This window comes from Taudactylus pleione, unplaced genomic scaffold (assembly GCF_031769625.1).
Source record: "Taudactylus pleione unplaced genomic scaffold, aTauple2 ptg000177l, whole genome shotgun sequence".
Taxonomy (NCBI): Eukaryota; Metazoa; Chordata; class Amphibia; order Anura; family Myobatrachidae; genus Taudactylus; species Taudactylus pleione.
In genome coordinates, this window is record NW_028284579.1 from 1592983 (window position 1) to 1881340 (window position 288358).

Here is a 288358-nt window from a genome sequence, read left to right on the forward strand (position 1 = left end):
GGGATTGGAGAAGATAGAGCATAATGGATGCGCAGATAGTGTACATGCATAGACAGAGTATGTATAGTTTTAGAATTTTTTTCATAATCAGATGACTGGGCCTCTAATAAGAAGAGGAGAATTAATATATAAACTGTTATTTCAAGTTTCAATCATCATAAGGTCAGGGTTTAAAACATTTCATTATTGTGAAGGTCCCCACCCGGCTACTTCTTGATGCCACCTGGCTGGAAAACTTTTCTGGGGAGGACACTGTAACTGCTCAGACCTCAGTTGCATAGACTGCATGTGTGTATTCCAATGAGCACACAATTCTGTGAATTAGCAACTCCACCATTTTGTGAGTGATAGCAATCTCACTCTGTGAGAGTGCTGAATCTGCAGTTAACCACAGGGTGTGGATGGCATACTATATCTGTATTGCGCAAGGAACACGTCCATTAAGGCGTCAGCCTTAATGATCGGAATTTCATTGCTTTTGTAAGTTTGAGTGTCAGAAATTCAGTAGGTTTTGTGAAATTTCAAATCATGTCTAAGAAGCCTTATTGGGACATGTGAAACTGTAATGGGGGGTATCCACTAAGCGATTTAAACAAGCAATTGCACGATAACGATGTCGGTATCGTGCAATCGCTTGCAAATCGCACATGCATCAGGCATGTTTTGGACGGAAGCGACCCGCAATGCGCGTGCCCGCGGGTCGCTTCCGACATCGCCCGTACATGCAGGTCAACCTGACGATCTCGTCAGGTTCAGCATGTGCGGGGATGAGGGATGTGCCAGAACTGAACGTTCAGTCCTAGCACATCACTATACAAACGACAGCACGATTGCAATGTCACAATCGTGCTCTCGTTTGTATATCGCTAAGTGGATAACCCCCATAAGGTTTTTGTCTATGGAATATATGACACGGCAGATCTTCAGGTGTGTAATCACAAACTCTATGGAGGGTCTAGGAACATTCACGGATGAGAGTTTAGTGTCATCAGTGATATATGATCCCAGCACTGCTAATTTGTGATCACACAGGATAGTGCAAGCTCATCTATAAACTGCTGTTATCTGATAGAGGCCAATTGCTAGTCTTGGGAACAAAAGTTTCCTGTCTAGTCAAACCCTATATATGTGGCTGTGATAGGTAGGTGCATGGGTGTGTTATGGCCAGGGTTTCCAGATTTATAGAGAAATTTGTTTGTTCAAGTCCTTTTCAGCTTTTTCTGTCTTTTGTTGCGTTAGCTTTCATTTTTGTCAAGGAATTTTGACTGGGAAACAGAGACTAGTACATTTGGATTGGAACTATGAAAGTGGAAGCACCGGGATGTGAGGTCCCCCCACTCATGGAAGTAGATAGATCCCCTTCAGATTTTGTACCATGATGTCATCAGCCAGTGTCCAACGTCATTCCCTACCATATGCTTTTCCCACCACTCACTGCACGCTCGTCACTGCCACTACGGTGTCAGCAGCCGCACTGTCAGCAGCCGCGACGAGTGACCTAGGGAGGCGTGGCCAGCACGAGCCGGATTTGTCACCGGTATTTCCCTATTTGTTACCAAACCGCACGCTACCGAGCCCCCGGCCAATCACGCGGCAGATTCATCAATCTCGCGAGTTTACAGGCTCTCTGGGAAGTCAAACGAAATTTCCCTTCTGCGCCTACACCTGCCTCTTAGTTACTAATTTCTGATTTGTACGCATCACTCACTGAGGCAACAGCTACATATAAGTCTAGGTCCGGGTCTATTCAACCGCACACCTTCCAGCGCGTGCAGACAACGGACTCAGGGCTCATAACTTATACAATGGGCACGTGCCCACAGTAAATATGGCGGCGCCGGCGGGTGACGTACGTTGACGTAGAAGCAAGCAGCCGCTTAAATCATCGGAGAGGGAAACGCTGTTTCTGCTGGCAGAGTCGGTCGGTTACCGATAATGGCGGCTCCGCTGGGGAAGAGGAAAGCGGACGGCACACGGCTGCTGATGGGGCGGCAGGAGCTGTACAAGCATCATGTAGAGGGCGCTATCGTCAGGATCAAAATGGAGAACTTTCTGTATGTTCCCCTCGTTAGTCTGCTGCTCTTATGGCTGTGGTTCCCTGTCACCCCCGGTCCGTACTTATAGCGGCGGCGTCATGTCCCCGGGGCCTAGCAGCTCCTCCCTGCGCTGACGAATACGGGACGTGTAATGTGTGTCTGACCAAAATCCAGTAGTTGGGGCTGTTAAGAAGCCGGCTATGTGCTCTTTATGTAAGATGTTAAAAAAGTGATCAGCTCTGTCTTTTTAACTCTCTGGGGCGTATTCAGTTAGGTGCGAAAAGTCATTTTCTGTGGAAAAGTATCTCTGGTGACGTCATTTCGCCAGGCGAAAACTTATCCCCGTATTCAATTTCAAAGACTTCGCCGGTGCGGAAAGTCAATGCACCGGAATAGGCGAAAAAGATTTGCCTATGAAAGCTGTCGAAAAAAAAGTGCAGAATTGGGGTTTTGGGGTGCAAACTTGCGGGAACCACCCTGCACCCTTGGGATAGGCCCCCCAAAGGTAAACTGTGTTTAAAAAAAGTTTAAAAAATACTTTAGAACACCCAGAAAAATTACTTTGAAAAAAAGGGGGTGAAAAAGTACAAAGTTGGGGGACAAACTTAAAAACTAATGCAATAGACTCCAGGTGGCTACCTAAGTATGCCTAAGGTGTCTTTAAAATTGCAGGTGCTTGCGGCAGGTGTATTTTTTTTATGCTTTTTTTTTAAAACTACACTTTAGCAACTTTGAAATATGCTAACACCCATTTTCCTGTACCCCAAATTTGCTGGGACTAGTTATTTTATGCAAAAAAAAAAAAAAACCTGCTACATGCTATTCTCCACGTTTGCAAAGATGCTAATTAGCAGCTGTTGAGATTATTTAAGTACCCCAAATACCTTCAGCAGGGCTATTTGGGGGTCTCTATAGTGATCCCCAATGTCAGTGCATCTTTTGGGGGGGGAGGTGTCAGGCTGATTTCCCCAAATCTGACAGGACTTTTCACCAAGTCCGAATTCGCCAGGTCCCGTTTTCGGCGATTCTGATTGAATGCGGGGACGAGCACGTTACTTTTCCGCATGGAAAACCCAGCGATTTCGGCGAAAAGTGTATATATAAGTACAGGACTTTTCGCACCTAATTGAATATGCCCCTTTAAAGTAGCTTACTACTTATTGTTTTTTTTTATTGGTGCTACAGACCCTCCAACATGATCCCTTCCATTACAAAATGCTCTCGTCCTGTACTTCCCTAGTACCTTATGATTGCAGGGGGATTGGTATAATAGACCGTAATTAGGTAGATGTCTAGAGCGACACAGATGTTAGACAGGCAATATGTTCATGGGGACAAGAGGTCGCTGAGGTCAAAAGATTGACAAAAAAACGAAAACTGCGAGATCCTATTAGAAATGCTAATTTGCGCCAAGGGCGCACACATTTTGTACAGAATGCGACCTGGGAGAAGGGCATGAAAAAGTAGGGAAATCATTCTGAACCCTAAAAAAGTAGCAACTGAGTTTGCTGGACCATATAGAAGGCTATTATTGGCCATAGGAAAAGTATTGGAGGTTCTTAAAAGGTGTAAAATTTATTGATTTTTTTTTTTTTTTTTTTAATTAAAGGTGGAAAATGATCGCAAGTCTGTAAAATGTTGGAAAAAACCACTTGTTACACTAATCTGCAAGTTCAAAAAACACTTTCCCATCAGCACTACCTTCTACATACACGTCTCACATCATTTAACCCATTTTGAGCTTTTTAGATAAATTCACCAGAACAATGACATGTCTCTTTATTGGCCAAACTGTAATATTTAACCCCTCCAAGTACATTATTATTTGTTGGGAGAAGTGTTCCAGAGGTTCTACACTGTCTCCCAACATTTTTACCTTAAAATAAAGATTTTTCTCTACATTTTCAACTGCTCAATGGGATGCACACACATAAAAATGCAAATTTGCAGGGAAAATAGAATACAAGTTTAAAATTGGAACGCAAATGCAATTCATGGTGCGAGTTTGCAGTGAAAATGGCCCGCGTGACCCAACACACATCTAATTGGATTGACCCCCTTAGAGTCCTCATGTTATTATTCTTCCATCAGCTTTTATAAAGCTGGGTACATACCTCAAAGATATATTTGCAGATGATGGTTGTTAATACATACTGATTAACCTCCACCGCCATCTGACCGGGGGTCGTGCTGCGCTCCCCTCCCCGAGGGCCTGTGCAGCAATGGTATGGGCGGTCGTCTGACCACCAGTACACACAGCATGATGTGCAGATATATCTGCCATCGGCTGTGTTGCACAGACTACTTGATATGTCTGTGGACGACGTTGTTCACAGACATTTCGTCTGTACACACTGGCGAAGCACACATATATCGGACGTTCAGTTGAGTGGCCGATATGTCGGCCAGTGTATACCCAGTATTAAAGAAGATATTCCACATAATACACGGTGCTCTGTGATTATCACATTTTCTTAGTATAACACCATAGTGAAAGCAATCAAAATATACAATTGCAATAATCACCAAGTATTAGTAGTGGTCAAAATTTAAATTGACCATAAAGCACAGACAGGTCCCACTTTTAAGGTTTCCTCTCTATGAGAACCTGTAGAAGCAAATGTCTCTTACGCCTCGGTCAGGGAAGACATAAAGAAACAAAGTATAGTGCAGTAAGCCTTTTAAAATAGGGATTTTAATACATTAATGCACTTACAATAGACAAAGATAGATAAGCATGTTAAAATACTCCACATAGGCAAAGCAGATTTCAGGAGAACTAATCACTGCGATCCCAGAATGGAATTAGGGCAGGATGGGTCAGGTCTCTGGATACAAGATCCACCTCGCGGGTACTTCTGTATCAGCAAAAATCCTTGGAGTCCCGGATAAACGTGAGCTACGCTTAACGCGTTTCCGACCTTAATGGGTCCGCTAATCAGTGTTCTCAGCTATCTGCTGACAAATTGTGAGCGTAAATTTGCTTGATGGAGCATAATGTTTAGCAAGAGTAATGTCACACATTGCTACAAATAGTGTTTAGTAGCCAAATAATTTCATTGTTTAATCCCTCCCATTATAATTTATGTGAAATCTGCGTTCCTCCTAAATATTGGTTTTCCACTCCACATGAGCATTTTAGAGCCCTACATAGACATTCAAGGAAGAAATTTAAACTTTGACCATGTGTTACACCTCAAGGTAGTGTCTGTTGAGTGATTAAATGCTGGCTTCTTAAGGTGCATACACACACAACGATTTTTTGAACGATTATCGTTCAATCGTTGAAAAACTCATTCACTTTCTAAGTTAAAACGATGAACGATTATCGTTCATGCACATTCACGTTTGTAGTTAGGTCAAACTGACCTACTCAACGATTTTCATTAAGGGAATATGCAAAAATCGTTTGTAGTTCAAAAAAAAAAAATCATTCATTACATTTAGTAAATGAACAATTTTAGTAAACTATTTTCGTTCATTTTTCCTTTGAAAAAATGAACGAAAATCGTTTACTAAAATTGATCATTTACAAAATCGTTGTGTGTGTATGCAGCTTTAGTCCTTGTAAGAACTGATACATATTAATGGTTGGAGAAGTGGAACCAGTAAATATACACTATAATTGCTTGTTCTGTGGCTCCATCTGTTATGCTGTATAGCAGGGATGGGGAAACTCAGGCCCTGGGGCCGTATAAGGCCCTCGGAGTCATTTGGTCTAGCCCTCTGAGCTTTTTTCTGCTAGCCTCATCTGGCTAGCAAGGTGCCTAGAATTGCACCCTGCAGCCAGAATCTATGCAGCAGTGCCATCTGGACGATCACACCGCTGCCCTCACAGCTCCCCGGAGCATCCTCAGGATGCTCTGGGCATTGCTGCAATCACTGTTGATTGTGACATAATACGGCGAAGTGGCGTGGTCAGTACCAGGCCTGCAAATAATGTTATATGTATAAAAATGGCCCCCGGCAGAAAAAAGGTTCCACACCCCTGCTGTATAGTATCAGTGCTGGCATTTCAATAATTTGTTTCACATTACTCTAAATCTGGGCCTCTCAATTTGACTTCGATGTAGAATTAAAAAAACAAATGTGAGAGGAACCCACAATTTACATATAGAAATAATGGAAGAAAAATGGCGTGCTTAAACAGCACATTTATTTTGGAGCTCTGCTGACATTAGGTTAGTTTAAATGTAAAGTCACAGGAGCAAGTCTTTAATAGATAAAATACTGATACATGGTAATCAATGGAGATTTGGAACTAATGATTGTAGCGCAGAGATAGACAACTTGATGCACTTTCGGTGGCTGCACTGGGTGGCCCTCTAATCTTCTAAAGGGCGCATGTTAATCTTAATCTCTGTAGTCATTTAAGTGAATACATTTAATCAATGAAAGAGATATCAATCTGTAATAACATACTGTATCAGCAGGCCTTTTAAACCAGCATTGCAAGCTACTGCATAATATGACAAAGCAGGAACAAGCTGGCACTGCATGTTTAGGTTCACTGTTGTAGAGTGCATACAGATATTTCCACATACATTTAGCCTCCTTGCGCGTTAAACAGCCCTTCTAGTCATGCCATTCCGTGGTGCGTCCCGGTAGTGCCAGTCGGTTTTTCATGCCGCATTTTCCTTGAAAATGCATCTTATTTGTAAAGCAATGTGAATAGAACACACATGCAGCTTCTGCTGATTAAAATATGTGGCATGCCTATAATTCTGTATGCGACTGTGGTTATATCTGTATGCTAAATGCTACGTTACAGTATCACAGCTGCTGACAAAGACTATTGGTGTTACCGAGTCATGTGTCACTAACTTGTTACTGTATGTGTAACATGACTTGTAGCTCACGGAGGATAGATGTGGACACATCTGTAACTGTTTTATCAACTAAGTGCTGCTCTTCAAAGCACCAGTGGAATCGTTTGTTAGACATTTCCCTTCAGTAGGTGTCTTTTTTTTTTTTTTTTGAAGGGTTAGATGATCTTGGTGAGTTATTGGTTTAACATAAAATTTGTTTTGTTTTGTTAAAACATGCACCACGCTGTATTCAGCTAAAAGTACTAGTTCACACTCAGCTTAAAAAAATGTGGGAATAGGAACAACTACATTGGCTTGCAATAGAAAGTGATAATTGTTTTGTCTCTGTTAGCTTTTTAATTCACTTTTTTCCCCATTTCCTTTTAATCCCTTTTAGCACATATGATATGTGTGAGGTGTTTCCTGGTCCTCACTTGAACATGATTGTTGGTGCTAATGGAACAGGAAAGTCTAGCATTGTTTGTGCGATCTGCCTGGGGCTAGCTGGAAAGACAGCATTTATTGGCAGAGCAGACAAGGTAACTATAATCAAACCCCTCTCTCCCCCCCCCCAAAAAAAATCTTTGTTTATTCTTCTTCTTTCATTTCGATTTGTATGGGTATTTGGTTATAGTTAAAAAAATTACATGAATACTGTTTCAAGTGCAGTGATTCAAAAAAGTGTATATACATTTTGTATTAACGAAGGAAAGTGCCAGGTATCTGTCAACTACATTATTGTTCTCCTTATTTTTCTTCTTCTTAGTAACTTTTACTAGCCGTTGTCTCTGGCGCTGCTTGGGTTTTTTTTCTCTCATCCTCTCTCTGGGTCTGATTCAGTTGGACGCAGTTGAGCAATGATTTTTTTTTTTTACTGCACAAGCACCCCGTTTGTATTTTTACAGAGTCACAGTAGTGATTTCAGACACGCCCGTGTGTTGAGAATGTTTTGGGTATTCCTGGGAGGTGAATTGGTAGTGACTGGGAGGTGGCTATTCTGAATTGCAGAGATGTTGTGTCTTATAAATGTGTCATGGGAGTGTCTGGTGTTCCGTACACAGGGGGGAATTCAAATGTTTAGCCAGTGCCGGCATTTCTGCACGCACTCAGGAGTGCGCGAGCAGAAATGTGTCTAAAACACCCTGGTTAAGGCGTGCTAACTGCAGATAGCGTGCCCTAACCAGGAATTAAGATGGGTTTAGCCGTTTTAGGCGGTTAAACCTCGTCTTTCAGGCGGTGAAGAGGGCGATAATTAATGAGCGCCCAGAACAGTTGAATAGCAATCTGGGCGCTCATTAATTATCACGCCCAAAAAAACTATTGAATCGCCCCCATAGACTCTTAATCAGTTTCTTTGGAGGCCTACTCAGCCAAACTAGCATTGGGTTTGTGCGAGAATCGATAACGTAATTGATGGTGGCAACTAAAGATGCACGAAGCATGATTGTCGTATCTGGAGATGCTCGAAGTGTGTGTCTCAGTCCTTGCACATTGAGTCGCATGGATATATTTAAGGCAAGGGCTTGTTGCACGGCGGACCCAGAGTGCACTTGCATGCTTGGATTGTGTATTTAAACTTAAGGAAGGCTAATGTAATTATTTTGTAAGCTAATTGCTTGGGCGAGCAGAGTGCATATACTTTTTTTCTAACAAGACTCAGTTTCCACTTGAAGGGCAAAATGTTGTATTCAGTTATTTTTATACATGATATATAATTAATTTTACTTTATATGTAATGTAATATAATGCCTAGACTTCACATTATGCCATATATAGTGCCCAAAATTGACATGCCACACAGTAGTGCCCTTAATTCATATTATGCCACCTAATCGTGTCCCCAATTCACAGTCACATATTTAGCAGCGCTAAGTTCAGTACAAGACATAGACAGCTACTGACTTTAGCTTAAACTTGTCCTCAAGTATAGTACATGTTTTCTATATCTCCTTTTAGCAGAACAGGCTGTTTTTTCCAGTATCATAAAAGGGAACGGGGAAATGGGAAACTTCTGCACTAGTTGATATATAGTTAAATCTTGGACCAAATAGGGAAAAAGAGAAAAATACCCTAAATTACAAATCACCAATTAAATTATTGATAGAATGGTAGGGTGTGCTGCCTAGGAACACTAAACAAATACATGAAAAAAGAAAGAGAACAAGAATGACCTCTTTGTTGGCGCACTAATGAATCCTTTATAAAATATAACTTTTATTTAAATGTTTTAAAAAGCAAAACTAAAGTGAAATGAAATATGGTATCAATAATTCCATACCAAACTAAAATATATAGTGAATTGTATGTGTCTCTGTAAGCATTTCAAGTCATAGATCATATATATCCACCTGAAAATACACCATCTATTAATAAAGTATTTCTGTATTGCCGCTGGGAGAGCAAAGAATGTTTTTATTCACATAAAGCAAATGCTATGTTGCATAAGCAAAATTAATTAATTATTCGCTGGAGCAGTATATGTGATTACTAATTAATGAAATATTGTGATTAAGTGTTCCTTAAGCCCAAAATTGGGTCAGAGGATATCACATATAGAAGACCTCTCTTATAGGTTTAAGAACCTTATGTATACTATTACTACCGGAATAATAATAAATTGGAGACTGGTAAGTATCTCTCTGTATGAGTTCTAGTCTAGCAGTTCAAATACTGCAACAGTTGCAATTGCTCAATATTTTTTTAAAGAAAGGAAGAAACACTGTTGTAAGTACTGTTGCAATAAATTCGCCAATCTGTATCTACTGGGACATCATAAGGAAGCCTTGATTATAATGCTGAAAATGTTTCATAAGCATCAGATCATATATGTAGCTTCACTCATGGGTTTATAATTACCCAATAAATTAGTTTAGTTTAATGAAGAGGACTATTTTACCATAATAAATCCTTTATGATTATATTTCAGCAATGATCCAGTCCAATTAATTAATGTAAACAAATCTACCTACAGAAGGCGCATATACAGAGAACATATATAAGAACCAGCAGTCAGCATTTTTCAATTACTAAATGCTGTGGATATGTAAATTGGGAACAACGGCTACATTCACAATTTAAATACTGATATGTGAATAAACACAATAAGAAAAAGTAACTATTGTAGCAATATTCCTGCTTAATTCACTGAGAATATCAGCTCTCTCTAATAATCACATGTAAAGATCATATGTATATACTTTGATCCGCATTCAGCACTTATATATGTGGCTTAAATGTATAGATCACTTATAATTAAATTTCAGTAGTGGTCTTGTCAGATTGATTAACACAGACAGATCTCACTACAATAGCTCACATAAAGAGAGTGTTGATTACCGCAATCAACATACATCATTATTATTATTATTATTATTGCATTTATTTATATGGCGCCACAAGTGTTCCGCAGCACCTTACAAAGTACAAAAACAAATTGTATACAAGTGACTTACAGAACAATACAATACAGGACATGGATAATATATATTGCTACATTAGTGACCATATCACCCAGATAAGCAACAGAGCATAAGCAACCAAGTGTTAGGTGCCCTAGTGGTGAGTAAGAAGTAAATGACACTATAGTAAGGAGAAGCACAAGAGGCTTCTGCTCGTGAGAGCTTACATTCTAAAAAGGTGGGGGAAGACAAACTGGGTTGACACAGATGGGGTAGATGGGGACGAATGAGCATGTAGCAAGGAGTTAGAATGATAGCTGGAAGGCTTTGATGAAGTAGTGGGTCTTGAGAGCCCGTTTGAAGGATTGCAAACAGGTGGAGAGTCTGATGCGGAGTGGGAGAGAGTTCCAGAGGTGGGGAGCAGTGCGGGCAAAATCTTGGAGGCGGGAGTGGGAGGAAGTAATCAGCTGGCATGAAAGGCGGCGTGCATTAGTTGAGCGAAGAGGGCGGAGAGGAGCGTGAAGGGAGATGAGATCAGAGATGTATATGGGAGAAGATTGGGTGAGGGCTTTGTGAGCGAGCGTGAGAACCTTAAATTGGACTCTGAAAGGGAAGGGGAGCCAGTGTAGGGCTTGTAGGAGAGGGGAGGCAGATACAGAATGTTTGGAGAGGAAGATAAGCCGCAGCATTGAGGACAGACTGGAGAGGAGAGAGATGGGATTTGGGGAGGCCAGATAGGAGGAGGTTACAATAGTCCAATCTGGAGATGACCAGTGAGTGTATGAGGGTTTTAGTAGCATCCTGGGTGAGATAGGGTCTGATCTATTTTTGAGATGGAAACGACAGGACTGTGAAAGGTTCTGGATATGTGGTTTGAAGGAGAGGGATGAGTCCAGGATAACTCCAAGACAGCGCACCTTGGGACTAGATGAGATAGTTATTCCATCAATTGATAAAGAAATAGTGGGAAGTGAGGTGATGTGGGAGGGTGGGAAGATGATTAGCTCTGTCTTAGACATATTAAGTTTAAGAAATCGCTGGGACATCCAGGAAGAGACAGCAGAGAGACAGTTGGAGATACGAGTCAGAAGAGAGGGGGAGAGATCAGGGGAGGAAAGGTAGATTTGAGTATCATCAGCATAGAGATGATAATGGAGGTCAAAAGAGCTGATGAGTTCACCTAGAGAGGAAGTATAGATCGAGAATAGGAGAGGACCAAGAACAGAACCTTGGGGAACACCTACTGTAAGAGGCTGTGGAGGGGAAGAGGAGTCGTGAGAGGAAACTGAGAAAGATCAGTCAGAGAGGTAGGATGACAGCCAGGAGAGGGCAGTTTCACGTAGACCAAGGGAGTGAAGGATATTCAGCAGGAGAGGGTGGTCCACAGTGTCAAAAGCAGCAGAGAGATCAAGGAGAATGAGAAGAGAGTAGTGGCCTTGGGATTTGGCAGCAAGGAGGTCATTGCTGACTTTTGTGAGGGCAGTTTCAGTGGAGTGGAGAGAACGGAAGCCAGACTGAAAAGGGTCAAGGAGGGAGTGGGAGGAAAGAAAAGTGGTAAGGCGGTTGTAGACAATCCGCTCAAGGAGTTTGGAGGCAAAGGGGAGGAGAGAGATGGGACGGTAGTTAAAAAGAAGGTTAGGATCAAGGGTAGGTTTTTTAAGAATGGGGGAGACAAGGGCATGTTTGAATGCAGAAGGAACAGTGCCTGATGAGAGGGAGAGGTTAATGAGGTGGGCAAGATGGGAGCAGGCTGAGAGAGAGAGGAAGCGGAGGAGGCGGGAGGGGATGGGATCAAGGGGGGAGGTGGAAGGGGGGGAGGACCGGATGAGGGCCATGACTTCCTCTCCAGATACAGGGGAGAAGGATGTTAGAGTTGGTAAAGTTGATGGGGAGGGGTGACTAGGGAAAGGAGGAGGTGGAGAGCTGGGGGACTGATTGGATATGATGTCCTGACGTATGGAATCAATTTTAGATGTAAAGTAGGTAGCAAAGTCAAGGGCAGTGAGCAAGGAGGGGAGACGAGGAGGGGGTGGGCGAAGGAGGGATTTGAAAGTAGTGAAGAGACGCTGGGGATTAGAGGACTGAGAGGAGATGAGGTTCTTAAAGTATGACTGTTTAGAGAGGGAGAGCGCAGCACTATAGGATGAGAGCATAAATTTTAAATGGAGAAAATCTGCCTTAGAGCGTGATCTTCTCCACTGTCGCTCAGCAGTTCGAGAACACTTTTGCAGGTATCTGGTGCATTTGGAATGCCAGGGTTGAGGAGTAGATCTGCGAGTGTGAATAGTGATCGCTGGGGCAACAGAGTCCAGAGCAGAAGTAAGGGAGGCATTGTATAGTTAGGCGGCTTGTTCAGGGCAGGAGAGAGAGAGGATGGGGGAGAGAAGTGAGTCAAGCAGGGAAGAAAAGGAACCTGTGTCGATAGTGTCAATGTTACGCTTAGTAATGGAGGCTTTTGGAGGTAGAGGAGGGGAAGGAGAGAGGGACAGGTTAAAAGAGAGAAGGTGATGGTCAGAAAGAGGGAATGGGGAATTGAGGTGGTCAGAAATATCACAATGGTGTGTGAATACCAGATCAAGCACATGGCCACTCACATGGGAGGGTGAGGAGGTCCATTGGGAGAGACCAAGTGACGATGTGAGGGAGAGGAGTTTGGAGGCAGAGGATTCTGTGGGGATATCAATTGGAATATTGAAGTCACCTAGCATAATGGAGGGAAGGTCTGAGGAGAGAAAGTGAGGGAGCCAGGAAGCAAAGTTGTCAAGGAACTTGGAGGGAGGGCCAGGGGGACGGTAAATGACAGCTACTTGGAGGTGTACTGGGTGGAAGAGGCGTATAGTATGGACTTCAAATGAAGAGAATGTGAGGGATGGTTCAGAGGGAATGGGTTGGTATGAGTAACCAGGGGATAGAAGGACCCCAACACCACCACCATGGCGACCCCCAGGTCGTGGGGTGTGGGAAAAGGTGAGGCCCCCAGAGGAGAGAGCTGCAGCAGAAGCGGTGTCAGAGGGTGAAATCCAGGTTTCAGTAATAGCTAGGAGATTCAGGGAGTTGGAGATGAAAAGGTCATGGGTTGGGACCAGTTTATTACAGACTGACCTGGCATTCCAGAGGGCACAGGATAGAGGGACAGAGTTTGTTGGAGAGATTTGAATGAGATTATCAGGGTTGCTATAGCGTGGGGGTGAGATTAATTTGGGGGACCGAGCTGAATAGAGTGTAGCGATGGTGCGGACTCCAGTGCTAGAAGGGGAGCCAGTAGAAGGTGGGCAGGAAGGGAAATTAATGATGTGTGGATGGATGTGGGGTAAAGTGACATGGAGAGGGGAGTGGGAGGAGGGATTAGCAGTGAGGTTGTAGGACCCCTGTGGAGTATAAGAGAATGAAAGTGGAGTAATGGGAGAAGATGGGGAGGAAGGTAAACAGAGGAGAGGAGATAAGGGGAAGAGGAAGTGGAGGAGACAAGGGGGAAAGGATAAAGGTGGAAGCAAGGGGCAGAACAAAAGATTAGGTAGACACTGAGTGAAGTGAAGAAAACATGGTAATAGTAAGGATGATGTAAATAGGGGAAGAAAAGTTAAAAGTAGGAATGAAGACAGAATGTAGGAGAGAGCAGATTTCCTGAAACGCAAGTAATAGTGCAGTGTGGGAAAAGAGTCTGTACTGCAAAAGTTTATTATTGAGTATAAAAAAGTGGAGATTTGGTGGGAGCAGAAATTAAATAGTAAAATATACAGTGGTAGGAGCTAGATATAAGACTTAGAAAAAGAGCTAAGGTAAAAGTACATTATTATAGCGGAAAACTGACATAACACAGATAAGTATACATTAGGATTATATGTAAAGCACAGAGCCAGCAGCAATAGTAGCAAGGGAGGCACCAGGTTTGTGCAGCCACCAGACAGGGAGTTCAATAATGAAAGTCCTGGTTATGTGTCCACAGGAGCTAGTAGTATGGAGACTGTGAACTCACAATTGTTCATTCCACTTTGTCCAATTAATTAGATTGTTGTTTGTAGTTTGGTGGGTTTCCTTCTGTTTCACTGCTGTTTAACGCTGATATAACGCCAATTAATCGATTTAAAAAGAAGTTGACACTTTTAAAATAGGACACTTCTAAAGATAGGGCACCCAGCCAAGGCATAGTCCAGCCTTCTAATGAACCTTACATAGGAGACCTAGCATGTGAAACCACTAATTTCTAACTACCCCCAAAACACTCCCACTATTATTGCAAGCAATAAATTACCTTAAACAAACAAACAGAACATACCATTAAGCTAGCATCTGGGTCTATATACCTTGCATTGAACTAAGAAAACACAAACATAAAACTATATTCTAAACCAACAACTACAGATACTATGCAGTGATATACTACTTAATTTAACATTACATCTAAGTTAATTGTTCAAAGCAGTAGTCCTTTACAAGTATCATGCAGCAAGAATATGCTGAGAGCAGTAGTCCTTTACCTAGTACAGCTCGGGCAGGGACAAACAATTATAATGCAGCAAGAATATGCTGCTGGGAGCAGTAGTCCTTTACAAGTATCATGCAGCAAGAATATGCTGAGAGCAGTAGTCCTTTACCTGCAGGTTAGAGGAGACAGAAGGATGCGTCAATTCACAAGCAATTGCAGCTGAAGATATTGGCCCTCATTCAGACCCACTCGCAAGCGGGCGCACGTACTTTAGGCGTACGTACAAAATTATTTAAATTCAATGGCTCGCTCGTATTTTCGTTCGCATCTAAAATTCCTCCCTAAACTCAGGCGACCCCTCCTCTAACTAACGAGCGTGCGAAATAGCGAGCGTACATCCCCGAAATGGCTTGAAGGGAACGCACGCACAAGTGAAACCGGAAGTGGCCTTGTCAGATGTCGATTACCTGCTCCTTTATTCTGCCTACCTCCCTCAATCGTATCATGCCAATCAATGTATCAATTAGCTTAATTGTTTTTTTTTTTTCAACACAATGCAAGAAACTTTACTCTTGTCCGTGTTTGTGTTTACCCGCAGAATACGTACGGATGGAACATTCGCTTTTATTGTTCAAAAAACATGTGAACCACAATTAAACAATTGTTCTATTGGTGTGGATCCCCGCATATTTTCCGGGGTTCATTTCTTTATTTAAATTTGCAAACGCATGTCACTGCATCAAGCCTATCATAACTCTCCAGAGATTTCTGGCCCTGTTGAACACATGACTCATACACTAACCAATAAAATTGCTCCTGTTAATTTCCAAAATACATTAGCCAATCAGAAATTTTTTGCACACTTTATCAAAAATGTTTTGTATGAAAAACTCCATTGCCATCATGAGAGCCTCCGCATTCACCAGGCGCGAGCTGCTGGTGCTTACGGAGGTGATGGATCGCCGTATCACCAGCCAGCCTCCACCCATCACCAACCGGCAGAAGCGCTCCGCGTATGCGGAGGCACGGTCCCGCCTGCGGTCCTTGGGTTCACGCCGCAACATCGGGCAGCTGGAGCGCAGGTGGTCAGACCTGCAACGGCGAACGCCCCGCTTGCTGGCATGCTTTCGCATGCAGATTCTGGAAAGTAAGTGTTATGTATTGTGGTTTTCATGTTTGTGTTTGTGGGGCAAACTGCGTGTGCATGTTTTCCTGTCTGTCCTATTTATTATTTGTCCTCATATCTGCGTGTGCATGTTTTCCTGTCTGTCCTATTTATTATTTGTCCTCATATCTGCGTGTGCATGTTTTCCTGTCTGTCCTATTTATTATTTGTCCTCATATCTGCGTGTGCATGTTTTCCTGTCTGTCCTATTTATTATTTGTCCTCATATCTGCGTGTGCATGTTTTCCTGTCTGTCCTATTTATTATTTGCCCTCATATCTGCGTGTGCATGTTTTCCTGTCTGTCCTATTTATTATTTGTCCTCATATCTGCGTGTGCATGTTTTCCTGTCTGTCCTATTTATTATTTGTCCTCATATCTGCGTGTGCATGTTTTCCTGTCTGTCCTATTTATTATTTGTCCTCATATCAGCGTGTGCTTGTTTTCCCTCTATTTCTGTTTTTTTCATTCTACTCCTATTTGCATGTTTTTTGTTGGTGGTTTTTTTTTTTTTATTTGGGCCCCGGATTTGCCCAGAAACTAACCTCAATTTGTTTGACATATTTTAGGAGGACAGCCAAGACTACGCCGTCACCGTCCGGCCAGACGGCGTTCCCGGCCACTATCCCCAACCCCCAGCCAACACTCCACCCCAAATATTTCCCCTATACCCCACACCTCCCCAGCCTTCCAAGACCCTCTCCCGGAACTGTCGGGCCTCCTTCCCCTCCGTCCCACTTCCCCCTCTCCTCCACCCACCCCTCTTCCAATTACCCCCTCCCCGGAGTCCGTCATTACCCCTCCCCGTTCTTTGGGGAATGAAGGCTCCTCCGAGGAGGAACATGGAGGGACTTCCGGAGCTCCCGTTTTGGCTCCCGGTATGTTTTTCTTTCTCATTTTTTTTAACCACAAACTGTTTGTATGTAATCATGTGTCGTGCCTTTATTCGTGCTTGTTTGGTTTACTTTTGGTGATTTAGCAGTTTGCCTTTACCTCTTCCTGCTGATTTCAACATACACATATCACACCTGTGGGAATTTGTACATAGGCCTTGTATTTTTGGCAGCACCCCCTTTTTGTTTTTTTTGTTTTTTTTTCGGTTTAGGAGTGATTTCGTTGTGTTTTTGTTTTTTTAATGTGGATTCCCTATTGTTTTATTAATCCACACACTTTTCTCACCCACAGAGGAACAGAGGCGTCGACAAGAGGTGGACGATTGTGTTGGCCAGATGCGCCAACATGTCATTGGCATTCTTGTGGGCCTTGACCGGCTGTCTGGCATCCTTCGCCAGTAGTTTTTTTTGTTTATTTTCGTTTTCTAAATAAATTTTTTAGTTCTAATATACGTTCTGGCTCATTCTTTTTTTCCAAAACAAAAATAGTTTTCCCTGACATAAGTAGACTGTTCCTGCAAGGATTTCCCTTTTTTAAAAGTTAGATTGTGTTTTGTATTTGTATGTTAAACAGCCACAAGAAACACATAACAGTAACAATGTCATTTCCCTTTTTGGGTGTAGTGTCAATTAGATATTTCGACATTTTACAGGTTCCTAGTTGGTGTGCAAGCTGCTTAGGCCAATCTTCAAAATCCAAAGGTTTGGACAGGCTTCCTTTTGGTGTGGGTTGGGAACCTGAAAACATATTTCAGTTTACATCAACTGGTGTCAGTACTGGATTACCCCTTAGTCAAATGTAAGGTGTGTTAACCTGGTTACACTTGCTGTTAACGTCCAAAAAAAGGAAGACCATTTCACTCTCCAAACATTTATTCACAACATAAATGAGAAATCAAAGTGGTCAGTCCCAAAAAAAAAAACAGTGATAATCTCAAATACAACACATACAAATAAAATATTTAAATAAAAAAAACAATCAAGAACTGGTTGACGAAGGACCATGCCAACATGATTCCACAAACATGGCGTTGCGATATGGGTTCCAGAATATATTCCCAAAATCACCAGATCCAGGTTTGGTAAGGGTAGCAGGAAGTAGTGAGCGTTGGAGTGGCAAAGATTATGTGAACAAACAGAAGATGGTGAAAAAAATAAAAATAAATTAGATGTTCGCAAACAAAAACAAACACAAACACATTAGGTATAAACACTGTAGTTTGGGTCAAACTTACCTAAAAAATCTGGCCACCACATCATCGCGTATGGCCCCCCCACATACTGACCTCCGACCAACCTCGGGGGGGCCATCCTCAGGTAAGGCATCCTCTGGCTGCATTGGGACACCACTCCTTATGGCGATGTTGTGAAATATCCCACACAGGACCACAATTTTCGACACCATATCCGGCAAATACATGAGCTCGCCACCAGAGCGGTGGAGGCATCTGAATCGGCCTTTTAAAAGGCCGATACAGCGCTCCACCACTTGCCTGGTGGCTGTAAGTGCGGAATTATACTCACTTTGTGGGCCTGGTGTGGGAGCCAAATAAGGAGTGAGCAGCCAGGACATGCAAGGGTATCCACTGTCTCCTGTGAAAAATAAGAGACAACATCAGGAACACTGTGTATCAAGCTTAACATTGTTATGTACTAAAGGTCTCCACTTACCCAGAAGCCACGCATCACCAGCTTGTAGGTTGGTTAATTTCTGCCATATCCCTGATTGCCGGATGACGAAGGAGTCATGTGCACTTCCTGGTAATTTAGCATTCAGGGACAGGATCTGGAGGGAGGCATCACATACCACCATTACATTCAGGGAGTGATAGTGTTTCCTGTTTCTAAATATTGCCTCCAGCCGTGCTGGAGGCTGAAGTGGTATGTGAGTACCATCCACAACCCCTATGATGTGTGGGAAGCCAGCTATTTGGTAAAAATTGGCCTTGACCACACTAAGGGCACCCATATCCAAAGGCATTTGAATAAAATGATGGAGGTGCTTGAAAAGTGCCTCCATCACTGCCCTCAGGATCCGGGAAAAGGAGGATTGGGAGATGCCCGCCACTATTCCCACCGTTGTTTGAAACGATCCTGAGGCACAGAAATGTAACACCGCCATAAATTGCGTCAGTGGTGGTATTGCTGTTGGACTGTCAATTTGCCGCTCAAGATCACTTTCTATTAATGAGAGAGTGTCTATGATGATTTTGGGAGGTAGACGGTAGCGTCTTAAAACCTCATCATCGGGCATTCCAAAAAGGGTGACACGTGTTCGAAATATCTGGGGCCTTGCATGCCTACGATGCCTACGCCTGGGATGAGATTGAGGTTGGTCGGCTTCCGGGAGCATGGCCAGAACAATCCGCCCCAGATCAACCTGAAATTCAAAGATTTCAAAGTAAGGCTTTTGACCCACCCCAAAACTATATTAAAACAACTTAGCTTGATGATACCATCCATTGCTGCTTACATGCCGGGGTATTGTCATGATACGTCCAAACTGAAAATAAACACCAAAATTACTTGACACATTTCACTCTGTGCATTTTTGTTTATACATTTTGTGCTAGACCAAAGTTAAAATATGCCAAACACCCATTTAGCAAAACCGCAAAGCGACATTTAACACAGTACATCAAAACAGGTCGAAATGTTGGCTCAAAAAGCGAAAGATAAACCACCAAAAAGTTAGAATGATTATTAAGCTGTTTAAAATGCGCTAATTAGTTCGCTAATACAAGTCACAAGAGTAACTACTAAAAATGCGCTAATTAGTTCGCTAATACAAGTCACAAGAGTAACTACTAAAAATGCGCTAATTAGTTCGCTAATACAAGATAAAAAATGGACTTACCAAGAGCAAATATCTAAGATGCAAAATCAAAAGGTCTTTGGGGTCGAAAATAAACAAAATCTAAAATAGAAGAAATTAGGGATCCAAAAATTACAAAATATACGAAACACAATGAAACAACAATTGAACAAAAGTTAGACTTCACAAAACTTACCAAATCAAGAAACGAGGTCCCAAAAATATAAACCAACAAAGATAACGGAAAAAAAAAAGCAAATCTAACCAACAAACGAATCTCCAACCTCCAACTCCTTTCTACGCAATCAATAAACTCCAGCCAAGATAACCTCCAACAATCCAAAAACGCCACCTCGACTTGAGACACACCAAGCCATAAATAGTGTTTCGTTTCCCGCACAAATTAAGGAGGGATCATAGGGCCGCACAATCAATGATGCGGCCGCAAAATAAGGACGCATGTATAAATACGTCACGAAAACACATTCAAATTCTGGTGTATTTCTTGTTTGGACCTCAGACATGGCGACAGACCAGGGAAAAAATGCACAAGAGTCAGGCGGTAAGTCTTTCATGCATTTTCTATCAACGATTAATTTGAAACATAAGATTAGGCAAGTTGTGATTTTGTGAATTCTGTAAATTTACACAAATAGGTGAGGAGGATGACATGGAAGAGGCTGCTGGGCCCAGTATTCCGGCCAAAGCGGGCAAAAAAAAAAGGCAGCCACATTTCACAAGAAAGGAGATGGAGGTTTTGATCCAGAAGTGTGTGGACATCCTGCCACAGGCAGACAGGAATATGAGTCTAAGCCAGAAGTGGAGAATGTGGGAAGAGGTAGCCGTTGCTGTCAATAGAGTGGGTGATTATGTCCGTCTAGCCCGGGATGTCAAACGGCGGTAAGTAAACCCTTGCCCCCCCTAAAAACAAACCCCATTTTAAACCAAAGGATAATGGCTTCCATTTTTCCCCACAGATGGGGCGACTTCAAATATCGCCTAAAGCAAAAACTCGCGGACAGGGCTAGGCATGCAAGGGGGACAGGTGGGGGTCCCACCCCTGTGTCATTGGAGTTGACGGATTTAGAAGAGCTGGCACAGGGGTGTGTGCAGCCTGTGGAGGTGTTTGGCGTGTCCAACATGGATACGGACATGCCAGACTTTGCGGCTCCTCATGTTGGCCCAGGTAAGTATTGTGATGTCACCAACTCTGAAATGCTATTGTGCCAATATGTAGATTCTAATGTGACTCTTTTCTCATTTTTCCAACAGAGACACAGGCGGATGAGTCTGCTCCAGAGGGAAGCCTTGGCCGCAGAATTTCTGCTGGCTCTGCAGGGGAGGAACCAGTACATCCGGCTGAGGACCCTGCAGAAGCCAGTCCAGGGCGTGCCCCCTCGCAGGCAGTGGGCCTCCTCACAGAACTCAATTTCAAATCGGATTTCCATACGGAGATTCTGCAGAGGATGGACGCCAGTCTGATACGGGTGGCTGAGGCCCTGGAGCAAAATGCTGCGGCCAACGTGACCATTGGTCAGGCCCTGGCGGAAAATACCAGGGCCAACATCCGCATCGCCGATGCCCTGGAGCAGCTCGTTCGCCAGCACATGGTGGAGCCGACCTCCCTTCCTGCCGGAACATCAGGATCCTCCACCTCTGGCACAACATCAGCCAATCCTCCAAATGTGCCTAGCCCTGTGCCTAGTCCAGAGGCCACAACATCTGCCTCTGGACAGGCCAGCCCGATGGCATCCCAGACCCGGTCTGGCGCCCACCCTCCCCCATCCAAACGGGCGAAAAAACGGTGACAGCAATGGCGACTTTTCCCACACTCCTTCTGTGCTTGGCTCATATTCCTTTCTGGTCAAAACTTCCCTCTCCTTTCTTGTGAAATGTTTTTAATTTATTTTTGTACGTTTATGTTATCCGTTATTGATTATTTATTTTTGATAAAAAGTATCTTTGCCAGAAAAAAAGAAAACAAAATATTATGCCAATTGGTTTGTGTTTAAACAATAAATTTATGATAAAAATCTGACATTGTATTGTGGCATTATTGTACAAATGGGTTACATTTAATCCTGGCCCTAAAGGCAAAAAAGGACACAAAAAACCATTTCATTTGTAAAAAAAAAAGGCCTCTTGAAGGAACGTTTAAAAAATCACATAACGATGCAAATTCCACATTAAAAAAAAAAGGGGGAGCTAATTAAAACATGATGACATTATTGTCACAATAGGCCATAAACAACAAATGGAGGCCAAAAAAAACCCCAAAAAATGTACGCCAATTGATTGTGTAATCCTGACATTAGCAGGTATGATTTCCACCTGCGTACGGTTTTGTGCTATCCCAATAAACTGCTTTCCAAACACATACCAAGCCGGTTTTCAATACAACACTAATTGCTTTTGTGACCACCCGCGATTAATCGCTGCAACATCATGGAGTCCCGGGACGGAGGAGAAGGCCATCGCCAATGTGGTCGAGTAATCCAGACCCTAAACTGTGCGAGCATTTTGAAGGGAAAGACTATGTTCCAGTGACGTATGTGACGGTCCGAACACATTTGACGTTCGCATCTGCTAATGTGTGTACGCCCCAAAAACGCCTCGCCACGCCTGCGTTTTTCCATCTCCACCCCCGTCAACACCCAAAAACGCCCTGTTCTGTCAATCACATTTGACATGTCACTTCCTGTACGCTATTTTAGGAACGACAGAAAAAAAGCTCGCAATCTGCCGTACGCACATGCGCAGTGTAACACCGACGCATGCGCGGTTAGTCAACATCGGAACGCAACGAGCGTACTGTTGGTAACGTGCGGCTCTGAATGAGGGCCATTATTCATAACGCTGATATAACGCCAATTAATCGATTTAAAAAGAAGTTGACACTTTTAAAATAGGACACTTCTAAAGATAGGGCACCCAGCCAAGGCTTAGTCCAGCCTTCTAAATCATTTTACTGAATGCTGTGAATATATGAGTTGAAAAAAAGGCAGTTACGTTCACCAATAAATTATATGTAAATAAATGTTTGAGGTAAGTAATAGGTATTGCTCCTGTCCATTGCGCTAATGATGGCAGCTCTCCCTAATAGTAACTCATGTATGAGTGCATATATCAGCTTTCGTCACTATCTTAATGTGCGGCTTGGGTGTAGGTGGAAAATGGCTACATTCGCCATTTAAATATGCATAAACATGAGGACACAGTACTGAGTAGTAAAAACTACTCGCTACCCGCCGACGTACGTTTCACCACTAAAGTTTTATCAAGGCAACCCGAGTTTGCCGTGAGAGTGTCTAATATTCACATAAGATGACCAATCATATGGTCCATCCAAATCACATGCTTGCGTTGACCAATGGGTATGAGAATACCCCTTCCTCTCTCGTTCTAACTTGTCACATGTATAGGTATCAGCCAATAGAATTTTATTAACTTTGTGAATAGAGAAAAAAGAAGAACGGTAATTGTTCATATTCATAAAATCCATTAAATAATGGATAATTAAAGATGATAGTTAAGAAGGCTATAATAAATAGTGTATACCCCAGAATGAATATATATATATAAATAGAGATTAATATTATATTCTATGATACACATCGATGATAATCGATGTGTTAGAGATTTCAATAAAGATAAATCAATCAATTAATCAACATGAAAAATAAATTGGAAATGTAGTGCAATGCCCAAAAAATCATAGAAGTGATATGGAACAGTGATATAGTACATAAAAGTGATATAGTACTGTGCCCAAAGAGATTGTGTAAAAGAGTGATCGTGCAAGTGACACATGAAGATGGGGACGAACAAAAGGAATGGTCTCCAATAATAAAAATATAGAAACGTGAATTAAATTAAAAGTGAAAAAGAATTCCTACTGATAAAAAAAATAATTATAAGACAGTAAGATATTATAGTGAAAAATAGTGAGTAGATAAGGTAAATAAAATATTGATATGTGCTTGTGCTCACAAAAAATTGTTAATTGTGAATAAATAATAATATATTGATAAAATAATTAAATCTAGTTAAAATATTTATATAACTAAATATAATCCAGGGTTTTGATGTACTAAATGACCATTTATATGGCAATTGGTGTTAATATAGACCAACAGATTTAACTGCGATCACTGAATTAAAATCTCCCCACCATAACAATCCCTAACCATGAGATCGTATTGGTAGGGAGGTGACTCAAAACTATCACCTACCATACCATCAATCTACACAAAGCTGGTACCTCCAAATTTCAACCTATTAGGAGTACAATAGTGCCATCAGTCTACATGGGACTGGCACCTCCTAATTTCAACCTATTAAAGATGTAATTTAAAATAAACATGAATCAGTGTATTACATCGTACCAACTTCAATATTGTTAAATTGGAATATTAAAAATCACAGAAAAACATAAAGGGACTCACAAGGATCAACATAAATATCTATGTGACCAGATGTATAAAGCTATGATGAGCAACCAGACAGGATACATAGAAATGGATTTGAATGAGAAACAATACACCTTGTCCAAAATAGATAACTGAATTGATACCTGGACAGTTAGTGTAAGTTGTCAAAATATACAAATAATTCATCCTAAAGTACCCGATCATCGAAACGATATATAGAGAAGATCTAATCTAAGAAAGGCAAAAAACTATTAAATTCATTAAGGCCATTAGGATAAGTGCATTTCATCAAAAAGATCATTTTCGTCTCAAATTTAAGAAGTTCCTTATCAAGGTCACCACCTCTTATACCCAGTTGGATCGGTTTCATTCCAAAAACTTGTAAACCTTTAGGATTTCCCTTGTGAAATTGTAAGAAGTGTTTAGCCACTGGAGTGAGGGTTTTAAATTTGGCTTTGTCAATGCTGGAGTTTTTAATACTATTGACATGCTCCAATATTCGTACCTTCAAAGGTCTGATCGTTTTCCCAACATATTTCTTGTCGCAAGGACATCTTAGCTGATAAACAATTCCTGCCGAATTACAATTAATGTAATTGTTGATATTCCATTTCTTTCTTGAATCATCAAAATAGAATTTGGTTGGAATCATGTATTGACATGCTTTGCAACTTTTGCAGCTGAATGAACCATTGATAGGATAAATAGACTTCTTAATCGATGTTAAATGACTCTGAACTAAAAGATCCTTCAAATTCTTCGAACGTCTCCAGCTCATTTGGATCTTCTTGGGCAGTAGAGTGGCTAGATCATGATCTGTAAATAAGATTGGCCAATGTTTTTGTAAAATTGAATTTATATCTCACCATTTGTTATTAAATGTCCCCACATATCTCACTGGTTCCTGCTTATTAGTTTTTATTTTTTGAACCAATAGAGAATTCCTGTGGTAAGACTTAACATTGTGCTTAGTTCTGTTAATCAGACGATTACTATATCCTCTCTGGATTAGTCTCTTACACAATTGTTCTTCTCTTTTGTGATAAGTATGATCTTCTGAACAGTTTCTTTTAGTTCTCAACATTTCGCCTTTAGGTATTGCTTTCAAAGTGGCTGGTAAATGGGAGCTTGTGAAATGAAGAATGCCATTAGTGAGGTTCAAACTATTGGTGCTTTGGGATGGTGAGAAACAACTACTGGAAGAATTTATGGATATACTCAACAGCAATAGTTTGAACCTCAAACTTACAGGAGAAGCGAGTCAATCCTCAGTCCATTTTCTAGACCTGACCATCAATATTCTAGATAATGGTCGTGTTACCACCGATATATACAGAAAACCTACTGCCACTAACAGCATTCTTCATTTCACAAGCTCCCATTTACCAGCCACTTTGAAAGCAATACCTAAAGGCGAAATGTTGAGAACTAAAAGAAACTGTTCAGAAGATCATACTTATCACAAAAGAGAAGAACAATTGTGTAAGAGACTAATCCAGAGAGGATATAGTAATCGTCTGATTAAAAGAACTAAGCACAATGTTAAGTCTTACCACAGGAATTCTCTATTGGTTCCAAAAATAAAAACTAATAAGCAGGAACCAGTGAGATATGTGGGGACATTTAATAACAAATGGCGAGATATAAATTCAATTTTACAAAAACATTGGCCAATCTTATTTACAGATCATGATCTAGCCACTCTACTGCCCAAGAAGATCCAAATGAGCTGGAGACGTTCGAAGAATTTGAAGGATCTTTTAGTTCAGAGTCATTTAACATCGATTAAGAAGTCTATTTATCCTCTCAATGGTTCATTCAGCTGCAAAAGTTGCAAAGCATGTCAATACATGATTCCGACCAAATTCTATTTTGATGATTCAGGAAAGAAATGGAATATCAACAATTACATTAATTGTAATTCGGCAGGAATTGTTTATCAGCTAAGATGTCCTTGCGACAAGAAATATGTTGGGAAAACGATCAGACCTTTGAAGGTACGAATATTGGAGCATGTCAATAGTATTAAAAACTCCAGCATTGACAAAGCCAAATTTAAAACCCTCACTCCAGTGGCTAAACACTTCTTACAATTTCACAAGGGAAATCCTAAAGGTTTACAAGTTTTTGGAATGAAACCGATCCAACTGGGTATAAGAGGTGGTGACCTTGATAAGGAACTTCTTAAATTTGAGACGAAAATGATCTTTTTGATGAAATGCACTTATCCTAATGGCCTTAATGAATTTAATAGTTTTTTGCCTTTCTTAGATTAGATCTTCTCTATATATCGTTTCGATGATCGGGTACTTTAGGATGAATTATTTGTATATTTTGACCACTTACACTAACTGTCCAGGTATCAATTCAGTTATCTATTTTGGACAAGGTGTATTGTTTCTCATTCAAATCCATTCCTATGTATCCTGTCTGGTTGCTCATCATAGCTTTATACATCTGGTCACATAGATATTTATATTGATCCTTGTGAGTCCCTTTATGTTTTTCTGTGATTTTTAATATTCCAATTTAACAATATTGAAGTTGGTAAGATGTAATACACTGATTCGTGTTTATTTTAAATTACATCTTTAATAGGTTGAAATTAGGAGGTGCCAGTCCCATGTAGACTGATGGCACTATTGTACTCCTAATAGGTTGAAATTTGGAGGTACCAGCTTTGTGTAGATTGATGGTATGGTAGGTGATAGTTTTGAGTCACCTCCCTACCAATGCGATCTCATGGTTAGGGATTGTTATGGTGGGGAGATTTTAATTCAGTGATCGCAGTTAAATCTGTTGGTCTATATTAACACCAATTGCCATATAAATGGTCATTTAGTACATCAAAACCCTGGATTATATTTAGTTATATAAATATTTTAACTAGATTTAATTATTTTATCAATATATTATTATTTATTCACAATTAACAATTTTTTGTGAGCACAAGCACATATCAATATTTTATTTACCTTATCTACTCACTATTTTTCACTATAATATCTTACTGTCTTATAATTATTTTTTTTATCAGTAGGAATTCTTTTTCACTTTTAATTCACGTTTCTATATTTTTATTATTGGAGACCATTCCTTTTGTTCGTCCCCATCTTCATGTGTCACTTGCACGATCACTCTTTTACACAATCTCTTTGGGCACAGTACTATATCACTTTTATGTACTATATCACTGTTCCATATCACTTCTATGATTTTTCGGGCATTGCACTACATTTCCAATTTATTTTTCATGTTGATTAATTGATTGATTTATCTTTATTGAAATCTCTAACACATCGATTATCATCGATGTGTATCATAGAATATAATATTAATCTCTATTTATATATATATATTCATTCTGGGGTATACACTATTTATTATAGCCTTCTTAACTATCATCTTTAATTATCCATTATTTAATGGATTTTATGAATATGAACAATTACCGTTCTTCTTTTTTCTCTATTCACAAAGTTAATAATATTCTATTGGCTGATACCTATACATGTGACAAGTTAGAACGAGAGAGGAAGGGGTATTCTCATACCCATTGGTCAACGCAAGCATGTGATTTGGATGGACCATATGATTGGTCATCTTATGTGAATTTTAGACACTCTCACGGCAAACTCGGGTTGCCTTGATAAAACTTTAGTGGTGAAACGTACGTCGGCGGGTAGCGAGTAGTTTTTACTACTCAGTACTGTGTCCTCATGTTCATGCATATTTAAATGGCGAATGTAGCCATTTTCCACCTACACCCAAGCCGCACATTAAGATAGTGACGAACGCTGATATATGCACTCATACATGAGTTACTATTAGGGAGAGCTGCCATCATTAGCGCAATGGACAGGAGCAATACCTATTACTTACCTCAAACATTTATTTACATATAAATAATTTATTGGTGAACGTAACTGCCTTTTTTTCAACTCATATTCACAGCATTCAGTAAATGATGTATGTTGATTGCGGTAATCATACACTCTCCTTTATGTGAGCTATTGTAGTGAGATCTGTCTGTGTTAATCAATCTGACAAGACCACTACTGAAATTTAATTATAAGTGATCTATACATTTAAGCCACATATATAAGTGCTGAATGCGGATCAAAGTATATACATATGATCTTTACATGTGATTATTAGAGAGAGCTGATATTCTCAGTGAATTAAGCAGGAATATTGCTACAATAGTTACTTTTTCTTATTGTGTTTATTCACATATCAGTATTTAAATTGTGAATGTAGCCGTTGTTCCCAATTTACATATCCACAGCATTTAGTAATTGACAAATGCTGACTGCTGGTTCTTATATATGTTCTCTGTATATGCGCCTTCTGTAGGTAGATTTGTTTACATTAGTTAATTGGACTGGATCATTGCTGAAATATAATCATAAAGGATTTATTATGGTAAAATAGTCCTCTTCATTAAACTAAACTAATTTATTGGGTAATTATAAACCCATGAGTGAAGCTACATATATGATCTGATGCTTATGAAACATTTTCAGCATTATAATCAAGGCTTCCTTATGATGTCCCAGTAGATACAGATTGGCGAATTTATTGCAACAGTACTTACAACAGTGTTTCTTCCTTTATTTAAAAAATTATTGAGCAATTGCAACTGTTGCAGTATTTGAACTGCTGGATTAGAATTCATACAGAGAGATACTTACCAGTCTCCAATTTATTATTATTCCGTTAGTAATAGTATACATAAGGTTCTTAAACCTATAAGAGAGGTCTTCTATATGTGATATACTCTGACCCAATTTTGGGCTTAAGGAACACTTAATCACAACATTTCATTAATTAGTAATCACATATACTGCTCCAGCGAATAATTAATTAATTTTGCTTATGCAACATAGCATTTGCTTTATGTGAATAAAAACATTCTTTGCTCCCAGCGGCAATACAGAAATACTTTATTAATAGATGGTGTATTTTCAGGTGGATATATATGATCTATGACTTGAAATGCTTACAGAGACACATAGAATTCACTATATATTTTAGTTTGGTATGTAATTATTGATACCATATTTCATTTCACTTTAGTTTTGCTTTTTAAAACATTTAAATAAAAGTTATATTTTATAAAGGATTCATTAGTGCGCCAACAAAGAGGACATTCTTGTTCTCATTCTTTTTTCATGTTTTTACCAGTAAACTAGAATACCTGCTACATCAGGGCTCGAAAAATCCTGGGCGCCAGGTCACCATGGCGACTAAGATTTTAGTCCTGGCGATCGGGATGTCCAAGCCACCACCCCTCGCCACCATCGCAGCTCCATTTGTCGGGCACCCGCTGAAATTTTACCAGCGGGCACCCGACTCCCCGCAGCTGCAGCCTGAGCTCACTCCTGAGCTCCGTCGTCGGGCTTCCCCACTGGCACTATGGGAGAGACATCATGACGTCTCTCCCATAGTTCCGAAGAGCGGCAGACGGCAGTGGACGCAGGATCCTGGCCTAAGGTAAGTATTGTTTTTTGGGGTTTTTTTGTGTGCGCGGCACACTTAGAGGGGGCTTATTACTGGGGGCACTATTAGACTGGGCTTAGTACTGGGGGTACTATTGCAGGGGGCTTACTACTGGGGGCACTAATACTGGGGCTACTATTAGAGGAGGCTTAGTACTGGGGGCACTATTACAAGGGGCTTACTACTGGGGGCACTTTTACAAGGGGCTTACTACAGGGGGTACTATTACAAGGGGCTTACTACTGGTGGCACTTTTACAAGGGGATTACTATTGGTGACACTATTACAGGGAGCTTACTACTGGGGGCACTTTTACAAGGGGCACTATTACAGGGGGCTTACTACTGTGGGCACTATTACAAGGGGCTTACTACTGGGGGCCCTATTACAGGGGGCTTACTACTAGGTTGGGCATGTGTGGTGGTCTATACAAGCTTTCATAACTTTGGTAATGGACGATTGGCTGGCTCCTAAACTTTTAAGATGGTTCCTAGATTTTACAAAAATTTGTCGAGCCCTGTGCTATATGAAGGCTGTCTTTAGGTACTTTTGGGAACCGTGCTTAAAAGTGTCTGACCATTTCCAGAACATCTACCTCCGCATTGTAGTCCTAAAGTGGTGTCTTTCTCAGCAGGCTCAGGATGACTTATTTCTCATTTCATACACCAGCTTGTGAGGTGCGGCGGGCGTGAGTGGTAGCCCCTTTGTCCTCCCTCCTATGTGAGATTGGTGTGGATTATGATTACTAGGTGTAAAGGCTACCACACTCACACTGTAGGGTCGGTTAATTATATGTAGTCAGGAAGCCGGCGGTCCTGACAGTGAAAGCCCGGCATGGGACTAATGATAGTCTTCTAAATACTGACGCCTGTCATTAGCCTCATGCCGAAATTTCGGCGCTCGGCATACCAAACATAGGTAAGCCGGATGTCAGGAGCTCATAGCCGCGGGAGGGGGAGGGTTAGGGTTAGGCATCCACCCCGGGAGGCCTAGGGTTAGGCTAGGGGAAGGGGGGGTTAGGGTCTGGCACCACCGGGGTGAGGTTAAGGTTAGGCACCCCCCTAGAAGGGTTAGGTTTAGGCACTAGGGGGGAGGTTAGGGTTAGGCACCCCTAAAGGAGGGTTAGGGGGGGAGAGGGGATGGTTAGGGTAAAGACTCACCTCAGTCGGGATCTTCATCTGCCGGCCTTCCGGCGTCTGTATTTCATCCACTGGGCTTAGGTCCGGCGGTAATACATACTGATTCCAATTATATAAGTATTATTATTTAACTTTTTTTTTTTTCTGTGAGAAGGGGCGCATTGGACCTACTACAGATCTAAATTAGTGGATTATTTACTTGGTACCTTCAAGTGTCAGGATTACCCTTACTTGCCTATTCTATTATTGGTGCATGCCTTTAAGGGGAGTGAATGATAAGTGTTAGATCGCCTTTTTAGTTATGAAGAGATGGGCTCAGCTGGATGTTGAAATGATTGCATCTCGAATGAACCACAAGGTAGAGCTATTCTGCATCATGACCAGGGAACCTTAGGCGTTCCTAGTCTACTGTATGACTGTCCCATGTGGTTTTCATCTGATTTAGCGGCTTCCTCCAATAACTATGCTTTTGCGCATTCTCAAAAGGGTAAGGGAGAAGGGATTCATGTAGCATAGATTGCACCAGGCAGCCAAGGGTCATGGTACACGGATAGCTTTCCCGCTAGGCTACTTTAGCGGGGCACCCGTTCTGATTTTAAAAGGATAAAATGCGCTCTGCCCTTATGGAGGCGCCCCTGTGCCCCACTTACCACAGCCTGACGCCAGCGGGTAAATGGCGCCGCACCTCCCGCTGTGTTGCTGTGCCTCTCTTTGTCCCCATCTTGCTTCTTTCTTCTTTGTGTTATTTTCATCCACTAAGATTAATGAGTGTGCAACAAGCTTGGAATTGGATCAGTAACAGTAAATTGTATTCCTTTTTTGTTGCTGGCATTTCTGCTTATAACATGTATCTCATGTCATTACAAATGTTTAATGATGCCATTGTGTCATTTAAAGACACTTTTAAAAAAAAATATCCAAATACGCCTTAAACACTCGCCTGCAATCTTAAAAATACCTGTCCCATTTAAACAGCACCTCCATATACTTGTCCTACATCATTTAACCCATTTTCTTGCTTTTTCACCCCAAAAATGACATGACATTATTGGCCAAAATAAGCTAATTAAAAAATTATTTTTGCCTAATTAGTCATTAAGGAGATTGTCTCAGTAATTCTGAACAAGTCCTGACAGTTTTTGCCAAAAATAGGGGTTTCACACATCTGTTCACCTACTCAGGAGGTGATGAAAACGTTTTTGCAGCAAATGGTATAGAAAATTTGCACCCGTGAAATGTCACGTCTAATAAGATTGCACGATAAGCCATTTTCCATGAAAAAAAGCTTCATCATGCTTAATTAAATTCTCCCCTCTCTCTTTTTCGGGGCTGGAGTTGCCACTTAAACTATCTTGTAGCTTTAAACCAAAGCTCCCCCCCCTGCAACACCGTAATGCCAGTTTTACTTTGGGTGTCTCAGGAGTAGGGCATGTTTAGAGGCGCCGCTATGCAGCCCATATTGTAGCTTTGTTCCAGAAGTTCAAACCTTTTTACAGGGTGTGGTGTATATTAAACCACCAGTTTCATCTGCCGGTAGTGCTGTGGGATGTTAATCTGGTCCTATCTGCTCTCAAACGTGCTCCGTTTGAGCCTCAGTTCGTTACTTGGAAGCTGGTATACCTTATGGCTATTGCCTCAGCTCAGCGTGTTTCCGAGCTGGGGGCTTTGTCTTGCAAGCCGTCTTTTCTCGTATTCCATGACGATAGAGCGTTTCTCCGCACGTTTCCTACATTCCAGCCGAAAGTTGTTTTGGCTTTTCACTTAAACTTTCTTGTTTTTCCTCTTTCAGCGACTTCCTCGGATGATCTAGCTCTGCTCAATATCATCCGAGCTCTGCGGATTTACTTGGACAAGACCTTCTGCCCGTCGCACAGACTCTCTGCTTGTTCTTTACGACGCACATAAACTTGGTTGGCTGGCTACAAAGCAGATCATTGCGCTTTGGATCCACTCATCACTCAAGCTTATTCTACTGCAGGGAATTGGCACCAGACTGGTTGTCAGTACATTCCGCGGTGGTGACCTCCTGTGTGACTCGACACTGGGCTTCGGTGGAACAGGTCTGTCGTGCAGCTACAGTACCTGGTCCTTTGTCCACACATTTGCAAATTTTTACCGATTCCGTATTTTTTTGCCTCCGGTGATGCCCACTTTAGGCGTACAATTCTCCGGTCAGGCATCCTGAGTGTTCACTCCCCTGGGGGCGGCTGTTGAACATCCCGTGGGCCAGTGTCCCCCAGTCGTGCTACCAGAGAAAAGAGGATTTTTGGTCACTTACCGTTGAATCCTTTTCTCTTAAGCAGGCTGGGGACACTAGATTCCCTCCCGCACGCCCAGTCATTCCAGGTTTTGGTTCTGTCTTTTCCCTACTGGTTTGTTTTTGGTTATAACTGTTTCACTGGGTTACTGCTACTCCTTATCGTACTCTTTTGAAGTAGTACTGGCATGATGGGGTTGCAGAGTGGAGGAGCTTCGGTTTAAAGCTACAGTATAGTTTAAGTGTCACCTCCATCCCCAGCCTGCAATCCCATGGTCCAGTATCCCCCAGTCTGCTTGAGAAAAGGATTCAATGGTAAGTGGCCAAAATCCTCTTATCAGTTGGGGAACATGTATTTGACTTTTTTTTTTGTACAATTATTGTTGTTCGTACATCTCAAATTTGTTATTTTTCCTTCATCCACTAGGGGACACTGGAGGCTTCATGACAGTGGGGTATAGACATGTGCTAACTGGGAGCTTGCACTTTAAATTTCAAAACTGTGACTAGCTCCTCTCCCTCTTTACCCCCCCTCCAAGCTCAGTCTTAGTTTGTGCCCGAGGGGAGCTGGTAGTGTTATACACTTCTCTTAAGGGTTATGTCTTTAGTTATTAATAGCACTGCTGCGCTGAAGATAATGAATGAAGAAGGACAGGCAGCGGCTGCCACTGCCAGTCTGCACTGTTGGAGCTGCCGACTAGCAGCGTAGCCAGGTTCTTTGGATGTCAGATCCGCCATCTTGGTCGATGCAGTTTGCATCTGTTATGTCGTATCTCTGCTGAGCTGGAGGCTGCTCGAAGGGAGAGAGAAGCTTCCAGGTCAGCTACTCTAGAGGAACCGGCATGGGTGCAGTCCTTAGCTAAATCAGTGGAAGGGATCACAAAAGCCATGGCTCCTTCCCGTGCCACGGCAACAGGACCCTCTTCACAGGCCTCAAAAAAGAGACTGTATCCTCAATCCTCCAGTCAGAGGAGGAGGATATGCCAGTTCTAGAAGAGGGCGAATATGCTCCAGATTCACCTTAAGAGCTCCAAGAGGAGCCTGAGTCTGTTTCCGAAGGGATAGAGGCGTTAATTTCTGCAATCTGCCAGGTATTGCAGATAAAGGAGGAGGACAAGGGCCTGCACAGTAGTCTTTCTTTTTAAAGAAACAAAGACAGAAGAACTGGATTTCAGAAGAACTGGATTATCTTCTGATTTCAGCTTGAGAACATCCGGATAAATAGTTTCAGATGTCCCTGTGGCTATTATCTTCTTATCCTTTTCCTGCAGATAGCAGGAAATCTTGTGAGACTCCTCCTGCAGTAGACCCTTCGGTCTCGCGTCTGTCTAAGAAGACTACGCTACCAGTTCCGGGAGCCACGTCTTTGAAAGAGACGGGAGATTAGAGAATACTCTCAAGTTCATTTATACAGCTGCAGGGGTGACACTGCGTCCTTTAAATTGTGAGCTGCTGGACTAACAAAGCTATTGAGCTTTGGGCAAGATAATTGGCTGACAGGATGAGAGACCATCTACCGATGGAGGAACTTATTCCTTTAGCAGAGCATATAGGTGAAGCTGCGGCTTACCTTAGAGAGGAGTCCAAGGACATTTGCAATCTTGCCTCCTGAACTTCAGCTCTGGCGGTTTCAGCATGTAGAGCACTTTGGCTTAAACAATGGCAGGCTGATGCAGAATCAAAGAAAGCTGTGGAAGCTCTTCCCTTTATGGGAAGTGTCTTATTTGGAGCGGAACTAGATAAATGGATTTCTCAGGCTACTGGGGGTAAATCCACTTATCTTCCGTCTGCTGCTTCCGTCCCCTAGAAGATCTTACTCTGGACCCTCGTTTCGGTCTTTTCGTGCCCCGGGACGTTCCCGTGGTCACTTCAGAGGAGGATCTACAAGTTCCCGTGGTTCCAGAGGACATGGAAGAACCGCAACAACATCTACACAACAGGAGGATAAGTCCACTACCAAACCTAGTGCATAACGGGCTTCTCTCTCACCTGGGGGACCCCAGGGTGGGAGCACATCTTCGTGACTTCACAAAAGTATGGACGAAATCCTGTACGGATGCTTTGGTTCGAGACCTCATCACCCATGGATACAAGCTCGATTTTCAGTTTCAGCCTCCCCCTTGGTTTTTCACCACCGGTTTGCCAGTTTCCTACGACAGTAGTGTCTTATTACAAGAGGCGATAGACAAACTTCAATCTGCGCGGGTTTTGGTCCACGTTCCCAAATCTCAGACCGGGCAGGGTTTCTACTCCCAGTTTTTTTTGTAGTTCCGAAGCCGGACTGCTCGGTCAGACCTATTCTAAACTTGTAGAATCTCAATCCCTACTTGAGGATATTCAAGTTCAAGATGGAGTCCCTGCAGTCGGTTATTGCAGGACTGGAGGAAGCAGATTTCATAGTATCTCTAGATATCAAGGATGCCTACCTTTACATCGCTATCTGGCCACCTCATCAGCCGTTTCTGAGGTTCGCCATTCGGAACTCACATTTCCAATTTCACGCCTTTCGGCTTATCAGTCCCAGGGTTTTCATGAAGGTTATGGCAGTGATGATTAGTCTCCTTCGGCAACAAGGGATCACGATTATCCCTTTCCTGGATGAACTCCAGAGAACAATTATTGCTGAAAATCGCTGTGACTCACAAGCTTCTCGTAAGTCACGTGTGGATCTTGAATTTACCCAAGTCTCATCTGCATCTGACACAGAGACTCCTGTTTCTGGGAATGATCATGGACACACTGTCAGTGGGTTTTCCTTCCTCAGGAAAAGGCAGCCTCCTTTCAGGAGATGTTGAGGATGGTTCTTCGACATCGTCAGGTATCGGTGCATGTCTGCATTCGACTTCTGGGATGGTGCTGGCATTCAAGGTGATTCCTTACGGACGTTTTCACTCCAGACTGTTTCAACTCGACCTCCTTTCCCAGTGGTCAGGATCCCATCTTTTTCTTCACCAACGCGTGAGATTATGTCCCAGAACTCTGATTTCCCTTCTCAGCACACCTATTGGAGGGCAAGATATTCGGAGTGTGGGATTGGTCTCTCCTCACCACGGATGCGAGTCTGAGAGGATGGGGGCTGTGACTCAGGAACACCACTTCCAGGGCTGCTGAACCTCGCAGGAAGCGATTCTGACGATAAATATCTTGGAATTACGGGCAGTGTTCTACGCTCTTCAGCTAGCATATCACCTGTTGTGGGGCCGAGCAGTCAGAGTTCAGTCGGACAACGCCACAGCAGTGGCTTAGATAAATCGACAGGGTGGCACCCAAATACGGGCGGCTATGTAATAGTTAAGCCGCATCCTGAGCTGGGCAGAAAAGTTTGCTGTGGCAATTTCAGCAATCTTCATACCAGGTGTCGACAACTGGGAAGCAGATTACCTCACCGGTACTGGTTCTTCCACAGGATTCACCAACTTCAAGATGCTCGGATGTCTTTAGAGCTCTTCGGATTTATGTGAAAAGGACTGCAGCTATACGTAAAACAGACGGTCTGTTTATTTTATATGACTCTGCTCGTCCTGGTTGGCCAGCTTCCAAACAGACGCTTGCCCGCTGAATTCGTCTGACCATCAGACCGGCGTATATGGCCTCCTCCAAGGAATATGTGTGTGCGTGTACATGTGGTTGGGAACATAGATTGTAGGCTCCACTGGGGCAGGGACTGATGTGAATGTACAAATATTCTCTCTGTAAAGTGCTGCGGAATATACAGCATGTGCGCTGTATAAATAAGGAGCATCCTTTTTCTATTACAGTGCATTCCACTCGTTCAGTGGGTTCCTCATGGGCAGCTTCTCGCGGGGTTTCCATGGAGTTGCTTTGCTGGGCGGCCACTTGGTCTGGCCGGCATACTTTTTATCTGTTTTTACAGATTATGAAACGTTTGCGGCCTCTGCAGCGCAGTATGTGCTGTTTTGCAGGATTTTCAGCGCTCTCCCGGCTGTGATGGGAGCTCTGGGACGTCATGAAGCCTCCAGTGTCCCCTAGTGGATGAAGGAGAAAACAGGATTTTGATACTTACCGATAAATCCCTTTCTCTGATTCCATAGGGGACACTGGACGCCCACCCTGCGCTGTTCCTTTCTGCCATGGTTGTATCATTATCTGTTAGAACTGTTTAAGGTTTTCCTTGTTTTATGGTCATTCCAATCTTTCTACACTTCCGTGTTGTGGTTATGTGTACTTGTTTTACCTCCTCCTCTTCCATTTATTTTTGTCTTTCCAGCTCTCCTCAGGCACAGTTTCCCAAGACTGAGCTTGGAGGGGGAGGAGCTTGTCACACTTTTAAAATTTAAAGTGCCAGCTCCCACTTAGCACACTTTTATACCCCACTGTCATGAAGCCTCCAGTGTCCCCTATGGAATCAGAGAAAGGGATTTATTGGTAAGTACCATAATCCTGTTTTTTAGATTTAAAGGTTTAGCTGTTGCTCATCCTGGTAATTGGCCTTGATCTTATTAGTGTGATATTTAGTTTTTTAGTTTAGCTCAAATGTTTATTCCATCCATGGCATACAGAACCAGCACAGATTCTGGAGTTAAGCTGGGTAGACACTATGCGATTCTCAGCCCATCATGGCTATATCTGTCCAATATGGCCGATAATTGTGTAGTGTGTACGCAGCACCAGGGCCCAACAGTTGTTCTTAAACCTGTTGGATTAACTCTCAAAATAACGTGCACTGCACACAAAATGTTGGTCTGATTGTTTTGATATCATTCAAATAGTGCAGTATTTACGGACCTTGACCCAATGTCCGCTGTCTTTGTACCGAGACACATTGGCGAGACGATTTAGAATCGAAAGGATTGTTTGCAACTAAACCATATTGGGTATTGTGTACGGTGTATATCGGCCATTTTTGGGATCGTTTTGGTCGATCTGAATATGTATAGTTGTTTGCATCATTGGGCAAAATCTTCTAGTGTGTTACCCAGCTTTAGTTGAAACCTAGGACTATTTCACTTGGAAAAAACTCAAATTATCACCAGCAATAACTGCATTCTGTTTAACTTTTTTTTTCCTGTTTCAGGTTGGATTTTATGTGAAGCGTGGATGCCAGAAAGGAATGGTGGAGCTCGAATTGTAAGCATTTTACTTGACAGAAATAGATTTGATGTATTTTTAATGCTAGGCAGTCTTATTGCAGCCCACAGAATCTGAATTGTCAGTTTTTGTTGCTAAAGATATTCATAATCTGTCATTACTATTTTTAAAAGAATAATAGTCAGCATGTTTATACATTTGCAATTGAAATGTTGTGCACACAACAGCAACATTCTGAAAGAACAGCAAAGCAGAACAATGTTGTTGGAGGGAGCAGTATTGGTCACTGATATTGCTGTACCTTCTGAAGGATTTGTCATCAGTGCAGGTTTAGCAGTGGAATTGTAGACCTTATTAATATGAATAATGCCAGTTACTCTGCCCTTGACCACAACACATACACAACTTATATCCCTGCAGACAGGTGTATTACTCTTTGAAAAGTCTCTGTTACTGATGTCTGGTCTGCTGGTAAAGAGTAGCAGCCACATTCGGCACTGGGGATCAGGTGCTGATTATCCAAATATCATGGCTCTCAGGAAAAAGGCAGGGCTTTATAACAACCTAGAGAGAAAATGGTAGACTTACCAAGATAACTCCTTTTCTTCGAGGTCCATAGGGTCCACAGGGATACCATGGGGATATTATGGTTGGAAGACCAGGCACCAAACAGTTAAAGCTTTGGCTCCCAGAATGCCCTGGGTCCTACTCCATATATACCCCACCCCTAGCCATAGGACTTCAGTTTAGTTAACAAGCCTAAAGGCTGGAGAAGGAAGAACAATCGTACACCAGAAACACTCTTACAGAAGAAGGGAATCTGTGACCGAAAGGAAATCACCCAATGAAGCCAGGTGCGTCAGGGTGGGCGCCCTGTGGACCCTATGGACCTCAAAGAAAAGGAGTTATCTAGGTAAGTCTACCATAACTCTATATTTCTTCTTCGTGGTCCATAGGGGTCCACAGGGATACCAGGGGGATGTCCTAAAGCAGTTCCCCTAGGGTGGGGGATGCTCCTGAGCAGAAAAAAGAAATTGTCGCCCAAAGGAAGCATCCTGGGAGACAAAAGTATCAAAGGCATAAAACCTAAGAAAAGTGTGGATAGAAGACCACGTGGCTGCCTTGCACAATTGTTCAGCAGAGGCACCACGACTGAATGCCCACGATGGCTCTATAGAACGTGTAGAATGGGCTGTCACCGTGCTTGGGACAGGTAGATCAGCCTGTGTGTACACCTGAGAGATAGTCATGCGTTACTATCTCACCAGAGTCTGCTTATTAGCTGGCCATCCTCGTTTGTGAAAATCATATAATACAAAAAGAGAATCTGATTTTCTAACACAGTTTGTACGCTCCACATAAATACGTAGAGCACGTACTACATCCAGGGAGGCTTCACCTACAGAAAGGTATGGAGCCGGAATTGGTATGAAATACCGTCGGCCGCATGGCCGGCGGTTCGATTCCCGTCAGCGGCAGCCCGACAGTAGCAGAGTGCGACGCAGCGGAAGCCCGACAGCGCTGGAAATCCCGATCGTGGATAGGTAAGTATCCACTAACCTAACCTAAGCCCCTAACCCTCCTTAGGGGTGCCTAACCCTAACTTCCCCCCCCAAGTGCCTAACCCTAATCCCCCCTCTAAGTGCCTAACCACCCCCTTCCCCGCTGCCTAAACCTAAGTCCCTCGGGGGGGTGCCTAACCCTAAGTCCCCCCCGGGGGTTCCTAACCCTCCCTCCCCCTAGCCTAACCCTCCTGGGGGGGTGCGTAACCCTAAGTCCCCCCCGGGAGCCCTAAACCTAAACCCACGGCTGTCCGCTCGCGGCGCCCGGCATCACTACGATCGTGATGCCGGTCTCCCGGCATCGGGGAAATGCGGGCGTCTACATCTAGACGCCCGGCATTTCACCCTTGCCGGGATAAGACAGTCGGGAAGCCGGCTGCCGGTATTTAGGCAGTCGGCTTCCCGATTGCCTCCCATGGAGCCTGTAAAGCTGGAACAATTTCTTCATTAACATGAAAATGGAACACTACCTTAGGAAGGTAACCCTCCCTTGTATGAAGAACAGCTTTATCCTGGTGAAAAATCAAATATGGGGAGCGACAAGAGAGCACTGTCAAATCCGAGACTCTGTGAGCAGAAGAAATAGCAAGAAGAAAAAGTGTCTTTGCTGTCAACCACTTAATCTACAGAGTCTAAAGGCTCAAATGGGGAAGCTTGTAACCCAAGATAAACTAAAGATAAATCCCACGGTGCTACCGGTGGAACAAAAAAAGTCTGAACTCGCAGGACTCCTGGGAAAAAAATTCTAACATCTGGTAATGAAGCAATCTTCCGGAACCAGACTGACAGTGCAGAAACCTGCACTCTCAAAGTGGCCAGGCGGAGACCATTGTCTAACCCTGCCTGCAGAAAAGCCAGTATCCTGGAAATCCTAAACACCTTAGGATCATATTCCTTATGAGCACACCATTGACTAAAAGAATGCCAAACTCTGTAATAGATGCAAGTAGAAGAAGTCCGGATGTCGGCAGGGACCCTGCTTTAGCAGATCCTGCCACCGAGGAAGAGCGAGGATACGGATGGTCTACCGACAGATTCTGTATGTCGGTGAACCAATGACATCTGGGCCAAGCCGGAGCCACCAGTATTGCTGTTCCGCCTTCCTGCTTGAATTTCCTGAGAACTCTTGCGTGCAGGATGGGTCTCTGGACCTGGCCCCTTACCCGGTTGTGGCGCGACGCCATGAGATCTATCTCTGATAGACCCCATCTGTTTACCAGGAGCTGAAACACTCCCGGATGGAGAGTATACTCTTCGGCGTGTATGTCCTGGCGACTTAGGAAGTCTGCTTCCCAATTGAGTACCCCCGGGATGAATATTGCCGAGATGGCCGGAAGATGACGTTCTACCCAAATGAGAACCTTTGTCACTTCCTTCATGGCTGCATAACTCCTTGTGATTGATTGAGGTAGGCAACTGAAGTCACGTTGTCGGACTGGATCTGGACAGGCCTGCCTTGGAGCAGGTCCTGTGCCCTGACAAGTGATTTGTTTACTGCTCACAGTTCCAGAATGTTTATTGGCAGATGACTTTCTTGATTTGTAGCCAAATGATCCACCACCTGCATCATAACCTGGGACAAAGAGGTAAACCAAGATGGCTCTTGTCCAACAACAGGTAAACCGGACTGGTAAGATGGTACTTTGTAACAGTCAACACCAAAACCCTCCTTTATGTCCTGTGAGGACACACAAGCCTTACATAATTTACATGAAACCAGCACAGGTGGATCCCCCTCCTGTTTCCCTTTTATTTTTTTGACAAATTCAAAGTAAAGGCACAATGTGACAGCCTTCACAAAATCTCAATGAATGTGAAGTACTTCAGAAATAAATAAGTAAAGCTTATAATTGACAGAAATAAAAACAGTATCAGTCAGCAAACAGCAAATAGTCACATAAAATGCACATGTAATATAATTAGAATTGGCTCTAAATCTGCTACAGCAATGCAAAGGAATGATAGGACATGTATGAAGCTTTGTGAAGTGATCAAGTGCAGAGTGATAAACGACCAACCACTCAGCTCCCAGCTGTCATGTTACAGGCTGTGTTTGAAAAATGACAGTTGGGAGCTAATTGGCTGGTTGCTTATCACTCTGCACTTCATCACTTCCCAGAGCTTCATACATCTTCCCCCGTATACCTAAACCAAGGGAGAAGTACACAGGGAGACTGACCCAGACCCTCCTGAGACCACGGCTACCGGATGCACTGTGTGGACCGTGAGTTTCTCGTACACGTGGAGGGTAGGCGGAGCAACCCAGATGCGTAAAACCCTCGTAGGGACTGCATATGGGTCGGGGGAGGAGCTGTCTTGGGAGTGCCTATTTCCCCTAAGCTGCTTTAACCAGCCAGGTACGCTGACCTCATGGCAGCAGATTGCACCTGCTACCGATCCCGCAATGTCAAACGATAGGGCCCCGGCTGGTGTTGTAAGGATGCGGAAAATCCCTGGTCCTTACAGCAGCGGCTTCTGGTGCGTCTCTGACACCAGAAGCAAGGAAGTCACCAGCACAATTACTTATGTTGCTGCCTGCCAGAGGTAGATGGAGTCGCAGTACATGCTTCTTAATACAGACGCCGGGTACTGCCAACTCAAAAAACTTAAAATAAAATAAAACCTAAAGTAAAAGCTTAGGACTGCTCTAAGCAGTCCTCCTGTTACAAAGGTGCGCCTGAGTCCTGCCACACCAAACAACAAACTGGGAGCCAAAGCTTTAACTGTTTGGTACCTGGTCTTCCAACCATAATATCCCCATGGTATCCCTGTGGATCCCTATGGAACCCGAAGAAGAAATGCTGATTTATTCATACAAGTTCAATTCCTGCTAATACCCCTTTCACACTGCCTTCAAATAACCCAAGTTACTGCACATGAATGTGCAGCTACCTGGGTTTCTGCGTAGTGTGGAAGGGCCCAGTTGAAATAACATGGCATTTCAACCTGGGTAAAAAGCAGGGTTGAACACGGCGGTGCGATGTGAACATGTAATTCGGGTCGAGGCGACCCGGGTCCTATTCACTGCCTAGGGAGAGCTGGCGCTTGGTGATGATCTCATCTCCAAGCGCCGACTCAGTAGCGATGGCGGTGACTTCATCAACCCAGCATCAATCCCGGGTCGGGCCGCCAGTCTGAAAGGGGTCTCGGGCAGGTCCTGCCTATTGCGATGTGAAAGGGGTATAAGTGGTGGCAAATAAAGCATGTATGTGCTAGGGCTCAAATACTTCCAAAATTTGGTGAGCCACTAGCCTAACACCTAAAGGTGTGTCCTCATTCACTAGTGCAACAGTCACACCAAACGGCCCTTCTCGGCACGCCAGGTCCCTTCTGACTCCGTTAACCTCATGCGTCTTTTTCGCATCTTTTTGTCACCCCAAAATGTATCTTTTAGTCTGATTCTGTATACAAAGTTCTACGATGTAGTCACACCAAGGTTACTGCTTCATATTCAGACTTAAACGCACACAGATATACAAGTCTTGCATATCAAATTAATCAGTGCAGTCCCGTGAAGCGGTGAAAAAAACGCTCAGTGCAAGCCGTGTCACACGGGACCAGAAGGCTCACTACTGCCATGTGTCTCGCACCGCATGGAGTATTGAGGCTAGGTGTATGAGGACACATCTGTAGCGAATATTTACCGTTGATGAAAATAGACCTCTGAAAACTTTTTGTCATTACTTTAACACTATCCATGTTTACTTGGGTAATGTTATTATTTTCCAATTTCTGATTTATTTATTTATTTTTTAATGTCTAGCAAAACAGCTCTAATAGAGCAATAACTGAATAGGTTTTAACTGCAAGCTTTAAAGTGTGCTGCTTTCATTTTCACTTTTCTTCCTGTCATGCATACATTCACACATACCAATAGCTGTTTCCACACTGAACAAAGGTTCTCTCTTGCTATATTAGGCATAAGGCTTCTGGGAATCTTGTCATCACTCGTGAAATTCAAGTATCAAATAATCAGTCAATGTGGTACATCAATGGCAAGAGTACATCTTTAAAGTTGGTTGAAGAGATGGTGGCTGCGTTGAACATCCAAGTGGGGAATCTTTGTCAGTTTCTCCCACAGGTAAATCTGTTCTTGTTTTTGTAGTGTCCTAGTGAATCAGTTTATTAGTGACTGCATTTTTTTTTTATGATTCCTCGTTTTTGTGCTACATCTCTAATATCTAGGATTTTTATTTTCTCCATCATGAATAGAGGGCTCAGAAAGGAGTTTGGGCACGTTAAGAAATAAGCAGTCACTATGCTGCCTATACCAGAAAATTGAATGGAGACACCGGCGCTAAATCATTAAAATCTGGACTGTTAAAGGACCGCGTTTGGGAAACCCAGCTCTAGACTGCTATTGAAGTCCATACTTCTACCAGATCTATTTTTCATATACGGGACATAGCTACACATGATCTTTTAACACTTCCAATTGGAATAAGGAAGATAAGACAATCAAAAGAAGGGAAGTGTTATTTCTTTGAATACTTAGTGGTGAAGGTTTAGCGCCGGAGTCTCCATTCAATTTTCTGGTTTGGTGTATTTTGTATTCGGGTTAAAGGGTGTTAACCCTGTTTGGAAACAGGCAGCTCTAATCTTATTCTTTTGCGCCAGAAATTTCTGTACTATGCTGCCTATGACAGCATATGAATTTTACCTTTCATTTACTCTTCAATTTTTTTTATTTTTTTTTAAGTAGGGGGACACTAGAATGATTATTTGGTGAAAGACAAACATGTTTGATTTTCACCAAGTAGTTGGAACTACCGTTTCTAGCCGTTTTTCAGCGTGTTTGAGCAAACGGCTGATTATCGTTTGCTCCCACACACTAGACGATTTTAATTCCAACTAGCCAACTAGTTGGCTGGTTGGAAAGATATCGTTCTAGTGTGTGGCCAGCTTTAGTTATTAGCCACCACAACTGTTTTCATACAGGCTGTTACGGATAGTGAGTAAACTGGTCTCTAGGAGTTTGAGGATGCAGTAAGTACTGGTGTTTACAAGCACAGAGCCTTAGGACTTAAGCTGGCCACACACTAGACCAATTTACATCCAACCAGCCAACTAGTTGATTGGTTGGAATGAAAATCTGGTAAGGTATGAACGCAAATGACAATCAGCAATTTGCTCCAAAACGCCGGAAAATGGACAAAAACTGTTTTTCTGAACAAATTGTTTAGATCAAACATTTAACAAACTTGTCTGAACAACCATTTTCATCTGTTTTCTGGCATTTAGGAGCAAATTGCCGATCATCATTTACTCCTATTCCTTACCAGGTCTTGTTCGGCCCTGAACTGAATTAAGGGCCTGATTCATAGATGGATGGAATTGCAGAGCTGCACACATGCGGCTGTGCAATTCCATCCATCTAAAAATGCAAATGCAGCAGGAGGTGTCTGTAGGAAACACACCCTCTTGCTGCAGCTGCGATCTCATCTCTACGACCGAGGTCGCAGCCTGGGATTGCTGATGGTTGCCCCTTTCGGCCAGGCTGCGGTAGCTGAAGCTTACTGCAGCCTGACTGGGTCCTGTCAGCTTGCAAGGCCTGGAAATCTGCGTCCACCGACTCAGATCTTGGCCTCGTCCCTCCCGGAAAGCGAGGGCAACATGCCCGTTTCCAGGATCTTTACCCAGAAACACTCCCAAACGCTGCAGCCTGTCAATCAGGCTGCAGATGGGGATGTGTGCTAAGCATCGGGTTAGCACACATCTCTGAATCAGGCCCTACATTTTTAGTTTCTTCTGCCTGTTGATGCTTTCAAATGTAGAAGATTGGATGCTTTGGAAAGGCTAAGAGTTCACAAGGAGGAAAACAGAGAGAAGCTTAAGCTAGGTACACACCTATACAATCGTCGGGGCATTCTATTGATTTCAATAGATTGGGCAGCACAGACGGTGTAATGGTTAGCATTACGGCCTCACAGCACTGAGGTTGTGGATTCGACTCCCACCACGGCCGTACCTGTGTGGAGTTTATATATTCTCCATGATCCTGAAGAAAATGGGCTTCTCTGATAGTGTGGTTGAGACCATATTTAAGGCTAGAAAGCCTTTTCAGCTAATAATTATAATAGGGCCTGTAAATTATATAGCTTCTGTGTGGGAAGTTTTGGGATGTCCCTATGGTTCCAGCTTCCCCCAACAGGATGGCTTAGAAATTGTGATTTATTTTTTTTCCTGTTCTATTTTAATTCAAGTTGATGGTTTTAGCAGAACGTTTTGCTCTTGCTTTTTGCTGGTTTCGTCTATATTTACTCTGTTCTGTGGGCATTGGTTAGTAAATGACTGACTGCCAGCAGAGTAAAGGATATGAAGCAGGAGTACATTTAGACTTTTGTCAGATTTTTTTAAAGTACCCAAACTCCTGCAAACTCATAATTCCAGTGTCCAACATTGTATTCAGAGAAATGGATTTAACATACGTATAAAATTCTATTTTATTTATTACACCTACAGCTTAGAATATTTCAGCAGTCAACTAAACTTTTGTGTTATAAGCATACATTAGAACAAACTTACAATTAGACTTAAGCAGGGTACACAATGGAGCAATATCGTTCCAATTTGGGCCATTTGCCCAAATCAGAACAACAAATCAGGCATTTTGTGTAGTTTGTATGCCCGATTTACTCACTCCTTTGGTCGTTAGAGATATCACCCGCTCGGCTTTGCTGCACAGTCAGCCGGATGATATCGCATGCGGTGCCATGCTAGGTAATGAAGGACAGAATGAAGGATTGTTCCATCCCTCATTACATCCATGGCCGGCAATAGAAATCTTAGGGCCTGGTACATTCATGTTTTTGGGCTCCCATATCCCTTCCCAGTAGGTACATGCAGGTCGGCATTTAGCTCATCGCCTGTGTCTGTCCAGCCTTATCCCCAACTGTGTTTCTCAGCCTTATCCTCACCTGTGTTGCTCCAGTCTCAACCCTCATCTCTCCAGCCTCTTCCTCACCTGTGTCACTCCAGTACCATCCGTCTCCAGCCTCATCCCCTGTGCCTCTCCATCTGTAGCCATCCACTCATATCCCCTGTATCTCTAAGCTTCATCTGCATCACTGTGTCTCTCAGATTCATTCCCCAGCCCATGTCTCTCAGCTTCATTGCCCAGCCAGTGTCTCTCATCTTCATTCCCTAGCCCCTGTGTCTCTCAACCTCATTTTCCACAGCACCCGTGTCTCTTGGCTTCATTTTCCCCAACTCCTGTGACTCTCAGCTTCATTTTCTCCAGCCCCTGTGTCTCTTGACTTCTTTTTGCAGCCTCTGTGTCTCTTAGCTTAATTTTCCCCAGCTGTGTGTCTCTTTCCCCCAGCCCCTGTATCTCTCAGCTGGATTTCCCCCAGCCCCTGTGTCTGTCACACCCCTTCTTCCCCAGCTTGTGTATGTCACCCCCCCCCTTCTCTAGCCCGTGTCTGTCACACACACCACCTCTTCCCCAGCCCCTGTGTCTGTCACACACCCCTCTTCCACAGCCAGTGTGCCTCTCAGCTTCATTTTCCAGCCCCTGTGTCTCTCAGCTTCATTTTCCAGCCCCTGTGTCTCTCAGCTTAATTTTCCCCAGCCCCTGTGTCTCTCGCTTCATTTTCCCCAGCCTGTGTCTCAGCTTGATTTCCCCCAGCCCCATGTTCATCCCCTCTTCTTCCTCAGCCCGTGTCTTTCATACCCCCCTCTTCCCCATCCCCTGTGTCTGTCACACCTTCCCCATCATCTGTGTCTGTCACACACCCCCTCCTCCCCAAACCCTGTGTCTGTCACACACACACACCCTCTTCCCCAGCCCCTGTGTCTGTCACCGCCCCTGTGTCTGTCACCCCCCCTCTTCCCCAGCTTGTGTATGTCACCCCCCCCTTCTCTAGCCCGTGTCTGTCACACACACCCCCTCTTCCCCAGCACCTGTGTCTGTCAAACACCCCTCTTCCACAGCCAGTGTGCCTCTCAGCTTCATTTCCCAGCCCCTGTGTCTCTCAGCTTCATTTTCCCCAGGTGTGTCTCTCATCTTTTCCCCTGCTTCTGTGTCTCTCAGCTTCATTTCCCCCAGCCCTTGTCTCTCTCAACTTCTTTTCCCCCAGCCCTTGTGTCTCTCAACTTCTTTTCCCCCAGCCAGTGTCTCTCAGCTTGATTTCCCCCAGCCCCATGTTCACCCCCCCCTTCCTCAGCCTGTGTCTGTCACACGCCCCTCTTCTCCAGCCCCTGTGTCTGTCACTTCCCCAGCCCCTGTGTCTGTCACCCCCCCCCTCTTCCCCAGCCCCTATCTGTCACACACCCCTCTTCCACAGCCAGTGTGCCTCTCGGCTTCATTTTCCAGCCCCTGTGTCTCTCAGCTTAATTTTCCCCAGCCCCTGTCTCTCTCAACTTCTTTTCCCCCAGCCAGTGTCTCTTAGCTTGATTTTCCCCCAGCCCCATGTTCATCCCCCCCCCTTCCTCAGCCTGTGTCTGTCACACACCCCTCTTCTCCAGCCCCTGTGTCTGTCACACACCCCTCTTCCCCATCCCCTGTGTCTGTCACAGACACCCCTCTTCCCCATCCCCTGTGTCTGTCACAGACACCCCTCTTCTCCAGCCCCTGTGTCTGTCGCACCCCCACTTCCACAACCCCTGTGTCTGTCGCACCCCCCTCTTCCACAACCTCTGTATCTCTCACCCCTCCCTCATCCCCAGCTCCTGTCACACACCCCCAGCCCCCATGTCTGTCACCCCCCCCCTTCCCAGCTCCTGTCATACCTTCCCATCTCCCCCAGCCCCTGTGTGTCACCCGCCCCCCCCCTTCCTTCATCTGCAGCTCCTCACCACCTGCCCCGTGACTCTAGCCAAGCCCGGCTCCGGCCAACACTTACCTGCTGCGCTGCCTGTGTTACTCTTTCCTGGCGACTCTGTTTTTTCTAGATCCAAGTTGAAGAAAGGACCTCTGACGTCACAGCCATGTGACTGCTACGGCAGGGCCAGTCAGCTGCTAGTGTTACTATCCACGTGGGCATAGAGGGGGAATATAAACCTGTGGCAAGCGAAGTGAGCCATCCTGCCCGAAGCGCGGCGAGCGAAGCGAGGTCACATGGTTGTGATGTCTGAAGTCCTGTACAGCACCTCGTTCTAGACCTAAGCCTGTTGTGTCAGACCCGGCTGGCAGCTCCTCTCTGATTCAGCGGCGTGACGTCATGACGTCACGCTCGCTGCGCCGGCTGCCATCCTCCATGACTCTGCCTGTGCCGGCCCGGGTGGGTGGCTCTAGCTGCAACTGTGCCGGGTACCCTGCTTACTGTTGCCTCTGCCACCTGCTGTGTAAGCAGCTTACACAGCAGGTGACAGAGGCAAGGAGGGCAAATGAACTCTGCTCCTGAAATTCCTGAGTGGTCGGGGGCCCCTCAGAGTCTCGAGGCCCGGTACAAGTGTCCCATTTGTACCCCCCTGTCGCTGGGTCTGATTATATCGTTCTGATGTGTACAGCGGATACGATATGTCGGCGGCCATAACATCCGGGTACACATTGCGCCAGTGCTGGCCCAGTTCCATTGAATGGACGATATATCTGTAGTGCCTCAGTGGGTGTGTACACCCTACGTGTGTGTCTGTGAATGACATTGCTCACAGACGCATCTGATCGGCCCTGCAGCACAGCCAATGACTATCTATCTAGCAGATATAACATTTCATCTGGCTGTCTCCATGACAGCCCTATATGTCTGCAGCAGAAGTCATTGAATATTATGCCACAAGTGAGCGGTCATATTCAAATAGCTCTGTTGGCAGACATATCGCCCGACCGACTGGTAAGTGTATATGCACTTACCAATCATTAGATAGTTTAAGTTGGCCAGATTTGTACCCAGCGTAAAGCTGTTAACAATGCATTGTGATCCAGAATAGTTTGCATGTCTACCTAAAAATGTCAGACCATATTGAAATTGGTTACTTATATTTTTAATAAAATGTTTTGCTGAATTATAGTTCACAGTATTATAGATATCCCATTTGTCAAAGCACATAACTTTGCAGTTACTTTATTCATAACCAAATTATTTTACAGGATAAAGTTGGTGAATTTGCCAAATTATCTAAAATTGAGCTACTTGAAGCAACAGAGAAGTCGATTGGACCTCCAGAGATGTACAAATTTCATTGTGAATTAAAAAACTGCAGGGAAAAGGAAAAAGAACTTGAGGTACTTTTTGTCCGTTTTACCCAAGAAACAATGTACTTTGATCTCTGACTAAAGTAACCCACTTACTATTTACAGGCATTGCTTTTTCTTGGTGGTACTCAGGGATACGCAGTACTTGCACCTTTTTTGGGTCTAATTTAATTTCTTATATCTAGTTCCAGAAACCAGAAGAAATCAAATAATTTCAGAAACTAATAAAATAAATATTTGGACACTTATGTAGAGTGTGTAAGCTACTATAAATCTAGCATCAACTTTTAAATCTAGTAACTTTAGCTGAATACCGCCACCATTTTTCATATTAAAAAAAGCACAATACATTTCTTGCCTGAATCTTTTATACTGCAAGTTCCTGTGGCTATCCACTGTTAACTACACTCAATGAACAATTCAGAAGTGATGCTAAAATATTTATAAACTTCTTTAATTGTTATCATGTAAACATTGAGTTCTGGCTTCATTACTTGTAATTGTCAGGTTCTGAATTGTCACTTCAGTGTTCATAGAAATGGTGTAATGTAAAGAATTTTTTTAGTAAATTATTATGGATATTAGAAATAGCTCAGATTTCTGTGGCCTATATAAGCTTTGCGCATTTATATGATCACAGAACTTTTTGATTTCATTCATATATTTAAAATCCGGAATATATTATATACAAAATAGCACTGTACAGATACACACAAGATCTAGACAGATTTAACATAAGGGGACAGTTTTGAAAGAAGGAGAGGAACGAGTGAGAACAACAAGCTATATACCATCTATGAAAAGTTTACAAGCAGTCCTCTCCAAAAGGAAAAGGGACTTCTGGAAAAAGCCATATATAGTGCAACTTTTTGAGTTACCTCTCCACCAATTGGGATTTTAGAGCAAGACCCAGTACTGACTCAGAACATCCACCTGCAGAATTATGTGTTTGGTCTAGTTTGTTAGCTAAATCTGTTGAGGCCTATAGATAATTAAAAATAAAACATAACTTTCGTCACTAAATTCTATAAAACTACCCCCGAACCCTCTCCTAATTTTGTGCGGTAAATACTACTATTCACTATGGGGCAGATGTACTAAGCTCTGGAAAGTGATAAACTGCCAATCAATCAGCTCCTAACTGTCATTTTTCAAACACAGCCTGTAACATCTCAGTTAGGAGCTGAGTGGTTGGTAGTTTATCACTTTCCAGAGCTTAGTTAATCTCCCCTTATGAATCTTTCCTGCATTTATTCTCTCTTACAGGGACTGATATATACAGTCAGGTGCATAAATATTGGGACATTGACAGAATTTTCATATTTTGGCCTCTATTCACCACCACAATGGCTTTGAAATGAAACAAACAAGATGTGCTTTAACTGCAGACTTTCAGATTTAATTTGAGGGTAATTACATCCAAATCAGGGAACGGTGTAGGAATTACAACGGTTTCTATATGTGCCTCCCACTTTTTAAGGGGCCAAAAGTAATGGGACAAAATAAACAATCCTAAATCTAACTTTCACTTTTTAATACTTTGTTGCAAATCCTTTGCAGGCAATTACAGCCTGAAGTCTGGAACGCATAGACATCACCAGACGCTGGGTTTCATCCCTGGTGATGCTCTGCCAGACCTCTGCTGCAAATGTCTTCAGTTCCTGCTTGTTCTTGGGGCATTTTCCCTTCAGTTTTGTCTTCATCAAGTGAAATGCATGCTCAATCGGATTCAGATCAGGGGATTGACTTGGCCATTGCATATCATTCCACTTTTTAGCCTTAAAAAACTCTTTGGTTGCTTTTGCAGTATGCTTCGGGTCATTGTCCATCTGCACTGTGAAGCGCCGTCCAATGAGTTCTGAAGCATTTGACTGAATATGAGCATATAATATTGCCCGAAAAACTTCAGAATTCCTTCTGCTGCTTTTGTCAGCAGTCACATCATCAATAAATACAAGGGAATCAGTTCCATTGGCAGCCATACATGCCCACGCCATGACACTACCACCACCATGCTTCACTGATGAGGTGGTATGTTTTGGATCATGAGCAGTTCCTTTCCTTCTCCATACTCTTCTCTTCCCATCACTCTAGTACAAGTTGATCTTTGTCTCATCTGTCCATAGGATGTTGTTCCAGAACTGTAATGGCTTTTTTAGATGTTGTTTGGCAAACTCTAATCTGGTCTTCCTGTTTTTGTGGTTCACCAATGGTTTACATCTTGTGGTGAACCCTCTATATTCACTCTTGTGAAGTCTTCAGTTGATTGATGACTTTGACACACATACACCTACCTCCTGGAGAGTGTTCTTGATTTGGCCAACTGTTGTGAAGGGGTTTTTCTTCACCAGGGAAATAATTCTTCCGTCATCCACCACAGTTGTTTTCCGTGGTCTTCCGGGTCTTTTGGTGTTGCTGAGCTCTCCGGTGCTTTTTAAGAATGTTCCAAACAGTTGATTTGGCCACACCTAATGTTTTTGCTATCTCTCTGATGGGTTTGTTTTGATTTTTCAGCCTAATGATGGCTTGCTTCACTGATAGTGACAGCTCTTTGGATCTCATATTGAGAGTCGACAGCAACTGATTCCAAATGCAAATGTCACACCTAGAATCAACTCCAGACCTTTTACCTGCTTAATTGATAATGAAATAACGAGGGAATAGCCCACATCTGTCCATGAAATAGCTTTTGAGTTGATAGTCCCATTACTTTTGGCCCCTTAAAAAGTGGGAGGCACATATCGAAACCGTTGTAATTGCTACACCGTTCCCCTGATTTGGATGTAATTACCCTCAAATTAAATCTGAAAGTCTGCAGTTAAAGCACATCTTGTTTGTTTCATTTCAAAGCCATTGTGGTGGTGAATAGAGGCCAAAATATGAAAATTCTGTCAATGTCCCAATATTTATGCACCTGACTGTATGTGTAGCGTCCATTCATCCCGCAATAGCCCCTTGGGATCACAGTCTGTACTGAAAGCATTACAGGCCTCTCTTTTTCAAACATTTGTCTTTGGTTGAATTAAAGTTCCATATTTGGAAGGTTTCCTTCCTATTAGTGATATCCTAAGCTAGAAGAGTTTGGAGATGAAGGTACTGCCTTGTAGTTCTCCTTTCTTCATATTTCATGACAACAAGGCTGTTTGTAAAAAACAAATCTTCATTTCAGCCAAAGTGGACTCCAACTTGAATGGGAAACTGGCATAAGTTTGTTCAAGACTAGGGCTGTCTACATGCTGTGGGTGATGTCAGGGCATTCAGGATCTAGGTCCATAGAACTCAGGACCTACGCAGAACGAATGATCTGTTGGGGCTAGATCAACATGTAGCCAATAGAGTGACATTCACATGACAAGCCATTAGTGATATAAACCACAGCAAAATTGATTCATACATCCAACCTGTTAAATAAAGAATGTGTCTGATTGCATAACACTAAGAGGCTTTACTGTTATGTATTTGTGTTTAAAGGATAACCTGTTTTTTTTTTTATCAGAAAGAGAATACACTAGTTATATGGCTTTTTACCACTATTGAAAATTCTGAGTCCTCTAAATGTTATTCTCAGCCTCATGAAAGAGTAGACTAATGCAATAGTGCTTTGTAAAACCTCTCTGTGGCCAGCCTATACCTAATACTCATGGATATATTAATCTATCAGGATACATGTAAAAGTAAAGAAGAATTTTTGGAGAAATTGAAGCAGAGGAACGAACGATACAAGCAGGATGTTGAGAGGTACTATGAGAGAAAACGTCACCTTGATAAGATCGAGATGCTGGAAAGGAAAAGACCGTGGGTGGTAAGATTACTTTTCATGACTTTTATTTCTATGTACATATGCTCAGTCCGGACATGCTACCATTGACTCTGATTAATATATGTTGTAAAACCATTTTATTTTTTTTTATCCTCTAATATCTAAATTCCTATGATGGCGCCGTTTTGTCTACAAATTGTTATTATTTTTCTTATTTCTTATCTTATATAATGTGACGCCCCATTACTTATGTATGTTTTGTATGTAAATACATGAATTAGGTTTGATGTACCAGTACAGCTTTAATGTGCTATGTTTATGTAATGGTAATCGTACATCCTTGTGCCGACAGCATATTTCCCTTTTTAGTGTGAAATAAATCATATGTATAAAGTAAGTGGAGTTGGGAACACAGTTCTACTTCGATTTATTATGAAACTGTCGGGATGCAGTCAGGAAGCCAACGGTCGAAATGCCGACCGCCGGCTTCCCGACTGTCAAATCCCGGCAGGGTACTAATGACAGGCGTTGAAATCCCGACACCTGTCATTAGACCTACGCCGGGAACCCGACGCCTGGCATACCGAACAAAGGTAAGCCAGGCGGCGGCCGCAGACAGCCGCAGGGGGGGGAGGGTTATTTGTCAGTGCTCCCATGGGGACTTAGGGTTAGGCACCCCCCCATGAGGGTTAGGAGTAGGCTAGAGGAAGGGGGTTAGGATTAGGTACCCCCGTGGGGAGGTAAGGGTTCCCCCCCCCCCGGAGACTTAGGTTTAGGCTGCAGGGGCAGGCGGGTTAGGTTTAGGCACTTGGGGGAGGGGGGGGGGAGTTAGGCACTAGGGGGGGGAGGTTAGGGTTAGGCACCCCTAAGGGAGGGTTAGGGTTAGGGGGGAGGAGGCAGGGTTAGTAGTACTTACCAAAAACCCCTGTCGTGATCTTCACCCCTGCCGGGCTCCTCCCGTCGGGATTTGAACCGCCGGCCGTAACGAGTCCGAAACGGTCATGACTTATAGATTACTTACAGCTTTATGCAGTACTTTGCCTACTGAGTGTTCTTAGGTTTTCCTTTGGAAAGAAGTATATGGCACCTGTAAAATAATGGGCAACAGTAGTCAGATTAATTAAAGGATGATTGTACCATTACACATGTGTTCAATATATCTATATACAGTTATGTCCATCTATATTAGGCCACTGACACAATTTTCATAATTTTGGCTCTCTGCAATGGATTTGAAATGAAATAATGGAGATATAATTTGAAGTGCAGACTTTCAGCTATAATTCAAGGACTTGAACGAATTTGTTGTATGAAACTTTTAAGAATTGCTACCATTTTATACACAGTCCCCTATTTTCATGGGCTGACATGTCATTGGACAAATTAATCATAAATAAAATGTTAATCTTTAATACTTGATCGAGAATCCTTTACAGCCAATGAAGTTTGGACCCCATGTACATCACCAAATGCTGGGTTACCTCCTTTGCTGTGTGTTGCCAGGCCTTTACAGCAGCTGTATTCAGTATTTGTGGGTCTTTCTGCCTTTTTTAGTTTTGTCTTCAGCAAGTGAAATGCATGCTCGATCAAGTGATTGACTCGGCCATTGCAGAATATTCCTCTTCTTTACCTTTTAAAACTCCTGGATTGCTTGCGCAGTATGTTTTGGGTAATTGTTCAATCATGCATTTGGGTCCCAATAACCTAAAGGCTAAATATAGTATCAAGGACTCTATATTGGATATTACAGAGGAGGAGAGGGATTTAGGAGTCACCATTTCAGAAAACTTGAAGGCAGGCAAGCAATGCACCAAAGCAATGAGGAAGGCAAGTCAGATGCTTGGTTGCATAGGGAGAGGAATCAGTAGCAGGGAAAAAGAAGTGATAATGCCACTGTATAGGTCATTGGTACGGCCTCATCTAGAATACTGTGTTCAGTTCTGGAGGCCATATCTCCAGAAGGATATAGACACATTAGAGACGGTACAAAGAAGGGCAACTAAAATGGTGCATGGCCTACAGCACAGAACTTACCTAGAAAGACAAAAAGATCTTAATATGTATAGTTTGGAACAGAGAAGGGAAAGGGGGGACATGATAGAAACTTTCAAATACATGAAGGGTTTTAACAAGGGACAGGAGGGAAGCATTCTTCAAAGGAAGAGATGTACAAGAACACAAGGACATGCCCTGAAACTGGAGGGAGGTAGGCTCAGAGGAAATTTGAGGAAAAATTACTTCACAGAAAAGGTAGTGGATAAGTGGAATAGCCTCCCATCAGATGTGGTTGGAGCTAAAACAGTGGAACAATTTGAACACGCTTGGGATAGGCATAAGAATATCCTTAAGAGAAACGCAAGGAGTAAATAGGGTTAAAGTTGCCTAAAGGATACATGAAAAGGGGCAGACTAGATGGGCCAAGTGGTTCTTATCTGCCATCAAATTCTATGTTTCTATCTGTACTTTGAAGAACAGTCCAATCAACTTTGCTGAATCTGAGCAGACTGTATATCCCTATACAACTCAGAATTCATCTGGCTGCTTCTGTCACATCCTCATTTAACACTAGTGACTCTATGCCATTATACTGCCATCACTGTGTTTTACACATGATGTGGTATGCTTCAGGTCATGGGCCATTCTAAAGGTGCGTATCCATTTAGTGTCTGTGAAACGAGTGCACGATTACGACATTGTAATCGTGCAGTCGTTTCACAGTCTGTGATGTGCCTACACTGAACGTTCAGTCGCTCAGTCTAGGCACATCAATCATCCCCGAACATGGGCAAACTGATAACGTCGTCAGGTTGACCAGCATGTTCGGGAGATGATAGATGTCAAAATCTACCAGCGGGCGTGCTCATCGCTGGTCGTTTTTTACATTAAACTCCCCGATTTGTGCCCAATTTTCAAACGATTAAATGATAACGACTAGATTATTGTTCAATCGCCTGGTAAAATCTGGGTAGTGGATACGTACCTTAAGCCTTCTCCTTACTGTTTTTCTTCACATCATCAGGTACAGAATGATCTTTGTTTCATATGTCCAAAGAATGCTCTTCACTAACTGGGCTGTCTTTTTTTCATTCACCACTGTTGTCTTCCGTGGGCTTCAAGGCCTTTTTGTGTTGCTGAGCTCACTGGTGCATTCTTTTTTACTCAGAATGTACCAAACTGTTGATTTGACCTATTTGTTGTTTTTGCAGCTTAAGGGTTTCCTATTTAAATTACATTGAGAGCTAATTTGTCCACATGTTGTGGGTTCAGACCAACACCTTCCAAATGCAAACGCCACGCTTGGAATCAACTCCAGACCTTTTGCCTGCATAATTGATAAAGCAATAACAAAGGAACAACCCACACCTGTACATGAGACAGCTTTTCAGTCAATTATCCAAATACTTTTGATCCTTTGAAAAAGCTGGAGCTACCTATTAAACGGCTGTAATTCCTAAGCCCTCCCTCCAATTTGGATGTGAATACCCTGAAATTAAATCTGATAATCTGCACTTTAAAACCATATTCATTATAGAACTGTAGCTTGAATATGTTTTGGTAAATGGCTAAAATAACAAAAAATGTACCAGTGTCCAAATATATATGGACCTAACTCTGTATTTCTGTATATTGATCTAAAGTTCTACATTTTTCTAACCTCTTGCTTACTGTCAAATAATCTATCACAATCAATCCTGTGTCTTGCTCCATATAATGCAATCCTTTTAGAAAGCGTGCATACAATAAAAATATACATATATAATATTAAAAGTCCAAAAGTGAACTGGCACTCAATAAACAAATGTGTTCATGGCCAGGGTGCCATCTGCAGAAATACTAATAGAACTGGCAGAAGAGCAGCGGCACTCCTGGACTTAATAATAAGTCAAATATTAGTCTTTATTGCATGCCCGATAAAGCCAACATTTCTGAATCACGCAGGACCCTTTTTCTCAAGGCTGGCACAGCATTATGACAATCTCATGATGCATTTAGTCAGGAGTGCTATGTTGCCTATACCTTCAGCATCCTCTCTTAAAGATCTACAGATAGAAAGCTTGAAACATGTCTTTTTCATTGTCTGGTGCGGTTACTCCGCCAGCTATAGCTGGGGCTTGGCTATCCAAGGCTGTTGAAGAATGGACTGGGGCATTGGAAGATACTCTACCAAATGCTACCAGAGAACAGCTGTCGGGAAGCGGCCTCCTATTTGGGAGAAGCTGCAATAGATGCTGGGCTCCTGGCTTCTAAAGCATTGGCAGCTTTGGTTGTTGCTCATTGGCCCTTTGGTTAAGGTCCTGGAAAGCAGATACGGTATCCAGGAAGCCTCTGGAATCCTTACTTTTTATGGAAACATACTTTTTGGAGCAGAATTGGATAAGATAGTGGCTACCTTGGCAGCTTCAAAACTGCAGGTCTGCCATCAACAGCTACATCAAAGTCTAGGCAGTCTTCTTTTCGGTCCTTTCTTCCTTAGGGAAGAGCAAAAGGACAGTCTTCCTCCATACCATCTAGTTCTTGCAGGACCACCAAGCATGTAACAAAAAGTTTTTGCAAAGAGCAAGAACTAGAGAAAAAGACAATTATGCCTTTGTTGGGGCACGCTTAGGATAAATATAATCAGATGATGAAGAAGAAATAGGTATTTTTAAAATTTAGCTTTTAATAAAGAACCTTGCTAAAATTAATTCTCTTAAGTAGGTAACTCACAAATAAAAATAAAAATGGAAAAAATTAATTAATAAAACATATATAAGCAAATAACACAATAGGGATCACAAAATTAAGTGATATTAGTTGACCATGCCACTCCAGCGAAACGTGCGTCCTGCAGACAGCATTTGCTTTTTCAGCCCACGCACACCGCATCACAGTCCAAGTCCACTGACTACCCTGGCAAGGTACTTTCACGATCACCTCCATATGCACTTTCTCATCTGAGTTCCCAGCGCGCGACTCCCCCTGCAATGCCTTCCAGGTAACAGGGGAGAGACTCAGCTTCTCCTCAGACAGCAGAAGTGCTTCCTGTTGTTTCCTCTGGGTGCAACGCAGCTTTCACTCTCTCATCCCCTGTTGGATCAGGACAGGGGACAGTAGAAGTGATTCTGCGTTCCAGTTCACCACTGATCTTACTTCCTTCAATATACTCCTATATATCTTTACCATGTGACACATGGTAAAGATATATAGGAGTATATTGTGTCATGTGTAATATAGACATGACACTCCTATATATCCTTGTGTCATGTCTATATTACACATGACACAAGGATAATTGTGCATTACCTTACACCAGTTTGGTTTTATTTGATCGTGTTACATGGTGTATCATCCATTTATTTGCTGTTTTTGGGAACCTATGTTAATTCTATGTACTGATTTTACTTTCTATGCACTATTATGGATAGTTACAGTGGACTTGGAAAACTACACTTATAGGTTGCTACATGCTACATGATTCATTGCTATTTACTGCTATACATATATTATTGCATGTTTAACACCTACCTGCCATTCAGTCTATACTTTTGTGTGCGTGCTCCTTCCTTACCATCTGTGATTTCAACAGTTGAGACAGGAGGAGAGATCCATACTAATAAATTATAATTTATGTACTTCGCACATATATCACTTTGTTAATATTAGTGGCCCATAACATCTCAGATTTATTACAAACATTTCTTTGTTTTGTGCCACTTTTTTTATTGATTTTGATTCTAGATACAAGGTGAATTATCTGCTAATATCACTTAATTTTGTGATCCCTATTGTGTTATTTGCTTATATATGTTTTATTAATTAATTTTTTCCATTTTTAATTTGTGAGTTACCTATTTAAGAGAATTAATTTTAGCAAGGTTCTTTATTAAAAGCTAAGTTTTAAAAATACCTATTTCTTCTTCATCATCTGATTATATTTATCCTAAGAGTGCCCCAACAAAGGCATATTTGTCTTTTTCTCTAGTTTTTGCTCTTTGCAAAAACTTTTTGCTACATGTGTATTGCACAAATTTTGTGGGTGCACCACCAATACTGAGTCATCCAGAATGTATCATCTGTGATGGACCATTATATACGTGAATTTACTGTAATGTGATTGTTCATAATTATCTACCTTATCACTAGTGCTGACTAATTTCTCTATATTTCAAGACCACCAAGCAGCAAGTTAAGAGGTCCTGGCCCTAAGCAGGACGACAAACCCTCTGCCTGATGAGGCGGGCCTTCTCCTTCTACAATTTGCGGATCACTGGCGTCAAACAACAGACGCCTAGGTCAGAGAAGTGGTCTCTCAGGGGTATGCTCTCACTTTCCGGAGGCATCCTCCCAAAAATGTTTTTTGCACAACTCCTCCATCAGATTCTATCAAGGCCTTGGCCCTCTAGGAGACCATTCGCTCCCTGCTGAGGGCAGGGGTGATAATCCCAGTTCCTGTGGGTCAACCACGAAGTGGTTATTATTCCAATCTATTTTTGGTTCAGAAACCAAATGGGTCTCATCTCATCGACCTATTCTAAATCTGAAAACCCTCAACAAGTTTATCCGTGTTCCATATGGAAACTCTTCTGTCAATTATTTTGGCGATGTATCCTGGTGATCTTATGGCTTCCCTGGACATTCAGTATGCGTATCTGCATGTGCCTTTTACGTCATCCCACCAACAATTTCTACGTTTTTCTGTCCTGGAACAACATTATCAATTTCAGGCACTGCCCTTTGGTCTATCAACGGCCCCTCGGGTCTCCACCAAAATGGCGGTTATGACGGCCTATCTCAGGCGTCAGGGAATCAGAATACTCCCATACCTGGACGACTTTCTGATATTGGCACAGCCTTCAGCTGTTCTACAACACCATCTCCAACTGACCATTGCCTGCCTACAGAAGCACGGCTGGATCATCAATTGGAAGAAATTCTCTTTCTTCAATACAACAGATGGTACATCTGGGGGCACTTTTGGATTCTCAAATACAAAGGGTGTTTCTTCCACAGGACAAGATTTCGGCCCTAATATTGCAAGTACTCAAATTTCTCCGCAAGCAAAAGGTATCCATGCTATCAGCGATGCAGGTCCTGGGGTCAATGGTATCCATCTTCAACATGGTTGAATATGCTAATTTCCACTCCAGGCCCCTGCAACAATTGATCCTCTCCCAGTGAAATGGGCAGCCTCATCTAATACGGTCCCAAAGGATCCATCTCCCTCCGGAGGTTCGTCTCTCTCTTTTATGGTGGCTACAAAAGGCTCATCTGGACAAGGGTCGCCCATTTTGGATTCCAAATTGGGTGCTCCTCACAACGGACCCCAGTCTTCGCGGATTGGGGGCGGTGACAGGTCATAATACCTTTCAGGGAAGATGGACAAAGCAGGAAAGTCACTTGCCCATAAACATTTTGGAGCTGCGCGCAATATACAAACCACTCCTCCTGGCACAGGACCTACTCCAAAGCAGGTCGGTCCAGATAAAGTCCGACAACACAACCACAGTAGCCTATTTCAATCATCAAGGAGGCACGCGAAGTCACGCAGCAATGAGGGTAGTGACAAACATTCCGATCTGGGCGGAACGTCCTCTTTCGCTATCTCAGCAATATTCATCCTGGGAATCCTCAACTGGGAAGTGGACTTCCTAAGTCGTCAGGACATGCACGGCGGAGAGTGGGCTTTCCATCCGGGAGTTTTTCAACTTCTGGTAAATAAATGGGGCCTACCAGACGTCGACCTCATGGCCTCACGTCACAACCACAAGATTCCATGGTACGGGTTCAGGACTAGAGACCCCTCCTCATCCTTCATGGACGCGCTGGCAGTGAAATGGGACTTCAAGCTGGCGTATCTCTTTCCTGTGATTTCCCTCCTCCCAAGGGTTCTCAGGAAATTCAAGCAGGAAAGCGGCATAGTGATACTGGTAGATCCTGCTTTGCCCAGGTGCCAATGGTTCACCGACATACAGAATCTATCCATAGACACTCAATTTCCTCTTCCTCTATGGCCGGATCTGTTAGTGCAGGGTCCCTGCCTGCATCCGGTCCCTGCCTGCAGTCTGTTTTTGATGGTGCAGCACTTGAGTCTTCATCTTAAGAGCCAAAGGTTTCTCCTGCACTATGATTTAAAACGATGCTTGGGCATGAAAGCCTTCCTCTGCCCGCATCTATTACAGAGTTTGGCATTTTTTTGGTCAATGGTGTTTCCACAGAAAATATGACCCTAAGGTTTTTAAGGTTTCCCGGGTACTTGCTTTTCTCCAGGCTGGGTTAGACTTCAGTCTCCGTCTGGCCACTTTTAAGGGGGGTATCCACTAGACGATAAAGTTGAACGATTGAACGATAATGACAAAATCGTTCGATAATCGTTCGAACATCGTTTGCAAATCGTGCAGTAATTGTTTCTAACGATGTACGATGCGCGCTCCCGCTGGTCGTTTGATCGTCTCCTCCATCGACTGAACATGCAGGTCAATTTCACTTGATTGCTTACAAATCGTTTACACATCGTTTACACATCGTTTACACATCGTTCATGCTGAACGATCAAACGATGAACCATTGTCTGCCCACTATAGCTGAAAGCTCTCAATTACAGATTAAAACAACATAGTTTATTGTTAGATCTTTTGCAAATCGTTTGCAGATCTTTTGCAAATCCTTTGCAAATCCTTTGCAAATTGTTCAGAGTGGAAGATCATATTTCAAGGGAAACTTCAAGGGAAAATCGTTAAGAGGTTGGACAGGGATAAAATCGTCTAGTGGATGCCCCCCATAAGATTACAGGTTTCTGCACTGTCAGTTTGGTTCCAGCGAATGATTGCTACTCTGGGCATCCACTAGACGATTTTATCCCTGTCCAACCTCTTAACGATTTTCCCTTGAAGTTTCCCTTGAAATATGATCTTCCACTCTGAACAATTTGCAAAGGATTTGCAAAAGATTTGCAAAGGATTTGCAAAAGATTTGCAAACGATTTGCAAAAGATCTAACAATAAACTATGTTGTTTTAATCTGTGATTGAGAGCTTTCAGCTATAGTGGGCAGACAGTGGTTCATCGTTTGATCGTTCAGCATGAACGATGTGTAAACGATGTGTAAACGATTTGTAAGCAATCAAGTGAAATTGACCTGCATGTTCAGTCGATGGAGGAGACGATCAAACGACCAGCGGGAGCGCGCATCGTACATCGTTAGAAACAATTACTGCACGATTTGCAAACGATGTTCAAACGATGTTTGAACGATTATCGAACGATTTTATCATTATCGTTCAATCGTTCAACTTTATCGTCTAGTGGATACCCCCCTTTAGATTTTTTTTTTTCAGGGTGTTGTCGGAGTGCCGCCACCATTTGTCCCACTGGTGGCACCATGGGATTTGTCTTTAGTTCTCAAGGGGTTACAAGCTCCCCCATTTGAACATTTGGACAGTGGATTTGAAGTGTTTGTCAACAAAGACACGTTATCTCCTCGCTATCTCTTCTGCACGTAGAGTCTCTGATATGGCAGCGCTCTCTTGTCGCTCCCCCTTTTTGATTTATCACCAGAATAGAGCTGTTCTCCGTACACGGGCGGGTTTCCTTCCTAAGGTAGTGTCCCATTTTCATGTCAATTAAGAAATTGTGGTTCCAGCTTTTCAGTCTTCAACCTTTCTGTAGGTGAAGCCTCCCTGGATGTGGTTCGTGCTCTCCGTAACTTTGTGGATCGTAGAAACTTTGTTAGAAAATCAGACGCTCTTGTGTTATATGGTTTTCACAAACGAGGTTGGCCAGCTAATAAATAAACTCTGGCTCGATGGTTGCGTATTATTATCTCTCAGGTTTACACGCAGGCTGATCTCCCTGTTCCAAATATGGCGACCGCACATTCTACCCGGTCTGTAGGACCATCGTGGGCATTTCGTTGTGGTGGCTCTGCTGAACAACTGTGCAAGGCAGCCACGTGGTCTTCTGTCCACACAGGTTCTACGCCATTGATATTTTTGCCTCTCAGGATGCTTCCTTTGGTCGGCGGGTTCTCCTTTCTGCTCAGGAGCGTCCCCAGCCTTAGGGGAACTGCTTTAGGACATCCCCATGTCATCCATGTGGATCCCTATGGACCCTGAAGAAGAAAATTAGAGTTATGGTAGACTTACCTTTGTTAACTCTTTTTTTCTTCAAAGTCCACAGGGCACCCACTCTGACGCACCTGGCTGCATTAGGTATTTTTTCCTTCGGTCATGGATTCCCTCATCTTGTGTGTGAGTGTTTCTGGTGTATATTGTTCTTGCTTCTCTTTCCTACTGCCTTGGGGTTGTTTATAATACTGAATGCCTGTGGCCAGGAATGGGGTATATGTGGAGGAGGACCAGAGGCATCCTGGGAGCTGAAAGCTTAACAGTTTGATGCCTGGATCACTCCAACCACATTTCCCGATTGTATCCGTGTGGACCCTATGGACTTCGAAGAAAAAGAGTTAACAAAGGTAAGTCTACCATAACTCTTATATTTTTCACACCCTCTTACACTCCTGCTTACCTTTTTTTTAAGCTGCTCATGTTCATTAGATTTAGTAAAAAAGATCATTCAAAATTTTTAGCGTTATGTGTTACTGTAAAAAGGAATTTATCTGTAGTTATTTAGTATTAGTGCTCAAAGTAAAAGATGGCCTGGTATTGTTCAGATTAATACAAAAAATATGTATAGGAGTGTGTAAGGGAATACACAGTGCAAGCACATGTGAAGCTTACTCACCACCATACACCAAGAACTGGTGTCACTAACTCATACAACGTATGAAAAATTGCAATTTATAGTTGCATAAAAATAGGTTACCTATAAAAACATGTATATTAAAATCCCAATAGAGAAACAAAAATATTAATAGACCTTTGAATAGACAGCTGAAATAGATAGGAAATCATCAAATTTGTATAATAAATATGCTTCTGCTGTCTATCAGTATATCTTTTAGTGGCAACTATTATGACTGGATATATGAAATTGTTGCAGTCTCTTAAATAAATACAAATTCTTGAACATTTGTTTCCCGTGAATCAAAACAATATATACTCCTAATATCCCGTATCAGAGGCCATCTCTAGAGTATAGCTGAAAAAATAGCTGTCCAATCATACTTTCTCCCACTCCTGCCACCAAAACAACTCTAACCTGTCAGACTCCACAAGGAGTGGTTTGCAGTACTGTATCTAAATTCCGAAATACAATTTCATATACTAACCCTTAAAATGTGTAAATTTAACACCCTCATTGGGTCACATATATTCCTTCTTCCGCTGTCACCCCTATTACCAGTACCTATTCAGAATGCTAATATCAGGCTTGTAATTGAAATGAAAGCATAATTCAAGCACAAGGTTTTTTACTTTTTTTCTTCAAACATTTTCTTATTTTAAAAGTAATTAAGCTTCTTATTGTTTTGCTACTGTTACTCAGGAATATGAAAATATGCGACAGCAATATGAAGAAGTAAAACAGAAGCGGGATCAGTTAAAGGATGAGCTAAAGAAGAAACGAGACTTACAAGCTCCTCTTAATCAAGAGATTCAACAATATGATAAGCAGCATAAACAAGTTGATGAAAAAACTAAAGCTAAAGTGAGTATTAGCTTGAAAAATAAATTTGTAGCATGGTAATTTGTTTTAATTGTTCAGTTACTAATATTCACATCAATTGTGATTGTGCTGGAATGATTGGCCAGATAAAGGAGAGCAAGGGAAGAGGTTCTATTAAAATAAAAAAAGGTGGGATTATCCTTTCACATGTACACGTGTACTATCACTTGTCATTGCAGCATTTCCTGTGGGGGAGTGCTAGTACCATTGCAGGGGCAGTCCCAGCCATCACAATGGGAAGAAATGAATAGAATAGCACGTCCCTTACAGATGTGTCCTCCTGCATATTTGCCGGTCGCGCTACAAACGTGCGTACGCATGCGATTAGCAGCGTGTGCTACGCTACACCATGCCGCGCGCTGCGTTCACACCATGCAGTCTTATGGAGTCGCGTGTATGAATGCTGTGTGCGCACCCGTTTGCGGGTACGTGACTCGCGCCATGCATGGCGCGATTTACAGCGAAAGCGACAAAGATGCAACAGGACACATCTGTATATCAGGGTTGGCTAGACTTTTGGCTTGGTAAACTATTGTAAAGACCAAAAATCTTTTGTGATCTAACATAAAAATAAAGTGATATTTTCTTGCTAACTAGGTAATTAAATGTAAAATATCATCATTAAAGGTTTGTTTCACTTACGTTGCAGTTGTGATATTTATATATATATTTTATATTTATATATGCACGGCATGTCATGTGTTAACGTATTAAAATATAGCGCATACTGTAATTACTTATGCACAAGTGAAGGCAGAATTTAAAAAATTCATCACTCTGTAAATCGTCATTCATAAAATAGAGCGAGTTACTAGCAGGTGGTGAAAATGAAAAGGCAGTCAAATAAAAAAGTAAAAAGATTATACCATAGTACCCACCCCATGCTCCTCACTTACTCCAAGATTAACCACATACCGCTCAGACCTGCCTATTGCCATAAAATGCCACATCATGCTCACACAAGCATGCTAATAACACTCTCTGTTTTAAAAAAAATACTCCATGTGTACTAAGTTAACAATAGTGATATGTAAACAGCCCAATGCCCTACGAGTATGATCTTTATCTTGTAGTCTATATGTTTAATGCCATATCTGACAAATTACCCATGTTCTTTTGTCTAAACCCATACAACAACATATGGATTATAATCTGTGAAGGTGTAGATCCAGGTATCTAAATACACAAAATGAATTTTAACAAACAGAGCACTATCAGTTTTTGCAAGAGGGAACAACCTTCACTTCTGTCTTAATTCATAATAGAACGTTGAAATATGTTATGTTTCTGCAACATACCAATATTTGAAACAAATCAATATATTGTTATTTGGCATGGTCATTCTCTTTTTTGAATGCTTTGTATACAGTATATGTCTCAAGTTACTCTCAGCAATTTTCTTTGCAGGATCTTGTACTTTTACATTACTGTTTTATTATTTTATGGCAACATGTTTTAACTATTGTAACCTATTGCAAATTGATTGTCTCTTATATCACTGAATACTGACATGACATTGAATACAGTACCTTATTACACATGCAAGATAAATAATTAAAACTGCGGTAGTACAGTGGATAGCCCTGTTGCTGTATAGCAATAGAGATTTGGCTTTAATTCCAATTAGTGTGCTAACTGTGAGGATTTTCTATGATCTAATGGAAATTAAATTAAAATAGCTTTTCTCCTGGTGTAAAACCAAAACTAGCACTAGAAAGTGGCATTCATTTGGAATAGATTATTTCCTGTTCTTTCCAGTAACAGGTTGAAAACAAGCTCTCTTTTGGCAATATCCCTATTCCTCCTGAGGTTATGTTTTCTATTTTCTTACATCCAGATTATTTTGCAAACTGAAAAATCTGAATGTCTGAGCTGCTCCCCATCTAATTCCTCCTGCCAGATTGTCACACTATTTTTATCCTAGTGCCTCAGCGGCACTGTGCTTTCTGTTACTTCTGCCCTAGCACTTTTGTTTAATGTATTTCTTAATTTTGTAAAAAAAAAAAACAGTTTCATAATATTGCTTCAGTTTTTAGAGCATCTCTGTCAGCAGTGCCACTGTCAGGCTGCTTCCCTTAATAAGATCAGGGGCGAGTTGTGGCAGTCGCCTCTTCCACCTGCTGTACTGTATCTTTTGCCAGTGAACTATATTGGAGTGCCCAGTCATTACCGCTGCTGGTAGTGACTACAGACCTGTGTGGCTGCTGCCTAAATTGGCCAGTAGCGTTGTGTGCACAGACCACACTCCAGCCAGAACTAAATATTCCTTGCTGGCAAATGTCATACCAGTGAGAGTTCTTTCCTATTGATTTTAATAAACGCACATTTCCTTGGGTTCCTTAACCACTTAACTGACACAGAAATCGCCTCCTTCCCCCCAGCAGCAAAATATCCCAAGCATTATTAATCCCCATCCCTGAGTGGTAATAGATCCCATGTGGAAGAGCCCCCACCCTCATCCCCAGTGTCAATGGCTTCCAGTTTAGTCCCCTACTCCGCAAGTGTCACTATATATACATACATATATAATAAATTTTTATTTGTACAAAATTCCCGCCCCCCCTCAGTACCAAAAGATGACGCCGCCCCCATCATCCTCCATGGCCTAGCTCCATCCCCTCGCCTTATTGCAGAGTGTAGCGGAGTGTGGGGCAGGGGAGACTAATCATCTTATAGAGATCAACATATATGTACTTAGAGGGGAACTGTTACTTTACTACACTTTTTTTTACTTTAGGCGAATGCACCCCAGGGTGCCGTTTGCACGGCATTCTGGGGCATGATGCCGGCACTGATAACAGCAGTCACAGACCGCTTCATCACTGCAGGGGGGTCCAGGGAATCCTCTGAAAAAGCTGGGTAACAGAGCGGGGTGGAGTGAACGCATGTGATGCAACCTTTTCAGACTAAACACTTCTGGCTTCAGTTGCATCACATAAGACATCGCCAGTTAAGTGGTTCTCGCTTGCTCTAAGTTTTCACTGATTTCCTGGCATAATATCAGAGTTATGGAGTGAGTGTTTTGTGAGTCGATGTGATGGATCAAGTGTTTTCTAGCTCTTTAGGGCTGATACAATTAGCCGGAAGGTTACAATGATCCAAAGAACAGAAAAGAAGTAACTCGCGACCACGGACCGCTGCTGTGTCCTATCTAAGGTATACCCAAACCTAAATATACAGTTTCAAAACAACAAGATAGTGTCACTAGCGCAGTCTGTATGGAGAGGTCTACAGGGTATCCATCTTCATCTCACAGAGTGTCTTCACCACTGTTTCATTTCAAGTTATGGAACCATATACTGGATAGAACTCACCACTGGCACTCTAATACCGTTCACTGAAAGGTTTCTTTAACACCTCCTTTTTCAACACATCACACTTCTTAAGGGTCTATCAACAGACACTCACCCTAAATCCACCTTGATTCATGCGTATAAAGGTTTCTTATTACGACTCCCCTTATACAGTCAGGTGCATAAATATTGGGACATTGTCAGAATTTTCATATTTTGGCCTCTATTCACCACCACAATGGCTTTGAAATGAAACAAACAAGATGTGATTTATCTGCAGACTTTCAGATTTAATTTGAGGGTATTTACATCCCAATCAGGTGAACGGTGTAGGAATTACAACGGTTTCTATATGTGCCTCCCACTTTTTAAGGGGCCAAAAGTAATGGGACAAACTAAACAATCCTAAATCTAACTTTCACTTTTTAATACTTTGTTGCAAATCCTTTGCAGGCAATTACAGCCTGAAGTCTGGAACGCATAGACATCACCAGACGCTGGGTTTCATCCCTGGTGATGCTCTGCCAGACCTCTACTGCAAATGTCTTCAGTTCCTGCTTGTTCTTGGGGCATTTTCCCTTCAGTTTTGTCTTCATCAAGTGAAATGCATGCTCAATCGGATTCAGGTCAGGGGATTGACTTGGCCATTGCATATCATTCCACTTTTTAGCCTTAAAAAACTCTTTGGTTGCTTTTGCAGTATGCTTCGGGTCATTGTCCATCTGCACTGTGAAGCACCGTCCAATGAGATCTGAAGCATTTGACTGAATATGAATATATAATATTGCCCAAAACACTTCAGAATTCATTCTGCTGCTTTTGTCAGCAGTCACATCATCAATAAATACAAGGGAATCAGTTCCATTGGCAGCCATACATGATCACGCCATGACACTACCATCACCATGCTTCACTGATGAGGTGGTATGTTTTGGATCATGAGCAGTTCCTTTCCTTCTCCATGCTCTTCTCTTCCCATCATTCTGGTACAAGTTGATCTTTGTCTCATCTGTCCATAGGATGTTGTTCCTGAACTGTAATGGCTTTTTTAGATGTTGTTTGGCAAACTCTAATTGGTCTTCCTGTTTTTGTGGCTCACCAATGGTTTACATCTTGTGGTGAACCCTCTATATTCACTCTTGTGAAGTCTTCTCTTGATTGTTGACTTTGACACATATACACCTACCTCCTGGAGAGTGTTCTTGATTTGGCCAACTGTGGTGAAGGGGTTTTTCTTCACCAGGGAAATAATTCTTCTGTCATCCACCACAGTTGTTTTCCGTTGTCTTCCAGGTCTTTTGGTGTTGCTGAGCTCTCCGGTGCGTTCTTTCTTTTTAAGAATGTTCCAAACAGTTGATTTGGCCACAGCTAATGTTTTTGCTATCTCTCTGATGGGTTTGTTTTGATTTTTCAGCCTAATGATGGCTTGCTTCACTGATAGTGACAGCTCTTTGGATCTCATATTGAGAGTCGACAGCAACTGATTCCAAATGCAAATGTCACACCTAGAATCAACTCCAGACCTTTTACCTGCTTAATTGTTAATGAAATAATGAGGGAATAGCCCACACCTGTCCATGAAATAGCATTTGAGTTGATAGTCCCATTACTTTTGGCCCCTTAAAAAGTGGGAGGCACATATAGAAACCATTGTAATTCCTACACCGTTAACCTGATTTGGATGTAATTACCCTCAAATTAAATCTGAAAGTCTGCAGTTAAAGCACATCTTGTTTGTTTCATTTCAAAGCCATTGTGGTGAATATAGGCCAAACTATGAAAATTCTGTCAATGTCCTAATATTTATGGACCTGACTGTATATCCAATTGATGTAAAAAATATGTCTATTTTCTTAAAACAATTGTTTATTCCAAATCGGAACCATAAAAAGTAAAAAATAATCACATCACATAAAAAAAACACATGTAGCAGTATTGGGAACTATAGGTGGCAATAGGATATTCACAATATGGTTTTAAAACCTCTCTGATAGCCCGGGAATAATCAGAGAAGGTAATCCAACTAGATGACAAATGGAGGAAAAAACCATTTAGAGAAATATCCAAAAAAGATGGTATAATACCGCCTGTTGTCCAATTCCTGGTTATGTGATGTGATTATTTTTTACTTTTTATGGTTCCGATTTAGAATAAAGAATTGTTTTAAGAAAATAGACATATTTTTTACATCAATTGGATATTTAAGGGGAGTCGTAACAAGAAACCTTTATACGCATGAATCAAGGTGGATTTATGGTGAGTGTCTGTTGATAGACCCTTAAGAAGTGTGATGTGTTGAAAAAGGAGGTGTTAAAGAAACCTTTCAGTGAACGGTATTGGAGTGCCAGTGGTGAGTTCTATCCAGTATATGGTTCCATATCTTGAAATTAAACAGTGGTGAAGACACTCTGTGAGATGAAGATGGATACCCTGTAGACCTCTCCATACAGACTGCGCTAGTGACACTATCTTGTTGTTTTGCAAGGTTACAATGAGACTCCATGAGATGTTGTGGTGTAAAACATTGCTTATTTTTGTTTGGCCACTGGTCGTCGGGATCCTGACTACATCCCTCTCATAGGTATGCAACCATAAATAAGCAACATTTTGTGTACCATAAATCGGCGAATGGAAGCTCGTGGCCAAACAAATTTGTCCCCATATGTATTATCAATGTTCTTATGTGATTGAGAACATAACTTGCATGCCTGGTGCAGTACTTTTTGTTTTTACCTTTATTTTTTTGTTTTGTTTTAAAATGTTGGTTTAAATACTTTTCCTCCTGGAAAGCATAACATTTGGGTTGTATGTATGAGCTTAAGTAAATATGGTCCGTGATTTAAGATATATTTTATCCAATGACTACAGTGCATTAACAGCTGCAAGATGTTGAACAACTACAGAATAAATGCATACATTTTCTGATGGTTGCACTTTTTTTTTTTTCACTTTTAATGCAAGTTGCTCTATTTGATGTAATGCTGTCTTGTTTGCATCTTTTTGCTTGATCAATTGCTGAATAAGATAAAAATAATGTTATTTTATGCCATGGAAAACATAATTTTATTGTGTTTACAGCTGATCTATCTAAATTGGCCCACTTAAATGTAATCTAGATATTCAGCATTTTCCAGACGGTATAAATATTATTTTCTTTATATTTTTATAGGTATCTGCAATTAGGGAAACTTCACAGAAATGCAAACAGAAACAAGAGCTTTTGGAAAGAAGGGAAAAACAGGTTAGTTTTGTCATCTTCATAATGTGATAATAAATTGTGCAGTGCAGACAAACTTATGCACTTACATGTAGGCTACTTTCCTGTTCAAATTGGATTTTAAAATAGGACTTCTGTAGTAACGCAAATGAATAGCACATAACACCTTTTAAAAAAAAAAATCAAATATTTCAGACCGTTTAATTATGGTACTTATTAAGACAAGAATTAAGAAATAGGAGCCCATTTATCATCGTATATTTGCAGCTTAATCCCTGAAAACACCAGTTTTCGGGGGTTAACGGCAAATATTACGTTTTCCCCAGATGTATGAAGGAGGGACCGCAGCAGATATCTCCGATACCTTCTGCAATCCGTTCATTCCCGCTGGCAGCCGCAGCCCCCGTAGGTTTCTGTAGGGTATGTGAAGCTGCCAAATTTACCAACTTCCGGAATGCAATGCATTCCTGAGCTTGGCCCCCGCAGCTAACGCCATCTGAAGATGGTGTTAGCACATTGTAGCCAATGGGCTACACATCACACCACTTACCGGGAGAGGGTTCCATGGTGGCAGCGCATGTGTAGTCAGTGGGACTGCGCATGCATTGTAGCCCTGTCAGCACTCCAGGCACATTGCAGGGACGGGCTCCTTTCGGAGCACCTGTCCCTGCGTGTGACGGATGATGCATCCCGGCGCTATGATCACATTTTGCAATGCGGTAATGGCATGCCCAGATCTCTTTGCAATGCGATTATTCATAAATGGGCCCCATACAGTGGCCGAGTACTTTTAAATATTTAGAAAATACACTAGCCCTAAAAAACATTACCAAGTCCGGACCTCATTAGTGTTTTCAGGATTTCTATCTGGAAATTACTAATTACAAGTAGACTGTCACATGAGTGATTATGCTATTGCTTGCAGTCTCCTGATGTGTGGATGGGAGTTTCTGGAAACCCCAAGCTGACAGTTTAATAGTGGAATGTACATGGCCTTCCTGCAGCACAAATAGAAGCGGCCCTCTAGACGTAGTAAAGTGGAAAATTGCGAATATATTGTATGTACAAGGAGGAACATTGGTACAGAATTTAGAGGAAAATAGGCTTATCTGTGTATATTTTTTATATCAAAGCTTTCATATATCAGGATATTGGTGTTTGATGTCATTAGACCAGGTGTGAAGTTTTTCCCTCTTGAACTACACGGTATCATCAGCTGATGTTTATGATGTAAAATGTTTAATACTTTGGACAAGATTTGATTGTTATTATAGTGGCTATAGTTTATAGAGACTTCTATTAGGTGCTTACATTTATTGGCCACAGCTGGAAACTCAATGACCCTATATTTGGGGAGATTCATTATTAAACAGGACAATGCCTAATATTGAGGGGCATTGTTGAAAGGTGGGTTTTGAATATCCTTTAAGCGACAACCATCTATTACACTTCTCTGGGAACCTTGGTATAAAGGCAGTGTAATTTCTACTTTATTTTATTTTTTGATGGTGTGCACAGTAGAAAGAGCCATGGCCATGTCAGTTACTATGTACATATACCTTCATATTTATGCTGTCACTCCTCTCTGTGTATGTCCAGTTGGTCCACACTAACTTGGTGGAAAGTTGTTAGACACAGCCCTGCTGACCCCAGTTACTGGCATACTGAACACACTATTCTCTAAATAGCAATAAAAGAAAAAATTGGGAGAGTGTGGGCACCCTTTTCCTCTGCAGCCCAATATGTTCAATAAAACAGTACCCCTACTGTAAAAAAGCAATAATGACAATGTAAAAATAGAACATATACGGGCGCTGTGGATGTATGCACTTATACTATATGGAAGAAAAGTCTTATCTTTTTCCCACAAAATCGAAAAAGTCTTCTTCAATGTCCTTTTTTCACATGAATATAGTCTTTGTCTCGTATTGCAGTATTCCTAATTAGTATGAATCTTCTATTGCATGATGTAGATGTAGCTTGAAAGCTCCTAATTTGGAGCAATGGTATTAGCATGTATCAGGGGAGCTCCGGATATCTCCACCTTGTCCCTTCGATAGAAATTGGGACACCTGCAAAGACCATCAGTTCCTTATTTTAGCCAGCCTCCAGGGTACCTCTTGGTGTTCTTGTTTGTGATATGGACACAGTTGGAACCTCTAAATTACTGCCAACGCGTTTCGAATCCAATATGATTCTTCCTCAAGGCTATGTGTGTCCATCTGTGTCCAGATCCTCTCTTATATAGGTGGAGGGTAACCTCCTCTCCACCCCGGAAGTGACATCACCTCTTTTTCTTAACCTTCTTATAGACTAATAACCTCCTTATTCCTTAACCTTTAATATATAAAATCATCTTTACTATATAAAACTTCACTTCTGTTGCTCTCTTTATAAATAAATCACCCTTTTCTTGATTTATTTATATATTCCGGATTTTTCGCAACCGGAAGTGCGTATCATATGGTGCACCTCCGGTACCTACTCTTTAGGGCTGAGCGCGGGAGCTATGTTCCACATACTTGTTTTCTCGCTTCAGTTCCCGGAAGTGCGTCGGATCCGCCGCTACCGGAAGTGCATATCACATCATGCATCTCTGGCACTGCTCGGCGTTCACCGTGCAGCCGCCATCATCCACGTGGCTTCAACTCCCGGAAGTGCGTCAAAACCGCCGCTACCGGAAGTGCGTGTCACATGATGCATCTCAGCGTTCACCTTACAGCAGCCATCATCCACGTGGCTAAACCTCATCACCGGAAATCATCAGCATTATATAATACGATCTCAATATGAAAGTATTAATTGCCATACTACTCTTATCTTTGTCTGGGACCAGAACTAAACATTAAGGGAGTATAAAATGACATATCCAGATTGAAAAAATACAAATAAATAAGTTATATAAAATATATATAAAAGATGAGTACATAATTAATCCAATTATTATAAATACTCTAAATAGCTTAAAAATAATTAATCAAATAAATATAAAGAGTGAATAAAAATACAGATGATCATAAAAACAGACTCTATTAGTATAAAAAATATAATAAGTCATAAAAACCATTTAGTTTCAAAATCTTTGTTCAATCCATTAGGGGTGATAGTATTAAGTTTGTAGATCCAAGACATCTCTGATTTGGCTAAAAGTTTTTCAATGTCTCGATCACGCCAATTACTTTCTACTTGGAATATCCCCATAAACTTTTTAATTCCTTTTGTACAACTATTATATGTTGTCTTAAAATGGTTTGAAAGATAATGTATCTCAAATCCTTTTCTTATATTTCGTACATGCTCAGCCATTCTCGTTTTCAATGCCCTCGTCGTTCTCCCTACATAATACATTCCACATGTACATTCTATGAGGTATACGACATTGCATGTATGGCAAGTAATAAATTGTTTAATTTCATATTCTTTGTCATTAACCTCAAATTTTGTGTACTTCGATGTATTGCTAGGTACGTTTTTGCACATAGTGCATGTACCACATCGATGGAACCCCTTCGTTCTAATGGGATTAGTATGTGGTGTAGGCAGAGCACTTCTAACTAAATGATTTTTTAAGTTGGCTGCCTTCCTGTAAATAAATTTGGGGGCATTTGGCAGTATGTTAATGAGATGTGGATCTTTCTTTAATACATGCCAATGTTTTATGATAATGGCTTCCAATTTTTTTCTATTAGTGCCATATGTTGTAATAAATGGACATTCATTATTAAGGGTATTCACTTTACTTATTTTGTCTTCCAAGAGATTCTCTCTTGGGAGTTCCATTACTTCCTTTTTTGTCTTATCTATTTCCTCTTTATTATATCCTTGATTAAGGAATCTCTCACTCATATCATCCATCTGTTGGCAAAATATTTTTTCATCACTGCAATTTCTTTTTAATCTTATAAATTGGCTTTTTGGAATGCCTCTTAGCCAGCTTGGATGATGATCACTTTTTTTATTAATGTAATGTTTGGAAACAGTATCTTTTCTGAATCCTTTCGTTTGGAGGCTACCTCTTTCTTGATATATAGTTATATCTAAGAAATTGATTGCCCCAGTGCTCAGTGCAATAATGGGTCTGCCGGGAGGTGCTGTTACACTCTTGTGGACTTTGGGGAGTACATATATTGATGGAGTCTTTGGATGTTCAATATTTAAAAAATCAAACTCCTTCTTTGTTATCGTGTTTTTTTCTAAGTACTTAGAAAATAACACAATAACAAAGAAGGAGTTTGATTAACAGCACCTCCCGGCAGACCCATTATTGCGGGCATAGGGAGTTTGACTACAAACTTATCAGAAATGATAGATTTTTTCCTTCAGCCTATAGTTTTTAAAAATAAATCCTACTTAAAAGACACTAAGGATATCATTAAAAAATTAAAAGAAGTTAACTGGAAAGAGGGTATGTTCTTGGTATCTGCCGATGTATCATCTTTAATGACGATTATCGAGCACAATAAGGGGTTAGAAGCCACCAAGAAGCTCCTAATTAAATCAGAATTAAGTATGGACAAAATTGATTTTATCATTGAGGGTATGAATTTTATTTTACAAAATAACTACTTTTATTTTGAAGGTGATTATTACTTACAAAAAGTAGGTACCGCCATGGGGACCAAGTTTGCACCCAGCTACGCCAACCTGTTTATGGCAGATTGGGAGGATTGTACGATCTGGAATGGCGTGGCTGGAGTGGCAAACTTGGTCCTCTGGTATAGATATATAGACGACATTATTTTCCTTTGGGATGGAACTAAGAACAACCTTGAATTATTTTGTGAACAACTTAATAATAATGAGTGGAACATTAAACTCTCATTTGATATCAGCACTGAGGCAATCAATTTCTTAGATATAACTATATATCAAGAAAGAGGTAGCCTCCAAACGAAAGGATTCAGAAAAGATACTGATTCCAATCATTACATTAATAAAAAAAGTGAACATCATCCAAGCTAGCTAAGAGGCATTCCAAAAAGCCAATTTATAAGATTAAAAAGAAATTGCAGTGATGAAAAAATATTTCGCCAACAGATGGATGATATGAGTGAGAGATTCCTTAATCAAGGATATAATAAAGAGGAAATAGATAAGACAAAAAAGGAAGTAATGGAACTCCCAAGAGAGAATCTCTTGGAAGACAAAATAAGTAAAGTGAATACCCTTAATAATGAATGTCCATTTATTACAACATATGGCACTAATAGAAAAAAATTGGAAGCCATTATCATAAAACATTGGCATGTATTAAAGAAAGATCCACATCTCATTAACATACTGCCAAATGCCCCCAAATTTATTTACAGGAAGGCAGCCAACTTAAAAAATGGTTTAGTTAGAAGTGCTCTGCCTACACCACATACTAATCCCATTAGAACGAAGGGGTTCCATCGATGTGGTACATGCACTATGTGCAAAAACGTACCTAGCAATACATCGAAGTACACAAAATTTGAGGTTAATGACAAAGAATATGAAATTAAACAATTTATTACTTGCCATACATGCAATGTCGTATACCTCATAGAGTGTACATGTGGAATGTATTATGTAGGGAGAACGACGAGGGCATTGAAAACGAGAATGGCTGAGCATGTACGAAATATAAGAAAAGGATTTGAGATACATTATCTTTCAAACCATTTTAAGACAACACATAATAGTTGTACAAAAGGAATTAAAAAGTTTATGGGGATATTCCAAGTAGAAAGTAATTTGCGTGATCGAGACATTGAAAAACTTTTAGCCAAATCAGAGATGTCTTGGATCTACAAACTTAATACTATCACCCCTAATGGATTGAACAAAGATTTTGAAATTAAATGGTTTTTATGACTTATTATATTTTTTATACTAATAGAGTCTATTTTTATGATCATCTGTATTTGTATTCACTCTTTATATTTATTTAATTATTTTTAAGCTATTTAGAGTATTTATAATAATTGGATTAATTATGTACTCATCTTTTATATATATTTTATATAACTTATTTATTTGTATTTTTTCGATCTGGATATGTCATTTTATACTCCCTCAATGTTTAGTTCTGGTCCCAGACAAAGATAAGAGTAGTATGGCAATTAATACTTTCATATTGAGATCGTATTATATAATGCTGATGATTTCCGGTGATTAGGTTTAGCCCGGGGGTAGCCACGTGGATGATGGCTGCTGTAAGGTGAACGCTGAGATGCATCATGTGACACGCACTTCCGGTAGCGGCGGTTTTGACGCACTTCCAGGAGTTGAAGCCACGTGGATGATGGCGGCTGCACGGTGAACGCCGAGCAGTGCCAGAGATGCATGATGTGATATGCACTTCCGGTAGCGGCGGATCCGACGCACTTCCGGGAACTGAAGCGAGAAAACAAGTATGTGGAACATAGCTCCCGCGCTCAGCCCTAAAGAGTAGGTACCGGAGGTGCACCATATGATACGCACTTCCGGTTGCGAAAAATCCGGAATATATAAATAAATCAAGAAAAGGGTGATTTATTTATAAAGAGAGCAACAGAAGTGAAGTTTTATATAGTAAAGATGATTTTATATATTAAAGGTTAAGGAATAAGGAGGTTATTAGTCTATAAGAAGGTTAAGAAAAAGAGGTGATGTCACTTCCGGGGTGGAGAGGAGGTTACCCTCCACCTATATAAGAGAGGATCTGGACACAGATGGACACACATAGCCTTGAGGAAGAATCATATTGGATTCGAAATGCGTTGGAAGTAATTTAGAGGTTCCAACTGTGTCCATATCACAAACAAGAACACCCAGAGGTACCCTGGAGGCTGGCTAAAATAAGGAACTGATGGTCTTTGCAGGTGTCCCAATTTCTATCGAAGGGACAAGGTGGAGATATCCGGAGCTCCCCTGATACATGCTAATACCATTGCTCCAAATTAGGAGCTTTCAAGCTGCATCTACATCATGCAATAGAAGATTCATACTAATTAGGAATACTGCAATACGAGACAAAGACTATATTCATGTGAAAAAAGGACATTGAAGAAGACTTTTTCGATTTTGTGGGAAAAAGATAAGACTTTTCTTCCATATAGTATAAGTGCATACATCCACAGCACCCGTATATGTTCTATTTTTACATTGTCACACTATTCTCTAAACCCCTCTCCTGTGCCCAAGGGGAGAGGAGAACATATTAACCTAACATTTTTAGTACATTTATGTTTTTTATTATTTCTTCCAGATATTAGAATATTGCCCATTATCTTGTTATTCTCTATTGTTCTCACTTATTAGCAGCCCTATATTATCTGTATTATTTATTATTGGCTTGTCATTACTTGATATATATATATTATTTTTCACTCCCTTACTTAATGTTTAGTTCTTTAATCTTTATAAAAAATAAAACAGATAGAAGAGGTTCAGCAAAGGCTGAGAATGAAGAAAGCCGAAGAACTGGATCGGCAGAAGAAGATCTGTACCATTCGTAAGATGATTGAGGACTGGCAAAATGAGTTAAACTCAATGGGAAACTTTGAGACTGTTCAACCAGAGATGGATTCCATTGTGAGCGAGTTGCGGCATATTCAAGAAGAGAGATCAAATGTGGAAAGTGAAATAAGTGACTTGCGAATGGAACAGCAAAATTTGGAGAGAGAAAAGAGAGGTAGCTTTTTCATGTTTTTTTTGCTTCTTTGTAATTGGCCTGTTAAAATTTCACAGTGATATTTCCATGTTCACATACAGATGGATCCCACTTAATTTCACACTCTGCTGTGCAGGGGGCATATATCACATTTACAATGCACTGTATTCATAGACAGTCAGTTTAATTGGTGTTATTTCATGAACAAATTCAATTGCGTATATACTGAGATGGTCGTGGAAATACACCTATGTCACTTTTTCCCTCATCCACTAGGGGACACTGGAGCAGTGGGGTATAGACGGGTGAGCGAGTGGAGCCTGGCACTTTAAATTTCTTTAGAAGTGTATTTGGCTCCTCCCTCTCTATACCCTGCCCGACCTCAGTTTAGATTTGTGCCCGAGAGGAGTGGGTGCACAGAGGCTGTTTCCAGCGCTTTTTACTTTTATTTATTTTCTTTTTATTTACTGTTCTACAGGCAGACTGTATGACCTGTAACATGGAGCCTGTAACATGGAGCCACCGGACTCTGAGACCCGCCACAGCCACTGTGGCTAGTGTCCGGGTCCCGGGCCACACCACTGGCCGCTATCAAAGTGAGGACCCGCCACATCACAACTGCCTCTGAACACCCACCACAGCCCGCGATGGCTGTAGTGTGGCTTATGGCCACCTTCAGAGGGGGACCCGCCACAGCGCACGCACTAGTGTCCGGTCTCCACCCATGCATCGGCGGCAGGAACTATAAGTATACTCCATCAGCCTGCTTAGTAAGGGGGGTGGGTGATCTAGCGTGGGTTCCCCAGCCGGAGCGCAGGGAGTCCTGCTCTTTGCCGTCCAGTCTCTCCCAGCAGGCTAGGTGCAGCAAGGCGGCAGCAGGTGTCCCCCATTCCATAGGCAGAGGGGAATAGCGTTGGCACTCTGCAAGGGCTTGTGCGTGCAGGGCACATCATGGTCGCCTAGTCTGGAGACCGTGGTGTGGATTCGATATCAGGAGATTTCGAAAGCATAGTTTTTGTTAACTGGACTCCGGGCGTCGTCGGCTCTCTGCACGGAGCCCGCTGGGGCGAGCGGCGATCATCACCCAGTTCATTTTATGCAGTGCCAGGGCCAATGCCAATAGAGCTGCACAGACCTTGAGGGCACTGATGGTGTTAATTTTAAAATATTCTACCGCGCAGTTGTTCTGTTTGCTAGCAGCGGTGGGAAGGCTGGGAGGCGGGGCTTAGTGCTGGCCCCTCATGAGGGTTGACTTTGTTCCACAGCTGTGCTGGGAGCATTCCTTTTACACAGTGGGCTCCCAAGGTTTATCATCCTGACTGTTTGCCCGGGGAGGTTGTACCTTCTCTCACTGCGCGCCCATACCATAAGGTGGCCAGCTGCAGTCTCTGTTTTTGCTGCGCCTCCATTAATACAGCAGCGTTACCATTCATTGCTTTATATGTATCTTCCCATATGTAGTTTGCGTTAATTCCCAAACTAAGGGCACATAGTCGTATACTGTGGGGTCCAGGCTGTATGTGCTTGTAGTATAGCCCCTATTACAGTGGGTGTGCTTATTTTTGTCTATAGTGATCACCGCATTCCCACGTGTGACGGTATTTAATTTAGTATGCCCTGCATCTCCTTTTAGGATGTTCATTCTGACTTTACTTAGGGAGGAGTTGAGCTTATCTCCTTGTGCTTGCGTAAGTACTTTCAGGATCCCATGATAGGAGTAGCACAGACGGTGTAATGGTTAGCATTACTGCCTCACAACGCTAAGTTCCCACTACAGCCCTAACTGGGTGGAGTTGTATATTCTCCCTGTGCTTACATGGTTTTCCTCCTAGGTTATTTTGAAGTCCGTTATTTCCCACTTAGCTTGGGACAGGAAACGGTGTCAACTGCCCTCTTCCATCATATTGGAAGTCTTTTGTCGCTTGTGTACACTCTGGTTTTTCCAACTTCTGTGTTCCAGCTTGTCGGGTCCTTCAGGCAGGGCTCTAGCCTTCACTTGGTATGGTCAATACTTGGTAGGTTCACAAATTACGGCTCTGTCCAATTACTCTCCCTACTTCTTTTTCGTTGCGTCCGGGATGTGCTTAGCATGAAGCCAGTCTCTGGTAGATAGTGGTATCGGTTTTCCACGTTGTTCGGCAATCCTGGTGGTTCTTTGAGTGACTGCAGCGTCTTCTGCACTGTCTCTGCAGGTGATTGAGGAGTCTTGTCCTTATATTACTTTCAAACTACAACAGGTTTGGTAGCTGCTCTCTTAGGAACCTTGTATTTAGTGGTGGTCAAGCGCAGTGCTTCCGCCTGTCAGCTTATCATGCGACTGTTCAGTCCATGGTTCATGCTTGGTTGGGTTCTTCCATTTGTTTTGTGTTGACCCCTATTTCCTGTTGGCTGTGGGGTTCTGCAGTTTCTAAACGCCTTCCTACCCGAGAGGTCAGCTTTTGAACTTCCCCACTGCATATGCTCCAGTGACCCCTAGTGGATGAAGGAGAAAATAGGATTTTGGTACTTACTGATAAATCCCTATCTTTGAGTCCATAGGGGACACTGGATGCCCTCCCAGCGTTGTTTCTGCTGCAGTGTTTGGCAAGTTTTTTATAGCTGTGTCCCAATCCAAATCCAAATACGCCTTCTTTAAGGATATTAAGGGAGATGCCACTGTATTTCCTCTATCTGGTCAGTTAGTGGATCATTTAGAGGACGCGTGGAAAAATCCGGGTAACCGGTACCAACCTCAAAAAACATTTGGCCTTTGCATATCCCTTTGCGGATAATTATTTTTCCAAGTGGGAAACTCCTCCGCAAGTGGATTCTCATGTAACACGCCTAGTGAGGAGTGCTACATTGCCCATGCCCTCCATGTCCTCCTTAAAGGATGCTACGGATCGCAAGGTTGAAATATGCCTGAAATCCATTTATTCCCTTGCTGGAGGGGGTGTCCAGACCGGCTATGGCCGTGTGCTGGGTGGTCAGAACCATGGAGCGCTTTGCTGATAGCTTGGAGGCGTCTCTGGACACTGACTCGTCACCTGAGCAGGGTGGAGTTAGTGGGTAATTTCAGAGACTCAGCCACGTACATTAATGAGGCAGCCTTGGATATAGGTCTCCTCACTTCCAGAATCTCCTCGGCAGCAGTGGCGGCTCGCCGCACCCTATGGTTGTGCTCTTCGAAAGCGGACGCGGATTCCAAAAAGGGTTTGGAATTCTTGCCTTTTAATGGACAGGTCCTGTTTGGCCCTGATCTGGACAAAATTGTGGCCACTCTGGCAGCAACTAAGTCTGCGTGTCTGCCATCGGCTACAGTCCCATTAGGGTCGGGTTCTTCGTTCTTTTGGTCCTATAGGGCCCAGGGTAAGTCCAAAGTAGAGTCCTTTCCGAGACAGTCAGGGGCCAAGAAATCTGCCAAGCCTAAGAAGCAGGCTTGGAGTACAAGACGTCCTGCTCCCAAGTCAGACGATTAGCCTTCCGCCTGACGGGATGGGCCTCTCTTTGGGGGACCCCAAAGTGGGAGGCCGGCTTCTTCAGTTCGCCCAGTGCTGGTGTCTCACCACCACGGACACTTGGGTGGTCTCTCGGGGGGTACGTTCTCTCCTTCCGGCGGAGGCCTCCCAGACAGTTTTACACCACAAGCCTTCAGTCAGATCAGGACAAGGCCCTGGAATTCCGGAAGGTGTTACACACTCTGCTCCAGGCTGGAGTTATAGTGCCAGTTCCGTTGTCCCAGAGGGGATCCGGGGTATTACTCCAATCTTTTTCTGGTACAGAAACCCAATGGGTCTTACCGGTTCATCCTCAACCTCAAATCCCTCAACAAATTCTTGAGGGTTCCTCATTTCCGGATGGAGACCCTGCGTTCCATCATTTTAGCAATGGAGCCTGGGGATTTTATCGTGTCGCCTGATATTCAGGACGCTTACCTGCATATCCCCATTGTTTCAGCACACCAACGTTTCCTCAGGTTTGCAGTGGTCGACCAACACTTCCAGTTTCAGGCACTGCCATTTGGTCTGGCCATGGCGCCTCGAGTGTTTACCAAAGTCACGGCAGTTATAGCAGCCAACTTGCGGATGCAGGGGGTCCGCTTGTTGCCCTATCTTGACGACCTCCTGTTGTTGGTAGGGTCTCCAGAGATACTTCAGTGTCATCTGCAACTGACAGTCTCTGTGTTGCAGACTCACGGCTGGCTGATAAACCGGAAGAAGTCCTCCCTGGTTCCCTCACACAGGATGCTCCATCTCGGAGCCCTGTTGGACTCTCAACAACAGAGGATCTTTGCAACGGAGGAAAAGATCTCTGCATTACAGGCAAAAGTACGCAGTTACCTGCAGAGTCGCCGGGTGTCTATTCACTCGGCGATGAGGTTACTGGGATCCATGGTGTCGATGTTCAACATGGTGGAGTACACCCAGTTTCACTCCAGACCCCTGCAGAAGTTGATCCTCTCCAGATGGAATGGGTTGCCCCATCGGATAAAGACACAGACAATGGTGCTTTCTCCAGAGGTACTTCTGTCTGTGGCCTGGTGGCTGCACACTGCTCACCTGAACAGGGGGCGCCCCTTTGGATTGCGGACTGGATCCTTCTGAAGACGGACGCCAGTCTCCGAGGCTGGGGAGCGGTGACGGGTCCGCACTACTTACAGGGAAGGTGGAATCTGCGCTTCCGATAAACATCTTGGAACTTCGGGCAGTATTCAAAGCTCTCCAGCAAGCAAGACATGTCTTGCATGGAAAACCTGTGCAGGTGCAGTCAGCTTACATAGACCGCCAAGGAGGGACCCGCAGTCAGGCGGCCCTGATGAAGGTGTCCCGCATTCTAGCTTGGGCGGAAGGCAATCTCTCTGCCATATCGGCAGTGTTAATACCAGGAGCCCTCAACTGGGAGGCAGACGTGCATCCAGGAGAATGGTCTCTTCACCAGGAGGTGTTTAAACTCCGGGTGAACAAGTGGGGCCTTCCAAAGATAGACCTCATGGCCTCCCGACACAACAACAAGCTACTGTACCTGTGTATGGGTCAAGAACAAGAGACGCAGAGGCACTTCTGGTAGATGCTCTGTCGGTCCGGTCCGGTGGACCTTCTAGTTAGCGTACCTCTCGAGTGAATCGCAAAATCGAGCAAGAAGGCGGCATGCTCCTGATGATGGCTCCAGCGTGGCCCAGACGGCACCGGTACTCAGATCTTCGGAGTCGCTCCGTAGATACTCCGATGCTGTTGCCTCTACGTCCGGACCTGTTGTCTCAAGGTCCTTGCCATTACCCGGACCTGGGTTGTTTGTCTTTGATGGCGTGGCTGTTGAGACTGTCCTCTTAAGGTCCAGGGTTTTTTCCAGCTCTGTAGTTAACACCATGCTCAGAGCTCGGAAGCCTGCGTCTGCAAGAATTTACCATCGCATATGGCATACTTTCTTTGAATTAAAAAGAAAAAACCCTAAGCGCCTGAACACAGTCTCAAAGGAGGGGGGAGCCTGCAGCGATATAAACAAGGGGAAACAGCAACCCCACCCAAACACTAGAAAGAAGGAAGAAAAAATATATATCGCGCTGGCAGAGGTTGATAAAATTAAAAATTAATATTTAATGACCAATTAATATGGATAAATAAATTAAGTATAGTAATCTAGGTATATAAAAAACATAAATCACATGAAAATAGATACATAAATTATTACAGTAGACATGGACATGAATAGGAAAATAAAAAAAATCAAGAATGCAGCTCACAGAAATAAAGGAATAAATGATAAGTCAAATAGTGCTATATCCGGATTGATTGTTGCAATTGACTCTGCCTGCTTGCATTCAAATAGTGACAGTTGTCACAAATTATGAATAATGTTTTGAAATGGCAGCAGTGGATTAGCTGTGTTTAGAACATAATATCCATTAGGTGTCCGAATTCCCGAGTAAAGTGGAGCTTATGGGAATTTAGACAAATGCCGTGTTATTACCTTAGTGTGGTTAAATGTTCCCTGTCGGGCACCACAATTAGATCAGCGGGATCAGCGAAGGTAGTGTCAGCCGGTATATGGATCTCTGACCACTAGTTTACTTCGGCGGCAATGGTTCTCTTCCTAGCTCACACGTGTGGACAGCCTCCCGAATAGGAGTGTGCTGGGGTGATATAATAGTCGGACGTATGTAGATACAGCGCGGCCGCATCTTAGAATAAGTTCCTAGTCGGGGTAATAAGCACCAGCAGCCGGGGTAACGGGCACTGGATAAACATGTTGCAAAGTAGTGGATATAGCACAGAAATGATGGGTAGCAACGCGTTTCGTCCCGGTCCTGGGACTTTTTCAAGCATTTAACCGTCGCCGGGATAAAGCAGTCGGGAAGCCGGCTGTCGGGATTAGGTCTGCCGGCTTCCCGACTGCATACCGGTAAGAACTTACCCTTGTTATCTCTATTTCTACGAAGTCCATAGGGTTCCACAGGACTCCCGCCCTGTTGCACCTGTACTGCAGATGGGCTTTGATCTGGTGACCGGTTTTTCCGTCTCCTTCTGTATGTGAGAATGTGATTCTTGTGTGTTCCAGACTTTCTTCTCTCTCTTTCTTCTCCTCCTCCGGCCTATGGCTTGTTACGGAACTGGTTTGCCTTGGCTCGGGGGCGGGGTATAGGAGGGGGATCCCAGTGCATCCTGGGAGGCTGAAAACTTTAACTCTGTGGTGCCCGATGTCTGACGTCATCCGCCTATACCCCAAGGTATCCTGTGGAACCTTATGGACTTCGTAGAAATAGAGATATCAAGGGTAAGTTCTTACCATATCTCATATTTTCTGGTTTGCTTCTAAGCTATCATATTAGCTCTGCTTTTTAGCCAGACAGATGTTAATCTTTAAAAAGAAAAAACTGTGCTAAAACAAAATTGTATGAAAGCTCCATCTCTCAGTAAATCCCCTGTCAGTAAGAATCAGACAATAATACACAAACTCAAAAACCAGAGGGAGCTTTACAGAAGAAATGAGTTCACCCCTTGTCCATATCATATTTAGCTTGTTTGTTTAAAGCTCTCTGCTGTTTCAAAGATATGTCAACTTCTATTTACTGAATCATTGATATGTCAGTTTCACTGTGGATATATGGCATCTTAAAAATAAAACATGATCGATGGTGGTCTGTCCCATCTAGTCGTGCTCAGTGAGAGCAATGCCCGCCCCTCCCCATCAGCTCTCATCACACCAACAGTACAGACCACCAGAAGAGAACCATTGTGTCGGGAACAAGGGGGCCAGTATAGTGGGATATACTAGGTGACCCATGTCCATTTACTAGTAATCTAATCAAGGGTGGCCAACCTGGTCCTAGAAGACCCCTAACAGTTCATGTTTTCCAGACCACCCAGCTGGTGTACAGGTGTAGTTATTACTAACTGTAAAAGATGCGCTACCTTCATGCCTAATGCTGGGTACACACTAGGCGATATATTGGACGATTTGTCATTTTGGGACGAGTCAGAAAAACAAATCGCACACATAGGTCCAGTGTATACACACTATTACGCGCTCCTGCACGTCGTTCATCGCATCTGAAGATGAGACGGCTGACACCATGGTTTTGGATGAGGTGGAGGAATGACACATCAGGCTGTCGTACACCAGATCATGCAGCATGTATTCACCGCTCGATATATTGTCCAATCGCATCTGCCTTTGCTGGGTACATACATCGTCTAGTCGTGTACCGAGCTTTACTGATACCTTCTACGGATTCATAGGTGACCTTGAAAACGTGAACTGTTATGGGGTCCATACATCTACGATGGATTGCCCCAATTCACCGTTTTGCCGGGGTCAGAGAAATTGGTAAATCCATATGTTGAAAATCCTCAATTCTGATCCTGACCAAAAAATTATCTGGATCAGTGAGTCAGGGAGTTTTATCATGCTGTTTTTCACCGATCCGTCGACGGATTGCCGATCATCGTTTCGGCAAAACGGATTGGGGCTGTAGATGTATGGACCGCATTAGGGGGACCAGTTTGGCCACCCCTGGTCTATATAATTAAAGTGGGTGGTGATAAAAATGTAATCACTTTGGCATGTAAATTGGTCTGAACTGTAACCCCTCCAACCAGTGTCAGTGATGCTTCTTCCAGAGATTTCTGACCTAACACACATCTGCAGTCTGATATAGATTCTATGTAGTTCATTAGGTAGCATGCACATTGTGATTGTTTTGTTTATTAGATTCTTGTGGCTATTTATTAATAACAAATAAATTGGAGAAATAAATTTTCATTTTCTTTTATAATGGATCTTATTGCTGAAATAAAACAGTGATTATTATATGGCTGAGGATCACATTATTATTTTTCATAAACAAAGCAAGTCAGACAAACAGTGTAATTTATGCTGGTGTCTTACGGTGCATACACACGGTCAGATTTTTCTTCAGATCTGAATGATAACGATTTAAAAAATCGTTCACATCTGAAGGAAAATCTGACATGTCTGAACGATGAACGAAGCGCATTCCCGATGATTAGATAACGATATCTGACATCTGATGTGTTTGCAGTCAGATTCCATCCATTTTAATGCAGTAAAATTTCGTTCATAGTTCAAATCGTTCAGAACGTTCAAATCGTTCAATCGTCCATCTGACAAATCTGACCGTGTGTATGCTCCATTAGAATGTGTTCAAACCTGAATTACATCTCATGTTCCTATTCACATTCAAGATATCACACACTGGTTATGTACATATTTTGATTAGTGCAACTTATTTATTTATGATCATTTAAACCAATAGTGAGCTCTCAAACAAATTTTTCCTCACAGTCCACCCATTACTTTCAAACAGATACATCAACAATCTACAGTAATACAGTGAATTGTGGCATATTTGCAATAGTTTACAGGTCGCACATTGAAGTTATATTCCCTAAGCAAACCCTTCTGTTGTTTCTCATATTTACTCATCAAATACCACTTCATGATGAAAATAAAAAACTCCTGAAAATCATTCATTTATATCACAACATTATCCACCACCAAAAATGTATAATAGTTTAGAAGAAAAGGAAAATACACATGGGGATGCACAAGTCACATACAGTACAGAGAGAAAAAAACAAAAGTGAAAACATCCCAAAAACTATAATGGTGAAGATGAAAAGAAAAAGGTAATACTCTACTAAGGATAATCTATATAATAAAAGATTGTGCTACTAAAAATGTCATCACATCGGCCCTAACGTTCACGGCGCGTGTCTCCTGTCAAGTCTTATTAAAAGTAGAAAAAAACACTACACAAGTTACCCATCCTCTCTTAAATAAACACAAAATAATAAAACTAAAGTTTAAAGACACAATCCATGCATGTGCACAGTAGGTTCGCCATGTACACAAGTGGGCGCCAATGCAGTGACGTGCACCGCATGCAACAATGTAACAATAACTGAAGACAGCCCCTCAGAAGAGAAAAAAAGGGGGGTGAATGGGGTGTGTATGGGGAGAAGGGTATTTGGAGCAAGAAACAAAGGAGCACTAGAAAAACAGAAACTGCCAGAAGGGGAAGAGGGGTGAACAGAGAATGTAGGCAAGAGTGTGACAGTAACGGGAGAGAATGAAAGGGGAACAGAAAACAAGAAAAAGTGGATAGAAAGAGGGAACAGACAGATGAGGGAAGAGAGAGAGTAACAATGAGAGGGGGAGGGTGCTGAAGAAAGGGGAGGAAAGAGAGAGAAAAAACAAGTAATTGCTAGGAACAAGGAAAAACAATCCCGGGATCCCAGGATTTAGCCTATAAACATCCCGGTCTTTTATTCAGGGATAGGAGGCAACAATCTCAACATTTCAGAATTGGTAAAAAGAACCTGCGTGCCGACCGCTACAGCATGCAATGACCAGGCTACCGGATCCTCAAGGGCTTACGTACATCTCTAATGGGTTGGGGGCAGGGGCATATCTATAATGGGTGCAGGGTCTGCGGGGCATACGGGCCCCTGGGTCAGGGGAGCCCCGCACACCCTGCCCCCATAGTATTACTTACCTTTCAGGAGTCCCACGTCGGAGCAGAGGTCCGGCGCTGTAAAAACTACTGGAAAATGGCCGCCGCGGCCATTTTTTTGGTGGCCTGCACATACTGTATAGACTCTGGGCGCACTCTAGGGCCCAGAGTCTATAACTCCGTGCACAGCTCAGTGCGCTGCCGGACAGAGAGGAGGGGGCCCGTGTCGGAGACTGCACACGGGTTACCTCTTCTCTAGAAACGCCCCTGGTAGGGTGGTGGGGTGGAGCATGTGCAGAATGGGTCCTGCGTTGTCGCATGCACTGCCGTTTGGGGGTGGGGACGGGGTGGCACTGCCTGTGTTTCCAGAAAACGAGGGCATCTGCCCTGTTTTTTGGGAGTGCTGAGGTCAGTATCTGCATCTTCCGCAGCAGATTTACCGACCTCACAAGTGGGCAGGAGGTGGCCATTCTGAGTATACTTGGGCTGCTCGCGATGTTGATCCTATCCTGCGTCTTCGGACACAGGCATTGGATAGCCGGCAGGAGGCACCCAAAGACTCGGCTGCTGTGCAAAAGCGTACAGACCCTTTGGACACAATTCAAAAGAGAAAAACATCCACCCTACACCATCTGTACTATTGATATAAGAACGATGAGGGCATTTCCATACAATCTTTAACACTCTAATCCTCTCCTCCACTTGCAATAGTAGTTTCCAACATGCAAGGAGTAAAAAAATAAACTAGTGCAAAAACATCAGTACTTCTCAAAAATACATACAGCTCACATGTACTTTCTTTTAAAACAACGCATATAGGGCCTGATTCAGACCCACTAGCGAGCGGCTGTCCGCTCGCAAGTGGGTCGATGTTCTGGACTGAGCATGCGCACGACGGAGGGAGCTCCGTCGTGCGCATGCGCCAGACGCGACGAGCGAAGGAAAGTCCTTCGCTCGTTGTGTCTGATCAAAGGGGGCGTGCTGTCGATGTTGTTTGACAGCACGCCCCCTTTGGTAGGCGTGCCTCCCTGCCGGGGGCGTTCCCACGGGAACGCCTCCCGTCAGATGCCGGCCCACTGACATCACTAGTGATGTCAGTGGGAGTGATTTTGGCTCTGATTGAGCCAAAATCACTCCGGAGCTTGTGGTTGAAAACCTCAACCGCAGGCTCCGGCTCGCAGTTTCGATGGTCGCGATGGTCACGACCATCGCGGCCATCAAAATGCACGCTCATATAGGCTGTGGGTGGTGACCCACAGCTATACGAGCGTCCAGGAGGACGCTCCATTTTCATGGAGGCCGGCCCTCATTCAGAGCGTGCGCTCTGCTGAGAGCGTACGGCTCTGAATGAGGGCCATGGTTTGATTGGATTCATACCACAAAGTTTAAAAAAAATTAGGTGGTAATTGATCCTTTGCCTGGCCGCAGATACTTCAGGTTCCAGATTGTCTAAACGTCCTTGTTCCAAACCAAAAAATCCTGAACAAGTTTAAATAGATTAAGTAGCTTTAAATATACTATGGACCTGATTATGAGTAGCATGCTATGTTATGTCCTTTGTCCTGATTGTGTTTGTACTGTTTGCAGTAGTGAATTTAGACGCACGCATGCAGAAGTGTATTGAAGTATTGGGCGTTCCTGAGAAGTATCTGGGTGGTGACAAGTAGGTGTCTATTCAAAAGCACTCAGATGGACCGTCTCATGTAGGGGCGTAACCAGAGGTATGGGGGCCCCATAGCAAAATTTCAGCGGGGCCCCCATAGGTCTAGGAAGGCACCCCGTTGCCCCACCAGGTTCAATGACAGGTTGAGCACAGCCAACTTTCAGGCTGCAGAGCTTGAGCAGATGACTCACCTGTGCCAGCAGCTCTTCTAGCTGGTTCCCGGACAGGTCCAGCTTCCGCGTGCTGAGTAGCTGTCCCAAACTGGGGGGGGGGGGGGGGGGCTCAGCAGTGCATTCCGGCAGAGGATGAGGCTCTACAGGTAGAAGAGGAGGCCCTGGCCGGCTGGCACCTCCCGCAGCTCCGCGCAGCCGCTCAACTCCAGGTAGTTGAGGAGGGAGAGGAGGCTGGCCAGTAGTTGTCCCCCGCGCAGCCAGAGGCACTCATCCGCCGCCTACGGCACCAGTTCCAGTGACCTTTCCTGCTCCACCCGCTGCATCTCCGGCCATTCCGCTGCCATCGCCGCACACAACACCCCACACGTGGTGACCGGCAGCACAACGCAACCAACCACAAGCCAAGGGGCATTGTCCTGCAACATGACCAGCCAATCACAGAACAGGGCAGCCTCTTGCTGCACTCCACTGCACACAGCCAGCCAGAGAGCAGGGCAGCCTCTGCCAGGAATGTGACCAGCCAATCACAGAGCGGGGAGGACACTTTCCACCATGTCCAGGCAACAACATTACTGCCGCTGAGGTGAGCTTGGTGCTGGGGAAGGCTGGCCCCAGAGGTGCTGTGGGCCCCATAGCAACTGCACCCACGGTAGTTACACGCCTGGTCTTATGGTGTTTTGTTGGCATGTCGCACACTGATGCTTAATCACTCACTTAGGAGGCCATATTCGGATGGAAAATCTGCATCTACCACGGGGCTGGTGCAAGTTTCGACGGTGCTACCGATGGTTGCATCTTAAGACACATCAAGTGATATTTGAGCATCTTTAGATGCTCAAAGTGGGCATCTCAGTCATTGCGCATTCAGACGCACACTTGTCCACCAGGGAAGGGTTTGTAGCGGTATTTGCATAAAGCCACAAATGTGTGATCGACAAAAGACATGGATGTTTCTGCGTAAGACAGAATCAGACTCTATTTGTATTGAAACCCATTTAGAAGTTCTGAGTTTGGAATAAGGACGTTTGGACAATCTTGAACCTGAAGAATCTGTGCCCAGACAAAGGATCGATTACCACCTTAGTTACCTTGGATATGAAATGATGATTCTGAAGTTCCAGGATGTTGACCAGAAGACCCTTTTGTTGGCATTCTTATCGGTTTATTACTTATTAGCAATATACTGTGTTTATTATTATATGGGATATAAAAGATATGTTTTGTTTTTTTGTCATTTGATTTTCTTTTTTTCTTTCAGATAAAGCAAATCGACTAAAGCAATTTGATAATTTATTAAATCAAAAAGAAGAAAAATTGCAAAAGAGATTTGCAGACACTTATAAGGCCGTTTTGTGGCTTAAAGAAAATAAACAGCGCTTTAAGGAACATGTTTGTTTTCCCATTATGCTAGAAGTAAGTTTTGTTGAAATACTTTTTGGACCATACTTTCTCTCATTTGAAGTATGAATTACCTCCAGTCTTTATTACTGTGAATTGTAACAAGCAATATATTAAACTGTCTTGCTAATTACATTTTTTTTTATCTGGAGACAGGAGATGACTTAAGCTGGCTACACACTGACCGATATATTGCTTATTCAATTGAACGGGCGATATATCTGTAGTGCCTCGATATGTCTGTGAACAACGTCGTGCACAGACATATCGCATCTGCCCTGCAGCACTCAGTTTACTGCTAATGGCCGCAGATGAGATCCATCTGGCCCTGATGCAAATTCGTTTTATTCTCCTTTCATCAACAGCTGTTGTGCACTTTTTCAGGCCTTTTCCTTCTTTGTTTTGTATAGATTGTGTTTCCTGATAGCGTAAACAAAACTTTCGTACTCCTGATGTTGTCACATTGCCACCAATTTCTCTCGCAATTGCTGCATACAAAAGACCATTTTCACTTAACACCACAATCCTGGATCACGTCGCTGTGCTGCGGTCTTGAAAAATAAAGGATACCCAACGAAATACTGATAGTAACATCATAAGTACACTGGGATTTTCACCCTAAGTGTTGTTTTCACTGCATAACTTCCCTTGTAAAGCAAATATTTGACCTCTGTTTATTGTGTTGAATTCAGCATTACAGTTCCTTTCATTTGATATATGAATCATTGCACTGTGTGAACTGAAACAGTTTTTATAAGCATTTGAAGTTGATAAACATTCAAATTTCAAAAAGTCCGCAATTTTGGCCACCAGTGTATATATTCCTTTAAATACCAGATGTTTGCAGCTAGCATAGTCATTTACCACATTAACAATGTATAGAGTGTATTTCTGATTACTTTAATGTTATCTTCATTGAAAAAAACAGTGCTTTTCTTTAAAAAAATAAGGACATTTCTAAGTGACCCCAAACTTTTGAACGGTAGTGTATATATGATCCTTAAATGACAATTCCATTTTAGCTATCAAAGGAAAAGAAAGATTGACATTTGATTTTTAAAGGAAACTACAAATATTTTAATTAAATTCAGCCATTTGGTTTCACTATATATTCAAGAGATTTGTGTTTTACTTTGTAATTGTTTATCAGTTCTCCAAAGTATATCCATTCACTTTCCACAGATTAATGTGAGAAACAATCAGCATGCCAAGTATGTGGAAAACCACATTTCCATGAACGACATGAGAGCCTTTGTTTTTGAAAGCCAAGAGGATATGGAAACGTTTTTGAAAGAGGTAAGCTGTATGATTATCACCGTCATTAAGTTGGTTATATATTTTTATAAGGCAGTTTGTCATTTATTATGCTATGATTAAATGGTTGACTTTTCTGCATTATTCCAGTTTCCTAACACTGGACAGTGAAAGTCACATCATAAGTCAGGGCCTGTTTAAAAACCAAATTAATTTCAAATATATCCTCTATGTCATTTATTATAGCTTCTATAGCATTCTATTGTAGCAAAAAGTTTCTCTTGATTCTAAGAAACATGCTGCTGAATTATATTTTCATTACTATTATTGGGGAATAAATTAGTAAATATATATTATATACAATTTTTTTTAAATTCAATATGCATAGTACAGAGAAAGAAACAGTCATTCTGCATCTGTAACATATAATAAATAGTGAACATCTCATGTCTAAGTATAGAATAAAGCCCTAATCAAATATGTATAAACCTCAATGCAATGTATACAACTGTCGTAGAAATATATATATATAGACCGCTTCCGAGACTAAAACAACTATCATTGAAGATAGACACTTAAAACCTAGGTAGCATTGTTCTTCTACTCCCAAGAAAATTGCAGTTTTTTGAGTAAATTTATATTTAAGTGCAAAGCAAGTGATGTCATGACAAGTATAATGGACTAATTGCAGTGCAAGTGATGTCACGAAAAGTGTAATGGGCATAGGTTGTAGGTGCTTTAGGTAGAGGAGGAAGTGCTTTCTTCATTAAATTTAATGGGTAACTTCACTCAGAAATGGTTTTGCCTATAAACATTATGAGGGGTATTCAATATGAAACGTTAACTTCACTGTCGAAGTTAACGTTTCATATCGGAATGTTTACCTGCGTTAAAGTATAAGGCGCGCTCCCGCTTATACCCGTATTCAATATAAAATTAACGAAAACGGGAAACTCCTAAGCTGGATTTGCGTAGAGTTACGAATTTTTCCTAAAAAAAATTGTAAGACCCCCCTAAAGTAGTAAAAACATGGGGGAACACTATGGGTACCTCCGTTTTAGCCTTTAATTGAATCTCGGGGATTTAAATAGTCGCAGCAGGTGGTTTTTTCCCTGACATTGAAGAAGTGATGCAGAAGAGCACTTAGGTTATTTTTTTCGTTTTTTTAAGTGGTCCCATCAAATTTGGGGTACATGAAAATGGGTACTAGCATATTTTTATGTCCCTAAAGTAAGTTTTTAAAAATTCTGCATTTGTGCACCTGCCGCTATAATTCTATTCTAGAAAACATCTGCCACATACTTGCAGAATAGCCCTGAACCTATTTACCTATTGTTAAACAATTTTTTCCCTTTTTTTTTTTTTTCACCCCAATTTTGAAATAAATTTTTTGGGGTGTCCCTATTTTTTTTTTTTAACTTTTTTTGACACAGTTATTTTTTAAATGACATTCCCAGGGGTGCAGGCTATTTTTTTTTAAAGCCTGCACCCGTAAACCCCAATTCTGCACTTTTTTTCGACACCTATTCAATGGTGAAAAGTTATCCCCGTTTTTTATCAAAGACTTTTCAAAACTGCGATAAGTCTTTGAAATTGAATACGGTGTAAAAGTCAAACCTGCGATAATGACGTCAAAAGTGCGATATTAACGCAAAAACGATGTTATCGCTCCCATATTGAATACCCCTGTATGTTGGATATTATAGTTACACCTGATACATAAAACAGGCCTTCTGCCTGTATTTGCATGTTGGATAGTTAGAACTATATTTGAGACATACACTTACATAGTCATAAGCATGTAGACCACTGAACATCACACCCATATGTATGTGTTCTTTGAACTTTTAATTCCAAAACCATGGGTATTCAAATGGAATAGAACTAGTTTTACACTAGCTTTTGGAACTTGGGTGGGGATTCTCATCCATTCATCCACAGGATAATTAGTGCGGTTTGTTGATGATGCCTAACTCGCTGTTGGTGTTCCAATTTATAGCTAAAGCTGGCCATACACCAGACTAACTTTCCCCCAACCGTCCAACTATTTGGTTGGTTGGAATGAAAATCCAGTAATGCATGGGAGCAAATGACAATCGGCTATTTGCTCCCAAACACCGGAAAACAGACGAAAGCTGTTGTTCAGACAAGTTTTTTTAAATCAAGCACGTTTAACCAACTTGCCTGAACAAGCTTTTTGGTGTTTTGGAGTAAATTGCTGATTGTCATTTGCTTCCATACATCACCGGATTTCATTTCAACCAACCAACTAGTTGGATGGTTGGAGGAAAGTTGGTCTGGTGTATGGCCAGCTTAAGATGTCTGGTTGAAGTCAGTACTCTGTGCTGACCAGTCAAGTCTTCCACACCAAATTCGGTAAACCATTTATTTGTGGACCTCGCTTTGTGCACAGGGGCATTGCCTTGCTGAAACAGGAAAGGGATTTCACCCTACTATTGTCACAAAGTTGGAAGAACACAATTCTCTAGAATGTCATTGTATGCTACAGCATTAAGATTCACTGGAACTAGGAACTTCACTGGAACTAGGGGGCCTAAGCCACAGATACAGTAATTATTCCTCTTCCTCAAACTTTACAGTTGGCATTATGCTTCTGGGCTCTAAGCATTCTCCTTGCATACACCAAACCCAGATTAACCTGTCAGACTGAAAGTTTGTGATCCACCAGGACCCGTGCGACTGAGCTTGCTCTTAGTGTCTTTTTGACCGAAAGTGCATCTTAGTAGCAGTTGGATGCAACAAACTGCTTCAGTATACTGCACCGATAATTTGATATGCAGCGCACACATATATCTGTGTGCAACTGATTATTTATACGAAGCACAAAAGAATATAGCGTGGAAAAAATCCACGGCCGCTGCTTCAAAGCACTTCGTATATAGATTCAAACTCAGTAGCACACAAATATACAAGTGTTGTAACTCCTCTTAATTAGTGCAGTCTCCTGAAGCGGTTTGTTGCATCCGATTGCGACTGAGACACCTTTTTGGTCAAAAATGAAGCATAGCGCAAACTGAGTCGCATGGGACCTGTTGTGACACTCGTGTTTTTGGATTGATCGTTTGGAGTTCCTTTTCATCTATCCTCTCTGTCTCCTCTGGGCTTGTTTAAACTTAACGGAGTCAGGTGGAGTATAGACGGGGAGGAGCCCAGTCACAATTATTGAAGATTTAAATTCCCAGGCTCCACTCACCACCATCTTTACCCAAGAGTTCCCAGTTTCCCTATGGAATCAGAGAAAGGGATTTTATTAGTAAGTTCAAAAATCCTGTTTTTATGTGTTTCAGCACTTAGTGGTTCCGTTTTGTGAGCTTGTGTGGCCTTCTACTTCACAGCTGAGCTGTTGTTGCCCCTAGGAGTTTCCACTTCACAAAATCAACACTTACAGTTGACCAGGGTAGCTATAGCTCACCAGTATTTGACTTATAAGAAAGGTGTTATTCTGTAACAGTGCAATTTTGAAAGTCACTGGGCTCTACAGTATGTTCTATTTTACAGCTAATGTTTGACTATGGAGAATGCATGACTGACCGTATGCTTGATTTAATGCGCCTCATAGAAATGTTTTTGGCTAAAATGGCCAATCAGTAATTTGAAGGGTTGTCCACATACTTTTATCCATGTAACCCCAAATGTAAAAGCCCACGCGATGCAGCAAGTGGTGAGATTTAGTTGACTTCGCCATTAAATTGATTTTTTTTTTTAAAGCAAAACCAGGTTGTTTTTTCTCTAAAAAGGATTGCTGCTTTAAATCTAGCTTCTTAAAACTCAGCACTTGCCGCATCTCGCAGGCAGTACATTTGGCTCGTAATATCTGTTGGCTATAACTAACCATACTTGGCAGCAACTGTAAACATTGAAACCGTAGACTGCTTGTTACTATGAAAGGTCAGTAATTCAAAATGTCTGTCAATCTGTAGCAGTAGAAACTTTCTTCTGAGGGTGCAACAATTTATTTCTAGGATAAAGTCCTAGTTCAAGTACCACAATTTATTCCAGTAACTAACTAGTCATCATCATTTTATTTTGGCAAGATCACTTTGGAGAAGGAGATTGCGGATAGAAGGATGGAAGCTTGTCTAAAATCCATAGACACTCTTACAGAAGCTGTTACTCGTCCTGCTAGGGCTACAGCCTGGGTGGCTAAGGCCATTGAGAGTTGGGCAAAGGCCCTAGAAGAGACATTTCCTTCTGATGCTTTGAAGGAACAGCTGTCCTACATATCTCACATTAGAGATGCAGCCTCCTATTTGGGTGAAGCAGCTATGGATTCAGCTCTCCTAGCCTCCAAGGCATCTGCCACTTCTGTAGTAGCCCGCCGTATTGTTTGGTTCTGCTCAGGCAGATGCGAACTCTAAAAAGGCTTTGGAGTCTCTGCTTTATTCAGGGGATATCCTGTTTGGCCCAGAATTGAACAAAATAATATAATGCAAAGCCTCGCACATCATACTTTCGGTCCTTTCGTCCTCAAGGAAAAGCTAAAGGTTAGTCCTTTTCAAGGCATCGAGCATCAACTAAGGGCTCCAAGCCTAGGACAAAACAGACCTGGGCTACTAGACGTCCACCTACCAATTCTGAGGACAAGCCTTCAGCCTGACTGGGTGGGCCTCTCCCTGGGGGTACCCAGGGTGGGAGGCCGACATCTTCAATTCGCCCAGTTCTGGCGTCAGACCACAACAGACGCCTGGGTAAGAGAAGTGGTCTCCCACGGATATGCCCTATCCTTCATGAGGCAACCCCCCCCCCAGCAGTTCTTCCGTACAGGCCCTCTATCGGACCCACGCAAGGCCCTTCTGCTCCAAAAGGCCAATCAGTCCTTACTGCTCTCAGGTCCCCTCCGCACAGCAAGGGACGGGCTATTGTTCTACCCTTTTCTTAGTTCAGAAGCCCAACGGGTCTCATCGGCCTATCCTCAACCTCAAGTCTCTGAACAAGTGTATCAGGGTGCCCAGGTTTAGTATGGAATCCCTCCACTCTATTATCCTGGCTATGGAGCCAGGGAACTTTATGGTGTCTCTGGACCGAACGCCATCTCCGCGTTATTTTTCCCGGGAGTTCTCAATTGGGAAGCCCTCACGATGTGCATGCAGGAGAGTGGTCTCTAAATCCAGAAGTCATTCAGCTCTTGGTGGACAAATTGAGTCTGCCCGATGTAGATCTCATGGCCTCAAGATTCAACAGCAAACTTCCAGTGTATGGAGCCAGGACAAGGAATCCCAATGCAGCATTCATGGACGCATTATCTGTGAGGTGGACCTTCCAGTTGGAGTACCTCTTCCCTCCAATATCCCTTCTTCCTTGAGTTCTTTGGAAGTTCAAACAGGAAGGGGGCACGGTCCTGTTGGTAGCTCCAGCTTGGCCCAGACGCCATTGGTACTCCGACCTTCAAAGTCTCTCCATAGACGTTCCTCTTCAACTTCCTCTATGACCATACCTGTTGTCTCAGGGTCCCTGTCTACAAACCCGTCCTGACCCGTCTGTCTTTAATGGCTTGGCTCTTAGGAGGGATATCTCAAGATCTAAGGGATTTTCTAGCTTTGCGGTCCAGACCATGATCAGAGCTCGTAAACCGGCCTCTGCCAGGATTTATCATTGGGTATGGCATACATATTCCAGTGGTGTGCCACTAGAAACTATGACCCTCACGTTTTTAAGGTATCTAGAATAATTGCCTTTCTTCAGGCTGGATTGGATCTTGGACTCTCTGAAAGTGCCTAGCATCTCTGAAAGTGCACGTCTCTGCTCTGTCCATCTGGTTCCAGTGCAGAAATGCTCCTCTACCAGATGTTTACACCTTCCTGCATTATATTCTACGTATACAACCTCCCTTTGTGCCTCCTGTGGCTCAGTAGGAGTTGTCAGTGGTTCTCCACGCACTTCAGGAACTTTCATTCGAACCCTTGGAATCAGTGGATGTCAAGTGGCTCACTGCAAAGACTCTTCTGGCTATAGCATTTGCCCTTAGGGTTTCGGATTTAGGGGCGCTTTCATGTCGCTCCCCCTTTTTAATCTTTCATTCGGACAGGACTGTTCTTAGAATGCGCCCGGGCTTCCTTCCAAAGTGGTTTCTCGTTTCCACATGAATGAGGAAATTTTGGTTCCGACCTGTCAACCACAAGACCTCTCAGCAGGTGAGAGACCTCTTTGCATGTGGTCCATGCTCTAAAGATCTATGTGGACTGCACTAGTTCCATCAGGAAATCAGACTCTCTCTTCATCTTATATGGATTCCATAAGAAGGGATGGCCAGCTAACATACAGACTCTGGCCCGATGGATTCGCATGACTATCTCACAGGCTTACGCGCAGACTGGCTGCCTTTTGCCAGCTACAGTATCTGCTCATTCTGCTCGCTCTGTTGGTCCCTCGTGGGCAGCCCGGCGTGGTGCCGTTGGTGAACAGCTATGTAAGGCTGGCTTTGTGGTCTTCTGTCCACACCTACTGCTTTGGGACATCCCCATTGTCTCCCTGTGGTGCCCTATGGAACCTGAAGAAGAAAATGAGTTATGGTAAAACTTACCCTTGTTAACTCTTTCTTCGAAGTCCATAGGGTCCACAGGGCACCCCCCCTGACGCACCTGGCTTCTATTGGTTTCTTCTCTTGGTCACTTGTTTCCTTCTCTGCGTGAGAGTGTGATTCCTCAGTGCACCAGTCTTCCGTCTCTCCTATCCTGCTCCTGCCTTGGAATTGTTATGGGTGGGGTATAGGAGGAAGGACCAGAGCATCCTGGGATTGAAAAGCTTTGCTGTTGGTGTCCGGTCCTCCAAGTCCCACCTACACCCCATTGTCTCCCTGTGGACCCTATGGACTTCAAAGAAAGAGAGTTAACAAGGGTAAGCTTTACCAATGCTCTTTTTTTTTTTTTTTTTTGTGTCTACCTCACACAGTTGTAACACAAACTGCCAAAAGCTCCTACTATGATCACGTCGGCATGAATGTGGGAACTATAGAGGCAGAGCAGTCCTCAGACTGGTCATGTCTATTCATCAAAACATTGCGGTTTTCAAATTCCTACTTGTCGGACCATAACGCTATGAAATTTGAGTCAGAAAAATGTCACAGCTATTGCATATATTAACCTTTAGGGCAGTCGCAAGGGCATCATATTGCCAATATGCATTCTGGGTTCTGAATTACTGCATTGCTGAGCCAACAATCATTTTTAAATCAGCGCTTTGTATACACTTTGTTTATTCTTCTGGTTTGACTTAAGACTGATGTTCAGTTCACTAAAGGTGCACGACTTGTTGCTTATTCCCCAGTACGATGTTCCAAGAAGGAGTGAGGCACATGGCTCCTACTTATGGTACTTCTATGTTGCACTTGGATTTGAATATTTTTCTTTCTAAATTTAAATACTTTTGGAACTCTGTGTTTTTCAGACATAACTTGAATTATTATTTTTCTGAGTTATACAGGTCATACAAAGAAATAGTGGTTTCAAAAAGACAAAACCTTTTTGTTGCTGTTTCATACTTTTTTCTGCCTTAATAATTAAATAAGGGCAGTTGCTGCTTTTCCTGCCAACTTTTGTCTACTAACCCATGTCTCTTCTTTGGGAGTAAACTAGTAAATCAGTGTCATCTCTGGGGTTATGGTGTGCACAGGCACGTCCTCATGGTGGGGAGGTTTTAACTACTGTTGAGGGTTGCATTTAAATTATTTGAGTTTTTGACTTTTAATGCATATTTTAATGAAATGTGTGTGTGTGTGTGTGTTTGTTTATGCACGAAAAGAAGTAAAAAAAAATGGTTTTATGATTTAACTTTCATCAGGCAATAAATTCTATGATTTATCCTATATATTTAGGTCAGAGACAATCAAAGATTAAAGGTAAATGCTGTTTGCTCACCTCGAGAGTCCGTTGCAGACCGGGAGCCTTCCAAGCCAATCTCCGATTTACAGTGAGCTACCTGTGATTTTGTTTTATAATGTGTAGGGTAATCTACAAGGGGCATATATTCTATTAGTCCTTCAGTTATGTGCTAAACTTTTATACAATAAAAATTATATTAAAATGCTTATGCCTAATGCTTTCATTGTGAGAACAACATTTCTGCCAGACTTAAATAAAAGAAAAAAATTGGTCCTATAAAAATGGTATTGTATTATGAGGAACATACATTACTGTTGTGTACACACATTTGTGAGCTTTTTCTAATCAGGCAATATTTTTTTATAACGTGTGTAAAGGAAGCTATATGTTTACACAATGCTGATGATGATCAGTTAGAACGCATTTGCCTCCAAGTTTGCACATATAAAATGCATTCAGTAAGAAAAAGCATATTTGCAGTCATATATGATATTTTTACTACTAATATATTTAGGCTATATGCACAGGAGAATGTTTTTACTACTATCATACTTCGGCTATATGCACAGGAGCATGTTTTTACTACTATTATATTAGGCTATATGCACAGGAGAATGTTTTTACTACTATCATACAGTACTTCGGCTATATGCACAGCAGCTTATTTTTACTACTATTATATTTACGGCTATATGCACAGGAGAATGTTTTTACTACTATCATACTTCGGCTATATGCACAGGAGCATGTTTTTACTACTATCATACTTCGGCTATATGCACAGCAGCTTATTTTTATTACTATTATATTTACGGATATATGCACAGGAGAATTTTTTACTACTATCATACTTCGGCTATATGCACAGCAGCTTATTTTTACTACTATTTTATTTACGGCTATATGCACAGGAGCATGTTTTTACTACTATCATACTTCGGCTATATGCACAGCAGCTTATTTTTATTACTATTATATTTACGGATATATGCACAGGAGAATTTTTTACTACTATCATACTTCGGCTATTTGCACAGCAGCTTATTTGTACTACTATTATATTAGGCTTATATGCACAGGAGAATGTTTTTACTACAATTATACTTAGGCAATATGCACAGCAGCTTACTTTTACTACTATTATATTAGGCTATATTTATTTATTTTATTTATTAACAGTTTCTTATATAGCGCAGCATATTCCGTTGCGCTTTACAATTGTAAGCATTAATAGAACAAAACTGGGTAATAACAGATAGATATATAGGTAGGAAGGCCCTGCTCGCAAGCTTACATGCACAGGAGCATATTTTTACTACTATCATACTTTGGCTATATGCACAGCAGCTTATTTTTACTACTAATATATTTAGGCTATATGCACAGGATAATGTTTTTACTACTATCATACTTCGGCTATATGCACAGTAGCTTATTTTTACTACTAATATATTTGGGCTATATGCACAGGATAATGTTTTTACTACTATCATACTTCGGCTATATGCACAGCAGCTTATTTTTACTACTATTTTACTTAGGCTATATGCACAGCAGCATATTTTTACTACTTTTATATTTAGGCTATATGCACAGGAGAATGTTTTTAATCTGTCTCTCTTTTTTTTCATATTTGTTTTTGCTAGGAGAATGGAGGAGAAATGGATGCCCACAAAATATTAATCTGTTTAACAGTTCGCACAAAATAGGTGACAGAGCAGTGAGAGGAAAAGGGAATTGAGCATAATCATATGGATTACAGATTAATAATTGGGGAATAAAATGCTTGTGTTGACTACACTTAGTGCCTTCATAGAAATTTGTGATTTTTCTTCTTCCTCCACTAGGGTGCACAGGGATCACTCTGGGTATAGCCTGGAGAGGGAGAATCTGGACACCATGCTCACGGCTATTCACCGTCGGTGAGGAGACCACCAGTGGCGTTGGTAGTGTAGCTCCGGGTGCCCCAGCTCCATAAACTAGACCACCAGGGTACAGGGGAACAGGACACCGCTTACTAGCGGTAATGACCATGTCCCTGGGGTCCATACCATAGAGGGAGAAAGGCTCTTCCTGTTAGCCCCTCCCCCACCCCTGGACGCGCTCTCTCTTGCAGGCAACTTGTCCTCAGGGTGCTTCCACCTCACTCTCTTCACCTCCTATGGAATTATTCTGGGCTGCCATTTTATAAAATGCATATTTCAGCAGGTTCCAGAGAGTATGGGCTTCTGTCTCCATGTATACCTTGCTATAACTAGCCTGGTATACATTTCACTCCTTCCTGCTCTATATGAGCTGGTTTGTTGAGCACTGTTATTGGCCATTGCTTTTCTGCCTTGAATTATGTGTACAGGCTGAGGTACTTTATATTTGAACATGTTTATATGAATGTGTTTCATTCGAAGTACATCAATAAAGACAGACGGAAAATTAGCTCCATGTGTAAGGTGTGTGACTGTAATCTGTGCTGTACTGGGTTCACCCAGGTATAACATTACAAAGAAGTGTTTGCGATTCTGACACTGCTTTACATTACCTGAGGTTTTTTTTTCCCTAGCCCCACTTATGTGTATAAGGCTATTTGTGGCGCTTTCTCATTCACGGCACAACCCCGTATACACATCACTGTTTTTTATAACTTTTGTGTGGGGGGAAATACCATTGGATTGCTTTAAATGGCTTCCAAGGATGAAGCACCGAGGAAGGTGGGTGATCATGCTTTAAGTAGCTGTTGAATCTTTTCTCTAGAGCTTTCTCCACAGATCTGTGTTCTGAAACCACGATGGCAAAGGAAATCCCTATCACAGGCCTCGGGGCCTGGCGTTTTGATGCTACGCTGCGTGTGGGTTATTTCGACTAGGGCTACCCCTGTCAGATTCTGGCCCGCCTCGCTTGTCAGAGTGGCTCTTGTCATCCATCCTACAAAATAGGGGGTTCCTTTTAGTGACCTTTTTTGTACCCTACTACATGCCAGTCGGCCCAATTCGGTCAGGAGTTCTCTGTGTGCTATCACCATTGTTTATTCCAGCTAGCTCCTTTGAACCTTCCAGGATTTTTGGGACTCTTCAGTAGGCTTGCTTAGGAGTACTTGATTCCTAGCTTGTAGTGCAATTTGCTAATTCATTGGTTTACTGAGACAGCTGTACTACTCCCGGCATTTGCTTGGCGCAGGGGTTATCTGTTTGAGCGCCTTGTTTTGTTGCTCCCCTTTTCTGATCTTTCCTTTGATCGGGCTGTTCTATAGTCTCGCTTGGGTTCCTACCCTCTTGTTTCGGTTCCTCTCCTACCTGCGGTTGTGGTGTTCCGGTTGTCTGCTTTTTGGACTCCTCCCCAGAGGACGCATTTACGGATTTAGGCTGTCCGGTGATTTCTCCATGGACAGACCCGGAGTTCAGTTTTTCTGTGGTCCTTTATGATTTTCTCAAGCGGGGCTGGCCTTTTCTGAATAGATTATCCTGCTGGCCCTGCTTGCTTTTTTTCACACTGAGTGGTGGGTCTCCTGCCCCTGTCGTGGTGACTGCTCATTACACTAGGTCAGCGGGACCTTCGTGGGGGACTCACCATGGCTTTTCTATGGTACAACTTGTCCAGCTGCCACATGGTTATCTGCCCACACTTTCCTTATTCATTTCTATGCAGTGGTCACATTCGCGCCTTCGGACGCTGCCTTCGGGTATGAAGGGGGTTCTCAGTGCAGCCCAGGAGCGTCCCCTCCCATTGGGGGACAGCTTTAGGACTTCCCAGAGTGATCTCTGTGCCCCCTAGTGGGAGGAAGAAGAAAAAAGGATTTATGGTCATACCTTGTTAAATCCTTTTCTCCAACTCCTTAGGGGGCACAGGCCGCACATCCTGACGCACCAGGCTTTCCTCTGATGCCAGTTCTTGCCACACCTTTTCTCTGAAGTGTGTTCTGAGTGTGTTGCTGGTCTTCCTTCTCCCTCCTCTTTGCCTCGCTCCTGCCCCTGGCTTGCTAACTTAAACTGGTGACAGGGGGGGGGGGGGGGGGTGTATAGTGGAGAGGGAGCCAGGTGGCTGCTGGGAAGAAATAAGTAAGTATTTGGTGCCCAGATTCTCCCTCTCCAGGCTTTAACCAGAGTGATCCCTGTGCAGCCCCCAAGGAGTTGAAGAGAAGGATTTAACAAGGTAAGACCGTACATCCCCTTTTTTTTTTAATGTGAGAATCCATCTCTCCTCCTTGTTTGCTTGTTAATTATAGACTGGCTTAAAAGACACCCAGGAAGTTGACTTTTGTTTTGTTTTTTACCAGGAGCAAAAATACAGGGTTACTCCACATATGTGACATTGATGGTGTATGTACAGTATGCAGTGTTTTCTTGTTTCTTTACTAACTATTTCCTTCTCTCTGACATTTCTCATAGACAGTATGACTTTTTCTCCTACTTAAGAGAATTATTTGATGCTCCTAAGCCAGTGATGAATTATTTGGTCTCCCAATATCATGTTCATGAAGTGCCTGTGGGGACAGAGAAGACCAGACATATGATCGAAAGAGTAAGTGATGGGAAACCACATTAACCGTCAAGCTGACCTATGACAACACGTGCTGGCCATTTTTGGAAAATTCTAACCTTGTTTTATTGCTTTGTTAGTATTGCTTTCTTTTACCTCATATTTCTGCAGTTGCTGTTTACATTATTACTAGACATGATACAGCAGCTTCATACAGCCATTTTTTTGGCTGCACCACCTTCCAATACATAGCTTTCACTTACCTGTGCATGATGAATTGCTCTGCCCACTCCACATCACAATGTATGTCACACTGGAATGTAGTTTGGAAGCCGACGGTCTAAATCCCGACCACCGGCTTCCAGACGTTCTAATCCCGGCATGGTACTAATGACAGGCGCGGGGGGGATAGGTTTAGGTTCTCCCGGGGGGACTTAGGGTTAGGCACCACCCCCAGGAGGGTTAGGCTAGGGGAAGGGGTTCAGGGTTAGGCACCCCCGGGGGGAGGTTAGAGTTAGGCACCCCGTCGGGGGACTTAGGTTTAGGCGGTGGGGAAGGGGGGGTTAGGGTCAGGCACTTGGGGGGAGGTTAGGGTTAGGCACCCCTAAGGGAGGGTTAGGGGGGGAATTAGGTTAGTGATACTTACCTTAGGGACGATCAGGATTTTCACCCTTGCCGGGCTGCCACTGTCGGGATTTGAACCACCGGACACTCGTCCGGCGGTAATACCTACTACACCTGTCACACTGACACATTTTGCCTTCAACATGGACAAATATACAGTTCCATGGGCAAGCCAATTTAAATTACACAAACAAGTTATTCCATTGGTGCCCATTCACTATTTTATTTTTTTTTTACTTTCATTTGACTTTAATGTATTGGTTTGTACATACTCTTCTGTAATTAATAATTACCAACTTGCTTTTATTTTCTGTGTTCCTTCTGCGCTTTTAGCTGTATCTTATTTAACAGTAAATGCTACATAATCTTGGTATTGCCATAGTATTGTTGCTGTCTTTTGGATTTCTCCTCTGCAAGAATTGCTGTTAGAATTTCTCTTTTTTTAGGTCATAAAGGAGGCCGGAATTCGTCAGTTGTATACTGCAGAGGAGAAGTATTCCACAAAAGTATCTGCGTATAGTAACAGTATAATCTCCAGCAATGTCTCCCTGAAAGGAGCTCAGTTTCTTACAGTCACCGTGGATGCAGAGGAGAGGAACCAGGTTTTTCGTCAGTTTAAGGTAAAGAGCATTATATTTTATAGTGCATAGAGGAAATGTGAATTCTGTCTGTAGAAATGTTCTAAGTTTCATAATTGCATAATTGTGTCCTATTGTGTTTTGGCATTTGTCATCATGTAACCAAAGTAGGGTAGAAGATGACATGGCTGTTAGTGTAGTGTATCTTGCATGAATGAAAATTAGATTAGTATCTGCATGCATTGGCTCCCATGGAGATATTGCCACTTAAGCATACCTCCTAACTGTCCCGCTTCCAGCAGTACAGTCCCGTTTTTCTGGGACTGTCCCGCTGTTCCGCCTGCAGGCCGCAGTGTCCCGCGGTGTGGGGGCAATTGGGGGAAGCATACACCGCTGCTCTGCATATGGTATGCAGAGTGAGAATAGATGCTGTGCGCATGTGCATAGCATCTATTCACGGTACGGTGGGAAGCCCGGGGGCAGCCCAGCATCTTGGAGATGCTGGGCACGGCCTATTAGTGATGTAATGTGTCATTGGGCCATTTCCCCTCTATGATCAGGCCATGCCCCCTTTTCGGGCACGCACCGTGCGGAGGTCCCGACTCTGGAGCAGCAAATGTTGTGAGGTATGACTTACGTCTACTATATGTGCTAGCTGCGGGTGGCTGCGGTCAAGTGTCGAATGGGATGATGGTGAGGACGGTCTCTGGCATTAGAGAACCGAATGATTTTCTGTTTGTGAAAGCACCGCTAGTGACCGTGTCATGTTAAAGATACAGAGCTCATATAACTGTATACTGTGGGGAATATTCAATTGGCTGCGAGAGAACGCGGCTATTGCGCCCAGTTTCGGATTAACGTGGGTGTATGCGCTCCCGATTTCTTGCAGTATAAAATTGAAAAAAAACTGGGAGTGTTAATTATTTCTTCAAAAACCCGCTGAGGATTTTTTTTAAAAACGGGGGAATTTTGCGGCCAACTCAGCATCAGCCCCTGCATGTATTATTTTACAACTAGAATTCTCGATCTTGTGTGATTTGCCCACGGTAGCATTTGACATTTGTAGCTGGATTTTATATATCATGCTAAATGGAAGCACAGTGTTATAGGTATAAGTGAGGCTGTACGAGTGTTAGTGTTTAGTGGTAGTCATTAAGTGTAGAAGGCTTTCATATGATTGTAGTTTATTAATGTCAAAGTAATATAATGCCCCTTCCTGAAGCCATGTCTAAAATATTTATTGTGCAGTCTGAATTACCCCCACCCCACCCCAGCATGACTCAAACTCACTTTTTAACTATTTTGTAAATTGCCTTTTTAGAATTATTTGTTTGATTTCCGAGTGGGATGAAATAAGCTAATTTTTCACTGATTCCATTTCAGGAGTTTGAAAAAAAGTGCACTGGGCTACTATCTGAAATGGGAGAACTGGTCAACAGACAGAAGCTACTGGACAAACGAGATAATGAACTAAAGTTAAGAAAGAAAGAGATATTAGATTTGAAAACCAAAAAGCGACAACTAGAACAAAAAATAGCTACTAAATACGACAGGTTGGTTTATTAAATTCACTATATGTAATAAGCACAATTTGGAGTCAGGAGATATCCTTAAATTACACAACCCTGTTTTATAGGCTTGTTTTAGATTACAAATGAAATGATCTGAAATTATACTTCCTGCCAGCAGGCATTTTCATATAGCTGTTTTTATATGTATTACTCTTGAAAGTTTCTAAATTTAATCTTTGCATATTTTCTGCCAGGGCGTCCACATTTCTCTAACTAGCAGAATGGTTACACACCTCAACAAGAAGATAAATGTTATTATTTTTGCCTACATATATTTTGTTGAAAGCACTATTAGGACAGCTGCAGCAGCCATTCATTACCCCTATGATGAGGCTCCTGGGGGGATGGATATCTCACAAATGGGGTGGTCCATGACTCCAGACTGCTGATCTTGTAGATTAAGGGAGCAGGCTTACTGGTAGAGACTATAACCAGATGGAAATCTTCTATAAAATAAACTTGCATTATGAACACTATGACCACAATACTATGCTCCTTTGTTCTGTGCCGATATACGTCTCCTATGTATTGTGTCCAGATACAAATTACTTTATCTCCCTTAGCTTAAAGCAGTTAGAGCAAGAAAATATAAATGTGAAGGATGCAGAAGAGCAAGCCATTGTCAAAATAAAAGAAATTAATGTGCAGAAAGCCAATCTTGTTACAGAGCTCACTCAGTTAATAAAGGTAAGTGTAAAGAGAACTCACTGAAATATTTATTTTGTTCTGCAGTATTATGCAATTGTTTTCATTGTTCCGCTGCTCAGCCAATAAAACTAGTAGTAGTGCTACTGCGCATTGTACCAATATGTTGATAATAGTAATATGGACCCAGCATATGGCCACCCCACCCACTATTTGCTTTACTTACAACACTGTTGGTGCAACGGTCCTTCTCTCCTGGTGGTTTGTATCGTCTCCATTGCTGTTGTTGGAGTTATTGGTGAATGGAGCCGTTTCACTGGGAATGATGAAGACTGGACTATTCACCATCGATTATTATATAGATATTTTGTAAAAAAGAATATGTATTTGCTATGGGGCATGTTGGATTTATTTTCATATTAAGTGCTTTATATTGCAATAGACGCTGTGTTGGTTTATTTTAAGAACCACAGTGAGCAATTCAGACTAGCACACCTTCCAGTTCCACATACTCCAATATCTATTTTATATATATATATATATATATATATATATATCCAAAATAGTCCCGCACTCTCATGCATCACACGACAACGTTGGGGTGCTTCCAAGGGCCAAAAGGCCCCTTAAATAGTCCGTTATATCCACAGTTGGAAGGATGCACTCTCCATTAAAATCATCAAATAGAATTTATTAATCGATCAAATCAATTAATGTGTGAAAGAACCAATTCTTGGTCGGTCGACGTTTCGGTCCCACGCTGAACCTTTCTCAAGACCATTCATCATAGTATACAAGATTCAACAGCAATTACTGAATATGGTAATATCATCTGTAAAAATAAGAAAAACATAATGACCTGTCTAACAGGCTCCCATACTGTATCAAAGAATAAAGGCATACTATAAAGTACACCACCATCACCCTTTAAAATGACATCCAGAACTACCCGGGCATAACAGGCACCACGTGGTAAACTCAAAAAATTTATATAATATATTCAAAAAACATACATTCAAAAAAATACCTGAGCAGGGAGAACCCAATACAAATCCAACAGGAGGTGGGAGAGGGGAGGCTCTGGGGCAAATGATTCAATTGGAGATACAGTCAACTTGAGTCATATATGTCTAGCTAGAAAGCTAGGACAAAAGACAATCCAGCCCACCGCCTCCTGGAGACAAAAAAGATAATAAACACTCATTGTATGCTACAATGGGTGGATACTGCTCTCAGTAATAAATGTAAAAAATGCTTACCAACCGGTGCCAAACGCGGGTAAGGGATAGATGGTGGAACCACTCGCAGTCAAAATAGCATAACGGCGCTAAGTGCAGCCGCTGATAGGAGTCAGCCACTGCTCTGAACACTCACCTATTCAAGCCCGGCTTAAAAAGCCGCCGAGCAGCCGGCCGCGTGACCGGAGGTAGTATACTTCCGTACCATGTGAACGCCAGGCAGATGGCCGAGTGACCGGAAGTCAAATACTTCCGCGCGTCGGCTTGACACGCAAGCCACGTAGCGTAACTAGGGGAAAAAACCGACGAGGGCTGTAAATATGGGAGCCTGTGAGAACCAAACCAATCTGTTATAGCAGGGTCAGTATATACAAAAAAGCTGTATACGGACTGTAATACAATAGGGATATGAATCTTTAAATATCAAAACGTAGAACAATAATAAAGATCAAGCATATAAAAGGACAGACACATACCTAAACAAACATGTACCCACATTGACCTAGACACTCATAGATGACCTCTAGGGAGACATACACCCTCAAGAATAGATACATGTGTGACTATACAATACTCGGCACATACATATATTTGAGTGATGGACTAAAGAAAAATGCCTAATGGGTTATGTTCATTGAGACCCCTAGGGGTAACCGTATCTAATTCGTGGATCCAGTAACTTTCTTGTTTTTTCAATGTCAAAAGCCTATCAGTACCCAATCTAGGGGGAATCCAATCAATCAATTTACATCTAAGAGATGCAAGTTGAAGGGCTTGTTCTAAAAAGTGCCTGGCAACAGGTTTATCACTCCTGCCTGTCTGAATAGCTGCTCTGATTGATGCTCTATGATTTGCCATCCTGTCTCGAAATCTTCTGGCCGTAAGGCCGACATAGTAAAGGCCACAAGGGCAGATGGGTATATATATATAAGATGGTCGAGAGCACAGTGTAACCTATATTTAATCTTGATCTTACGACCCGAATGTGGGTGTGGAAAGGTAGGTCCAATTATCATAGAGGTACAGGTAATACAGTTACCGCAGGAGTAACACCCTGGTCTTTTAGACAATACGTCACCAGGTTTCCCAGGGAAGAGGGTGGGTCTCATCAACATCTGTTTTAAATTTGGCCCTCTCCTATACGCCATCATAGGTGGTGCCATATTCTGAAATGGTAATGACTTATCACTCCTAAGTACAGGCCAATGCTTTTTAAGGGATTTTTGACTTATCCTGGCTTTCGCATCAAACGTGGTGGTATAGATTAGACGTGAATCGTTCGGTTTGCTGACCGTTCGATCATCAGGAGATGTCAGAGAGAAATCTCTAGCCATTTGAAGGCAACTCGCTAAAACAGATTGTTTATAACCTCTGTCAAGAAATCTCTTTGTCATTTCTTTCAATTGCAACTCCCTCCTCTCCACAGTGGAATTTATACGCATGACCCTCAAGTACTGTGACACGGGCAAATTGTCCTTCAATGCTGTCGAATGGTGACTCATAGGTAATAAAGCCAAATTTCTATCTGTACATTTCATGGCAAAGTACGAGAAAGAACAGTTCATTTCTAAATATGGTAACCAGATTAGATTTTATCGTCGTTACATCGATGACATCTTTTTGATTTGGCAGGATACTAAAGAGGCATTTGAGGATATGGTAGCGGACCTTAATTCCTTGGATCATCTGATACGTTTCACATATGAAATTAGTAGAAATATGATTAAGTTCTTGGATGTGTCTATCAATTTGACTGACGGGATCCTATCCACCTCCCTTTTTAGGAAATGTACAGATAGAAATTTGGCTTTATTACCTATGAGTCACCATTCGACAGCATTGAAGGACAATTTGCCCGTGTCACAGTACTTGAGGGTCATGCGTATAAATTCCACTGTGGAGAGGAGGGAGTTGCAATTGAAAGAAATGACAAAGAGATTTCTTGACAGAGGTTATAAACAATCTGTTCTAGCGAGTTGCCTTCAAATGGCTAGAGATTTCTCTCTGACATCTCCTGATGATCGAACGGTCAGCAAACCGAACGATTCACGTCTAATCTATACCACCACGTTTGATGCGAAAGCCAGGATAAGTCAAAAATCCCTTAAAAAGCATTGGCCTGTACTTAGGAGTGATAAGGCATTACCATTTCAGAATATGGCACCACCTATGATGGCGTATAGGAGAGGGCCAAATTTAAAACAGATGTTGATGAGACCCACCCTCTTCCCTGGGAAACCTGGTGACGTATTGTCTAAAAGACCAGGGTGTTACTCCTGCGGTAACTGTATTACCTGTACCTCTATGATAATTGGACCTACCTTTCCACACCCACATTCGGGTCGTAAGATCAAGATTAAATATAGGTTACACTGTGCTCTCGACCATCTTATATATATATATATATATATATATATATATATACTCATCTGCCCTTGTGGCCTTTACTATGTCGGCCTTACGGCCAGAAGATTTCGAGACAGGATGGCAAATCATAGAGCATCAATCAGAGCAGCTATTCAGACAGGCAGGAGTGATAAACCTGTTGCCAGGCACTTTTTAGAACAAGCCCATCAACTTGCATCTCTTAGATGTAAATTGATTGATTGGATTCCCCCTAGATTGGGTACTGATAGGCTTTTGACATTGAAAAAACAAGAAAGTTACTGGATCCACGAATTAGATACGGTTACCCCTAGGGGTCTCAATGAACATAACCCATTAGGCATTTTTCTTTAGTCCATCACTCAAATATATGTATGTGCCGAGTATTGTATAGTCACACATGTATCTATTCTTAAGGGTGTATGTCTCCCTAGAGGTCATCTATGCGTGTCTATGTCAATGTGGGTACATGTTTGTTTAGGTATGTGTCTGTCCTTTTATATGCTTGATCTTTATTATTGTTCTACGTTTTGATATTTAAAGATTCATATCCCTATTGTATTGCAGTCCGTATACAGCTTTTTTGTATATACTGACCCTGCTATAACAGATTGGTTTGGTTCTCACAGGCTCCCATATTTACAGCCCTCGTCGGTTTTTTCCCCTAGTTACGCTACGTGACTTGCGTGTCAAGCCGACACGCGGAAGTATTTGACTTCCGGTCACGCGGCCATCTGCCTGGCGATCACATGGCACGGAAGTATACTACCTCCGGTCACGCGGCCGGCTGCTCGGCGGCTTTTTAAGCCATGCTTGAATAGGTGAGTGTTCAGAGCAGTGGCTGACTCCTATCAGCGGCTGCACTTAGCGCCGTTATGCTATTTTGACTGCGCGTGGTTCCACCATCTATCCCTTACCCGCGTTTGGCACCGGTTGGTAAGCATTTATTACTGAGAGCAGTATCCACCCATTGTAGCATACAATGAGTGTTTATTATCTTTTTTTTGTCTCCAGGAGGCGGTGGGCTGGATTGTCTTTTGTCCTAGCTTTCTAGCTAGACATATATGACTCAAGTTGACTGTATCTCCAATTGAATCATTTGCCCCAGAGCCTCCCCTCTCCCACCTCCTGTTGGATTTGTATTGGGTTCTCCCTGCTCAGGTATTTTTTGAATGTATGTTTTTTGAATATATTATATAAATTTTTTGAGTTTACCACGTGGTGCCTGTTATGCCCGGGTAGTTCTGGATGTCATTTTAAAGGGTGATGGTGGTGGACTTTATAGTATGCCTTTATTCTTTGATACAGTATGGGAGCCTGTTAGACAGGTCATTATGTTTTTCTTATTTTTTACAGATGATATTACCATATTCAGTAATTGCTGTTGAATCTTGTATACTATGATGAATGGTCTTGAGAAAGGTTCAGAGTTGGACCGAAACGTCGACCGACTAAGAATTGGTTCTTTCACACATTAATTGATTTGATCGATGAATAAATTCTATTTGATGATTTTAATGGAGAGTGCATCCTTCCTACTGTGGATATAACGGACTATATATATACATATATATAATATATATTTTCTCTATTCACTCGAATAAAATGGCCATAGGGCCTTATTCAGAGCCGGACGCTATTTGCGGTCGTTCGTTCAGAAAAAAGGGGTGGCTATTCAAATGAACCGTTCACTCTTTGCGGTCTGTTCACACCTCTATATCTGAACGAGCGAACAAAACTTGCGGTTGTTTTTTGGTTAACTATGCCCCCTGGCCGCTCGCATCCTACGTCATGTCCGCTATTTATTAGATTAATCGAGTACATCGACCAGCATATGAACTGCTCGCTATTCTTGTGGTTGGTTTTTCCTACCACAATCTTGCGAGCAGTTCTGACTATAAAATAACCCAGTGACGTGGTCAGTGACGCTGCTGTATTAATTATGCACACCCATAAAACGCCCGTTTTGACCTTTAAGCACGCCTGCGATCGGATCTCCACTCCCCGTTTTCAAGCACCTTCCCCTGTTACCACCCACATACGCCTCCTCCTGTCACTCAAAATAGCAGGCATTCGCTATTTAGCGAACAAACGATTTTCGGCCGCACTGACTGGTTCGCGCATGCGTATTACGATCCGTACGCATGCGCAGTTGGGCAAACATCGCTCGTAACGAACGAGCGGCCGCTTACGAGCGGCTCTGAATCAGGCCCATAGTCTGCAGCTGTAGCTAATAGGCAAAATACCTCCAAATTTAGTAAGTATACTATTCAGGGTATGGTAATAAAGAAGGATTCTGTGGGAGAAAAAAAAAATTACTAAAATATGTTGATAAGGAAAATATGGCACTCTACAGGCAAAATGCATATAAGGGTACCAACAAATGAATAATAGAAACCTAAAATTAATTTCACATTCTTTTCCCTCTTTGTAAAAACTGAACAAGAACTGAAGGGAAGAGCAAATTTAAATTTTTTTGGTTTCACTTTAAACAATTTGTTTTTATTTCAAGAGCTGCACATTGCTAAGCAAAGAGAGAGTGGATTTAACCCTGCAAAGTGCAACAGTGTTATGGAAGAAGAACAAGCTTGAATCAGAATTCAAAGAGGCAACATCCAGACTCAAAGAACTGGAGGTAATTATTTTTATGTCACATATAGTATGTGTGTGCGTGTCCAAGTGCTACTTGAAGCTCTTAGCAGGTTTCAGTCTACTTTTCTTTTAGGTTACATCCAGGCAGATGTTTTTGCTATCAGATGCTCCTTTCGCTTTTAAATGCATGACTACTCACTTTAAAATTAAATGTTGATACACGTGACCTTTTTGTTTTCAGGGGATAGTTTTAAAACATGAGTAACAGGCGTAGAAAACGAGGACTGTATACTTGTTCTCTCTGTTTTCTGTAGTTTTGCTATGATAAGGGAATGTTAATGCAGAGATTGGTTTTTTTTTTTTTTTGTATCATACATCTATAAAATTTTGCCTATAAAACTTTTATACTATTTTGTGACTAAAAGAAATAGAAGAACAACCATTTTGTCTCAGCTGTTGTGTTTATATACTAAAACATTGTTGTATTGTTGTAAACTGTTTTATTTAAGGGGTTTGGAGATGATTACAGAGGTTGGCCAGCAGACATTGGGCCTGATTCAGAGCCGGACGCTCTGACCAGAGCGCTCGCTCTGAATCAGGGCCCTCCTACCTAAAAATGGAGCGGCCTCCTGGCCGCTCGCATAGCTGTGGGTAACCACCAACAGCTTATGTGAGCGGCCAAAAAGATGGTCGCGATGGTCAAGACCATCGCGACCATCGGGTTTGCGACGAGACCCTGCGGTAGGGTCTCGCTGCCGTAAGCCCAGGAGTGCTTTTGGCTCTATCAGAGCCTAAAGCACTCCCGCTGACATTACTAGTGATGTCAGTGGGGCCGGCCCCAGACGGTAGGTGTTCCCATGGGAATGCCTCCGTTTGGGCAGTAACGCCCACGGCACGCCCACCAAAGGGGGCATGCTGTCACTCACCATCGACAGCACGCCCCCTTTGGTGCGAGACCCATAGCGACAGCTTGGCTGTCGCTAAGCGGGTCTTGCGCATGCGCACGACGGAGCTCCCTCCGTCGTGCGCATGCGCATTAGGGCACAATCGACCCGCTTGCGAGTGCTCAGCGCTCGCGAGCGGGTCTGAATTAGGCCCATTGTCTTTTACACACAGAGGGCCTGATTCAGCATGGATCGCAATTGCAACCTCGTACGCAGATTGGCCGATGGTGCGTACTGCGTATGCACCACAGTGCGCGTGCGCAATATAGCATTGCGATCATTCACACAGATAGAAAGCCATCGCAGAGTGAATGACGGGACATCAGCGTTTGGGGGTTGTGACGGGGGAGTGGTCGGAGAAACGCAGGCGTGCCTGTCCGTTTGAACGCCGTTTTACAGGGTATGTATAAATTGGCCACTGCGACGGTATATGCAGCTTGAGTACTCACTGCGTGCGATGGGACTTGCAGTTTCTGAATAAGGTCAGAGCTGCTGTAGTTCTGCGTGAGGGGGCGATGTTACCGATGTATACGCAGGGCTGCGAGGAATAATGGATGTGAGAAAGTGGTAGTGAGCATCTCTATGCTGGCCGAGCGGTTACAAACATTAGCATATTTTCGCAGCAGAACTGCGTGCGATTACGCAGCCGCAATAGCAATCCATGCTGAATCAAGCCCAGAGTGCATAACTCTGACAGCAGGAAAGTTTATACTTATTTTTTTTTCATATTAATGATGATATGCTTGGATAAGTTCATGTTGGATTGTGCATTTCTGAATAAGGCACCACATAAGATATGTTTTGCTGTTTAGTTTGTTTTAATTCATTACAATTGAATCTTAATATGTAAAATATTTTTGTAATGTTATGTTGCACACAGGTGCTTTTCTAATATAAAATATGAAATTCCTAATAAACTTTAAGGAAGCGGTGATCATAAAATTGTAGCCGGTATCTGCCATGTACGTGTTTACTACCCATTCAGCATGTTACGCATTTTCACCCTGTGACGTGTAATATTTGTAATACAAAGTATAAGACTGTATTACCCAGTAATCTAAATACAGTTTCCACTACCAACCCCGCCGAGAAACAAGACTATTCGGATGAACCCGAAGTAGATATTGCAAGGGTTTTATAGCAAGTGCAAACAGAGCTTAGGGCTGAAGTCAGAGCAAAGGAGCACCTCTAACAAATATATGCATTCCACCTAATCAAAGGCCTTTGTAATAACTAGGGCAGTGGTTTTCAAACTCCTTTCTCAAGGTTGCAAATCAGTCCAGGTCTTAAAGATATCCATACTTGTGCACAGGTGGTATAATCAGACTGACTGCAGTTCTAATTGAATTATTTGTGCTTAAAAATTGATATCTTTAAAACCTGGACTGTTAGGGTACCCTGAGGACAGAGTTTGAGAACCATTAATCTAGGGCACAGGTTCTCAAACTTGGTTCTCAGGATCCTAAACAGTGCATGTTTTCCAGGTCTCCTCATAGGATCGCAAGTGAATTAATTAGCCTCACCTGTGGATCTTTTAAAATGTGTCAGTGAGTAATGAATACACCTGTGCACCTCTGGGTGACCTGGAAAACGTGAGCTGTGTCGGATCCTGAGGGCCGAGTTTGAGAACCATTGATCTAGGGATAACCCCAGTGCACTTCCTTAGCTTTGGGAGGCATCTGGATGTGGGTAAAAAGACTATGTTAATTTATAGTGGTCCATTTACCTGGTATACAACCTGTTTGGTCTGCGTGAATTATTTTGGTAATAACAGTATATTAAGTCTAATTGTAAGAATTTTCAAGCTAGTGGTCAACCACAAAATCATCTGATAAGATTTAAAATATATAGTGTCCTGTTAGACTGTACAGCATAAAAAGTTTCCAACATGGATCTACATCTACAATATCTATATCAGTCTATTATACATACCATGCAATTGTTAGATGAATAAGCTTTTAAAAGTTTTATACACTTCAATAGGGACCCTATCAAAACTTGCCACTTTGTTATTTGGGAACTCAGTGATAGCCAAAATTCAGCTCTACCTCTGTAAAGGTGATGAAACACAAAGCAATTGACTCCTGAGGTAGCCTAACTAGTTTAATGAAATCCAAATAGGCACCAACTGGGCATCCGAACACTTCACCTGTGAGGCCTATGATATTTGGGATCTGAGTGCCTGAAACATGCTTAACACCAGCATTGTCAAATATGGCTATGATCGTTCTACCTGCTAACTCTTCCATTGCTAAGCATGCTAGATAGGTGCCACTCATATCCTACTGGGAGTACAAGACATGCTTAGAAAAAGTAAATACAGATGTGTACTTGCTCATCTAGCCTCAATACGCCATGCAGCGCGATATCCTTGGCGTGAGTGAGCTGCCAGGTCCCGTGCAACTCTGCTAGCATTGGATGTCTTTTATTTATTTTTTGCTGAAAATACCTCTAAGATTCGATGCAACTAGCACGCACCAGGAGACTGCGCTGATTAATTTGATATGTGACACTTGTATATGTGTGTGTGACTGAGCCTGTAAACAGAACTTGGAGTGGAAAAAAGCTGCGACCGCTGCATTGTAGCACTTCGCGTCCTGATTCAGAGACTCATGTGCACACAGATATACAAGTGTCACATATCAAATTAATCAGCACATTATCCTGGTGCGTCCTAGTCGCATTACATTGCGGCAGACACATTTTTGGCAAAAAAGCATGCCCAGCGCTAGCAGAGTCTCACAGGACCAGGCACGCCAAGAAGGGCTGTTTGGCGTAACTGCAGCAAAGAGGAGTGAGGACACTACTGTAGCACCGGGACTTATTAAATAAGTAATCAGACCATTTGTTCTGCGCAGCCAGTAAACGTTCTCTAGGTCCCACAGATTTGGTGGCTAAATATAGACCTTCTAATTCTCAGCACCTCCTTTTAAATTCCACTCTCCTGTATGACCATAGTTTTTTTTTTTTTTTTTATCTGAGCAGTTCTTTTAATAAAAGTCCCCTATAAGAAGACTTTAAATACATCAAACACCGACCTCTTTAAATTCTGTAACTGAAACATTATCCCTAAAATGACCCTTCTGTTCATCAATTAAATCAGAGCTAGGTCACATTAAGGTTATTTAAAAATAGATTTCACTTCCAAAAAATCGACCTGCCTATCAGCTAATTCGGGAAGCCGATGGATGGAATTCCGACCGCCAGCTTCCCGACTGTCTAATCCCGGCAAGGGCTAATTGACAGGCGTCGAAATCCTGACGCCTGTCATTTTACCTACGCCGGGAGCCCGACACCCAACTCAACGATTGAAGGTAAGCCGGGCGCGGTAAGCCGCGGCGGGGGGGAGGGTTAGGTTTAGGGTTCCCGGGGGGGACTTAGGGTTAGGCACCCCCTTGGAAAGTTAGGTTTAGGCTAGGGGAAGGGGGTTAGGGTTAGGCACCCTTGGGGGGAGGTTAGGGTTAGGCACCCCCCCGGGTAACTTAGGTTTAGGAAGGGGGGTGGTTAGGAACTTAGAGGGGGCATTAGGGTTAGGCACTTAGGGGGCAGGTTATGGTTATGCACCCCTAAGGGAGGGTTAGGGAGTAGAATTAGGTTAGTAAATACTTACCTTTGACGATCGAGATTTTCTCCTCTGCCGGGATGCCGCTGTCGGGATTAGAACCGCTGGCCATGCAGCCTTTAGTAAATGGTATGTATTCTGCTAATTCAAATATAATAAAGCAGAGAGAGTAAAAAGTATTACCTATTAAGTATTAGTATTAAGATGCCTAACCAATTTCATCCACAAGTCTGCCATAAGGAGTCATACTATAAGGAAGTGGAGTAGAACTTTCCCTTTACCTCTCTATGGATGGGTCCAGAACATGATAAAAATCGCAAAAACATACAACTGAAGTATCAGGGGAAAGTGCTATAAAACAGGCTACCTAATTCAAAATGAAATTATAATAAGGTAAGGGGAGAGCAACTAGAAGTGTGGGACAGTTCACAGTACCGTTTAGAAAAGTATATCTACTAATGTCCATTTGGACATGTTCCAAATGAAAATTGAGGTGCTTCTTTATCAGATCTGACCCCCGCCCCCCCTCCTAAAATTAGGTGGATGGGTAAACTGGTGAATCTAACTCCCCCAATGTTTCGTTAAATTAATTCTTTCCCACACATAGATGCCTTAAACAAGCTCTATCTGGTACATATTTTCTGATTTGTAACGTCACCATCGAACATTTGACATTGTCATTATGACCCCGAATGTTGTGTATGAGCAAAGAAAGCCCCCACCACGTAGCTACTCATAGACATAAGAGGGGCTGGATAATCAGGAGATGAGCAAAGGCTGTAGTGTACAACATCAGGACAGACCTCTCCAGGGAGGTCATCCACACACTAGAAATGCAATCAACATAAATATTGAATACACATATAAAATAATCAGAGTACACATATACATGCAGCAATAATTGCCTATGGTTATATTAAAAAAATCTTGTTTGCTTAAAATAGTACCCTAAAAACTAAGGATACATATGCTGTGAACTACCCATAACCCCATCCTACCCTGTATACCCATCGACAACTAAGTATACCTATTCCTGCTGTGTTTCAATGTAGATCATTTGTGCAAGTTATATTTATGCCATAAGAGGCACATGAAAATTGCAGGGTGGTCTATTTCCACTCTTGTGTCTAGTCCAGAAAACCGTTCGTAAGCGATGCTTCTAGCAGAGATTATAAGCATCTCAAACAGTTGCTCATTGATGAAGGAAATATTTACTTATGTTGATTTGACTATATTTCACTGTCATAACTGTTATTGTGGTTTTCTGCTAAATACACTAACTCAGTATATTATGAAAGCTGCAATCAGGCTGTAGAAGTGCTGATTTTATACCAGTTTTCACATTGGCTTTTTACCATACCAGAATAGAAATCAAAACTTCCAAAAATGCAACACTTTCCTACAATATCTATATTAAGTACTCCTGCAAACACAACTTCTACTCTGCACTGGATTAAACTTCATGGAGTAGAAATAGGAGCAAGAAACAACACCAGAAGGTATGTAGTGTGATTCCTCCTTCCATTTGGTGTCTTACTTCCTGTCCCTCAGCTGAGTGAGGCGAGTGTTAGTACAGTTCATAGTATTTTATAGCTAAGCGGCTTACCTATTCCTGTGGAGTCCTTGGCTTCAGGAGAGCAAGCAGAGACAGGGATGGCTACCTGTGAATGCAAATTGTTACTTCCAAGTACCAAACATGGGGAAGGTCACAGATGTTTATATGACATAACTCTGGAATCGAGCCTCTGTGTTGGCCAGCTGGGAAGCTGTTGAATGCTGAGAAACAGCTTTGCCAAAAACTAAAGATGCGAGGATTTGTGCAACATGGGTCTGAGCCAACACCCATAAAGCTTAAGACTGCCCTTTCCATGCAAGCCCCTTCTTAGTTGTGGTTTATTGGAAATGTTGTACTAGTTGGTTAGTAAACTTCTCTTCCTAGTGCTCTTTCAGAGCCTGCTGTAGGTAAGAAAACTAACAGCTTGTAAAAACTGGCTGTTGATGTTTGGGATCTTTACGTGTTAGGGGCATATTCAATTAGATGCGAAAAGTCGGAAAGGTTTCGCCTATCGTACTTCTCGCCGACTTCAAGTGTTTTGGAGGCGAAAACTTTTTGTGCGTAGCCCGCTATTAGCTTTATTCAATTCCAAAGGAAGCGAAAACGGAACCCGACGAAACTCAAACAAGTGAAAAGTGCTGTCATATTTGTGGAAATCAGCCTGACACCCCCCAAAATATGCACAAACATTGGGGATCAATGTAGATGCCCCCGCATAGCCCTACTGCAGCTATTTGGGGTACATAAATGCTCTCAATAGCTGCTAATTAGCGTCTTTGCACAAGTGGTGGAGAATAGCATTTTGCAGGGGTTTTTTTAAGAAAATAACTAGTCCCAGCAAATTTGGGGTAAATGAAAATGGCTGCAAGCATGGTTAAGAATCACAAAAGTGAAGTTTTAAAAAACGTGAAAAAAGCACCTTCAGCAAGCACCTGCAATCAAAAAAACACCTCCCCCAATACTTGCAGCCCCCCCATCCCCCAAAAGCTTATTTCACTAGTTTTTAAGTTTGTACCCCAACTTTGTACTTTTTCATCCCCTTTTTCAAAGTCATTTTTTGGGGTGTTCAATTTTTTGGGGGATTTTTTTTTACGCAGTTTACCTTTTGGGGGTCTGTCCCAAGGGTGCAGGCTGGATTCCCCACCTTTGCACCCCAAAACCGCAATTCTGCACTTTATTACGCCTGGTTTCAAAAGCAAATCTTTTTCGCCTATACCAATGCATTGACTTTCCGCGTAGGCGAAAAGTCTTTGGAATTGAATACGGGGATAAGTTTTCGCCTGGCGAATTGACGTCATCAGCGAAACTTTTTCACAGAAGACGGCTTATCACAGCTAATTGAATATGCCCCTTAATTGTATCCCTCAGTTCAAAGAAACCAAGTATCTGCTTCCTAAACAAATTAAACAATTCCCTGTTTGTGAAAGCAATGCAGGATACATTGGTCACTAGAGAGTATTTAATTAATGAGACCACCATCATCAATTTCCAGTGTGGAAGAAGCTTCTAAGTGGTGTTCAGTGCCTAAACTTGATTCAACTATTTCACTAGAAGCTGGAGGTTCACTGAAGGAAAATGGAAAGCTACTCCAAGGAACATCATGTTTCTTCAGTTCAGTGTGGCTATACCTTCATTCTCTGGGCACAGAGTATGGGCAAAATCCCTTCCTAAGGAAATAGACAACATTTTATTGCAGTGATGCAAAAATATTTTCTTTGTGAAACTTCACTGGATGCAATTATGTTCTAAACCAAATATGTCTCTAGCAGTAGTCATCCAGAGACCTTATGTCTGTGTCCATGGTTTGCAAATACACAGTCAAATAATTGTTTTACCACACCTCCATTTGTTGAATATTTTCTTTCTGGGGAAAAACTAAACCCAATGATTCAAAAAGTCACTGGAGATAAATCCCATCATTTGCTGCAGGATAGAAGAAAGTTTCTTCTTTTACCTTCCTTTCACCAACATTTCGGCGAAGCACAGAACTGTCAGAGAAGCAATGTTTTCGACAGTTTGGTTTGATTACATGTAAGCAGACTTGTTTTTCCTTCAGAAATAAGGTAGAAAAGCCTGGATAGAAGGTCTTAAACTGGCCACAGATCTAAAGAATATTTGTCCAACCAGCCAACTAGTTGATTGGTTGGAATGAATATCTGGTAACTTATGGGAGTAACTGATGATCAGCAATTTGCTCCTAAATGCCAGAAAACAGATGAAAATGGTCGTTCAGACAAGTTTGTTAAATATTTGATCTAAACAATTTGTTCAATCAACAGTTTTTGTCCATTTTTCGGCGTTTGGGAGCAAATTTCTGATTGTCATTTGCTTTCATACCTTACCAGATTTTCATTCCAACCAATCAACTAGTTGGTTGGCTTGACAGGTAATCTTTAGATGTGTGGCCAGCTTTACAGTTCCTCTTTTCTAAACCAAACTCCATAGTTCTGTAGCAATCAATAAATTCTCAGCACCTGTTTAGCAACTTAGCTGATGTAAAGCTAAGTATGAATAAATCAATACACCTGCATAATAAGTAAGAGGTATTGCCCTCCTCACACAAACACTAATGAAATATTATAAAAAAACATTTACTCAAATATACATATCCCATAAAAATAGGTAAAAACCAACTTGGGTAATAAAAAATATGCTTAGTACAATAACATTAGATAACATTTAAACAATTTACACGAATGCAACATAATAACTGAAGAGAAAATATCCGCAGTCCTGGATTCACAATTGCTAATGTGGTAGCTTGAATAATAATAAGTTCTGTCCCTCTTTTTCAGTCCTTATTACATATCAAATAATGTTTCAAATAAATTCAGATGCAGAATTGTTGTGCTAAAACATATATAGTGACTGCACTTAGGGTTTAGTACTGCTTTGCAGCGTGAGGCAGACAGTTAAAAAGGTAATTACCTCCAGTATAATATGCCATTGTTAGGCTTGGTCTTCAGACACTGGGAGCACCAATGCTCAGTGTCCTCACTCACAGAGAACTCGCAGAATGTATGCGTGCACAATCAGCTACGGCTGTAGTATACCACAGTTTTGTAGGTGGCAGAATTTCAATATATATGGGAAACATGGATGTTCACTATTCAAGAAGATCATCTTTAACCAAGGGTAAAATATAGAATCCCATCCTATACCCAGAGGGAATATCTTAATGAAATCCTGAGTTATTTCTTTATTGACAGTTATTTATATGCGGGAGAGAATTTTTGGTAATTTACATCAGTCCATGCTCCAGTGAAAGCTTACAATGTTATGTTTTTGGATTGTGGAAGAAAACCCACGCAAACACTGGAAAACATACAAACTCCACATAGTTAGGGCCTTTGTGGGAATCCAACCCAAGGCCTCAGTCCTGTGAAGCAGAAATGCTAACTATTGCTGGAACCATGCTGAATCGTGAGTTTCATCCTCCTTAGTGGAATTGTTACTACAGTACAATTTACAGACTGTTGGAAATAAAAGTAAGTACTCTTTTGCCTATGGTATAGAGACACACTGGCTTCAATTCTGATGCCTTTCAGCTACAGCGCTTAGAGGTATGGATAGACAAAATGGGCTTAATGTAATAGAGTGTGAGCCAGCGCCGCTGCGGAAATATATGCGAGTATGCCCAGATTTTTAAAGCAGCAAGCATGTTCAAGGCTAAACCAGCTTGGTTTAGCCTTTAACATGCTTGCTACTTTAAATATACTTGCATACTCGCATGTGTTCCCGCAGCGGTGCCGGCTCGCACATTTCCTTAGTTGATGGGAAGATCCAACACAAAGAATTCGATCATTGTCCCTCTCAGATTGTTCTCACCACAGACTTAAACTCTAAAGGTCGGAGCTCTTATCTAGTTATAGATGGCATATTAGGAGTATGGCTCCAGAGCAAAGCGCAACTACTCTCAAATATTCTGGCAACAAGAGCAGTATGGAATGCATTGGCATTTTTTTAATACACAAACATCTCATTATATTTTCCAACAACTGGACAATATACTGCTACAGTGGCCCAAGAAGGTGGAAGTATCATCAAGTATGTAATAAGCATTGCATGTAGCAGGCAATGACCACAAAATAGCAGGTTATCACAATCGATATGGAGTCCAGTCAGGAGAATGGGCCTTATACAAAGAGGTTGTTAAACTGTTTGTACAGAAGTTTGGACTTCCTCAAAAAGATTTGATGGCTTTCTTTAACACCACCGTACCTCAATGTTATTTCTGTCACAGGGACACCAGAACAAAGGATATATTATCTTGTCAATTTCATGGAACTTTCAACTAGAGTATATGTTTATACCTTTTCCTCTCATTGCCGACTTTCTGCTGAACATAAACCTCTGCCCCCATCTTTTTCTGAGGGATGAACACTTGCGGGGACCCATGGGTGGTAGCCGCAGACTCCTTCGCCTCACTTTTTTTTTTTTTTTCTTTCCATCGCTATTACATATTTACTTTTTATTTATTTCTCTCAGTTTAACCTGACACTTTTTATTCCATTTATTTATGTGGTCATTTTCCCCTATCCCTTTCCCTTCCCAACTCCTTCCTCTCCCTCCACTTATCCCCCCATGACTTCTGTTTTGCGATTGATATCTTTTATTCAAGTACTTATTTGTATTAACAATTTGGTCATCAATTTATATCTGATGTCACTTCTCACAGACTGTCTTATATCTTGTTTTTTTGTTCTCTAATTGATTTCGCAGAGATATTTGACATTTGTATTGTATTATTGTTCTGCTGTCAATGACACGGTTTTGATGTTTATTTTTCTGTTATGACTGATCATCCAAAATAAAGAATTTGAAATAAAAATCAACTATAAATTTTTTGAAAATCAAATGTTCATCTGTACCCTGAATAAAGCAACAAACTACAGCTGAAGAAAGTACAAAAATACCAGTGTAAAAAAAAAGCAAAGCATTGTACATAAAAACAGGACATTCTAGTAAAAACGCACTCCTGCAAATGTTTAGTATAATATAAATATAGTTCTATTAATCAAATCTGTAGAAAAAGGGGGGATTATATGCCTAATGAATCAACTACAGTTCCTCATATTATACTAACAATATTCAACATTCAACATATCAAGTATACTATTAACAGATTAAGTTCTGTGTGTGTGCTTTCATGTCTTCTATACAATAAAAGTAAACTATGTTTTCTTCACTCCAACAAGGGTCAATATGCTACTGTGGATGGAATGAAAAATAATCTACTGGAAAAATGCAAAGGTCTCTTGAAAAAAGCAAGACAAGTGTGCAACCTTGGCCAAAGTGATAAGGTCCCACAAGATTTTCAAACTGTGAGTATTTACATATACAATAAATGTACACCGTAGCTCCAGACAAGTCATTACACATAACTCGTAATACAGTATGTCATTTTGGCATGCAAGCAGCACTAAAGTAGACTTTCTATAGCTTACTTTTGACTTTTTATTTCTTAAATTTAGAAGACCAAACTAACCATTATTTAACAGATGTGATGTATCTGAAAGATATATTGTGCACGGAATGTTGTTAATACCGACAAGGGAGTTAAAATAGGCGTCGAAATACCAACGCCGGAATCCAGGAGGACGCGTGCCCGAAGCAGGGGCGCCCTTCGTGTTAGCTGCAGAAGGGGAGGATTAGGTTTAGGTAAGTTAGCTGGGGGGGGTTAGGGTCTGGTACCCCTAGGGGGGAGGGTTAGGGTTAGGCACTATGGGGGTAGGGTAAGGTTTAGGCACGAAGGGGGGAAACTTAGGTTTAGGCACTAACGGGGAGGGTTAGGCTACAAGAAGGGAGGGTGAGGGAGAGAAGGTGGAGTGTAAGTATACTTACCCGACCCCTGTCTGGTTACCAACCATTGGGATGCCGCTGTCTGTATTGTGACAGGAGGCATACCGACAGCCGTCATTAAACACCCATTCCATCGTGCACATCTGCAGGTATACACAAATGGCCGACTTAACCAGTGAACAGTGCATCTCAGCTGGTTTTACTGGCCAGACATATCGTGCAGCCAATTGGTAAGTTGGTATGCTTGCCAAGATCGGTCCGCCGGCCCGTCAGTCAAGTGTTTACCCCACATTAGGCTGATCCTACTAATTTGCCGGAAGGACAGGATCGCTCTCCAGTTTAGTCATACAGTTAGATGGCTAAACTGGTTGAGATTTGATTTAGCAGTCTGGCTGAATTAGATTACTGCGGGCTTACATTTGGGGACACAGAAGATGATGACTCTAAGCCTAACAGATAGTAATAGTCCATTGAAATTCAGGTGGATTGTTATAAGTTATTGCTGTGAATTTGGTGACGCACTACAGTATTTGTGCAGTATAGCCAGTGATGTCACAGTATGTAACCAATTTAAGCAGTGTACTCAGGAAATGTTGCACCCGCTGATGATGAATTTCCCTATATTTTCTAGACAGTAAAACTGTTCTAATCACTTTGAGGATTGCATGGCTGTATTCTCTGCAGTTTATGCAACAGTGAATGGAGGAAAAGTAAAACATACAGTGTTATGAAATTTGGGTATGGGGAATATGGGTATACAATCGGGAAACCGGCTGCCTTAATACCGACAGCTGGCCTCCCGACTGTCATATCCCGGCGAGGGTGAAATGCCTGGCGTCTAGTTGTAGACTCCTGACATTTCCCCGATGCTGGGAGACCGGTGCCCGGCATCCCGATGGAAGGGATGCGGGGCGCCGCGAGCAGACAGCCGGGGGGGTGGGGGGTTAGGTTTAGGGCACCCGGGGGGGACTTAGGGTTAGGCACCCCCCGGGAGGGTTAGGGTTATGCTAGAGGGAGGGAGGGTTAGGGTTAGGCACCCCCGAGGGGGACTTTGAGTTAGGCACCCACCCCGGGAGACTTAGGTTAGGCAGCGGGGAAGGTGGGGGTTAGGGTTAGGCACTTGCGGGGGGGGGGAGGTTAGGGTTAGGCACCCCTAAGGAGGGTTAGGTTAGTTTATGCTTACGTTAGCGACGATCGGGATTTCCAGTGCTGTCGGGCTTCCGCTGCCGGGAACTCTGCTTTTGTCGGCCAGGCGCTGCCGGGAATCGAACCGCCATGCGGCCGGCGGTATTTCATATTGATTCCGGGAATATGTGAGACCAGAAAATGATTTCCTCATAATCAGTAGATTCCGATTGTGAGGTCATCTAGAACTGCGACCACCTATTACCTTCTTTCTCTGCGTTCTGCCCTCTGTCTACCCCGTCAGTCCTTTTACATCTGTGCAGGGATTATTTCTGTTGTGTTAACAATTTTCCCACTTCCAATGTATGCAAAAACTATATGCCAAAATGATCTGATAATCTTAACTTGCATTTATATTGAAAAGTTAATTTCTAAAGTATTTTGTTCAGGGAAGCATGCGTCTTTCATTTTGAATTACACTTTTCATGTTGTTATACATCTACAAATATCTATTGATTGTTTCCAGTATGTTTTTCAATACATTTAAAATAAACTATTTAGAATAAATGTTAATCTAGCCCTTTTTTTTTGAAGTGAGCAATATTTCAATGACAAGGTATTAACATTTGTTTGACAAAGTAAATTAAATAAAGATATATACTGTACCATCAAAATACAAAACAGACAATCTGCACTGGATTATACAATGTACCTCGATCCCTACATTATTTTATGAAAAATATCCTCTGTGAATAAGGAGCTGCTACTCTCTAACCATTGATCAATACTCACAGTAGAGGAGAAAGTTGTGGTCACAATAACAGAGTGCACTTCAGGATAACCAGTGTCATAAATTATGTCATTATTGAGAATAACTCAAAATAAAAAGATTGGCTTATTTCTGCAATATAAATTGTAAAACCAACCACAATTTAAAAGAAAGAAGAAATGGTTTAAGGAAAAGAGAAGATAACTGACAAATGTATTTGATCTGAGGGGCGCGGCCTGGAGTAGCATGGCATAGGCTGCATTCTCCCAGCTCTCCTGTTTTTCTATTCTGCTATATTGGAAGTTCTTTTCCCTGGTGTGGCTATTCTGTTGGGGCATCCTCTCCTATTTCCTTGGAGTCCGGTGTTGGGCTTTTTGAGCAGTGTCTCCTTGCTATTTATCCATTAAATAGTATAATCTGGTCCTCTGCCTCTGTACTCCCTGGTGTCCCCTCCCACGGGGAGGCACTGAAATCTCCTTACCATCAAGATTTGTCTAGGCTGCTGGCTATCTTCTACGGTACCCTGAGAGTGAGCCCTGCTGCCCATCTTCTCTGTGGTTCCTTTTAGCGGGATCGAGTGCCTGAGGTGTGTGGTGTGCTAGAGCCGCCGCCTTGTTGCTGGGCTACTTCACGGGTGCTGCCTCTGTCGGACCTTATTCTCGGTAGGTTCATTCAACCCTTTGGTGCTTCTGTTGAATCCTACGAGTCCTCCTATTGCCGGTGTCCACGGCCATCTTGAGTGGGTAAATTGCAGTGCATCCTGATTTCCTGGCTCCTGCTGACCTTGTCCATCTCCTTGAGGCTGTTACTGGACATCTTTCTATATCCCCTGGTTGCTGGACAGTCTGGATGTGTGCAGCAACTCTGGTCTTAAGACAAACTTAAAGCCTTTTATTCCTCTGAGTTATTGGTCCTTTGCTGTCCACCTCCATTATGATTGCTCTGCAACAAATTCTTGAAGCAATTGGAGCCTCTGCCCAGAGGCTTGTCAACAGAATTGGAAAGTTGCGGGTGGATAATCCTCTTCCCTGTCATGTTCCTCAGAAGATTTGCTAGGGGGTTGATGTGGGTGTGCCTCTGATTCCTGCTTCCGAAGTCATCTCTTCTCCAGTGCTAGTTCCGTCATCCCTTCCGGTGGCTCTGGTTGCATTGTTGGCTGATTATCTTTTCGTCTCCGGTCCCCAAAATTTGGCTTTGGCGACTCCAAAAATCTGCATTCAAGTCCTTGCACTGCAATGATATTTTGAGATGTGCCGTTTAAATATTTTACATGTTTCATGTACTTTTCTGTTTATTTCCATGCGGGGTGTGACAGGGCTTTTTATTTGTTACTTCCCTGGAAGAGGTTGAGGCCTGGCCTGACTAGAACTTTGAACTTCATAATTTGATCTTAATGTTCTGATACTTTGCATGGCTCTTTTATTTTTTATTTTCATTCATCTTTTATACTTCTGGTTTTATGTATATTATGTTTTATTAAAATTTTTTATTTCATTTTGTGTTTTTATTTAGGATATGTCTACGTAAAGCTCTATATATACAAGTGGGTGGAACTCTATGTTCTTTTGCACAGGGGAGCTGGGCTGACCCATGTTCTTTGGTCTCTTAGTAACCCCAGTCATTTATCCGATGTTTAGATCCTTTACTTGAGTTGGGGGGAGCGGGTTGTTAGGTAAGTTGTATGTAGTGTAGTTAGGATGGGGTTAATATGGGGATCCAGGTATACCAAAGTTGGGGGTAGGCTATACAAGGTGAGGGGTTATAGGGAGGTTTTGTTTTGGGTGTAATTATTATTTTTGTGTAGTTTATTTTGTAGGTTAGGGATAGGGTATATAGGGATGGGAGCTGTGGAAGGTTTTTGTTTTGATATCATGGCAGTTGTGTATTTTTTTGTTGTCCATATTTTCAATTATTGTATGTCGTCTATGCCCCTTTTTAACTTTGATGTACACCAGAATGGCGCCTTCGGGTGTTGCCTTGGTTATCCGTGACTGTTGTGGGGTATTTTTGATGTAAATGTTCCTATTTCATAGTTTCTCATGTTTTGCAATGCAATAGCTAACTTTTATTTTGTCATTCACAGTTTTTTTTTGTTTTTAGATCATTATATGATACTCCTCTTATCTGCCTTCATGTTGTTTATATGCGTGTTTCCTTATGTATTTATCTCTCAAAACTTTCAATAAAAATTACATGATTAAAAAAAATATCCATTTGATGAACATTCCCTATAACAAGTACAGGTTGAGTCTCCCATATCCAAATATTCTGAAATACGGAATATTCCGAAATACGGAATATTTTCAGCATGACCGAGATAATGAAACCTTTGATTTTTGATGGTTTAATGTACATAAACTTTGTCTAATGCACAAATTATTAAAAAGATTGTATAAAATAACCTTCAGGCTGTGTGTATAAGGTGTATATGAAACATAAATGAATTTCATGTATGTACACAAACTTTTTTTGATGCACAAAATTATAAAAAATATTGTCTAAAATGACCTGCAGGCTGTGTGTATAAGGTGTATATAACACATAAATGCATTCTGTGTGTATATTTGGGTCCCATTTCCAAGATATTTCATTATAATATGCAATTATTCCAAAATACGGAATATTCCGATATCCAAAATACCCCTGGTCCCAAGCATTTTGGATATGGGAGACTCAACCTGTACATCTATAACAAGTATCGGTAGTGATTTTGTTTGAGAATATCACTCTTATTACAAGAATTATATCACAAATTGCCTGTAGCGTTTATCTAATGATCCACATTGAATGTAACAATTATTAATTGAAGGCGAGAAATCCTAGATAATAAATTTTCAATAAACAATTTCCATGTTTCTTTAGGGTACAGTACCTTCAAAAGGCCAGTAACGCTATTTGCTGTGAATTGTAGTTAAAGTGTACATGAGGGAATTAGAGATGTCCCTTTTCATTTGTGATAGTAACGTTATTAATCTAAAATGACCATTAACATACAGACAACACCACATCAAATACATTTATCACTTTTATTCTACTTTTCTCTCAGCACTTATTCTTTCTTTTTAACATTATTTGGTTTTAAAATGTATTTATTGCAGAAATAAACCTTAATGTTTTGAGAGATTTTCAATAAAAATATTATTTTATGGGATCAGTTATCCTTGATTGTACTAAGTATTGTAACTGCAGCCATATTTAAACCATACAACCATAGACAAATTATTGACTGTGTTTTACAGTTTATATTGCATTAGTGGGTATGAATTACAAAATTAAAAAACTCAGTTATTCCCCTATACATACCATTTTTCATTTGAAGTTGGAATTCAACTTCTGTAAAGTTTTATTTTTTGTTTTGTTTATTAATTATGAAATAAAAATAATTATTAGTTGTGTTCAACCCCTTCCTTTAATACTTAACTACTTGCTTGGTGTGATTACAACGTTTGTGACCACTGTGCGTTCCCTGACATTGTCGCAAACAATGTGACCAGTCAAATGCCCATTGGACGTCTGCCAGAAGATAATCTTTCAGCAGCCGCCAATCTCAGAGGGACCTACTGGCCCCTCTGCATCCTCCCCTAGTGTCTGCTGTGCAGACGATCGGACAGCTAGGCAGCACCCTCCACCCTGCGGAGAGGAGCAGCCACCAAGGAAATGTAAAGCCGGAATGATCCGATCATCAATGGTCCAATGTATTGTTGATAGATATTAAATTAGTGTTAATGTTAAGTGTTTAAAAAAATGACACTGTTTTTTAATAAAATTGTGTTGGAGGAGTTATAAATAGATCTCCTTGACCTAATTCAATCATAAAAATGTTTACATTTCTGAGGGGTTTTTGAAAAATATATTAGCCAGTTAAGTGGTTAATAGAAGGTGCAATTACAGCTCTTGAGTCAATTTCGATAATTCTCTACCAACTTTGCATATTTGACATTTAAATTTATGACCATTGTGTTTTTTTCAATTACATATCATTTGAATCCAGTGCAGACAATAATTGATAGAAAATCGTACAGAAAATAAAATTTAAGACCAAATAAATTTCAAATAGTAAATGATAAAATAGGTTATAATAATTGATATAGCTAAAAATAAAGCATAAAATAAAAGTTGCGACACATTTCACGACACTTGCTCAGGCAGGAGAACGATGAATCTCACTAGATAAGAACTAGAGAAAAACATTGTCATTTATTTATCTTTATCCATGACAGTAGTTATATGTTTTTTGATGCCATTAATAAAAAAATGTACATTTATTTTTTACATTTATTTTATACTTGATCACTCTCTTTTGGTCATTTCTATTTTATAATATAGCTCACTGTGTGAGTAAAAGGTTGATCATTATATTGGTCGAAGCTGAGACATTTATCAGGACAGTCCCAGAACACTGTATAGCTTTCCTTTTAAGAGAGTAATGCTGGGTACACACTGGCAGATATATTGGCCAATCAATTGAGGCTGCAGGGAGGGGGGCGCGACCTTCCCCCGGCCAGCGAGACCCACAGCCAGATGACAGATGGTGGTCGTTCAATGTGTATGAACAACCATCATCTACAGCAGGGTTCGACAAATCCCGGGGGCCAGGTCGCCGTGGCGACTACACTTTGTTGCCTGGCGACCAGATTTTTCAGGGAGGGAGGATTGGAGGAAGCAGTGCCCCAGCGGAGATTCATGGGCCGCCATTTCACAGGAGTGCATGCGTTGACAGTGTCTCTTGGGCTGACTCCTCTGCCTGCGGTGACACTGCTCTCTCTTCCGTTCCGGCTGCATAGACCTCCGGTAAGAGGTTCTATGCATGGCCGGGGATTGTGGCTGCGGAGGGTAGTGATGTGGCCACAGGGGACAGGGGGGAGGGGTGATTTGCCCAAGGGGTCAGGTGCAGTAGCTGCCCAGTAAAGTTTGTCAAGCCCTGATCTACAGATATATGTGCAAACCACTCGATATGCAGATATATCTGTTAGGTGTGTACCCAGTTTAATTGACATTCTAGTCACAGCACTATGTCACAGACACATTTTCTCAGGTCACCTCTTCCCCGTGTGCTTTTCCTTCCCTTACGGCACCTAACCCTTAACTTCTGCCACCATACTACTAATTTGAGGGTTATGACCGCTGTTGCAGCAATGTTTATATACCATGTACTTGTCCTGTATTGTAAGTCACTGTTCTCTTTTGCTGCTCAATTTTTTATGTCCTTTATTAGACGCTGCGGAACCCTTGTGGTGCCATATAAATAAAAGAGTATTAATAAATAATAAACCAAGATTGTTGCAATACTCTCCTCCAGCGCCGGAGATATTCCTATTTTTTTCCTGATATTTTATGGGGTTGGATGGGGAATCCCTTTTATCTCTTTAGGCTGCATGAGTAAGGGTATACTATTGGACACCATGCCATTGTGTTGTTGGTGACTGTTCAATGTAAAGCCGCAATACTGTACTCGCATGTCTTGGTTATGGTTTTATAGAAATGTCACATGCCACAGAGGTAAACAATTATGTGGCCACTGTAATCGATTATATAACGATCTCACCATCTTGTTGTTCATGTGACCTCCATCGGTCCATCTGCATAAACTCTGCCTGTCTGCTAAGACTTAAGTGGTTAATTTACCAGGGGTTCAGTGTAAATAATGGAGATGTTCCATTTTCCAACAAAGCATTCTTTTTTTTTTTACTCCTGTGAGAGAAGAAAGTGTGACACATGGCCAGCATCACACTTCTAGGAGGTTAGGTGGAGTTATAAATGGGGTTATTCACTTTTGAACAACCCCATCTTAATTAATCGTGCCCTGTCTTCAGGGAAAACAAGCACACTGCAAGCCATACATAGCATATCAGTTAAGCGCTATGGACAAGCTTCATTAGCATGCCTGCTACATTGCAGATCACCTTAATCCTCCAGTGCAGTGTGCCATGGCATGAGCCATCTCTCTGATTCAGGTAACTAGGAAGGTATTGCCAGAAGGTGGATGGGGTGTTGGCTATTGAGGCAGCATTAAAAGGGGTAAGCCCCGACCAGTAAAGTCACTGCTCTTTGTTTCCGTTCTCATTAATTACTCATTTCTAGTAGTTAGATCACAAACACATGTATCGTTGTTTACAGAACTTCCACACACAGCGACTGTGATACAGAGGTGCAACTGTTCAGTACAGATCACTGTGTGTTTCTAATTACCCAAGCTTCTAGGCTGGAGAAAACCCATGGCAAGAAAAAAAAATGTAAAAGTGCAAAATAGGTAATTACATGTTTGGAATGTGTATTTCATTGGACATCAAGGTAGAATCTTGGGGAGGAAAAAATTTAATCGTTGCTACTTTTTACCTATAAAATCCATTTTATTTTTTTTTAAATGTCTTTTCCTTATACGTTATCCTGCAAGTTTGTAGTCACGGGCATATTCAATTGGCTGTGTTCACTTCTTTGTCATATTGCGAATGAAATTGCAGCTGGCCATATGGTTTTTGGTATCCAATTGGCAACAGAAATTTCTATAGGATTTTACTCGGCTTGTCTTTTTTCTTGTAGCTTCAGAGGAGGTGCAAAGTCAGAGAAAACGGCTATTTTAAGATACAAACAACGGAACTTTGTTCAGAACCCTGGGACCCCCATAATGATTAATTCGGCAATTAAAATGTTTCATTTAGCTTAATTATGCAGAATAATGGGTTAACATTATTGTTGTGGATCTGATGACTGAAGCTAAGAAATTCTGATGTTGATAATCCATCTGTCCAGTAAATTCTGTATAAACCAAAATGGAGGCTTGTGTGAGTAACAGTTCCTCTAACATGTCCAGGGTTGTTCTTGTTTCCTTTCTTCTGCAGGCTTTCAGATTGGAAAATTTGATGCTTGTCCTCTCAAATTATGGTGACTGTAAGGTATTTGCAAAGGCAGAGCATGCATCCTTGTACGGTGAAATGCAACAAAACCCTTCCTATGCCTCATTTGGCATCCCACCTAATGGGGATAGTTATAAAACTGATCTACAGGTAACTGTAGAAAATGTGGTGTAATCCAGACTTTTTCTTTTGATTTTGTAAAATGCACTAGAGAAAAGATTTAGACAGGTATGAGTAGTAATGGAGGGAAAATGGTAGGCTATAGGATATGGTGGGCGCGTGAAACGACTGCAGCCAGATGGGTTTTCCCTGACACATCCCATGGAACCATGCCATGCTGCTGTGTGCCCCAGTGATTTACATGATCTGTTGCCTCTGGGGGATATATTGCCAGGGTTGTAATATGTTAGGTCGACAGGTCTTATGTCGACATAAATTAGGTTGACATGCTTAGCATGATAACATTCATCATGTTTATGCAGATGACATGTCGACATGACAGACTGGGTCCCTGGTGGTCTAGCGGTTACTTACCTGGTCTGAGCGACAGTGGCGTCTCCAGTGTCATCTTCATGGCCAACTTCATGGCTCCAGCAGTCATGTGACTGTTCATTGCGGCGGAGAGATCTGATGCACTGGCGTTCCGGTAAGTATACCTGCCCCAACCCTCCCTCTAGTACCCATCCCTGACCTCCCCCTGCAGCCTAACCCTCATGGCGGCATTCTGAGAATGCCGTCATTTAACATGTCAACATTTCATATGCTGACTTTGAACTTGTCGACGTTCTGAGGATGTCATCATAGTAAATGTAGACCATGTGACTGGATGCCATTGTCACTGGAAGGGGGTGGGGGTGATGTTACATTGGAGGCATATGTATACTGCTGAGTGCTAGAGACCGATTAGTTTATATTTTTTTGCTCAAATTATTTAAATACTATTTTAAAAAAGATTGCACGGTAAAATACAGTCAGGTGCATAAATATTGGGACATTGACAGAATTTTCATATTTTGGCCTCTATTCACCACCACAATGGCTTTGAAATGAAACAAACAAGATGTGCTTTAACTGCAGACTTTCAGATTTAATTTAAGGGTAATTACATCCAAATCAGGTGAACGGTGTAGGAGTTACAACGGTTTCTATATGTGCCTCCCATTCTTTTTAAGGGGCCAAAAGTAATGGGACTATCAACTCAAAAGCTATTTCATGGACAGGTGTGCGCTATTCCCTCGTTATTTCATTATCAATTAAGCAGGTAAAAGGTCTGGAGATGATTCTAGGTGTGACATTTGCATTTGGAATCAGTTGCTGTCGACTCTCAATATGAGATCCAAAGAGCTGTCACTATGAGTGAAGCAAGCCATCATTAGGCTGAAAAATCAAAACAAACCCATCAGAGAGATAGCAAAAACATTAGGTGTGGCCAAATCAACTGTTTGGAACATTCTTAAAAAGAAAGAACGCACCGGAGAGCTCAGCAACACCAAAAGACCCGGAAGACCACGAAAAACAACTGTGGTGGATGACAGAAGAATTATTTCCCTGGTGAAGAAAAACCCCTTCACAACAGTTGGCCAAATGAAGAACACTCTCCAGGAGGTAGGTGTATATGTGTCAAAGTCAACAATCAAGAGAAGACTTCACAAGAGTGAATATAGAGGGTTCACCACAAGATGTAAACCATTGGTGAGCCACAAAAACAGGAAGACCAGATTAGAGTTTGCCAAACAACATCTAAAAAAGCCATTACAGTTCTGGAACAACATCCTATGGACAGATAAAACAAATATCAACTTGTACAAGAGTGATGGGAAGAGAAGTGTATGGAGAAGGAAAGGAACTGCTCATGATCCAAAACATACGACCTCATCAGTGAAGCATGGTGGTGGTAGTGTCATGGTGTGGGCATGTATGGCTGCCAATGGAACTGGTTCCCTTGTATTTATTGCTTATGTGACTGCTGACAAAAGCAGTGTTTTGGGCAATATTATATGCTCATATTCAGTCAAATGCTTCAGAACTCATTGGACGGCGCTTCACAGTGCAGATGGTCAATGACCCGAAGCATACTGCAAAAGCAACCAAAGAGTTTTTTAAGGCTAAAAAGTGGAATGTTATGCAATGGCCAAGTCAATCCCCTGACCTGAATCCGATTGAGCATGCATTTCACTTGATGAAGACAAAACTGAAGGGAAAATGCCCCAAGAACAAGCAGGAACTGAAGACATTTGCAGTAGAGGCCTGGCAGAGCATCACCAGGGATGAAACTCAGCGTCTGGTGATGTCTATGCGTTCCAGACTTCAGGCTGTACTTGCCTGCAAAGGATTTGCAACATAGTATTAAAAAGTGAAAGTTAGATTTAGGATTGTTTAGTTTGTCCCATTACTTTTGGCCCCTTAAAAAGTGGGAGGCACATACAGAAACCGTTGTAATTCCTACACCGTTCACCTGATTTGGATGTAATTACCCTCAAATTAAATCTGAAAGTCTGCAGTTAAAGCACATCTTGTTTGTTTAATTTCAAAGCCATTGTGGTGGTGAATAGAGGCCAAAATATGAAAATTCTGTCAATGTCCCAATATTTATGCACCTGACTGTATATCAAGATATATAGAATGATCGGTCTCTATTATGAAAAGTTGTCAGTTGTAGCAGCGAAACATGTCAGTTGACTTACATTGCCAGCAGTAACCTCTGCCTAAGGACTTCTACTATAGGCGCTATTGGACCTATATCAAATTTGGACCTTCCAGCATAAAGACAGTGTTACTAAATAAGGAGAATTGTAAACTGTGCATTGGACTTCTTGTTCTTTAATTTAGACTCAATAAACATTGCCATTGAACTGGTAATATTACCTTAAAGCTGGACATTTGGTTATATTAAAGTGATATACACCCAATTAAGCCCCTTATCTTAATTCTTTCTAAAAGCCTAATTAGAGTATAAGGAATTCCAATTACATGCATTTTGCTATAGCTGCTGAATTCTGACCTTTTTTCTTTAAAAAAAAAAAAAAAAAAGGGCTTTTATACATGTGCTGTTATCAACTTTTACCACTAATTTGTTTTAACTTTTGGTTATTTATATATATATATATATATATATATATATATATATATATATATATAATTTGTTTTTCCATTAAATGTTTATATACAATTTATTTGTGAAAATTTTGGAATATTTTAGTTCCAAGGCCCAATGTGCGCTGTTTTTATCCTTTTATACTATTTTAAAATTATTTTCTTGACTTGAGTAAAAACAAATAAAAATAAACATTATTATGTTGGTTTTTTTTAATTGTTAGTTAAGTGATTAATGATTTGAAGGTTGGGGAGATTCTAATCAGGTGTAGTGATAGTCATATTCAGTATCCTTGCATTTGTGTTCAATTCTTCGTGAACTTTGTTCATTTTATTTGGGAAAAATGTAAAAATGTCATACTATAGACAAATAATCAGCTGGTCATAAATCTTCTAACCCAGTGGTTCCCAACTTTTTTGAATCATGGCGCCCTAAAGTATCAGCATTGTTTTCACACCAACTCTAAGCCAAAAGTTTGTTATTGAGAAACAAATGTAAAAAAATTTTGTAAAGTGAAGTAAATTGTGCTTACCTGTCATTCTTAGGGTCAGTTATGTGGTGGTGGATAGTTTTGTGCTTATGTTAGTCCACATATTTACATTATATTGACCATCAAAAATTTGATTTGGTGCTGGACCACCAACCCCAGGCACCCCTGCAAGTGTCCCGAGGCACCCCAGGGTGCCACGGCACACAGTTTGGGAACTAATGTTTTAACCAAAAATGTAATCTAAATTTTGTGAGTATACTTATTATTGTTAGTATTCTTGGAGTCTTTATACTTTAACATTTCATGTTGTCTATGCTTTGTACAAAAGTAGAGATTACTAAACCCCAAATGAAATTTTCAGTCCTGAAGTATGATGATAAAATATTTTATTTGTAGGAACTGGATAGTATTTTTAATAAACATATTGGGGCACCATGGGATCAACACATGTCTGCAACCACAGTGGCCAGAGCACAGAAAATCTGCTCAACTGTTAGCTATCTGTGTCTTCATTGGATTGATCTGAGGGCTGACGGCTTTTCCAACCCGCACAGTACCACTTTATGACCAGATACGGTGCAGGAGCTTGCATCGCTGTTGTAGTTTTCCAAACCAAATTGCGGCTCTGAATTCGGATAGTGCTCATTTAATGATGCAGTTGCTGCAAAGCCCAAGACGAGCAAGCTTAAGAGTCTGTTACAGGCCCTGTAGTCTAGACATGAAGACCTCGAGAAACTACTACATTCATGGAGTGCTGATCTATAGTCATACGTAAATTAGCACTTTAAAGTACTCCAAATGACCGCCCAGCCCCCGAGGACATTAAGAGAGTTCAGCTTTTTGTGGAATTAGCCATGACTAATAATCATGATTGGCAAGGCATGCGCCCATTTAATCAGATCCTACAGAGGATCCGCTAATTCCAATCTTCCCTTTCACTGTGCACTTTACCATCATATTGATTCTCAACGAAAGAAGGTCTTTACATCCATGTCAGAACAGGGGTGGGGAACCTTTTTTCTGCCGAGGGCCATTTTGATATATATAACATTATGTGCGGTCCCAATGCAGCCACGCCACCTTTGTGTGACATCACACGGGGGCGGGGCCACAATCACCGGTGATTAGGATTTGCATTGTGACCATCTGAAGCATCCTAAGGGCGCTCCAGGCGGCACAGCTGCATAGACTGTGGCTGCAGGGTGCCATTCTAGGCACCCTGCTAGCCAGATGAGGCTAGTAGAAAAAAACTCAGAGGGCCAGATCAAATGATTCTGTGGACCTGAGGTTCCCCATCCCTGTCATAGAAGGACTACTCCTTGACACTTAAGATCCACACTGTTCCATGGTCTTAACAAGATCCATTGGAGAAGTGGGGTCAGCCTTGAGAATGACCATTACTTAGACCAGTGGTAGGCAATATTTTTCCTTTTTGGATGCCAGTCGTTCAACATTACAAGCCCTAAAAAATTGCCACCACCATTACAAAATACACAAACAATCATTCACAAAAGTAATAGATGGGTCCTAAAAGAGTTAGTGGCTTCCCTGTCCTCATGTTTTTTTTTTTCCATTTTTTAAGCTAGCTTGTTCAGGTTTGGTTGATAATTTGCAGTTTGAAGACGACGACATACTTCAGAATTTTGTGTACTGTGTAGGATTCACTCACCGAAGGCCCATGCTTTGCTACGAATGCAGACCATGCTTGGGTTCCTCAGTTTGGAGAGGGTCTGGCGGGCAAAAACAAAATCTCTTTGTGATTAAAGGAGGTGAGAATCCGCGTGAAGCATAGCCACAAAGACCATGGGGGGAATGAACTATCTCATGACTAGTCACTGTGTGTAAGCAGTGATGGGCATCCTAACATACTTCAACCTCCAAAATAGACACGTACATTACAATTTTCAAGAGTTTTTAAGTAAATTCATGTGTCCATACTATTCTATCTTATCAACTCGTTAATTCTGTTTGAATATTATTGTTCTGTGCATGATCATATTTATTCCTTTTTTATTTTTATTAATAGGTATTAGAATTTCCTGTGTGAAGAAAGTAAAAATTTCTATTACGTATAAATAACATACATTTATATTCTGTATTTTCTACTGTAATAGGACTCATCATGCCACTTAGTAAAATCAAGTTCATTGAGAGATAATGCTTTATAATTTGTGGTAGCTGCAATATAAAGCATCCTTGTCAGAAGGACAATAAAAAGAAATGGCCAGACAAGTCAGTAGTGACCTAGATATCATTGTATAAACTTGTACAAATTTATCAAGAAATTACATCCCTGTATTATTTAAAGCTGCAATACCATGTACAGGAAATATTTTACTAGTGTTAACCAAACACAAATAGTAATACAAACTGTACATACTGTAAGGCAAATATGAAATGTTAATTTATTTGTAATCCAGGGAATATTATTATGATCTGTGGGAAGCCTTCTTTATTTGTAGTACAAGAGAAATTGTAATGCAAATAAAAAATATTTGTAATCGTCAAACAAAGGACAATACAGACAGAGAACTGAATTGAATGGGTTTCCCACTCACCCAATCACAAACTATCTTCCAAGCAAGCCGAGATGTGATTGGCAGATTATAAGGGAAGTGTAGCGGATACCCCGCTTTGAATAGAGAATCACTGTTGATAAATGAAAAAAGTAAACTAACAATGCTTTATTCATGTTAATGGGTCATTTCAGTAGCCTATTTATTATTGGTCCACTGGCATAAATGAGAAAATATATTTACAGCAGATAATAATCCTCACAATAGATTATAACATTCTAATTTTTTATTTGAAGTTATATTTACTACCCGTAGGTCAGGGCTTGACAAATTTTTCTAAGATCTAGGAGCCAGGATGAAAGTGTAGGATCCAGACCACTGCCCCCCCAAAAAAAATTACTGGAGTGAGTAAGGAGCTCAGCTCTGTGTGTTATCCAACTGTTATACACACTGTATTAGTCCACAAAATGGTCACAGTTAAATGAACACAGTAAAATGGAGGCCCCTCACTGCTCTCCTGCTCCACCATCCATTAATAACGGACCACATTTCACATAAAACAATGGTGCCAGAAAGTACAAAAACTCCACCCCCTAATGGTCACACCACTATCCCTCTGAAGCCACTCCACAATCCCTGGCCACACCTAGACCCTACTACCGAAGAGCGCCATGCAGCCGGAGACAGTAGACAGCCAGAGAAGTACAGGAGGATCAGCGTAGACTGGGACAGACAGCAGGGATCAGAGCAGGCCAGGATGGAGAGGAGTCATCAGCGCAGGGCGGGACGGACTCAGGCACAGGCGACACTCAGCACATGCACTCCTGTGCATGATATGAACACTGCAATACTGTAGGCACAAATCTCCGCCAGAGTGGATGAGGATCTGCTTCCTCCCTAACTGCAAAATCTGGTAACCAGGCAGCAAAATCTGGTAGCCGTGGCGACCTGGCCCCTGGGATTTGTCGAACCCTGCTGTAGGTGATGTTCCCTAATACATTAACACATACTGTAAGTGTAACAAAGGGAAAGAATTTTAGATACACATACAGTACATTAAAATCTGTTTTTTTTGCCTGAGTTAGGTCAAATGAGGTGGCGCTCTTTGTATATCTTACACTAATCAAGTGACCTGTAGATGGGTCTCAATAGCAATAGGTGACTGGTGCACCCGGATCTTAATATCATTAGGTGACATTGCTGCACTTGATAAGGAACTATGCTCTGGTCTCATTATCCCTTTCCTCAAATCAAATAGCTGTCTCATTTCTAAGATGCAATAATAAATTCCTCCAAATCAGGGAATTCTGATGCATGTTCCGTGGAATACATTTCCGCTGTTGCTTTGTTTTAGCTATAATTTCATTGAGTCAAAAGAACAGATTTTAAAGTATGTGTAATGAAGGTGTATTGTTTAGTTTAAATATAAACTGAATATGGAACACTCCCCTTTCGTTTACTTATGACCTCAAATGGTTACAGAGACACATAATAGGTGGTATTATACGAAAATCAGATGTAGTGTTCAAATACCACTGACTAGCAGCCTTAATAAACTCCATTGCTCATTGTGACATACACAGACCATTACTGAGACAGGTTGAGTCCCGTATCAAAAATGCTTGGGACCAGGGGTATTTTGGATAAAGGAATATTCCGTATTTTGGAATAATTACATACCATAATGAACTATCTTGGGAATGGGACCCAAATATACACACAGAATGCATATATGTGTTATATACACCTTATACACTCAGCCTGCAGGTAATTTTATACAATATTTTCAATAATTTTGTGGCTCAAGCAAAGTTTGTGCACAGAAATGAAATTCATTTATATGTCATATACACCTTATACACACAGCCTATAGGTCATTTTATACAATTTTTTTTATAATTTGCGCCTTAGACAAAGTTTGTGTACATTGAACCATCAAAACTCAAAGGTTTCCTTATCTCAGTCATGCCAAAATAATTCTGTAGTTCGGAATATTCCGTATTTCGGAATATTTGGATATGGGAGACTCAACCTGTACTGGCAGAGAGTAGTAACTGTATCTACCTAATATACACATACAAGGGTTTGATACTATCTTTGCCTTTCTGCGTGCCTCTGCTTCACTGTATCCTTTTCTACACATTGATGTTTAAACTTATTTTTTGTTTCATATAGATGTAGTTATTTAAACATGCATTGGGAAACTGCAACAATTAACTGTACAATGATCATAACTGTTAGTCCTTGTAGTAGTTTTATTATCTTCTGAAACCATAAAATCCTTTTCCTCCCTGTAATAGTAAAAAGTACTTTTGACCATAAACGAGGAGCCTTTATCTGTCATTAGGAGCTGTTTGTAAGATCACTTCCCAGTGATAGTTTGGGCAAAAAACCCTTGCCTTATCCTTCTTTCATATTGCATAGAACATTGCTGATTCTTTCTAATTCGGTGTTGGTGCTGGTATTGTGTGCTTCACAATAAACCACATTAATATGTACATTTGCTTTTGGAATTTCTTTGAAATATTAACATACTTCAGATGTCTTTCCTTTGTAATAAGCCTCTGCTGAGGTATAGAGAGAGTGAAATAAACACAAATTACCTGTAATGCTTGTTTTTTGTACATGTAATGCTTGTATTGCAACAATGAGCCCAAGGTGGAAAATGTGGATACATTTGTATCTATGCCTGTATGTATTGTACATATACTAAAACACTGTTTCCCCTCGTTGTTTACATTATAATTATTTCATTGTTATTTCAACAGCAATAGTCCTGAAAGTGAGAGATTGATTGTGCAAAAGCCAAGGTCGTTCCACTTCTGTGATCGCTAATGTCCATTTCAATAAGTCATGTGTCATATTCCTTCAAAGAACTTTGTATTTTTTTTCTCTCAATCAGAACTGGCAGCATGCTTTTAAATGTACTCATTTCTTCAGTTTGTGTGGGGCATGGTGCCACATTGTTCTCTGTGCACATGGTGTTGTGACTCAAATGTAGTAGTTATTTTATATTAATTTTATGGTACTTCTCTCTCTCTCATTATTTCTCTAGGCATTCCACGCACTTCCGAATACTCTGGACGAAATAGATGCTGTGCTAAATGAAGAACGGTCCAGAGCCTCTTGCTTCACAGGCTTAAATTCCTCTGTATGTTGTCTGGTTTTTTTTCTGATAGTACTTACCCTCCCACGCTGTATTAAAGCACAGTAATAATAAGCTAGGCAGCAGGAACAATATGTTTGAAATGCCAGAATTTGAATCTATTAGAATTTTAAGTAGAGTCTTTAAGAAAGAACAGAACATACTGTTCCCTTGTACCAACAAGTTTCGTGCTTAAGCTGGCAACTGTCATATGTTTGTGTTGCCATGTGTCATTTTATCTAGCATTTACTTCCAAAACTCAACCCCCCAAAAAACGCGTAAGCAATGTGTTTGTAAATTTATCTAAATGCCTCGTTCTTAATAGGTATTCTTGTCTGAATTTTCCATGTGTTGCATTTGTTAAGGTTGTTGAAGAGTATGCCAAACGAACACAAGAAATAGAAGACATGACAAAGGAAGTTAACACAAAGAAAGAGGAGTTGGCTAACTATAGAAACAACATATCACAGGTATGATAAAATTAACGTCACCGTGTTCATATATTATTTTTATCCATTATTTATGTGGTGCCACAAGGGATCCACAGCACCTTACAGAGTACAGAAACAGTGAGGGATATAAAGTACCAACCAATCCGCTTCTGTCACTTTTATAGGCTGTGTTTGAAAAATTAAAGAAGCTGATTGATTGGCTGATAGGTTATCTTTCCCCAAGCTTTGATGAACCTCCCCCAAAACAGGAAAAAAGTGATTTGCATTACAAAACATTGGAGAACATTGACAAGGTTAATAAACATTTCTGCAGGATCAGTCATAATATCCAAATAAGCAGTGGGGCGGCCAAACCCAAAGTTTGATGCTGTTGTTGACGGTAGGAAGGTTGATGACTGTATAAGCGAGGGAAGGAAGAGTACATGAGGGAAAAGGGCCCTGCTCCTGAGAGCTTACAGTCTAAAGGGAAGTGGGAGACAGACAGGGATGACACAGAGGGGAGCAGTTTTCTGTACTGTTCTCTGTTCACCCCCCTATGTTTTGTATTGTCCTTTTTCCCCATGTTTAGTATATATAGAATTCTACTTTGAACAGTACCTCTGCTTATGATGCTAACTAATTCTGTTACCCACAATAGTATGTGTAATAGCTTCTAATCGACTGAGCGCAGTGCGACTCTGTAGAGCTGAGCATCTTTTCTTGTGACTTATTCGCAAAGCAATTCAAATAGGACGCACAATCAGTTCCAATGCTGTATTGCTTCACCACACCGATTCACTATATCTGCATCTAAAATCTCCAATAATCACATTTCAAGCAGGTTCCAAAGCTGCTATTGCAGCAATTTTTACCAGCACATGTAGCAACTTTTGAAATACAAATGTCATATTCTTTTAAAGCCTCTAGTAATCACATTTCAGGCATATTCCAAAGCTGTTATAATACTAGTTTAAGGCCAATATTCTTGCAACCACTCCGTAGAAACAAGTCTCATGTCAGGTTTTTGGCAACCCTTTTTAAAGACCACCAGGTCTGCTACCAATAAAGAAATGTGAACAATAATGCATTTACTTACAATTGCCTTTATTCCCTCAGAACCTAATGTATCCATCCACACACCTGTCTACTGGAGTAGCGTGCGTTCCGGCTCACTGCGCACGCGCTCCACCCACCAATAACCTCTACCTTAGTATAACATCAAACCAGCAACCCGCCCTTTTGATCACATACACAGCGGGTTTCTATAAACTGGATGTCTAGTAACCGCAAGTGTTACCACCAGCTGTGCAACATTAAATTAGAGATCATAGGTTCTTTGTTCAACGCAGTAGTGCTACTACATACAATTGGGGATCGATGTTCCTGCTCTCATTGAGAAGATGGAAACCCATCTCATATCCTAACACTCTCATCACTATCCCCATTATCAAAGTTATGCCCCTTTTACTTGATATTATAGGATAACACAGAGGTACTATTAAAGGCAATGCAATATCTAAAACTGCAACTATACATAAGCGCCTAATGTTTTTACATAACCCCCTAACAGTATCAGCTCTTTTAATTCCGTTGTTCTTCATATACAGACTGAGGTGCTCACAGATATACAAGTGTCACATATCCAATTAATTAGTAGTTTCTGCTGGTGCCTCCTAGTCGCATCGCGACTTAGAAGAATTTTCGCCAAAAATAAGATGCCAGGTGCTAGCAGAGTAGCATGGGACAAGCTGTTGAATTCCACATTTAGCATAATAAGGTGCATTCTGGTGACAGGCATTCCGTAACTTGTCCAGTTAGTAGTATTCCAAAATCTGTATATCAACTATGTAAACTTTCAAATTACACTTAAAGAAAAGAGTCCTGGAGAATACATAGAGCAGGCATGGGGCCTATACAGTTTTACTAGTTTGGAGAAGGGACGAGTTTGATACAAGGATTTCTTATATCTGGGACATAATTCTTACAGTGGATCTCCTTCACTACAGTACTTTAATTTTGGTATATGTATAATTTAGGCACATTCAGTTCTAAAGCTTCATTTAAAAAAAAAAAAAAAGTCCAACCTTGCATAATCTACAGTGGGAAAAGTAGACTGGATCTCTGATCATTTATGGCCCTCCATGAGACAGTAACACCTGGGTTTTGATTCTGGAAAGGACAGCACTAATTTTCTTTAATTAAAAGATGGTCTAAGTATGATTATTTGGGTAGAGCCAATCTTCTTAAATTAATTACTTTTCCCAAACTAGTTCTTACTAAAACAGGTGTTATGCGAATTGATACAGCAGTTCAGCAATTTATTTGGAAGAAAAAGAAACCTAGACTTTGTAGTTTGCAATTACTGCAGCGCAATAAATTAGAGGAGGGGAATTAATTTTCCAAATATGGCACTGTATAATTATGCGGCCATTTTCAGACACATCAAAGATTAGATTTCACATTCCAACTTATACACTAATTATTTCATAGAGAAATCTTTTCTTCCCAACATGGATATAGTGTGTTTTCTACATCTAAATAAGTTTGATATATCTGTGGATGTGTTAGATAATCCTCTATTAATGTCAACATGGTCAGCCTGGCACACTGCGTAATAAATGGAACCTAAATACCTCATACTCTTTATTTCTCCCTCTGTTTGGTAATGTCAATTTTCAACAAGGTTTGTCCCCTCTCCTTTTACGTCCTAGGCTTCTAATGGTCTTGATACAGTTCGTCAACTTACAGATTTGTCATCACAACGCCCATTATCTTTTTCTTAGGCTCAGACTCTTTTCCCCTTTACACTCTCATGACTTGTCTTTCTTGCAGGCGCAGCATTATGCCTCTAAGGTGGTTTCTTTCCTTTCCACTGTGGATTGGATGCGCCAATTGGACACTGCCCTCCAATCCTCTATTGGATCTAGGGGCACCATCTCCTTATTTTATAAAACACTTAGAGTTCCGTATTACAGTGGTCATTATGACATTGGGATAACACGTTGGCTGAGGCACTTTCCTGACCTTAGTGAATCAAAGATCCTAAACTGTCTCTTACACTCCATTCGAGTCTTATCTGCTACAACCTATCAAGAAGTGTTTTATAAAAATGTTTATAGAGGATATTTTTCAGGTGTTCAAGATGGGCTGGGTGGAGACGTTCTTACATAAAGAACAACTACTGGAGACATTTTTTTCTATATGGGAACTTTTTTATTGATACTTTAAACATCACAATTAAACAACAATTCATAATTATTTTTGTTCTACATTAGGGTATGAAACTAGAGTACTTCTATCTGACCCTCCTATCTAACTGGGCTAAACTAATGGCTCCAGTTGTAGATGGTATTGGACTACAGGCGATTATTGTTATTTAAAAAAAAAAATAAAAGATCTTTCCTATTCTCCCCCCCCCTCTCTCTCCTTTCTTTTCTTTCCCTTTCTCTTATTTACAAATTAGTGTAGCTAATATGTGTTACATGATTTGTAATATGTTTATGTGGGGTATATGATGTCAGTAATGTAACTATTGCTACCCCCCATTTTGATATAATTACTGTATGACTAGACAATTTGTTGTATTCATTATATTGTAAACTCAAATAAAAACATTTTGAAAAATAAAAAGATTGTCTAAATATGGAATACTGATAATGCCATTATGACCAGTGATTTTTGTGAAAAATCTTGTTGCAGTTGCTAACCCGATTGGGAGAGCACATATCTGAAAATGTGATTTATGTAATTGTAATATGTAAATATTCATCTTTGATATCTATCAACACAATGAGTTTGTTTTCTTCCGTGGAGTGAATTACTTTTTTCAATGATTCCATGTTGGAGGATTCAACCTAAAGATGAACATTCTATGGAAACTGCTATTCAGCTTCTGGTGAATGGAACCGGAGTAATAATAGCAGAAGCAATGAAGAATTGGATCACCATAAACAGCACCTGATGTTTTATCCTGTTTACAGGAAGGCCTTTGGTAAAAAGAAGAAAAAAAAATTTTTGGAGGAGGCCCTGCCGTTGTAGTCTCGGTCTAAACTTCTTCTCGCCCAGGTGTCTAGTGACATCAAACAATTAGAACCTGAACAGAAGAAGATTGGCTCCCACCACAGGAGATTTTGGGGTGGGCATAGTAGACTGTTAAAGACTTCTTTTCAGGTGTGTTTCTTACCAGAGCAAGTTTATCTTCTCTTTCTATATCCCCTATGAGAGGAAGGAAACTGACCTTTTTGAATAAGAACTTCTCACCTTTCCATAAGCACACCAGGAACAAAATCTGGAATGTCTGGACCTAGGAAAATTAGCACTAGCAAGTACAAAGAAATTCTTACCTCCCATTGCCTGCTTTGATGATTTTTTTTTTCCAGCTCTGAATCAAAGAGCACATTACCCACAGATATCACTTACCATGATGTAAGCCAGAGGGTACGCCGGGCAATACATTCAGCTGTATCTTGAATGTGTGCTAACAAGGCTAATAATTCAGACATTTATCTACCTACCTGAATAGCCTTGGACAGATGTTCTGACCAATAGTGATATAGCCTTATTGACCCAAGATGTAGCTAGCATGGTCTCGGGGAGGTTTGAGCTGCTAGTGAAATAGATTTAAGGATGGCTTTGCTTTTTCAGTCATAACTGTCCTTTTAAGAGGTATTTCAAATCAATATAGTTGTTATTTTGGAAAGCTATGATATGGAGGTATCCATATTTCCCAATCTTCCAGTGGAAAAGGATAGCAGGATAAAATCTTGCGGGGTATCTTGAACTTTTTATAAGGCCTTTCCCAGGACTCTACTGGTTACTATAGTGGGATGATGAGCCTTCTAAAGTTTCTCTCTTTAAAGAGAGAAACTAGACTCAGGTTCCTGCATGAACCCTAACCGTTTAAAGCACCGTTCTTATTAAATTCTTCATTCACTGTCTTTTAGAAGAATCTTCATTATTTAAAGATTCTGGCACATTTGAAGATCATCTGCCTTCTCTTGCAAGAACATATCGGATTCTGAACCATCCCTATTTTTGACCATGGCAAAGCAATGGCGCTTGTGTCTGGTCTTGCAGAAGAATTATAAAAATGTTTCAAAGGAAAAAGAAAATTTAGCTAAAGATTGGGCCCATGGAGTTTCACCCATTTCAACCGTATGGGAACGTTGCTAAAACTTCCTATTGGGCCATATATTGAATTAGGAAAATTAGGTGGGAGAACTGAAGATACAAATTTGCTCAGTTAGGACTAAAGGAAAACCATTGAAGTGGACCATTTCATATATTGTCTTATTAACATTTGCTGCCCAAGCAGATTTCGCCAGTCAACTCCACTACCTGGTGGTGAACGTAGTGGACGGGTTTCAGTATCACGGGACTGGCAAAAAGTTTCTGCCCCAGACTGTCCAGAAATTAACTTACAAAAAAGTGAAAAATGTCACAGCGGCCAACTCACTAAAAAAGACTCTGATATTGCTATTTTTGTATAGAAGAAAAAAAGGAAACAGTACATTTTTTTTTTTTCACAAATAAAACACACTAAAAAGTAAAACGTCCCTCAGCTGGGAGAGACAGGAGGCAAGCTGCAGATTCAAATTCCTCACAGAGAAAACCCTACTCAAATAGTTTTAAGTATAAAGAGTAAGCTCCTTCCCCTTTTTGCCTCAAGGGTATGGCAGCAAGCTTAAATAAATCAACTGTATAATGAGGGGACTATAAACTAACAGCTCCTCAATAGAGACTAGTACCAGCACTTAGATTTTGAGGAGTACCAGTATGACAGTAGTGACTGGGTTCCCCTCTTGAGCCTGTAAACCTCCAGTCCCATTCACAGTAACACTGTTTGTATGCTATCTGGCTGACTGGACAATTGAGCTGCCAATTGAAAACAAATGACGTTAAACTTTTAATAAAGTAAATATATGTAAAAGCTGCCTAAGGCACCAGTGCCAAACAGAGGTATTTAGTCGACCCTTAAGGCTTCTTGGCTAGGGCATATAGAGAGGGAGGAACTTTGATCTTTATTAAGTTTTTTTGCTATTAATCAGGGAATGTACATCCTACTACTGTGACAATAGACTATCACCCTATTTATATTTTTTAAACTGATTTACAAAGTGATTGTGTGCACATAATGTTAATAGAACACCAGATTAAACGGATTCAATAAAGTTTTAACCAACTGAGAGCATACAGACCATGACAAGTGATACAGTGCAGTCGGTTAAGCCTGTGTTAAAATAAAGTTCTTTTCAATAAACATATTTCATTTTATGCAGGTGAAGCAAGATTGGCTTATGCCATTGAAACATTTAGTAGAGAAAATCAATGAGCAGTTCAGCAGCTTCTTCAGTTCAATGCAGTGTGTTGGTGAGGTCGATCTGCATACTGAAAATGAGGTAAGCTACTGACCAGGAAACCCATTTTATTGTTTAGAGCAATATTTAACACCACAATATTTACATAATTAATAACAGATTTGGACTTTGGTTCTTGCATTCCGTAAGCATTTGTGTGGGAACTTATAACCCATACAATCATTGTGTATGTATTTTTATTCTCTACAATTTATATCTATTAATAACTGGTATTGTGGACCCATCATTTGCCGGATAGCTGCTGTTGCTGATTTTGCAGGGTTTTTATTTCCTCTCTCCTCCCCCACCTTTCTATGCCCCCATCTTCGTGCCATCTCTTTCTCTTCCTTGTCTCCCCCTCTTCCTCCATTCTCTCTTTTTCCCCTTCTTCCTCCCACCTTTCCCCATCTTCCTCTCATCTTACCCCCTCTTCAGTACAAACAAAAAATTTACAAACCCTATGGTGCTGCACTCCAGGTTAATAATAAGTTACCACCTTATATCTAATAGTACATAACAAAACAAATCAACCTCACTTGCGCACTGGATTGTTCCAACAAGTCAGCAATAAGTCCATCAAAGGAATTATCCCACGTCCTCCGGTTATGGTAATTCTCTGGTATAAAAGATAAATGGGAAACACAATATAGTGTAATAACATCACTGTATGATGTAGCCACCTGGGGATGTGAATATGGTGGTCTATGAAGATCTTCTCCCAACTTAATATGGTCCCAACTCCTGTAAGAATCACCCAGATGTGAATGAAGATAAGTCTTGTGTGGAGTTTCTTACATGTATGCTTACTTGTAAGGGCGATGTATGGACACACAAAGGTATCTTTATTTTCAGAAATCTCGTTCTGTGGTCCTTAACGGAATGTGGGGACTTTCAAGTGATGATAGGACAAGGTAAAAGAAAAGACCGTAATCCAGTACCATGAAAAACAGCTATTTATTATAAATAAAAACATAAAAAATGCAGCAGTAAGCCCATACCATCAGGTGGTAATATTATGCAAATTCCTATTGCCCTGCAGAAGATGGACCTGGGTCACTAAGGGTAAATGGGTAGCATATAGAATGGATGGGATACTACATACAATAGGTGAAGCGACACTCTTCAATGCTTTTCGGCGTGCTGTGGCGCCTTTTTCAAGATTAGTGTCCTTTCACTCCCTGATGCAAGCTCTGTTTTTAGCCCCTCTTCAGTGTTCTTGCTAGAATTTCCACAAAGCCGGACGGCACCATAAGGCAGCCGGGGAAGGGGCCCACAGCGCACCCTCATCCCCTCCCACCCGGCATCCCACCAACTGCCAGGCAGCCTCTGGGCAAAAGAGGGGACGGCTGCGAGTCGCCAATGCCTGCAGCGTGCCTTCGGTGCAGGGTGGGCCTTGCTTATTGAGCTCCTCCACTGCCCATAATGCCCTCGGGAACCGCTTGAAGTGCCCATCAAAAAGGTCTTGGGGCTCCACAGGGAGACAATGGGGTGTAGGTGGGACCTTGGAGGACCGGACACAAACCGCAAAGCTTTTCAATCCCAGGATGCTTCGGTTCTTCCCCCCTATACCCCGCCCACAGGCTGAAGGCAACTCAGTTTCGTTGGTGTCCGGCAGGAGCAGGGTCACCATTTTTAACAGTGGGGCTGCTTCAAGCAGCCCAAGCTTATTTTTATGATTTATTTTTTTATTTCTAGTGTTTTAAACTGAGCAGCAGCAAAACACTGTCCCTTGGACATCTGCGCTGCTGCTCCATCACCCCTCCGCGGCGCCGTGACACCCAAGCCCCTGCTAGGTACTCCCGTCGGGGCTCTTGGGGGGGACTAGCTAGCAAGCTCCCAGACTGCAGCCTGGAATCCAGGGGACAGGTAACGCGGACCCCTGCATCTTTATGCAGTCTAGCCTTCGGTCTCAGGAGACGGACTGGAGGCGCTGATGTGGACACTGGTGCGCCCATGACTCCACTAGACCACCAGGGCGTTAATATACTGGTGCAGAGGCATATTTAGAGGCCAGTGGACCTGATGGTTAAAGTCAGCATGGGAAGAAGGCGCTCTCCCTGCAGCCCATCCCCCAACTCAGGGCACCATTCCACTGCGATCTAGTCGTTCCCTGAGCTGCTCCTCCCTCACCCTATGCCCCCTCAGAGATGTGCGGCAGCCATTTTCTGCTTCACAGGTCTCCGGTCGCGCTGGATCCAGTCTCCCTGTATACCTCTCCCACGGGCCAGGTTATATAGCTCTATATCCTACCAGCCACTGCGGTCTGTGTAGTTTGTTGTAGTGCCAATTGCAGATATATAGTGTTTTTTTCTGCGTTTGTATGTGACTTGTGCTAGCGCTGATATCTACTTTCTATACTGTCAGCTTACACCTTTCCCTTTATTCTAATTTACCCTGACATACTAAGGTATAGGTGGTTTATTTGACCTCACATCTCCTATATATTTGTGAGGGCTATCACATACTGTATAGCCCAGTTGCACACTACACTGTGCCATATTACACATACTGCAGGGTGTTCACTGCACTGTATCATACTGTGTATTTTATTATCCTCTATGTCTGACAGAGGAAAGAATAACAAGAAGGCTGATGCTGCTGCTCCTATTCTGGTGTCTTGTAAGTCCTGCTAAGCGGGCTTAGCCCCAGAGGACCTTATTCAGGATGGTCTTTGTACAAATTGTTGCACAGTCTCGGGCCCCTCAGCCCCGGTGTCTTCTCCTCAAGACCTACCTTGGGCTGCCTTTTCTCAGGTACTGACAAAGATTGCGGACCACTTAGTAGTCCCCGTGGTAGGCCCCCCCTGTGGGATGGCCACAGCAGGTACTCCCTGCAAATCCTTTGCCTCAATATGGGTAGACATACTCTCTACCGCAGTACAGAGTTTGGCTAATACCTCTACAGTTTTTCAGCAAATGCTGCAAAAGGAAAAGCCTTTACCTACTAACGTGCTGTTATCTTCCCAGTTATCTGATTCTGATATATCGTCTGGGGAGGCAGAAGACACCGCCTCAGGAGACGAGGAGCCACCCTTTAAATCAAATATACCTGCTCTTGTGAGAGTTGTGAAATCTATTTTACAAATAGAAGAGGAAGAACCCACTCCTAAGGGAAAAAAAACAACACTTTTTAAATGACAAAGGGTAGTTTTACCAATGTTCCCTCACTCTGATCAGCTATCTGATCACATGAGTGAAGCATGGAATATTCCCGGTAAAAGGTTTCAAATTCCAAAATGTTTACGTTCCTTTTACCCTCTTCCAGCTACTGATTGCACTAAATGGGAAGTTCCCCCGCAGTGGATTCTCATGTAACACGTCTGGTTATAAATGACACCTTACCCATCCATACTGCAACCTCCTTGACGGAGACTACAGATAGGCGTATAGAAGCTTGTCACAAATCCATATACTCTCTTACAGGAACTATTATTCGTCCTGCTAGGGATACGGCCTGGGTGGCAAAAGCCATTGAGAGTTGGGCAGAGGCCCTAGAAGAGACATTCCCCCCTGATGCTTCAAGGGAACAACTATCCTACATATCTCACGTTAGAGATGCAGCCTCCTACTTGGGAGAAACAGCTATGGATACAGCTCTCCCAGGGGTACATTTACTAAAATGAGAGTTTTTAGAAGTGGAGATATTGCCCATAGCAGCCAATCACATTCTACTTAACATTTAACTAGCACCTTCTGTAAGATAATAGCTAGAATCTGATTGGTTGCTATGGGCAACATCTACACTAAAAACTCTCACTTTAGTAAATTTACCCCCTAGTCTCCAGAATATCTGACACTTCAGTAGTGGCTCACCGTATTGTTTGGCCCCGTTCCTGGAAAACAGACTCATGTTCAAAAAGGGCTCTGGAGTCCCTTTCTTATTCTGGAGATATTCTATTTGGTCCAGAATTAGATAAAATTGTTACTACTTTGGCAGCTTGCAAGACGGTGTTCCTGCCCTCTACATATAATACAAAGCCTCGGACGTCATCCTTTTCGGTCCTTTCGCCCTCAAGGAAAAGCTAAGGGTCAGCCAAGGCCTCCAAGCCTAGGGCCAAACAAGCCTGGGCTACTAGACGTCCACCTGCCAAGTCTGAGGACAAGCCTACAGCCTGATGGAATGGGCCTTTCCCTGGGGGCTCCCAGGGTGGCAGGCCGACTTCTTAAATTCGCCCAGTTTTGGCGTCAGACCACATCAGACGCCTGTTTAAGAGATGTGGTCTCCCACATGTGCTCTATCCTTCCTAAGGCGACCCCCCCCCAGCAATTCTTTTGCACAGGGCCTTCATCTGACCCAAACAAGGCCTTGCTGCTGTCCTTATTGAATTCAGCAGTAATAATTCTGGTCCCCTCCTCTCTGAACAAGTTTATCAGGGTGCCCAGGTTTCGTATGGAAACCCTCCGCTTTGTTTATTCTGGCTGTGGAACCTGGGAATTTTATGGTGTCTCTGGACATTCTTCACCGCCATCTGCAGGTAACAATTGCCTTCTTACAAATGCACGGGTGGCTGATCAACTGGAAAAAGTCTTCCCTGACACCTTCTCAAAGACTGGTACATTTAGGATTTCATACATCTTGGACTCTCAGGTTTCGAGAATCTCTCTAACAGACAAGATCTCCTTAATTCAACACCAAGTGTGCAGACTGCTCCGCAGTCACCGAGTGTCAATTCACGATGCAATGCAGACATTGGGATCAAAGGTGTCCACCTTCGATATTGGTGGAGTTCGCTCAGTTTCACTCCAGGCCCCTACAACACCTGATCCTCTCCAGATGGAACGGCCTACCCCATCTACTTCGATCCCAGACGATGGGCCTCCCTTGGAGGTTCGTCTGTCCTTAGCCTGGTGGCTACAAACATTCCATTTAGACAAGAGTCGTCCCTTTTGGATCCCGGGCTCCTCACCACGGACGCAAGCCTCCGAGGATGGGGCGCAGTGACCGGCCAGCACTCCTTCCAGGGCCGCTGGCCCCAAGTCGAGGCAGTTATCAATGTCTTGGAACTTCAAGCCATCTACAGAGCTCTCACTCAGGATCAGGATATTCTTCAGGGCAGGCCAGTACAAGTACAGTCCGACAACGCCACGGCAGTGGCCTACCTCAATCACCAAGGAGGCACTCGGCGTCGGGCAGCAATAGCACAAGTGTCCCACATTCTCGCATGGACTGTATGCCATCTCCGTGGTATTCATCCCGGGAGTTCTCAATTGGTAAGCAGATTTCCTCAGCCGTCACGACGTGCAAGCAGGAAAGTGGTCTCTACATCCAGGAGTCTTTCAGCTCCTTATGGACAAATGGGGTCTGCCGGATATGGATCTCATGGCCTTAAGACACAACAATAAACTTCCAGTATATGGAGTCAGGACAAGGGACCCCGATGCAGGCTTCGTAGATGCATTGTCAGTGAAATGGACCTTCCATTTGGCATACCTCTTTCCCCCAATATCCCTGCTTCCTCGAGTTCTTCGTAAGTTCAAGCAGGAATGGGGCACAGTCCTGTTGATAGCTCTGGCTTGGCCCAGACGCCATTGGTACTCTGATCTTCAGAGTCTCTCCATAGACGTTCCTCTTCAACTTCCTCTATGGGTAGACCTGTTGTCTCAGGATCCATGTCTACATCCGGACCTGGCCCGTCTGTCATCCCTCCTAACGGCTAAGGGATTTTCCAGCTCTGTGGTCCAGACCATACTCAGGGCTCGTAAACCGGCCTCTGCCACGATTTATCACAGAATATGGCATACATATTTCCAATGGTGTGTTCCACGAAACTATGACCCCCTAGTTTTTGATGTGGGATGGGGGAAGAGGGATTTGAGAATCACCGCACAGATCCACATATGTTTGTTGGAATCTATAAGAGGTATATATAATAAGCTATATCCACCTAAACTGTATTGTGTGGTAATGAAATACCACTGTGGCTGGTGGTGGTGGTGCTACTCAGAGTAAATGCAAGTAGACAAAAAAGGGGAGGGTATATCAGTTCTGTGAGAACTTCAACCCAAAGAGACTATAGGAGTGCACTCTCATAGCTAAATGTAAATCAAAATATCTTAAAACATAACCTTTTTGCAAGGACTTATACAGATTGTTATCTCGGTAGTGGTTACCCAGATGAGGGAAAGGCGAGATATGAAAATATAACAATAAACATGTATGATAATCATTAAAAACGCCAGGTCAGAATGTTGCTGATTATATTCAATAGATAAGTGGAGTGACAACCTAGAGCAGTGGTTCTCAAACTCTGTCTTCAGGACCCCACACACGTCACGTTTTCCAGGTCACCCAGCAGGAGCACAGGTGTAATCTTTGCTCACTGACACATCTTAAAAGATCCACAGGTGGAGCTAATTATTTCACTTGTGATTCTGTGAGGAGGTCCTGAGGACCAAGTTTGAGAACCTGTGACCTAGAGTATCAACACCAAGCAAGATAAGGTTAAGACTGAATAATGAAGAGAGGAGTAAGGGGAGCTAGGCTCTGCTGCTTCCTATCACACAAAGGAGTGGAGGAAAGGGAGTGAGAGATCTGCTAGTGCTGTAACCCCTGGAGGTAGCAGTCACCAGTGGTCAATGTCATCAACCCTAACCTCAACTACCGGTTGTCTTGCTAAATTGCATCCGATAACCAATGAGAAAATCAATAGGTTGGTATGAAAAACCACTGGGAATGTAAAGAAAGGATGCTGGTACAAGTACCTAAATCACTGTGAATACGGTATGAGATCACCTTAAAAGAGGATGATTATACATTGGGTATACATATCACTGATATCATTCTAAAATCCTCACAAAGGTAAAGGTAATCGATGTTCAAACATCGTCATGTGATGATAATTAGGATTTAGAGAAAGATATAGATAAGTGGGGATAACCAGTTTGCACATAGGCTCTGCTGCTCAGTCTCATACAAGCTGCATAGGAGAGGGAATGAGAGATCTGCTAGTGCAGTGATCCCACGAAACAAAATTCAAGCAGTGGTTGTCGTCATCAACCCCAATTTCTGCTGTTAGTTGTCTTGACGTGCGGTATTGGACAACCAATGAGAGAATTATAAGGCTGGTATGGGAACCACTGGGGGGGTATAGAAATAGTACAATAGAGAAAACACTGTGTTGAAACATCAACAATAGTAACTTCAAATCAGCTTAGTAGCTATAATGATAGCTTTACTTGAATACAAATGAAACATAGGACCTATGATCTCAGGTCTACTATATGCAGTAAAGATAGCAATGACAATACTATATGACAAATCAATATTCAATAACTGACATACTCAGAGTGCTGTATTAGTGTAGTACTACATGGTTAAAAGTAGTTGAGCAGGGTCACTTGGTATAATGAATATAAACCGTGCAGTTAGGGTCCAAAAGTAGCAGAGTCAAATAGCCTATGGCACTGGGAGGGTTAATTTACCCTTTCTAATATGAGCCATCTGTATACAATCATAGCGACCCACTGCTGCACTTTCTCAAAAAGGCATAGGTATACATAAATGGTGCATATAACAACAAGACCTGGTGTAGGGGTGTCCCGCACTGTGCAGTCACTGGGCACCCTGTATCTGTTCCGACGTACGTTTCGCCTGGAGGCTTGATCACGGAGATTAGGTAACCACTACCGAGATAACAATCTGTGTAAGTCCATTTTAATCTTTTTTCCTTGCAAAAATTAATAAAGGTTATGTTTTAAGATATTTTGATTGACATCTAGCTATGAGAGTGCACTCCTATAGAGTCTTTGGGTTGAAGTTCTCACAGAACTGATATACCCTCCCCTTTTTGGATTGGATCTACAGTAGGCCTCTGCCTAGCATCTCTGAAAGTGCAGGTCTCTGCTTTATCCATCTGGTTCCAGTGCAGACTGGCTCCTCTACCAGATGTTCATCCCTTCCTGCAAGGTGTTCTCCGTATACAGCCTCCCTATGTCCCTCCTGTGGCTCCATGGGATTTGGCAGTGGTGCTCCAAGTACTTCAAGAATCTCCATTCGAACCCCTGGAATCAGTGGATGTCAAGTGGCTCACTGTGAACACTCTGGCTATCACATCTGCCCATAGGGTATCGGATTTAGGAGCGTTTTCATGTCGATCCCCCTTTTTAATCTTGCATCGGGATAGCGGTTCTTAGAAAACGCCCGGAAATGTGGTTCCGACCTTTCAGTCACCAGACTGGCAGGTGAGGCCTCTTTGGATGTGGTCCATGCTCTAAAGATCTACGTGGACCGCACCACTTCCATCAGGAAATCGGACTTCCTCTTCGTCCTGTATGGATTCCACAAGAAGGGATGGCCAGCTAACAAACAGACTCTGGCCAGATGGATACGCATGACTGTCTCACAGGCTTACATGCAATCTGGCATTCCTGTGCTGGCTACAGTATTTGCTCATTCTACTCGCTCTGTGTGTCCCTTGAGGGCAGCCCGGTGTGGCACCTCAGCTGAACAGCTATGCAGGGAGGCCACCTGGTCATCTGTCCACACCTTTCTTAGGTTTTATGCCTTTGATACATTTGCCTCTCAGGATGCTTCCTTTGGGCGTAGGGTTCTCCTATCGGCTCAGGAGCGTTCCCGCACTTGGAACAACTGCTTTGGGACATCCCCATTGTCTCCCTGTGGAGCCCTATGGACCCTGAAGAAGAAAAGGAGAGTTATGGTGAAACTTACCTTCCTTTGTTAACTCTCTTTCTTCGAAGTCCACAGGGCACCCGCCCTGACGCTCCTTGGTCACTTGTTTCCTATCCTGCTCCTGCCTTGGGCTTGTTAACAAAACTGAGTTGCCCTCAGGTTGTGGGCGAAGTATATGTGGAAGGACCGGAGTATCCTGGGATTGAAAAGCTTTGCTGTTGGTGTCCAGCCTCCAAGGTCCAACCTACACCCCATTGTTTATGTACAATTTTCATTCTATAAATAAGGTGTGATGAGTCACCAGAACTTCATATCCACTTCCTGCATTTTAAATTTTTGCTTCTGAATTCCAATGTTTGGGTTACATTGGTGTCATTTAAAATGATCATTCATTGCAGAACTGACAAGTGGAAACTCGCAGGTGACCTGTAGCTGCTGAAGACTTAGGGACAAGAGTCATGTTCTGATCTTATATTATAGGAGGTCCAGTAAACAATGATCAGCAACATTTAGTATTTGAGTTACTTTACAAGCGCTCAACTTCATGTTGTTACTGATAAACAGCAGGTTGTAGATTTCAGTAAAGCTATTTACAAATCCACTACTATAATTAAAACTGCGAGTAAGAATCATTTTCCATTCACCCATCCGATATTACTGAGTATTCTTGCTTTAAAACGCTGTGGTTTCCTGGTCAGGCAATTATGGCATTTTAAAACGATCATCTGACACTGCCCTTAAGTAAGCAATGAGTTATACAGAACTGTGGCTTAGTGATGTGCATTCCACATCACACATGATACAAGCATAGTAAGCTGAAATACAAAGGACACAATTCTAATAAAGTGTACAAAAAAAGCAAATAATGGACTCTTACAATTTTACATTTGTTGAAAAACTAGCCTTGAAAACCTATGTCAGTTACAAGCTCGGTTCCATTGCAAGTGTATTTTGTTTTTAACTAAATCTGGCAATCAAAAAAATAGAACAGTTAAAAAATGCACTCTTAGAAATGAAATCCTGCTGCATAACTTAAATGACCAATTTTACATTCACTACAGGAAAATGCTGTATAGATTTATACTTTGTTAGGACGTTAATTGAAGAACAATCTGGAGGAACCGTTTGCATCTGCTACTTTTCAGCTACGTAGCATTAAACACTAAGTAAATATGATTTAACTAATATACTGTACCGCATGAAGTGTGTATGATTCAGCACATTTTAACCACTTGCCTGGCACGGTCGCATGGTGGGTTTTCCCTGCTACGGTCGCATCCTTTGCCATCGCTGGCTCTGCTCCTCTTCCAGCATATTGATGAGCCTGGCCAGTCTGGGCTCCGTCGTGCGTGCAAAAGGAAATCCTTTCCTCTTCAGTGATAGGCTGGGCTGTAATGTCGGTGGTCTGTGAATGCCGAAATCGTTTGTGCACCTTGCAATCGCATTCTGGAGTTCTGAATATAGCAAAAGTGCTTGGATTGCCGATCACTGCAGGGCACACTCAGAGCGGGCTGATGTATGATTAGGAGCCCCTACTCTGGGAGGATTGATCGGTTCCCTATAAGCCACCTGTCACATACTCCGCTGCGTCTGCTCTGCACAATGTATACGGGAGAGGGAGTATATATAGGAATCTATAATCATTGTGGTGGGGTGTAGGTGCCATTACCTACAGACCCAAGATTACTGGGTTGGTGGTGGAGTTGTACTAGTGGGAGGGGTCAAAGTGAACAGGAATATACTACAGAGGTGGGTATAATATCTGCGGTAATCAACAGGGCATTCTATAAAAATGAATGACAAAATGCCAAAGGATTGGGAGAGATGCTGCTAAGAAGGTCTTCTAGACACACCCACACGGTGGCGCCAGACACCCACTGGGAATCATTTTAGCAAAAATATTATTAAATATGCTTTTGAAACGGTATTATTTACTTAAATAATGAATTAAAAATACTCTGAGATTTGTTATTTTTTTTAAAAACAATGTGCCAGCTATGTGATTAAACATTCCGCACACAGTGATGGACCTCGGAAGGCAGGCGCTGTGATTACAGCATTTAACACCCGCCGGCAGTATAACTTTAAACCTAATGAATTAGTTTACTTTTGTAAAATGCATAAAGTAGTATTTTACACTTGCCGACATCGCAGCGCCTGCCTCACAGGGACCACATACTGCTTATTGACATTTTGATTGACAACAAGCCATATGTATCCCAGATAGTCCAGCAGGGATTCCCTCAAGAGGACCAAGAGGGAAATTATTAATGGACAATATTTGCCAAGTGATGGAAACAAATGTGTTTTGAGCTAATGCCTGCTTCAAATCAATCTATGGTAGAATGTTATTGGGAAAATGATGAGGTGTTTTGGTATCTTGTGCCACTTATGTTTGCTTGTCCCCAGGAATATATATGATATGTCAGCCTCCCCATTTAAGTTGTTAAATTATGTTTGTGATGGTCCATTTTGCGAATATTTACTGTATTCTAAACAGAAAAGAAAAACTGATTAAATAAAAGGACATATGTATTGCTAATCTTTGTTTATTAATGTATGTTCTTCATAGGAGGACTATGATAAGTATGGAATAAGGATCCGTGTAAAGTTTAGAAGTAGCACACAACTTCATGAGCTGACCCCACATCATCAGAGTGGGGGGGAGCGCAGTGTGTCCACAATGCTCTACATGATGGCTCTCCAAGAACTCAACAGGTGCCCATTCCGAGTAGTGGACGAAATAAATCAGGTAAGGAAATGAGTGCATAAATATATCAAAGTAATATTTCCTTTGCTGCTTTCCTAATAATCCATGTAATTGTTCTATAAGGGCATGGATCCGGTGAATGAAAGAAGAGTGTTTGACATGGTAGTGAAGACCGCTTGCAAAGAAAACACTTCTCAGTATTTCTTCATTACACCAAAGGTAATCACCACTTTATGGTATCATGTTGGTAACCCTATGGGATTTTGTGCAGCTAAATTCTTAACAAATATAGGCCCGTATTCAATTTGGAGCGAAAAGCCGTTTTCGCGTGTTTCGGCTGAAAACGTTTCGCCGATGACATCATTTCACCAGGCGGAAAAGTATCCCCGTATTCAATTTGAAAGACTTTCCGCCTAGGCGGAAAGTCAATGCAATGTAGTATGCAAAAAGGATTCGCCTATGAATAGCAGGTGGAAAAATGTGCAGAATTGGGGTCTTGGGGTGCAACGTTGCGGGAACCCCAGTGCAGCCTTCAGACAGCCCCCCAAAGGTAAACTGTGTAAAAAAAAAAAGACTTAAGAACACCCCAAAAAATCAATTTGAATTTGGGGGCAAAAAGAAAAAATTTTGGAGGACAAAGATAAAATCTAGCGAAGTTGACTCTCGGGGGGTCCCCAAGTGTGCCCCAGGTGTTTTTTTCATTACAGGGGCTTGCGGCAGGTGGATTTTTCACGATTTTTTCAACTTCACTTTAAAAACTTTTAAATATGCTAACCCCCATTTTCAAGTACCCCAAATTTGCTGGGATCAGTTATTTTCTGCAAAGAAAGCTCCAGAATACTATTCTTCACCACTTATACAAAAACGCTATTTAGCAGCTATTGAGCCCGTTTAAAACACCAAATACCTTCAGCAAGCCAAATCGAGGGGTATCATAGGGAACCCACATGTCAGAGCATCTTTTGGGGGGTGTCAGACTGATTTCCCCAAAACTGACAGTACTTTCTGCTTGTTTTAAGTTTCGCCGGGTCCCGTTTTCACCTACTTTCAAATTGAATACGGCGATACGTGGGCACGCATGTGATACTTTTCCGCCTGCAAAACAGGCGAAGTGAGCGAAAAAGTCCGGGAGGGGAAGAAGTATCGCGGCTCGGGTCAAATTGAATACGGGCCTAAGTAAGAATCTTAAGGGGCAATGGAATTAAACGCAATGGCCGCAATGTACTGTTCCGGTAAGGCACATTCTAACCATGAACATTGCACGTTTTCCCTCGCACCCCATAGAGGTGTGCAGGAAATCTTTTGATGTACAGCTTACCATAAATGTCTGATATGCGAGCAGCTAAGCATCTTGGCGATGCTCGGCGGCACATCGCATTCAATTGAATTGACCCCCTGGAACAAACAGGTCCCTGCATCCAGTTCAGGGATGCACATGGGGTGTACATCTGCACATCCCTTTGGAGGCCCCAACCCACCTTTCCTGACTGTAATCACATGAATTTGACAGACACTTATCCTCGCGTGTATCTAGGGGCAGGGCGGCTCAGTAGTCTGTGTTCGCTCCAAGCCAGCGCCACCACATCATCGGCTGCCCCAGGAAGAAGTGGGTGGTCTCCTGGGGCCGTGGGTATGTCACGCACTCTACTCACAAGAACCCCGTGCAAGCCAAGGGATCACACTATGTGTGCAGGTCCGCTTTGACTCCACAAGTCATGCACAGCACTTAGGTTTTTTTTGACGTTAACTCTGCTTGATTCAGTCAGTTAGCCTAGCTCAGAGACTTTGAAATGTACACAACATTATCCGCTGATTTGTACTAAAATATTGAGTTGTGATCGTTTGTTGGCCTCACATTTAGAAGTAATTTACCACTGGGACTGAATGGGTATATTTATATGATTTAATCTGTGACCTCTTAAGCCGGGTACACCCTAGACCATTCCCAAACTCTGTCCTCAAGGCACCCTAACAGTCCAGGGTATAAGGATACACCATGGATATAATTCAAACGTTATATCGGCGCCCAGTGCCACAGACTGTAGAGTCACCAGACAGCAGCCTGCAAATAGAGGGTATCCCAACACACACCTCGAGATTTAATACATGAATGATATTTAAGAAATTACGGCGCTCGTCCTTATCTATGTAAATATACTGTCCGTATTCACAAACAACCTATATGTTACCAAGTCTCGATTATATACATGTATATGTATGCAGAGTCTGTAGAATTTGTAGAAAATAAATATTTGGAAATGTATCAATGTCACAATCCTCAATACCTCCAAGATTGACTTTGCTGTAGTTTCAATCCAATCCTGTACGCTTTTCTTTATGTTGTCCTACAATTATATACAGTCTAAAAATCCTGTCTCATCCTGGATGAATTATATTCCAATGTCAATCAACCAATACGTGGTAATGTAGTCCAATTCTGCTTGGGGTATTCCAGAGACACACAGGGTCCACCTTATTAACCTTCTCCAACTACTCCACTCCATGCACCAGCACCTTTAGTTAACAATGATGGGGACAGGATCACCTCCTAAGCAGACACTATGTTTTACAGAGTGGTGGTTGAAAGTATTATGCTTAGTTCATTTGGTCGCCTTCTGAGGAGACCAAATGAACTAAGCATAATACTGTGTTGGACTATATAGAACAAGAGAAAGAGCGCAAACACCGGAGGGCACACAAGAGACTACGATATCTCCAATAGAGAAGTAGCGCAGACTCAGTACATCAGAAACTGAGTGTAAGACCCGAGGGTATGGTGCGCATGCGCGCAGTACGATACCCGGAAGTGCCGGGACCATGATGCTGGAGCAAGCATGGAGTAAGGTATTTAAGCTGTTATATGTACACAATCTGGTCAGAACCCTTGAAAAAGTCCTGTGTGTGGGATGAAACGTGTTGGGAGCAGTACATAGACTTGTCACTTGCATATTGTATTAATACTGAGGTTTGATGATTATATCCAGGCCTCAATTGTATAGTCTATATATAATTGTTTATCACAAGTAAACCAATTTTAAAGATACAAATAGACTTAATCCAAATATAAAGGAACCCATACACATAACAGGACCACCTACCCCCACTCACTCGAATGCTGAATTGGACAGGGGAAAAGACTAGCAGAGATAGTGGTTTTGGTGAGTAATTTTCAACCACCACTCTGTAAAACATAGTGTCTGCTTAGAAGGTGATCCTGTCCCCATCATTGTTAACTAAAGGTTCTGGTGCATGGAGTGGAGTAGTTGGAGAAGGTTAATAAGGTGGACCCGGTGTGTCTCTGGAATACCCCAAGCAGAATTGGACTACATTACCACGTATTGGTTGATTGACATTGGAATATAATTCATCCAGGATGAGACAGGATTTTTAGACTGCATATAATTGTAGGACAACATAAAGAAAAGCGTACAGGATTGGATTGAACCTACAGCAAAGTCAATCATGGAGGTATTGAGGATTGTGACATTGATACATTTCCAGGTATTTCTTCTTTTTCTACAAATTCTATAAACTTTGTATACATATAGATGTATATAATCGAGACGTGGTAACATATATGTTGTTTGTGAATACGGACAGTATATTTACATAGATCTGGACGAGCGCCGCAATTTCTTAAATATCATTCAACCATGGATATGTCTAAAACCTGAACTGTTGGGGTGCCTTGAGGACTGCGTTTGGGACCCCTGCACTAGATGATATGTATGCCCGATCCTGCGGATCAGGCTGACATATTGCGCACATTGTCTATTGTGTACCCACTATGTGTGTCCCCACTGCCCCACATCAGGGTTGTTCCATTGTCCGTGCATGCCGACAATGGCAAGTTCAATGGTGCTGGTGAACAACGTATCACGCGGGCGGTCACCGGGATCGTGCATTGTGTACCGAGCTTTAGTGAATTTAGGCTATATTCCATAAAGATGGATAAGTAATGGCAAAAAGGTTAACCAAAACTTAGAGCCATATAGCACAGGGGTACAGAGTTTAGATGCTAAAGGTGGCGATATGTAAGGAGTAGAAAACTCACTGAAAAAGATAATCCCTTTGCGTCCTCCTCTGTAATGTTGTGTACCTAGGAATGTTTTTCTTGGGCACTAGGGCCCCATGTAGAATGATACAAGTGTGAAAATGTGTATTTGTGGGGTTTTCCTGTGCAGCTAGGACATCTGAAAAAAATGTTTGTGTGGCTGTATCTTTAAACATGGTGCTTAATGTATTTAAGGAAAATATACAGTTACATTAAATCTAAATTTGAAAAATAAGTTGTTAATTTATCTTAAAGATGTATTTATCCTATAAATGTAAAATGTATATTCGTTCAACTGGTGTTTATCTTTGATATCAATATCTACATGTTTGAACATAGGCTTATATATGCAAATAGTTCTTAGCAGTGTGCTGGGGGTTTTGTGTCGTTCTTGAAAGTTGGATAATACTTATTTCCCTTATTTTCCTTCCTCAGCTCCTCCAGAATCTAACATATGCTGACAAAATGACTGTTTTGTTTGTGTACAATGGACCTTACATGCTGGAACCCACAAAATGGGACCTAAAAGCTTTTCATAGAAGACGTCGAAGAGTAGCTACAGTGGCTGAATAACTTTCTCCCCTTAAATCTTCTTTATAAGCATCAAGAGATCTCTGCTACAGAGTTCTAAATTTACAATTAACTTTAAACTTTGAAGGAATTATTTTGCAGGGGTCATAGAGATATATGCAGGACATTAATGTTTATATATTGATAGAATTGAAAAGGGACATGTTAGTCAGCAATATTTGTACTTTATTATATATTTTCTAACATTAAATAATCCCAAAATATAACACTTTTTTACTCTGTTCTGAAATTTGAGCTAAGAAATACTCAGCACATATGCTTTTCAATGTTTCTTTTTGAAAATAAAGGTTCGTTTCAAATGTATTTTATTTTTTTTGCCATTGTGCGTTATTCTTAGTAGAGAAAGATATTTGTTAATCTGCAGACTATAAAGTTAATGGTGATTTAAAAAAAAAAAAAAAAAATTCAACTTCTTTTTAGGTCTTTTTCTACAAGTGTATGCTGATCAGTCATTTGGACACTAAGCTTTATACGAGGGTGGTTCAGTAAGTAAGGTAACAAGACCTCTCACATGTGTAATTTTCTCTATTTCAGTCTAATTTTCAGCCAGGCCAGAGCAAGTAGACATCTGCTTCCCCTCAAGCTATTACACTGTGCCTCATATCAGTCATACTGTCCCAACATCAGTTGTAAGAGGGTGGTCAAACATTGAGTTGCATAGTGTGATCAGATTTCTGCATCTAAAGGGCACATCAATAGCTGAAATTCATCGCCAGCTTGTCGAGGTTGTACGGTGATAATGTCTTGTCACGGAAACATGACTTTGTTTGGTGTTTTGCCTTTGGTAACGGCAGGATAGACATTCAGGATAAGCAGTGATCCAGCCAGCCAAGCACGTCTACCACAGCTGAAAGTTTGTGTTGCATTGAAGGTCTGATTCAGGAGGACAGATGCATTAGAGTTAATGATATTGCTGACGAACTGAACATAACAGTGGGTACTGTGCACAACATTGTTCATGAGCAACTAGGTTACAGAAAAAAGTGTTCACGCTGGCTACCGAGGCAACTCACAGAAGTTTACAAAACCATTAGGTTGGAATTGTCTCTTGTGCACTTGACGTGGTACCATGAGGAGGGAGTGCAGTTCCTGCAGCAGTATTGTTACAGTGATGTAACGTGAGTGCATCATGTGACCCCGGAGACTAAGCAAGCATCCATGACATGGAAACACACATCGTACCCACTTTCAAAGAAATTCAGGACAACTCCATCAGCAAAGAAGGTCGTTGCGACTATGTTTTGGGACCACAATGACATGCTTCTTGTTGATTTCTTCACCAAGGGAGATACTGTGAATGCTGCTGGCTACTGTGACACATTGAGCCGGTTGCGGAGGGCAATTTGTTGAAAACGACCTAGTTTGCTGCAAACAGGCGTCGTATTATTGCACCATAACGTCAGCCAACCACTGCATGAGTTATGGGGCTACCATTGGGAGGTACTGGACCATCCTTCCTACAGCCCTTACCTGGCACCAAGTGATTTCCATCTCTTTGGACCATTGAAGAAGCACCTGGGTGGAAGGCAATTTGAAACTGACTGTGAAGTCCAAGCTGTACTGTTGGAACAAATGCTTAGACAAGTATGGGGACTATTAGGAGAAATTATCTGTACCAAGGCCATACTATTGATTATACATATATATACGAGTTGAATTAATTTACGCAGTGAGAGGTTTTGTTACCTCATTTATTGAACAATCCAGCACACAAGTGTCCCTCTTGCCTTATAATTAAATTATTCTGGAACTACAGCTTGGTTCAATCAACATTGAAATCTATCCAAGAGCGAGTGTATTACACTGAAACATACATAATTGTACACAGCAGTTTAATTGTTAACTTTTATTTACAATCAGTCATATTTCTCACATATGATACTTAGATAGACACAGGTCTCATACAGTAGTTAAAAACGCCTAGATTTGGTCAGAAGTTCTCTTCTACAGTAGGTTGGCAATTATCCATATCTCTGCAGTGTAAAAGTGTATTTCAGTGTGGTTGGAACTTATATAGATTGTTTGATTTTTGTTAAAGCCGCCCTTTACAGTGATCAGTTTTATGGTTAAGTACAATATTTTTCTGGTCTTTTACTATTGATTTTGTTTTTAATAAATTATTTTATTCATTCAAGTGATATTCAAGTTTATACACAACCATCTGATTTTTGTTATATTATGGTTTATATGCAATTTGACTAATCAATATCTCTGAACTATTGAGATGGACCTGCATCAAGACAGTCTTATCTGGGTGTACTATACATTAACATAGGATAAGTTTGAAATAGGTTTCCCAAGCATGCTCAGGAGAACAAAGCGGGGGGGCCCCTTGAGAGTTCAGTCGACACCACAATATTTTCTATGTGACTGCATTTAAGGATCACCTGCAGCCAGCTGCATAACTAGCAAACTTCTGTTCTCATGTAAACATGTCTACACAGTTAGTTGAGAGAGTACTCCCATAAAAAAGTCTTAGAGTACACTACTACCCACTGCGATAATATGAGATAACATTGATGGGTGGTAGGTAAACTTCTGCTTAATAAAAGTCTCTCTGTTAACACCTGGGGCTCTTTTATCAGTCCTGCTAGATGTTACGTGTTATTCTATTGGGCAGTAAAAGAGCTACACACTTAGGGGTAAATTTACTAAGATGGGAAGTTCTATCTAGAAGTGATGTTGCCCATAGCAAGCAATCAGATTCTACTTCTCATTTATCGAGCACCTAGAAGATAATACCTGGAATCTGATTGGTTGCTATGGGCAACATCACTTCTTAATAGAACTTCCCATCTTAGTAAATTTACCCCTTAGTGCGTTTATTACCAGCCAGATTTACCACAAAACTTCTGGGAAAAGTCCTTTCCAATTGAATTGCGAATTAAGCGGGAACACACATATGTGCGGTAAGCGCTTTAAGTGAAGGAGGCAGTAAACAAAGATGTTACCGCGGCTAATAGAATTCATACCAAAATGTAAGTTGTACCAACAGTTCTTGAACTCCAGTTGTTATGCACCATGACTAAAGTCAGATTCCACATCTGGGTGCACTGTGATAGTCTACAGTTGTTTCTGTCTTTTACTGGGAAAATGGCAGAGACAACAAACTAATACCACAATGCCTTTTTTGGCCTGTAATCCAAAGGAAAAAGATTATTAAATACTGGAAATAATACTGGTAATATATTTTGCTTATGGTTTTTTTTCCTGAAAACATTTATTGAAATTTGAAAATACACATAAGTGAGCATGTGACGTGTCTTGAAGAACCTTAAAACTTTTTGAGCCCTGACAACCAGACTACCTAAATCAGTTCACATTTTCCAGACCACCTAGCTAGAGCACAGGTGTAGTCATTTTAAAAGATCCACATGTGAAGCCAATTGTTTCACTTGTGATTCTGTGAGGAGACCTGGAAAACATGCATTGTTGATAGCTCTTGAGGCCCAGGGTTGGCTACCCCTGACCTAAATCCTACCTGAACAAATTAGAGATGAGCCGGTCCGGTTCTCTGAGAACCCGGGATTCGAATCCGGCTTGGGTTTTCCTGTCTGACTTGGTTCCCAAAATGAGGCAAACGTCATCCTCCCACTGTCGAATTCTCGCTGGTTTTGGAGTCTAAACCAGTGCCATTTTCACTCCGGCTGTGGAGAGTGTACTGAACAGACGTGTGTGTCCTCCAAAGGTGCTCTGTCCTTCCATCAAAGGGACTGCTGTGTCCTCCAGGGGTGCTCTGTCCATCCATCAAATGGACTGGTGTGTCCTCCAGGGGTGCTCTGTTGGTCTAGGGTTGCTCTGTCTGTCCTTAAAGGGGCTGCTGTGTCCTTCAGGGGTGCTCTGTCCGTCCAAGGGTGCGCAGTGTAAAAATAAAAAAAAATAAAAGCTGTAACTATTTTTTTGTGCTGTACCCCAGTGTACTATATTTTTTTTACTATGATGCGGCCGGTCAGTGTAGCACAGTCTAATATTCATACACGTATTGTGTGACACTGTAAGTGGTAGCACAGTGTAATATTCCTGAAAAATATTGTGACACTAAGTGGAACCGCAGTGTAATATTCATGCACCTATTGTGACACTGTAAGTGGTAGTGCAGTGTAATATTCATGCGCGTATTGTGGCACTAAGTGGAACTGCAGTGTATTTTTCCTAAATAATATTGTGTCACTAAGTGGTAGCGCAGTATAATATTCATACACAAGAAGAGAAAGTACAAGTGCACTACTCCAACATTACTAATTATATATAACACATTATGCAATAGAATTTGGCAATACATAGAGGTTTTAGCATCATCATGGTTATGGGCCTACCCACCGCGCCCAGGTAACCTCTGAGGGTAGGTCCCTAACCTACTAGTAGGGTTGAAATCCAGAGCACAGGACAGATAAGAGCAGCTACTGCTCCATATATAAGAAGGTGAAAAATAGAGGTTTAAAAATAATACATATATATTAAACAAACAATAAAGGTGCTAAAAGTGCAAAAAGGAAAATGTGTTTATAATGCGATGTCATGAAGCAGCCCAACCAAAGAAATCCAGGGGACCCATGCCTCCAAAAATCAACCCATAGCTGCACTGCAGTATAAAAAAAATTTTATATACTAGTTTAGGTTTAGGAAGTAGGAGATTCCTTCATTCTTCATCGGCCATTAAAATATGCCAATGTTTTCTAAGGCTTGTCTCCAAAAGTCTACTTTGTCCTGAATAATTAGTAATGAAAAGAATATCTTGGTGGTTTCTATCTTCTTCATCTTCTTGTCTTATTTTATATTCTAACAGGGGATCTCTCTCTAGATTCTTAAATTCTGTTCTATTTCTTTCCACATAATCCATATTATATTTTTTTATAAAACTAAAATTTTTTTTTAAATTCTAAATAAAACTATATATATATATATTTTTTTTAATTATATATTTACTAATAGGTTTGTTATAGGTTACATGTAGTGTGATTTGTGTGTTTCTTGTAATTGGCTCTGGAAGCCTACAGCATAATCGGGAGGTAAGGGCAAATCTTGCAGCATGGATTTGGAAAACGTAAGGGCGGAAGTGATGTTCGCAATCACTAACTATCATGACCAGCTGTCCTGATGAGGATAAAAGGGTTGATGATCAATCTACTCGGCCTTCAGATTCTCCAGCAAGTGCGGCTGGAGAAAAACTAAACTTTCCCCAAAAAAAAGTTTTGACATCTGGTCGGGTCTAAAAGAATTGCCTACAATTAATGAGACCTCTACCATGACTCATCTGATATGGTCACCATTCAAAGAATGGTTGAGGACTATTTTCATGATAGCGTCTAAGTAGGCATGTCAGACAGTCTGTTTGACTACTGTCAGGATAAAAAAGGCAATTTGGAGGTCCTTGCACAAACTGGCTTTGCTTTACTTGAGCTGGCCACCCTCCAGTGTGTACTCAGAGTTTTCAGCACAGCTGGGAACCTTATCAGTGATCGGCGTAGGAGGCTACGTCCTCAAAATGTGGAAACTATGATCAGCAGAATGAACTACAAATTCCACGAGGAAAACCTTTACCACCAATTACGTCCAAAAATTACAGATGCACCTGAGGCTGTAATGGTGGATTCCAGCAGGGACGAATTAATATTGTGTGAAGATGATGTACACACTGATGAGAGTGAGGAATTGGATGATGATGACAACAACATCTTGCCTCTGTAAAGCCAGTTTGTGCACGGAGAGATAATTGCCAGCAATGTCAGCTGCCAGTTGGTAGCTTGTTTTGTGGGGGCCCAAACAAACCAATCGCTTCAGCCACAATTGGCAGTCCCTGTCGCTAAAGTAATTGGTTTGTTAAACTGCATGTCCTGTTTAATATGTACACATAAGAGTGGGTGGAAGGACCAAGGACAATTCCATTTTGCACCTCTTGTCTTTGCATTATGGCCCTCATTCAGAGCCGTACGCTCTGAGCAGAGCGCACGCTCTGAATGAGGGCCGCCCTCCATAATTATGGAGCGTCCTCCTGGACGCTCGTATAGCTGTGGGTCACCACCCACAGCCTATACGAGCGTGCAGTTTGATGGCCGCGATGGTCTTGGAGCCTGCGGTTGAGGTTTTCTACCGCAAGGCCCGGAGTGATTTTGGCTCTATCAGAGCCAAAATCACTCCCACTGACATCACTAGTGATGCCAGTGGGCCGGCTTCTGACGGTAGGCGTTCCCTTGGGAACGCCTCCGTCAGGGAGGCACGCCCACCAAAGGGGGCGTGCTGTCAATCAACATCGACAGCACGCCCCCTTTGATCAGACACAACGAGCGAAGGAAAGTCCTTCGCTCGTAGCGTCTGGCGCATGCGCACGACGGAGCTCCCGCCGTCGTGCGCATGCGCAGTGCACAACATCGACCCACTTGCGAGCGGACAGCCGCTTGCGAGTGGGTCTGAATCAGGGCCTATGTGCTGTTTGGGGCATTGCTGCCTGACATTTTTAATTTTATACTAAAACAACTAAAATTGGCTTCAGCACTACTGAAAACTGATATTCTCTATGGACCCTATGTTAATAGGGCTCAATTATATGACTCTTTGAAAAAGCCTCCACATTTGATAGAGGGGCGAAAAGCATCAGTGGATCCCCAGTTGCTGTCTCTTTCAACTGACAAGCCTTAATATTGCCTTTAAATAGCTATCTGATTCACTGGAGACGTATCGCTAATTTATCTTGTGGTCCCGCTGGAGTATTTACCTGTTGACAAGAGAAGTCTGCGATGCACTGCATACCTAGGAGAGCAGTGTGGCAGCTACGGAAGTCAGCCTTGAGCTGATCGGAGAAATCATACCACTGGAGAGGGATTGTGTGTGGGCTGTTCTTTATGTGCCCTTGGTGACTGCATGATACCGGCTGCATGCGGCAAGTCCAGGTAGGAAGTACAGCGGCATTGTAAGACACTCGAGTGGAGCTGCACTAATAGTCCTCGGGAGAGGGACACTATACATACTGTTTTGTTAAAAGTGCTACGATCACATGTGACAGCCTAGAGCTGAGCTGCGGCATAATCCACCTCAGGAGAGGGACTCCGCTCACCTGCACTGGATAATCACTTGGACTGATTTGTCATCAATAATATAAATACATTCCAGTTTTGAAGCATAACCATTGACTTTTTTTTCTGTGAATCAGTTATTTTTATATATAAAAGGCTGACAGGACATATGCATATATAATTGCCTCTAGAATACCTATAAAAGGGAGAAGTGGTAATTGATTTGATTTTAATTAGAAATTATTCTGATACCACTAAGTGGTTATTAGATAAATAGGTGATTGCAAGCAATTGAATTTTATGTTGATATTTTTATGCAGAAACACATTTGGATGTATAATGTTCAGTACTTATTGCAATTACAGCGCTTTGCAAAAGTATTCACCCCCACTGCATTTTTCATGTTTTGTTGCCTCACAACCTGGAATTAAAATTGATTGTTTGAAGGTGTGCATCATTTCATTCACAGAACATGCCTACAACTGTGAAGTTGTGTTTTTTTATATTGTGATTCAAACAACATTTAGGACAACATAACAGAAAACTTCAGCGTGCATAACTATTCACCCCCCTAAAGACAGTACTTTGTCGAGCCACCTTTTGCGGCAATTACAGCTGCAAGTCTCTTTGGATAAGTCTCTATGAGCTTGCCACATCTTGCCCCTAGAATTTTTGCCCATTCCTCAAGGCAAAACTGCTCCAGCTCCTTAATGTTAGATGCTTTCCGCTTGTGAACAGCAATCTTCAAGTCTGACCACAGATTCTCAATTGGATTGAGATCTGGGCTTTGACTAGGCCATTCCAACACATTTAAATGTTTCCCCTTAAACCACTTGATTGGTGCTTTAGCAGTATGCTTCGGGTCATTGTCCTGCTGGAAGGTGAACCTTTGTCCCAGTCTCAAATCACAGGCAGAATGAAACAGGTTTTGCTCAAGAATATCCCTGTATTTAGCACCATCCATCTTTCCCTTGACTCGAATCAGTTTCCCAGTCCCTGCTGCTGAAAAACATCCCCACTGTTGGGATGGTGTCCTTGGGGTGATGGGATGTGTTGGGTTTGCGCCAAACATAGCGTTTTCCTTGGTGGCTGAAAAGTTCCATTTTAGTCTCATCTGACCAGAGAACCTTCCTCCATACATTTGGGGAGTCGCCCACATGCCTTTTTGGCAAACTCAAATCATGCCTTCTTATTTTTATCACTAAGTAATGGCTTTTTTCTGGCCACTCTTCCATAAAGCCCAGCTCTTTGGAGTGTACGGCTTATTGTGGTCATATGCACAAATATATCAGTCTCTGTTGTGGAACTCTGCAGCTCCTTCAGGGTTACCTTTGGTCTCTGTGCTGCATCTCTGATTAATGCCCTCCTTGCCCGGTCTGTGAGTTTTGGTGGGCGGCCCTCTCTTGGTAGGTTTGTTGTGGTACCATGTTCTTTCCATTTGATGATGATGGATTTGATGGTGCTCCGGGGGATGATCAAAGATTTTAATATTTTTTTTTAAACCCAAACCAGAATTGTACTTCTTAACAACTTTGTCCCTGACTTGTTTGGAGAGATCCTTGGTCTTCATGGTGTGATGCCTCTTTCTTAGTGGTGTTGCAGCCTCTGGTGTGTTTATACAGAAAAGGTGTGTTTATACTGACATATCATGTGACACAGATTTCACACATGTGGACTTCATTTCACTAATTATGTGACTTCTGAAGGTAATTGGTTGCACCAGAACTTTTGAGGGGCTTTATAGCAAAGGGGTTGATTACATATGCACATGCCAATTTTCAGAATGTAATTTATAAAGATTCTTTTTAATATACATTTTTCTCATTTCACTTCACCAAATTAGACTATTTTGTACATATCCATCACATAAGATTCAGATTAAAAAAAAAAAGGTAAAAAGCCAAAGAGGTGAATACTTTTGCAAGGCACTTTAAATGTGTGTAATATTTACATATAAGATCTAGCTGACTGATTTTATTCTGCCATCTCATAATAATTATAAAGCAAATAAAGCGCAGAGTCAATTGTTTTTTTTTTTTTACTTTATAGTTTATTAAACTGCTGTCCTGTCTGCCACTGCAGTGCCATTCTCTTTCCTAGAAGTGCCAAGTTGTTAATTGAACTGCCACAGCCGCTGAAATCTTCTACATGCGGTTGCTGAATGCCAAAAATGCCCAGAAATTTTTATGATCTAAGACAGCATCCCCTGTATGCATATTTTATTTAAAAAAAAAAAAAAATCTGAACCACCAAGTTTTTTTGGGTGGGGAAAACACAGTAGATTTTCAAATCTACCCAGTTTTTTTCATTGCTCCCAACCGGTTCCCTCAGGACCCTGGTGAATTGATAGGCTGTTATAAATAACGGTTCAGCTTAATAAACGCCTGCCTTCTTTGTATGTAGGTGACTCTAAGTGGAATAACTGGATAATGTAGATGATGGGTGTCATGAGAGACCAGAAATATGAGCAGCAGCACAGGGCATCTTCCTGCCAGGATGTGCGCAATAAAGTGCAAATACGTTTAATACAAAAATTAGTTGTGTATATTGGACAGGTTACATACATATATTTACATGTTACATACAGTGCGTAAAGCAGGATGAGGTAACCTGAGGCACGCCATTTGTTGTTGACAAATAACTTCCAGTAGGAAGCAATCCACTCAATCCTCTGAATCGATCGACATCAGAATTCATAGAAGTCTGTCTGACTCCTCATTCCTGTCGGTAGAGTGTTGTTGATGGATAAAACCTTGGCAGAAGCTAGTAGAACTTCATCATACGTTTGCATACTTATGGAGACTCCATACTTCTACACAAAGTCTTTTTTTTCATAGGAAGTCTACATTCATAAAGGTTCCACAGAACAGGGATCCAGTGTTGTAGCTTCAGTTTATGAGGGCTGAGAGTTGGGGAATATCATTTAATAGATGACTAAGGGCCTTATTCAGCAGTGCATTCAGACTGGCACTGATTCACAGTCTGCTGCTGTTTGTGGGTGGGGAGGGGGCGGCCATGGCTGACAGAGATTTCCTGGCCTCTTCCTCTCATCTGCGGTGGCCGGGTTGCATGACCCCATGGGTTACCTTAGCCGGCCGATGTTCCACAGAGTATCCGATGCTGCGTTGGACAAGTAATGCAGCAGGAGGCGTGATGCCTCATGTACATTACCATATCTACAAGGATCGCAATTGCGATGCTTGCTGAATCAGTCTTCATAATTCTTACACTGTGCACTAATTTGTATGTCCAATCTTCTTTGGTGTAAAAATCTCCAAAATAGCTATTGCAACTGTTTAATCTCAACACTTTGGAATTTTTCCCTTGAGGATAAAGGTGTTAAACTTTATGTTTTCCCAATATTAATTTTGACATTATTTTCATGTAACATATAGGTTAAAATAAGCTTACTTTAGCAGAGAGAAGTCATTTTAGAAGACACAGGCACAGCAAAAAACAAACAATATATGTATGTGTATCATATACAGCTCACACTTCAATAATAACTGTTCAAAACCAATCAGTTACTTTTATGCCACAGTTGATTGACATCACAGATAATGTTAATGATTTAATTCATACAGTACATAAGCCTATTTTATAATGTAAATCATGATCAGCCTAGTCTGATGTTAATTATCAACCTGGATCTAACCATTTACTGTAAGGGTTCATATGATTCCTCACAGGGAAACAATGACTGCTATGTAGGTTCAACATAGGCTTCAATCCAGGTGTTTTAGATATTCCCTGTCAATTGTGATTTAAAAGCAAATTTAAAACAATGTATATATTTCTAGGTCTTCTAGAAGTGACCACCAGAACAAAGCATTTCCATTATCATTGTTTGTTCATTGCTCTCACTATGTACAGTTCAATATATTACTTCCTGCTGTGAAATAGATTTTAGAAACAACTGAGTATCTCATACCTACCTACCTACCTAGTTTTAAAATAAGTGATTTCATTATTTTAGGTGTGGTGCATATTTACGACTTTGGTAGGCCCAATCATAACATGAGATGAAAGGTAACAAAAAATGAGACGTTTGTGAAGCTCAATACTGTTGCATAGCGCTGCCTTACCATAGGATAAATATAAGGTCACCAACTGTAAGACTAGCAGGTTACTCATTTTCCTCACAGGCTTTACAAATGTAAAAATGGCTGCACTTTAGATCAGCTCTGTGTCCTACCACAAACATAATCATCTGCTCACAAATTAAAAATTTGTGTAGGCGGTGGGAAATGACCTGGTACTGACGAGGAGAGTCATCATACCATGGGTATGGTTATTTAGAAGATCTGCTGGAATGGAATACCATTATAGTACAGCAGCTGTATCCAGTAAGAACTGTCATTATTGCTAACTGCCATTACTGTTGCCATCTCTCTCTTGCCTTTTGGTGATTTCTACTGCTCCTGAACATCACAAGCAATAACTGTCCTGGATGCATTTTCAGCAGTAATAGCAAAGAAAAATATCATGCACACAGCTATAACAAACTGCCAAATAACTACAATAATGTCTGTACAACATGCAGGCACCGACATTCTTTGAAGAGGGAGGAGGGCTGGATAAATGTCATGCCTGAGGGTTGATGTTGGCTGGAAGACTGAAGTGGAGGCAAAGAAAACTGCTGATGATGGTTGGCCTGAAGGCGAGAACAGATATGGAAGAACTTTATTATACTGGAAGTTGAATTGGAACTATAGTTGATGATATTGGAATGGAACCGATGATGCAGAACTGATTATGTGGAACTGGATTAGAGCTAATGATGCAGAACTGATGATATAGAATTGGATAGGAGCTGATGTTTGTGGCTTTCATAGAAGGCTGTCTGACTCCTCATTCCTGTCGACAGAGTGGAACTGATGGACTGGAACCGATGATTTGGAGTTATCGGATTGGGACCGATATTTGATATTGTATAGGAACTGATGGTTGTAGGTATCGGATTGGGACTGATGTTTGCAGGTATCGGATTAGAACCGATGGTTAGAGGTATCCGATTGGAACCGATGGAGGTATCAGATTGGGACCGATGGTAGCAGATATCATCTGGAACCGATGGTAGCAGATATCGTCTGGAACCAATGGTGACACTAGAGGCAAGTCCTTTAGTTAGACCAGACTGGAACACTGAGATAGATGGCAACTTGCATTCACCAGACTAGAACTGGATTTGGACGAACTAAAGTCAGGAGTCCACTAGCTGATTAAACAGAGCAATTGAACAATAATGACAGTTATTATTCAACCGCTCGTTAATCGGGCAAAAATCGGGCATGCAAATGTTGGAAACTTTATGGGGCTCTGCATAATGGGGGCACTGCATAAAGGAGGCACAGCATAAGGGGGTAGGCACAGCAGGGGGCACAGCATAAAGGGGCAGACACAACAGGGGCACAGTATAAGGGGGGACTGCATAGCTGTAAACCCATATTTAATGGACTCAGGCCCCTATTTACTAATGAGTTTTATCACCAAAACGAGTGATAAATGTCACTGTGTATGATAAATGGTGCTCCAGCCAAACAGCTCCCAAATGTCAACTGTTAGAAAAATTACATTTGGGAGCTGATTGGCTGGAGCACCATTTATCATATGCAGTGAAATTGATCACTCGTTTTGGTGACAAAACTCGTTAGTAAATGAGGCCCTAAGAATATAATGAACTCCAAATAATTTTTTAATTATTTTTTTAATGTGTGTTTTAATATTTTATCATTTCAGCAGTGGCGTAACTAGGGCAGGGCGAGTGGGGTGCGTGCCCTGGGCGCCGTGGGACCGGCGGTGCGGGGGGGCGCCGCCGACCACGGTCCGGCCCGCCCTAGTTAGCCACCAGTGTAGCGCCGACCGCAGTGAGTGCGGTCAGCGCTACACATTTACACAGGACCGGCGCTAGGCTTCCAGCGCTGGTCCTGTGCTGCACACCTGAGCCCGTTCCCTCCCCCTGAGCGCTTGCCCAATAGCGCCAGGAGGCGGGCTCAGGCTGTGCATAACACACGCATCGCCTCCAGCGCTGGCAGCGATGCGTGTGTTAAACAGCAGCCAATGAGAGTCAGATAGACTCTCATTGACTGCTGCAGCACCCACTGCAAGAGCCGGACTTCCGTCCGGCTCCTGCAGTGGGTAATGGGACAGACGTCATGACATCATGATGTCTCTCCCATAATGCTGAGCGCGCCAGCCCGGGAGGACTGACGGGTGGCGGCGGGAGCGGTGTTGCGGACCAGAGCAGCAGCGTGGATTCAGGTAAGTATATTTTTATATATATTTATTTAAAACCTGCCTGCACTACTGGGGGCACAACGGGGGAGGGGGGTGGCTACTACTGGGGGGACCTCTACTGGGGGTGGGGGCACAACGGGGGGTGGTTGCTGCTTCTGGGGGCACCATTATTGGGAGGAGCTCTACTGGGGGGGCTATTACTGGAGGCACCATTATTGGGAGGGCTATTACTGGGGGCACTTAATCGGGAGGGGGAACCTCAACTGGGGACCACTACTTGGGGGGGACTACTACTGCGGGCATTACCAAAGGGGCCTACTACTAGGGGCACTGCACTGGGGGGACCACAACTGGGGGCAATAATAGGAAGGACCACTACAGGGGGCACTGGATAGGGGGGATCACTATTGGGGGCACTGCATGGGAGGGGGGGACTACTACTGGGGGCATTATAAAACGGGCCTACTACTAGGGGCACTGCACTGGGGGGACCACTACTGGGGGCAATAACAGGAAGGACCACTACTGGGCGCACTGCATTGTGGGGACTGCTACTGGGGGCACTGCATAAGGGGGAACACTACATAGGGCACTGCATTTGGGGGGACCACTACTGGGGGCACTGAGTAAGGGGAACTAATTGGGGGCTGTATAAGGGGGACCGCTACTGGGGATACTGTATAAGGAGCACTACTATGGGCCTGCATAAGAGGGACCACAACTGCATACTGGGGGTACTGTATAAGGGGTACTACTGGGGTTAAGGTGCATATGTATAGGAATGTTCAGCGTGAAAATAAAGGGGTGTGTCATGTTGACACGCCCCATTTTAAAGTGACCATGCCCATTTTTTTTCCATATCCGTATGATGTAGGGGGGGCTCTCTTTTCAAATTTGTCCTGGGCTCCAAATTCCCTAGTTACGCCACTGAATTTCAGACATGGCTGGAAACAGAGAATTCTGGACAGGATACCTGGATATGTACCAAGCCAATGAGTTCTTGTGGAACATCAAAATAAAAGAGTACTCAGATCGGGACCTTGAAAACCAGGCATATCAGAAGCTGCTGATGTATAGGAAGTGCCTGAGGAAGATTGCAGTCATAGCTTGGGTAAAGCAGAAGATCAACAACTCCCGGACAGTGTTCTTGTGGGAGCACACAAAATATGTGAATGCCAAACATTCTGGAGCAGGAGCGGACGAGATTCGGAAACCGAGTTTATGGTACTATGAACTACTTTCCTCTTCGTCCTGGAGAAAGAGCCGGAGAAGCGGTCAGTCAGCTCACTGGATGAGGATGTGGAGGAGGACCGTCCTGAGAACGACAAATATATACTGTTTTTTTATTTGTTTTTTTTTGTTTGTTTTATAGCATAGATTACTGTACTTTAAAATTTTACAACAGTGGAAAGGGATTAACTACTTGTTTTCACCCTTACTCACTTTACCAATGGGCTGTAGTCAGGAAGCCGGCCGTCAAAATGGCGACCGCTGGCTTCCCGACTGTGAAATCCTGCCATTGGACTAATGATAGGCATAAAAAAACCGACTCCTATCATCAACCCCACGGCGAAATCCCAACGCACGGTATACGGAACGTAGGTAAGCAGGGCATCTGGACATGTTAGCCGCAGAAGGAGGAGGGTCTGAGGTTTAGGAGCTCCCTGGGGGGACTTAGGGTTAGGCAGCTCCCCGGGAGGGTTAGGCTAGGGGAAGGGGGGGTTATGGTCAGGCATCCCCGGAGGGAAGGTTAGGGTTAGGCACTACGGTGGGAGATTATGCTCCCCTAAGGTTAATGGGGGAGAGGGGAGGGTTAGGGGGCTTACTCACCTCTGTCTGGATCTTCTGCTGGTGGCCTTGTGGTGATGGTATTTTATCCGCCGGACTGAAGTACCGATTCCTTTACTAATGTAATGATATTACTAATGTAACTAAAAATTATTGGACCAATTTGGTCCTGTATTTTATTTGATAATTCAAATTTGTTTCTCTCTTAGTTACTTCTCATGGTAGTGGATCCTGACGCTCCGGCCAGTGAGCTGTTGGAACTTGAGGAGACCATCGTTGAGGTGCCACCACCACCACCACCCTCAGAACCTGCCGCCAAGAAGCGGAGGCCAAGGGGCAAGGCGGCTCCATCCTCAAGTTCCACACCAGCTTGGGCAGAAACATTTTTAAAATGTGCTGAGGAGGTGCTACAGATGAATACGGATGATTTTAGTACTTTTGGGCTAAACATCGGTAATGAATTGAGGAAAATGAAGCCCCAAATCCAGATGTGTTGCCGAAGGGTCATGTATGAGCTTTTTCATTGTGGTATGGTCGATGAGATCGATGAAACCACGACGCTAACCCCATACATACCCAAGCAGCCTGCTCCAATGGAATACAGTAGTTCTCACCCCCCACCGACATATCCCCAAAATCCTCCTCTACAGTATTATCCCCAATATGCGTCGGGAACCCCTGCGCCACCAACCAACCTCCCTAGGCCATCCTTAAGCGGCGTGCACTCTGCTTGACGGAGTGCACAGTCGACTCTTACCAATGTTGATTTTTTTTTGCCAGTGTACTTTTTTAATATCTGTTTTTTTATAGCATGTTTTAAAAATTGTTCTGCTCAATTTCTCCTGCTCTTTCTTTAGGATGATATTGAGTAGTTCACCCTACCATAAACTTTGTGTTTCTCCACTTCAATTGCCCCTGTTGCTGGATGTTTGACATTACTATATTTGGTTGTGACTTCCGTGGACACAGGGCCTGATTGAGACCCGCTCGTGAGCGCATAGCTCGCTCGGGGCTCGCAGCAAAATGGGGAGGCTGTCGATGTTGATCGACACGTGATGTTAGTAGTGTACTTCCTGCTCTATTAGAGCAGGAAGTTCACTGGGGCTTGCGGTGGACGAGACCTTACCACAAGGGTCTCGTCGCAAGCCCGATGGTCGCGGAAATTGTGACCATCGCCAGGCTGCCCGCACAAGCTGTGGGTGGTCACCCACAGCTATGCGAGTGGCCTGGAGGCGGATTTTTTTTTATTTTTTAAATCCGCCCTGTTTCAGAGTGAGCGCTCGCAAATAGCGAGTGCCTCTGAATCAGGCCCACAGTTCAGAAGTATATGTATCTTCTCCTTTATCCAGTTATGTCTGCATTTTTCTTTGGCTGCTTGCTATACATCACCAAAAGCTGATGTGCCTGGTCGTCTTGATTGAAGTACTCTTTATTGTGAAGGCACTCATTGGCTTGGTTCAAATCTGGAGATCCTGTCAAGAATTCTCCAGTTTTCATATTATAAATTTATATAAAAAAAAAACTCAAAAAAAGTTTGTCTGTCTTTATTTTCGGCGTATATTTATACATATGTTTTTGCAATTTTTTTTTTAAGGTTTATGTTTGATATTAACCTATTTGTGACCAAAAAAGGTAAGACCAGGGCACACGTATCATCTCGTCAATATTAATGAGCGATTGAACCATAACGTCATCGTTATTGTTCAAACGCTCATTAATCGTGCATAACTCTGGAAGTTTAATGTAAAAAATGACCAGCAATGTATGCCCCCACTGGTCGTTTCCGATATCAGTCATCGCCAGAACCTGCTGATCAATCTGCCGCTAACGACAGATTGGCAAGGTTCAGGGTTAGTAGTACAGGGGCTGAGTACCAACTGTACAATTACAGTGCTGTAATCTTACTTTCTTTCCACTATCTAGTTGTGGATATTGACCGGGGTATATGGTTTGTGAAAGTATGTGTCTATTGGGGGAGGTGTAAATCCCCCAAACTAGGTGGAGATTAGGGTAAAACAACACCCAGGGAGTTGGTATTTGCACAACACTGAAGGAGAGTTGGTTGTGGGTACCTACCACCTGAAGTCTTCCACTATCCGTCGTGCTCTGGACAGCCTGTTATTAAATATACACCTTTCGGTCGTCAATGTCCTTTGGGCATAAGGTTTTAAGACATGTTTGTGCAAAGCGAAAGCCTCAACCGCTACAAAGACATAACTCAGCCCATGAGTACATTGATCTTCTGATGGGAGATTTAGGGTCTTCTTTACCATCTGTTCATAAAAAACTGTGTTTTTAAACGATCCACCATCTGAGGCGCGTCCATTCTTCCGAACGTCCACAAATATAAACTCATAATTGGCTGTAACTATTGCCATAAGGACTATGCTAAAATAGCCCTTATTATTGTAGTACAATGAGCCACTGTTGGGTTATCCTCACATGCTTGACGTCAATGGCACCACCAAGGAAAGTTCCATTTCCTTTCGCATTCACTAGCGATGGTCTGCCATTCTGCGACAGTATTACAAAGGTGGAGAGGTATTAACTAATTAAGTGGCATCAGCAAATGTTGTGTGCTGATACCGCTTCACCCCTATGTATGATTGGGGTTTTGGGCGGTAAATGGCAGGCGCGCTATGTACCCCTGTCATTATGGCCGCTACTATTTACAATATAGCACAGTCAATGGCCAAGTGCTATGTATGAACGTTCAGTTCACCTTGTGATCTTTGCTAAATTTCACACATGCTCAGTGGAGATGGCAGGGAAAGAAACACTGTGCAACACCACTAGACTGATACGCTGTGATCTCTATCAGGGATTGGTGGAGGGGGAATTTAGCACTCCCCTGCTCCAAACATGATGATATGTTAATACATCTTATCATAACTATTTCCTACTTTTCATATTTCCTACTTTGCCTCGATAATGAGTCGAAGCAGGAAGCGTTACAGCGGCACCATAATTGGCGCTAAAGTACATCTCCCCCCATAATACTTTAATCTCTCTCTCTCTCTCTCTCTATATATATATAATATTACATAATTTAAAAATTAACTATTTATCTAGCCACATATATGGCTAGGGAGCACAGGCACAACGGGGGAGATGTATTATAGCGGCACTTAACGTGCCGCTATAACGCTTCCTGCTTGACCTCTTTACCGAGGAAAAACAGGAAGCACTAACGATGAGATGTTTTAACATCTCTCCGGCCGAAGCAGTGGAGCAATAACTCCCTCCTCTGGCGCTCCCCACTAGAGACCACAGTGCATCAGCCTAGTGCTATTGCGCTGTGTCCAGCGCATCAGCCTAGTGCTGATGCACTGTGTCTCAGTCCCGGCAGGCTCCACTGAGCATGCACGAGATCCCGCAAATATCGCGAGATACCCAGGTGTAGTCCTGGAGAAAGTGGCTGCCACCGCAAGGACAGCATTGTCCCTGCTGTGGGGATAGGGCATGAATAGGCTGTAGCTATCTATAGTGACAGCAACTGTCAGGCGAACTGAGCGTTTATACATAGTCCAGTCTATCGGTGCTGCTATCTTGTAGCAGCGCTAATAACGATGGGCTCAAAGCGCCCCTGTCATTTACTGGCCACACCACAATTAATACATGAGGGAGAAGCGGTATCAGCGCACTTAACATGTGCTAATACTGCTTTGGCGGTTCATACATCTGGCCCAAGGTCACATACAGTGTCTCATTGAATGCATATATCATCGTGCATAATGTGCAAGAATATCTTACCTTGAAATACTCAGACTTGAGGGCTTTGTATATGGCCTTACACGTCTCGGGGATGATGATGCCCAAAGCCTGTGGTGAAATCAAGATCCCGAATTTCAGATCAGCCAAGGATCTTCTGGTAGCTAGAAAGCGCAGGGTAGCCACCAGCTTCTCTTCAGCCAATATCGCCCTCCTCATGTTGGTATCCTGTCTCTGGATGACAGGGGTCACAAGGCGCAGCAACTCCTGAAATGTCACTTCGCTAGAAATTCTGGTAGTCGTCCAGATTATTCTCACGTATCTCCATCAACAGAGGCATGTGAGACATGGTATCCCTCTGCAGCAGCCACTCCTTTGTCCAACAGGAGTGAGACCTTCTCCTCCTCTTGGCCCTCTCCCTCTCAGACAAGATAACGACTCCTGCGTATGCCACCATCATTCGCTGACGATTGGAATCCATTACACAATAGCACAAAATACATACTTTGTTGAATGCAAGCCAAAAACAAAGCCAAGCAAATTAGCAATACAACAATGTTCAGCAGGTATAAACCAAACCAAACTAGCCACAATGCAAGAAATGCAGAGTTTTAAAATGTCCCCAGCCTTTTTATTCCCTCATGGTAGCCCATCCCAACATTCTTGAAACATCTGCCCATTGCTCGATCATCGATATTGATGATCGAGCAAGTTGGACCGTGTGTATGCAACATAAGTGTTATTATTTTTTCAAAGATATTATCTATATCAAATTATGTTGACATGTCTTAATCTGTTCTCCAACATGATTATACAAGGGTGGTTCACTAAATAAAATAAATAATTGCGTTAATTTCAACTCGTACATTATTCATATAATCAATAGTATGGCCTTGATGATTATTTTTCCATATAGAACCCATACTTGATAAGCATTTGTTTTAATGGTACACCAAGGCATCTATGCCGGCACAAAATAAATCAGTGTTGAGCACCTGAAGGCAGGACATGACCCAGGTCGGCAAATTGCCCTCCGCAATCAGCTCAACGTGTCACGATAGTGGACAACATTTGCAGTATCTCCTTTGGTGAGGAAATCAACAAGAAGCACGCCCTTGTGGTCCCAAAACACAGTCGCCATGACCTTCTTTGCAGGTGGGGAAGATGCATGTTTCCATGTCATGTATGCTTGCTTCATCTCTGGTGTCACATGATGCACCCACTTTTCATCACCTGTAACAATATGCTGCGGGAACTGCACTCCCCCTTCATGGTACCGCGACAAGTGCTCAAGAGACGTTCCCATCCTATTGGCTTTGTGAATTTCTGTGAGTTGCTTCGGTACCCAGTATATACAATGTCCTGTACCCTAGTTGCTCATGAACAATGTTGTACACAGTACCCACTGAGATGTTCTGTTCATCAGCAATATCATTAACTTAAATGCATCTGTCCTCCTGAATCAGACCTTCAATGTGGCACAAATTGCCCTCTATGGTGGACGTGCTATCTGGCCGGATCGTTGTTCATTTAGAATGGCTGTCCTGCTGTTATCAAAAACAGTGCACCAAAATCATTTCATGACATGACATCACCGTACACCTCGAAAGTTGGTTATGAATTTCCGCTGCTGATGTGCCCTTTAGATGCAGAAATCTGAACACACTACACACCTCAATGTTTAACCATGTTTCCGCCAGCCCCATCATCTTACAACTGATATTGGGACAGTGTGACTGATATTAGGCACAGTCTAATGGCTGTGAAGGGAAGCAGTCATCTACCTGCTCTGGCCTAGTGGAAAATTAGAATGAACATTATACACATGAGAGGTCTTGTTACTTTACTTATTGAACCACCCTCGTACTATATTTTATTGCATTTCTACAAGTGGTTATCTTTTTGCCTATTGCTAAGATTCAGCTAAAGTCAGTTAAGAATGCATCTTATCCAAGTATCACCAAAAACGATACAACAATACATAAAACTATAAAATAAATAGGAGAGATGTGAAGCACTCTCTGAGGCTTAAATTTGCTCCAAATAACAAACTAAATAAGTTGGAAACTTACCTGAACTTTGAAAAAAGTACTTTCTTAGCCAAAAAGGAGAAAAATTAGATGGGATAGAGATCTTTAAACCTAAATCAACCTTTTATCCCACTTTTCAAAGAGGTTGCTTCATAGATAGTTTTAATAAACTTGTTAAGGCATAATTGGATAAAACTCATTTAGTAACATTAGTTCTAAAGAAAGATTAACCTTCGTAAAAATTCAGGTATTACGATTAAACCTGCTGACAAAGGGGGGAGTGTTAATTATGGACTCTCCTAAATATGATAAAGAAATCCTGAGGCAACTTAAGGATAGAGAGACATATGGACTCCTGAAAACGATTCCTAGTGGTAGAATAAATAAAAATCTCAAGTACATGTTGAAAAAATATAGTCTAGAAGGGGCCTTAACTGAAAAGGAATAAAAATATATTTATAAAGAGAAACCCATGACCCCTATATTTTTCATCCTACCTAAAATCCATAAGGATATTGTAAATCCCCTGGGACGCCCGATAGTGGCAGGTACGGATTCAGTGACTTCTAACCTGTCACATTTTCTGACTACCACTTACAACCGGAGGTACTAAGAATCAAGACTTATTTGAAAGATGCCACCGATGTTTTAAATAAATTAAAAGAGTGGAAAGAAAATTATGTAGTAGTCACAGCAGACGTTAGTTCGTTGTACACCATTATTGACCACACCCATGGAATAGGGGCAGTTACATTTTTCCTAATGAAAAGCAATATGGATATGTGCAAAATTAATTTTATTAGTGAAGGCATTAGATTCATTTTAGAAAATATTTTTTTTTGTATAACGATAAATTTTTTCCAACAACAAAGGGGAACAGCAATGGAAACTTGTTTTGCTCCAGCATATGCCAATCATTTTATGGGGTGATGGGAGGAGCATTTTATATGGACTAACAACAGATTCCTCGGAAGTGTCAAAAAGTGGTATCGTTTTAGAAGCGACATTTTATTTATATGGGAGGGGGATGAGGACAGTCTAGGGGTGTTTTGTAATGAACTGAATCAAAATCTTTCTAATATTCAGTTAACTTTTAATATTAGTACTAATGAAGTATGTTTTTTAGATTTGTTTTTATACATAGAGGATAATAATTTACATACAAAGAACTATTGTAAGCCCACGGATAGCAATTCCTATATAAGTATTGATAGTAATCATCATTCTTTATGGTTAAATAATATTCCTAAAGGACAAATTAGATGAATAAGAAGGAATTGCACTGATATTAAAGTTTTTAAAGAACATTCAGTTTTAAATAAAAACTTTTAATGAAGGGGTATAAAGAGGCTGATATTGATCCAGCTATAGAGGAAATGTCTAATATTGACAGAGATGAGTTGTTGGTTACAAAGGAGAAAGTAAAAAAGGAAATTATTCTCCCATTTTTAACCACCTTTAATGAACAACATAAACAAGTGGAAAAAATTATAAGAAGATATTGGCATCTCCTAGAGGAGGACCCAACACTTAAATCCATTATTCCTAAAACTACAAATTGGGACTGCGCTATAAAATGTATCTCATATATATTGCTTGTTTGAAATTAATCAACAATCAAGGCTCCTCTAGATATAAAAAAACAAATTGATAAATAAATTTTTTCAAGAAAAAGCTCCCTGGTGGAGCGAAACATGTCTACATTCATTGGGTTTTAAAATCACTTGTGATTTGTGTACCTACCTGTGTACTTACCTGTTCACCCACTTGCGCTCCTATCCAGTGCGGTTGGAAAAAAATTGCAATAACCTACCAGGAGTCTCCTGTACACAAAGGGAAACATCCAGTGTGAGAGCGGCCGCTTTTTATTAACCACACCCTGGTCTCCCAGGACTGCTTTTGAACACAGGCAAACGGTTTTGCTCTGCTACTTCTACAATTTGAACTTATGTGGCGAGAGCATACTTTAGCTACTAAAGGCATTCACAGCTTATACAGACAGATATATACCAACTAAAGCAGAGATATCTCTCTTTTCATCAGGGCATTTGCTGATGTACTAAGCTATATGTGGAATGATTATGTGCATGTCACGAGTGATTTAAATTTAATTGCTACCAGTGCTATTTTATACAATTACTGTGTGTTTTAGATATGTTTTTTGTTTTATTATTTATTATGTCTATTTTTTACTTCTATCTATTGTAGGTTGTGAATAAATTAGTTTTTTATATTTAGAAGAGCCTTGATCGTTGATTTATTTCAAACAAGCAATATATATGAGATATTATATTTTATACCACAGTCCCAATTTGTAGTTTTTTGTGGGTGACTTTATTGAGAACAGGTGGTACTGGTCTATTTGGACTAGCAACTTGAATTGTTTTATTTACACACCTTATTTATTAGCGCAAGGAGCTAGTTGTTGCTTATACACCAACTAGATTTCAGTTTTATTATTCCTAAAAACCCTAAATTTATTTATAAAAAAGCACCTAATTTAAAAAATATATTGGTGAAAGGAGCGATACCCATAAAAAGAGAAAGGAGGGTGAAAAAAAGGGTTTCACAGATGTGGAATGTGTATTATGTGCAGAAACCATCAAAGTCAACCAAGTAATTAGATAATTATGTTGTCACTTCTACTACATTTGAATATAAAATTAAGGACTTCATCACATGCAATAACAAAAATTGTGTCTACTTAGAGTGCACTTGCTGCCTACAATACGTAAGCGCAAATCTAGACCCCTAAAGCTGGGTACACACGTAAGGATTTTCTGTCAAACCATCCAACTGGTTGATTGGTTGGAATGAAAATCTGGCAATGTATGGGAGTAACTGATGATCAGCAATTTGCTCCTAAATGAGAGAGAAAGATGGGCTGAGCACATTAGGAACATCAAAAAAGGATATGAAAATCATTCCCTTTCTAAACATTTCAGAGATTTTCACCAATGTTCAACTAAGTATTTTCAACTGGTTATGGGGATTCAACAAGTTGAAGGACACTGGAGGAGAAGCGATGTGAATGTTTTAGCACAATTGGAGATTAAATTAATCTATGAGCTCAAAAGTGTGATACACCACATGGTTTGAATGTGGATTTCAAGCTTAAATGGTTTCTTTGAAATTTTTTATTTTCACTATTTTTTATCCCATTTTTGTAAAGCTATTTATTCCTTCTGTTTTTTTAGTGGTTTTTATTATCCTTTTATTAAATTATTATTTGAGTTAGGAAGTCTGATAATGAGTATTTTTTCCAGCCTTTATTATTTTAAGCTCATTTTAGTATATTTTAAAATATTTCTCCATATCTCTTCCTTTTAGTTTTACTGCCCATTGTTTTATGTATTTATAGGTAATTTATATTACTATGGTGAGAAGATTTTTTCCGGAAGTGGAACTTTTGAGATATGCATTCCACACCTCTCCGTCAATACCGGAAGTGGGCGCAAGCGACTTCCGGTAACTGAGATTTCAGCCGGGGACGGTACAGTTAGAAGGTGATCACAGACTACAGAGTCTGACAGCAGGACACCTCAAGTGATGTCCAAAGTGGGAGCATCCATGTATGTGCCATAACATTACCGGAAGTCCGCGAACATGACTACCGGTAAAAACATAAACAGTAAGTGACGTTTACAGCTCTAGTATGCGTTCCAAGAGTGAAACGCAATCTCATTATTTAAGGTATTTATTCTTACTATTACACTACAGAAGTTCCCTTTTGGGTATAGTGAGTTTGGTTTTTGGTAACTAGTTAATTAATGGTTGTAAATAGGAGTGTATTTCCCATATGTTTAAAGTGAAATATGGATTGATTTGGAGGACCCTCCCCCTAAGTTCACCCATCAGGGGATTGTGAGGGGTATATTAGGACCCATATATCACCAACTGTACACACCTTGAAAAAGAGTTGAAACGCATTGGTGAAGGATTGCAGTATCTGGTGATTTATTACATCCAGCCGAGGATTGCACATCTAATAGCGGTTAGTCCAGGTTCTGTCCCGAGAGACCATTGGAGTGATTGACTCATTCAAATTGTTGTGTATTATACACCACCATATCTGGTACACTGCTATTTATTGTTGGTGATGGATTTTATACATGAAGTTGTTTTTTAATAAAAAAATTTGTGTGATCTGATTAAAACAATACTACGCCATCTTTCGATTTTTTCTTATTTACATGTTGTCAACGAGGACTATATCTCCATATCCCAAAGAAAAAGAAATACTATTCGCACTGAAATTATAAGAAATTATAAGAAGAAGGGTATATTGAGCGACTTTGTGATTGATTTTGGACTATTTTTCAAGTCAGTACTGCATTTGGTATATGATCCTTGTCCTAGAAGATGGCGCCTATTATCCATATTATTTGTGCTCTCTGGGGCTGATTCTACACAGATCACAACTGCAACAGCGTATGCAGATCGGTCGATGGTGCGTACTGCGCGTTTGTCTGCTTCGCAGTGCATGTGTTAGCATTGTGATCGCTCTGCAATCACTCACGCAGAAAGAATACCATCGCAGAGTAGGTGACGGGAGGTCAGTGTTTGGGGGTGGTGACGGGGGAGTGGTTGGAGTTACACAGCCGTGCCTGTCTGTTTGAACGCCATTGCATAGGCGTGCATAAATTAGCCACTGCAACAGCATACGCAGCTTGTGTACTCACTGCGTGCAACGAGGTTAGCAATTTCTGAGTAAGGTCAGACATGCTGTAATTCTGCATGAGGGTCCGATGTTACTGATATATACGCAGAACTGCAAGGTATAACGGATGTGAGATAGTGGTCTCTATGCTAGCTGTGAGTTGGATTTGCGATTGCATTCATTAGCATATTTTCGCAGCAGACCTCCGTGCGTAATCATAGCTGCGATAGCCATAGTGATCCGTAGTGAATCAGGCCTTCTGTCCGTTATTGATGGTACTTCCAAATACCATCTCGATAAAAACAACGAAGATAATCATTGTGTAATAAGTAAAATCAAGAACATCCACTCCACTAGCGGCACTTCACATTCCTACCTACAAACAGAGGGTCTGATTCAGACCCGCTCTCAAGCGGGTCGATGGTGCCCAAGTGCACATGCGCACGACGGAGCCGGCTCCGTCGTGCGCATGCGCGAGACTAGAATAACGACGGCCAAGCCGTCGTTAAGGGTCTCGCACCACAGGGGGCGTGCTGTCGATGGTGACTGACAGTACGCCCCCTTTGGTGGGCGTGCCGGGGGCGTGGCTGCCCAGACGGAGGCGTTCCCATGGGAACGCCTAACGTCTGGGTCCGGCCCCTCCGACATCACTAGTGATGTCAGTGGGAGTGATTTTGGCTCTGATAGAGCCAAAAGCACTCCTGGGCTTGCGGCAGCGAGACCCTACCGCAGGGTCTCATCGCAAGCCCAATGGTCAATGGCCATCATTTTGTCCGCTCGCTATAGCTGTGGGTGGTCACCCACAGCTATGCGAGCGGCCAGGAGGCCGCTCCAAAAGGTAGGAGGGACGGCCCTGATTCAGAGCGAGCGCTCTGTCAAAGCGTCCGGCTCTGAATCAGGGCCAGATTGAGGGAGACAAACCAACGGGTAGGGTAAAAGGGATAGTGATCCACTCCCAAGTGGTAATATAGAAGGGACTGCGGTAATCTTGTTTGTATTGCAAGCAATGATCATATGTGATCAGCATATCAGCTCTAATATACAAGTTTCATTATCTATGCATGCAGAAGTAAATTAGATAAGAAAAGAAAGGCATCTAGTGCATTACCCTTATAAAACTTTTAAAAAGCATTCCAATGGTACACTTACATAAAACATATAATAAAAGGGTAGAAAATGCACAAAAAAGGGGGGTATAAATCCTCCTACCAAATACAAGGGGGTAAATTTACTAAAGGTCGATTTTGCATTTTGAGTGATTTGAGGTGCAATTTTCATTCGATTTGGATTCGATTTTGGTTTTGAGTATTTACTAAAGGCCAAATTGCATTTGTAAATCGGACTTCAAATCGACTTTGGACTCAAATCGCCCTCAAATAGACCATCGAAAAAACATTGGTACTTTTACATAGCCCAACACACAAAACCCTTATTTACTATGACTCGATTTTAAATTGTCCTCAATATTGGACTTCACATTACTCTTCAAATCCCCAATACAATAGACCTGCTTCATGCTTTCGATTTGAGCATGAGCAGGTCGGATTCACACAGATACATGCAGACATCAGTGGGATGCCTGCATGTATCTCAATGTAAAAAGCAATTAAACAGTTAAATTAAGAAAAATATTGGCGTGAGGTCCCCCCCTTAATCAGAACCAGCCCCGGACTTTGCCAACCCAGTTCTGGTTGACTAAGTACAGGGAAAAAATGACCTAGGGTCTCCCTGTACTTAGTACAACCAGCACTGGGCTATGGGAAGCAGAGCTGGTTCTGGATTTACAGGGAAAAATTTGCGTAGGGTTCCCCTGTAAGATCCAGAACCAGCCCTGGACCCTTTCTAACGGGGGACTGATGCCACAGCCAGGGGAGCCCTATCACCGGGCCCCCCAGCTGCAGCATCAGTCCTGACCGTTAGTCAGCCCAGGTCAGGGATCCCTGGGGAGTTGGAGACCCCTTAAAAAAAAGGGTCTCCCTCTCCAGGGCACCCCTAGCCTGGGCTGATAGCCCGGGGCTATCCCCGCCACCCCTGGGTGGTGGGTGGCGGGTTGATTGTGACAGTGTGGTGTAAAATTAGAAGTGAAAAAACAATTGTCTTTCTAGTAGAACTGCAGGTTCCAGCAAGCCTCCCCCGCATGCTGGTACTTGGAGAACCACAAGTACCAGCATGCGGAGCATTAAGGGCCCACTGGGACTTGTAGTTCACCTGTAAAGAAATGTTCCAAGAAACACACACATCTTACAAAGTAAAAGTTTAATACATACATACACACTCACACATACTTACCTATATTACCTTGAGTGGTCCCCTTCTCCAGTAGGCATCCATGGGTTAAAATAATAAATCGAAAAAACCGAACCCTCGCATTAAGGAGTAATCAGTCTAACCAGACAGATTACTCCTTCCCTATCAGGCACTCATCATTTGGACACTATTCAGGAACTGCATTGGAGTTGTCTCAACTTGGGACGCCATCCCTGGTTCCAGCATCAATCTTTCAGAGGTCTTTCCGTGCGTTGGATGTTCGCCGGTGTGATACCATCGCTAATTTTGGGACCCTCGTTTCATCTGGACATAAGTTGGTAAAATCTTTCCCATTGTTGGATTTACAACTATATCCCAAGTTACCTTGCGAGACATTACATCAGTGCCCATCCAGTATATTGCTGCAGCAATAGTGCCTATAGGATATTATGCATGCTTTATGAGGTTGTTATTTGGACCTCCATCTACTATCGCAGTGGATCCACAATATTACCACACAAAAATACATTTTGATATGTTTTTATTTCTATGATTGTATTGTTTTTATATTTATATTAAACTGCATCTATTATCAGCGCTGCATATTTTCTTTTCTATATTGTCATATAGGAGGCTGACTACCTCCCCTTTTTTGCAGCTGCTGGGAACACTCCTCACCACAGCGCCCTATTTACTATCTTTATAGTTCTATTCTTGCAGATTACTCCTTCCCGAATGAAGCGCACAGACGCGGCTTCATCCTTTGAAGCTCCATGTCTGTGCGTTCATTGGCTGAGAGAGGTCAGGCCCCGCCTCTCAGCCAATGAACGGCTCCTCCATTGTACTCAATGGTGGGAGCCGTAGGGTTACTAAAGTTTATCCTGCGGCTCCCGCCATTGACTTCAATGGAGGGAGCATTGACTTCAATGGAGGGAGCCGTCACGTGAACTACAAGTCCCAGTGGGCCCTTAATGCCCTGCATGCTGGTACGTGTGGTTCTCAAAGTACCAGCATGTGGGGGAGGCTTGCTGGGACCTGCAGTTCTACTAGAAAGACAATTGTTTTTTCACTTCTAATTTTACACCACACTGTCACAATCAACCCGCCACCCACCGCCCAGGGGTGGTGGGCTTAGCCCCGGGCTATCAGCCCAGGCTAGGGGTGCCCTGGAGAGGGAGACCCCTATTTTGAAGGGGTCTCCAACTCCCCAGGGATCCCTGGCCTGGGCTGACTAATGGTCAGGGCTGATGCTTTGGCTGGGGGGCCCGGTGATAGAGCTCCCCTGGCTGTGGCATCAGTACCCCATTAGAAAGGGTCCAGGGCTGGTTCTGGATCTTACAGGGGAACCTTATGCAAATTTTTCCCTGTAAATCCAGAACCAGCTCTGCTTCCCATAGCCCAGTGCTGGTTATACTAAGTACAGGGTGATCCTACATCATTTTTTCCCTGTACTTAGTCAACCAGAACTGGGTTGGCAAAGTCCGGGGCTGGTTCTGATTAAGGGGGACCGCACGTTTTTTTTTTTTTACATTTTAACTCTTTGCTTCACTTTTTTCAAGGCAGATACATGCAGGCATCTCACTGATGTCTGCATGTATCAGTGTGACAATGACCTGCTCAGTGAAAGCATGAAGCAGTTCGTTGTGTCGGGGATTTGAAGAGTGATTTGAAGGGTGATTTGCCGTTCGATTTGGACATGGACTTGCCAAATCGAACAGCAAATCACTCTTCAAAACCGACTCAAATCGAATTTGTTTTGCAAATCGCAAAACAAATCGACTAATAGTAAATGCAGTGAAAAAACGTTTTCACTGCATGTGATTTGAGTCGATTTGAGAAGCTGCTGGAGGGACACAATGTGGTGGATTGCTGGGGAGGCATAATGTGTAAGAGGCATTACTGTGTGGCATAATGTGTAAGGAGCACTATTATGTGTTATATGGGGCACTACTACTATGTGGCATAATCTGAAAAGGGCATTACTGATTGGCGGCCAGACCCAGCTTATTACTGGATAGATGACGTCACTGCCATCATGTGCTGAGCTGGCGCTTGGGGATCATCTCCAAGTGCTGGCTCTTCCTATTCTGTGAACGGGACCCAGGTCGTATCGACCCGGATTAACTGTTAACACTGCATCGCGAGCCAGGTTGAACCTGTATTCAACCCTGCTCATTGCCAGGGTTGAAATGCTCGACCCGGGTTATTTAAACCTGGCCCTTTCACACTGCACAGTAACCACACTGCACAGTCCATGTGCGATAACTCGGGTTATTGCTGCCAGGGTAAATATATATTAAAAAAAAGAGTGAGTATACCACTCATAACTGCCATTTAAAAAGAAAATCTCTTTAACTCTCACCTGGGGAGCTTAAGTGGCTGGTGTGGGGTAGGGGGCTGGTCCTGGCATAACTGGGGCTAAGTGATGGAGGATAGAGTAGGCCAGTGTTTCCCAACTTCTTCCTCAAGGACTCCTAGCAGTGCATGTTTTGCAGATCTCCTGGTTGGTGCACATGTGATTATTACTGGCTGACACATTTTAAAAGATCTACAAGTGAAAGTAATTATTTAAATTGTGATACTAAGGAGATCTGTATAACATACACTGTTAGTGCTCCCTGAGGATTGGAGTTAGGAAACACTGGAAATGAGGATGAAGACTGGAGAAGTAATATGACTGAGAAGGGAAAAGAAGTATGAGGAGGATAGAGAAGGAGGAGGAAGAAATTAGGATGAATAAGGTTAATGCCATCCCCCAGTGCTCTGTGTGTAGCTCTTTTAAATTTACTATATAGTGTATAATTTACAACAGAGAGCTATAGAAAGTGGAGAAACATTTGTATTGAGTGGCCTGTTCTTTACCGAGTCATCATTCCTCATTAAATCTATAAAGGTCTGAAAAGCATCTAAACTCAGTAGCACCAAATAAGTTTGGTTCCATACTTATCACTCATAGATCCCTTACTAATTTTAGTTTTGGGCTTGATTAATTATTAAGGGTACTGTATATTTACTAAAGTGATAGTTTTTAGAAGTAGAGATGTTGCCCATAGCAAACAATCAGATTCTAGCTATTATCTTCTAAAAAGTGGTAGTAAAATGTAGAATCTGATTGTTTGCTATGGGTAACATCTCCATTTCTAAAAACTCTCACGTTAGTAAATAGACCCCTTAGTCTCAACAGACCTATAAATTAACTCCTTCCTCAAAATTATGCCTAGTGTATAACGGTTCTTCGGTTAACATCTATGCACATGGCAGACCTTTCAATAAGACTTATGCTGCATACACACGGTCAGATTTTGTGTCAGATATGAACGGTAATGATTGTAAAAATCATTCAATCGTTCATATCTTTGACATGTGGGGCATACATCGACGAACGATGCGCGGTCCCGCATGTCAGATAACGATCTCTAAAATCTGATGTGTTTGCAGTCAGATTAACGATTTTATTCATTTTAATACTTTCAGAAATCGTTCAATTGTTTATCGTTGATGAAATCATTCAACTCGTTGTAAAAATCGTTCATCTGACAGTGTGTATGCACCATTAGACAAAGGTCTGATGTCAAGTAGTCTATACGTAAGGGTTTGCATTGACTTGGAACACTTGTTCGCGCAGGAGCATTTAGATTTCCCCTCTTTACACTGGAACTCTCTAGAGCATTGGTTTTCAGCCTCATCCCTCAAGTTTTCCCAACAGGTCATGTTGTGAGGATTTCTTTCTGTGGTAGCAGGTGGGATAATTACTGACCCAGCAATATAGCTTAAATCACCTGTGCATGATTAAGGAAATCCACAAAACATGACATGTTGGTGGTACTAGAGGACTGGAGTTGAGAACCCCTGTATACAAAATTTGCTGGGCTCTATATCTGTCACATACCGTTGTATCTGTGCTGAAGTTTGTTGCATCAGTCCCGGTGGTGGTTGTCTCCTTGAAGATCTGGGGTCTCTTCTTCTCTCGGCTGACTTAGAATTATGCATCTGTGGTGAACAGCATCTGATACTGTAGGAATACTAGAAGGGTGCACAGATGCATAAGGAACCTTGGCCCTGATTCAGACCCAGTCGCAAGCGGCTGTCCGCTCGCAAGTGGATCGATGGTCTGCACTGAGCATGCGCACGACGGAGGGAGCTCCGTCGTGCGCATGCGCCAGACACGACGAGCGAAGGAAAGTCCTTAGCTCGTTGTGTCTGATCAAAGGGGGCGTGCTGTCGATGTTGATTGACAGCACGCCCCCTTTGGTGGGCGTGCCTCCCTGACGGGGGCGTTCCCAAGGGAACGCCTACCGTCAGAAGCCGGCCCACTGACATCACTAGTGATGTCAGTGGGAGTGATTTTGCCTCTGATAGAGCCAAAATCACTCCGGGCCTTGCGGTTGAAAACCTCAACCGCAGGCTCCGGCTCGCAGTTTCGATGGTCGCGATGGTCACGACCATCGCGGCCATCAAACTGCACGCTCGTATAGGCTGTGGGTGGTGACCCACAGCTATATGAGCGTCCAGGAGGACGCTCCATTTTTATAGAGGGCGGCCCTCATTCAGAGCGTGCGCTCTGCTCAGAGCGTACGGCTCTGAATGAGGGCCCTTGTCTGCACTCAGGTTCCACCTCCAGTGCCTTATAAGGAAATTTACAACAAGCAGCTCTTGCTTGTATCTTGTTGGACAGCCTGCCCCCTGGACGTATATATGTGTAACAAACTATGCCGGCTACCTGAACCTGAATTTGCTTAGCCTATACTAGGCAGATACCTATGTACCAAACGTTGCCCTTTACCTAGACCAGCACCTTGCTTAGCCCTTTTTTGGTAGACACGAATTCTGTTTCCTGGATTTTCATCTGTCTCACCTAGAAAGAAATGTTGCATACAGGTGAGCAATTCTATTAGTTGCTCACTTAAACAGCATACTGGATACACATCTGAACTTGTTATCTAACAGTAATCTGTGACAATCAATCCTTCGATTCCAGTATCATCCTCTGGTTAGTACTCTTAGGGGCCGATTAAATTCAGCGCACTGTGAATATCTCCGGGAGTTGGTCCTGGAGCGATTCACTTCAGCGCACTGTTAAACTGACTAAAGGATTTCTGCTTGCACCCTCCTGAGACTAACATGTCGGCCGCGAGGCTGATTTCTGGCTTAGTGCAGCGCTAACAGCCTTGTGGCTGGCACTTTAGTCAGTTAAGTTGCGACAACTGCCATTCTCCAACTTAAGTTGTTATAGTCCACTAAACAGTACGCTGAATTGAATAGCACTGGGATCATCTTTCCAGAGATATTCACAGCACGCTGAATTGAATCAGCCCCATAGTCAAACCCAATGGGTGCATCCCACTAAAAGTGCTCATCCTAAATGATCATTCACATACACAATAATATAAAAAAGCATACTATACAGATGTGTACACATACATCAAACCTCCTTGCTCGTTAAACATGCCATCTAGTCGCGCCAGGTAGCGAAAAAGCATCTTTTCGTGCAACTTTTTTCCCAATGCATCCTATTTACTTATGCTGATTACAATGATATGCGGCATGCCTATATCTGCATGCAAAATGTAACGTAGCATTTCGCATGCAGATATAACCGCAGTCATGCACAGAATATAGGCATGCTAATAAGGTGCATTTTAAGAGGAAACATCGTATGAAAAGATGCTGTGCTACAAAGTTGCACAGCGCTCACACGTTATGCATAATGCGGTTTGTAGCGCACGGAGGATGACGCATCTGTATATACCTAAGACCATAGCAATGCAAAAAAATTATAATAATATACATTCTGGACAATATTACAAACTAGGAAGATAGTTCTGGGAGCCAAAGCAAAACACACTTCACCTGGATACAATATAGAGCAAACTGTTAAGGTTTTTTTGTATTTTCCGTAAGTTTGAATCTTAATAATGTGAATATAAAAGGAGTTTATCATAGCAACAAGGGCCCTCATTCAGAGCCGTACGCTCTGAGCAGAGCGCACGCTCTGAATGAGGGCCGGGCTCCATTTCCATGGAGCGTCCTCCTGGACGCTCGTATAGCTGTGGGTCACCACCCACAGGCTATACGAGCGTGCATTTTGATGGCCGCGATGGTCGTGACCATCGCGACCATCGAAATTGCGAGCCGGAGCCTGCGGTTGAGGTTTTCAACCGCATGCTCCGGAGTGATTTTGGCTCTATCAGAGCCAAAATCACTCCCACTGACATCACGAGTGATGTCAGTGGGCCGGCTTCTGACGGGAGGCGTTCCCGTGGGAACGACCCCGTCAGGGAGGCACGCCCCCGGCACGCCCACCAAAGGGGGCGTGCTGTCAATCAACATTGACAGCACGCCCCCTTTGATCGGACACAACGAGCGAAGGAAAGTCCTTCGCTCGTCGTGTCTGGCGCATGCGCACGACGGAGCTCCCTCCGTCGTGCGCATGCTCAGTGCAGACCATCGACCCACTTGCGAGCGGACAGCCGCTCGCGAGTGGGTCTGAATCAGGCCCAATGTTCCCTGTAACTGTTCTATTTTGCCTTTTAAGTGTGACTTACCAGGAGTGAAAATACCCACACAAATGCATCCATGTAAACTAGCCATTTCATTCCCATATGAAAGATTTTTAACACTGTGGTCCATATTCAATATGTTTCGCACCCGCGATACTTTTTCGCCTGGTGGACTTTTCGCCTACATAGTGTGTTTTGGGTGCCAAAACTTTTCGCGCGCGTCCCAGCGATTCCCCGTATTCAATAACAGAACGTGAAAACGGCACCTGGTGATACTTGAACAGGCGGAAAGTCCTCTCCAAAATGGGGAAACTCAGCCTGGCAGCCCCCAAAAGATGCACTGACATGGGGGATCACTATGGATATCCCCGAATTGGCCTGCTGAAGGTATTTTGTGTTTTTAAATGGTCTCAATAGGTGCTGTTTTGCATATGTGGTGAAGAACAGCATTTTGTTTTATTTTATGGAGAAAATAACTAGTCCCTGCAAATTTTTGGAACCTGAAAATAGGGGGCAGCATATTTTAAAGTTGCTAAAGTATCATTTAAAAATACGTAAATCCACCTGCCGCAAACACCCAAAATAAAAAAAAACACATGGGGCATACTTGGGCCCCCCCCCGGAGTCTATTTCAAGTCTTTTAACTTTGTCCCCCAACTTTTTTTTTCCCCACCTCCAAAGTGAAAGTAATTTTTTGGGGTGTTCTTAAGTCTTTTTTAAGAATTTTTGGATGCAGTTTACCTTTGGGGGACTGTCTTAAGGCTGCACGGGGGTTCCCGCAATGATGCACCCCAAAACCCCAATTATGCACTTTTTTCTGCCTGCTATCCATAGGTGAAACTTTTTCGCCTATTACATTGCATTGACTTTCCGCCTAGGTGAAAAGTCTTTCAAATTGATTACGGAGATACTTTTCCGCCTGTCGAAATGACATAATCAGCAAAATTTTTTCGCCGATCTCGGCTTTTCTCTCCGAATTGAATATGGGCCATTATCTGCTTTGGAAGGAATTCCAGTCAGGTATGTAAGGCATAAAATGATTATTATAGGGCGTGTTGAAAAATGCTGTGTGAAGATGATTGATGTGTGCAGTCGTCATCCGACCGTGCTATCAGGACCCAATGACACTGAAGATGATTCACCTCCTTAACCAGTGTGCTGAACTGGTGGATCTCAGATTAGTGGAAAAGGTTTTCCCAGAACAAAGCTGAACTTTCCAGAAAGATGGTAAAACTGGTGATGTAAGGATAGTCACGCCTAAGGGTTACTGATGCTTTTTATTTTCTATAAAGAATGAGAACTATAGTTGTCCTGCATACAGATAACCATTGTGCTGGTGATGGTTGGTGGGGGTATATGATTATTGTAACCTTTTGAACAAATTAATGTAATCTTTCATTGAAACCTGATAAAGCAATAGATTAGCTGTGTGTGAAACCTGTGGAGTCATATCAAGCTCATATCAAAGTCATTTATTTACATTTTAATATGGAAAACTTTGACTTTTTCAACTTATACATATTTCCTTTTAACTCTTAACACCATTTAACATCACTAAGAATATTCTCAAGGTCACAGGCCTGAGTCTTTGTTAGGAAGAGCTGAATCAACTATTCAAGCACTGGTAATAATTTAATTTGCATTGCATCTATTAAATTAAAGGTGTTTTATAAAACTTTCATTTATTTTGGTGTGTAAGCACCTTTTTTCTAAGTACATCGTTTTATCTTTCTGGCCTCTTTCCATGCTTTTCAGCCATGTATTATCGTCAAACAACACCATAACTGTGCTGTATCGGACTTGAATGATTTTATCCAGAAAACATATACAATCTTCCTATACAACTTCACAAAGTAAAACCAAATATTTGTATGGCATTTTTTATTGGAACATTTTTTATATACACGTGTACAAAAAAGGGTAACATTACCCCTGGATTAAACAATTCCATTTGCTCTCCAAAACCAAAAGACAGCAGAAATAACTTATGAAACTATACAAAAACATTGTAAAAATTAAACAATTGCAGAAATGACTATGCTAGAAAATTGCAAGTTATTGATCTGCATTTAAACGTGGTAATATCTTACCATTCTTTCAGAACAGGGTGCTCGAGCAGCATCCATTCTGGAAGACTAGACGTAAGAATCAATTGATCAACAATTTATAAATTTTCAAGATGTAATCTTGTACACTTAAGTTATAATTGTCCTGTTTATAATCTATTCTCATCTGTTGTTAGCACTTGTACCAAACAATGTGAATCAAGATTTTCATTCTCAACAACACATAACAGATCTTCTTTTGCCTATAGTTCGTAAAAACAGTGGTTATATTTTCAGGACCGTTCATCTATTACTATTCTTATGTTTTCTTCAGGTTTCCACTATTTGTCCTTTTGTGCAAAATAAACAATGATCAAATTGTAAACGAGTGTCAAAAAGGGAAATGAGACATTAATCAGTGTTATATTCATGTATACTCACTGTATAATTGGCTTTCCAATGTTTATAAAATCTGACAGCAGAAAACCGCCTAGTCGGGATTGTAAAGACTGCTATACTGTGAGCATAGGCGTTTATAGCAAAGTCTGAGTATTATCTCATTTCATTGTGAGGTATCAAACAAGGAACAATTTGTAATAAAAAAAAAACAAAAAAATCTTTATGCAATAAAACTGCAACTATTTTTACATGTTGCTATAGCTGTCCTTTAATATATACAGCTCGCTTATTAGAAGGACAATGCAATGTTAGTATAGAACATTTTCCAAAGAAAACTATTTCATATGGCTCTTTATTACATGGCAATTATGTCTGGTAGAGTACCAATTTTGCATATTCTATAAAATCATGTTCCTTGTTCCACTACAGAATGAAATATAACATAGGATACAGTAAATAATTTATTGTCACAGATACTCAAACATGTGAGTTTAGTGATTTGCATTATAACTTACAATGCGCTAGGCTAGTTCTGAGGAATGGCTGTATGGGATCTTTGAGAATGCTGAAACCATTAACGTGCACTGAAAATTTTTACTCCAATTTCTGAAACACACTCCTTACAAGTACGCAGTTCTCCAAGTAGTAAGTGCAGACATTGGCGAAGCAAGTGGCCCCTTAAGGCATGAGGTTCCAACTCACTAACCTCTTTTAGGGCCGGATGGTTACCAGAGCTGGCACAAATCTAAGACCGGGTATACAAAGTTTGTATAAAAGATAATCGTCTATGTGATGTTGAGAATGCAAAAACCTCAATTAATTCACCAATTATTATTTAGAGATGGACAACTGTTTACGAATTTACTGCCCAAAGTCAATTTCCAACAGTGATTATGACTGGACTTTGTACTATAGTTGCCACAGTAAATAAATTACCGTTAAATCAGACATATGGTTTGATTCCTTTTGCCACTTTAGGGCTAGGTTTGGTTTTATTGTTTGTGGAATGTATTTTTTTGTTTTTTTGTGTCATGATTTTATTTATTCACTAGTTTTGTACTGAGCATAACATAGATGTTTCAAAGTAAGCAAAATGTCGTCATTTCATGCATGAAAAATGTATTCTTATTCCTGAATTTGTCATTATGGGGCATAACTTGCCCCTCTCAATGTAAAGCCACAGCAAATGTTATAAAATGTTATAAAAACAATGGTTTCAGAAGTGGTAAAGACACATGCTTTGTAATTCAATCACAAAATAAACATTACCTTCTTAACGTCACTGACTAAAGTTTACTTATTTTAAAATTGCAATGACTTAATGATGTTTTTTTTTTGTATTTATAAGCTGAAACATGTTGAAGCTCTTTTTATATAGCTTTTCATACTTAATAACCACTATGAATCCAAGTCAAACCTATACTGTACCTATACACCTTAAAGCAAGTCAGGATGCTGTAAATACAATGCTCAAACATTTTATATCAAATACTGAACAGACGAACATCATTTTACCTAATTAAAAAAAAAAAAAACTTATCTGCAACGATTACACACAGAATTAGGGGTCCTTGTGTTTAAAGGTGAATGCAAAAAAACCCACAGGTATTTGTTAACATTAAGTCACTGTATATAATTTGTGCTTGTTGATGATGTTTTTTTTTTTCTTTCGTTTTCTGCTCACTGTGCAAAACCAGAAATGTTTGCAGTTGTCCTCATTTAGCCTTTTTAAAAGATCTCTCACTAAAACCACCTGCTGCTCCTGGCAGTAAAAATAAAATATGTTAAACCAAACCATACAGTTTTATTTTAAGGTTTTTTTTTTTTATTATTATTATTTTTGTTTTTAATCTGGATATTTTTATTGGAAGAATTATTCTGCTATACGGAATAAAGAATTAGATGTTTCAAAAACTGAAACAGAGGTAGAAAGTGTATGTTTTTTTTTTCCTGACATTCCTTATTTTAGTGTAATTGAACTTTAGTGTGTTTTTGCAACAGTCTTTATATGGCCTAAAGACAAACATAAGGGTGTACACTGTATAATATTAATTTGTAACCCAGGAAGAATATTAAATAAAATTAAAAAAAAATTATTATTATAAAAAGGTGCCCACTGTGCTGTAACTCCTTTGGCGTTTCTATCCCAGAAGGAACACATTTCATATTCTGGCTAGCCCGAGCAGTCTTCTTAATCATGGCGTTTCTTTATTCAAACAGCCTGTTCTTCAGTCTACAGGACATTTCTTTTCACTGACAAAGGAATTTTTATTTTGATAAAATAAACCACACTTTAGAAATGTAACCATTTTTACCACTGACTCGCAATTATTCTACTGGTGCATTATATGCCCTATTATGCCACTATCCAACTGAATAAAATCTGAAGACACCCAATGAAGGAGGCACCAACCGATGCCCTATGGGAGTTGTAGAAAATAGTATAAAAAAAGAGACTCTTGGCACTTGAATGATTATAAAATTATCCCAAGGGTCACAATATTATTATGGTGATGATCAGGGACAGAACGACAGCTAATATTTCATCCCTGTGCATATATGCAATTGTTTTTAAAGGCTAAGTGAATCAGTGAAAACAAATGTAGAAAATCTGAATGGCATTTCTTATTAATGCTTTGTGACATGGTGTCTCTAGAATTTTAATTAGTAGGATACATAAAATGATCCACTCTATAAGCCAATTAGCTGACAGGGTGGAGGATTACTCTACGGCTCTCTCTGCCCATTACAATAAGAACATGTGGTGTGATTGGAGTGCTTATATCTAATGTGTACATGGAATGGACCTAACCTTGTATGTACAAAACACATGACATTTGTAAACTGCCTGTATGGCCAGACTCTGCATAGTTACCCCCTCCCAGCTGGAGAGGACTATCACACCAATATCAGCCTTTCCAGTATGGAACAAGACTACAACTATAGGCGTCGTGTGAAATTGTCATTGGAAACATAAGGTGCAAAAAAGTTTTTCATCCAATTTGGTGCATTTGGCTACCAAACGAAGTTATGTAAACGTGAATTTAATAATCATATCAAAAACCTAAATGACACAATGGCGCGGCATTTAAATGAATAACACTTTCTGTCAGACTGTGCATGCAGAGTGTTATGACACCATCAGAAAGTGCGGTACTGTAGTGACTGCAGTGACAGACCAACTGCCTGGCACTAATCTATACAATAGACTCCTTTACACTGCTGAGTGTTCCAGTGCTTACTCTTCTAAGCACTGGAAAGATAGCAATGCATCTGTAAAAAGCTGAGTCAAACATTCTGGTTTTGCAAAACTGCTCGTCATTGCTATGTTAATAATAAAATGTGCATAGCAACATATGGTTATAGTAAACTGACCGTTGGATAATTATTCTAAAACTTGCAGGGTAAAGGCATATAAGTTTATTCAGTGTCTCTAACCCAGCTGTATTTCATTCTTCAGCAGATGCAGTCGAACTGGACAGAGAGGCAGTTTGCCCAAAAGTTGGGTAGGACATGCGTCTTGGATACTGAAGACTACATTTGATTACTGAGCATTGTATCTCCAATTCACAACTGTTGTTGCCCAACGTATGACATACATGAGAAGTGAGGGCAGCATAGTTTTCACCTATGTCTTCCAGCCCTTCATTTGCTTTAGGTTGTTTAATTTCCTCGTGCTCCAATGTGTAAGGAATGGTGTAGGTCCGATAAAGTGCACCTGTGAGTACAGTCAACAGAGGCGACTGCTAAGGTCCATAGTAGTGGGAGACTAATATTCCATCAACATTAAAACACAGATTTCAAAACATTGTAAGACATAAATCCACAAGAAACCAGGTTCAAGCATGTTCTATACCCGCTCCATTTGTTCCAGACTTTATACCATATGAAAGCAGTATTCCCTTATAAGAGTATGTGCATGTCCTCGCACTTCTTTGACAAATGTAAAGCTAATCCATTGTGGTTTCTATTTCATAAACACATATGCATGCCAGCGCAAGCACAAAAGATCTTACAGTCAAAACCGTGATGGTACAGATCACACCACTACAATATATACCTAGAGTTGTGTGCCACCAAAAGAAACTCGGCAGCAATTGTAAATATACTGCTGCAGAAGCATGAATGTTAAACTGCTACATTTCCTTTGAAAAGATGTAAGATGATATGTACAGCAGCTGAGATTTTTATATGACAGCTTGGTTATCCAAAGATTATATACTCAGATGAAGGCCGAGTTGGACCTCTTGGATCTTTTAATCATGCTGGGGTGAAAATCTGTGTGGCGGCGGGCGTGCTTGGTCAGGTGGTCACTCCTCATGAACCTCTTCTCACATAAGGGACATCGAAACTGCTTCTCGCCCGTGTGTGTCCGGTAGTGGCGCGTCAGCTCATCAGATCGTGAGAACTTTTTAAGGCAGTCGGGCCATGTGCATGGAAAAGGACGTTCACCTATGGGGGTAAAAAAGAATTACCTAAAAAAGAAAAAAACAGAACCAACTAAAAGTATATGAAAGCTGCAGATTGTCATGGTCTTTGTTCTCTGAAGCCTTCCCACTGTAACTGTAAAGAAGAAGTAAAGTCACTATTTCACATGTCAAATGTCACAGGCTGCACAAAACAGGGGTGAATAACCTACCTGAACTAAGTGTTCAACTAGACATTTTTATCATGCTCTGTTACCCGCTGCAGGCTGCCATATTAGGAGGGAGCAGCTTTTCTAACTGAAGACAGTGTAGCTGATGCAGAATTGTCTACAACTGCTCCATAAATTGCAGGTTTATAATGCTCCAATTAAAAAAAGATGCAATTGCTTGCATATGCAAAGTTGAAACTATCGTAAAATGCGCGCCAGTACCATATGCACCAGGTTTATGTCAGACATACGTCACATACACTTACTGCTTGTGATTAAGCTTCAAAACACCTTCTAATACATTAGATACAATTCTCCAGTACAATAATAAAATGCATACAACAGCAGCCTGCATTTGCATGCAATCATGTGAATATGCCCTCACTATGCACATATTAATCTGCCCCATCCTTCCTCTGCCCTGCCTTTCCAGATATAAGTAGGTGTGACGGACTCATGGTAACACCTCTTATTATGTTTAAAATTAGGGTGTGCAGTCCAACCCCCCCGCCCCCTTAATGTTTCCTCTATAGTTGTGTATATATTGTATGCTTGGAAGTTTAGACTCCTTCTTGGTATTAGCACCCCTCCCATCTGCCCTTAGGTGTTTATAATCAGCACCGGTTCCTATATTGCTGTATACATATTAGAATGGGCACCATTATGGTAAGTCCTGGATAAATTGATATAATGTGTTAGTATTAGGGATGTTAGGGATCCATCTTATGGGGTTACTGTGACGCAGTGGATGGGCAAGCATTTTTGGCCAAACATGCCAAAAACCTCACTTACACTCCATGTTAGTTGTAATGTTTGTATAATTAATTTGACTATCAGCATTCTTAGTGCTTAGTGTTTGCATCTGCATTTTATTTTTCCAGCATGGTACTACAATTTTCAGCATGATGGCACCTCTTGTAATGTGTACAATTAGGGTGTGCAGTCCAAGCCTACCCCCCCTCCCCCATCCTTGTATCGGATTTAAGCAAACCTGAATGGGTGTATGTGCACGTGTCCAATGCGAATTGTGTTGTGATTCCCCCTCCCCTTCCCCCCAGGGGTGCCTAATCCTAAACCCCCTTCACCTAGCCTAGCCCTAACCCTCCCGGGGGGTGCCTAGCCCCAAGTCCCCCCCCCGCGGCTGTCTGCGCCTGCCGCATGGTTTACCATTGTTCGGTATGCCAGGCGTTGGGCTCCCAGAGTTGGGATAACGATAGGCGTCAGGATTTTGAAGCCTATCATTAGGCCCCTGTCGGGATTGTACAGTCGGGAAGCCAGCGGTCGGCATTTCGACTGTCTGCTTCCTGACTGCATCCCCTCAGGGGAATACCCAGTGCAGATAGGGAGTGAGAGCTGCTGTGTCATACTGAAGTAGTCTGGTCTTTAGTGTTGTAAAAATTGACGAGCATAAAGGGGGAGATGTTAGGCACACCGCTACACCTATGTTGTAGGTCATGCCGATTTTAACTGTTTTACTGTGTCTGTGATATTTCCAGGTTGCCACCTCCGCAACACCTCCTTACACAACCTACAACACAGATGTAGTGCTGTCTACCCCTTCCGCCACTTTATGCTCATTTATTATTCCTGGATTGCCAGCGATAACACAGATATAATTTACTAAAATACACTGCGTTCTCTTAAGAACCATCCTCATAATAGTCCTCTATGAAGACAGTGAGGTTCTGCCTATAAGGAATGTATGACTGGAGAGGGATCTTCTGATCACTCCGCAGTAAGCAAAACCCCTCCCCTCCCACCGTTGGCTAAAATATCTATGTGCATGCGTAGCCTGATTTCCATTTGGCCTGCTGCATTTTTAAATGGGAAACCAATGGATGACTGTATTTAATTAGCCTACATTTTATATTGAAAATACCACTTTCACATTTATTAAAATCCACATCAAGACAATATTCTTCTTGCACCTTCTGTATGTGCACGAGGCTTGATGTAACCTTGACAATGATGGGGATTGCTGTCTTGCGCAGCAGGGGGTGGGACTATGAAAACGCTGGGCTATAATGATTATATAGCTATTTGCCACTTGGAAATCCACTCCAGAGTCTCCCTTTACATTAATATTAAAATCAAGAAATGCAACTTTAAAATGTAATATCAACACTGTCAAACCACATCTCTATGCTACGATTGGGCACAAGAATAAACAAATGTTAAGCCAAAAGTACACCTGGTGCAAATGCTGCTGGTTTTGTGCTGGACACATCTTAAAATGGACCCAATTAAAAATATGACGGGAAATATGCTTTTTTTTTTTATGTGTATCTTTTCTGAACACATATGTGTTCACCTCTAAATAACCCGCTTGGGTGGAAATAAGAAAAGACAGAACTGGTACATATGTGAGCCCTATAAATGGTGCTAACAAGACCATTTATTTATCATTTAATTATGAACTCCCTCAGATCACACTATGGAATGGCGATATTTACGCAGATTGAGCTATTGTTTGCCAGTGCGCCTAAACCACAATACGCAAGCGATGTGATTGCTTTGCGATTACGTTCCCACAGAGGATTCACACGCAAGGCGACTGACAGGTAGTCAGCGTTTGGGGGTGGTAACGGGTTGGGGATTGGTCTGACCGTTTGAACGCCACTTCATGGGCATACATAAATTAGCCATTGCGATTGCATTCGTAGCATGAGAGCTCTTAGCGAGCAAAAAGAGCTGCAGTGTTTGCAGGAAAATATTGTTACCAATATTAATACACATAAGGGACACAATATGCAGATGAGAAGGCAGCAGTGGGCGTCCCTATGCTCGGGTGACTTTGCAACCATTAGCATATTTCCCAGCTGCGTTCCATACGAAATCGCAGCTGCGATCACATTAACGTCCATCTCTGAATCAGGCCCTATATCACTAGATGTTCCAACTGTTCTTACGATTCACAGCACCACGCACCTTCCACCTGGATCTCCTGCAGGGGACACTGAAAAAGTCATCAAGTATGACAAGCACCACCCATGTATTGTCTTCAGGGATTGCAGAAGTATCTTGATAGACATGATAGAGTTTACAGCACAATACCATCATTTTATTTTGTAGTAGCCTAGACATATCGTCTAATGCAGAGGTTCCCAAAAGCGGTCCTCAAGGCTTCCCAACAGTTCAGGTTTTAGAGGTATCCATGGTTGAGCACAGGTGGTTAAATCAAATTGACTGAGGTACTAATTAAGTCACCTGTGGTCAATCATGGATGTCCTCAAAACCTGAACTGTTAAGGATGCCTTGACGACAGCATTTGGGAACCTCCGGTCTAATGAGTTTGTGGCCCCCCTGCAACGTCAATGTTTTTTTTTCTCAAAGCAGTATATACTACAGGGACAGAGTTAAATAAATAGTATGATGGTATCAACAATATGAAAGAACACCAAACCTAGGGCTGTATTCAATTAGAAGCGAAAAGCCAAGATCCGCGGAAAAGTATGGCCAATCTCGGCTCTTCGCGTGGCGGAAACTTATTTCCGCATTCAATTCCAATCGCTTTTCGCGTATGCAGAAAGTCAATGCAATGTAATAGGCAAAAAAGATTCGCCTCTGAATAGTAGGAGAAAAGAAGTGCAAAATTTTTATTTTGGGGTGCAAAGGTTGGGATATCAATCAGAACCCTTGGGACAGCCCCCAAAGGACAACGGTGTCAAAAAATCCCCGGGAAAAACTTAAACACCCCAAAAAAGTACTTTCATTTTGAGGGCGAAAAAGCAAAGTGGGGGGACACGTATAAAAACTAGCGAAATAGATTTCTTGGGGGTCTGCAAGGATGGGTGAGGTGTTTTTATGATTGCAGGTGCTTGCAACAGGTGCATTTTTCATGTTTTTTAAAACTTCACTTTAGAGACTTTAAAATACGCTAGCACCCATTTTCAAGTACCCCAAATTTGTCAGGACTACTTATTTTCACCAAAAAATACAGCTTAATGCCATTCTTCATCACTTGTGCAAAGATGCTAATAAGAAGCTATTGAAATAACTTAAGTACCCCAAATAGCTTTATTAGGGCAATTCGGGCACATCTACATTGATCCCCAATGTTAGTGCATCTTTTTGGGGGGTTCAGGCTGATCTCCCCATTTCTGATAGCACTTTCCGTCTGTTCCGACTTTGCAGTTATCGCGTGGTTTGGAATTGAATAGGGCGAATAGCAGGGGCGCGCACGATAAGATTCCGCGTCCAAAACACGCAATGTAGGCAGAAAGTCAAGCAGGTGAAACTTTATCGTGGATGCAAAACTAATTGAATACTGCCCCTAGAGAGAAGAATGAGTGACTATAGTGAGAGGCTGCTATCCTGAGCATGAAATGAACGTTGAAAAAAAAAAAAAAAAAAGCCCAATTTTCTTGAACCAAAAGTTTAAAGAAGTAGTGTTTTCTCTGTATAACTAATTATGATAAAAAGTACAATACTTGTCTGAAAATGTACATATCTCATGCACAAATGTTTATGTAGTTTGTAGTAGGGCGCCATTTCAGTAGCTACTCTGGGCAATGTAGTGCACGCCTCTGCCTAGACTTATGGGAAAGGTAAAAATGTTCACCTGTCCCCAAGCAGCAAAGAGAAAGAAACTGTCTAAGGCCACTTCCAACTCAGGAAGTACAGATGCAGTGTATAAATCAAAGCAACCAAATAGTAGAGAAACACAAATATAGCAGAAACAAGGAATTGAACTATTTATTGTGTTAAATGGGTTCAGCTTGCAGTGCCAACATGCAGTAAATGTTTATGTGCAGAATAGAAACACGTCACCTATAACCCTGTACTTCTTACTGCATTGTGCATGAGCTGTCTTAGAAATGTCTTTGTCTGCACCCACAGCTGTTTCATAACTTCTATTCAGGGAGCCTGCTGCAAGTGAGCATTGCTGTACTTTTCCACAGACACACCCAATCTTCACTCCTTCCTGACAGTAACCAATTAAGTAAATGAAAACAAAAGATTACTCAGGGTTTCACTTGGATCACTGCCTTCAATGTTCATTTCTTGACAATCGCCAAATTCTGATTTTAATAACATGCCTGCAGTGAATTATTAACCTGAAAAGATATAATAAACACAATTGTACTGGCAAGTGTATAGTACAGACTACATGCAAAAGCTGGTGTCACATTTACCCTGAAATCTGTAAGTGGCACATTTGGCTGGTTCTAGCAGAGTAGCTGCAAAGTCATCCATACTGACTACAATGCAGACAAGATGGAGACTTCTCATTTCAAGTCAATTTGTTGGGGTTTGTTTTTTGCATCACCCCATATTTCACCACACCCTTAATCCCACAGACATGCCGAAACTGGTCATATGAATTATTGTTCTGAAATGTGAATTTAACCAGCAATTAGAATAACAGCAGTAAGAAGGAACCTTGAAACATAATGCATATCTGAATATACTGTGTGTTTTCCCCATAGTCTTTTTTTTTTTTTTTTTTAAACATAAAGAATTTAATATCTCATCTGTTTTCAAAATATGTAATATACGGTCACAATATTCAATGTCATTGTGTTTCAGATACTGTTTAAGATAGTGTCTGAGCGATACACTGTGCTGTCTGAGAGGAGGCAGTGTAACAGCAGCAATACAATATCCTCAGTCAGTCTCAGTGGAAGAGGTTATATGAGGTGAGCTAGTTGGTATGGCAGTGCGGAAGCAGGGAATGAAGAATACGATTAGACAGTTCGCTCTTACGCCTGCTGGCTCTTAATCAAACAAGTAAAAGAAAACATGGGAAAACACAAAACTGACAAGAAGGCATTAGCTCATATAAAGACATAAAAACCTGCTGATTCTAAAAATATCCCAATTTTAAGAATATGTTGATGTAAGTATAAGGTTTGACAGGGATAAATATAGAAGCTAACAATCCCTGTTGGTAACAAACTGAATTCCTTTGCACTAATGATGAAAACTCGGCATTGAAACTTTCGGTATTGGGATTACTGCATCAAATGATGCTGGATTGTCAGAACAATGTCCTTGTTTTTCGGACGGCTTATTCGTGACCACTAGGCATCTTTATGCCACTACGGAGGTCTCGATGTTCAATGAATGGCACTCAAACCAGGTACACGTTGCTTGTTGTGTGACGTCATGCTGCAGAACACGTGTAGGTGGTAGCCACCCACCAACTGGCTGGATTTCAAAACATAGGCGTAATCAAGGGGTGTTTCCCGAATCTACGGGAACCACCTCTTATAGACCTCAACAACATATCGCTACAACCAAGTTTGCAAAAGCAGCATGCTCAAAGAAGTCACAACCCCTCCGTAAAACTCTTTTGGGTCAAGAGGACTACAAAAATACAAGCATCAACTAGCCTCGCGTCCAAGACTTTATAATCACTACAGAAAGACACACACAGTAGGCAATACAACACAACTAAAGGATGATGCCAGTGGAAATGGTGAATTTAAACTTACAGTAGACCAATGCCAACACTGTGCTTTGCTTTGAAGGACAAATAGATACCTGTTTATGGATTTTCGTGGTATTTCATGAGTATATTGAGCCATAAATACTACTTTGTACACAATCATGAATAGTGATGTAGGTTAAATAAATGATCCATCTATACTCACTAAGGGCACATTTTGAACATCACTAGCCAAGGTCTTACATCACATTTAAGTCACTGTGCATTGAGAAGGCTTACACACCTCACTGCAGTCTCCAAGCACCCATAACAGTTCAGAGGTCCTAGGGGTACCTGGCAGAGCCCATGTGCCAAGAGGTGTCATGAGAAGAAATCATGCCTAGCCATGGAATATGTGAGTAACTAATCTGAGGATAGGCACTCTTTTTTTTACATATGATTTACTAATGTGGGCACCATATAAACTACTTACCACACATTTATCTAGACATGAGTCCCTGCCCTGTAATGTCCTTAGATGCACTTCCCTTGGGCCAATAGTACTGGGAGCTGTATATAAGTACAGTGACACACATATAAGGCAAGGCTGGGGGCTGGAGTGACATCACTGACACCTACACGTCCTGTGGGCTGCCAGGTTACCCTGCTCCTGCGTGTGGGGGTTACTGACCTGTGTGCACTCTGTAATGGGCTTTGAGGTGGGAGGATTTGCCATAGACTTTGCCACAGCCAGCATAGGGACACCTGTGCCGCTTTTCACTGGTGGAGCTGGCGGGGCGTGGTGGGGAGCTGGGTGTGTCCGGACTGTGTGGGCGTGGCTGCGTGGAGCCGGCTTCGGGGCTGTAGTCCGTGTGGCTGGGAGTTGTGCTGCTGCTGCTATAGCTGTGGCCGGACTCCGTGGTCACGTCACTGTCCGAGCTCAGCTCCTCGTCGCTGTACAGCGGGGGGGAGGGCAGGGGCCGGTACTTGTTCAACTCCAGCAGGCTCTTGGCTATAGTCAGCAGGGTGCAGTAGTCCTTCCAGGCGTCCCCCGGCCCCTCGTGGTGCTCCTTACTCCCCGGCTGCTGCTCGGGCACTGTCCGCAGGTGCAGGCTCGGCTCCGGCTCGCCCATCTTCCTCAGGTGCAGGGCAGCGTCTGTAGCAGGTGCTGCCGGGCTCTCCAGAGCTGAGGGCAAGGGCTGTGCTCCCCTCACCTCCTGCCCCTCGGGGTGCTGCGCTGTGGCGCGACCAGAGATAGACACCAGACACTGAGCAGCCACGAAGTCCATGTAGGCGACAGCTGTCATTGCCGAGGCAGGCTGGTGCGGGAGAGAGGAGAGCAGCGGTGTACGGGTGCGTCTCTCAGTGTGCTGCGCTCCTCAGCAGCACCCAGCCCCTCATCATCTCCATCAGACAGCACTAGTCTGGGACCTCCCCGCTTCTAGTACACAATGCCCCTCCTGTGTCTGCAGCGCACTTTCCCAAACTTGTGTCAGACAAGCAGCAGCAGCAGCACCCCACACGTGGCAGCAGCAGTGCTCAGCTCTGCTCTATGAGGAGTATTGTCTGCAATATCACACACACATACAGGAGCAGCGGTCAGGTGGGCAGAAGGTGCTTTGTCTCCCCCACTGCCCCCAGCGCACGCATCCTCCTCACTCACTCACACACAGCGGCTGAGTAGTGTGATGAAATCTCAGACAAAGCTGCTGTATATGATGAGGAGACACTTCTCCTTACTGCCCCCACCTCCTCCTGTCTCCTACTCTCAGCCGGGCTCAGGCATGCTCCTGCTGCTGCTCAGTAACAATATAACAGAACCCCTCGCGTCACAATGGGATGCGGCTCCCATAGGTTTCTAAGAGAAGGGGACATTCTATTCTGTTTACCTCCGTCCCTCTTCCAATCAGGGCGCCCCTCCTGGCCGGGGGCGGGGAGACAGCCGGACTAGCCACCAATCCAATCCCTCCCCCAGTTTCCAGCGTGCTGCCCCGGCCGCCAGACACACACACATGCACACTTACAGACGGGCACACAGCTGCTGCCTCTTAAAAGGGCGACGCTCTGCCATCTGTCCCGCTGCCACTCAGGTGGTTAGTGACTCCTCACCACATCAGTGCCTCATACTTAGCATTAGTCATCTTTTCATTGAAATCCCACATTGTCACCTGCCTTCTCTCAAGAGTTACATTTTCAGTGACACACGTACTTATGTGCAGTCTAAAGAGGAGACTCTTGTATGACATTAGGCACATGGGGTGGTGGTCACATTATGTAGCCTAAATAATAGTAATATAACTCGGCATTTAAAATGTCCTCAAGTCTAAAAGCCTGACCAAATTCTAATCCTCCATATAAAAACAAATGTATAAATAGGCTGCTGTGCTTTGGTCAGCTCTTATAAACTTTTCCAGCTGGTAAGTGCCCACAAGCTGGCCAGAAGAATAAAGCTACTTTCTGCATGACTCAATGCTTTCATTCAGTGTACACTGATGACTTCAATATTGACATCACTACAGTAACCTTTGGAGATAACGGAATAGAAAAACTAACCAAACAGCAATTTTGTCACCAGCTATAGGATATATCATAACAGATGTCTACAATCATCACAAAAGCCTGTCCTTTACTTGTATAAAACTCAGGGCCCCATTTGACAACCAATTAAAATACCAGCAGCATATTTCGTTTAGTATCGCAGTGATACAATTGAATATGCCACTGGTATTCATCATTACTTCGCCGGCGAGGTCCAGCAACGTTCTCATGTCGGCAGGGTCTTCCATTCAGCTACTGGCTGCATATCGCTGCTTGCAAAGAGCTACTCTATCATGCGCATGCGCGGCGGTCAGTCTGCGCATGTTCATGACTTATTAACGCAGCAGGGACCCGGCAGTGCCTGGGAGGCTCCACTGAAGCTGGAATGGCTGCTGCCGGGTCCCCATTGCTGGCAATTGAGACCGCATCGCTTTCGCCATCTAAAGATGGCGAGAGAGTTGCAGCGACACGATCAGCAGTAATTTTAGATTACTGCTGTTTGCTAAATACAGAAATAATGACATAACTTTTATTTATACATGAGGGGTTATACATCGTTATTAAATGGGGTCCTCAATGCACTAAAATATGGTATACACGAGGCCGTCTGACCACTATGATTGTAGAGAGGTCAGATGAACCACACTGCATGAGTGACTGTTCAAATTCTCATTGTGTATTTGCTCAGAATAGTCAACAATGAAAAGGAAGCAACCTTCAAAAATCTCATCTAAAGGAGCGTACACACTAGATGATATGCTCCTTGAGCGATATCGTCTAGTGTGTCCCCGACAGGGTGTGCTCAATGTCGTTCATGACATTGAGCACACCTGCTGAACGATATCATTAATGATATCGTTCAGCGCCGGGCTCTCTCCCCCATTCCCCAACATGCAGCTACCTGACGACATCGTCAGGTTGGCCTGCATGTTTACTCGAACGATAATGACGAGCGACCCGCGGGAACGCGCGTCGTCATCGTTCATCGTTTTGATGTTAAAAATGGACGATAAATTGGACTATTGAATGACAACGATATCGCTATCGATCAGTTGTCCACTTTAATCGCCCAGTGTGTATGCACCTTAATGATTACTATAGGAAATATTAGATTTTTTTTAAGTATGAAGTTTTCTTCCTCACAGTGTTTTGTTATTTGATATCTGTCCCTCTTTCAGCTCCTTTTTTTTTCCATGGAGAAATCTAAGATTTCTCCAGTGATGCCCGTGATTAGTGTTTGAATCGCTTCCGCATACACTAGTATGGAGAGAGTGATTCATAGAAGAACGGAAACTTCTTGTTTACATTTCGATTCTCAATTTAATTTCGTCATCAGGAGATGGCGAAATAAGCAAAAGCGTACTGCGCTGTGCGGAGAGAAGCAGTGAAGTTCATTGCTTCTGCTCCTCCGTAGCTCCGCCTCCTTAAGCACAAGGCACTACTGACGCTTGGGCAGTGGGAAAAAGACTAATTAGACTCCTGATATGTTAATCTATGCACTACTTGCCAGGATCGCCGCAGTGCCATTTATCGGAGCACATAAATGATAAATGAATGGAGCCCCTAGTCCAGAGGTTCCCAAACATGTTCCTCAAGGCTCCCCAACAGTTCAGGTTTTAAAGATGGCCATGATTGAGCACAGGTGACTTAATTAGTACCCCAGTCAATTGATTTAACCACCTGTGCTCAACACTGTTGGGGAGCCTCTGCCCTAGTCTCTTCAGCGGGAATGCACCAATCCCTCTAAACCTTATAGTTGCTAACACAGGTTAAAGGCAGTAAACTCAAAAATACGACTTCTTACAAAACCCCTTCCTTTTATTGAATCATAGAAACTGCAGGAGTAATATAATATTTCAGATCACTTTCTGTCAGATATAGTGTATTCGTGCAATTGCTGTGATTCAATATTAGAAAGAAGTTTCTAAGTGTTGTATTCCTGAATATTCTGTCTTGCCCTGTTCTTTATAAGCATCCAAACCTTACTGTTTAGTATGTTTAAATGGATCTCTGCTTAAGGGAAAGCAGGATAGATGCAAAGGTTGGTCAAGGAAACCACAAATATGGTTGCTTCCATAATGTTAAAATATAAAGATTAGTGGCGAGAAATAGACTAGGAAAAACACAGACCTGTTCAAAATATCCTGTCCTCCAGATTCAAAGTCCTGACATATACACTAGCCAATTTGAAAATCCTGCCATGCACCACTAAACATATTGGAGGTCTTGCCATAAGCTGCAATACACTAGCAACTGGATTGGAGGGCCTGCCAAGCGCTAGCTAGGAATGACCATCAAATGGTGCATCATCAATGGTGCATCAGTGATGGTTTACACTAGGAATGAACTACTTTTTTTTTAGTCCGAAGGCCACATTGGGAGATCGTACTCATTGAATGGGCCACAATTAAACTTTACTTAACTTTTGCTTTAATTACACTTGCTTAAACTTGTACAATATATTATTATTATTATCATTTGTTTATATGGCGCCACAAGTGTTCCGCAGCGCCTTACAAAGTACATGAACAAATAAGTAACCAGTGACTTACAATACAATACAAAGCAGGACATGTATAATAAACATTGCTATATTAGCGACCTTTACGCCCACATAAGCAGTCGAGCGTTGGTTGCCCTAGTGGGGAGTAAGAGATAAATTACAGTAGGGAGAAGCACAAGAGGGTAGAGGGCCCTGCTCGAAAGAGCTTACATATTTTAAGGTAGGGGCAAACGAACAGGAGTGACACAGATGGGGTAGGCGGGGGTAGGAATATATACAATATAATAGTGGAAGAGGTCTTGCAGCATTGTTAAAAGATAACTACTGTATGGAGACAGAAGTATGCTCAATGCTCCAAAGCAGGATGTGCCACCACAGAGGTGTGACCATCCCATGTACCAACACATTTTTCTTTCCCCATGTAGCAACACATTTTCTTACCTTCTTAGCAACACTATCACAAACCCAAAACCAATACATTCTCCTGAACTACCAACATACTCTCCCTATTTGGCTACCACCACTAAAGGTTCAGTAGTGGTACCATTAAACAGGTGCAACACTGAGGCTCTTAGAGAATAATTGCGATCTACGGGCATGATTAATTACGGATCGCAACTGCTTCAGCGTACGCAGATTGGCCGACGGTGCGGACTGCACATGCATATGCTTCACAGTGCGCATGCGTGAGTTAGCATTGCGATCGCTCTGCGATCACTCATGCAGAAAGGAAGCCATCGCAGAGTGAGTGACGTGAGGTTAGAGTTTGGGGGGTGATGACGGGGGAGTGGTCGGAATAACGCAGGCGTGCCTGTCCGTTTGAACGCCGTTACTTGGGCGTACATAAATTAGCCTCTGCTACGGCATACGCAGCTTGAGTACTTACTGCATGCAATGAGGTTAGCAAGTTCTGAGTAAGGTCAGGCCTGCTGTAATTCTGCATGAGGAGCCAATGTTACCAATGTAGACGCAGGACTGCATGGTATTACGGTGTTGAGAAAGCGGTAGTTGGCGTCTCTAAGCTGACTGTGCAATAGCATTCATTAACATATTTTCGCAGCAGACCCGCGTGCGTAACCTCAGCTGCTATCACAATAGCGATCCGTAGTGAACTAGTCCCTCTGTGACATTATATTTAGGAAGAATTTTTTATTTTTTTCTGTTATTCAGACATGTAAATAAATGTGGGCTTGTGTACTTTACATGCAAAGGTTTGCTCTAAAGTCTCAGACCGACTATGCAAACAAATTATACAAAATTGTCTAAAATTCAAAAGAAACCAGACATTTGTTGTTAGCAGGCAATTAAATAACTCTGTCATTCTTTTACTTTTGTTTTAAATAAAAAACATTGCTAATTTGTCTGAAAATGTTGGTTTATTCCATAATGCAATGTATCATAACTAGGCTAGCAGCTGTGGCTCAGTCTCTGTCAGAGAAGAACTAGAACAGCGAGCAGGAAAGCGCTAAGTGGCAATGTCACACTTTAAAGATTGCATTATGAAGACTGAGAGTGCCGCACCCACTTCTCTGCAAGGACAGATACATGCAGCTAATTTGATTGGCCGCCAGGCTGCCTGTCACAGGCATGTTTCTGTTGTGTCCCGCCTCAATGAGTAATTCCCACCCCTCTCCCCAGTATCAGGTGCAGAAACAAAATGGTAAAGAAAAATATTTATAAGGAAGACAAGCAAAATAAACACCACTAGGGTGGTGACCATGTTTGGGGCTCCTACCAGAGGGCTGCATATAATGAGGACAAGGGCTGCAGGTTGTGCATGGCAGGTTTACACAATTGATAAACATATTTGCTTGTGAGACTCAGGGACAGTTTGTTAATCAGGGAAGAGGGGTTTGCGTTGCACCGAGGGCCAATCAGGGAAGATTGAGGAGCTAAGCAGCCACATGAAAAAGACTATTGCTATCTGCACTGCCATAGATGATGGAGAATCATCAAATCTCCGCCATTATGGCAAAACCGTCACTGGCCATCACTAGCACTAGCCACCAGCATTCTAGTTACTTTAAACACCAGTCACCATATTGGAGGTTCTGCCATATAGTAGACATTAAATTGAGTTCTCCTTCTTATGCCAAGGTTTCCCAAACCTGATCCTCAAGGCACCTAACAGTCCATTCAAGGGTTATAAAATATGCATTTCTGTACTGCACATGGCATCAGCATACAATTTGTTTTTTATTTGGACATTTTTGGAAATATATGTGTTTCAAAATATACACGCAAGACTTTGGGGCGCAAAATGTGTCATGCTGTAATTCAGATCAGCAACTGAATGATAAGAATTTTTTTTACGCTTTTAAAGTCTCACTAATCCGCCTTTTCAGTTATGGACCATGAAGGTAAGATCCATTGTTCAATATTATCTTAGCATTAAACTGAAAAGGTTAAAATGTATAAAGGGCTGTATTTATCACAATCCACATCTAAGATGTAGATGGGTTGTGATAATATTGCCCAAATTCGTATCGCAATATTTGAATACATCACAAGGATGTACCAAATATCGTGTGCAGGGACAGAACTTGCTAGAAAGCTCTGTCCCTGTGAATCCACTTCACACACTTCTCACTGTGTTTTTCGCTAAACACCCTTTTTCACATTTTTTTGTAAAAATAATATTGACAAATAGGTCCCAAAGTATTACCTTACTACTCCATTGCAGACATGAAGTTTCTCCCAATTCATGAGGATAGCGTCTTAAAGGGATGAAATACATATGAAAATGCTAGTTCTGAGTTCCTTTTGAAATCACTGGCCCTGGCACTGTGACTCAATCAATCCACACTGTGCAAGTCTACAAATCGAGGAGCCTATTCATTAAACCTAAAAATTCTCTGGAGATAATTAGCTTTAGAACTCTCATGGAGTTCTAGCTAATTATAGGTGGAATTCATCATTCCACCTCTCCATAAGTATCTATTCCGAAAAGCTGTCATTTTTGCGATGACAGCTTTTCGGGAAATAGATACTTTTCCCTGCCTACACTACCTTATCGCATCTGGAAACAGTGCTGCGCATGCGCTGTTACATCTGTAAAACCAGCGCATGCGCAGCACTGCCTACAGATGTGTTAAGTTTGTGTACCCCCCCGACCCACCCCCACCCCCCTCCGCTCACCTCCCCCCTCCGTTCACCTCCCCCCCCCGACTTACCTGCCCACGCAGCAGCCTCCGGCTCCGTCCTGCTGGTCTGTCATGTGGTTTCCCAGCAGACCACATGACAGATTAGAAAAAAAAAAACTTTTTTTTTTTTGTCTAAACTTTCTTGTGCTCTGCTGGGGAGCACACATGTCCGACCAGCCTCCGGAGCCTGAGGACGGAGCAGAGCGCCGGAGGGACTCGTCAGGGGACCTGCACATGCGCATACAGGTAAGTTTCACCTGCTATTCGCCACCTCACAGTGGCGAATAGTAACTGCATCAAATTCTGAAAATTAATAATTTTCGTAATTTGATGAATACCACAATTTCCACATCCCCATACTAATGTATGGGGAGTGTGGAAATTAGCGCAGGGGAACTTAGCAAGGAGATATCTGTGATATCTCCTGTGCTAAGTGGCTACATGAATACCAAAATAACGTTATTTAAGGAAAATGTCCTTAAAAACGTTATTTTAGTGTTGATGAATAGGCCCCCAAGTCTGCAAAGCTGTCAGTAAGGGTGTGCCTGTTTTGTTAGAAACGCTCCTCCTACCTTTACATGCTGCAGAGGAGTGATGGACCTATTCAGTTAAGAATACTGTAAATACTCTTGTATAATTTTAAGCTCATTAATATACAGCATTTGAAATATATTGTTGAAATAGTTGCTTTACTTTCTCTGTAAGACTTTAATCACAACTGACTGAAACTGTAAGAACATTTTTGTAAAAAAACTTGGGGCCATACTCAATTTGAGGCCAAAAGTCAGAGGTCGGACTTTTCACCATCATCGCTGGTTTTTGCAGGGATAAAGTATCGGGCGCGTGCCCGCTTATACCCGTATTCAATTAGGATCCGCCGAAAACGGGCAGAAAGGTAAGTATCGTAAAGTCAGTTTTTGGGGAAATCAGCCTGTCACCCCCCAATAGATGGTATAACATGGGGGGATCACTATGAGTACCCCCGATTTGGCCTGTTGAAGGTAATTGGAGTTTTTAAATAGCCGCGGCAGGTGCATAAATGTGCCTGTGAAGAAGTGGTGAAGAATAGCATTTATCTTTTTCTTTTTAAAAAAAAAAAATAACTAGTCCCATCAAATTTGGGGTACATGAAAATGGGTGCAATCATATTTTTGAGTCCCTAAAGTGATGTTTAAAAATTCTTCAAAAATCCACCTGCCGCAACCACCCACGTTCTAGAAAACACCTTCCGCATACATGGGGACCCCCCCCCCGAGGCTATTTTGCTAGTTTCTAAGTTTGTTCCACAACATTTTTCTTTTGCCCCTAAAATAAAACTACCTTTTATGGGTTGTCCTAAGGAATTTTTTTTAACACAGATTACATTAAGGGGACATTCCAAAAGCTGCAGGCGAATTTTTTTTATTCTTCACCCCAAAACCCCAATTCTGCACTTTTTTCGCCACCTAAACAGTGGTGAAAACTTATCCCCGTTTTCTTACAAAGACTTTCCACACCTGTGAAAAGTTTTTGTAATTGAATATGGGGATAAGTGAAAATGATAAATTATCGCCGATAACGGACTTTTCGCCTCTAATTGAATATGGCCCTTTGTTGGTTATAGCACTATGGGCATGATTCAGAAGTGGACACAGTTGCAGCCGAAGTTGTGATGTTTTGCGGAGTCGCAGCTGCAGTAATATGCACATGCTTGTTCAGCCCTCCCCTTGTGTACTAGCGGGCCCAGACTTTTCAAGCTGTAAGACGCCCAGTTTAAATGTTCATGTAGAGTGTAAATCCACCGGTGCTACTGAACACTACTCCACCATGTGCACCATCACGTCCCCCATCAAAACTTGCACCAGCATATTACTGGTGCAGTGTCTCCTTCTAAACATGGCCTCTGTTGCTGCTTCTCTGCATTTGGGAACAATGACACGTCCGTCACACTTTCATGATGCACACATTAAGCAGCCTTTTTTTTGCATTCACTTCAGGCCACAGACACACCACAGGGACGCCCATGGTTTTGTCTTGCCAGTTCTAATGCCAGCACCCCCATACGCAACAGCAGACTCCGCGTACACTCAGCAGAACGCAAGTATCATAGGTGGTATACAGGTGGCAAATAATCGATCAACTGCGCAAACATCGATATTGCATCCATCTGTGAATCAGGCCCTATGTGTGTATACAAGGAAGTGGGCCCTGAGATGGCAAATGCAGTTAAGACAGCTTATAAAATGTACATTGGGTGTGAATAAAGTATTTCACCAATTTCTTTATGGAACTCTTATAAGATACATCTCCCTCAAAAAGAAAGAAAAAGCAGTAGTGCAATCTCTAAACATACGGACAGCGTTTAGAGATTGGATTAACTTGGAACCAGGTCTGTGGCAGGCTGGTATTATTAGTTATGGTCATTGGATCCCTGGATCTTTTAGCTATGCCACTGCTTATCCTAACTCTAAAGCTGCATACACACACAACGATGTTAGTAACCAACGATTTTAGTGAACGATTTTCGTTTAGATTTTCCCCTGAAAAAGTGAACAAAAATTGTTCACTAAAAATCGTTGGTTACTAAAATATTGAACGATTTTTAAAAACGATGAACAATATTTTAATCATGCATACAGTGAATGGAAATCGTTCATCGTTTATCGCTCATTCTGCACAACATGAACGAAAATCATTTGTTGGACAGTCAGAATGGACGATGAACTACAAACTACAAACGTGAACGCGCATGAACGATTATCGTTCATCATTCAGCTTAAAAAGATGAACGATTTTATGGCTTACAGCATCTTTTTCACTGTGTGATGATACTCTTCTGTTTTACCACTTATTTTCCAGTGGCAATAACAAGCTCCTTTAATTACATTTCTGCTAATTAGTATCTTACAGTGCATCATAGAACATCTCTGAATGTTTCAATACATACTGTACATAGTGTTTATGGGAGATGTGGCTTAATAACAGGTGTTGTCCAAAAAAGGCCCCTGCTATACCCATTCCAATATACCTGGAATCCTGGTTTCATGCTATTTGCCAGAGGTCCCCAAACGCAGTCCTCAAGACTCCCAACGGTTCAGGTTTTAGAGATATCCTTGGTTGAGCACAGGTAGTTAAATCAAATTGTCTGAAATTCTAATTCAGTCACCTGTGCTCAACCATGGATATATCTAAAACCTGAACTGTTGGGGAGCCTTGAGGACCGCATTTGGGAACCTCTGCTATATGCATTTTGACATTTTAAAACTGTATTTTGTACAAGTAGCAAACAGGTTTGAATCCTCTCTCTACCCCCAAAGCTAATGAATAATCTAATGCATCATGTCTTTATGTGATTAATCACATCTATTAATAAACTAAATCAAGTATATTTCAGTTGTCCATTTGTATGTGTTGCTGTTTACACTTGCCTGCTGCTTGATACCAGATAGGAAGTTACAGTACAGAGTTTTATTATATAATTCCTAAAAGCCTTTGCTCTTTTGAGTGCCTATCTATAAAATTAGTTGATATGCCCCCAAAAATAACATCCCTTATCGCTGCTAAACTCAGCAATTTGGGAGCAAGTTTCGTAGCAGTTTATCATGTTACTTAGCCCTGGACAGCTGCTACTAAGTTTACACTGCCGAGTTCTATTCTTGCAGTGTTACTGCACTGTGAGCGCCGGGGGAGGTGGAGGGAGCTAAATGGATCACTCTTCGCACTCCAAACCCTCTGTCTATATTAAAGTGCATGCTGACTCCATCTGAAGATGGTGATGGTATCAGAGCACAACCACAAAGTCCACATGTATGGGGACGGCAGTGTGCTCTGATTCTGACATCGACACAGGAGATATGTATGATACCACAATGTCAATATAGTTCACGATGTTGACATCCTTAGCATGTCGACATCTGAAATGTTACCATGTGAAATGTTGACATTCTCAGAATGCAGACTGGCAGGGTTAGGTGCCTCCGGGAGGGTTATGGTTAGGCTGCAGGGGGTGGTTAGGGATAGACTGCGGGGGGAGAAGGTTAAGGTTAGGCACTAGGGGAGGGTTAGGGGTAAATTACTCACTGGAATGCCGCTCCATCAATCTCTGCCGGAAGTGCTGGTCACATGGCTGCATGGACCCAAAAGATGATACTAGAGACCAGGTAAGTGACCGCTGGGCCACTAGGGATGGTAGGTCGACATTCTATCATGTCAACATGTCATCCATGTAGACATGATGATAAGCATGTTGACATTTCGACTGTGTTGACATTCTCATGTCGACCTTATGCATCTCGACATGAACACTGTTGACTTAGCATAACACACCCATCTCCTGTGATATAGGTTTTATATATTGGACTTTTACTTCATTTAGTGATAATTATGTGGAAACTACTGTTTCCGCATGATTAACAGTGCAGAGGTGTTTGATAAATAGACCCATTTGTCTCCACATTATTATGTGGTTGAACTGTTTTTGGTGCCACTGTGGCTGATTTAATTAATCAGCTTTAAAAATGCTTGATATAACCTTTGAACACAGTGGAATGCCATGGGATGAAATAGTACATCTAATGATGAAATTAGTAGACCTAATAGTACAACATTCAATAGCAGTGATCTATGGAACATTTGCTTCAGTCATCTCTCTCAGGATCCATTGACGTAAATTCCAGAACACAATGATAACAACAGTATTATGCCAGAGATTGCGGCTGGTGTAAGCGCAGATATTAATGATGATTGTTGTGTCGGCCAGCGTAAAATCAATTGGGTGGCACGTTTCCACTTACACGAACCTCTGCATTAGTTGAACAAATACTTGCATTAGCATAAGATAGTAAGTCAGACTTCTACGGCTGCCAGCTACTACAGCTACTTTGCGCACGACTCAGAATGAGCCCCAGGGCCTGCAAGAATAGCCTCAAATTTTAAGAACCTTGTCTAATTTTTACAGTAGCTATAAAAATATTCACTCCGTTTGGCATATTTAAAAGTTTGTTGTCTAGTGAAGAACGATACATCGTTCTATCATCGGCGGGTGTGTATAACCGATATGTCTGTGAACGACAAAAGTTACCAATGACCTCCTTGATGCCAAGTCCAAGGGCCATTACTATCTGCTCATTCTTCTTGACCTCTCTGCTGCTTTAGACACTGTTGACTACCCTCTCCTCCTCCAAATCCTTCACTCCCTTTGTCTACATGATACTGCCCTCTCCTGTCTGTCCCCCTAACTCTCTGACTGTTCCTTCTCTCTCCACTTTCCCCCACTTCCACTAACAGTATGTGTTCACCAAGGCTGTGTTCTTCTATTCTCCCTCTATATGTCCTCTGTAGCTGAGCTCATCAGCTCTTTTAGCCTCCAATATCATCTCTATGCTGATTACCCAGATCTACCCTTCCTCCCCTGACCCTCCTCACTCGTATCTACAACTGTCTCTCTGCTATCTCTTCCTGGAAGTCCAAACACTTACTTAAACTGAACATGTCTAAGACTGAGCTGATCATCTTCCCACCCTCCAGCATAACCTTACTTCCCACTATTTAATTTTCTATTGACAGCACGATTATCTACTCTAACCCCAAAGTGCACTGTCTTGGAGTTATTCTTAACTCCTTGCTCTCCTTCAAACCACACATTGAACACCTCTCACAGTCCTGCTGTTTCCATCTGAAAACTATTTCCAGGATCATGCCCTTTCTCACCCTTGAGGAAACTAAGACCCTCATCCACTCACTGGTCATCTCCAGATTGGACACATGTAACTTTCTCCTATCTGGCCTCCCTGACTCCTGCCTCTCTCCACTCCAATCTGTCCTCAATGCTGCTGCTCGGCTCATCTTCCTCTCCAAACGTTCTGCATCTGCCTCCCCTCTCCTAGAAGCCCTCCACTGGCTCCCCTTCCTCTTCAGAACCTAATTGAAGCTTCTCACACTCATTTACAAAGCCTTCACCCATTCCTCTCCCATTGGCATCTCTGACCTTATCTCCTTTCACACTCCTGCCTGCCCTCTTCACTCTGCAAATGAATGCCATCTCTCCTGCCAACTGATTACTTCCTCGAAGGACTGCCTCCAAGATTTTGCATGTACTGCTTGCTACCTCTGGATATTATGTAATTCATTTAGGGCATACTTACCTACTCTCCTGAAATGGTTGGGAGGCTCCCGAAAATCAAGTGGCACTCTTGGCCACCCAGAAGAGTAGGTGAATTACCATAGGTAAGTCTGATTCAGGGGCTTATGCAGAGTTAGGAGCAAATAAAAAAAGATGCACAGTTGCTTCTTGGCAATACCATGATGCATTGCAAGTGGGACTGATGTTTAGAGGGTGTGTGTCTTAGCTTAGTTCATTGTAAGAACAAATCTGTCCAGCATCCCTTGCATTGCAGTATGGTTTGTCCAGGAGCAAATTGCTCCTCTATTGCTCATTTTTGATATGCTGTGCTATCTCTTGGTCTGCATAGGCCTTTCAGTATGTGAGTACACCCTAACTATTGGTGCACTACACAATAAACTGAGGGCCTGATTCACTACGGATCGCTATTCTAATTATACGCACGCAACATAGTTGCTAATATCAGCGGAGATATGTAAATTTTTGCATTCGATCGCAGCCTGACATAAGGACACCCATTTCCCCTTACTCACATCCGTATACTTTGTCAACATAGCAAAACAATCGGTAGCATCGATTAATATCGGACCCATGAACACAGTTAAGGCAGGTCAGACCTCACTCAGGAATTGCTTACTTCAGCGCACGCTATGAGGCCTCAGGCTACGTATGGTATCGCAGTGGCAAATTTATGCACGCCCATGCAACGGCATTGAAATGCACTGGTACGCCTGCAGTCGCCCGACCCCCCCAGAGTCAATCACTCTGCCATGGGTCTGTGTAGCCTCTGCGATCGCTGTCCCGATCGCAGTCGCTGGTTCGCGCACGCCCACTGCAATGCATACGCATGCGCAGTGTGCAACAATCGGCCGATTGCGTGAGTATAAGCAACTGCGTTCCTTGCTGAATCAGGCCCTTATGGTGTCTTTATTACACATGCTAGTATAGCATAAGATGATACCTGCCAGCTCAGAGATGGTGCAGCATTTTAGACTGGTTATTTGCTTCTGAAGAAAATACATTGTGTTTTTAGTATTACATTACTGTATGGCAGATAACAGTGCATTTTGTTGCAGCTCTACCACCTAATGGTCTCTAAGTATGCAATGTAATCACTAGGTACATGCAATTTAGGGCTAATGCTGTCTGACCAAGAAGGATCTTCAGAAAAATGCCTGAAGGAATTACTAAATTTAGCTTATTTTTTATGCATACAATTAAAAACTGGATAAATTCAGCTCAGAAGACTCAAGTAGACAGGCTTATTCCAGTTTAACTGTTTGCAATACCTTAGCTCTAACCTGCTACCATAGACTCTGACTAAATAAATACACTTTTTAAAGATTATTCATAAAATCCCATTTCTAGCTTTACCTCTGCAGCCCATGAGCATGTTAGAATCCTCAGAAAGAAAAAATGTGTGTTTGTGAGGGCTCATTCAGAATATGCCTTGTTTACAACATGAGGAGAGGTAGGGCCGCTTTAAGAAATTGTACTGCAGCAAGCAGCAGGGAAGTTCATCTGAGGACACAGATTCAGTTCTCAGAAATCCCCTCTGCTGGAACATGCAGTTCACTGTTGCACATGAACAGACTGCCCTGGATTTGAAACTGCAGCCCGCCCTAAACTGTACAGGGACAAAACTGGGGAGCTAACAATGCGATACTGAAAAATCCTTTGTTCCATTATGTCGTATTTTACACATCACCTCATTTAACTGTCATTTTTGCTTTTGTTTCTAAAGACACAGGTCTGCTATACCTTGCATTGTGGAGACTGAAAGTGTTAAATAATTGATCACCGACCAAAGACATCAATTCTTTTTACATAAGCAGGCACACATCAGTGAATATCTTTTTTTATTAAAGGAGAATTTATGATTTGTACATGAAAGAAAGTCTGCAAGTTACATGTTACATATTCACTCCTGCTTAAATAGTATTATTGCATTATGCTGATTAAAAAGCACAGTTATACTAAAATACAAAATGCCAGCTGAGACAGGCATACAAATCTCCCAAAAAATCTGGGCAACACTGGGCACATTAGTGGTATATTAGAAGAAAGAGACATAAATAAATTAGGGAGCAGGTCCAGCTCTGGCTAGTGACAATAGACTTGTAGTAAACATATGGCTGACTGCCAAAGTACCAAAACGTGAGCTGTCTTATGTGTTTGCTTTTTCCGTTAAAGCAAACAGATTCAAATAGAACATCTCATATAAGTCACCATGTGAAAGGCTGATGGTGTGGGCGGCAGAGGTGGTGAAACAGCTACAGATAAACTGGAAGCAGCTTCTGCAGCTGTTGATTAGTAAGGGATGTTAGAATGGATGTTCCGAGTCAGACACAAAGAACATTCTTCATGCAGCAGTGTGCCACCTACTGATTTGCTTTGAGATAGATGCCCAAGTAGGTAGGGCCATTACCTTAACAGCAGTTCTTATATGATGCTTTTGTTTCGAAACTAGTGCAAAATATATTCACAAAGGGATAAATGAGGGCAATGTCCTTCTTTCCCTTGTAAGCATAATGTTCTTTAATAGATTCTATTTTAAGAGAAAGTAGTTATTTAACTTTCTTATTGAACAATCATTCCCCTCTCAAACAAGATGTACTAAGCCTTGCAGAGAGATAAAGTGGACGGACATAAAGTACCAACCAATCAGCTCTAAACTGTCATTTTTTTAAACAGCCTTTAAAATGACAGTTAGGAGCTGATTGGTTGGTACTTTATCTCTCTCCAAGGCTTAGTACATCTGTCTCATATCTCAGAGAAGTGTCTCAGTGCTTTCTGAGATAATTGAATAATTTACTAACTACAGAATATGTGGATGCACAGAGCATTTATGGGCAAGTGCACTTATTTGTTCATCTAATTCCCGCTGCTGATGCAAAACTATATGCGGCACTGTGGGCCTGGAAAGAAATGTGTATGAAAAATGTTGCTTCTAATTCCTGACTGCTTCACTTACTAAACTACTTTTATACAGGGCTGGTAGTATATGGTGAGCTTATGCTACTAATGGTTGGGGGTTGGGATGTAGCGAGGGTGGTTCCAGTGGAGCATGAGCCCCAGGCGCCATCCAGGATTCCAGAATTCATGGGGCACTGCACAGTATGACAGCCACCTGTTAGTTTTATCTCGGTTTGTTTGCTCTATATCCTAAATGAGTTACAGAATCGAGATCTGTTTCTACATTTCATGCTCCTCAAGCTGCCCAGATTGCCTCCCCTCCGGCCCTCTGTCCTCTGTGATTATCTTCTGTCACCTCCCCTTTCCTGTCAGAGTGCTTACATTCACTTCTCACCTCTTTAATTCCCTCCCCTCTCTACCCTGTGATCGACTATTTGCCCCTTTCCTCCTGTCACCACCCCTCTCTTACCAACTCTTTGCCCCTCCCCTCTCCTTTTCTTATTGGCTTCTGTCACTGACCCTCTCTGCTAGGCTTTGCCCTTCCATTCTCCTTTCTTACTGACCTCTATCACCTCCCCTCTCTGATCAGCACTTTCCTCTCCCCTCTCCTCTTTGATCCCCTCTCCCTCCTTCTCTCCTCATTCATTCATTCATTCATTCGTTCATTGTGCTTCAATGGACTTAATAGTTACACATCTGTAAAATCCTAAATTTCAATTATAAAGTACTGTATGAGTTTAAAAAGAGTCACTGCTTTGCTATTTAAAGTTATGGAGGTGTTCCCAGGCATGACCACACAGTGTTATCTGAAGGTCTATTTGAAAGGAAAATATTAGGAGACCTGAAATAATAATAATGGTGGTAGGCAGAACATGGTTAGTAGTACTCACATTAATATAGGTGTAATGTAAATTCACAAAGTAGGAGCATAGTTAAGAAGGGAGATTCTCATAGGTGTTCCCACACCAGTGATATCTGCTTGGGCGAAAACCGAGGTCATAAGCTGTGCACCCTGTGGAATTTCACTCTGTATTCTGTTAATCTAAGTTAAAAGATCAGAATATACAATACAATCACCTCTATTGACTAATAACAATGATTCAAAGGAGCAAAAGTCAGATCCTAGGTGCTATACATATATATATCAGTACTAAAGGAACTACCCCTTAAAGTCAGATAATGCATCACAAAGCTTTCTATTCCCCCAATGGGACCTCAACGCCCAGCGCGATACTGCCTCTGTTTGCTGTTCAATATTCCCCCACAGGCTGGCCATACCCCACTGGCACAGTTCAGTATAGGGGGTGTGGGGGCACTATGACATGCACTTTCTCCAGGTGCCATGTTTCCACACTACTCCTCTGGTTGGGGTCCCATAGAACAGTGAAATATATACTATAGCTCATCCAGTGATTTTAATGCCCCCGTGGCACCCCCCATGACACTGGAATGGTGATTCAGTTATATCCATGCAAGGTACCGCTAGAATGGTTCTATCAGAGCTTTGTAACATCTGTCTCTTGCACAATTCTGAAATGAGCGTACATTTCCTTACCGTAATTGCTGTTAAGAGCACAGGACACATCATGAAACTTTGACTGCACCTCACAAATATTAAATAGGCACCTAGAAATAAGCTATAACGAAGCACCAAACATCCAGGGAGTTAATACCGCCCCCACCTCCCACTTGCTAAGGTAAACAGCAGTGTGCAATGTGGGGCTGCTTCTGACTGGAGAAGGGGGGAATCACCTGGGATGCCCCAGAGCTAGCCCAGCCCTGCCTTTACATTGTATTCCTAAAGAACTTTTTGCTCAATCCTTATTGGTGTCTTAAAGAACTCCAGCTAAAAACATTATAGTATTGATCTGCAGCCCTCCCTAGTGACAGAACATGCTTGAGACCCCACAGTTTCAAAGTAACTCACTACTCCATATTAGCTCCAATAATAGTTCATCCTCCAGGATCTGAAAATTTTTAAAATGCGAAGTTAAAGGGGGAGTGGCCTGGACTAGCATGCAGTAAGGCGTATAATTACTTGTGGTATACTACTATTATTGTCCTCTCCAAGGCTCTGAACCACTACCTATAAACCTATGTTACAATTTACAATTCTTCTCACATTATCTAAATGAACCAGGATGGCTCCGCAGTCCCCTACTCTCTTCCTGGAAAGGGTTGGTCAATTCTACAGTGGCTCATGAGAGATTTATGTACCCTAAGTGTAAATGCCCTTTAAAGTTTGACAGAGTATGGTCCCCTTGGTTCTCTATGCCCTAAACCTGAATTCCTCTCATTCTTATGGCTTGATACATAGATGGACGCAAGAGGATCTGAGAACCTATACTAACGCCGCAGAAGTTGTCTTTTGTAAAGAGACACCCACTACTGGCTTCTCAGATGTGCTGCATGTGTCCGAATACGCAGCATTAGGTCAACATTGGGGACATCACGCGGACCATCGGACATCTGTGCAACTCTAAGGTTGCTCAGAATGTCCAATGCAACTAAGCTAATGACGCCAGAGAGTCGCTGGCTTCACTACGCCCCCCCAAAACACTCCAACACTCCCCGCCACCTGTCTACGCTGGCAGAGGACCATCACGGCACTTGCGCAGAACTATTGGTCATTTACATTCGAATCGTAATAGTGTCCACCTCTGAATCAGGCTATTAATGTATTGATTTCATAACACTGATTAGTTCTGCAGCTGTTGCTCGGTGGCAGTTTATTAAAGCTGCATTGCCAACTATTCGAAAAATGAAGTAGAGGTTGAGTCTCCCATATCCAAATATTCCGAAATACGGAATATTCCGAAATACGGAATATTTTTAGCGTGACTGAGAAAGTGAAACCTTTGCTTTCTGATGGTTAAATGTACACACACTTTGTTTAAAGAACAAAATTATTAAAAACATAGTATAAAAGAATCTTCAGGCTGTGTGTATAAGGTGTAGATGAAACCTAAATTAATTTCATGTATGTACACAAACTTTTTTTGATGCACAAAATTATTAAAAATATTGTAGAAAATTACCATCAGGCTGTGTGTATAAGGTGTATATAACACATAAATGCATCCTGTGTTTAGATTTGGGTCCCATTCCCAAGGATATGGGATTATGGCATGTAATTATTCCAAAATACGGAATATTCCGATATCCAAAATACACCTGGTCCCAAGCATTTTGGATATGGGAGACTCAACCTGTACTATGCTTCTTTCCTTATCTACTCCATGCAGCCATTTTTCCTGGTACTTCAACTCACAGCCCCAGAAGAAAATAGTGTGACAATGCCAAGGTGGGTTGTGAGCAGCAGGATCAATCAGAAGCCACAATCATGGCTGTGTGATAACATGCTAATGCCGCACATTGCATTCTGCATATATCCTGCTGGGACTTTCATTGGTGTGTCAGCCAACTTCTTTCTTGGTGCATGAATCAGCCATTGGCTCATCCTTCTACACCCCCATTCTCACTCATGCACACACTCCGCTTCCTGGCCTCTGCATTGCAGTTGTTCGCTGACAGGTTGTTTTTTTTAGAACTGCACAAATATTGCTGAGCAGAAGAAGGGGCCCCTTCCTCTGAGTAGCGGGCCCCTCCCAAGCTCTGCACCTTATCTTGTGCAGGTCCCTCGTCCTCCGCGGCGTCATCTTCCCAATGACATCTTCCTGAAGATGTCACTGGGTTGGTGGTCTAGGACCAAATCAAGTTATTTATGAACAGTGCGATAGACAAAACCAGTGTTTGTGGCTGCCCATCAAAAAATATGTGGAAAAACAGAAGCATAACCTTGTCCACAACCCCATAACTAAACCTTAGGATGACATATAAGCACAATTTACTTAATTTAATAAATTTTTCTGAACTTCTCAATAAGAAATTCTTGGCCTAGGGGTAGCGTGAAAAAAATGCTGATACTCTAGGGCACCGTGATTCAAGAAAGATTGGGAAGATATCATTGGGAAGATGATGCCTCTGAGTAGGAGGGATCTGCTTGCCGGTAGAAGGGAAGTATACTCTGGGTGCAGGATGTGTGGTTTGGGTCCAGTGTACACTGCACACCCTGCATCCATTATAAATATGCCTATAGCCTTAATTCAAGTGGGGAAAACAATGAGGCACTACTGGAAACAACACTGATCCCTTTCATATGCACCTGCCCAATGAACAATGGCGCACTACACAGGAGAGATTTTACACTGTCCTTGTGAAGATGGCTGGATTACCAGTTATGTAGTCCTCTATGGGCACCTACTGTAGGTCCGAGTGGATCCTAAGGGGCATGCCAGCCACCTGTTGCTGATCATCCTTCCTTCTGACCAAGCAGAGCCAAGGGTCTGGGTGAGATGGGTCTGCAAATTTTGATTGTGCCTAAAGGTTTATTGGCAGTGTGATGATGCTGGCCCGGTGGCTATCATGAGTGCAGCAGGGGCTGTTATTTCTACTGTAGTCAGGGCCGATGCTAGAGTGTTCCGCGCCTCCCTGCAAACTATAAATGTGCACCCTCCCACCCAAATTTTATAAATGGACAGCGCGCCCCGAAGAGGTGTGGTCTCACAAGTAAAGGGCTTGACAACACATAAGGACCCCCAATTCAAACAACGCCACACAGTAGCTCAATCTTATTCACATTACAATGCAAATAGTGCCCGATTCACATTACACCTCATAGTAGTGTCCCTTATTTCCCGTTATGACATGCAGTAGTGCCCCTTATTCACGTTATGATACACAGTAGTGCCCCTTATACACATAATGCCACAGTAGTAGTGCCCCTTATACATATGCCACAGTAGTAGTGCCCCTTATACACGTCACAGTAGTACTGATAGGAAACCAGACCCCCAGCTGCATCCAAATAATTGTAGAAGGCTCAGATGTCAATGGGGCATCATCCTAGGGCAGAATTTAAGCAAATCATGTGACGTGCTTTCAGTCATGTGATCTAATTAGATTACCGCATTGCAGCCTTTACTACCATTTACATGTTTGTTGCCCATGTGTCAGGATGCAGCCTGTTATCAGCCGTTACTCACATCCGCGATGGCGTCTTCAGGCTCCTAAGCATCCGGACACAGGTAGAGGCTGAGTATTCTGCCCAGGGACTGCTAGAGCTTTCATGTGTGCATCCTGGTTGCTGCAGGTGCAGTCCTGGGCACCGCCATGTTGGTTAATGTCATCTGATCAGTATCCTCCTATGGTAGTTCTGCGGTCGGTCAGCTGATGTCTCTGGCCAATGACCATCTACCAAGGGGTATTTTAGGGCACTTCCTGCAGCAGGAAGTTGCCTGTACAACTTCGCTCCTATAGTGGCTTGTACTGTGACTGCATCTCAGGCGCCGCAGTGTTCCTTCTCAGTGAACCCTCCTTGTGACTACCACCGCTGTTCAGTGTTTCATATCAAGTGCTGACTACCATCGATTCACAGTGTTTCATACCATGTGCTGACTGCCAACGATTTCCAGTGTTTCATATCAAATGCTGGCTACCATCGCCACTCAGCATCTCATACCAACTATCAATCACCATCAGTTCTCAGTGCCTCATTTCAAGTGCTGACTACCATCGATTCTGAGTGTTTCATATCAAGTACTGACTACCAGTGGCGTAACTAGGGCAGGGCGAGCGGGGTACGTGCCCTGGGCACCATGGCAAGCCCTGCAGAGGGGGGTGCTGCTGGCCAGGGCATCGTACCCGCATGCCCTCCCCCGCACCACCATTATGTCCTGAGTTTGGTTTTTAACGAGCAGGCAAGTGTGCCTGCTAGCCTGCTGTTGGCTTGGCTGCCTGTAGGGGGAGCTGCAGTGGAGGCTCGCAGCCCCTCCTAGGCAGCCTTACTACCTGCTCTATCCTCCCTTCCTCCTGATCTGCTGGAGTCCTGGACTAGAGCTGCCGTCTGCGCCGCCGCCGGGTGAGGAGTGATTCTTCCCTCCTCGGCGCTCTCCATCTCAGCTGCCCGCTCTCACTACAGGTAAGGTCTTGGGAGAAGGGGGTGTGGAGGGTGGCTAATGGATAAACTGCCGCTGGAGGGGAGGGGGTGTTAATTTTTTATGAGGGGGCTGCTGGCTGCATTTGTGTGTGTAAGTGGCTCTGCATAAGCTTTGTGTGTGGTAAGTGTCTCTGTATAAGCTTTGTGTGTGTGTAAGTGTCTCTGTATAAGCTTTGTGTGTGTGTTTGTATAGGCTTTGTGTTTGGATAGTGTCTCTGTATAGGCTGTGTGTAAGTGTCTCTGTATAGGCTTTGTGTGTGTGTAAGTGTCTCTGTATAGGCTTTGTGTGTAAGTGTCTCTGTATAAGCTTTGTGTGTGTGTCTGTATAGGCTTTGTGTGTAAGTGTCTCTGTATAAGACTTGTGTGTGGTTTTTCTGTATAAGCTTTGTGTGTGTAAGTGTCTCTGTATAGGCTTTGTGTGTGGTAGGTGTCTCTGTATAGGCTGTGTGTGTAAGTGTCTCTGTATAAGGTTTATGTGTGTGTGTGTAAGTGCCTCTGTATAGGCTTTGTGTGTATAAGTGTCTCTGTATAGGCTTTGTGTGTAAGTGTCTCTGTATAAGCTATGTGTGTGTGTCTGTATAGGCTTTGTGTTTGGTAAGTGTCTCTTTATAGGCTGTGTGTAAGTGTCTCTGTATAAGGTTTATGTGTGTGTGTAAGTGTCGCTGTATAGGCTTTGTGTGTGTGTAAGTGTCTCTGTATAGGCTTTGTGTGTGTGTAAGTGTCTCTGTATAGGCTTTGTGTGTATAAGTGTCTCTGTATAGGCTTTGTGTGTAAGTGTCTCTGTATAAGCTTTGTGTGTGTGTCTGTATAGGCTTTGTGTGTAAGTGTCTCTGTATAGGCCTTGTGTGTGGTGTCTCTGTATAATCTTTGTGTGTGTGTCTGTATAGGCTTTGTGTGTCTGTATAGGCTTTGTGTGTAAGTGTCTCTGTATAAGCTTTGTGTGTGTGTCTGTATAGGCTTTGTGTGTAAGTGTCTCTGTATAAGCTTTGTGTGTGTCTGTGTAGGCCTTGTGTGTGGTGTCTCTGTATAAGCTTTGTGTGTGTAAGTGTCTCTGTATAGGTTGTGTGTGTAAGTGTCTCTGTATAGGCTTTGTGTGTGTGTGTCTCTGTATAAGCTTTGCGTGACTCTGTATAGGCCTTGTGTGTGGTAAGTGTCTCTGTATAGGCTTTGTGTGTGTAAGTGTCTCTTTATAGGCTTTCTGTGTGTGTAAGTGTCTCTGTATAAGCTTTGTGTGTGTGTCTGTATAGGCTTTGTGTGTAAGTGTCTCTGTATAAGCTTTGTGTGTCTCTGTATAGGCCTTGTGTGTGGTGTCTCTGTATAAGCTTCGTGTGTCTGTATAGGCCTTGTGTGTGGTAAGTGTCTCTGTATAAGCTTTGTGTGTGTAAGTGTCTCTGTATAAGCTTTGTGTGTGTGTGTAAGTGTCTCTGTATAAGCTTTGTGTGTGTGTCTGTATAGGCTTTGTGTGTAAGTGTCTCTGTATAGGCTTTGTGTGTGTCTCTCTGTATAGACTTTGTGTGTCTCTGTATAGGCCTTGTGTGTGGTGTCTCTGTATAAGCTTTGTGTGTGTGTAAGTGTCTCTGTATAAGCTTTGTGTGTGTGTCTGTATAGGCTTTGTGTGTAAGTGTCTCTGTATAGGCTTTGTATGTGTGTCTGTATTGGCTTTGTGTGTAAGTGTCTCTGTATAGGCTTTGTGTGTGTGTCTGTATAGGCTTTGTGTGTAAGTGTCTCTGTATAGGCTGTGTGTGTAAGTGTCTCTGTATAGGCTTTGTGTGTGTGTGTGTCTCTGTATAGGCTTTGTGTGTCTCTGTATAGGCCTTGTGTGTGGTAAGTGTCTCTGTATAAGCTTTGTGTGTAAGTGTCTCTGTATAAGCTTTGTGTGTGTGTGTGTCTCTGTATAGGCTATGTGTGTGTCTGTATAGGCTTTGTGTGTGGTAAGTGTCTCTGTATAAGCATTGTGTGTGTATATATGTGTCATGGTGTATGTGTATATTTGTCAGTGTGTGTGTATATATGTGTCAGTGTTTGTGTGTATGCAGTGTTCATAAAATACTCGTTACAGACGATGAAGTACTCCATTTTGTAAATGACCGGGTCCTGTAGGAACGCGCTGTGTGCCCGCTGCTGCAGCAGCTGGGCCAATTACATCCTAAGCAGCCACCCCACCAATCACCATGAGCGGCAGCGTCTTCTCCTCCAATCGGCATCTGAGTCTCCGCCTCCCGATCACATGATGCTGCCAGGCTTTCTCTGCTCAAGATTTCTACAGCACCGAATCCTGCCTCCTGTTACCTGACACCCTGCGCGCATACGGCGGGCAGCACTGACATGCGACACTGGCTGGCATGTGACACTTGTGCGGCTACTGGCTAGGTGACTCCGGATCCCCCCTTCTCCTCCTGGGCCGATCCTCAGACCCCAGCTGTGTCCAATATTGTCTGCCGAGTTCATGGGCCCCAAGAACAGGCTGCCGGGTGCTAATGAGCTTGAAGTCTTCCCCGAGCTGCTAGTGTGTGTTGTGGGAACTTTCTGTGTGGTGCCAGGGTGCTCCCCCTGTGAGCCTTCTTTGCGATGCCACTATGTGTTGGGACCCTACTGTTTGGAAACAGGGTGCTGCCAGTGTAGTACCAGTGTGTGGTGGGGCCCTTCTGTGCAGTGTCAGGGTTGTGCCATTGTGTTTTGGGACCCTTCTGTGTATTACCAGTGTGTGGTGGGAGAGGACTAGGAGTGAGCGGGTTCGGATTTCTGAAATCCGAGCCCCCCCGAACCGAGGCCGATCCAAGTCAGGCTCGACTTTTCCCGCCTGACTCGGATCTGAAATCGAGGCAAAACGTCATCATCCCGCCTTCCGGGTCTCGCGGGTTTTGGATTCTATATAAGGTACCCGCGTCGGCGCCATTTTCTCACTCGGCTAGAGAAGAGGGAGGGTGGGAGTTAGGGCTGGCTGGGCTGTGTAGTGTAGTGTAGTGTTGTGCTGTGCTGCGCTGTGCTGCGCTGTGCTGCTGTTGTCCATAGGGGCTGTGTCCACTCCTCCAAAGTCCATAGGGGCTGGCTGGACTGTGTTGTGCAATCAGTTGTTCATAGTGTCCCCTCCAAAGTCCTGTGCAGTGTCCCAGTCCTAAAGGGGTGCTGTAGTGTTGTCCAGGGGGTGCTCTGTCCATCAGGGGTGCTCCCCCCAAGTGCAAAAAAATAAATATTTTTTCTGTGTTTGTGAATTGTGTGCGCAGTAGCCGCACGTGCATCAACAAAGTAGTGCCAAGCGTGCGCCTGTGTCCCATAAGTAAAGGGCCGGCTGGCTTGACCGTTAAAGGGTGCTGTAACCCCCAAAGTGCACTCCAAACCAAATAAAAAAATATTTTCTGTGTTTGTGAATTGTGTGCACTGTGGTTGCACGTGCATCAACAAAGGAACAGCGCCAAGCGTGCGCCTGTGTCCCTTAGGTAAAGGGCCGGCTGGCTTGACCGTTAAAGGGTGCTGTAACCCCCAAAGTGCACTCCAAAAAAATAAAAAAATATATATTTTTGTGTTTGTGAATTGTGTGCGCAGTAGCCGCATGTGCATCAACAAAGTAGCGCCAAGAATGCGCCTGTATCATAGGTAAAGGGCCGGCTGGCTTGACCATTGAAGGGTGCTGTAACCCCCAAAGTGCACTCCAAAAAAAATAAAAAAATATATTTTTTTGTGTTTGTGAATTGTGTGCACAGTAGCCGCACGTGCATCAACAAAGTAGCGCCAACCGTGCGCCTGTGTCATAGGTAAAGGGCCGGCTGGCTTGACCATTAAAGGGTGCTGTAACCCCCAAAGTGCACTCCAAACAAAATAAAAAAATATTTTCTGTGTTTGTGAATTGTGTGCACTGTGGTTGCACGTGCATCAACAAAGGAACAGCGCCAAGCGTGCGCCTGTGTCCCTTAGGTAAAGGGCCGGCTGGCTTGACCGTTAAAGGGTGCTGTAACCCCCAAAGTGCACTCCAAAAAAATAAAAAAATATATATTTTTGTGTTTGTGAATTGTGTGCGCAGTAGCCGCATGTGCATCAACAAAGTAGCGCCAAGAATGCGCCTGTATCATAGGTAAAGGGCCGGCTGGCTTTACCATTGAAGGGTGCTGTAACCCCCAAAGTGCACTCCAAAAAAAATAAAAAGATATATTTTTTTGTGTTTGTGAATTGTGTGCACAGTAGCCGCACGTGCATCAACAAAGTAGCGCCAACCGTGCGCCTGTGTCATAGGTAAAGGGCCGGCTGGCTTGACCATTAAAGGGTGCTGTAACCCCCAAAGTGCACTCCAAACAAAATAAAAAAATATTTTCTGTGTTTGTGAATTGTGTGCACTGTGGCTGCACGTGCATCAACAAAGGAGCAGTGCAATGCGTGCGCCTGTGTCCCATAATTAAAGGGCCGGCTGGCTCATTTCTTAAAGGGTGGTGTAACCCACAAAGTGCACTAGTCTCCAACAAAAATAAAAAAATATTTTCTGTGTTTGTGTGCGCTTTAGCCGCACGTATATATCAATATAACATAAATGGAGGACCAAACTTTCTCTGATAAAAATAAAATAGGGAAAGATCAAGAACCACTTCCTCCTAGTGCTGTTGCTGCTGCTGGGAGTTGTTCATCATCCCAGAGAGGAAGTAGGAACACCACTACTTTTACTAAACAATTGACCCTCCAACAGTTCTTAGCAAGGAGGATGAAGTACGACAGCAGTCATCCTGAAGCAAAACGTATAACTGAGGCTTTGACTGCTATGTTGGTGTTAGACGTGCGTCCGGTATCCGCCATTAGTGCAGTGGGATTTAGACAATTGATGGAGGTAGTGTGTCAACGGTTCCAAATCCCGTCTAGATTCCACCTGCATCCTCAAAGCAGCAGCGACAAGCATGCGTCTGTCTGTTAAAGGGTGGTGTAACCCTCAAAGTGCGCTCCACAAGCAATAAAAAAATTCTTATTTTTTTTTCTGTGTTTGTGACTTGTGTGCGATGTAGCCGCACATGCATCAACACAGTAGCAGCGCCAAGCGTGCACCTGTGTCATAAGTCAAGGGCCGGTTTGGACATCTGGACGTGCCAACAATTTCTGACAAGTCTACTATCACTGCATATGATACTGTCCTCAAAGCAGCAGCGACAAGCGTGCGTCTGTCTGTTAAAGGGTGGTGTAACCCTGAAAGTGCATTCCACAAACAATAAAAAAATTCTTCTTTTTTTTTCTGTCTTTGTGAAATGTGTGGGCTGTAGCCGCACCTGCATCCTCAAAGCAGCAGCGACAAGCGTGCGTCTGTCTGTTAAAGGATTACATCAGTGACAGCATCCAAGTGGATGATTGGTTCGTTTGGGCCCCCACAAAACAAGCTGGCAATTAATCTGTCCCTGCACAAACTGGCTCTACGGAGGCAAGATGTTGTCCTCATCCTCCTCATCCACCAATTCCTCACCCTCTTCAGTGTTGTGTACATCCTCATCATCACAGAGTATTAATTCGTCCCCGCTGGAATCCACCACCACAGGTCCCTCTGTACGTTATGGAGGCTGGTCTCCCTGGAAGAGTTGATAATTAATTTTTATGAACATCATCTCCACATTTTGTGGAAGCAACCTCCTATGCCTTTCGCTGACAAGGTTCCTGGCTGCACTAAACACTCTTTCGGAGTACACACTGGAGGGGGGCAACTCAGGTAAAATAGAGCCAGTTTGCCTCTTTTTCCTGCCAGTACAGGTACGGACTGTCTGACATGCCTACTTGGATGCTGTCACCGATGTAATCCTTTAACAGACAGACGCATGCTTGTCGCTGCTGCTTTGAGGATGCAAATGTGGCTACAGCCCACACAATTCACAAAGACAGAGAAAAAAAAAGAAGAATTTTTTTTTTCGTGGAACGCACTTTGAGGGTTACACCACCCTTTAACAGACAGACGCACGATTGTCGCTGCTGCTTTGAGGATGCAGGTGGGGGCTCATGCACATACATTTCACACACAAACACAGAAAAAAAGATTATTTTAACTTTGAGGGTTACACCACCCTTTAACAGACAGATGCACACTTGGCGCTGCTGCTTTGAGGATGCAGGTGCGGCTACTGCGCATACATTTCACACACAAACACAGAAAAAAAGATTATTTTATTTTGGTTGGAGCGCACTTTGAGGGTTACACCACCCTTTAACAGACAGATGCACGCTTGTCGCTGCTGCTTTGAGGATGCAGGTGCGGCTACTGCGCATACATTTCACACACAAACAGAAAAAAAGATTATTTTATTTTGTTGGAGCGCACTTTGGGGGTAACACCACCCTTTAACAGACAGACGCACGCTTGTTGCTGCTGCTTTGAGGACATTATCATATGCAGTGACAGTAGACTTGTCAGAAATTGTTGGCACGTCCTTCAGTCCGGACCAGATGTCCAAACCGGCCCTTGACTTATGACACAGGCGCATGCTTGGCGCTGCTACTGTGTTGATGCATGTGCGGCTACATCGCACACAAGTCACAAACACAGAAAAAAAATTGTTTTTTATTTTTTGGAGCACTTTGGGGGTTACACCACCCTTTAAGAGACTTATGGGACACAGGCGCACGCTTGGCGCTGCTCCTTTGTTGATGCACGTGCAGCTACAGTGCACACAATTCACGAAGACAGAAAAAAAAGAATTTTTTATTTTTTGTGGAGCGCACTTTGAGGTTTACACCACCCATTAACAGACAGACGCACACTTGTCGCTGCTGCTTTGAGGATGCAGGTGGAATCTAGACGGGATTTGGAACCGGGGACACACTACCTTCATCAATTGTCTAAATCCCACTGCACTAATGGCGGATACCGGACGCACGTCTAACACCAACATAGCAGTCAAGGCCTCAGTTATACGTTTTGCTTCAGGATGACTGCTGTCGTACTTCATCCTCCTCGCTAGGGACTGTTGGAGGGTCAATTGTTTAGTAAAAGTAGTGGTGTTCCTACTTCCTCTCTGGGATGATGAACAACTCCCAGTAGCAGCAACAGCACTAGCACTAGGAGGAAGTGGTTCTTGATCTTTCCCTATTTTATTTTTATCAGAGAAAGTTTGGTCCTCCATTTATGTTATATTGATATATACGTGCGGCTAAGGCGCACACAAACACAGAAAATATTTTTTTATTTTTGTTGGAGACTAGTGCACTTTGTGGGTTACACTACCCGTTAAGAAATGAGCCAGCCGGCCCTTTACTTATGGGACACAGGCACACGCTTGGCGCTGCTCCTTTGTTGATGCATGTGCAGCCACAGTGCACACAATTCGCAAACACAGGAAATATTATTTTATTTTGTTTGGCGTGCACTTTGGGGGTTACAGCACCCTTTAACGGTCAAGCCAGCCGGCCCTTTACCTATGACACAAGCGCATGCTTGGCGCTACTTTGTTGATGCACGTGCGGCTACTGCGCACACAATTCACAAACACAAAAAATATTTTTTTATTTTGTTTGGAGTGCCCTTTGTGGGTTACAGCACCCTTTAATGGACAAGCCAGCCGGCCCTTTACTTATGGGATACAGGCGCACGCTTGGCGCTGCTCCTTTGTTGATGCACGTGCAACCACAGTGCACACAATTCACAAACACAGAAAATATTTTTTTATTTGGTTTGGAGTGCACTTTGGGGGTTACAGCACCCTTTAATGGTCGAGCCAGCCGGCCCTTTACTTATGACACAGGCGCACGCTTGGCACTACTTTGTTGATGCACGTGCGGCTACTGCGCACACAATTCACAAACACAGAATTTTTTTTTATTTTTTTTGCACTTGGGGGAGCACCCACGATGGACAGAGCACCCCCTGGACAACACTACAGCACCCCTTTAGGACTGGGACACTGCACAGGACTTTGGAGTTGCCCCTATGGACAACTGCAGCATAGCACAACTCAGCCAGCCCCTATGGACAACAGCAGCACAGCACAGCACAACACTGCACTACACTACACTACACAGTCCAGCCAGCCCTAACTCCCACCCTCCCTCTTCACTGTCCACAGCCGAGTGAGAAAATGGCGCCAACGCGGGTATCTTATATAGAATCCAAAACCCACGAGACCCGGAAGGCGGGATGATGACGTTTTGCCTTGATTTCAGATCCGAGTCAGGCGGGAAAAGTCAAGCCTGACTTGGATCGGCCTCGGATCGGGGGGGCTCGGGGGTGTTCGGATTGCAGAAATCCGAACCCGCTCACCCCTAATATATATATATATATATATATATATATGTGTGTCAGAGTGTGTGTATATGACAGTGTGTCAGTATATGTGTGCGTATGTGTGTATTAATATATATATATATATATATATATGTGTGTGTCAGTGTGTGTATATGTCAGTATGTATGTATATTATCAGTGTTTGTGTGTATTTGTGTTAGTTTGTATCTATGGTAGTGTGTGTGTATCTGTGTGTATCTATGGCATTGTGTGTATATGTCTGTGTGTATGTGTGTGAGTGTGTCTGTGTGTTGAGAGACAACGCGGGGGGGGATGTGATGGTGTGCTGAGAGTTGATGCAGGGGGGGAGATGATGGTCTGCTGAGAGATGACACAGGGGGGAGGCGATGGTGTGGCTAAGAAAAGATGACACGGAGGGAGATGATGGTTTGGCTGAGATGATGCAGTGAGATGATGGTGTGGCTGAGAGACGCAGAGGGAAGGAAGTTACACAGTTCTGGTTGAACTGCTATCGTATGATGATGACCTTGCTAATATTCCTACACAAACAGGCATCTTCTGGACAATGTGACCTGCATGAATATTGAATACCGACTGAAGACGCCGTCGTCCCAGGGAGGATGTGTTTCTTCAGAGGTTCCATAGTGTGAGAAACTACCATATAGGTAAAGTGCGTATGGAATAGAAAGAATGTTCCCAGACTGACAAGAAATTGGTGGCATGTCATGTTGGCCCCGCCCCATTTTCAATAGCCACGCCCCTTTCATAATTTAACCATGCCCATTTTTGCAGTGCGCCGAAGGCTAAACTTGCTGGGGGGCTCCAGTCTTAAATTTGCCCTGGGCTCCGAAGACCCTAGTTACGCCACTGCTGACTACCATCGATTCTTGGTGTTTCATATCAAGTTCTGACTACTATCGATTCTCAGTGTTTCATATCAAGTGCTGACTACCATCGATTCCCAGTGTTTCATATCAAGTGCTAGCTACCATCGCCATTGAGCATCTCATACCAACTATCGATTACCATCGCTTCTCAGTGTCTCATTCCAAGTGCTGACTATTATTGATTATCAGTGTCCTATACAGTGCTGGAAGTAGTAATTTTGAAGTGGGGGTATGGAAATTTTATTTGAAGCTCCCCCCCCAAAAAAAGCTTTAGGGACTTTGACAATGAGATTCAGCCTCTGCTTCCATCACAACTCCTGCACCTCACGCTACCTACTTCCCTCTCCCACCCCCTGCACCTCACACTACCTACTTCCCTCTCCCGACCCCCTGCACCTCACACTACCTACTTCCATCTCCACACCCCCTGCACCTCACACTACCAGTACCTGCAGGCTGCTTCCATCTCCCACCCCCTGCACCTCACGCTACCTGCAGGCTGCTTCCCTCTCCCATGCCCTGCACCTCACATTACCTGCAGGCTGCTTCCCTCTCCGTCACCTCACACTACCTGCTTCCCTCTCCCACCCCCTGCACCTCACACTACCTGCAGGCTGCTTCCCTCTCCCACCCCCTGCACCTCACACTACCTGCTGGCTGCTTCCCTCTCCCACCCCCTGCACCTCATACTACCTGCAGGCTGCTTCCCTCTCCCACGCCCTGCACCTCACACTACCTGCAGGCTGCTTCCCTCACCGTCACCTCACACTACCTGCTTTCCTCTCCCACCCCCTGCACCTCACACTACCAGCACCTGCAGGCTGTTTCCATCTCTCAATCCCTGCACCTCACACTACCTACTTCCCTCACCCACCCCCTGCACCTCACACTACCTGCTTCCCACACCCACCCCCTGCACCTCACACTACCTGCTTCCACACCCACCCCCTGCACCTCACACTACCTGCTTCCCACACCCACCCCCTGCACCTCACACTACCTGCTTCCCTCTCCCACCCCCTGCACCTCACACTACCAGTACCTGCAGGCTGTTTCCATCTCTCAATCCCTGCACCTCACACTACCTACTTCTCTCACCCACCCCCTGCACCCCACACTACCTGCTTCCCACACCCACCCCCTGCACCTCACACTACCTACTGCCCTCACCCACCCCCTGCACCTCACACTACCTGCTTCCCTCTCCCACCCCCTGAACCTCACACTACCTACTTCCCTCTCCCACCCCCTGCACCTCACACTACCTACTACCCTCTCCCCACCCCCTGCACCTCACACTACCAGTACTTGCAGGCTGCTTCCATCTCCCACCCCCTGCACCTCACACTACCTGGAGACTGCTTCCCTTTCCCATCCCCTGCACCTCACACTACCTGCAGGCTGCTTCCCTCTCCCACGCCCTGCACCTCACACTACCTGTAGGCTGCTTCCCTCTCCGTCACCTCACCCACCCCCTGCACCTCACACTACCTACTTCCCTCTCCCACCCCCTGCACCTCACACTACCAGTACTTGCAGGCTGCTTCCATCTCCCACCCCCTGCACCTCACACTACCTGGAGACTGCTTCCCTTTCCCATCCCCTGCACCTCACACTACCTGCAGGCTGCTTCCCTCTCCCACGCCCTGCACCTCACACTACCTGCAGGCTGCTTCCCTCACAGTCACCTCACACTACCTACTTCCATCACCCACCCCCTGCACCTCACACTTCCTGCTTCCCGCACCCACCCCCTGCACCTCACACTAACTGCTTCCCACACCCACCCCCTGCACCTCACACTACCTGCTTCCCACACCCACCCCCTGCACCTCACACTACCAGTAGCTGCAGGCTGTTTCCATCTCTAAATCCCTGCACCTCACACTACCTGGAGACTGCTTCCCTCTCCCACCCCCTGCACCTCATACCCACCCCCTGCACCTCATACTACCTGCTTTCTAGTAGAAATGTGGAAAAAGGGGAGAGAAAAAGCAAGCGCCTGATAGTGTAGAAGTTTCACTCCTGTAACACCTCTGTCCCGGACTCAATGTATGTCACAGATACAATATTCTGGCACATATTATATTTTCCCAACATATCTTGGTAGGGCTGGCAGCTGGCCTGGCCTGTTATCATAGGCTCTGTTGTCAGGGTAGTTAGGGGCCCCTAACTACCCTAACAACAGAGCCTGCGATAACAGGTGTATCTGTGACATATATTGAGTCCGGGACAGAGGTGTTACAGGAGTGAAACTTCTAGATGTGGAGTCTGGTGTTTGCCGCAAATATTATATGATATGCTTACATAACAAGCGTATACAGGGAACGTATATATATAGGAGACAAACATTATTCTGATTGGTTATCTTAACTACTACACTATCAGGCACTTGCGTTTTCTCCCTCTTTTTTCCACACACACACACATATAATATATATATATATATATATATATATATATATATATATTATATATATATATTAGGGGTGTGCACCGGCCACTTTTCGTGTTTTGTGTTTTGGATCTTTCTTCGTGTTTTGGAACTGGATTGGTTTTACCAAAACCACCCTTCCGTGTTTTGTGTTTTGGATCTGTATTTTTTTTTAAAAAAGCATAAAAACAGCTAAAATCACAGAATTTGTGGGTTTTTCTGCTCCTATGCTATTATTAACCTCAATAACATTCATTTCCACTCATTTCCAGTCTATTCTGAACACCTCACACCTCACAATATTGTTTTTAGGCCAAAACGTTGCACCGAGGTAGCTGGATGACTATGCTAAGCAACACGAGTGGGCGGCACAAACACGTGGCCCATCTAGGAGTGACACTGCAGTGGCAGACAGGATGGCAATTTGAAAAACTAGGCACCAAACAGTACATAATGCAAAGAAAAAAAAGAGGTGCAAGATGGAATTGTCCTTGGTCCCTCCCACCCACCCTTATGTTGTATAAACAGGACATGCACACTTTAACAAACCAATCATTTCAGATTGGTTCGTTTGGGCCCCCACAAAACAAGTTGGCGATTAATCTGTCCCTGCACAAACTGGCTCTACGGAGGCAAGATGTTGTCCTCATCCACCGATTCTTCACCCTCTTCAGTGTTGTGTACATCTTCATCCTCACAGAGTATTAATTCGTCCCCACTGGAATCCACCACCACAGGTCCCTCTGTACGTTCTGGAGGCTGGTCTCCCTGGAAGAGTTGATAATTCATTTTTATGAACATCATCATTTTGTGGAAGCAACCTCCTACGCCTTTCGCTGACAAGGTTCCCGTCTGCACTAAACAGTCTTTCGGAGTACACACTGGAGGGGGGGCAACTCAGGTAAAATAGAGCCAGTTTGTACAGGGGCCTCCAAATTGCCTCTTTTTCCTGTCCGTACAGGTACGGACTGTCTGACATCCCTACTTGGATGCTGTCACCAATGTAATCCTCCACTATTCTGTCAGTGGTGACAGTATCATATGCAGTGACAGTAAACATGTCAGAAATTGTTGGCACATCCTTCAGTCCAGACCAGATGTCCAAACCGGCCCTTGACCTATGACACAGGCGCACGCTTGGCGCTGCTACTGTGTTAATGCACGTGCAGCTACAGCGCACACAAGTCACAAACACAGAAAAAAATTTGTTTTTATTTTTTGGAGCACTTTGGGGGTTACACCACCCTTTAACAGACTTATGGGACACAGGCGCATGCTTAGCGCTGCTCCTTTGTTGATGCACATGCGGCTACTGCGCATACAATTCACAAAGACAGAAAATTTTTTATTTTTTATTTTTTGTAGCACACTTTGGGGGTTACACCACCCATTAACAGACAGACGCACGCTTGGCGCTGCTGCCTTGAGGATGCACGTACAGTGCACACAATTCACAAGCACAGAAGAAAATGTTTTATTTTTGTTGGAGTGCACTTTGGGGGTTACAGCACCCTTTAACGGTCAAGCCAGCTGGCCCTTTACTTATGACACAGGCGCACGCTTGACGCTACTTTGTTGATGCACGTGCGGCTACTGTGCACACAATTCACAAACACAAAAAAAAATATATTTTTATTTTTTTTGGAGTGCACTTTGGGGGTTACAGCACCCTTTAATGGACAAGCCAGCTGGCCTTTTACTTATGGGACACAGGCACATGCTTGGCGCTGCTCCTTTGTTGATGCACGTGCAGCCACAGTGCACACAATTCACAAACAGAAAATATTTTTTTATTTTTTTTGGAGTGCACTTTGGGGGTTACACCACCCTTTAACAGACGAGCCAGCCGGCCCTTTACTTATGACACAGGCGTACGCTTGGCGTTACTTTGTTGATGCACGTGCGGCTACTGCACACACAATTCACAAACACAAAAAATACAAAAATTTTTGGAGTGCACTTTGGGGGAGCACCCCTGATGCACAGATCACCCCCTGTACAACAGTACAGCACCCCTCTAGTACTACAGCCTTTATGGGACACTGCACAACACAGTCCAGCCAGCCCCTATAGACTTTGGAGTGGACATAGCCCCTATGGACAACTGACTGCACAACACAGCCCAGTCAGCCCCTATGACAGCAGCACAACACAGCCCCAGCCCCTATTGACAACAGCAGCACAACACAGCCCAGTCAGCCCCTATGGACAACAGCAGCACAACACAGCCCAGCCAGCCCTAGCTCCCACCCTCCCTATTCACTGTCCACAGCCGGAGTGAGAAATGGCGCCGACGCGGAGACCTTTTATAGGATCCAAAACCCGCGAGATCCGGAAGGCGGGATGATGATGTTTTGCCTCGATTTCAGATCTGAGTCAGGCGGGAAAAGTCGAGCCTGACTCGGGCACAACTCGGATCGGGTGGGCTCGGGGGGGTTCGGATTTCAGAAATTCGAACCCGCTCATCCCTAAAATATATATATATATGACATTACCTGCCCCCTTCTGCCTCACTCTTTTAAATCTTTTTACCTTTTGTTGTTCCAGGCGGCTGCTTAACAACTGTATATTCTATAGGCGCTCCGGCTCCTCTCCACTACAGTGGCAAGCGGTAACGTTATGACGTCACAAGCGCCGGATAATATACTTTATTGTACATGCAGACATGCACAGCACCTCTTGCATGGCGGTCGCTGAGCGAGGCAGCATTGGCGGGTTGGGGGTGGACCCTCCAGGGGTCCCATTCATTTGTGGTGGACGGGACAGGAGGCCCCTTTTGTCTTTCACTAGCAGTAGTGGTGGACGGGTGGTAGGAGCGGGCCATGCCCCCCTTCTCTGTCGGAGTGCCCGGGCCTGGAACAGTTGTCCCAACAGTCCCCCCCTGATTGCGGCCCTGCTGACTGACACATGTTAAAAGATCCACAGGTGGTGCTAATTATTTCATTTGTGATACTGAGAAGATCATGCAACACTAGTAACATTGTATTATATTACTATTTCTATTGTGGTCATGGTATCGGCTGGGGAAGGGGGTTTCTAGGCAACCGGAAAAACCCCTGCGTTTGCCTCTGCGTTAGCTGTAATGTGCACGTTTGCACCTCACCAATGGGAGAGAGAAGGAGAGAGAACAGGGTTGGGTCAGGAGGGGCCAGATGGTGTGCCCAGAGAAGACAGAGGGCAGGGACAGGGGGAGCTGCTGACGGGACAGGATGGTTTAGGTGACCCGGTAGATGCTGTGTCCATTTATTTACTAGTAATATACAGTAATATAATATATACCTTGCTAGACTATTATAGAAAACAAGCACATGTGTGTTTTATTTCATATCTTCCATTGTAAGCTCTAGAAAGTGTGGCCTCATTATTATGTACCTCCTGTTTCATTTTATGTTATTGAATAACTATCATAGTATATCAGTCTCTGTGAATGTATAGCTCTATACAATATGTTGTTTCTACTGAAATTAAGGAAAATACTAATAACATTGGTACACTAAGGGCTAAATTTACTAAGAAACACTTTTCAAAGATGTCACATTTTTGGTGGTTTCGGCCACTGGATTTAAACAGGTTTGTATATAATGTTATTGCCCTTTGAAAAACACTACTTAGTAAATTTTGTATTTGTATGTTGATTTAGCCATATGATCAAAAAATATAGGTACACTTCTGAATTTACAAGCCATTGTGTTCTGGCCATACAATAACTGTTTTCTTTATATTAAAATATATGCACATATATATATATATATTTATACAAAAGTTTAAATGTATTTTACATGTTCTTGATTAAGAGTCTATTGAGCCAAAATATACAGTGTGACTGCCAATATTAGGCACTTTAGCCTCCTGCCTAGTTTTAAACTTTCCCAGTTCAGGTTATTCAGCCTGTCTACACAATTTATTAGGAGATGTGAGAACAAGTATTAGAGTTTATTTTTGTGGTCAGTTGAAGGAAAATACATATGACACAAAATTGTAACATTTAAAAGTAATCAAAGTTAGCAGATATATTGTACACATAGAATAAAATTTTATATTAGAGATTTATTTTACATAGATTTGTAGCTTTAGAAATATCTTCTCAATTCTGTAACTGCAAATTCTGTCATCCAAAAGATTTTATATTCATTTTTATACTAGAATCCTCAGCAACTGTGAATAAAAGATTTCTGTGTCGTGATCCTGTATGGAAATGCAAAATACTCAATGAGTAATGCTGGCCCCACACATTGTGATATAACAGTCAATATGGGGTACTTGGCCCATATCACAATGTGTGCAGCCTGAAAATGATCACTGTACCTGATAAGGAATGGGATTGAAATACCGACGGTTCAACAGCCGCCATACCAAATCCCGACAGTGGAAGGCCGACAGCAGGAGATCCTGACACCCGGTGGTAAGTTTCCAAACCCTCCCCTCTCCCCCCCTAACCCTCCCTTAAGGATGCCTAACCCTAACCTCCACCCAGTGGTGCCTAAACCTAACCCCAACCTCCTGCAGCCTAAACCTAACCCTCCAGGGGGGGTACCTAACTCTAGCTTCCCTCTAGTGGCGCCTAACCTTAACCTCCCCCCTTCCCTTAGTTTAACCCTAACCTTCCCTGGGGGGGTGCCTAACCCTAAGTCCCCCAGGAGTTTCTAAACCTAACCCCCCCATCCCCGGGCTAAGTGTTATACTTACCCGGCACACGACGATGGAGGGGGTCAGTCTTCCGGCGTTGGGATTAAGATAGATGTCGGTATTTCGACGCCTATCCTAAATCCCATGTCGGGCAGGTAGTGCCGGGATTTAGACCGGCGGCATTGCGTCCGCCGGTCTATTAACTGCATCCCCCTGATAATAATCTAAATTAAATTTTTGGATCATTGTTATGGGTGTGATACAAAAGGTAGACAATAAAAGGGTAGACATTAATTTAATCAACACCAAAAGTTTGACATGGAAAAATGTCGACATGACAAAAGTTAGATATACAGAAGGTCGATATGTACAAAAGGTCAACATATTTTTTTTGTTTTTTTAACCCTAGTCTTCACCCTAACTCTCTTCTTGGTGCCTAATCCTAACCGTCCCTCCTAGTGCCTAATCCTCACCCTCACATGTGTCAACCATTTCTGTGTTGACCATTCCCATGTAAATTTTTTTAACTTGTCGAACTTTTGTACCTGTCGACCTTCTGTACTGTCGACCTTTTGTCATGTCGACCTTCTTCCCTGACGACCTTCTGGTGTTGACCAAATCATTGTCGATCTTTTCATTGTTGACCTTTTGTATGGAACCCCATTGTTATACTTGTAGAAGATGACTGCAAACAGCGGCAGCTCCTACCCGCTTTGATGAGGGTGGATACCAGTGCTGCAATCAGAGTGCAGACAGTCCCAGCACTTGCTTAATGAATCTGGCAGGCACTGGTACCGGCACATGCATACAAACAGTGGTGGGACCGGCACATGCGCACACTGGCTTCTAGGGACTGCAGCCCCTAGAAACCAGGTAGGGATGTCATCAGAAAGGAAGAGGAGTGGTTTGCTATTGAAAGCACTCTCTCCCTGGTAATCACAGCCCCAACCCAAAATGGCAGTCCCAGGGTGAGAAAGCATTCCACTCCCCCCCCTCCCACCATTGGGACTGTCCTGTCCTGTGTGTGATTTGCAGATAGTACTTACAATAGGAAGCCACTGCCAGAGAGAAGCCAGTGCAAGGGCTCACTGGGAATGGCAGATTTTACTGCGCGTGGGGAAGGTGGGTATTAGTTTCTTATATCTGTGGTAATCTTTGAGAGCCACTGGACTAATGCAACCTCATTGTGTCATCATAAAAAACTTTTACACACCTCCTATAACTATATTTACTTCTCTCTTTCTGCTTTTATTAGCTGGTGACATATCACCAAATCCAGGCCCCACATACATACAGCTGATTTACTATGGAATAAAAATCCTGCAAACCTCATACACCATGTGTCTCCCATCACCCTCCAAATCACTAAATGTGCCTTATGGAATCCACACTGTGAACAACTTCATTATTTTCAACAACTGTCCACCTCTCCACAACAACTACTGTCACCAATTCTACATTCACTCTCCTGAGACTGCTGTTTCACACCTTAACCAAACTCTTTAACTATCCCTTGATGAAGGGGCTCCAGCTCCCTATCAAACTTCATGTAAACTGAAATAACAACCATGGCTTTCCACAGTAACAAAATGCCTGCAAAACTCTCACGTAAAGTAGAATGTCAGTGATGTAAATCTCTTACTCCAAATAACTTCCTCACATACTGTATAGTAGGAATCCAACCATCTGTCATCCTAACGCTCTGTCCCATGGTCATTGCCTACCCCATCTGCGTCACCCCTGTCTGTCATCCCCTCACCTTTAGAATGCAAGCTCTCACGAGCAGGGCCCTCTTGTACTTTTCCTTCCTTTGCTCATATTGTTGTCTACTCTATACTCCTTACAACAGCATCTAACCCTTGACTTTTGTCATCCTGCTAATGTTGCAGCAATGTTTATATACCATGTACTTGTCCTACAATGTATTGTACTGTACTGTTTTCTTATTCTGTTCAACAGTTTATGTACTTTGTTAGGTGCTGCAGAACCCTTATGGCGCCATATAAAGAAAGGATAATAATAATAATAATAATAATAATAATTTCTGGTCACCCTAACAAGCCCCGGTGATGCCAGAAGAGATTGGGCTGCTGAACTCTGTACCATTAGATATGCATTAAAATGACAGGTTATACATGCAGCTACTTTGTTACATGCAACTACTTTGTTACATGCAGCTACTTTGTTACATGCAACTACTTTGTTACATGCAGCTACTTTGTTACATGCAACTACTTTGTTACATGCAGCTACTTTGTTACATGCAACTACTTTGTTACATGCAGATAATATGTTACATGCAGCTTCTTTGTTACATGCAACTACTTTGTTAAATGCAGATAATATGTTACGTGCAGCTGCTATGTTACATGCAGCTACTATGTTACATGCAGCTACTTTGTTACATGCAGCTACTTTGTTACATGCAACTACTTTGTTACATGCAGCTACTTTGTTACATGCAGCTACTTTGTTACATGCAACTACTTTGTTACATGCAGATAATATGTTACATGCAGCTTCTTTGTTACATGCAACTACTTTGTTACATGCAACTACTTTGTTAAATGCAGATAATATGTTACGTGCAGCTACTATGTTACATGCAGCTACTATGTTACATGCAGCTACTTTGTTACATGCAACTACTTTGTTACATGCAACTACTTTGTTAAATGCAGATAATATGTTACGTGCAGCTACTATGTTACATGCAGCTACTATGTTACATGCAGCTTCTTTGTTACATGCAACTACTTTGTTACATGCAACTACTTTGTTAAATGCAGATAATATGTTACGTGCAGCTACTATGTTACATGCAGCTACTATGTTACATGCAGCTACTTTGTTACATGCAACTACTTTGTTAAATGCAGATAATATGTTACATGCAGCTACTTTGTTACATGCAACTACTTTGTTAAATGCAGATAATATGTTACATGCAGCTACTTTGTTACATGCAACTACTTCGTTAAATGCAGATAATATGTTACATGCAGCTACTTTGTTACATGCAACTACTTCGTTAAATGCAGATAATATGTTACATGCAGCTACTTTGTTAAATGCAGCTACTATGTTACATGCAGATAATGTTACATGATGCTACTATGTCACATGCATTTACTTTGTTACATGAAGCTACTTTTTTTTACATGCAACTACTTTGTTAAATGCAGCTACTATATTACATGCAGCTACTTTGTTAAATGCAGATAATATGTTACATGCAGCTACTTTGTTAAATGCAGCTATTATGTTACATGCATCTACTTTGTTACATGAAGCTACTTTTTTTGCATGCAACTACTATGTTGCATGCAGCTACTATGTTACATGCAGCTACTTTGTTACACGCAGATAATATGTTACAAGCAGCTACTTTGAAGAATCAGACCCTAATCAAATGCATCTTAACAGTCAGGGAAGAATGTCAGGGCCAGGCAATATATGGTTTCTGAGACACAAGTATAATACATTGATAGAATCAGTAAACTTAAAAAAAAAAAGAAAAGAAAATCCAATTTTTCCCACCACCATTCCTTTGATATATATTTGCCTGTAACTTAATATATACAGTAACTAATAATGTTTAATGGCACTATAAACTAGAGATGAGCATTTTCGGTTTTACTCGGTTATGTTCAGCTCTCAAAAAGCTGCATCTTATTTGGCTATCCAGCTCAATGAACCTCGGCAGTGAATGACAGATTGGGCATACACACTATACAATGTGTACGATATATCGTTTCGATCCTCGACGGAACAATATATCAGGCAGTGTATCATATAGTGTGTACGCAGCTTAAGGGCTGATCTTACATGTAGCATATAGATACTGGACAGTTTTATTTTTATACTGCAATGTAGAGTTCAGCTTGGACACGTTCCACCTAACCCTAAATCTCTCTGCATATTTTACATCTGCCCCACATGCAGTGCAACATGGTTTTGCCGAGGTGCATAATTGATCCTTGTTTTTGCTGTGCTTCCAACTCTGAATGTGCCTCTACATATGCCATGTCTCAATAACCTTACCCTTCATTCTATCTCTTACTGCAAGCTACAGCAGCCATGGTCATTGATATCTAATATTGGGGTTGAGTATGGGATCCCGGCAGTCAGAATCCCGACACCATCAGCTAAGTACCCTAACCCTTACCCCTACCCCTTGCTCCCTGGATCCTGAACCTAACCTCCCCCCTAGTGCCTAAACCTAACCTCCCCACACTCTAAACCCAACACTCCCCTTAGTGCCTAACCCTCCCCCTAGTGGCAAACCATGACCACAGAAACCTAACCCTGCCCCTAACCCCAGGTACCTTCGGGATGCTGGCGGTCTGGATACTAGAGCCGGGATCCCGTAGGGATTTTGGCGCGGATATTTTGTATGATTCTTTACCTGTCAGGTGCTCCACTGTAACTTAATATGTTGCCATTTACAAATAAACTGATAATATTGTATAGATGAGCATGGGTTGGTTATCTGACATGCTTTGACAAGTATTCGTTTTTATAATTCCCTGGCTATGCCTAATTCCTGTTTCTCATACATGACTCAGACGGCTTTTGATCAGATAGCAAATAATCTGCATTTTCCCATCCAATCTTTGCTGTGTTCCTTGAACATTGATTCATTTCCAGAGCCAGCAGTACAGTGTGTCTCTCTCAGTACCTACTAGGAAAATAACATCCCATTACATTTCATCATCCGCAACCTCACTACATAGCCAGACACAATCACAGAACACAAGTCCTCTTCCTGCTCCTTGTAGTGACTTGGCAGTTACTGAGTATCTACAGCTCAGACTGCCCTTCACAAAAATAGTACATTGCTGATTTTCCAGAAAAGGAATGACCCTGAGCATTCTGTACTGGTGCTGTCTCATTGTTTGCTTTAAGAGGCAGAGGAAGAAAAGAACAGTCACGCACAGGGAGGACAGGGGGTGTAAATGGAGGAGGGATCCATGTGTTCTGATACTATATAGCCACAGCCCACTGTCTGCAGTAGATGGTACCAATGGGTAGGGCAATCAGGAAAGGACTCAATGTACTTTTGTATGTACTTTAACTAATGGTAGGCGTGCAACATAATGGAAAGGCTTCAGGAAATGTTGTCTGCCTCCTCTGCATGTTTATCCTCCTGTTGATTCTCTAGCCCCCTCTTTTTCTTGTACTAATAACAGCTGCAGTGTGCTAAGAAAAAGCATTAGTCACAAGACGATTTCTCAGAATGAATACATTGCTTATCACTTCTCAGGAACTGAAGGGTGTGTGCAGCAGGTGTATCTTAGTAGGGAGAGATAATTGCTCATTGATGTAGGGGTTTAATATTTGCTATCTGCTCGTCATTATCAGGTATTTAATATTTAATATTGTTGGTCATTTGGGATTTGTTTTAAAAGCAAAAGAGACAGACAGAAATATTTATTACAGCAAATGATGTGTTAACGTAACATTTATACAAACTACAAAAAGTAGTTGCATCTTCTTTTCAAACATACGCAGTTTGCAAAAATGCAACAGGGACATCTTGTGTGCTATATAACATACATATCAAGGTGTTATTAGTTACAGGGTGATGGAATATACGACTTACAACATACAACATGCAACATACTTAACTACTTTCCCTGAGTCTTAGGGCCGTATTCAATTCGGAGCGAAAAGCCGTATATGGTGATCATTTTTCGCCGATGACATCATTTTCACCGATTCCACTTTTCCCCGTATTCATTTTCGGCGACTTTTCGCCGGTGTGGAAAGTCAATTCATCAGACCCGGCGAAAAAGTATCACCTAGGAATAGGTGGCGAGAAAAAGTGCAGAATTGGGGTTTTGGGGTACAGACTTCCAAAAACCACCCTGCAGCCCTTGGACAGTCCCCTACAGGTAATCTGTGTCAAAACTTTTTTTAAAAGTACCTTAGGACAACCCAAAAGAGTACTTTTGTTTTGGGGGTAAAAAAAAAAACTAGCAAAATAGTCTCAGGGGGGTCCCCAAGTATGCCCCAGGTGGTTTTTTTTATTGCAGGTGGTTGCGGCAGGTGGATTTTTCATGTTTTTTAAAATTTCATATTAGCAACTTTAAAATATGCTTACACCCATTTTCATGTACCCCAAATTTGATGGAACTACTTATTTTGTAAAAAAAACCCTACTAAATGCTGTTCTTCACCACCTTCTTAAAAACACAAAACCCATTGAGATCGTTTAAAGACCCCACATACCTTTAGCAGGGCTATTTGGGGGTACCCAAAGTAAACCCCTATGTCAGAGCATCTTTTGGGGGGTGTCAGGCTGATTTCCCCAAAAATGACAGGACTTTTCGCTGATTTACGAATTTGCCGGGTCCTGTTTTCGCCGATTTCAAATTGAATACGGGGATACGCAGGCACGAGCGCGATACTTTTTTGCCCCTGAAACCAGTGATGATGGCGAAAAGTCCGGCAACGGACTTTTCGCTTCTAATTGAATATGCTCCTATATATGGACCAGTCACTAACGTGCAACCACACATTATATACATACTTGCCTACTTTTGAAAAAGCATTTCAGAGAGATTGAGAAAGCAGCACCTATGAGCGCAGCGGTAAGGTGGACGTGTACTGCTACATCTGACAGGCATGTCATATAATTGATTTACATTGAAATGTAAATGAGCCCCAAAGCAATTAGTAAGAGCTACTTATTGATGAAAACACACTAAAGGCGCACATCCACTAACAGATGAGGTAACTACAGTACGATTACGACATTGTAATAGTACCATCGTTCCCCATCCCCTGCAGTGCCCACACTGAACGATTAGTCCTTCAGTGTAGGCACCCTCCATCATCCCTGAACATGGCCAATCTGTCGTTATCGGCAGAATGATCGGCATGTTTAGCCGATGACTGATGTCAGAAACGACCAGCGGGAGCACGCATCGCTGGTCGTTTCCAACATTATTGTGCACAATTTGTGCACGATTAATGAGCGATTGCACGATCACGATGTCGTAATCGTGCAATCACTCATTAATATCTGCTAGTGGTATGCAGCATTATACTTCACCAAACTGTCTCCAAGTCCTGCATGGCCTACAGTGGTCACTTCAAGCCATAGAACCAGTGCTTTTTTTGTGGTGGTATCAGTACCGGCACCTTTTTTTGAGTCTAATTTTTAACTCTTATAACTAATTCAAGATGCAGGAAGAAATCACCAGGAGACTGTGCTAAGTAATTTGCTATGTGACACTTGTATATCTGTGTGTGCATTTCAATACATGATTCTCTTAGCTAACCTGGAGGAGTTTCCCTGTAATTCTGATAGCAACAGGGATCTCCTACCAACAGATAGAACAGTAGAGACGTGTCTCTAAAATCTTCCTTATTACAATTAATAGTCCTTCCACTCCCTTATTTTGTGTCTGAAGCGGCTGCATGACACAGAAGGATAGAAGTGTTAGTGACAACCGTGTCAAGTTCTATCAAAATTGTATCCAAGCAGTTTGTATCTGGTTTTTAATTTCTAGGAGCTAAGACATTTGTCATACCAAGAGTGTAAGAATATACTCTGTCCTATATTAATATATGTTTTGCACATTTATGTATCCGAATCACGGTACCAAAGAGGAATGACATCACTTGATGCTTATTGCTTAATTCCTTCTTTTTTCATATTGATTGATATTACATCCACTGCCCTTTTCTCGTGGATGATTGTACATGAGATATAGTGGATGAACACCAAATAGAATTATTGAAGGTGGTACTCTGAGTGGAATTTTGAGATTTCCCTTTTTAGGTAGAGCATAGGTGATAAGTGTTAGAATGAACATTCATTACTTATTTTTTTCCTCGCACACCTACTGCAAATAGCCTAATTCAGTGGTTCCCAAACTGTGTGCCGTAGAACCCTGGGGTGCCTCAGGACACTTGCAGGGGTGCCTCAGGTTGGTAGTCCAGCACCAAATCAAATTCTTTATGATCAATGTAATGTAATGTAATGTAATGTAAATATGTGACAAACAGAAGTGCAAACCTGTCCACCACCACATAACTGACCCTAAGGATGACAGGTAAGCACAATTTACTTCACTGTACTACTTCATTCCATTTTTTTCTGAATTTCTCAATTACAAACTTTTGGCTTAGGGGTGTCGTGAAAACAATGCTGATACTCTAGGGCACCGTGATTCAAAAAAGTTTGGGACCTCTGGCCTAATTGAATACATATAACCCAGGCTCTTTAGGGTATCAGAAGGGAATTTATTTGATATTATTTGATATTTCGCATAACCCTCGATATTTAATACTTTAATGATATTTTCTTTGATATACCCCCGCTTTGAACACGTTGGGAATATTTTAAAGAGGTAGTATCCAATATAAATTGTGTTTTAATAAATATACTCATCATATTGTTTGAATTACTATGTTTAAGTGTGCCCCAAAAAGCCGTATTTTGTCTTCTCCTTGCTTTCTGGCAAGAATAGAAAAATAAAAAGTTTAGGGGTCTATTTACTAAGCAGTGTTTTAGTTACAGAGTGAAAATTGATAAGAAATTGATAAGGTTGTGTTTGAAAAATGACAGCTGGGAGCTGATCGGCTGGCACCTTATCACTTTCTTATCACTTTTCACTCTGTCTCCTAACACTGCTTAGTAAATAGACCCCTTAGAGACTTAAAATTTGGGAGCACCACCAACCAAGAGCTGTACTATATGTATTGTGTCAAAACAGCTAATATGTTGTGATCTATTATATAAATTATGTCCTATTTGATCTTGTGCAGAATCAAGTTGTATATATGAATGATATCTGTGTGTGCGACTGAAGCTGGGTACACACTAAATGATATGTGTACCCAGCGATGCTACACACGACCCGGCTGCTGACGGGCCAACATATCAGGCGGTCCGTACACACTGGGCGATCTGGTGCCCGACATGCCCCCCTCGCATAGCGCTGCATGGGATCATCAGTCACATCGCCTGATCATATATGCTAAACATAAGATTAGGCAATGAGGCTGACAACCCCACGGGAGCACGCTCTACACGATGTAGTGCATACACACTAGACATATGTTAAAGATTTGTCGTTCCATTGTGTCGGAGCGGCCAAATCGTTAAAGATATCATGTAATGTGTAGGGGCCTTTAGTCTCTGTGGTAAATTTGCTAAAGTGAGAGTTTTTAGAAGTGGAGATGTTACCCATAGCAACCAATCAGATTCTAGCTATTATCTTCTAGAAGGTGCTAGTTAAATGTTAAGTAGAATCTGATTGGTTGCTATGGGCAACATCTCCACTTCTAAAAATTCTCACTTTAGTAAATATACACCTTTGAATTAGTATTCAAAGTGCTACCATGCAGAGTCTTTTTTCCACACCAAGTTCTGTCTACAGACTCAGTCGCACACAGATATACAAGTGTTGCATATCAAATTAATCAGTGTAGTCTCCTGATGCTTCCTAGTCACATCACATTGCGACTAAGATGCATTTTCGGCAAAAAAAGACACTGAGTTGCACGGGACAAGGCAGCTCACTCACCCCAGGCATCTCGCCCTGCATGGCGTATGAGGCTAGATGTATGAGAACACATCTGTAGCAAACATTGTGTATATAATATATATATATATATATATATATATATATTCTAGCCAATGTACCAGGTGTCACCTGGGTAGATCTTAGATGTTTACATCCATTACAGTCCAGGTTTTAAGGACATCCATGCTTAAACACAGGTGATTTAATTAGTACCTCGGTCAATTTGATTTAACCATCTGGACTCAAGCATGGATATCCTTAAAACCTGGACTGATAAGATAGGTACCACTGGCGTAAGTTCATCCCAGACGCCCGGAGGTATGTTATAATTTGCCCTCTCATCCTAAAAAAATGGAAAATAAATATAGAGCATATCTATCTATCTATCTATCTATCTATCTATCTATCTATCTATCTATCTATCTATCTATCTATCTACACAAAAACACTAATATAGAATATGTGAATTTGTTTCTATTAGGCCTATTTACTAAAGTAAATTTGCAGGATATAACCCTAAAACACCCTTTTTTGGGTATATACAGCTATGCGTTAGTCACAGGTAAGATAGTGACCTGTATAGTGCAATTAGCATGAGGCTCAGAGTCCTCCTGATGGAGACAAAAGCAATCTAAATTTGCAGGATATAACCCCAAAACACCCTTTTTCGGGTATATACAGCTATGCGTTAGTCACAGGTAAGATAGTGATCTGTATAGTGCAATTACATGAGGCTCAGAGTCCTCCTGATGGAGACAAAAGCAATCTGATGTGGGATGGGGAGCCCTCCTAATACCCTTGATGGAGGGGAAAACCAATTGATGTGAGTGGGAAGCACTGCTGATACCCCAGATAGAGGGGAAAGCCATAGGGTTTTGAGGACTGAGTTTGAGTCAAGATACTGTAAGACTGCTGCTGTGGTGGAACTATAAATCACAAAATGCCCAGTCTACTGCTTACTGCTTCACATGCTGGGAAGTTGCTCCACCAAAAATCTTTCCCCAGACTCAGTCGCTGCTACCTCAGGCCCACACCTCCCATGCCCTCTTACTAATCACATCTACATAAGTATTCACAACCTTTGCTCAATACTTTGTTGAAGCACCTTTGGCAGCAATTACAGCCTCAAGTCTTTTTGAATATGATGCCACAAGCTTGGCACACCTATCTTTGGGCAGTTTCGCCCATTCCTCTTTGCAACACCTCTCAAGCTCCATCAGGTTGGATGGGAAGCGTTGGTGCAAAGCCATTTTCAGATCTCTGTAGAGAAGTTCAATTGGATTCAAGTCTGGGCTCTGGCTGGGACATTCACAGAGTTGTCCTGAAGCCACTCCTTTGATATCTTGGCTGTGTGCTTAGGGTCGTTGTCCTGCTGATAGATGAACCGTCGCCCCAGTCTGAGGTCAAGAGCGCTCTGGAGCAGGTTTTCAACCAGCATGTCTCTGTACATTTCTGCATTCATCTTTCCCTCTATCTTGACTAGTCTCCCAGTTCCTGCCACTGAAAAACATCCCCACAGCATGATGCTTCACTGTAGGGATGGTATTGGCCTGGTGATGAGCGGTGCCTGGTTTCCTCCAAACATAACGCCTGGCATTGACGCCAAAGAGTTCAATCTTTGTGTCATCAGACCAGAGAATTTTGTTTCTCATGGTCTGAGAGTCCTTCAGGTGCATTTTGGCAAACTCCAGGTGGGCTGCCATGTGCTTTTTACTAAGGAGTGGCCTCCGTCTGGCCACTCTAATATACAGGCCTGATTGGTGGATTGCTGCAGAGCTCGTTGTCCTTCTAGAAGGTTCTCCTCTCTCTACAGAGGAATGCTGTAGCTCTGACAGAGTGACCATCGGTTTCTTGATCACCTCCCTGACTAGGGCCGTGAATACTTATATACATGTAATTTCTTAGGTTTTTTTTCATTCAATTTGCAAAAATCTCAAAAAAACTTTTTACACGTTGTCATTATGAAGTATTGTGTGTAGAATTTTGAGGACAAAAATTAATTTATTCCATTTTGGAACAAGGCTGTAACATAACAAAATGTGGAAAAAGTGAAGCATTGTGAATAATTTCCGGATTCACTGTATATGGTTATGGTAGCTTCTCAGGTGCCGGGAAGAGATGCTGGTGCTGTCTCCCATAGTTATGCCCCTGAGAGGTACACATTTTAAGATTATCTGTCCAATGTGGCTGGTTGGAACGAAAATCTGGTGATGTACGGGAGCAAATGACAATAAACCATTTGCTCCCAAATACCGGAAAACGGACAAAAACGGTCGTTCGGACAAACTGGTTAAATCATATGGATTTAACTAATTTGTCTAGATGACCATTTTTGTCTAGAGTTTGAGAACAAATGGTTGATTGTCATTTCCTCCCATACATTACAAAATTGTTGTTCCGACCAGTCAGATTGGACAAATAATATAACCTTATAGTGTATACCTAGCTTAATGGCAGAGTTTGAGAAACTCTGGCTGATCTACCTTTGTGGGACATTCCTATAGAAATGTGGTTCCTCCTGATAAACACCTGGTGCAAATGGTAGTAATGTACAAATGTAGCCATCGTGACAAGCATTCACCTGAATAAATGCATGTATTTGCCCCTTTTCATGCACCTGTCCTTTCCCAGTGAAGGTGTAAATGCATTAATGGTTGGGTACATATCAAGGGGCGGTGATGCAATGATACATTGTGCACACTATATACACTACGCAATCCGATGTATGACAGCGCGAATTATCGTTACATGCAGCTTGTAACTATACCGCACTGTTCATTGCATTGTCCCATGTGCAGCACAGCAGATGGGACGTGCCAACGACAGATCCGGTGTACAAGCTATATAATGTCTACGATTCCTGGAATTCTCGTCGGAACAATATATCTAAATAATGTAAGATTCCTAAATAATGTGTATATAATGTGTACAATTCCTAAATAATGTGTATATAATGTGTATGATTCCTAAATAATGTGTATATCATGTGTACGATTCCTGGAATCCGCTTCGGAACAATATATCTAAAGCCGCGTATCCACTAGTAGACATGGAAACGACAGCACGATTATGACATTGTAATTGTGCTGTCGTTTCCATGTCTAGTGATGTACCTACACTGAATGTTCACTCGTTCAGTCTAGGCACATCCATCATCCCCGCACATGAACCTGACGGGATTGACCAGCATGTACGGGCGATGATAGATGTCGGAAACAACTAGCGGGCACGCGCATCGCTGGTGATTTCCGACCAAAACATGCCCGATGCATGCGCGATTTGCAAGCGATTGCACGATAACGGCGTCGTTATCGTGCAATCGCTTGGTAAAATCGCTAAGTGGATACCCCCCATTACAATAAGTTTGGATCTAGCTTAACTCTACATGAGCCCATTAGTGTTTCTTGTAGCTTCATTTAGTCCAGTTCCAGTTTAAAGTAAAGGGAACAAAAAAGAAAACTCCTGTTAATATTTTATCTATGATGCAGGAAAAACCGTAATGATTGTCATGAAGCAAAGTGCAACCAGTATTATGTGATTGCCTTCTGAGAACTGTGTCTGTTTCCAGGTATTTTATCATTACTATTTTCACAGATACTTAGAATTCAGGTTATGTGTGCAGGAGACATTTTACCTTATTGCTTTGCCCCAAAAATGTAGATATTTGCTATGTTTCTATATTACATGTGAAGGACATATACAAATAATTTGATGTATATAGTTTTTCTTTGTGTTTTGTTTTGTTGGTACTTGGATGATGCTGTTGAATAATATTTTTCCAATTTTCTGCACTTGTGATTTTAGGCCCTCATTCAGAGCCGTACGCTCTGAGCAGAGCGCACGCTCTGAATGAGGGCCGGGCTCCATTTTCATGGAGCGTCCTCCTGGACGCTCGTATAGCTGTGGGTCACCACCCACAGACTATACGAGCGTGCATTGTGATGGTCGCGATGGTCGAGACCATCGTGACCATCGAATTTGCGAGCCGGAGCCTGCGGTTGAGGTTTTCAACCGCAAGCTCCGGAGTGATTTTGGCTCTATCAGAGACAAAATCACTCCCACTGACATCACTAGTGATGTCAGTGGGCTGGCTTTTGACGGGAGGCGTTCCCGTGGGAACGCCCCCGTCAGGGAGGCACGCCCCTGGCACGCCCACCAAAGGGGGTGTGCTGTCAATCAACATTGACAGCACACCCCCTTTGATCGGACACAACGAGCGAAGGACTTTCCTTCGCTCGTCGCGTCTGGCGCATGCGCACGACGGAGCTCCCTCCGTTGTGCGCATGCTCAGTCCATAACATCGACCCACTTGCGAGTGGGTCTGAATCAGGCCCTTAGTGCAAACTGAAATCAGCACCAATAACTCAAACAGTAAAGCTGCATACACACGTAATGATTTTATTAACCAACTATTTTCGTTAACAATTTTCATTCAGATTTTCCCTTGAAAAAGTGAACGAAAATCGTTTACAAAAATCGTTGGTTACTAAATTAATGAACAAATTTGTGAACGATTTTCATGAACGTTGAACGATGAACGATTTTTTAATCATGGATACAGTGAATGGACACCGTTCATCATTCATCGTTCATTCTGTACAACATGAACGATTTTCTGAATGAAAATCGTTATGTTGGACAGCCAGAATGGACGATGAACTACAAACTACAAACGGGAGCGCGCTTGAACGATTATTGTTCATCGTTCACCCAAAAAAAGAACGATTCTTTAAACGATTTAACGATAACGACGTCGTTATAGTTATATTGTTCAAAAATCGTTACGTGTGTACGCACCTTTAGTGTTAACTATCCACATTCCTGATAGTCTTGGCATTAATTATCAGGAGGAAACTGTAGTTACTAAATTGGGCCTAATCTGTTACCTGCTGATACCTCACACATTTACATACCCACCCTTGCTCACAGTGTGGTGTAACCATTTATGTATAGAAATATAGCACATAATTACAGTATTATGCCACTTTTATATTATATTATATTTATTGTAATAGGATCAGGGTAGGAGGTCCCTCTCCTGGGGCAGATGGACACCTCCAAACACACAGCAGCCAGGAAACAGCACAACAGTCCAGGGTTTTCGTGCAAGCTAGCCGCAGCTAGTTTTTATTGTGTAGTATAAAAATGAAAAACATAAAAATAAATCGTAGCCCATCTGGGCACTAACTAAACAATAGATTTCCTCTCTCAAAATGGCAGCACCTAATGTTCTCACCACAAGCATAGGCATATGCACAGTACTTACAAGTAGTACATCACAATGTCTGAGCAAGCCTGACTGCCTGCTCTCCCCATGTATGAGACAGCCAAACCCTAACACTTTATTAGCCTCTCACAGCCTTTATTAACCTCTCACAGCTGCAGGCACTAATTAGCCTGCTCTCAGGCTGAAGGCTTCAACACCTGAAATGGGCTTGTGGATGGAGCCCTCCCTTCTCTCTCAAATCCACACCCCCAGGACCCATTATCTGGCTTTTACTCAAAGCCCAAACTCTAATCAAGCAGAGAGACATTTCCTGGTGGTTTAGAACACATAGGTCAGAAACCGTAGACAAATACATATGCCATTTAGCACTTTACCACTATATATATGAATATATATATTGTCGAAGCCGGATAATTGGCTGAGACAGGATCAGTTAAAAATTAGATCGGAGCGACGCCATCTTGCGAATGGCGACAAGACGCCATCTTAAAAGTAGGTCACACAGTGCCATTTTGTCAAAACCACATAGTACACAAAACACAACACAAAATTGCTAATAAATATCACGGCCAGCTTTTTAACAACCTTCCCCAAACACATACCGACGATGTCTGACATACATAAAAATGACTTTCCAACACATTAAAATCACCACAGACGTAAATATGAACAGCGCAAAATAGTAGCAAATTAGTGGTGTTTTCCCTGCATTAACATTTACACATACACGCAATGTTAAACAGTGCACAACGCAAAATAGCTAATGATTAGCTAGCATGAGAACACTTTTATTAATCCTTCTCAAAATCATCCTGCCAGTAGTCAAACCACCTAAGGATAACATTCTAACACACTGCAACACTTACACAGTGCTAGTTAGCGCTGTTCTCCCTGCACTCTCAGTAAAACACGTAGCCGCAAGGTTAACACAAATCTCATAGCGCAGGGAGTGTAATATAGTTAAACTGTGCTGTGCGTCTGAAACGTATTAGAACACTTTATACAATCCCCACACAAAAAATGCTGACTTAGGCCCTCATTCAGAGCCGCACGTTAACAACAGTACGCTCGTTGCGTTCCGATGTTGACTAACCGCGCATGCGTCGGTGTTACACTGCGCATGTGCGTACGGCAGATTGCGTGCTTTTTTCTCTCGTTCCTAAAATAGCGTACAGGAAGTGACATGTCAAATGTGATTGACAGAACAGGGCGTTTTTGGGTGTTGACGGGGGTGGAGATGAAAAAACGCAGGCGTGGCGAGGCGTTTTTGGGGCGTACATACATTAGCAGATGCGAACGTCAAATGTGTTCGGACCGTCTCATACGTCACTGAAACATCCGCTTTCCCTTCAAAATGCTTGCACAGCTTAGGGTCAGGATTACTCGACCACATTGGCGATGGCCTTCTCCTCCGTCCCGGGACTCCACGATGGTGCTGCGATTAATCGCGGCTGGTCAGTAAAGTAATTAGTGTTGGATTGAAATCCGGCTTGGTATGTGTTTGGAAAGCAGTTTATTGGGATAGCACAAAAGCGTACGCAGGTGGAAATCAGAGCTGCTAATGTCATGATTACACAGTCAATTAGCGTACATTTTTGGGGTTTTATTTTGGCCACAATTTGTTGGTTATGGCCTATTGTAACAATAATGTCATCATCTTTTAATTAGCTCCCCTTTTTTTTGGTTTACTGTGGAATTTGCATCGCTATGTGATTTTTGAAACGTTCCTTAAAGAGGCCTTTTTTTGGTTTTAAGAGGGTCAGTTTTTGCCTTTAGGGCCAGGATTAAATGTAACCCATTGTACAATAATGTCACAATACAATCTCATTTTTTTGTTTTTAATTTATTGTTTAAACACAAACAAATTGGCCTAATATTTTGTTGCCTTTTTTTGTGGCAAAGATATTTGTTCAAAAAAAAAAAAATCCATAACTGCTAACATAAGCGTAAATACAAAATTTAAAAACATTTCACAAGAAAGGAGAGGGAAGTTTTGACCAGAAAGGAATATGAGCCAAGCACAGAAGGAGTGTTGGAAAAGTCGCCATTGCTGTCACCGTTTTCTCGCCCGTTTGGCTGGGTGAGGGTGGGCGCCAGACCGGGTCCGGGATGCCATCGGGCTGGCCTGTCCAGAGGCAGATGTTGTGGCCTCTGGACTAGGCACAGGGCTAGGCACATTTGGAGGATTGGCTGATGTTGTGCCAGAGGTGGAGGATCCGGATGTTCCGGCAGGAAGGGAGGTCGGCTCCACCATGTGCTGGCGAACGAGCTGCTCCAGGGCATCGGCGATGCGGATGTTGGCCCTGGTATTTTCCGCCAGGGCCTGAGCAATGGTCACGTTGGCCGCAGCATTTTGCTCCAGGGCCTCAGCCACCCGTATCAGACTGGCGTCCATCCTCTGCAGAATCTCCGTATGGCAATCCGATTTAAAATTGAGTTCTGTGAGGAGGCCCACTGCCTGCGAGGGGGCACGCCCTGGACTGGCTTCTGCAGGGTCCTCAGCCGGATGTACTGGTTCCTCCCCTGCAGAGCCAGCAGAAATTCAGCGGCCAAGGCTCCCCTCTGGAGCAGACTCATCCGCCTCTGTCTCTGTTAGGAAATTTGCGAAAAGACTCACATTAGAATCTACATATTGGCACAATAGCATTTCAGAGTTGGTGACATCACAAGACTTACCTTGGCCAACATGAGGAGCCGCAAAGTCTGGCATGTCCGTATCCATGTTGGACACGCCAAACACCTCCACAGCCTGCACACACCCCTGTGCCATCTCTTCTAAGTCTGTCAACTCCAATGACACAGGGGTGGGACCCCCACCTGTCCCCCTTGCATGCCTAGCCCTGTCGGCTAGTTTTTGTTTGAGACGATATTTGAAGTCTGCCCATCTGTGGAATGAAATTGGAACCATTATCCTTTTTTTTACAATGGGGTTTGTTTATAGGATGGGAAAGTGTTTACTTACCGCCGTTTGACATCCCGGGCTAGACGGACATAATCACCCACCCTATTGACAGCAACGGCGACCTCCTCCCACATTCTCCACTTCTGGCTTTGGCTCATATTCCTGGCTGCCTGGGGCAGGATGTCAACGCACTTCTGGATCAAAACCTCCATCTCCTTGCTTGTGAAATGTGGCTGCCTTTTTTTTTTGGCAGCTTTGGCGGGTTGACTGGGGCCAGCAGTCTCTTCCATGTCATCCTCCTCACCTATTTGGGTAAATATGCAGATTTAGCCACTTCACAACTTGACCAATATATTTGTTTTAAAATAATCATGGAGACAAAATGCATGAAGGCCTTACCGCCGGATTTTTGGCCATTGTTTCCCTGGTCTGAAGCCATGTTTCTGCTTCCAGAATGAAATCAACCAGAAATTCAATGTGATTTCGTGACGTATTTATACATGCGTCCTTTGTTTGCGGCCGCATCATTGATTGTGCGTCCCTATGATTCATCCTTAATTTGTGCGGGAAAATAAACACTATTTATGGCTTGGTGTGTGTGGAGTCGAGGTGGGGTTGTTGGATTGTTGGTGGTTAAGTTGTTTGGATTTGGTTGTTTGCGGTTGGTGGATTTGGCAGAGTTGGTTTTTGTTTGTTTTTGCTACAGTTCTTTTGTTTTTCCGTTCGCATTTTTTTCCTTTTTTCCACATCCTTTCCTGATTTGGTAAGTTTTGTGCAGTCAAATTTGTGGCCAATTGGTGTCTTCTTCTGTTTGTTGGTTAGTTAATTTTTTTAACACTAATTTCATCTTTTTTAGTTTGTTTTGGCTTTCGGACCCAAAGACCTTTTTTTTGGAAATCTTATATATTCGAGTTGGGTAAGTCCATTTTTTGTCTTGCATTTGCGAACTAATTACCGCATTTTTGACTGTTGGTGTAGTGACTTGCATTTGCGAATTAATTACCGCATTTTTGACTGTTGGTGTAGTGACTTGCATTTGCGAACTAATTAACGCATTTTTGACTGTTGGTGTAGTGACATGCATTTGCAAATTAATTACCGCATTTTTGACTGTTGGTGTAGTGACTTGCATTTGCGAACTAATTACCGCATTTTTGACTGTTGGTGTAGTGACATGCATTTGCGAATTAATTACCGCATTTTTGACTGTTGGTGTAGTGACTTGCATTTGCGAACTAATTAACGCATTTTTGGCGGCTTATTCATCATGTAAACCAGTTTTGCTTTTCCCTTTTCCATTTTTGGGGTCCATTTGAACCCTATTTGACGTACGGTGTGCAATGTCGTTTTCATCGATGGCCAAATGTGTGTTTCGGCTATTTTCTGTGTTGGCTTGCAACAATTTGAAAAAAAAAAAAACACCCTCTAAATTTTTGAAGTCTCATTTTTGGCTTTTTTACAGTTTATACGTATCATGACAATACCCCGGCATGTAAGCAGCTATGGATGGTATCAGAAAGCTAAGTTGTTTTTTCTTACTTTTGGGGTGGCTCAAAAGCCTTACATTGTAAACTTTGAATTTCAGGTAGATCTGGGGCGAATTGTTCTGGCCCTGCTCCCGGAAGACGACCAACCTCAAACTCGTCCCAGGCGTAGGCATCGTAGGCATGCAAGGCCCCAGATATTTCGAACACGTGTCACCCTTTTTGGAATGCCCGATGATGAGGTTTTAAGACGCTACCGTCTACCTCCCAAAATCATCATAGACACTCTCTCATTAATAGAAAGTGATCTTGAGCGGCAAATTGACAGTCCAACAGCAATACCACCACTGACGCAATTTATGGCGGTGTTACATTTCTGTGCCTCAGGATCGTTTCAAACAACGGTGGGAATAGTGGCGGGCATCTCCCAATCCTCCTTTTCCAGGATCCTGAGGGCAGTGATGGAGGCACTTTTCAAGCACCTCCATCATTTTATTAAAATGCCTTTGGATATGGGTGCCCTTAGTGTGGCCAAGGCCAATTTTTACCAAATAGCTGGCTTCCCACACATCATAGGGGTTGTGGATGGTACTCACATACCACTTCAGCCTCCAGCACGGCTGGAGGCAATATTTAGAAACAGGAAACACTATCACTCCCTGAATGTAATGGTGGTATGTGATGCCTCCCTCCAGATCCTGTCCCTGAATGCTAAATTACCCGGAAGTGCTCATGACTCCTTCGTCATCCGGCAATCAGGGATATGGCAGAAATTAACCAACCTACAAGCTGGTGATGCGTGGCTTCTGGGTAAGTGGAGACCTTTAGTACATAACAATGTTAAGCTTGATACACAGTGTTCCTGATGTGGTCTATTTTTGTTCACAGGAGACAGTGGATACCCTTGCATGTCCTGGCTGCTCACTCCTTATTTGGCTCCCACACCAGGGCCACAAAGTGCGTATAATTCCGCACTTACAGCCACCAGGCAAGTGGTGGAGCGCTGTATCGGCCTTTTAAAAGGCCGATTCAGATGCCTCCACCGCTCTGGTGGCGAACTCATGTATGTGCCGGATATGGTGTCTAAAATTGTGGTCCTGTGTGGGATATTTCACAACATTGCCATAAGGAGTGGTGTCCCAATGCAGCCAGAGGATGCCTTACCTGAGGATGGCCCCCCCGAGGTTGGTCGAAGGTCAGTATGTGGGGGGCCATACGCGATGATGTGGTGGCCAGATTTTTTAGGTAAGTTTGAACAAAACTGCAGTGTTTATACCTAATGTGTTTGTGTTTGTTTGCGAACATCTAATTTATTTTTATTTTTCTCACCATCTTCTGTTTGTTCACATAATCTTTGGCACTCCAACGCTCACTACTTCCTGCTACCCTTACCAAACCTGGATCTGGTCCTTTTGGGCATATATTCTGGAACCCATATCGCAACGCCATGTTTGTGGAATCATGTTGGCATGGTCCTTCGTCAACCAGTTCTTGATTTTGTGTTTTTATTTAATTATTTCTTGGTATGTGTTGTATTTGAATTTATCACTGTGTTTTTTTTTTGGGAGTGACCACTTTGTTTTCTCTGTTATGTTGTGAATAAATGTTTGGAGAGTGAAATGGTCTTCCTTTTTTGGGACGTTAACAGCAAGTGTAACCAGGTTAACACAAGTTACATTTGACTAAGGGGTAAACCAGTACTGACGCCAGTTGAGCTAAACTGAAAAATGTTTTCAGCTTCCCAATCCACACCAAAAGGAAGCCTGGCCCAACCTTGGGATTTGTAAGATTGGCCTAAGCAGCTTGCGCACCAAGTAGGAACCTGGAAAATGTAGAAATATGTAATTGACACTACACCCAAAAAGGGAAATGACATTGTTACTGTTATGTGTTTCTTGTGTCTGTTTGACATACAAAGACAAAACACAATCTAACTTTTAAAAAAGGGAAATCCTTGCAGGAACAGTCTACTTATGTCATGCTAAACTATCTTGGTTTGGGTTTTTAAAAATGAGCCACAACGTATATTTGTCTTAATAAATTTAATTGGAAAATATAACAAAAATAAAAAAACTACTGCCGAAGGAGGCCAGACAGCCGGTCGAGGGCCACCAGAATGCCGATGACATGTTGGCGCATCTGCCCCACAACATCCGCCACCTCTTGCCGACGCCTCTGTTCCTCTGTGGGTGAGAAAAGTGTGTGGGTTAATACAACAATAGGGAATCCACATAAAAAAAAAACACAACCAAAACACTCCTAAACCCAAAACAATAAAAAAAAAGTGGGTGCTGGCAAAAATACAAGGCCTAGGTACAAATTCCCACAGGTATGATATGTGTATGTTTAAATCACCAGGAAGAGGTAAAGGCAAACCTTCACAATCGCCAAAAGTCAAGCCACAAAAACACGAAGAAAGGCACGACACATGATTACATACAAACAGTTTGTGCTTTAAAAAAAAAAAAAAAAAAAACATACCGGGAGACAAAACGGGAGCTCCGGGCAAACCTCCATGATCCTCCTCGGAGGATCCGTCATTACCCAAAGAATGGGGCGGAGTTATGATGGACTCCGGGGAGGGGGTAATTGGAAGAGGGGTGGGTGGAGGAGAGGGGGAAGTGGGACGGAGGGGAAGGAGGCCCGACATTTCCGGGAGAGGGTCTGGGAAGGATGGGGAGGAGTGGGGAATAGGGGAAAGATTTGGGGTGGAGTGTTGGCTGGGGGTTGGGGATAGTGGCCGGGAACGCCGTCTGGACGGACGGTGACGGCGGAGTCTTGGCTGTCCCCCTAAAATATGTCAAAGAAATTGCGTTTAGTTTATGGACAAATCCGGGCAACCAAACTAAAAAAAAAAAAAAAAAAAACAAATAGCAGTAGAATTAATAAATCAGAAATAGAGGGGAAACATGCACACGCAGATATGAGTACAAATAATAAATAGAACAGACAGGAAAACATGCACACGCAGATATGAGTACAAATAATAAATAGAACAGACAGGAAAACATGCACACGCAGATATGAGTACAAATAATAAATAGAACAGACAGGAAAACATGCACACGCAGATATGAGTACAAATAATAAATAGAACAGACAGGAAAACATGCACACGCAGATATGAGTACAAATAATAAATAGAACAGACAGGAAAACATGCACACGCAGATATGAGTACAAATAATAAATAGAACAGACAGGAAAACATGCACACGCAGTTTGCCCCACAAACACAAACATTAAAACCACAATACATAACACTTACTTGCCAGGATCTGCATGCGAAAGCATGCCAGCAAGCGGGGCGTTCGCCGTTGCAGGTTGGACCACCTGCGCTCCAGCTGCCCGATGTTGCGGCGTGAGCCGAAGGACCGCAGGCGGGACCGTGCCTCCGCATACGCGGAGCGCTTCTGCCGGTTGGTCATGGGTTGAGGCTGGCTGGTGATCCGGCGATCCATGACCTCCGTAAGCACCAGCAGCTCGCGCCTGGTGAATGCGGAGGCTCTCATGATGGCAATGGTGTTTTTCTTAAAAATCATTTTTGATAAAGTGTGTAAAAATTTTCTGATTGGCTAATGTATTTTGGAAATTAACAGGAGCAATTTTATTGGTTAGTGTATGAGTCATGTGTTCGACAGGGCCATAAATCTCTGGAGAGTTAGGATAGGCTTGATGCAGTGACATGCGTAAGCAAATTTAAATAAAGAAATGAACCCAGGAAAATATGCGGGGATCCACAGCAATAGTACAATTGTTTAATTGTGGTTCACATGTTTTTTGAACAATAAAAGCGAATGTTTCATCCGTACGTATTCTGCGGGTAAACACAAACACGGACAAGAGTAAAGTTTCTTGCATTGTGTTGAAAAAAACAAACAATTAAGCTAATTGATACATTGATTGGCATGATACGATTGATGGAGGTAGGCAGAATAAAGGAGCAGGTAATCGACATCTGACAAGGCCACTTCCTGTTTATACTTGTGCGTGCGTTCCTTTCAAGCCATTTCGGGGATGTACGCTCGCTATTTCGTACGCTCGTTAGTTAGAGGAGGGATCGTCAGAGTTTTGGGAGGAATTTTAGATGCGAACGAAAATACGAGCGAGCCATTGAATTTAAATATTTTTGTACGTACGCCTAACGTACGTGCGCCCGCTTGCGAGTGGGTCTGAATGAGGGCCTTAGTCCCACACAATCAAAGATACCTTTCCAGCTTAGCTCTGCTCGCTAAGTATCCCACAGACTCCCAGACAAACCACGCTATTTAGCGTTGTTTTCCCTTGCATACATACACTTAAAGCAATGGTTCCGTAGTGCTAAAGGATTATTATTATTTGATTCACTCACAATGCCAGCATGTAAAGAAATGACTGTTTTTTGCAACTAAGGTTTAGTACATGATAAACAGATCGTGTTTGGTGTTGTACTGATCTACTCTGTATCAACAGATCTCCGGAACCATTGGTGAGAAGATCGGAACACGCATCTGCGAACTATGGACTATAGAGAGTTAAAACATTAAAATGTACTCTGTAATATTAGCAGCTTAGATTTGCATGCAGCGGGAAAAAGGATACAAAAGGCTGTCGGAGGCTGACCTCTGTCCATTTGAATTGACCTGTTAACTGTCCTGTAACAGGAGCATTGTGACGGAGAACCAATGGAATCATGCCTAACTTGCCTATTGTATTGCCTATCCCTGTAAGAGTATATATGTGCCCTCTCTGACCCCAATCGGGAGCCTTCTTGCTGATGCTGTTGACGGAGGTTTCTTGCTGATGCCGGTATCTGGTCGCAGAGCGCGTGCGTATGTAACAACTGTACCTTGGGTCTATATGATATATTTGCGCAAATTGTCTTTAGATCACAGCGTGTAACCATCTGTTGTTATGTTGAATAATAACTTTTTGTGCTTTGGAAACACATTCAAAGTCTGAAGGCATTTATTTACTGTATGACTCATTACGCTAATAGCGACAATTCTAGAAGGTATAGGCAGGATTTAGAAGGTATAGGCAGGATCGTACAAAGCTTTTAATTAGGTATCGATAATATATATATATATTTATATATATATATTCACGGCAGGTGCCGCACTTACGGGAATGAGTCATCAACACAAACGGATGACACAAACGCAAGTGCCGCACCTGCGGGGGATCTGTATCCCTAAAAGTTTGTGAGGGCACCGGGCTATCTGGACCGATGGTTGTTGTGAGTGCCGGACCTATTGATAATATATATATATATATATATACAAAAAATGTTTTGAGGGCGCAATGAACATCAATTAAAAAAAGAAGAAATTTCAGACATAACCCAGTTTGAATTTCAAACCAATAAATTATCCTATATAATTCCTTTGGTAGAAGATTTTACTGCGTGATGGTTTGCTTTTCTTCTTTATTGGACTTGACCAAATTCAATATAGATGTAAGTAAATTCCATAGGTTCCAATATAATCTAAAAAAGACCCACTCACCAAAAAGACACCCGAGACAAGATGGCCAAATGACCCACTATTAGATCAAAAAAACAATGAATTTATTAAACTTTCTTGTCACATGACAATAAAATTCTTTATATAAAAAATGCTTACACAATGATTTTACAGAAGGAGAAAGTATCCTGTATTTAACCCCTAAGGGTCAGAATATGTAGGTTTCTTCCTTCTGATAATCAGAATAGTTCAAACTGACTGTGATGTGTTCAGATCCCAGGACGACCATCGCCATGGCAACCAGTTGCCTAGCAACCGTCGCCATGGCAACCAGTTGCCTAGCAACCGTCGCCATGGTAACCGTCACCATAGCAACCATCTCCATGACAACGGTCGCCATGACGACCATCGCCATGGCAACCAGTTGCCTAGCAACAATTGCCATGGTAACCGTCACCATAGCAACCATCGCCAAGACAACAGTCACCATGGCAACCAGTTGCCTAGCAACCGTCGCCATGGCAACCAGTTGCCTAGCAACCATTGCCATGGCAACCGTTACCATAGCAACCATCGCCATGACAATGGTCGCCACGACGACCATCGCCATGGCAACCAGTTGCCTAGCAACCATCGCAATGCAACCAGTTACCTAGGAACCATCACCATGGTAACCATCGCCATAGCAACCATCGCCATGACAACGGTCACCATGACAATCATTGCCTAGCAACCATCGCCATGGCAAACATCGCCATGGCAACCAATTGCCTAGCAACCATTGCCATGGCAACCGTCACCATAGCAACCATCGCCATGACAACGGTCTCCATGACGACCATCGCCATGGCAACCAGTTGCCTAGCAACCATCGCCATGGCAGCCAGTTGCCTAGCAACCACCACCATGGTAACCGTCGCCATAGCACATCACAGTCAGTGTTACTCCTTCAATTGAATAGTCCATCTTATGGACAGTATTTTGCCAGTTTCTTTCTGAATTTTGTACATTTTCCAAAATTCGGTTCATTTTTGAGGACAGTACCTCGCCAGTTTCCCTTTGGATCCTGTGCGCTTCCAAAAAATATTGTGGTACATTTTTGAGGACAGTGTCTTGCCAGTTTCCTTTTGGATCCTGTGCGTTCTTAATAGATTTTTTGGATATTTATGCCCCTGATGAAGTCTTAACAGATGAAACGCATTGGGTTTGAACTATTTCGATACCCCTGGCTGTGGCATTAGCAACCCCGCTAAATAAAGTTTGGTGCTGCTTCTAGTAAATACAGGGGGACCTTACTAATTTTTTTCCCCTGTATTTTCAGAACCAGACCGGACCAGAGCCCAGTGCTGGTTGTGCAAAATACAGGGGACCCCTACCTCGTTTGTCCCCTGTATTTTGGCAATCAGGGCTGGTTCTGACTAGCCCAGTGCTGGTTGTGCTTAAATATGGGGGACCCCTACATCATTTGTCCCTCGCATTTTGCACAACCGGCACTGGGCCACTAAAGCCCGGGGCTGGTTGCTCTTCTGGGGGGGGAGGGGGAAGCACACAGTTTTTTTTTATTTCATACAGGCTTTTATTTTTTTTTTAAATACAGCAGCACAGATGGATCTCACTGATCCATCTGTGCATCTGTGTTTATTTTTTTACAGACAGATGCATGCATCATGGATATCCATGATCCGTGCAAGCATCTAGCTGCTATCTTGCATGATGTAAATTCTTTAGATCGTGCATTGTAGATCTTGTGACACATCATACAGCTTTTGCTACACATCGTGTCCTGGGGTGCCGGGGAGCTGCCGGGAAGAGTTCAAGGGAATTTGCTCACGATATCGCATCGTGAGCACATTTTCAAATGTGTATGCACCTTGAGTCACACAGTGCATGCATCTTAATTGTTACCACTCAGAGATGCATTACAGAATCGAATGCAGGGTCTGGGGAGTTTAGTGGGCGTACCTGGGAGGTAACAGGGGTCTGGCTAAGGCAGCGCAGGTGTGTCGCAGGTGTGTTGCTGAAAGCGGCTGTGTTCAAAGACGCACAACCACTCACACAGGAATCCATATTCAGACGGAGAAACTGCAATAGGCCGGCCTGCTACAAGTTTCAATGGTGCAACCGAATATTATCAAGACGCTGCAAGTGAGTGCCTCAGTGTTTAGAAAATAGGCCTTAGGATAAGACGCAGCCTGCAACTGTGGCAAAAGACTCTGCCGCGCCTGCCATGATACGTTCATTGTCCCGGCACAGGAGATGCCGGTGTTTAGAATACCGGCGCTGGAATCTCGACACCTGTCAGAATCCTGGTGCCGGTATCCCAAATGCCGGCATCCCGAAGGTAAAGTAGCAGGGTTCGGGGGAGGGTTAGGGGTTAGGCAATAGGGGGATAGTTAGGGTTAGGCATGGGGGGGAGGGTTAGGTTTAGGGTGCGGGGAGGTTAGGTTTAGGCACTAGGGGGGAGGTTAGGTTTAGGCACTAGGGGGGAAGGTTAGGTGTAGGCACTAGGGGTGAGATTAGGTTCAGGCACTCGGCGGGGAAGGTTAGGGTTAGGCAAGGGAGAGGGGAAGGGTTATTAGCCCATTATCAAGCGCAATGTGTTTTTCTTTGTTTAGAAGGGTTAGGTTACCTTCTGACAGGTGTAGGTATCCAAACCCTGTCAGGTTGCAGGCGTTGAAATTTTGACCGCTGGGATCCTGAGGGCCGGCATTCTTTACCCATTCCGCTGCCTCTGCATCTGACTCAGAATCAGCCACAGAGAGTGGTAGATTTCTAATGACGCTGATTGGTCAGAGCACATTTTAGATCAGGGGGGAGAGCAGTAAAGCACACTTTCCTCCCCTTGCTCTGCTGATTGGTCAGAGCACATGTTAGATCAGGGGGGAGAGCGGGAAAGCACACACTCCTCCCCTTGCTCTGCTGATTGGTCAGAGCACATTAGATCAGGGGGGAGAGCGGGAAAGCATACTCTCCTCCCCTTACTCTGCTGATTACTAAATCAGGTCCTGCAGAACCTGGCCTTTTTTTTGTCACCCCACTGTCTTTGGATGTGACTCTTTGGGTTCCAACTCATGACACACTAAGATGTTGCAACACAGCTTGAGAACTGCTGTCATAGAGGACAAGGAGATGTTGCTGCACCATAATTCTCAGAGATGAGTGCTTCTGAACATCATCTCTGGGAATTGAATATTAACCATAGAGTATTACACAAAACACATCACACCCAATGGGATTATTCAATGTCAACCTACGGTATAACTTGTTCCTACCAACAGCAAGGTTTTATATATAAACAATTCAGGTGAGTTGCTATGGCTACTGGTAAATTCTGTTCAGACACAATACTAACAGAATTTCATGTCAGACCATCACAAAAGGTTGCTTTCTGCTATGTCATTTAATTACAAACAACCCAAAAATCCAGTTACAAACTTGCATGATTAGAGCAATAATTGTGCAAGTGCTTAATAACCTCTTATCGTCCTTCATTTTTTTCGAGTAAGACCAGTTAACAGGAATTTATGTGGCTGATTTAATGAAAGACCAAACAGAATTTCTTTATTTGGACTAATAGATAGTGTAAAAAGATTATTAGTGGGACAGCCCCACAAATTTGTCAGGCTCTCAGATACACACAGATTTTCCTGCTGGATAAGCCATTTCCATTAATTTGATGATTATCCTGTTTCATTGCACCCATCCTGATCGTTACACCTATTGTGTCTAATTACAAATGTACCCACTCTAAGGTGGAACAGTTAATTTTTCCAGACATCTGATTGAATTGGTTTCTAGCAGAAAAGCAAATGTGACATGACATGTTCTGTTATCCTCTTTTTTAATTTTTTTTTGCTATTCTTGAAATAACCCCTGATAAAGTCTTGTAAGGAGATGAAACGCGTATGGTTAAGAAGCTGTGGGATTCACTTTAAAGGACACACTTTAATCTGTACCCCTTAAGAACATCTCCACAGGAACATGATGTTGCCCTGGGATTGGGCCAGTGTAAACTTTGCTTATCAGGACAGTACATGCACCTCCAAAAAAGTGGATTGGGGCACAAATTGACAATAAGGCATGTCACATTTTCTCATACGAATTCTGAAATGGTAGACCAAACCAATTGTCTTACTCTACAAACACCTCTACATTACTGAGTGCACCAATTACAGTTGCCTGTGTGGAGGAGTGGCTAGGTGGTGCAGAATGCCTGCTGTGGTGCAGATGTAGTCAGACACTTACCTCAGCCACTCGCTTTCATCTTCAGGCCACTGATGGTGCTCTGGTAAAAGGTCCTGGAATGCAGGTTGGACATAGACAGTGAAGGCTAAAACTCCTGCTCATGGACCCATAAGGAAAACATGTGCTGAGCCAGGATGACTTTCACTGGGATAAGTGGTTAGCCATCATTGGCACTTTTGGCCTTAGACTGGTTACTACCTCAGTGCAAAACACAAGACTGCAACCTGAATGAGAATGCCTGAAGTTTCCCTTCAGGCATTCTCATTCAGGTTGCGGCCTTGTGTTTTGCACTGAGGTAGTAACCATTCTAAGGCCAAAAGAAAGGATAACGCACAACACAAATTATGCTCACCAAATGCACTGTTCCCTTTGATTGATGAATGGACTTGGTCTCGACCATGCAAATACACTTTGACAACCCACATAGCTGTACTAGACTGACTTGATTTCCCTAACATGTGCCACCGGCAGCATCCTGGCTACTTCTTCATACGTTCGGTCTCAACTGTAGCTGACCCAATGGACCACTACAATATCGCAGGCTGTTTGTAGTGCACTCCCTTAACAGACTACTCCTAGGCTTCCCCAGCAATACATTTACACAATAAAGCAGTAACAGTTACAAGTAATGTTACAGTATAATTACAGAACCAAATATACCAACAGGTACCTCACAAACAACGTACCTTTAATGGGGGCCTGACTGTGGGCTCTATAATGCGCCGTGGCTAGATTACTTGGGGATTGGCCTTTCTGGTCACGCACATCTAAGCCAGAGGCCAGAACTATAGCTCCAGGGCCTAATGCCCTTCCATGGCCTCCAGCCTAGTCCCTACTTGCTACAGGGCCTGACGCCGACTGTGGTGCAAGCTTACTGTGCTCCTAAACCTTGGTGCCTTAAAATTTATAGGGATTGGTGCCCTCTGCAGCCTCGGGCCTATTGGCCTCCTAACATTTGGTTGAAATAACATTATCTATTGGGCCTAGTGCCCCTTATGCCCGGCCTAGTGCCGCCTACATAACCAATACTATTTTATAGGGCCTAGTGCTCTTTTGAATCAGCCTGATGCATGGCAGGCGCATCTAATGGGCCTAGAAACCTACACACATTGGACCTACCACCGGCTTAACAAGGTCTTTTACCAAAGCTACTTGGCCTAATGCACTTCTTCCCCCACGGGCCAGTGACCTGCTTACTGTGCTTCAGGCCTAGTGCCTGGTGATGCCCACATGCCTTGTGCCCCATACCCTGGTGGTCAAGGGGGTATACCAATGTAACTGAAGTCCTAAAGTCCTTGGCTGAACCAAGCCTGGTTAAGCCACTGGGCCGACCTCTGTGGGTTTCACCTGGGTTAATACCCTCTGGACTTCCTGCAGTCTTCACCAGGGGAGCAAAGGTCTTTTGTATCGCAACCTGCTCCCTCAGTGCTTCCAGTCTGTTCACTGAACCCACTTCCTGCGGGCGTTGGTTCCTTTGTCTTCATCTGGCGGGTGGTGGCCTGTTTGAACTCTTTTACAATGGCCGCCACCCACCAGGGCTTTCAGCATCTTCTGGCTTCTTCTTTCTTTAGGAGCTTTTGTCTGCTCCGTCTCTGCTGTCAGATTGCCGCCCGACACCTTGCGCTAGCTGATATAAGCCAGCACCAGGGGGTAGGGAGATGACGCAGAAAACCGTGATTGGCTCGCTGTGGCAATTCCTGATTGGCTGCCAATCTGCAAGCCAAGATTGGCTAGCAGATGGTTTCAATTAAAAATTTTCTGCATGGCAATTGGCGGGGCCTTAATTCCTGCAGTTACAGGCCCACCGCCATTCTCCACGTTGGGCAATCGTGGCGGGGAGCCGCTGCTATCACCAAGCCCCACTGTAACGCTCTGCTGGATACGGGATGGGGACGGGATCCTCCAGGATCTGTCGTCGAGCCCTCGGATCCTGCCACATCTGCGGTCTGGATCACGTCCCTCTGTCCTGCTTGGGGCTCCCGGGTGACCCCATTACATGATGGCCTGGCGGGTACTAGATTCAGTGGGTTACCCTCAAAAGACGCAGAGTGTGGCAATAAACATGAGGCCCGCTCTGTCTCTCCGCTTCGGCGGCCTTGAAACCTCCGGATCTGGGACTCCCATCCTGCTTGGGGCCTGGCCACACTACACCTACATCACCCAGTCACCAGGGTTATTGAGACAGGTTCATCGGTCAGGACAGAACTGTCTGATTATTATGATGGCATTATAGTCTAATAAATTTGGACTGTTCCACTTTAAATTGTATAGTTGCAACTTGCAAGGTATGCATTTAACGAGGGTCTTCTAATTAATTTGCATGTAAAAATATTTGTTCTTAAGCCTCTTCTTTACTTATGAAAATAAACTGCGTTTGCTATGTTGGAGTGTTATAGTACCAAAAACAAAACTCTATTCACATGCTACACTCTTTAATGCTTTTACCTACACTGCTCAGTTTGAGTTGGCACACAGCTTTTTCATGAATGCATTTCCCTTCTAATAAAATCCAGTAATATTTCAGCTTGGCTTTTCCAGGCTCAGATGTAATAACTCAAACCAGAAACTGAGGAAAGTCAAGTATCACAGGAAAGTTTGCTGTGCACGTATTCACCTCATATGACCCATATATTGGTTTCAGCAGAGTCTGGAACATTATCTTGTGTACAGGGAGAGGATAACTGCACTGTTTTGTCACATGTGCTTGTGTTATGAATGTGTTAAATGTGATAATGAGAGACAATTGCTGTATTTATTTAATATGTTTACACTTCCCTATGGTATTACAGATGTCTAAGTTGATTATTTACAATTCACGAGGTTAAAGATCGGGGATCTATATTCAGAGCAATTCCTTTATTGTACATTCATAATTGAATATAATTGTGTGTGGCAATTCGGATATTCCAAAGTTGTGTCTGCAACGGCCGTAAGGTGGCACTTAAGAGTTCTTCCAGCTATCAGATTTTACGCTTACTGGGCATATTGTCCATTACTCATTACTGTGCTTTTGTGGTATATATTCAAATTCACACTAAGCACCCAGTCATTGCGAGCTAAGCCAGCCAATATTGTTTAGTTCGTAAGGGGCTAATGATTAAGAATGATTAAGTGCGATAGTTACAATTGCTCATAATGGTGCTCATGCAGCTATCTGAATTTATGCTGATTGTCTCTGGAACAATCTAATTGATATGTGTACTAGTTTAAAATTAGTAGTTGCAGGAAAAAATGCTACCTCTGTGCATTCTCTGAATAATTATACAAAACAAACTTTGGGCTCAATGTGTTTATTATGTATGAGGCTGATGCATTGGATGAAAAGTCACTTTCAAAATCTAAACAAATGAATAAAATTTAGAGATGAGAGGTTCAGACTCTGAACCACTCCGAACACTGGGGATCTGAGCAGTGGCGTAACTAGGGTATTTGGAGCCCAGGGCAAATTGAAAAGTGGAGCCACCCCATCTATGTGCTCGCACCTTAGGCGAGCGTGGCGAAAAATGGTTACACGGGGCATGGCCACTGAAAAATGTCAACATGACACACTTCTTTCTTGTCACTGGGAACATTTCTTTCCATATGCACCTTAATGCAGTGCCCCTTATACAGTCCCCGCTATGCAATGCCCCTAGTAGTGGTCCCTCTTATGCAGGCCCCCAGTGGTGCCCCTTATACAGTACCCCAAGTAGTGGTCCCCCTTATGCAGCCCCCCATTAGTTCCCCTTACACAGTGCCTCCAGTAGTGGTCCCCCTTATGCAGGCCCCCCAGTAGTGATCCCCCATATGCAGTGCCCCTTACACAGTTCCCCCTGTAGTGGTCCCCCTTATGCAGCTCCCCATTAGTTCACTTTATACAGTGCCCCCAGTAGTGATCCCCCATATGCAGAGCCCCTTATACAGTGCCCCCAAGAGTGATCCCCCTTATGCTGGACCCCAGTAGTGCCCCTAATACAGTGCCCCCAGCAGTTGTCCTCCTTATGCAGGCCTCCAGTAGTTATCCCCCATATGCAGTGCCCTCTGTAGTGGTTCTCCCTTTTCAGTGCCCCCTCTAGTGGTCCCTCCTGTGCAGTGCCCCCAGTAGTAAACCCCTTATATAGTGCCCAAAGTAGTGCCCCTAATACAGTGCCCCCAGTAGTTGTCCTCATTATGCAGGCCCCCAGTAGTTATCCCCCATATGCAGTGCCCTCTGTAGTGGTTCTCCCTTTTCAGTGCCCACTGTAGTGGTCCCTCCTGTGCAGTGCCCCCAGTAATAAGCCCCTTATATAGTGCCCCCAGTAGTAGTTCCCCCTACACAGTGCCTTTTATATAGTGCCCCTAGTAGTAGTCCACCCCAGTAGTGGTCCCCCATGATGCAGTGCCCCCAGTAATAGTCCCTAGTAGTGGTCCTCCTAATGCTGTGTCCCCAGTAGTAGTCCCCCCCAGTAGTAGT

The 288358-nt window shown here is 42.5% G+C and overlaps 2 protein-coding genes and 1 non-coding gene across 3 annotated transcripts; 2 read left to right on the forward strand and 1 right to left on the reverse strand.

Annotated features, from left to right (window-relative positions):
• The first annotated feature begins 1775 nt into the window (after positions 1-1775).
• SMC5 (structural maintenance of chromosomes 5) lies at positions 1776-168386 on the forward strand. The gene is made up of 24 exons (XM_088475720.1): positions 1776-2054; positions 7242-7383; positions 37905-37957; positions 43399-43561; positions 49511-49645; positions 53277-53417; positions 64796-64957; positions 71438-71509; positions 78869-79124; positions 92150-92304; positions 93472-93585; positions 101375-101469; positions 105761-105893; positions 106922-107095; positions 108437-108606; positions 109188-109311; positions 115405-115527; positions 126744-126869; positions 145251-145346; positions 145706-145810; positions 152050-152169; positions 163328-163507; positions 163589-163684; positions 167955-168386. The coding sequence occupies exons 1-24, from the start codon at positions 1936-1938 to the stop codon at positions 168090-168092; spliced, it is 3192 nt and encodes a 1063-aa protein (XP_088331846.1). The 5' UTR covers positions 1776-1935; the 3' UTR covers positions 168093-168386.
• On the forward strand, positions 80026-80165 carry LOC148520491 (U11 spliceosomal RNA). Its single transcript, XR_015878872.1, has one exon. It is a non-coding gene; the product is annotated as a U11 spliceosomal RNA (small nuclear RNA).
• Positions 168387-204157: 35771 nt separating the features above from the next.
• Positions 204158-217581, reverse strand: KLF9 (KLF transcription factor 9). The gene is made up of 2 exons (XM_088475709.1): positions 216435-217581; positions 204158-209189 (listed from the first exon to the last, which is right to left on the reverse strand). The coding sequence occupies exons 1-2, from the start codon at positions 217048-217050 to the stop codon at positions 208960-208962; spliced, it is 846 nt and encodes a 281-aa protein (XP_088331835.1). The 5' UTR covers positions 217051-217581; the 3' UTR covers positions 204158-208959.
• Between the last annotated feature and the right edge of the window lie 70777 nt (positions 217582-288358).

Bases quoted from the DNA above. Each gene is read 5' to 3' on its own strand.
- SMC5 (XM_088475720.1), top strand. From the start codon at position 1,936: ATGGCGGCTCCGCTGGGGAAGAGGAAAGCGGACGGCACACGGCTGCTG. The intron at 93,586-101,374 runs GTAAGCTGTATG...CTATATATTTAG, and splicing joins TGGAAACGTTTTTGAAAGAG to GTCAGAGACAATCAAAGATT. The intron at 163,685-167,954 runs GTAATCACCACT...TTCCTTCCTCAG, and splicing joins ATTTCTTCATTACACCAAAG to CTCCTCCAGAATCTAACATA.
- KLF9 (XM_088475709.1), bottom strand. From the start codon at position 217,050: ATGACAGCTGTCGCCTACATGGACTTCGTGGCTGCTCAGTGTCTGGTG. The intron at 209,190-216,434 runs GTCAGTAACCCC...TTACCCCCATAG, and splicing joins CCATTACAGAGTGCACACAG to GTGAACGTCCTTTTCCATGC.